This window comes from Saccopteryx leptura, chromosome 2, assembly GCF_036850995.1.
Source record: "Saccopteryx leptura isolate mSacLep1 chromosome 2, mSacLep1_pri_phased_curated, whole genome shotgun sequence".
Taxonomy (NCBI): Eukaryota; Metazoa; Chordata; class Mammalia; order Chiroptera; family Emballonuridae; genus Saccopteryx; species Saccopteryx leptura.
In genome coordinates, this window is record NC_089504.1 from 110292410 (window position 1) to 110580767 (window position 288358).

At 38.3% G+C, this 288358-nt stretch overlaps 2 protein-coding genes, 1 non-coding gene and 1 pseudogene across 16 annotated transcripts; 2 read left to right on the top strand and 2 right to left on the bottom strand.

The window, feature by feature from the left end:
* Positions 1-38061: 38061 nt before the first annotated feature.
* On the top strand, positions 38062-206318 carry OSBPL8 (oxysterol binding protein like 8). 14 transcript variants are annotated; one of them, XM_066368511.1, is made up of 26 exons: positions 38062-38475; positions 38830-38935; positions 90755-90863; positions 108409-108447; positions 116501-116537; positions 127275-127412; positions 153462-153532; positions 156411-156488; positions 158471-158572; positions 160867-161070; positions 163713-163797; positions 166694-166865; positions 171422-171659; positions 172270-172454; positions 175593-175674; positions 175953-176051; positions 177967-178063; positions 183059-183157; positions 185776-185873; positions 187592-187681; positions 188921-189057; positions 190680-190865; positions 191160-191247; positions 196649-196754; positions 198689-198791; positions 201714-206318. In XM_066368511.1, the coding sequence occupies exons 3-26, from the start codon at positions 90822-90824 to the stop codon at positions 201844-201846; spliced, it is 2709 nt and encodes a 902-aa protein (XP_066224608.1). In that variant the 5' UTR covers positions 38062-38475; positions 38830-38935; positions 90755-90821; the 3' UTR covers positions 201847-206318. The 14 variants fall into 14 exon arrangements, with proteins under 14 accessions (XP_066224608.1, XP_066224607.1, XP_066224610.1 ...); XM_066368510.1 differs by lacking the exon at positions 38830-38935; XM_066368513.1 differs by lacking the exon at positions 38830-38935 and having other exon boundaries at positions 127281-127412.
* Positions 47415-47502, bottom strand: LOC136396202 (small nucleolar RNA U13; annotated as a pseudogene).
* Positions 206319-208356: 2038 nt separating the features above from the next.
* On the top strand, positions 208357-212918 carry BBS10 (Bardet-Biedl syndrome 10). The gene is made up of 3 exons (XM_066368524.1): positions 208357-208935; positions 209344-211358; positions 211389-212918. Exons 1-2 carry the CDS (start codon positions 208751-208753, stop codon positions 211322-211324), a joined length of 2166 nt encoding a protein of 721 aa, XP_066224621.1. The 5' UTR covers positions 208357-208750; the 3' UTR covers positions 211325-211358; positions 211389-212918.
* Positions 212919-266474: 53556 nt separating this feature from the next.
* Positions 266475-266550, bottom strand: TRNAG-GCC (transfer RNA glycine (anticodon GCC)). Its single transcript has one exon. It is a non-coding gene; the product is annotated as a tRNA-Gly (tRNA).
* Between the last annotated feature and the right edge of the window lie 21808 nt (positions 266551-288358).

Genomic DNA, 288358 nt, shown 5'->3' on the forward strand with positions numbered 1-288358 from the left:
TTGATCTGATGTGCTTATATTTATTTCCTTTAGAATCATCAAAAATTACTGCTCAGCCGTGCAGAAACGCTGTGCCTTACTGTAAGGTTGCTGTGAAATGTCTGCCATCTGCTGGACAGTCGTGGAGCGTACTGCACCTCATCCAATGGAATCAAAACATCACTGACAAGGAGAATAACACATTTCAATATCATTTTCTTACTAACAAACACATCTTTATATTTCTCATTAGTGAAAATTGATTGCCATATTTAAAATGTAATCATATCAATGCATGCAGCATTGAAAAGGTTTACAAAAGGAACTTTAGTTTTATAAAGTAACAAAACCAAACATAAGTATAATTTTAAAAACTTAAATTTTCTGGCCTGACCAGGCATTGGCGCAGTGGATAAAGCATTGGACTGGGATGCCGAGGACCCAGGTTCAAGACCCTGAGGTCGCCAGCTTGAGCGAGGGCTCATCTGGTTTGAGCAAAGCTCACCAGCTTGGACCCAAGGTCGCTGGCTCAAGCGAGGGGTCACACAGTCTGCTGTAGCCCCATGGTCAAGGCACATATGAGAAAGCAATCAATGAACTAAAGTGTCGCAACAAAAAACTGATGATTGATGCTTCTCATCTCTCTCTGTTCCTGTCTGTCTGTCCCTATCTATCCCTCTCTCTGACTCTCTGTCTCTTGAAAAAACAAAAAACAAAAAAAACTTAATTTTCTGGGAACTATGTCAGAGAAAATGTAGTCTTTGAACCCTTTAACAGAAAATAAATTTGTATTTATTCCCTGGCTCATGGAATAGCCAGTCTATGCCGGAATTGACTTACACAGGCTCATGAGAGGACATCTTTTCCCAATCTGTGTTCAGTGATTTCAGGTTGACAGCATGAAATTGGCCATTGTACAAGTATTTATCCTAAAAAAAAATTGACAGTAATTTCAAATCAGAGTTTTGTTTTGTTCAGAAAACCAGTTTACCAGCACACCATGCATATCTATCTTTTTTCTTTTGGTTACATTATAAAAAGAAAGGGCAGTCCATGAAATACTTATTTTAAAAAATTATTTTACTTAAATACACATTTTAAAATTTGGGAGAACATGGAATCTTTTAGGAAAAGTTATTCAATTTTATCTTTTTCTTTTAGTTGGAGGAGCCCAGATGAACTTTAAGGAGGTTGTTCATGCCCTGGCCAGATAACTTGGCTGGTTAGAGTGTCATCCTGAGGCATGGAGGTTGCTGGTCGGGGCACATGCAGGAACCGATTATGTTTCTCTCTCTCTCTCTCTCTCCCTCACTAAGGTCAATAAATAAAAGGAAAAAAACAGGCCCTGGCCGGTTGGCTCAGCGGTAGAGTGTCGGTCTGGCATGCAGGAGTCCCGGGTTCGATTCCCGGCCAGGGCACACAGGAGAAGTGCCCATTTGCTTCTCCACCCCTCCCCCTCTCCCTCCTCTCTGTCTCTCTCTTCCCTTCCCGCAGCCAAGGCTCCATTGGAGCAAAGTTGGCCCGGGCACTGAGGATGGCTCTGTGGCCTCTGCCTTGGGCACTAGAATGGCTCTGGATGCAATAGAGCGACGCACCAGAGGGGCAGAGTATTGCCCCCTGGTGGGCATGCTGGGTAGATCCCGGTCGGGCGCATGCGGGAGTCTGTCTGACTGCCTCCCCGTTTCCAGCTTTGGAAAAATGAAAAAAAAAAAAGGGAAAAAACATTATTCATTACTAAAATTATTATATAAAATCAATTATACCTCAAATTGTTGCAGTTTTAGTACAACCATTACTAGTCCTGACATCGGGTTTCTTGTAATACTGATTGTCAGTTAATAGGTTTGAAGAATGACTATACAATTCCCAAATTAGGACCCAGGAATCTAAAATACATACATGTCAATGGAGAAATATGTGCTTTGAGAATTTCTTAGTCCATTTTCAGAAGGGTAGATTGGAGAGATTTAAGTTCTTATTGTATTTGTTGATGACTCAGAAATATTCCCTCTGATGTGTTTCGAGGGCAGTGTGATCAGCTTACCTTTACCTTTAGTGACATTGCTGTAAAGAGGCCTGAACGATCAATGTGAGGGAAATCATTTTTAAAAATCCAACTCTCTTAACCTGACCTGTGGTAGCGCAGTGGATAAAGCATCGACCTGGAACGCTGAGGTCGCCAGTTCGAAACCCTGCACTTGTCTGGTTAAGGCACATGTGGGAGTTGATGCTTCCTGCTCTTCCCCCCTTTCTCTCTCCCTCTCTCTCTCTCTCTTTCTCTCTCTCTCACTCTCATTCTCTCTCCTCTCTAAAATGAATAAATAAAATAATAATAATAATCCAACTCTCTTGCTAACACTTAAGGACAAGTCATAGACGTAAAGCTATTGACTCCAGGGCTCCATGTTCAGATCTCTACTGTGCCATATTCTAAAACAGGATTCTCAGATTTTATAGGTTTTATAGACCTTAAAAGATCAAAGAAGCCTGACCAGGCGGTGGCGCAGTGGATAGAGCATCAGACTGGGATGCTGAGGACCCAGGTTCGAGACTCTGAGGTGGCCAGCTTGAGCATGGGCTCATCTGATTTGAGCAAAAAGCTCACCAGCTTGGACCCAAGGTCGCTAGCTCGAGCGAGGGGTTACTCGGTCTGCTGAAGGCCCGCGGTCAAGGCACATATGAGAAAGCAATCAATGAACAACTAAGGTGTTGCAATGTGCAACGAAAAACTAATGATTGATTCTTCTCATCTCTCCATCCCTGTTTGTCTTTCTCTCTGACTCTCTCTCTGTCTCTGTAAAAAAAAAAAAAAAAAAAAAAATGGTCAAAGAAAATGCAGCCCTCTGCTTTCTGAAACAGGAATGAATTGGCCCATTTCATGTCATCTGAGGTTCAATATGGCAGAGATATCCCATTTAGTGGAGGAATTCACAGGCTCCTTGTTAGCGTCCAGAGGAAAGAAGTGACAGTATTTTATCACTGGAGTAAGAGGACTGAGATGGGGATTTGAACCAAAAGGAAATTTGAGTTGAATCTTGTTAGGAAGCAAAGGAGACAGTATTATTGGGTATTAAGGGTGACAACTGGAAACATTTTACTAATGTAATAAATTCTCAGCCAGATAAATTCAACTTTTACTTTCTTGAGGATGGCTACTTTTGGGTCTCCTACACCTAGCATAATACCTCAGAAGATATTTGTTCATTTCTTACAAAGTTTTACAGGTAAAAATGAATGCAAGTATTTATTTAATGCTTACTTTCCCTAGGAAACTACAAGTTCCATAAAATCAAGAATCAATCTATCTTATAAATACTATATCCCCAGTGTCTGGCATATAGTAGGGAATTCATAAATATTTATTGAGTGAACAATCAACAAAATGAAAAGATGACTTATAAAATGCAAAAAAATATTTCCAAACCATTTATCTGATGAGATTAATATTCAAAACATATAAAGAATTCATACAACTCAATATTTTTTTAAAAAGAGCAAATACTCCAATTAAAATGGGCAAAAGGCTTGAATAGAGTTTTTTTGGTCTAATTTTAATTTTTGTTTTTCAATTACAGTTTACTTTCAATATTATTTTGTATTAGTTTCAGGTATATAGCATAATTGTTAGACAATCATATTCTTAACATAGGATCCCTCCTCCCTAATATTTCCAGTACCTAATTGGCATTATACATCATTATAGCAATATTATTGACTATATTCCCTATGTGTAGCTTATAATTTGTGACTATATTGTAACTGTCCATTGGTACTTCTCAATCCCATCACCTCTTTCTCACAGTCCCCCACTGCCCCTCCCCTCTGGCTACCTACCAGTTCGCTCTCCGTGTCTACTAGTCTGTCTCAGTTTTATTTGACAATTATTTTGTTTTTTATATTTCAAATATAAGTAAAATATTATGATATTTATCTTTCTCTGGCTGACTTATTTCACTGAGCATAATACTCTAGGTCATCCTGCTGTTGCCGATGGTAAGATTTCATCCTTTTTTTAATTATTATTCATTTTTTTTAGAGAGGAGAGGGAGAGACAGAGAGAGAGAGGAGAGACAGAGAGAGAGAAGGGGGGAGGAGCTGGAAGCATCAACTTCCATATGTGCCTTGACCAGGCAAGCCCAGGGTTTCGAACCGGCGACCTCAGCATTACCAGGTCGCCGCTTTATCCACTGCGCCACCACAGGTCAGGCTAAGATTTCATCCTTTTTAATGGCCAAGTATTATTTCATTGTCTCTATGTACCACAGTTTTTTTATTTACTTGTCTATTGATGGACACTTAGGTTGCAAGGAACACACGTGTATATATTCTTTCAAATTAGTGTTTTGGGGTTTCCTAGAAGTGGATTTCCTGGGTCATAAGGCAGTTCCTTTTTAATTCTTTGAGGAAACTCCATACTGTTTTGCCCAGTCTGCATTCCCACTCACAGTGCACAAGGGTCTCCTTTTCTCCACATCCTTGCCAGCACTTGCCATCTGTCAATTTATTGATGATAGCCTTTCTGACAGCTGTGAGGTGATATCTTGTTGTGATTTTAACGTGCACTTCTCTGACAATGAGTGATGTTGAACACCTCTTCATATGTTTATTGATCATCTGTATGTCCTCTTTGGAGAAGTGTCTTTGAATAAACATTTTTCTAAAGATGATATGCAAAAAGCCAACAGGTACCTGAAAAGTTGTTCAGTATCACTATTCATTAGGGAAATGCAAATCAAATTCACTGTACACCTATTAGAATGGTCATCATAAAAAAGACAAGAGATAAATGCTGGTAAGGACATGGAAAAAAGGAACACATGTGCCCTGCTGATGAGATTGTAAACTGATACAGACACTATGGAAAACTTTATGGTGGATTCTCAAAATATTAAAAATAAAACTACCATATGATCCAGCAATTTTACTTCTGGAAATATATCCACAGGAAACAAAAACACTAAATCAAAAAAAAATCTGCACCTCAGTGTTCACAGCAACATTATTTATGATAGCCAAAATATAGAAAACTATGTATCCATTGATAGATATGCAAATAAAGAAGTTGTAATATATATAACAAAATATTGTTTGTCCATTAAAAAGAAAGTTATCCTATCATTTGTAACAACATGGATGAATCTTGAGGGCATTTTACTAAAGGAAATAAGTCAGACAGATAAAGACAAATACTGTATGATCTCACTGTTATGTAAAATCTTAAAAAAAAAAAGATTAGATTTATGGTTACCAGAGGTGAGGGTGGGAATGGGGAATTGGAGGAAGGTGGTCAAAAGTTACAAACTTAGTTATAGGATAAACAAGGGCTAAAGATGTAATGCACAGTATGGTGATATAGTTAATACTACTATCTGATATACAGTGATACCTCGGTTTTTGTCGATAGTCCGTAGGAAAACAATCAGCGAAATCTGAAACCAATGAAAACCAAGGCAATTATTTCCATATGAATCAATGTAAATCCATTTACTGTATACAGTAATCATTTACATGTAATTGTAGTAGTAGCACTCGCAATCAATAAAAACAAAAATACTGGAAAGCTATGGAATTGTTTGGCTAGACGCGTGGGGTGATGCTCATTAAAAAAGAACACACTGAGCAGGAGAATGTGTGGGTCACCCTTTGTTTACGCAAAATTAGCAGTAAGGTCTTGTGGGCACGCCGACAAAATCTGAGACAATTTTTTTGCGGAAGAAATCGACGAAAACTGAAATAGACGATAACCGAAGTCGATGAAAACCAAGGTATTACTGTATAGTAAGAGAGGAAATCCTAAGAGTTCTCATCAGAAGGGGAACAATTTTTTTTTTTGCTTTCTCTTTTTATTTTGTCCATATAAGATGATGAATGCTAACTAAACTTATTGCAGAAATTACTTCATAATATATATAAGCTAAACCATTATGCTTCATACCTTAAACTTAAACGATATATGCCAATTATATCTCAAATAAAACTGAAAGGAAAGGAAAACCTCTGAGCACAAGCTTTTCCTACCACAGATCTCCTAAGCAGGCACTGAATCAATCTCCGAATACCATCACACAGTAAAGAACAATAGTTCATATTAAAAAGCATTCTCTCCTTTTCATTCTGTGAAAAGGAAGAGGGAGGAAGGTAAGTAAATATTTTAGCCATACAGAGTAAAAGAAACAGAACTTGGTTTCAAATGCTATTCCATCACTTCTTTTATGACCCTGGAGAAGACTGCTTAACCTTTTTGCCCCTTGATTTTTCTTATGAAAATCCAGATTATATCTAAGGGCTGTTGTAAGGATTATTTGATGTAAAAATCAGCATAATAAATAACATACAAATCATTCAGTAAATAGATATCAATTTGTAAGAGTTGTATTTGTGATATGTAGATCACAGAATAGCTACAGGTCCCTGCTAGATTTGTCTAGAGAGAAACTCTACAGATAATTAAAATACTGACTGCATTTTTCATTTTCTCCTTTACATTTTATTGCAAAGAGAAAATATAAAGCTAATCCAGCTATAACCACAATCTTCTAATATCTGTTAAGTTCAAGTTTTTGTAAATGCTATAAAATCAGTTCCTCTTTGATTATAGCTACTTATGTGCCTAACAAGTAGAGAATTGAACTCATCATCTCACCTCATACCAGCCTTTTCTTTTTCTGACTTCCTGATTTCTTTGAGTAGTGTCACGATTCTCCCAGTAACTCACACTTGAAACTTTAACCATTTTTGACACCCATTTCTCTCTCACCACTAACTACTGATCTTAGTTCCTCATTGTTCTCAAAATCTATCTCCACCCATCTCCATTTCTAGGGCAGCACCCTAATTCAGACCTCCACTTGGTTTTCTTGCTTCAAGTCCTTCTTCCCACTAAAGTCTTTTCATCTATAGTTGCCAAGTAAATAATGTTCTGATTTTTGAGCCTGTTCCACCTAATTACCTTTGCCTCTGCTCAAACATCTCTGGTAACTCCCCATTTCTTTTTTTCTTCATCTTTTCCAAGTGAGAGGAGAGGAGATACAGAGACAGACTCCCGCATGTGCCCTGACTGGGGATCCACCCAGTAACCCTCGTCTAGGGCCAATGCTCTGCCCTTCTATGGCCATGCTCACAACCAAGCTATTTTTAGTGCCTGAGGTGGAGGCTCCAGAGAGCCATCCTTAGTGCCCAGGCTGATGCATTCTTAACCAATTGAGCCATGGTTGCAGGAAAAGTAGTGAGAGAAAGAAAGCAGGGAGGGGTAGAGAAGCAGATGGTTGCCTCTCCTGATTGCCCTGACTGGGAATTGAACCTAGGACATCCACACACCGGCCTGACTCTTTACCACTGAGCCAGCCAACCAGGGCCTCCCATTTCTTATCAAATGAAATCCAGACTTTCAAATCCTTCCATGAGATGACTCTATACTGCCCTTCTATATTGTCTGCGAGCTACATTCTCCTTGCCTTTCCCCAATAAGTTCCCCTTACTTTTTTAACTCTATAAATCTATTATTATTTTTTATACTTTGAAAAGCCTACACTGTTATTTCCCTTGTCTAAATCATGTTATCTTTTAAGGTCAAAAGCAAATAACATCTGTGTAGCCAATAAAATAGTAAATTTGCAGAAAAATTTTTTTTTTTTTTTTTTTTTATTTTTCTGAAGCTGGAAACGGGGAGAGACAGTCAGACAGACTCCCGCATGCGCCCGACCGGGATCCACCCGGGTACGCCCACCAGGGGGCGATGCGCTGCCCACCAGGGGGCGATGCTCTGCCCCTCCAGGGCGTCGCTCTGCCGCGACCAGAGCCACTCTAGCGCCTGGGGCAGAGGCCAAGAAGCCATCCCCAGCACCCGGGCCATCTTTGCTCCAATGGAGCCCTGGCTGCGGGAGGGGAAGAGAGAGACAGAGAGGAAGGAAAGGGGGAGGGTGGAGAAGCAAATGGGCGCCTCTCCTATGTGCCCTGGCCGGGAATCGAACCCAGGTCCCCCGCACGCCAGGCCGATGCTCTACCGCTGAGCCAACCGGCCAGGGCCAGAAAATTCATTTTTAATTCAATGAATTGCCTAGCCAGGCAGTGGCACAGTGGCTAGAGCATCAACCTAGAATGCTGAAGACCCAGGTTCAAAACCCAAAGGTTGCTGGCTTGAGCACAGGCTCATCTGCTTAAGCATGGGGTCGCTGGCTTGAGACCAAGGTCACTGGTTTGAGCAAGGGGTTACTGGCTCTGCTGGAGCTCCCCAGTCAAGCCACATATGAGAAAGCAATCAATGAACAACTAGGGTGCCACAACTATGAGTTGATGCTTCTCATCTCTTTTCTTTCCTGTCTGTCTGTCTCTCTCTCTCTCTCTCTCTTTTGCAAAATAAAAATAAAAAGTTCAATGAATTTACTTATTTTTCTGATTAAATAAGTTATTTAGTGAATGTATGAATGAAATAAAACTCTGCCCTGCCTTTGGATTGATTGTTGGCAACAGAAATAAGGAATTAAAATGGCTATGTTTTATTGGTCCAGAAATTGTTCAAATATATCTTGGGCTAAAGTAGCAGAGAGTCTGAGAAACTGATGAAGTTAGGTTTACCTGCATCACTTAGTTTACTGCTGTATGATTCAAGCCACAGCTGTATTAGATCAGAGTTCTGATACCCCCACCTTCAGGTAACCTCCTGGACTAGCTGTAATATATAGACTTGCGTTCTGAGGTCCTAGGTTTGTTCTTCTAAATCAGACCCTTTCTAGTTAATAAAACTATAATTATGTTCCCTATAGTTAGCTGATCAGATGGTCTAATCTCATAGTTTATATCATTCACTAGAATGGGAGTAGAGAATATGGGCTGCAAGGAACTAGGTAGGGCACTTATCTTGCTTTAGTAGAGGAGAGACTGGTGAAACCTGCGATAGCTATGGGAAATGGAGAAGAGCTGCAGTTTCATGATTTTGGTGGTGAGAAGAAGCCCAGGAAGAGATTGGATAATGTTTAGAGGGTTGCCAATTCCAAGTTGGCATTGTTTCTGCTAAAATAAATTTCTTAAAAACTTACTGGGTTTCCGTGTATGTCAATGACAAAAACCACACAATCCACAGAGTGTTTCAAAATAATCCCATCTCTATCTTTGACTCCTGCTGAGAACCTGAAACTGAGGAATAATACCTGTAAATTTCTTAGAGGTTCAAGGTTTGATTGAGAATATCTGAGACATACCCTTAATCTCTTAAAATGGTCCTTTGTATGACTAACCTCACTGAGGTTTTTTTTTAAAATTATTATTATTAAATTTAATGCAGTGACATTGATAAATCAGGGTACATATATTGAGAGAAAACATCACCAGATTATTTTGACATTTGATTGTGCTGCATACCCCTCACCCAAAGTCAAATTGTCTTCTGTCACCTTCTATCTGTTTTTCTTTGTGCCCCTCCTCTCCTCCCACCCCCTCTCTCTCCTTCCTCGCCCCATCCCCCTCCACACCCCCCCCATTACCATCACATTCTTGTCCATGTCTCTGAGTCTCATTTCTATGTTGCATCTATGTATGGATTCATATAGTTCTTAGTTTTTTCTGATTTACTTATTTTACTTCATATAATATTATCAAGGTCCATCCATCTTATTGTAAATGATCCAAAGTCATCATTTCGTATGGCTGAGTAGTATTCCATAGTATATATGTACCAAAGCTTTTTAATCCACTCGTCCTCTGACGGACACTTGGGTTGTTTCCATATCTTCGCTATTGTGAATAATTCTGCCACAAACATGGGGTGCATTTCTCCTTTTGGAGCAGTTCTATGGTGTTCTTGGGGTATATTCCTAAAAGTGGGATAGCTGGGTCAAAAGGCAGTTCAATTTTCAATTTTTTGAGGAATCTCTATACTGTTTTCCACAGTGGCTGCACCAGTCTGCATTCTCACCAGCAGTGCAGGAGGGTTCCATTTTCTCCACATCCTCGCCAGCACTTATTCTGTGTTGTTTTGTTGATGAGCGCTATGCTGGCTGGTGTGAGGTGATATCTCATTGTGGTTTTAATTTGCATATCTCTAATGATTAGTGATGTTGAGCATTTTTTCATATGCCTATTGGCCATCTGTATGTCCTCTTTGGAGATGTGTCTATTCTTTTCTTTTTCCCATTGTTTGATTGGATTGTTTGTCTTCCTGGTGTTGAGATTTACAAGTTCTTTATAAATTTTGGTTATTAACCCCTTATCAGATGTATTGTCAAATATGTTCTCCCATTGTGTAGTTAGTCTTTTTATTCTGTTCTTATTGTCTTTAGCTGTGCAAAAGCTTTTTAGTTTGATATAGTCCCATTTGTTTATTCTGTCTTTTATTTCACTTCCCTGTGGAGATAAATCAGCAAATATCATATATAGCTGCGAAAGAGGTCAGAGAGCTTACTGCCTATGTTTTCTTCTAAGATGCTTATGGTTTCACGGCCTACATTTAAGTCTTTTACCCATTTTGAGTTTATTTTTGTGAATGGTGTAAGTTGGTGGTCTAGTTTCATTTTTTTGCATGTAGCTGTCCAATTTTCCCAACACCATTTATTAAAGAGGCTGTCTTTACTCCATTGTATTTCCTTACCTCCTTTGTCAAATATCAGTTGTCCATAGAGCTGTGGGTTTATTTCTGGGTTCTCTGTTCTGTTCCATTGATCTATATGCCTGTTCTTCTGCCAGTACCAGGCTGTTTTGAGTGCAGTGGCCTTGTAGTATAACTTGATATCAGGAAGTGTGATACCTCCCACTTTATTCTTCTTTTTTAAGATTGCTGAAGCTATTCGTGTTCTTTTTTGGTTCCATATAAATTTTTGGAATATGTGATCTATATCTTTGAAGTATGTCCTTGGTGTTTTAATTGGTATTGCATTGAATTTATAGATTGCTTTGGGTAATATAGACATTTTAATGATGTTTATTCTTCCTAACCAAGAACACGGTATATGCTTCCACTTGTTTGTATATTCCTTGATTTCTTTTATCAGTGTTTTATAATTTTTCAAGCACAAGTCTTTAGTCTCCTTGGTTAAATGTACTCCAAGGTACTTTTTTTTTTTTTGGTTGTAATAGTGAAGGGGATTGTTTCCTTAATTTCTCTTTCTGACTGTTCATTGTTGGAGTATAAAAATGCCTCTGATTTCTGAGTATTAATTCTATATCCTGCCACTTTGCTGAATTCATTTATCAGGTCCAGTAGTTTTTTGACTGAGACTTTAGGGTTTTCTATGTACAATATCATATCATCTGCAAATAATGATAGTTTTACTTCTTCTTTTCCAACTTGAATGCCTTTTATTTCTCCTTCTTATCTGATTGCTGTGGCTAGGACTTCCAGGACTATGTTAAATAACAGTGGTGAAAGGGGGCACCCCAGCCTTGTTCCTGATCTTAAGAGGATTGCTTTTAATTTTTGCCCATTGAGTATGATGTTGGCTGTAGGTTTGTCATAGATGGCCTTTATCATGTTGAGGTATGTTCCCTGTATTCCCACTTTGCTGAGAGTGTTGATCATGAACGGGTGCTGGATTTTATCAAATGCTTTACTGCATCTATTGAAATTATCATGTGGTTTTTCTACTTCCTTTTGTTTATGTGATGAATCACATTGATTGATTTGCCAATATTGTACCAGCCTTGCCTCCCAAGAATAAATCCCACTTGATCATGGTGCATGATTTTTTCCATATATTGTTGGATCCGGTTTGCTAATATTTTGTTGAGGATTTTAGCATCTATATTCTTTTTTTTTTTTTTTTACAGAGGCAGAGATAGACAGGGACAGACAGACAGGAACGGAAAGAGATGAGAAGCATCAATCATCAGTTTCTCATTGCGTGTTGTGACTTCTTAGTTGTTCATTGATTGCTTTCTCACATGTGCCTTGACTGTGGGCCTTCAGCAGACCGAGTAACACCCTGCTGGAGCCAGCGACCTTGGGTCCAAGCTAGTGAGCTCTTTGCTCAAGCCAGATGAGCCCGCGCTCAAGCTGGCAACCTCGGGGTCTCAAACCTGGGTTCCTCCGCATCCCAGTCCAACGCTCTATCCACTGCGCCACCACCTGGTCAGGCTAGCATCTATATTCATCAGGGATATTGGCCTATAATTTTCTTTCTTTGTGTTGTTTTTGCCTGGTTTTGGAATCAGAATTATGCTCACCTCATAAAAGGAGCTTGGAAGTCTTCCTTCCTCTTGAATTTTTTGAAATAGCTTGAGTTGGATAGGATTTAGTTCTTCTTTGAATATTTGGTAGAATTCACTTCTGAAGCTATCAGGCCCAGGACTTTTCTTTGTTGGGAGTTTTTTTATAACTGTTTCGATCTCATTTGGTGAAATCAGTATGTTTAGGTTTTCTGATTCTTCTAGATTGATTTTTGGAAGATTGTATGTTTTAAGAAATTTGTCCATTTCATCAAAGTTGTCTAGCTTTTTGGCATACAGTTCTTCATAGTATTTTCTTACAATATTTTGTATTTCTGTTGTGTCAGTTGTTATTTCTCCCCTCTCATTTCTAATTTTATTTATTTGAGTCCTCTCTCTTTTTTTCTTGGTGAATCTGGTTAAAGGTTCATTGATCTTGTTTACCTTTTCAAAGAACCAGCTCCTAGTTTCATTGATCCTCTGTATTGTTTCTTTAGCCTCTATGTCATTTATTTCTGCTCTGATCTTTATTATTTCCTTCCTTCTACTACATTTGGGCTTTACTTGCTGTTCTTTTTCTAGTTCTTTTAGATACAGGGTTAAGTTGTTTATTTGAGCTTTTTCTACTTTCTTAAAGTGTGCCTGTAGTGCTATGAACTTCCCTCTCAGTACTGTTTTTGCTGTGTCCCATAAATTTTGAGTTGTTGTATGCTCATTGCCATTTGTTTCTAGGAATTTTTTTTATTTCTTCTTTGATCTCATTCTTAATCCATTCATTATTTAACAACCTACTATTTAGTTTCCATGTTTTTGAGAGTTTTTGAGCTTTTCTGTTGTGGTTCATTTCTAGTTTCATGCCATTGTGATCAGAGAAAGTGCTTGATATGATTTCAATCTTCTTAAATTTGTTGAGACCACTTTTGTGCCCTAACATGTGGTCTATCCTAGAGAATGTACCATGAACACTTGAAAAGGATGTATATTCTGCTGCTTTAGGGTGAAAAGTTCTGAAGATATCTATTAAATCGAGTTGATCTAGTGTGTCCTTTAAGTCTGCTCTTTCTTTGTTAATTTTCTTTCATGAGGATCTATCTAGTGATGTTAGTGGGGTATTGAAATCCCCTACTATTATAGTATTGCTGTTGATCTCACTCTTTATATCTATCAAAGTCTGCTTTATATATTTAGGTGCTCCTATATTAGGTGCATAGATATTTATAGTAGTTATATCTTCCTGTTGGATTACTCCCTTTATCATTATGTAGTGTCCTTCATTATCTCTTACTATATCCTTTGTTTTAAAGTCCGTTTTGTCTGATATAAGTATTGCTACCCCAGGTTTTTTTTTCATTTCCATTTGCTTGAAATGTTTTTTTCCATCCTTTTACCTTCAATTTATGTGCATCTTTTGTGTTTATATGTGTCTCTTGTAGACAGCATATGTACGGGTCCTGTTTTCTTATCCATGCAGCTACCCTATGTCTTTTGATTGGATCATTTAGTCCATTTACATTTAAGGTTATTATTGATATGTAGTTGTTTATTGCCATTTTCTTCTTTAAAGCTGTATTCCTTTTTTGCTATATTCTTTTCCCACTTTGATCTGTTTACAACAGGCCCCTTAACATTTCCTGCAGCATTGGTTTGGTTATAATGAATTCCTTGAGTTTTTTTTTTTTTGTCTGGGAAGCTTTTTATTTCTCCTTCAATTTTAATTGAAAGACTTACTGAATAAAGTAGTCTTGGTTGTAGGTTCTTGTTCTGCATTACTTTGAATATTTCTTGCCATTCCCTTCTGGCCTCAAGTGTTTCTGTTGAGAAGTCGGATGTTATCCTTATGGGGGCTCCTTTGTAGATGATAGCTTTTTTTTCTCTTGCAGCTTTTAATATTTTCTCTTTATCACTTAGCTTTGGTATTTTAATTATGATGTGTTTTGGTGTAGTTTTCTTTGGGTTTCTCTTTAATGGAGTTCTTTGTGCTTCTTGAACTTGTGAGAGTTTCTTTTGCATTAATTTAGGGAAGTTTTCAGCTATGATATAATTGAACAAAGTCTCTATCCCTTGTTCTTTCTCTTCTACTTCAGGAACCCCTATGATGCGAATGTTATTTCTCTTCATGTTGTCACAGAGTTCTCTAAGAGTTTCCTCAGACTTTTTGGGTCTCTTTTCTTTTTTCTTCTCTGCTTTCTTGCCTTCATTCAAGTTGTCCTCCAGCTCACTGATTCGATCCTCAGCTCTATCTGTCCTGTTTTTAATTCCTTCCATGGTGGTCTTCATTTCTGATATTGTATTTGTCATCTCCTACTGATTCTTTTTTAATATTTCAATATCCTTTTTTATACTTTTTTATCTAGGTCTTTATTTAGGTGTTCGTAATGACCATCCATTGTTGTTCTAAGATCCCTAAGCATCCTTACATTCATTATTTTGAACTCCGCATTCAGAAGTCTGGTTATTTCCATATCACTCAGTTCATCTCCTGAAGGTTTCTCTTGTGGTTTCATTTGGATTGCACTTCTTTGTCTTCTCATGATGTCTGTGTTTTTGGTGTTTTGTTTGTAGAGCTGGTTGAGTCTATGCTTGGTGTTGTCTGCCTCCAATTTTCAATTGTGTTATTTCTAGGTTTTCTTAGGTTGGCATCAGCTATTATTTGTAACCCACTTTCGGATTTGGGCCACTTTGAAGTCTTGATTTGTTTGTTTTTTAACAGGTGATAGTCTTGTTTACTGATCTCAGCAGGGGGCTTCCTTGAAACTGTATCCAAGAATGCGGTGGGTGTAACCTGAGACTCTGAAGGCCTCTTCTACCAGATAATCTTTCTGGGGGCAGGGTGTTTTCTCAGCTTCAGTAGGGGGAGGTGTATCTCAGATCTCCATGGAGACCTGAGTTACTGCCCCTCATCCCTACTTCTTGTTTTCAGCTGTGTCTTGTTGCGCTGATTGAAACTGGAGAGATGTCTAGAGATCTGTGATCCAGAAGCACTTTGGTCTTGTGTTATGTGGAAGGATCAGTCCCTCCCCCAGCTATGGCCGCCTCCAGCACTGGGTGAGTCAGCTTTTTAGATCATCCCCTGCATTCCTCTGGCCCTCATCATCTGTCCCTCTCTCTCCCTTTTCCTCTTGGAATACAAGCCAGTCCTTTCAACACACCTTGCTCCCTGGTCACCAGGCAAGTGACTGTGAGCAGTTGTTGGGCAGATAAAATATATTATGCTCACTTTGTTAAAGATGGCACTGCCCACGAGGAGGCCGTTGCCCAGGTGATATTAATGTGTGTCTTTGTGGGCAGTTAGAATCCTTGTAGCCTGGGGCTTGGTTTTGGGATTAAGCCTTTCCCACCCTTTTTTGATGTGGGGTGGTACAATCCAATCATGCCTCAGAGAAGTGACTTTGTATTAGAGACTTCCCTATTTCGTATAATGGATTAGAGGTTTGGATTTCTACACTATAAATTGGGGAACTGAGGAGAATAAGGCTGGTGAGCTAGAAACCTTTGATTCTAGGAAACTCGGATAAATCAGTAGCTTTGTGAGCACTGAATGTGATTGGGTTTTGGAGCCCAGTGTGTGTTTTTACTTGCCCGCCAGGTGCAAGCTAGGATTAAAGACTATGGCCCACCAGTTTGTGGCTCCGTTGTTTCTTTACTGACTGTCCGAATCCAATGCGAACCTGCATGGGCCAGGCTGCTGTGATGGTAGCTCTGGCCTTGGCTCCTGGCTTTACAGCAGTATTTTTTGCTCTTTTCCCTCTGGGCTCTCAGCCTCACCCCCCCCCCTCCATTCCTGTTAGCAGGGGAGATTCAGGCTCCCTACCAGGTTTATTGTGGCTTCTTCTTTGCTCCTTGGTTTTTGAGAGCTGTTCTTGTAGTCCAGAGTTGGTTTTTCATGCTGATTGTTTCTAAATTGATTTGTATTCCAGCTTGGTGGTGAAAGCTGGCAGTCTGTGCATCTGCCTACTCTGCTGCCATCTTCCCAAATCCCCTCTTTGACGTTTTAACAAAAGATTATAGAGTTACTCCCTGGGAATTTTCTCTAGAGCAGTTTCCCTATAGTGTTCAGTAGCCATCTCTTAGTGTTAGTGTTTTTTACCACTTGGGGAAGATAAAGATTTTCAAAATTATTAAGTCCTGATCCCTTTTGCTTTAATAGTTCTTCCCTTAAATTGTCTCTCTTTTCCTTCATTTCACTATAAGTAGCAAGTATAAACTAGTTGTCACCTTCAATACTTCACTTGGAAATTTCCTGAATCACATAACCAAGTTCATTACTTAAAAGTTCTGTTTCAACATCATTGCAGGAGACAATATCCCTAAGCTTTCTGCCACTACACACAGGGATTCTGTTTCCTCTAGTCTTCACTAACATGTTTCTTACTTCCTTCTGAGTCCTTAGTAACATTATGCCCATATTTCTATTGATGACCTGGTCATGGTGATTTAGGCTCTATCATACTCTTCACCATCCTTCTGGCCTCCACTGACTGCTCAGTTTCAAAACCACAAACACATTTTTAGGTATTTGTTATAATAGCACCCCACCTCTAGGTATTAAAATCTGTATTAGTTTCCTATTTCTGTGTAACAAACCCCATAAACTTAGCAGCATAAAAATAACACACATTTATTATCTCTGTTTCTGTGGGTAAAGAGTGTTGGCACAGCTTAGCTGGGGCTTTCAATTTTGGGTTTCCCCAGGCTACATGAAATGTGTTGGCTGGACTGTGTTCCCATCTGGAGGCTTGACTGAAGAAGAATCTGCTTCCAAACTTTCTCAGGTGTTAGCAGAATTCATTTCCTTGCAATGGTAGGGCTGAGAGCTTCAGAGATTTTTACTGGCTGTCAGCCAGAGGCTATCCTCAGATTTTAGAAGCCATCTGAGTTCCTCATCACATGGTCCTCTCTATAAGCAGTTCACAATAATATAGCAGCTTGCTTCTTCAAAGCCAGCAATAAAGTGAGACAGAACAGTTCTGCTAGCAGGATAGATTCTTAGATAACATAACATAATGATGGGAGTCATGTATCCCATCCCATCAGCCATATTATATAGTGTATTTTGTCAGCCATATAATATAATGTAATTACAGGAGTAACATGCTATTACCTTTGCCATATTCTATTGTTTGGAAGCAATTCACAGGCTCTACCTACATTCAGGGATAGGAACTAAAAGATGAGCATTAATACTGGAAGACAGTGGTCATTGGGAGATATTTTAGGATCTATCTGCCACATTCAACAATGGGGAATGGAAACTAGTGGATAAATACTCCCTTCTTCTTTACTCAGGCAGACAATTATGGATAAATTCTAAACAACTGAAAATCTAGAAAAACAAGGCCCAGTGGCCTAGAGCAATATTTAGATTGATAATGTACCCTTGAATTGGTTTTCCTTCCTTCCCTAATTTAGTTTCCCAGTTCTCTACTCTTATTCACTAGGCTCCTTTCCCAAAATCAACTACCTGCACACAATTTATTGTCTCAGACTCTAATTTCTGGTAGGAATTCAAGATAAGATACAAGGAGTGAATAAACCTGTATAAACGATACATTACATAAATAGGAGGGATAGGGTAGGGTAGGTAGTTACCAGGGCAGGGAAATGGGAACGGAGAATAAAAAAGGGTTTATCTCACCACTAAAGGAGGGAGTAAACAGTTTAAGGTCTGCCAAAACAAAATCACCAGATGTCCAGATGGCCTTGAAACCCTGAATGTTAGTCCCAATATCAAGGAAGGGGAGCCTTGAAACCCTATATGTTAGACCTGATAACAGGGAAACAAAGGCTTGAAGCTAAAAGTATATAACTCTTAAGACTGTCTCTGGTGACAGTAAGCAGAAACTTCATCCTCACAGAATTATGCCCCCAATCTCATTCCCCATTTAATTTCTCTAGACTACCTTTAATGAAGCAATGCTAAAACTTCATGGAAGAAAACACATACAGATTCCAAGATATAGTCTCTTAACTCTTTCATAAAGCCAGAACTTTTGCTGGATACTAGATTGAACTAGGCTGACAAGTGAAGCTCAATTAGTTTCTGTTGTAGAGAGAGAACTTTATACAAAATATCAACCTAGAAGAATTTGACAACTTAAAAAGCAAACAAACCCAAAACCCCAATAGTATTTGAATATAAAACTACTGAAGAATATTTATCCCAAAACAACTGTTCCTTCAGTTACCTCTACCTTCATGTCACCTCCAGTGGTGACTACCATTCACCCTACTCTGGTGGAGTAACTATCATTCACTCTATTTTTGGACAAGGTATTTGTCTGATCAGAAAGATGAAATGAGATTACTGTCAGGTCATATGTTTGGGGTTGGGGACAGGGCTAGAATCATAAAGGAAAGACAACTATGACACTTGAGAAAAGAGTTTTGAGAAAAACCATGTCTGGCTAGGAAGGAAAACTAATGGGTGCTTAAGAAAAGGATCTGAGTCAGAGTCATCTAGCATAGCAAATTACAATCCTCACATAAAACTCCTAAAATAATTGTTTTAAGATTAAACTGACTACGTGGTCGGAGTTCTCATTTCCTTTTCTTAACGTCGGGTAGGTGCTCTTTGAAACGTCTGGAGACAGGTGGCTACCACTTGGTTGCGTGTGCCATATGTTACAGGCTCAGCACTGAGCTAATTGCTTTGCCTACAAATTCACAACATTTTCATGAGGATAGATGCTATTATTATCTTTGCCCTAAGTATGAGGAAACTGTTATCCACAGTTAAGATGTTGAGTAACTTGCCCAAGGTCACACAGCCAGTAAACGACAGAGCCAAGACCCAAGTTTATGCCTGCTGACTCTGAAGTGAAAACCTTTAAACCCTAGTATCACACTGCTGTCTCAGTCTTCAAGACAGAAAATCTGGGGGAAAAAATTGCCTTTAACATTTAAAAAGAATTACATTTTTTCATATCTCATGTTTAGTTTGTTAAACTGGTTAGCTTAAAATCTATGGTCTTCTCTGCAAAATGCAAACTAATTTCGAGTGAAAGAAAGCACATCAGTGATTACTTGAGGACAGGAGAGGGCAGGCAGGAGCCGGAGGAAGGATATACAAAATGGCATGCAAAAACTTCAGGGAGTAATAAATATTTTCATGCTTTTGATTGCAGGGATAGTTTCAACATTGTAAAAATATGTCAAAACTTATCCAATTATCTTTTAAATACATGCCGTTTACTGAATGTCAATTATACTTCATGTTACATATAAAGAATCATTTTAAGGTTGTTGCATTAGTTGCCCACAAGTGAAAGTGTCTTGTCCAAGCTTAGTCCAAGAGGTGGTAGCAGAGTCAGGACAAAAATAAAAATTTTAGCTCTGGCGGGATAGCACAGTTAGTTAGAGGTAGTGCCAATGAACAATGGTTGAGGACACAGGGCACATACAGGAACAGATTGATGTTTCTGCCTGTCTCTCCCTTCCTCTGTCTCTAAAATCAATAACTAAAAAACATAATAATCCCAGGGTCACCAACTCGACCATCAAGGTTGCTGGTTCAATCCCAGGTCAGAGCACATATGAGAAGCAATCAATGGTACAACTAAGTGGAACAACAACTTGATGCTTCTCTCTCTCTCAAAAGTAATACAAGTTTTAAAATTTTTCGAACAAGTCATTATTTTCCTTTCGATTTAATAAATTATTCCCACATGGTTTCAAAAGGATTTGGAATGATATAAAATATGACAGAGGTTTGTGTTTAAGAAGAATTCTGGATTAATTTACATGTGTCAGTTGAGCACTAGAAATCCACTGTGAGTCATTTGATTAAAAAGTTTGATGCATTTTTTAAAGAAGTTTGTCGTCATATATAATCTACCAAGAACTATATATTTTTAGAAATTCTAAAATTGTGAAACCAGCAGGGGGCAACTAAGCACTTTAGAAACAGCATCTTGTACAGGAGAATAAATTAAAATTGAAGATTTAACATTCTCAGTTGTGTAGGAGAACTGAATTTCTTCCAAAACGATAATTAATGCCCAGCCACACAGTCTCACATCATTGATTTTGTGAAAATAATTACGACACTCCCCTAAATAGACAGATTATAAAAACCACAGGGTAAGGCCTACATGTGGCAGATAGTTTGGGTTGTTTTTTTCAGTCTACAAGGTTCTTTGTAAAAATCTATGTATTTTATAACCAATTGGGTTTTGGGGGGAAACTTTCTGTATTATAGAAAAGTAATAAACATTGACATTTCCGTAGGTCATTCTAGAATTCTGCTATTTAACTCGATAGTCTAAGATCAACGTGTATAGGGTTTGAGCAGGGTCTTGTTCTTAACCTAAAATCTGATAAAGTATCACTTCCTAATCTTCTTTTATAGAGACTAATTTTAAGGTTGTATTAGTCATGTTCCTACAGAAAACAATAACAACTATATATGTATTTATGTGTCTTCCTCTTTTTTCCAATCCCAAAATGAAGCTAACATCAAAACCTATTAATCCTTTCTACAAAACACAACTCCATCCTAGTTTAGGCTACATTTAGCTCCTGTCTGGACTTTTTAGCCCTACTATCTTGTCTCTCTGCTTCCTCATTTACCTTCCTTCCCACCCACCAAGGAGAAGCTAAATTAATCTTTTTAAAAAGCAAATTTGTGCAGGTCACTCATCTGCTAAAAACAGTCCAGTGGTTTTCTGTTGTACTCTGAATAATAGTTAAAACTCTAACCGTGCCACGTAGCCTCCTACAGGATCTATTCTCTATTTACTCTTTCAATTTAACTTCCAGCTCTGCCTGTTTCATTCACCATGGTATCTAGTCAGTTCCTCCATAATCTGATTCTCAGATAGCACTCAGTTACTACTGAAAAACTAATGCATAGATACAATGACTTATTTTAGTTATATTTGTGGTGAAACATCTAACTAGACATCAAAATAATTAGTGATGTTGCTAAGGAGAGAAGAGTAAGCTAGAAAAGAAGTAGTTGGTCATTAAAAAAATAAGAACACAAGATCCATCTTCTTTTTTTTCTAGGAAGAAGATGCAGAGTGAAAAAAGAACAGGGCTGAGTATGGGATTTGGGGCAGTTAAAGAAATAGAGAAAGATAAACTTGCAAAGGAGACCGAGGAGCAGTCAGAAAGGTAGGAGGAAAACGAAGAATATGGTGACAGAAAAAAACTAAAGAAAAAGAGCATTTCTGCCCAAAGGAAAACAAGAGACACACAAAGAAGTTGCCAAAGAAGCGACACAGCTAAAATGAAAAGGCTATGTGGATCTAGGGCTAAGGTGGTCCATGTGAGCCATGTGTAAAATGCATAGGCAAATAAATGAGCAGGCAAAGAGAGGCTTTGCAGGAGGAGTAACTAGGTAGACTAGTGCTCTGGCGACCTCCCATGCTGAAATGTACAGGCTTGTGCTGATGATGATTCAGAAGCTATATGTGGGCTCAGTAGGAAATAGTAGTTCTTAAAAAATAACTTTTTGTGGCCCTGGCCGGTTGGCTCAGTGGTAGAGCGTCGGCCTGGCATGCGGAAGTCCCGGGTTCAATTCCCGGCAGGGCACACAGAAGAGGCACCCATCTGCTTCTCCACCTCTCCTCCTCTCCTTCCTCTCTGTCTCTCTCTTCCCCTCCCACAGCCAGTGCTCCATTGAAGCAAAGATGCCCCAGGGGCTGCGGATGGCTCCATGGCCTCTGCCTCAGGCGCTAGAGTGGCTCTGGATGCAACAGAGAGTCGCCCCCTGGTGGGCGTGCCAGGTGGATCCCGGTCTGGCGCATGCGGTAGTCTGTCTGACTGCCTCCCTGTTTCCAGCTTCAGAAAAATACAAAAAATAAATAAATAAATAACTTTTTGTTATTATAAATGTAAGATATGCACGGTAGAAAGTCAAACAAAATACAGGCAAAATAAGAGAATAAAAACAATCATCTTCCCTATGCAGAAATTACCATTTTTAACAGCTTATTGCATAACTTTAATTTTCCCTAGATATGCATATAAATATATAAATATGTATTTTAAACCAAAGTGATATCTTAGTGTGCAGTTTTGTAACCTATTTTTTAAAAGTAATAATCTCTCTTTCCAAGTCAATAAATTTTCACTTTATTTAAAAGTCAAATTCAGCTTTACTTATTAGTTTCTAAAGTATCTTTACTGTAATTTTTTTTTTAAGATATAGGTGTTAACTTTATTTTTTGTAAGTTTTACTTTTATACTGATTTTAGAGAGAGAGATAGAAAGAGAGAGGGACAGGAAGGGATAGTGAGAGGGAAGAGAAGATGAGAAGCATCAACTCATAGTTGCACCACCTATTTTTCATTGATCGCTTCTTGTATGTGCCTTGACTGGGGCGCTCCAGCTGAGCCAGTGACCCCTTGCTCAAGTCAGCGACCTTGGTCCCAAGCAGAGACCTCTGGGCTCAAGCCAGCGACATTGCATTGAAGCTAGTGAGCTCGTGCTCAAGCCAGATGAACCTGCACTCAAGTTGGCAACCTCGGGGTTTTGAACCTGGGACCCTTGGTCAATGATCTGTCCACTGTGCCACCACTGGTCAGGCACAAATTATTTTTTACTCACAAATGTATAAAGTAGGAATGAGACTGTCATATCATTAATTCAGTTATCAGTTTAAACATAATTGTGAATCAAGCAAATAGCATAAAAGATGCTATATAAAAAGATACTACAGCCTGACCTGGCAGTGGTGCAGTGGATAGAGCACTGACGTGGGACACTGAGGACCCAGGTTTGAAATCCTGAGGTCGCCAGCGTGAGTGCAGGCTCATACAGCTTGAGTGTGGGGTACTGGCTTGAGTGTGGGATCATAGAAATGACCCCATGGTTGTGGGCTTGAGCCCAAAAAATCACTGGCTTTAAACCCAAAGTCTCTGGCTTGAGCAAGGAGTCTGCAACTATTGATACTAGTTGATGCTTCTCATTTCTCTTTCTTCCTGTCTGTCTGTCTGTCTCTCTCTCTCTTTAAAAATAAAGAAGGAAAGAAAAATAAAAAAGATACATCAACTTTAAGTATTCTAGCCCAAAATGTTTAACTTGAATCTATTAGTCTTTATCTCTTATAATCTTTCAAGGACATTGCTTACAAAAAGCCATTTTTACATTTATAAAAAATCATAGATAAGATCTTCTAGGTTGCTAAGCAACACTCTGAAGGCAAAAAATAGCAATTGCTGTATTGTGCTTAGAGATAAATTTTGTTTTACTTTGATTTATTGTATTTAATAAGTTTGACAAGAGTGAATTGGCTTAAATTGTTGACTCCATGTATTATAAGAGGAGATCTGTTTGGAAGTCTTACTTGAATGGAAAAAAACACAATGCTGAAATTGAGTCTAGCTCCTGGTTGCTGAAGAAGTGCTTTTATCCTCACATCACGTATGAGATCCTGATATTTGAATTGTATATTGTGTAGATTCTTAAATAAACCTGCTTTCATGACCTGAGGTTATGCCCATGTCTTCTATATAATTCTCAGAATTAGGGCAGTTTTGCAAAAGCCTTGATATCAATGGAAGGTTATATATAATTTTCTTACAACTGAGTAAAATGAAAATATGGTTGGTAATATTGTGTAGAATATAGATAATATTCCCCTAAATAATAATCATAATAGTTTAATAGTTTATATTTCTTTCTTTTTTTTAAAGAGAAAGAGACAGACAGGAAGGGAGAGATGAGAAGCATCATCTCATAGTTGTGGCACTTCAATTATTCATTAATTGCTTTCTCATACATGCCTTGATGGGGGGCTCAAACCAACCAGTGACCCCTTGCTCAAGCCTGAGACCCTGAGCTCAAGCCAGTGACCTCGGGATTTTGAACCTGGGTCCTCAGCATCCCAGGTCGATGCTCTATCCACTGCATCATCACCTGGTCAGGCTATACAGGGGGCACTTGGGTTACCACAGTCTTGACATAGGACGTTTTGAGTTTATGATGCCTACTCTCATAACAACTAAAAATCAAGATGTGTGTGTTTCGGCTAATGCCATTAGCCTCGTACTTACAGACTATGTGAGTGAACTAGTTTGGTTGTGTGTTGTGGGAGAATACACAGTAACGTGTATAGTACAGTATATTTATGTCCTTTTCCTTTTTTTGTGGCTTGTGTTTTTATTTTCTAAATCAGGGGTAGTCAACCTTTTTATACCTACTTTTGTATCTCTGTTAATAGTAAAATTTTCTAACTGCCCACCGGTTCCACAGTAATGGTGATTTATAAAGTAGGGAAGTAACATTACTTTATAAAATTTATAAAGCAGAGTTACAACAAGTTAAAGCATATAATAATAATTACTTACCAAGTACTTCATGTCGGATTTTCGCTAAGTTTGGCAGAATAAATCTTTATAAAACAACTTACTATAGTTAAATCTATCTTTTTATTTATACTTTGGTTGCTCTACTACCACCCACCATGAAAGCTGGAATGCCCACTAGTGGGCGGTAGGGACCAGGTTGACTACCACTCTTCTAGATTACAATTTTACAATTGTGTTAGGATAGGTAAGTGACTTAGGCTAGGATGTGTTTTGATTTACACCCAAATTCGTGTTATGGAACTGTCGTAGGAATGGAACTGTCATAACCCGAGAACCCCCTGTATTTCTTTTTTTTTTGTAATTTTCTTAAGTGAGAAGCAGGGAAGCAGAGAAACAGACTCCTGCATGCACCCAACTGGGATCCATCCAGCAAGCCCACTAGGGGACATAAGGCGGGGCTATGGAGCCATCCTCAGCCCCCAGGCCAACTTGTTCCCATGGAGACATGGCTGTGGGAGAGAAAGAGACAGATAGAGAGAAGGGAGAGGGGGAAGAGTGGAGAAACAGACAGTCACTTCTCCTGTGTTCCCTAACAGGGAATCAAACCCGGGACATACACACGCCAGTCTGATGCTCTACCACTTGAACTTCTTTTAAAAAAAAAATTTTTTTTATTGATTTTAGAGAGAGGAGAGAGAGAGAAGGAGGGAGCAGCAAGAAGCATCAACTTGTAATAGTTGTTTCTCATATGTGCTCCTACTGGGCAAACCTAGGGTTTGGAATCAGCAACCTCAGCATTCCAGGTCAATGCTTTATCCACTACAACATCACAGTTGAGTTTATATTTTTTGAGTTAATTTTTATAACAACACTGTGTCTCAGTAGAGCCCAAGCTCTACGTTGATCAGGCATCCCTGATTCAACTTCCTTGTGCAGTGGGACACTCCTGTTTATCAGCAAGGCTGACAACCTCTTCGAAACTACTTTTGAGGCAGCTATGAGGATGCTACTGTTCAGTGCCACCAGAGGAAAGACATGACCGACACACAAATTAGTTGCAATAATCACACAGGCAATTTTTTTTTTCTGAAGCTGGAAATGGGGAGAGACAGTCAGACAGACTCCCGCATGCGCCCGACCGGGATCCACCCAGCACGCCCACCAGGGGGTGACGCTCTGCCCACCAGGGGGTAATGCTCTGCCCCTCCAGGGCATCACTCTGTTGCGACCAGAGCCACTCTATCACCTGGGGCAGAGGCCAAGGAGCCATCCCCAGTGCCCGGGCCATCTTTGCTCCAATGGAGCCTCGGCTACGGGAGGGGAAGAGAGAGACAGAGAGGAAGGAGAGGGGGAGGGGTGGAGAAGCAGATGGGCGCTTCTCCTGTGTGCCCTGGCCGGGAATCGAACCCGGGACTTCTGCACGCCAGGCCGACGCTCTACCACTGAGCCAACCAGCCAGGGCCTTCAACCACTTTTTAAGATGTTCTTATTTACATTAATTTACAAAGTTAATGCAAATAACACCAAGCCACTTCTTATCTAGGTATAACTTCACACACACACTAACTGTGGGAGGTAGGTATAAAAAGGGCCCTGCTTGAAAGTCAGTCTGTTGACATTACAGAGTTATGGCACCAATTTACTTCTTATCTATGTATAACTTCACACACATACTAACTGGGCCCTGCTTGTAAGTCAGAGTCTGTTTATCACATTACAGAGTTATGGCACTAAGCCACTATATTAATTCCTATCTAAATGGCATAACTTTATTTAATTTTAATAATTATTTTTTAATATCATTTTAATTACTTTTATATATCTTCCACATTTTTATATTTCTATATATTTAATTACTATAACCTTATATTACTACAACACACTGCAAAACTGATTTTTTAAAACCTCCAATTCACAGATGAGAAAAAGAGTGTTGGTAAGGTTACACAGCTAATAAATGATAGGGCAAGGATTAGAACTGAGGTCTGACTTTATAGTTGAGCTCAACCCCTCTACATTATACTACTTCAGTGAGTAAAATTGGTATTAATGAATTTTGTAATATTGATTGAAGTGATTTTGAGATTTTCTTTGGACCTAATACTAATACTAACTCATAGCAGTTTCTGGGTTATCACTGCTAACCTAAAAGAAACATCTATGCATAAAATGAAAGTATGTACTTAGCTCCTGTCAAATATTAGCACTGAAGTAATAAAACATTAACTAGATACTTTCGATTTTTTTTTCCAGATAACAGTCAGTGCTATTCAAGGTAAAGCCTAAACTTTTACTTGACATTTTTTGCTACTTTTTTATGAATTTGACAGTTGTGCATTTGGAATCTGTTCAAATCTATTTGTAGCTGAACCATGTGAATGCCAAGGAGATCAGTACATCTGCTTCTTAGAAGCTCCAGAGTAATCTGTATTTGCAGAAGGCTTTATATGAATTTGAACATCTTAATGTGTTCAGTCTGATTTATTTACCATAGGTCATGTGATGTTAGCTTTTCATAAGGGTTTAATAGAATTTTGGAGCAAATACCAGGCAGCACGAATTGCTTCCCCCCACACACCTGAAATCTATATAACCTTATAAATAAATAAATTCTACAAAAAATAAAAAACAAAATACCCAAAGAAATCGGTACATAGATTGCTTTCATCTTCATATTACATGACAGTGTTAACAGATACTCTAATTTACAACTAACAAATGCCACCAATTATTAAATACCTACGATATTCCATGCATGTTACTATTTTTAATGTTATGTTCCTTATCAGCTTACAAAAGCAACACATGTTCACTGGAGAAATTTTGAAAAATTAAATCAATAAAATGTGAAGAAAAGAATTCTGTAATGTAACAGTCATTCTTATATTTTTCCAAGTTTGTTTTAATGTCAAGGTTTTAGGTAAATAACCTAAAAAAAGGCATAGCAATTAGCTTCAAGGTTAATTTTTTTTTTAAATGGGAGAGAGAAAGAGAAGGACAGACAGGGACAGACAGACAGGAAAGGAGAGAGATGAGAAGCATCAACTCATAGTTGCAACAATTTAGTTGTTCATTGATTGCTTTCTCATGTGTGCCTTCACCAGGGGATACAGGTGAGTCAGTGACCCCTTGCTCAAGCTAGTGACCTTGAGCTCAAGCCAGCAACCTTGGGCTTCAAGACACTGACCTTTGGGCTCAAGCCAGTGACCATGGTGTCATGTCTATGATCCCACGCTCAAGCCAGTGACTCCACACTCAAACAGGTGAGCTCGTGCTCAAGCTGGCGACCTCGGGGTTTCAAACCTGGGCACTCAGCGTCCCAGGCTGATGCTCTATCCACTGGTCAGGCAGGGTTAAATATTGATATTTCATTTATCTCATCTACAGACAATCTACCATAATGCAAGTATAACACATAGACCAGTTGATAAGACAGTGTCAATAGGATCAGGAAATGCACATTTGGTCTTAGATTTCCAACTTTAGATCAGGGGGTGGGAAACTTTTTGGCTGAGAGAGCCATGAACGCCACATATTTTAAAATGTAATTCTGTGAGAGCCAAACAACGACCTATGTACGTTAGGCATTACCCAATAAAAATTTGGTGTTGTCCCAGAGGACAGCTGTGATTGGCTCCAGCCACCAGCAACCATGAATATGAGCAGTAGGAAATGAATGTAATACATGAGAATGTTTTATATTTTTAACGTTATGATTTTTTTATTAAAGATTTGTCTGTGAGCCAGATGCAGTCATCAAAAGAGCCACATCTGACTTGCGAGCCATAGGTTCCTGACCTCTGCTTTAGATTATATGTTGCACAGCTGCTTTTGAATTGAACACTCCTACTAACAAACAACATTGACATGATAAGGAGAGAATGATTACTATGTTTGGTTAAGGGTAGAAAATAATAATAAGTAGTAGTAGTAGTAGTAGTAGTAGAGTACATTTCCATGGATCGACCTACAGGTAGAGAAAAGAAAGAAACATGTTTTAAAGTTGTTGTTTTTTCCTAAAGCAGAGACCCAGTTACAGTTTAAAGTATGTGTCTCTAAGAAATAAGACATTAAAAAACCATAATACATATCATTTTTATACCTAAGATAATTACCAATAATTCCTTAATATCATATAACATACAATCACCATTAAAACATCTCTGTCTCACTGATGTAGTTTTGTAAAAGTGGTTTATTTGAATCATAATCTAAGAAAAGTCCATGCTTACATTTGGTTGATAAGTCTAATGAGTCTATTTTAATTTATAACAGTACCCTCCCTTTGTATTTCATTGCTTTTATTTATTGAATAAAGGTTATTTTCTTCTAGATTTTTTCTTGTTCTTAGTTTAGATTATTGTATTCATAAGGTGTACTACTTTTGTAATAATTCAAGGATGATTGTTAGGATATAAATGATGTCAGTTCCAAGATATTGGCTGACACAGAAAGGAAGTTAGTAGGAAGTAATCAACAATGTGAAACCACCAGGGGTGAAGTCTTTGTCCATCTCTGGAAAGGAGCTGACATTAAAAAATGAAGTCTTAAATCCAGGTGTGCCAACTCCAGTCCATTTCCATGAGGGTGTTAACAGGAATTAAGGGTTAAAGGAAACCACTGGGGGAGTCAGATTCGGAGTCTGGCCTCAACTGTGCATGTTAGACTACCAGGAGACCTTGGCTGAGTAGCTCAATTGGTTAGAATCTTATTCTGATATGCCAGGGTTGCAGGTTTGATCCCTGGTCAGAGCACATAAAAGAATCAACCAATAAATGCATAAATAAGTGGAACAAAAAACTGATGTTTCTCTCTCTCTCAGTCTGTCCTCTCTGTGTCTCCCCTCCCCCACCCTGTCTTTCCTTTCCCCTCTCTCTAAAACTCAATTAAATTAGAGCATTGTCCCAATATGCCAAGGTTGTGGGGTTGATCTTAAAAAATAAGAAAAGGAAAGGAATACCAGGTAAAAATAAGCCTCCTACAGGAACTGACTGTAAACGAGGGGAGAATATCAAGAGAGCCCAGAACAGAGGGCTGAACCTGACAGGAACGCAGTGAACAGATGTTTTTGGAACACAGGTTAGGTACCGTTTTCTTCCATCTTGTCATCTCTGGGCACCAGTGTTCTGGATGGGTGAGAGACACTAAATACTTAGCAGATTTGGCAGAAGGCATCTAGGTAGGACTGTCATTGAAGGGTGGGGCGGTGTTAGATGGCTGTTACCTGATAGTGCTACAAGTATGCATGGCACCTTCACTCGCAGCAGAGAATAGCAGAACTGACAGTTCTGAAACATGTTAGTTTATAGGGCGAGGCCTTTTGCTGTTTTTTGCACTTCAGGAAAAGTGGAGTAACCTACAGACACTCGATAATATTTTTTGTAAACAGGATGGGTCTTTGACCTAATAAAAACTGATGATTATTAAATTGAAAGACAATGTACAATCTGGTTTATATGAATCGAAAGACTTGTGACCTCTCAGAAAGTTTATAAATGCATAAATACAGGTCAGACAAAGCTAACTGGAAAATTTATTAGTAATATATAATCTTTGTTTATATGTTTCAAGAGATAAAATCAATTGGACATTCTGCAGTGAAATTATAGATTTGGTTTTATCAATAAAGTACTATAGAAGTATGTTTTGAATACTCTCGTGTGGTTGAAGGAAAGAGAGAGTAAAGCTTGGTAAAAAAAGAAAAGTAAAGCATAGTTACACTATAGTTACAACTTTGGAAATTTAAGGAATTACTTGTTCCATGTGTGCAATACTTACATAATAGTGATAAGCAGCTTTTTATACACTCTTATAGTGAAATGAAAAATTTACAACTGGGAATGGGTAGTCTATGTAGCCATTAGAAAGAAATAGATTCTTCTTTAAAAAATTTATTTGGAGTTTAGGATGCCCTCTTAGCTGAATTAAAACTCAGGAATAATTCTTATATTCTGAGCATACATTTCTAACCATTTCCACAGATGGTATTAAAAGTCACAGCATCTACTTTTGAATAGGCAAGGTGGGTGGAAAGAGTAGGCAGAACTTTTCAATAAGCCCTAATTGTCCTTTACCTGTGAAGACATAATTATATAATTCATTACGAACTTTCAATTTTAGACTTCAGTGGGAATCATTAACACTTCATAGTTATGTGAAAATTGTACTTAATTCTGCTTTTTATTACTCTAAATCATGATCTCCTAAATTTATGCTAGTTTCTTAGTCCGATTATTAATAAATCATCTTCATTGGTACATTATGTAAATTTTAAATTAGAATGTTATTATGAAGAAAAACTTAAAATGCTGTATTAATAACTGTATATAGTTATTTAAAGAAAGACTACCAATAAAATATTAATACAATTTTGCCTATAATGATGAGAAAAGGAAAAAATAAATGGAAATGTTTAGTGTTTTTGATTCCAACGGCATATACCAGATACCAGATAAAGATAATTATGCAAATGGATATAATACTTGGTCTGATGAGTTTGATAGGTATTAAGTGAGAATTTTATTGTATTTATTTTGATGTTAGGAATATGAGTGATTGTTATTTTTCTTTTTAAAAATATTATTAAAATAATTTTAATAATTCTGTTTGCATAATCAATGGTTTTTACATTTATGTACATATTTACCAATTTCCATGCTCTTCCTTTAGTTTCAACCCTCAGACTTTCCATTTGGAATCTTTTTTTGTTTTTTGTTTTTTTACAGAGACAGAGAGTCAGAGAGAGGGACAGACAGATAGGAACAGAGAGAGATGAAAAACATCAATCATCAGTTTTTTGTTGCGACACCTTAGTTGTTCATTGATTTCTTTCTCATATGTGCCTTGACCGTGGGGCTACAGCAGACCGAGTAACCCCTTGCTTAAGCCAGAGACCTTGGGTCCAAGCTGGTGAGCTTTGCTCAAACCAGATGAGCCTGAGCTCAAGCTGGCGACCTTGGGGTCTCAAACCTGGGTCTTCCACATGGGATCATTTTATTTTTGTCTAAATGAAGAAATTTCTTTAGACTTTCTATTAGTGAGAATACATTAGTAGCAAACTCTGCTTTTGCTTGCCTGGAAATGCGGTTATTTTGGCCTCATTCTTGAAAGATCTGTCCACCAGGTATTGACAGTCATTTTTTCTCAAGCCCTGTGAATAATATCTTTGATGGGCTAAATATCTTTGCTGGTTTCTATTGTGATGAAAGTCAGTTACCAGATGCTTTGAGGATAATCTGTATTTTTTTTCTCTGCTACTTCTAATGTTTTCATTTTTGTTTTTGTTGTTGTATATAGTTTTCACTATGATGTATTTAAGTATGGATTTATTATTCTTTAGCTTGCTTGGGATTTGGGGGACCTAAGTCTGGGGGTTGGAGTCTTTCATCAGTTTTGGAAAGTTCTCAATTATTATCTTTTCAAATATTATCCCTGCCCCATATTCCTTTTCTATTCTTCTGAAGCTATGATTAGATTTATTTTAGAGCTCACAATGTCTTCCAAGTCACTTAAACCAGGGGTCTCAAACTCAACTCAGCATGTGGGCCGCAGAGCAAGATCACACACGGGCCGCACTAGGTCTACAAAAGGCAACTGTTACACAACACTTTTCTCACTGCAGTTGAAAACAAAAAAAAATCAGTACAGCAAGCACAATCGTACATGCAGTTTACTCAGTGTCACAAAACGACCAGAAACTGTAGTTCGCATCACAACTGCTGTTAACTAAGCTAATATCTAGCTAGGATGCTAGAGAAATGAAAAATACAAGTAGGCCCCTAGGCTTACTTAATTTTATCCAAAATATTTTGAACTTCGTGGATTAGTCTGCGGCCCGCACAAAATTGTTCGGCGGGCTGCATGCGGCCCACCGGCCGCGAGTTTGAGACCCCTGACTTAAACTCTCTTTTATATTTTTCATTTATTTTTCCTTTCTTGTTATGTTTGGAATAATTTCTTCATCTCTGCTTCCCAGTTCACTAGATTGTACTTCTGCTGTGTCAAATAGACCATTAAACTTGCCCACTGAGTTTTAAATTTTAATAATTTATATTTTTTAATTCTTTAAGTTTCATTTTTCCCAAATATCTTTAGTTATTCTTTATAATTTATTCTCTGTACATATTTTTTCAAGCTTGTTTTTTAATACTTTATTCATATTTTATATAATTACTTTATAATATATGTATAATAATATAAAGTCTTTGCCTAGTAATTTCAGTATCTGAAGTTCTTTTTTTTTTTTAATAATCTTTTTTATTTTAATTATTATTTTTTAATTTATTCATTTTAGAGAGGAGAGTGAGAGACAGAGAGACAAAGAGAGATAAGGGAGGGAGGAGCTGGAAGCATCAACTCCCATATGTGCCTTGACTAGGCAAGTCCAGGGTTTTGAACCGGCGACCTCAGCATTTCCAGGTCGACACTTTATCCACTGAGCCACCACAGGTCAGGCCTGAAGTTCTTTTGAATCTGTTTCTGCTATCTAAGTTTATACTATTTCTCATTAATGATGACTTGTTTCTGTGCTTGTTATTTTTAAAAATGTGAGTGGCTAATTTTCCTCAGAAATTTATTTATTTTTATTCTGTAAGGCCTAAGATGAAGATGAGTTCTTTCGGAGATGAGTGGCATCTGCTTCTGCCAGATATGTGAGACGACTATCAGTTAAAAATTATCAACTTAAGATGTTTTGGAATCACCCAGGTAGTATGAATCCAAGTTATATGTTTGTGTGAGAGCTGGATTGTTACTCCAGATTCTCAGGATGGTTGTTTTCCCTCTGTCCCCTTGGTGCCAAGCTTTAAGACAGTTAATTTTTTTTGTAGGGAGCAGTGTGTATGCTAGTAAGGGGCAAGTATTTTTCTAATATATCTTTCATGGAATGAATAATACTTGGAACCACAGCTGTGTGTGTGTGTGTGTGTGTGTGTGTGTGTGTGTGTGCGCGCGCGCACGCGCGCAGTGCAGGTCTTGAGTTTTGTCTCTCATAAGGCAGTGGAAACCAAAGCTTAGGTTAATTGGGTTTGGCAAATGACCTTAGGATAAAAAGGCTGGCTTTAGGCTCTGCTCAACTGTCTAGGTTCTGCCTTCATTACATTTTTTTTTTATCTAATAATTTCTAACTTATTTCCAATTAGTCAATATATTTAATAGATAAAAGAAATAGTAATTTTCCGGGAATTTTGTTTTCGGTGTGATCACTGATTGAGGTACCTGGTCCACAATATTGACAGAAACAAAAGTTTATATTCTTTTTTATAATTTTGTTTTTTATCCGAATTTTTCTTGAGGTATATTTCTTTAAAACAAGTCATACTAAACAGAAACACTTAAAATCAATATGCAAATATTTTGCAAGCAAATCTATAAATTTTATACGTTTTAATATAAATATTAGTTGGATGTTCACCACGTTTGGTTGATGATTTTGTAGATGACTATTATTTTATTTAATATTTAAATAGTTTAAATATTATTTTTCTATAGTTCATTTAGCCTTTGAACCACTCATCTCTTGGATCAAATCCACTTTATCTGATTTGGAAGCTTATGCTATATTACAATTACAAAAATCTCTGCGATTTAGAAGAAACATTTATGTTTTACTCTTGTTTCGTGTTAGTAGCTTCAGGTCAGCTGCCACAGAACTGTTCTATGGTAAAGGTCAGTTTTAGGTCTGCCCCATATATTTTGCTATTCAGAAACTTATCTGGGGCATGCCTTTCTCAGGGCAGCCAGCACAAAACTAAGAGAGTGACTTGAATGGTGCATGCAGATTTAAAGCAGTTAACATGTGTCGCATCTGTTCACAAACCACTGGCTACAGTAAGTCACAGATCCAAGAGTAATAATACAATCTACCATTGTCTTCAAAGTTGTGTTGAATACCTTATTTATACCTGAGATTATTCTCAATCTTAATCTTCAAGAAAAATACTCATTAACAACCTTAAGTAACATAAGCATCTATGCTTAAGGGGCTCAAGTGGAAAAACAATTTCAAGGCAAATCTCTCTCATTCTAGGTCAGGGTTGAAATACATTCTGTGGGAAAGATTATCATGCCTGTCAGTGCTTAAACTGATTTGGAAAAACCCTCTCATTCTTAGACATGAATAATTAATTAAACACTAGGCAAAAGAAATGAATCTTTATTGGAGTTAAAATTGTATAGTTATAAAAGAAAAGGTTTTGTTTAGCCTTGCCTGGGTTGCTCAGTTGTTTCCAGCAGTTGTCCCTCCATGCCAAAGTTGCGGGTTTGATCTCAGGTCAGGACACATACAAGAAGCCACCAATGAATGCATAAATAAGTGAAACAACAAGTCAGTGTTTCTCTCTCTCTCTTTTTCTCAATTCCTCTCTCTCTAAAACCAATAAATAAAAAAATAAACTGTTATTCTTAAAATCACTTTAGTAGTAGCAAACTTGCAAGGTATCTCTTAACATAGCAAATGGGTATTACTGGGTCTTTTTCACTTACTGGGCGGAATCACACATTATAGTTTCTATTTATGTTATGATTACATTGAAAACACTAGATTGAATGATCATTTTTTGGAATAACCAAATATTAGATTTGAAAGTATTGAAAAAGCATGTATTTTTCAATGTAGTCTATTGGTATATCATTTTGCTGCAATCATTTGTAATTGCAAACTAATGTCAAAATCATTAGTTCTCATAATAAACTATTAAAAACAAAAATGAAAATATAGATTATGAAAGATATACTTACTTTGTTTTCCTGTAATACCTTCATTTTCACTTGCTTGCATGCTGATTTATTTTTCTTATATGTGGTGAAGGGAGTTGCAGGTAGTTTGATGAGAATTTGCATAATCCTAGGTATACCAGGACTATTTGTTTCAAATGTGAACATTATCCATTGGAGACGAAAGTTGAGTATCATTCCTTAGAGCGAGGAACAACTCTCTACTTTTTATCAGAACTTGAAATGCATTTATTTAGTTCATCTTATTAGCTAAGTGTATAACCTAGGCCTCTTTGCTTCCAGTACAGTACTTTCCATTACAATAAATGACCATTCATTTTCAAAAATGAAAGAAGTGTAGAGCGTCGGCCTGGCGTGCAGGAGTCCCGGGTTCGCCCATCTGCTTCTCCACTCCTCCCCCTCTCTTTCCTCTCTGTCTCTCTCTTCCCCACCGGCAGCCAAGGCTCCATTGGAGCAAAGTTGGCACAGGCGCTGAGGATGGCTCTATGGCCTCTGCCTCAGGTGCTAGAGTGGCTCTGGTTGCGACAGAGCAACGCCCCAGATGGGCAGAGCATCGCCCCCTGGTGGGCATGCCGGGTGGATCCCCCTCAGGCGCATGCAGGAGTCTGTCTGACTGCCTCCCGGTTTCCAACTTCAGAAAAATACAAAAAAAAAAAAAAAAAAAAAAAGTGTTGGCTAAGCCCACGCAAAAAAAAAAAAAGAAGTGGGGCTAAGCCTTATTCTAAATGTTTAGTCTGTTTCAGAGTAAAGGAAAAGTACCAGAAAACAGAGACCAGGTGTTATATTTCATATGCTATCCATGCTCTAGAAAATTCTTTCTCAAATCTATTTGATTGCAACTCACAATAGAAAGTATAGTTTAAATTATAACATAATTACAACCCTCCCCCATAACTAAGACTCAAGTTTCACAAAGCAATACTTGCCCTTGTTAGATATGCTCTCTGGTTATTTATATTCTATTCCATTAAAAGAAATAAAATTGATTTGAGTCAGTTTGAAAAAAAACACTTGTTCTGGAAAATCAGAGATAAGTTTCAATTTGTTGACAGACTCCAGTTACTAGCTTTGCTGAAATAATGTCATTCACAGAATAATACATGTCCCTCACATTTACTTGAACCACAAGTACCATCTCTCAGACTACGGAACAGAACCTATAGAATCTTTTCCTCATTGGAACACCAGTTCATTACAATATCTCCTAGATTCTAAGACTCATTGTTTTTCACATTTAAGATCTCTCATTCAAGGCGTGTCTTTAAAAAACCAATGGCAGGACATAGTTTAACTGGTCGTGTTTCTTTTCTTTCGTGGGTAACGCGAAATAATGGTGAGTTTTAAATTCCATGATTTCTTAGAGTTCTATGAAATATATTCATAGTAAGGATTACATAGGTCAAACTATTGCTTGCTCATTTCAAAGTACTGGACCCAGTTGATCAGAAAACTTTTTGACGTCTTAAGAAAATGTAATGACATGAAAAGTGCTTTAAAAAAAAAGCAAAAACTCAGAAACATTGATACGTAAAGACACATGCAGCCCCATGTTTATTGCAGCATTGTTCACAGTGGCCAGGACATGGAAACAACCAAAAAGCCCATCAATAGATGACTGGATAAAGAAGATGTGGCACATATACACTATGGAATACTACTCAGCCATAAGAAATGATGACATCAGAACATTTACAGCAAAATGGTGGGATCTTGATAACATGATACGAAGCAAAATAAGTAAATCAGAAAAACCCAGGAACTGTATTATTCTATACGTATGTGGGACATAATAGTGAAACTAAGAGACATTGATAAGAGTGTGGTGGTTGGGGGGGGGGGGAATAGGAGAGGGATCCCGGGGTGGGGAGGGGCACAAAGAAAACAAGATAGAAGGTGACAGAGGACAATCTGACTTTGGGTGGTGGGTATGCAACATAATTGAACGACAAGATAACCTGGACTTGTTATCTTTGAATATATGTATCCTGATTTATTGATGTCACCCCATTAAAAAAATAAATTAAAAAAAAAAAAAAAGCTTAGTTACAAACGGATTTTAGTATCACAGAAAACTTTCTCATGTGTTTTCTTGTTAGGATTGGATTATGCACTTTCTCCTTTTCTACCTCCGTTATTTCTGTGTTACTTTCTTTTCGTAACTAGCATTTTACTCTTTTTCATCAACAAGGTTGAGGGGAAGGGTTCTTCCGAAAATGGTTAAAAAAGGAGACAAAAGGCTATGTCTAAAAGTTAAGATAATTAAATCAAGAATTTTCGGCTTTATTTTTAAAATGGAAGGACCTGCCAAATTTTAAACTGCCACCAACCTAACACATTATAAAACTTAATGAGTGTAAAACTGGCACGAAGGATCCTGAAGACAACTAGGAACAAAAATAAGTCTGCCAGGGCTATTTTCATCCCTGCCTGACTGAAAAGCACCATCTCCTCCTTAAAAATAAAAAGCTCTAATGAAGAAAACAGTCAATTAAACGCCACACTGAACGCGCTGCTAGACAGAGGGACAAGCAGCGACTGCTTTTCCAGCCGGACCCCACGAGGCCCTCCTTCTCCCTCTGCTTGGCTGAAACTTGAGTTGAGCCCACGGCTGGGGAGGCGGCCTGGCGACCGAGCCGAGAGCGAGCGTGGGCCCCGGGGCCCGGGGCAGAGCGCTCTAACGTGCCGTCTTCCGAGACTGGGCAGGACCCGGTACGACCGGTCCAGAAGGCCTCGCCCAGCGAGTCACAAGATGGGGCGGGAGGCGGTGGGCGCGCACCCGGCAGCTGCCCGCGTGTGTGTGGAGGCGAGGCCGTAGCGATAAGACTCTGGCAGAACAAGGCGCTGCGGGTCGCTCGGGCGCGGCTGCCTCCCGCCCGCAGGGTAGCCCTCTCGGCTCCGCCCCGAACAGTCACGTGGCACGGAGGCGTGGCCCGGCCCGCGCGCCGCGGGGCGGGGCTGGGATGGGGAGGGCGCTCGAATGTGAAGGATCTCGGCGGCTCTGGGTGCCCAGAGAGGCGGCGACACGGCCGATGACAACATTAGGCTGCGACGCGCTCTGGGTCGGGCGGTCGTGGTAGCGGCAGCCCAGCGGTTGCAACGCTAGCTTTGGCCGCGGCAGCAGCCGCCGCCGGTACCCCGTGGACGAAGGGAAGTGGGGTCTCGGCCCGGCTGGTGGACTGCGGGGCGGAGTTGCCGCCCTCCGGAGAGTCGAGCCGGTAGCGCCTCCGTCGCGGGGAGAAACAGCCCTCGTCCGGGCTCTCCTCTCAGCTGCCGCCGCGACAGCGGCCGAGAGAAGTTGAGGTGGGACCGGACGCGTGCAGGGCCCCAGAAGAGCCGGCCCCCCGCACCCCGCCAATCCGGGGGCCCCGCACCGGTGAGTGTCGCGCGGGTCCCCGAGCTGGGGGCGGTGGGTTCGCACCGCTACGATGACGGCACCCGCACACACTCACGTTCTGAGCCCGGGCCGGAGACTCCCGGCACCCCGCGCCGGGGAGTTCCTCTTCGGCTCCTTTGTCCCCTTTGGGAATGGGGGACTCCAAAGGCTGGCGGGGCTGGCGTGTTTGGGGGCCCTCCGGAGGTGCATCCGCAGCCGTACAAAGCCACAGCCCGGCTGGGGGGAGGTACGAGCATTTGGCCGCCCGAGGGTCGCGCCTGAAGCCCCTGCGCCCCGGAGAGCTGGCGCTGTCACTCGCTGCGGTTAAGGCGAGGCTCGGTTTTCCTGTGACAGCCCGGGTGGAGGCTGAGCCGCGCGCCGCAGACCGCGCCCGCCCTGGCAGAGCCGAGTGACACGGTGTTGCGCCTCGAAACCTCAGTTCCTGTGGCCTGATTGTAACGTAAGAAGAAGGCGAAGCCTTTGCTGTACTTTTGCATTTAAAGTTTGTTTCAAAGCCCATTCTAAAGAGTGGAATCAGATTCCAAGGAGCTTCACATATGTCATGTGCTTTTGGTTCATTGAGACACCCACTCAAGACCGGCTGAGGCGAAGCAACTGTATATGCAGATTTTCCATTCACAAAAGTCATTTAACACTCTTTATAAGAGACTTCACTGCTGGGGAAAGTACCTAATTTCATTTTATATATATGCTGTCTGAAATAATAGGTAATTTAGGCTCCTATTTAAACAGGTTAGAAAACTTCTTAAACTGATGATATAAGCATATTTGCCTTAAATACATAATTTAATGAAGTTTTTGCCTATCTGATGCTGGAATACTTAAATGACATCTGAACAGTATTAGAATGCCTTGTGTATGTAGGGTTATTAGTGTTTTAAATTAACTTACCCTGATACTAGCCTCAAATTAGTGCCTCTGTATGTCTTTTAAAATAATCCTTTTAAACCGTGTGGGGTTTTTTGTTTTGTTTTACTTTTTTTAGAATTCCAGGGAGAGCAAGGATTGTGGAGGGACATGGGTGAATTGCTTGTTAGGGTTTCTGCATCCCAACAAACAACATCTAAACTGATCACACTGAGAGATTGTGGTCAATTTCTGTGCTTGCTAGGACCTGTACTGCAATGAAATTACTAAGATCACATTAGTTTTGTAAAAACAGGTTGGGGAAGGAAGAGTAAGGGCATGCAGTTTATCCTGTACTGAAAGTATAACTAATTTTAAATATTTGTTACCTCTTTTTTTTTTTCCTAGCAACCATGTATGGAATGACTACACCATGCTTGCTCAGAATACTGGAAAAGGGAATAGATGAAACATAAGAACTACCTTTTAGGTCTTTAATTATGGAGATTAGGTCCTTGCGGTCAAATTCCATGTGAACCGTTTGAGCCACAATACATTGTACACAGGTGCTTAGAAATGCCTGCTTAATTAAAAGTGGTCATGGCTTATTTGTTTCATGAATCATTATATTTATTGTACTTGTGATCAGTGAAACGATGCTGTATTTTTCAGTGAGAACGTTACTACATTTTAAAGGCAATCAAATATGTTCCTTAGAACACATTTATGGCACTTAGAAATTTGATGATATCTAGTTTTTGGGCTCATTTTGAATTGAAAACCCTTAAAGTATACTTTGGGAGAAATATATAATTCTAAAGAAACTAATAAAATGCACCTAAGCCATTAAAAAAATAAGAAATATATACTTCTGTGTAATGTTATATTTTAATTTGTTTTAAGAAAAAAGTGATAAAATATGAATTTACAAAATCTGCATTACAAAAGAATCATTTTTAAAGGACAGTTTGCAGAATTTCTTTAACTTGGGATTGCTCTTAGTACATTTACATTTGGCTTGTTTGTAAATCATCCTTTGAGAGCAGGTTACTTGTATTGATTTAAAAAATTGATACTTAAGTGTAGCTTTCTAAGATTACTTTGGAAATCCTTATAGTAATACCTGAAGTATTAAATTTTAATATTTATATTATAATATCTAAAGTTGAATACATTTGTAGCAATGATCTGAGCATTGATGGATTCAAAAGTAGAAGACATAAACCTTACCTTAATTTTAGGAATATGACCTACATATAAATCATAAACAGAAGTTGCATAAGCCTCTGAGTACTTTATTGATGAAGGTGTCTGTGTGCAAGGAGATTGATAGAGGTGCTTGATTGTAGCAGTTGTGGCTGAACTATAGTTTCCTTGTAGATGGGACACAGAAAGATGTCTGGACTATAGTGTGAATATTTCATGTCAGTATGTGGGGAACCCCTGAGAGATTTTAGATCTCTCCTTTCTTCCACCTTGGTCCTCATCCCCTCATCTATCTTAATAAAGACATGAAGTTGAAGGTCTCATCTGGAAGACAGAATAGGAGATATTTTTCCTCCCTAAAAAACGTTATCAAGTTTGCATGCTTTCTTCAGAGACCTTGTAGGGAAGGAATCTTTGTTCTAGAACATTCTACCCTTATACCTATGTTATTTTTCCTTTGTTAAAGTTGCAAACAGTGTAATCTCTCCATGATAACAAGGACTGTCGATTTTGTTCACCATTGACCCTAAAAATGATTAATAGTTATCGAATGAAAAAATGTACAAGATATATGATTGGAGAACCAAGAGGAGTATGTGATAATATAGTCTGAAGTGGAAACAAGCAGTGAGGTATAAGAAGGATATTGGCTTAGGAGGAGGTGAGCAGGTTATTTAATTAGGAAAATTCACTTGGAGATGATTTTTGAGTTAGGTCTTGCCAAGAGCAGTACATCTGAAGATAAGCAAGTTTTCAAGGGGGTATAGTGACAACATGAGCAAGTTTTCTAAGAGGGTATAGTGACAACATGAACCAGAGCATTGGAATCTGATTTGGTAGTCACATCAGATTAAGCACAGTGAGTCATTTCTGGTAACATGAAGAATTTTTCTTCTCACAACTGTTACCTCTCCCAGATAAGAAGATTGGCATACTTTGTAAGAGCTAAGACTTAAGAGTACTTGAGTTTTGTAAATAAATGACAATGGTGTAGTGAAAGCAAGAGACTTGACCTGGGGATCAGAAAATTTGACTTGAATTTCTGATTACATATTATACAAGTAAGTGTCCTTGGGCAAATCATTGGACCTTAGTTTCTCCTTTGTAAAAAGGAGGATTATAATCCCTATCCCATATAAGTTTTTGGGAGAATGAAGTTACATAATGTATATGAAAGTGCCTACCTCAGTAATTAACACAAAGGAGAAATCTACAAATATTATTTTATTTAAAACATTTCTTTGCCTTTAGATCTTTAAAGAATATTTTAGTATATTTATCAAGAAATTCTATATATGTTTACTTGACCTTTGAGGTGACTGATGTATTACATTTATTTTATCAGTAACAAAATTTTAGATACTTCGTTTTCTTTCAGTCAAGCGATCTGTTTTCTGATAGAAATGAGGCTTGTGTTACTTCTTAATATTAACACAAAGAGTGGTAGATGCCTCAGATTTTTTAAAGTTTCAACTAAGGAATATATATGGCTGAAAATCTGAGCCTTCAGGCTTTTCTTCTAAACAGAATATGTTTTTGAAGATACTGCTCTTACCTATCATGCCTTCTGTCTACGCACTGTTGTATAGAAACAGAATTTTTCTCCTATTAAGAAGAAAAATTGGCCCTGGCCGGTTGGCTCAGTGGTAGAGCGTCGGCCTGGTGTGCGGGAGTCCTGGGTTCAATTCCCGGTCAGGGCACACAGGAGAAGCACCCATCTGCTTCTCCTCCCCTCCCCCTCTCCTTCCTCTCTGTCTCTCTGTTCCCCTCCCACAGCCAAGGCTCCATTGGAGCACAGTTGGCCTGTGCACTGAGGATGGCTCTGTGGCCTCTGCCTCAGGCGCTAGAATGGCTCTGGTTGCAACAGAGCGATGCCCCAGATGGGCAGAGCATCACCCCCTGGTGTGCATGCCGGGTGGATCCCGGTGGGGCACATGCGGAGTCTGTCTGTCTGCCTCCCCGTTTCCAACTTCAGAAAAATACAAACCCCCCCCCCCCAAAAAAAAAAAGAAGAAAAATTGCTGGCCCTGGCCCAGTGGCATAGTGGATAGAGCGTCATCTCCATGAGTGAGGTTACTGGTTCGATGCCCAGTCAGGGCCCATGTGAGAAGCAACCAATGAGTACACAACTTAATGGAACAACTAAGTGGAACATGAGTTGATGCTTCTCTGCCTCTCTCTCTTCCCCTACCCCCTCCCTGTCTCTCTTTTCCTCCCCCCCCCTCAAATCAATAGAAAAGAAAAAGGAGAAAAATTACCAAAAATATCCTCCTAATGTTCTAGTGATCTAAGTGATTGTGCTTTATTTTAGAACTCAGTGTTCTTTGAGCAGGCTAGTAGACTTCTGCATCATTTCTTATCTAAGTTCTTTGTTCCAGAGCTGTTTGTTATTTAGTGAATCTGAAAATTTCATTATACTTTGTCAAGTCTTTAAAATCCATAGAGCAGTCTGTCCTTTGTATAGTAGTTAGAGGGGAAAGGATCTTGAGTCTTCAAATGGTACAGAAGCCAGTCATCTTCCATATTCACAAAGGACTGAAAAAAAAGAAATGGTTTTAGAGCTTGCAGACTTTTCAGAATAAGAGGAGAAACATTTTGCTTTAGTGTTCTTAAAAACTTCGATTCAGAGGGAGATTGCTATAGCTTTTAATGGTGTCTTAGTAGTAGTGATTAATTACCATCATAACAATAGCTAATGTTTGGACTGCTAACCTGTGTGCCATTTTAAAAGTACTTTGACATCTTAACATATTTATTCCTCATAACAACCCCCCAAAATCAGCCTATTTTGTTCTTTTAAAATACCAGGCACAGAGAGCTTGTAGGTAGTAGAACCAGGATTTGAACTAAACTGAGTCACTGGGAGGTTAAGCCTATCAAAAGGATTTGAATTTGAAGTTTAATGAGAACTTTGACTTCAGAGCCTTCCCTTTTAACCACTGAATTATACTGCCTTGTATAGTTTATTTGCATTTGCCCCTTATAACAGGTCTTGACCTTGTGATATTTGTGAGTCTGTTTATACTATGATCTGATGAAAATACACTTTGCAATAAGATAATGTATAGCCTTGATTTCCCCCCCCCCAATTTTTGTATATTTGACTGACATCCTGTTTTTTGTTAATTTTAAAAAATACAGTAAGTCAGGTAATTCTTTATTATTTGTTCAGTTACCATATTCTCACTAGGAAATTATAGGCTGTACTGGAAATATAAGAACATGGTAGATACAGTATTTGAAGGTAACTTATTCAATTTTTAGAATTCATACTTAAATTTTTTTAAAAGAATAAGATATGCACAGAATTGGTATGGATGGTTTTTATGTAGTGTATTTGAGGGATACAATATATGTAATTGAAATCTATTCTTTTTTTTTCCATGACCAATTGATACCTGCTGAATTTTCCACCACTAAAGTCACTTGTTTTTGGCTGCCAAATGTCACATATTAGCAGAAGTAGTTTATCAGTTTATATAATTCCTAACAAAGAAGGCTCAGGGCCCTGTGGAAATCATGAAATCTGTGTAGGTATGTTTTGAGGAAGTTGGGGAAATGGTGGATCTGGGGAGAGAGCAGTCCAGTCTAAGTAACATTACCACTGGGTTAGAGTAAAGAAGTAGAATGCCTTGGACACGAAAGCATAGGTACATTGTTCAAGTGGAGAGGAAAGTGAGGGATTTCTGAAGACTAGCTTTGCTTACTGTATAATTTTGCCTATTTTTTTTTACTATAAAATTTAAGATTAGCAATCCAGAAGTAAGGAAAAACAGTGCTATGTATCACAGTAGGGAGTTTGTAATAGTTGCTAGGCTGTTTTACAAGATGTGGATACTTTATATTCACTGATGATCATGGAAAGGGTGTCTTGCTACCTATTATTTTAGAAGAATAGGGAGACAGGCTCTGGAACCTGACTGCTTAAATTCAGAACCTGCGCAGCCATGTACAGCTTATTGCCCTGGCCCTGTGCTGGCTACAGGTGAAGAAAATGGTGTATTTAGTCAGTGAGGCCCAGGGGTGCATCCTGTGAATTTTCCGTGGTTCTTATGTGATATGAAAGACATCTGGAAATTCTCACATATTGTAGTGAAAGGAAATAGAAATTAGCAGAGAGCCAGCAAGCCTATTATGAGGCTTCTACTGTGAGAGGAGGGACCATGCAAAAGAGTTTGTGAGAAGGCAGTTTGGGCAGATTGAGCTAAATGTCTACCCTAGTTTGTGCTCCCTCTTGTAGTATATTTCCCACTGGGAAGTGGTTGCTCAGCCAGGAACGCATTTCTTCATCATTTTCACCTTCACCCCATCCTCCCTTCCTGCATTGAGGTGGGGCTGTGTGACTGGTTTTTGCGATTGGAATGTGAACGGAAATATGTTTTAACTTCTGGGTTGAGGTGACTGAAAAGCAGGTGTTCTTCCTCTACTTTCTCTTTTTCCATCCAAAGGCCCGATGCAGAGGCTGGGGCTCTTATGAGGAGGTAGAGCCATGAGGTTGGGAGGATCTAGAGTCTTAAATTACCATGTGGGAGAAAGCTGTGCACCAAATAGGAGCACCTTACCAGACTGTAATTTTAACTGTGTGAGGTGACTGAAAATTTGGGGTTTATTTGTTAGGCAGGTAGCGTTGCCTTAACTATAAGCATGGGCTGTATAGAGGAAGTTATTGAGACCTGAAGGGTATTCATACCAACTGGAGCTGAGGTGGTTCCAAATTAAGAGGTCCACTGGATACTCTTCTTCCAACATGTGCATCAGCGTGTGCCATTGTGACTCTGAAGGCTGTTGGCCAAACCTCAGAGGTCTGTGAGGAGCCAGAGAGCAGTCCATGGCTCTGCATTTAGATCAATCATAACACCTTTTGCCCACAAAAGCTTTTTTCTATGCCCACATACCATCATAAGAATGAGGAGCAGAGAAGAACCACAACAATTTTTTATAAAAGTCTGAAGAGTTTCTTTACAGCAGGGTTTCTCAGCTTGGCACTGTTGACATTTAGGGCTAGATAATTGTTCGTTGTGACTATAGCATGTGCATTGTGGAATGTATAGCAGTATCCTCATTCTTTACTTATTAGATGCTAGTAGCATATTCTGGAATTATACAACCAAAAATGTCTCCAGACATTGCAAATATCCTCTGGAGAACAAATCCGCCCCCTAGTAGAGAACTACTGCCTTAAAAGTGTAGTTAACCTGAAAATATTTTAAACTGAAAGGAACTTATCTTTACTTTAAGGACTTATTCTCCTCTTAGGATATGGGTGGAGTTCATGGGGGTGGTTTATTTATGGATATGCAACAGAGAAAGCTATGTTGTTTTTATGAAACACTAGTTTCTAATGTTGATCCACATGTCTGTTAATTTATTACTTTAGAAATCTGTATTTTCCATTTTTTTCTTTCTTTTCTTTTTCTTCTGAACTGGTAGCTATATTTCTTATTGCCTAGATAAACATATTCCTCTCCCCCTTCCACCCAAATAACCCCAGATGGCATGTCCATAGAGTCCCTCTAAATGATGAAAACCGGTAAATAGTTTTGATACTGTGACTGCAAATGTTATTTAATGCTGGGCCGGTTAGTATGCTTAGATTATGATTTCTTTTCTATAGATTGTATTAAGCAGCCTTGGGCCATTGGAGGAAAATTTTGATAACATCAGTGTCCAGTGGATTTTGTTTTATTTATGTTATCAATTACTAAAAATCTAGCCATTGAATTTAAAAAAATTGGACATGGCTTTCTGTTTTTTTAGTGTTTCTCACTGCTCTCTTTTCTTGTACTATGTGCCTTTATCCTAGTCTCAGTCTCTCCTGCACTGTGCTCCAATTATTTGGAATTGCCTGTGTTTCTGCCTCAGTTTTTACTAGTCAACTTTTAGGTCTCTTTCTGAAACTTCCTTTCACTGTACTCATTGGGTCCATTTTATTATAGCTCTTTCTTTTTTTTTTTTTAATGTAATTTATCTTTCTGGAGTACATCTCTAAGTAACTTCCTAAAAAAGTGTGTTTGAAAGGCAAACATTTTTTCTGTTTTTTAGTGAGAGAGAGAGGGACAGACGGGAAGAGAGAGAGAGATAAGAAGCATCAGCTCATAGTTGCAGCACCTTAGTTGTTCATTGATTGCTTTCTTTTATGTGCTTTGATTGGGGGGCTCCAGCCAAGCCACTTACCCCTTGCTCAAGTCAGCAACCATGGGATCATTTCTATGATCCCACGCTCAAACCAGCAGCCCGCACTCAAGCTGGTGAGCCCATGCTCAAGCTGGTGACCTTGGGATTTTGAACCTGGGTCCTCAGTGTCCCAGGCCAACGCTCTATCCACTGCACCACTGCCTGGTCAGGCTGAAAGGCAAACTTTTATTTGTACAAACGTGTTCATTCTATGTTCCCATTAGATTGATAGATTCGCTGGGTACAATACCGTAGGTTGCAACTAATTTTTCTTTAGAATTCTGAAAGGATTGCTTGGTTGTTTTCTGCCATTCAGGCATGCTTAATATCAATAGAAGATATATGTCATCTAATACACTATCCTTTTAAGATACTTTATTCTTTATTTTGTCTGAAGGCTTTTAGGGTCTTCTCCATTTTATATTTCTGCTCCAAAGTCATAGTAAGGTGTATAGGTTGTTTTTGTTTTGATCATTTGTTCTAGGCACTTGGTTGCCTTTATTTAAAGAATCAGATTCTTCTTCAACTCTAGGAAATTCTCTTCTATTATGTCTTTGATATTTACTTCCCTTCATGTTCTTGTGTTTCCTCAATTGTCTCCTTTTCTTGTCTGGTCAGTTCTTATGATTGTTTTTATAGTCATTCTTTTACATGTCGAGTTTTCCTTATGTGCCTGGTGATTTTTTCCCCCTCATTATATGGGTAATGAGCTGACGTTATAACAAGGTTTGAGGGATGCACATCACACTCAGTCATCACACTCATGAACTGCAAGAGGATCTGCTCTGCTTAGTAATTCTTGGTTTTCTATTCATGTTTCAAAAAAAAAAGGACTAGGTTTCTGGTCTGGGTCAGCCCCATTTCACTCCGTTTCTTGGACTGTTTTCCCCATTAGGTTTTTCCTTTGAGTAGGAATTCTGACCATAACACTTAGGGGACAGGACAGTAGAGGGTAGGGCCTGTGTACTGGCAAGCATTGCTTTAGGGCAGTGGTTCTCAACCTTTCTAATGCCGTGACCCTGCAATATAGTTCTTCATGTTGTGGTGACCCCAAACCAAAAAATAATTTTGGTGGCTACTTCATAACTGTAATTTTGCTACAGTTATGATTCGGAATATAAATACCTGATATGCATTATGTATTTTCCGATGGCGACCCCACTGGGGTCGCAACCCACAGGTTGAGAACCGCTGCTTTAGGGTAAGAGAGAGGGTAGCTAGCTTCTAGACCAGGGGTCCCCAAACTTTTTACACAGGGGGCCAGTTCACCGTCCCTCAGACCGTTGGAGGGCCGGACTACAAAAAAAACTAAACAAATCCCTATGCACACTGCACATATCTTATTTTAAAGTAAAAAAAAACAAAACAGGAAGAAATACAATATTTAAAATAACAAACAAGTAAATTTAAATCAACAAACTGACCAGTATTTCAATGGGAACTATGCTCCTCCACTGACCACCTATGAAAGAGGTGCCCCTTCCAGAAGTGTGGCGGGGGCCAGATAAATGGCCTCAGGGGGCCACATGTGGCCCGCGGGCCGTAGTTTGGGGACCCCTGTTCTAGACTGTGGGTCCTCTAAATGCCAGATGAGACAGATTACTCTGTCCCAGCATCAGTAGTTATGGTTCCCTAGGTAATCAGTCATTCACTTTCTTTTAGATGCTGCTTAGAAATCAGGATGGGAAATGTAGTTGTCCCTTTTACAGTCAGTCAGGTAATATTTAACTCTTCTATTTTTAGCCCCACTATTCCCACCCTTTGCTTTATTGTATACTTTGTAATCATGCTTCTCTGGGGTTTTGTCAGACATGTGGGTTGCCATCGTTTTGCATCACTCTTGAAAGGTATAAGGAGGCTGTGGTTTTCTCTGCTTGATGTATCAATTAATCTCATATTTACTTTCATCTTTCAGAAATATGTTGAATTCCTTTCTACCCTTATCCCCAATTTTACTTTCTTTGCTCTTGTGGTTTTATTTCTTTCTGTATGAATTGTTTTTATTGCAATGGGATATCTGGAATAACTGGCAGGAAAATTTATATTTAGTCCACTGTCTTTTATTGGAGTCCTTTCCTGCCTTTTTAAACAAAGTACAGAACTAATGAACTTTTTTTTTATTAATGCAGGTTTCTTCCTAGAAATTGTGATCATAATACTGTGTTAAAATATAGTGATGTTTCTTCACTATTGATTTGTATACATGTTTGTATCTTTATGCCAACTGGCCCTAAAACTTGTATACTTCTGAGTTCTTGTTTGCTTTTTAGTTTTCCTGTTTGTTCTTCTATTGTCATCTAACACAACTCATACATGTCATTATGATTCATTTGCCATTTCTAGTTTGCTGCTTGAAAACTAAATGAGACCATTTAGAATTGTGCATGAAGTAGTAGTGTCTTTGGTCTAGAGAATGAATGGCATGTCACTTTTCAACTCATGGCTCTTGTGACACTTTGATTATTTAGAAGTCTTATTTTCTGTTTCTTAATTGTGTCCAGATAGGTGAGGTGTTACTCTTTTTTCTTTACTTCTCTGCATTTATAGTTATAACTACTTTGGCTAATTAACTATTGATATATTTCTCTTAATTTTTCTTTTTTTTTTTTAACAGAGACAGAGAGAGTCAGAGAGAGGGATAGGTAGGGACAGATAGACAGGAATGGAAAGAGATGAGAAGCATCAATTATTAGTTTTTGTTGCACGTTGCAAACCTTAGTTGTTCATTGATTGCTTTCTCATATGTGCCTTGACCGTGGGCCTTCAGCAGACCGAGTAACCCCTTGCTCGAGCCAGCAACCTTGGGTCCAAGCTGAATTTTTCTTCTTTTCTGCCTTATAATCTTTGGTGCTTTAAATTTTGAGCTTGGATTTTCTAGCTAGTTAATTAAAGGACATAATTTTCATCTCCTCTTTTCATTTTATATTCATAAAAGTTTTCTAGCATTGTTCTAAACTTTCTTTAACTTACTTTGTTTTTTTCCCCATCTCCTTTCCTGAATATTCAGGCTTCATATTTATTACCTCTAAATTACCTTGGGAAAATATATTTAAATTTTATCTATTTTCCCCCCTCTCTTCTAATAATATTGTTGCATTTCCTTGTTAATCTTGTTTGGTTCTTCTCTCATAAGACTTTGTCATTTTTTCTTCTATAGCTATGGTTTCAACTACTGGCGTGTGTATCTTTTGTGGTTGGAGTTATAATTCTTCTGCAATCAGAAATTTTTACAATCCATATTTTAAAAATGCTGACTGCTTTGAAGTTGAAATCCTGCTGGAAGGGTTGTGTTTGGTAAACTTAAACCCCCAAATTTTGCCTGATTATATAAGACATTATGGAACCTATGTAATACGTACTTATTTGAAATTTAAAGAAGCTTAGAGAATAAACTGGCTCTTATGAAATTTTTTTATTTGCCTAATATAGAGAAAGTCAAAGTTGTAAATATTCCCTAATGCAGCTGACACCTATTCACTGATTATTTTGTAAATTTTCTCTATATTCTGTGAAACTGTTGATTTTAGAATCCAGAGATTGGATTAGATAGTGGTTATATGTCTCTCGCTTTACCTTTTTCATGTATTCTAAGCATTTTCCCTTTTATATATCTCTTGTCTTGATATCTGACATGGCTCATTACAGTATCCTTTATTGCTCCTATTATGTTCATAGTATTGGTACTTTTTCTCACTGTTCCTGAAATTTTAAAATAGAATCTTCAGCATTTATTGGTAATACTTTGGTTGTTTTCAAAAGATTATTTGGGAAATGATGGGTTTATATCTTTATTTTCCCAATAATTTATAATTAGGATGTAGGAATTAAAAAAACAGTACCTTGGCTTGATCAGGCAGTGGTGCAGTGGGTAGAGCATTGTCCTGGCAAACAGAGGCCCTGGTTCGAAACCCCAAGGTTGCCCCTTGAGTGCAGGCTCATCCAGCTTGAACACAGGCTCACCAACTTGAGCTCAGGGTTGCAGGCTTGAGCGTGGGATCATAGACATGACTCCATGCTCACTGGCTTGAGCCTAATGATTGCTGGCTTGAAGCCCAAGGTCACTGGCTTGAGTCCAAGGTTGCTAGCTTGAGCAAGGGGTCACTAGCTTGGCTCAAGCCCCCCAGTTAAGGCACATATGAGAGAGCAATCAATGAACAAGTAAGGTGCCACAATGAAGAATTGATGCTCTCATCCCTCTCTTCCTGTCCATCTGTTCCTATCTGTCCCTCTCTTTGTCTCTCTTGCTAAAAAAAAAAAAAAAAGAAAGAAAGAAAAGACAATATCCTGTTATTATTGGTGAAAAAAGTCCTCTGTAAAAACAGGTTCACTTAAGAGATTGATTACTTAACATACTTAGTATTTAACTAGCAAGGTCTTGTTTATTTGGGGATTCTTAATTCACAGTAGTAGTAATTAGCCTCTTCAAACTCAAAAGTTGAAATTAGTGATACATTTTATGGCTATGAGACAAATTGTGATTTTAATTAAGCTAAAAAATGTATGATTGGTATTTTCTAAGATTTTTCTTGTTATATTAATAAGCTTTCTTTTAGGAACAGTCTTTCAAAATAAGAGTTAACTCCATAGTTTCTCATATTTGGTAATCATTCTTAATTTAAGTATTAAAAATTATTTTGGTTCTCATAGCTCCTCTCTGAATTGGCACACAAAGTGTAATTATGTCTTGGTTACTAACACAATAATTTAAAGATGATGAATACCTTCACTGTGGTAATTTATACCTAGAATTCAAAGTCCAGAAACAGCTAGGTCAGAGTGAGGCGCTCAGATATTCATTTTTCTTTCATGTTCAATATAGAAAGTCATTCTTTATCTGTATTAAAGTATGAAGAAATTGCTTTTGGGAAAAATTCCTTTACATTGTCTTGAACTAACTTGTGACCTTGCATTTCAAGCTTTGATCCATAATAAAGAACCCTCAGCTTAAGTATGGATATGAATTTTACCTGTAGGAAAATGGGTTACTCTTGGTTTATTATAACCAGTTACCATACTAATAAATGAGAAACATTCATTTTTCCCCTAATATCTTGATTTAAAACATGGTTTGTATTTTCCTTAGAAAGGGATCTTTCAAGAAATCTGAAAATTTATGCAGAATCAGATAGTTTTAGCTGTTAATTAAAATACCTAACTTCAAAAACAGACTTGAAATCCACGGGAGACATTGAATATATAGGACTAGATTGTTACTATAGATTGCCAGTATCAAATTCGCTAATACTGTCCTTAAGTGTCCTTGATTTATTTCTGTCTCAGAAACCCATTTTGAGACTCTCTGTTCACAGGCTTGTGCAACCTGGAATTACAAACACCAGTGGATTTAGTAAACAGATAAACTGGGAAAATAAGGAACCTGCCAGAACTATTGTCTTTCCTATTAAGTAACTGTGACCTTGCCAAACACTTGGTCTCTGTGGGTCTTAGTAAAAGGGTGAGTTTGGAACAATAGTCTCTTAGGTTCTTTTAAGGATTCCTTGAAGGTGTTAAGGGCTAGAATTCCAATAAGATAATATTTTATATAATATGATCCTTATAATTGCTCTGAAATAGATGGTATAATTCCCATTTTAGAGCTGGACTTATTCATGTCGTACAGACTACATGTTCAAGTAACATGCTCAGTCATGTAGCTACAAAGAGGCCAAGCAAGAAGTTGAACCTCAGCCTACAGTACTTTACAGCCGTGTTCTGTTTAGTATACATATGGTCTCCCAAGCCATGCTGATAGAGTGGACTACCAGATTTTAGTCTTAAAACTTGTTCCATTTCTTAGTCTGTAGTTTTTAGTAAATGTGCTTGACGTTACAGGAGCTGCTATTCAAGAAAATCAACAGTCAGGGCTATGAGTTGTGCCCAAAGTAGAAGAAATGCGACCAGTTTTTAAATAAACATACTAGAATTTATGTATCTAAGAGTTGATTGGTGTGTTCCAAGTTAGCTTGAATTTATTTCAGTAATGTCACTTTAGTTCAAAAACACTTTTGGAATGATTCCTTTGTTATTTCTTTAGTGCCTTCAGCTTCATTGTTTTAACCTAGTGTTTGTTATTCACAAAAAATGAAAAGTATTCTGAACTGATTCTCATACATAAAATTAAGGATCAAGATGAGAAATGCCATTTTTAGTTAAAAACTAAGCAGTAAATAACCAAAGGGATGAAGCACATATGGTAGCTAAGAAAGTGATTAGAACGTAGGAGTTCCAAAATTGTTTTGTGTGGTGACAGCTTGAAATGGTGTCTAAAACGACTACTCTGACTGAAGATAACCTTTATTTACATATATGGAAATTCTGCTATATTAGTTAAAATTACATCTTAAGATAGTTATCCACTTAGGCCAGTAATCTGCTAAGTTAGCTTGCACTGTAGAGAAAAAGAGTTGGTGAATGAATTATAAATGGCAGGTATTTGTTTTTAAAGGAGATGAGAATTTGTAGAGCATGTTTTACGTAATGATTTAATTCTTAGTTATATGCATACTATATAATTTAGCTCCTGGTTATATTCATATTTATTATGTAATTTGTGGTTGTGGTTATTCATGCTTAGGTGTAAATCCAGGCAGCTACCCTGTTTGTTTCCTAGCATGATCTACAACCATTTCTGTTGCTAAGCCTTGGTGTTCTCTTTGATGCCGGTTTACAAGTAAATTTTTTTTTTTGCAAAAATTATCTTAGGCTGCTTTACATATTTACTATTGAATGGCTTTTGAATGTTAGTGATGTACTCTATTGGTGCAGATAATAAACAGTAATATACCTATATATCTTGTTGCAGAGGAGCTTGTGATAGGAAGATTTTATTTTATCTTTTTAAGATACTATTTTTCTTGATTTAAACTCCCAGATGGTGGAGTCTAATGAAGCTTCCTCATTTGTAAGTATTAAAGAATACTAAACAAAAGTCTCTAGTCCTTTTTTAATAATACCTTTCTTTTTGAGGTTTCAAAATGATTTAATGTTACCATACAGGTATTTTAATTCAACAGATTATTTGAGCGCAAGCAAGTCACTATGCAAGGGGCTGAAAATTCTGTGGGAGCTAGATAGACATGTGCCTTTGAGCTTGTGTTTGTGAGAAGGGTGAGGAACAGCGAGTAAACTGCTAATTGCACAATGCATTGTGTAATCACCATTATGGAAAGTGCTAAGAAGAACTATAAGGTGATTAGAAGAATTTGCTGACCTAGTGGGGGAGAGGAGGCAAAGAGGATGACTTGAGCTGAGGAAAAAGCATATTTCTGGCAGCACATCTTGTTTAAATGTCTTGGAATAGCAAACAACTTGGCTTTTTGCTAGAAACTGAAAGAGTTCACTGTGGCTGTAGTGTAAAAAAAAAAAAGAGAGAATGGTAGCATGTGGTGCAATAGGCAAAGATTGTGTTATGCAAGGCTTGGTAAACCATGGTAAGGTTTCTGTTTTATGTCTTAAGATGCCTTGGAAGCCATTAGATTGTTTTAAATACGGGATCATGAAATGATCAAGTGTAGAATGATCACTCTGGATGCTGTGTAAAGAATGATTTGGAGATGACCAGAGCAGATACTCAGAGATCCCTTAGGTTGTGGTGAAATTAAGGTACCAGTGGTTTTTCTAAAGGAGAATTCTATAGGTTCTCAAAGGGTGTGTCACCTGGAAACTTTTTAGTAATGCAGATCCAGAGTTACTAAATTAGATACTTTGGAGGTGGGGTTCAGAAATCTGATTTTGAATAAGCCCTCCAGATGCTTCTGATGTATCTGAGGTTTTTTGAACCTCTGCTGCAGGTCATTAGATTCATGATTTTTGAATGCAGGAGAAGTTTTAGTCTGGTGGTATGGATAGGCAGCAGAAACTGCATGAAGGCTGTAGTTGAAAGTGAGGGAAAGAGCAGAGGCTCTAATAGAGTGAAACCCTGAGATATTGTCAGAGTCCTGAACAAGTGAGGGGAGTTTGTGAAAGACTGAAAAAAGGATTGTAAGCCCTGGCTGGCTAGCTCAGTGGTAGAGCATCGGCCTGGTGTGTGGAAGTCCCGGTTCGATTCCCGGCCAGGGCACATAGGAGACGCGTGCATCTGCTTCTCCATTCTTCCTCCTGTCCTTTTTCTCTCTCTCTTCCCCTCCTGCAGCCAAGGCTCCATTGGAGCAAAGTTGGCCTGGTGGCTGAGGACAGCTCCATAGCCTCTGCCTCAGGTGCTAGAATGGCTCCACTGCAGTGGAGCAATGCCCCAGATGGGCATGCCGGGTGGATTCTGGTTGGGTTCATGTAGGAATCTATTTCTCTGCCTCCCCGCTTCTCACTTCAGAAAAAAGATACGCAAAAAAAAAAGATTGGTTAGAGGTACCACTTGGTTCAGGAGAGTCTTTGAATAAGGGTGTGGCAAAGTAAGCATTAAATTTGACAGTGAATGATCTTTATGTATTTGGAGTTGAATTGTAGAGGTGGACATCAGCTTTGACCAGGTTGAGAAGGAAATATAATTTATTAATTTGGGACATCACTTACTTTTTGGACAGATATTTAATATTCAAAAACTATGAGAAATCAAGATAACCTTGAGGAGGGACAGTTAACTAGCATAAAAGTTTATTGAGAACTACAATATATAATAAAATCTTACTGTTTGGACCTATTGATTCTGAAATTCATAATTTATGTGGAGGACTGAGCTCAAGTTTAGAATTGTCTTTACCCATCTGGCAAGGAATGCCATAGTGTAATGATAAACTTACGGGAAGGCTGCCAGGAGATGTTTAGCCTGCCAAGAATGCTGTTTTTAGCATGATTTTATTTTATTTTATTTTATTTGTATTTTTCTGAAGTTAGAAACGGGGAGGCAGTCAGACAGACTCCCGCATGCGCCCGACTGGTATCCATCTGGCATGCCCACCAGGGGGCGATGCTCTGCCCATCTGGGGTGTTGCTCTGTTGCGACCAGAGCCATTCTAGCGCCTGAGGCAGAGGCCATGGAGCCATTCTCAGCGCCCGGGCCAACTTTGCTCCAATGGAGCCTTGGCTGCAGGAGGGTAAGAGAGAGACAGAGAAGAAGGAGAGGGGGAGGGGTGGAGAAGCAGATAGGCGCTTCTCCTGTGTGCCCTGGCCGGGAATCGAACCCAGGACTCCTGCACGCCAGGCCGACGCTCTACCACTGAGCAAACTGGCCAGGGCCTGTTTAACGTGATTTTAAAAGACCACTTTAGCAATATGCATTTGTATAAAAATAATTTTTTTTTTTTGACAGAGACAGAGAGTAAGAGAGAGGGACAGATAGGGACAGACATACAAGAAAGGAGAGAGATGAGAAGCATCAATTTTTAGTTGCGGCACTTTAGTTGTTCATTGATTGCTTTCTCATATGTCCCTTGACCTTGGGGCTACAGCAGAACGAGTGACCCCTTGCTCAAGCCAGTGACTTTGGGCCCAAGCTGGTGAGCTTTGCTCAAACCAGGTGAACCCACGCTCAAGCTGGCAATCTCAGGGTTTTGAACCTGGGTCCTCTGTGTCCCAGTCCAATGCTCTATCTACTGCTCCACTGCCTGGTCAGGCTAAAAATAATTTTTAAATTATAAATCTCTTATTTCAAATACATTAATTTACTTTGTTACTATAATATATTTAAAGGAAAATGCCTTTTAATGCATTTTGCAATCAGACTTATTTTTTAATTATCTAATTTTTTAATTATCACATGTTAGAATTATTCTAACATGTGAATGTTATGCTAGTCTTAAGGAAAGACCACATTTAATGTGAAGACAAATTAAGATAGTTCAAGGTCAACCCCAGTTATATAGTAATATCTTTGGTGTGCCTGTGTGTGTACATGAGTGGGGACTGGAGAAGAGGGCAAAGGGGGAGACTGAGACTAAGCCATTTGGAGATACATTTTTTTTTCTGGGTGGTATATGTATTTGCTTGTCTAGAATGTTTTAAAGAAAAATGTGATCTCCCCCTTTACCTACTTAGGTTTATTAGGGTAAGATTGGGTAATAGTATTACATAAGTTACAGATGTACAATTTTATAATAGAGCATCTATATATTGCATTATGTTCTCACAATCCAGAATCTAGTCTTCTTCTGTCAACATATTTGACCCTTTTTTGTAAAGAGACCATTTACTCTCTCTCCCTCTCTTTTTTAAATTGATTTTTAGAGAGAGAAAGAGGAAGGGAGAAAGAGAAACATCGATTTGTTGTTTCATTTATGCATTCATTGGTTGATTCTTGTATGTGCCCTGACCAGGGATTGAACCTGCAACCTTGGTGTATTGGGAGAACTCTCTAACCAACTGAGCTAAGCGGTCAGGGCCGACCCTTTACTCTCTTAATTCTCCTGTTAAGCCAAACCCCTTTTCACTCTTGTAAACACCATATTCTTGTATGAGTTTAGATTTTTTTTGTTCATTTGTTTTGTTTTATATCCCATATGAGTGAAATCATAGGTTCTTGTCTTTTTTTCAGATTTATTTTACTTAGCATGATAGTCTCAAGATCCATGTATGTTGTCATACATTGCAGTATTTCATCAGTAAAAATGTTCTCTTTATATCAACGTGCTCACTGTGAAATGCAACAGTTACAGAAACTCATAGTTAGTTTCTATTGCAAACAGACCTCAGTTGCTGAAGGTCTCCCTTTCCTCCACTGGACTACTGTGAGAGATTATACCATTTCTACTGGGACTGAAATCCACCCTCTCTTCCCCCAGAATTATTCTACGAGTTGGACAGTGTCACAGACTCCAGAAGGTTACTGCTGGAATACATTTGAATAGAAGGACAGCAGAGTCCCAGATATTTATTTTGTTGTCTGTGTTTTGGGATTTTTTGGTTTTTGTTTTCCTACTATTGAAACTCGATTTGTTTCCGATTTGTAGTTAAATGAATGGTTCAGAACCCTCTTCCATGAATCTATCTCTCTTTTTCTCTCCCCCTCCCCTTATACTTCTATGTGTGATTTTTTAAAAAGCAGAACTGGTATTATAGTGTAATGTGGTTTTGCAGGGTTTTTTTCACCAGTAAACACATTTTAAATCTTAAAGGCTGAATCCAGTTAATTTCTTCCATTGAGAACCTACCTGTAAACACTTAACAGGAATAAGTTCTTGCCCCAGTTAAAAACACAATAGTGAGGGGAAGAAGCATGTTAGAAACAAGATTCGAAAACATTATTTTCTGCCTGACCAGGTGGTGGCACAGTGTATAGAGCATTGGACTGGAACACAGAGGACCCAGGTTTGAAATCTCAAAGCTGCTAGCTTGAGCATGGGATCATAGACCTGACCCCATGGTCACTGGCTTGGGTGCAAGGTCACTCGCTCTGCCGTAGCCTTCCCTCCCCCACATCAAGGCACATATGAGAAAGCAATCAATGAACAACTAAGGAGACTAAGGACCTGCAAGGAAAATTGATGCTTTTCATCTCTCTCCCTTTCTGCCTGTCCCTATCTGTCTCCCCTCTCTGTCCTTTCTTAGAGCTGATTAAGTTTGGGGTTTTTTTTATTGAAAATTCACACTACTTGTGAGATGTGGGTGGATTTATGTTTAGTTGTACTCATTGACTGCTCATGGGAGGTAGGGCTAATTCTTTAAAGAATATGTCATTTTTCTCACATAAGTATCTTAGAAATGCCAAGGACGTAAGAGATAGAAGCCATTGATTTGAAGCCAGCTCTCTCTCTCTCTCTCTCTCTGCTCTTCAGCTTTCCACCCTGAAATTATTTGCTAAGTAAAGTTTTCATGAAAACTTGAGAAGGCAAAGCAATCTTAGTTTGAAGAATCTTTGAGTAAAGGTGAGCTTTTGAATTAACATTGCTATGTTATTAATGTTACATTGATTAAAAGCTGGCTTTTGTTTTCCTGATTTCAGTGTCTTAGGTTGCTGATTTTATTTCCTTTTAATTTTAATCCATTTTTAGTTGTCATCTTTTTTCATAATGTTCTTTTTTCACTAATATTCTATGTACTCTTATTCCTAATCTTTAGCTTTTATTTTACTAATATTTTCTTGTCACCTTAATATATTTTAAATTTCTTTGCCCATTTCATTTGATGTTTTGCTTAAACTTTTTAAAAAAATGTAGTTATTATTTTTTTAAGTAAGATTTTATTAAGGCAAAGAGACACAAAAACGTATTAAGAAGAATCACTGAGAAAACTAATGACTCCAACAGTGGCTTGTCCAAGGAGAGCTTTAATTTAAATTTACTTTTTATCAATATATGTGTATTCTTTTTTCTATATACGTGATCATTGGGTTGGCCTGGTTTTAAGGTGGATAACCCAAAACACTCTCAGCAATAATTTAAAGTTGCTTTCCCCCCCTTCATTTACCCAATAATAGCTCGCATCTCAGTGAGACTTTCTTACTCCTTTAAATTTTGAACTTTTTCATCAAAGTTGTAATCTGAGTATTGCAGATGTACCCTGGGCAATTTTTCCATCTCTAAGTAAAATAAGTTACTTTGTGAGAGAGACAGAGACAGACAGGAAAGGAGAGAGATGAGAAGCATCAACTTGGAGTTATGGCTCTTCAGTTAGTTGTTCATTGATTGCTTCCTTATAGTGCCTTGATGTGGGGGGGATAGAGGGGGCTCAATTCAGGGACCATGGGGTCATATCTATGATCTCATGTTCAAGCCGGCAACCTCATGCTCAAGCTGGTGAGCCCATGCTCAAGTCAGCGACCTCGGGGTTTAGAACCTGGGTATTCAGCATCCCAGGTCGACACTCTATCCACTGCGCCACCACCTGGTCACTCAGCAGTAAAGCCTTTGAACTAGGTATACTTAAAAGGATTTCTTTCACTGTCACCTCTTTAGCCATTTGAAGGTGTTTGATATAAAAAGATTTACAATCCTTGGGTTTTTTTTTTTTTTGTATTTTCTGAAGTTGGAAACAGGGAGGCAGACTCCCTCCCTCGTGCGCCCCACTGGGATCCACTCGGCACGCCCACCAGGGGGTGATGCTCTGCCCATCTGGGGTGTTGCTCTGTTGCAACCAGAGCCATTCTAGCACCTAAGGCAGAGGCCATGGAGCCATCCTCAGCGCCCCGGCCAACTTTGCTCCAACGGAGCCTTGGCTGCGGGAGGGGAAGAGAGAGACAGAGAGGAAGGGGGGGGTGGAGAAGCAGATGGGCACTTCTCCTGTGTGCCCTGGTCGGGAATCGAACCCAGGACTCCTGCACGCCAGGCCAATGCTCTACCACTGAGCCAACTGGCCAGGGCCTACAATCCTTGTTTTAAAACAATAAATAATCTTTAGCAATATCAGGCATCCTAAAATCTCTTTTTAACAACAACGAAACCAAACAAACAAAAAACAGTGGCGGATCTTAACTAGTACAGTATTTTATTGTTAAACTTAATAAAACCTTTTTTTTCTAATTTACAGTTTTTAAAATGGATACTTCCTTTTAGTGCATACATACAGTGTGTCCGTAACGTCATGGTGCACTTTTGACCGGTCACAGGAAAGCAACAAAAGACAATAGAAATGTGAAATCTGCACCAAATAAAAGGAAAACCCTCCCAGTTTCTGTAGGATGATGTGGCAGCATGTGCACATGCGCAGATGATGATGTAACACCGTGTATAGTATACAGCAGAGCAGCCCACGGCCAGGCCAGTCGAGATGTGGACGGTACAGAGGAAAAGTTCAGTGTGTTCTGTGGCTCGCTAAATTTGAATCCGTGACCAAAGTGCAACGTGAATATCTGCGCGTTTATAATGAAGCGCCACCACATAGGAATAACATTACTAGGTGGGATAAGCAGTTGAAGGAAACCAGCAGTTTGGTGGAGAAACCCCATTCTGGTAGGCTATCAGTCAGTGACGAGTCTGTAGAGGCTATACGGAATAGCTACCTAAGGAGTCCTAAAAAATCTGTGCGTGAGCCCACATTGAACTGCACTGAATAGGTATGAAACTGGAGAGTTTTCCTTTTATTTGGTGCAGATTTCACATTTCTGTCGTCTTTTGTTGCTTTCCTCTGACCGGTCAAAAGTGCACCATGACTTTACGGACACACTATATATACAAGAACGGCTTTGAAAAGTATTTTATAGTATAAAATGCTATCATCATGAAAAATTTTTAAATGGAAAATTAAATATGATTCTGAATGATGTAACACATCAATAATTTTTTGTGTGTTCATAAATATTTCAGCTAATGCCCATATGTAACATATGGGCCCAAGAAAGCAATTCTTTAGTCTCAGCATGTTCTTCTCTGAGCCAAGGCCTCTAACTGGATATTGCTGTGATGTTAGATGAAGAAGACAAAACCTTGATTGTTAGCTGACTGTCACTACATTACATTCTTTCTTAATAAGAGACTTGAGTTAATTTAATCCTGTAGCTTTGTTGTCCTCACCATAGCCACATTGCTACTACTCTGTTTAAAGGTCAGTATTATTGCCCTTTAATATTTTGTCTCATTGTGCATCTCATTCTATGTTTGTCTCATTCTGGGAGCTAAGTTAGCTTAAGTTATTACCAGCTTTCTTGGCTATCTCTCCCCAGAAAAAATGTTTAAATGGCACTTTTTCTGTTCTATATATAAAATATAGAGAGGAATTACTCTGCCAAATATGTAAAATCTTAATAAAGATTTGTTAGTTTGAATGCCATAAGAATGCTAACCCTGCATTCTTTTATTAAACACATTTAAGTGAATACATGTAAAAACACTTCAAAATTATAAATGTTCAAGAATCCTGATCTTGGTCACATTAGGCTTCCTACAATACAATTTTAGCATTCTGATACTTTTTAAGTAACATGCCATGAAATAATTCTGTTGTAGCTGGATAGTTCTCTTGAGATCTTTTTTATATCTTATTTTCCAAAATAACAATTACTTACAGAATTCAGATTCTGGAAAATGTAAAGGCCTTCATAATTTTAGGAGTGCAGTGACAGCTGCACAGCAAGTCCATATGTTGCCTAGTTATAATTGTATTTTAATAATTATTTTTCTTTGGAGAAAGAATACAGCCAACCTCCAAGAAACTGAAGTGGGTGATGTTTTTTTTCCAACAGAAAGACAGGACTTTTTCTTTTCCCTTACTTTTAAACAGTTGAATGTATTTATCTTGTGTCATAGCATCAATTGGATGAAGTTACTATTCTGGATCCTACTGTAAAATTTAAATGAATATTTGCATCAGATGAGAAGATTACCTTGTTGTTATTTTTTCCTTTTGCTACTCCCTTTATAGACTTGTGCCACAAGCATGCTAATTTTGCCATCTCCTACACTCTACTTCCTCCTCTCCGCCTCCGTTCTTTTGCACATTATCATTTCCTCCACCTGCGCTCCCCTCCGTCCTTTTCATCAATTTCCGTTTAAAACTGGCATCTAAAATTATTTTCTCTAGAAACTCTTTTATGATTTACACCATGTATCTGTTACTTATTTTCTTGGTTTTATCTTAGCACTTAACATTGATGGATACAGATTCAGTTAATCTGAGCTGTGTTTCTGTTATGTACCAGGTATAGTGCTAACCATCTCATTTAATTTTTACAGCATCCTATGAGTTATTCACATTTTATGGATGGAAATAAATGCATTCCCTGTTACATTTCTAATTTTAACTGTGCAAGAATTTGAACTATTTTCATGATTTTAATAACATTGCATTTACAATGTCATTCTGCCTTTCACTATTTCTGTAATCTTTACTTTCTTGCTCTCTACCACTTAACTACCAACATCATTTAAAAGAAAAGCAAAAACTACTTCATTCAGGTTATAATTTGCATAAGGTAAAATGCACCCATTTGAATGATATAATTTGATGCATTTTGACAAATATATATACCCATGTTACTATCACCACAACCTACAGAACATTTCCATCAGTCTCAAATCCCTTGTGCACTTTTCCACTTAGGTTTCTCCTTCCTTACACTCCCAAACCTTCCCCAGGACAGATATAGACTCTGTCTACTATATATTGTTTTTATATTTCTCAAACTTTACATAAATGGAATTTTAGAATATGTAGTCTTGTCTGGCAATTGAAAGGATTGTTCCTTTGCTGTGAATGAATATACAGTTTGTTTATCCATTTACCTGGTAATAGACATTTGACTTGTTTCTAGTCTTTGGCTATTACAAATAAAGCTGTTATGAAAAACCCATGCACCAGTCTTCGAGTGGACATCTTCCATTTCTCTTGGGTAAATACCTAGGAGTGGATGCACTGTTTTGCATTCCCTTCAACAATATATGAGAATTGCAATTGCTTCCCATCCTTGTTAACATATACATTCAATTTAAGTATTTTTAATCATTCACATGATTGAGTAGTAGTATCTCATTGTGGTGTTCCATATGTATTACACTGATAACAAGTGGTGTTGAACATCTTTGGTTTATTGGTAATTTGGTATTTTTTTTTTGAAATTTAAATATTTTGTCTATTTAAAATTTTTGTTTTCTTGTTGACTTTTAAGAGTTCTTTATATATGTTGGATTATAGTTCTTGATCAGATGTATGTATTGTGCCTATTTTCTACTTGGCTTGCATTTCCATTTTCTTAACTCTTTTTGAAGAGGAGAATCATTGAATTTTTATGAAGTCTAGTATACCAGTTTTTTCTTTCATAATTTATGTTTTCAATCTCCTAAGGAATTTTTGCCCAGCCCAAGTTTGTGAATATTTTCTCTGTTTTATCTTAAAATGTTTATAAGTGTTGGCTTTTATATTTAGGTCTGTGTTTCCTTTTTTTTTTTTTTTTTTTTTTTTTGCACAAGAGAGACAGAGGAACAGATAAGGGAGAGAGATGAGAAGCCTCAATTCTTTATTTCGGCACTTAGTTGTTCTTTGATTGCTTTCTCATATGTGCGTTGATGAGGGGAGGGCTACAGCAGAGTGAGTGACCCCTTGCTCAAGGTAGTGACTTTGGGCTTCAAGCCAGCGACCTTTGGGCTCAAGCCAGCTTCCATGGGGTCATGTTTATGATCCAGTGCTCAAGCCAGCAACCCTGCACTCAAAGCTGGTATGCCTGCGCTCAAGCCAGATGAGCCTGCGCTCAAGCCAGCAACCTTTGGATTTCGAACCTGGGTCCTCTGCATCTCAGTCCAACACTCTGTCCACTGTGCTATTGCCTGGTTATGCCTGTGTTTTATTTTGAGTTAATTTTTGTGTTGCGCGTTAGAGTCAAGGTTTTTTTGTTTTCTTTTAACAAATAGCCATTTTTTATTGAACTTATTTTTCTTTTCTATTGGGTTTTCTTGGCACTTTTATTGCAAATTAATAGACCATATATGGTCCATTTTTGGACTACTGTATTTCCCCATGTATAAGATGCACCTTTTATGAAAATTTTTGGGTCTAAAAACTGGGTACGTCTTATACAGTGGTTGTAGGAGTATGGCATTTCAAATGCCATAGATGGAACTGAGGATGAGGCAATATATGAAGACAGTGATTCATCATCAGATACAGATGAAGACAAGCTAATGAATGGGAGTTTTGACAGTGATGAGGAGTTGTATGAATTTTATGATGAATAAAACTTGAGTTCAATAACTTTAATGTTTTGTTTTTCAAATTTTGGGCCCCAAAATTAAGGTGCGTCTTATACATGGGGAGATACGGTATATGTTTCATTTCATTGATGTGTATATATAATATATGTGTGTGTGTATGTGTGTGTGTGTGTGTATGTATATATGTGTGTGTGTGTGTGTGTGTATATATATATACATATATATATATACACCGCTCATAAAAATGAAGTAATATTGGCCCTGGCCGGTTGGCTCAGTGGTAGAGCATCGGCCTGGCGTGCAGGAGTCCTAGGTTCAATTTCCGGCTAGGGCACACAGGAGAAGTGCCCATCTGCTTCTCCACCCCTCCCCCTCTCCTTCTCTGTCTCTCTCTTCCCCTCCCGCAGCCGAGGCTCCACTGGAGCAAAGTTGGCCCAGGCACTGGGGACGGCTCCGTGGCCTCTGCCTCAGGCGCTAGAATGGCTCTGATTGCGGCAGAGCGATGCCCCGGATGGGCAGAGCATCACCCCCTGGTGGGCATGCCGGGTGGATCCCGGTTGGGTGCATGCGGGAGTCTGTCTGACTGCCTCCCTGTTTCCAACTTCAGAAAAATACAAAAGAAAAAAAAAGTAATATTTTATCGCTTTATATTAATTTTTGAAATATCCCTTAATTTTTGTGAGCAGTTGTACATATGTGTGTGTATATATAAATATATATTATAGTATGCCAATATCACACTTTTACAGTAATTTTTAGAGATAGTGTATAATTTACTCTCTTGCCCTGGTTACTTGTATTTGTGTATGTGCTGTTGCCTTTTGTATTTTGTTTGTTTCTGTTTCTGCTTTCAAAAATGTTGCCCCCAACAATGGCTTGTACTTTCCAGGACAAATATTGTTTGTATTAAGGAAGATGCTAAGATGCTGGCTGAAAGGACTTAGCAATTGATGTTCTTCCTTTGTCTCACTATCATTGATAGTAAGCAACTATAGTTTCCAGTGGTACATCTATATGATTTTTGCGAAGGCAGGTAAATTGGAGCTGCCACAGCAAAAGTGTGTACCAGAAGCTAAGGGTCTAAATACCAGTGTGAAACTTGATATGAAATAAAATTGAAACACTTTTCAATTATGTTAAAGTCATATTTTTTTTCTCCCTCTCTTGTCCCTCTTTAGCAGAAACATCCTAGCCTTATCTAAAGTAGTCTTTTACATGAATATTTGAGTAGCTCTAATGGCAGTTGCCAAAACTATAGTGTGTGCTTAGTGGGAGCATGTTGAATTAAAGAAAAACGTTACATACAGATTGCATTTAATTTAGTTTCTAACTTCATGTAAATGGAAGTAAAAAATCCTGGATTAAGGAATACCATTTATGGTTTCAAAATGGCACCTAGATGCTTTCATTTTTTTTCCTTCTCTTCTTAAACTGCCTTTCTTTAGAATAAAAATAATAGGAAAAAAGGTAAATGTAACGTATTCAATGATATATTTTATCAATATTTTGTTTCATGTGTATTTTTGGTCTTTCCACTTAAATTGTGTGCTTTCCTAGATAAAGGTTTTATCTTCTGTTTATTTTGAAATTTTTCTTTACTTTTCATACACTTGAAATGTTGATAGATCTTGATTATTGGCATTTTAATTGTTATTCCAGTGAATAATAAATCCTAGGCTACAATTGAAATATATGTGTATATTTTTTCCTAATGAAATCACATTTCTCCTTTGAAAGACATTTCTGAGCTTTGCATTGGACATAACTTAGAATTTCAGAAATGAGGTTGTTGATGAGGTAGAGATGGGTAAAGAGCTTCCCCTAGGTTGATTATGGTCCAAGGCCTTAGAAGGATTGGTAATCACTTTGATTCTGCTCCTGTATTTGCTTTATAAAAACAGCAGTAGATTATTAGATCAGTCAGACAAATGGAACTGCCAGTCATCTGCTCAAATAGATATTATTATATGTCTCTCTTCTTAGTACTGATCATGCATTTGACACAAATCCTTTATTTGATAGTGAGAAGATATAGAGCTTCAGAGAAAGTAACTTGGGTATGAAGATCCAAACAAATATTGAGATAGAGATTACATTTCTGATTAAAAACAGGTTTTTCTCATTATGATTCTGATCAAAGCCTGATCTTGTATGGTGTTTATATGATAGATATTAAAGGAATTAAAACACTCCACTAGAAAAACATAGGTGAATATTACACCATTTTTTTTCTTATGATGACATATATGGTGTTTTATGTCATAGGCCTGTCAAAGATTTCACTCTTATAAAATCATTTAAAAATAGTTTGAGCCCTGTCTGGGTAGCTCAGTTGATTGGAGCAACCTCCTGATATGCCAGCCTTGTGGGTTAGATCCCTAGACAGAGCACAGACAAGAATCAGCTAATGAATGCATGAATAAATGAAACAACAAATCTATTTTTCTGTCTCTCTCTTTCTATCTTGATCTCTCCCCCATGTCTTTCCCCCTTCCTCTGTCTCTAAAATCAAGCAATAAATTTTTTTTAAAGTTCAGTTTAAAAATATTTTGAAGTTTTCATTTTGTTTAAAATTCAGAGATCACCTATTTTGGTTATAAATGAATGGCTGAAATAGAATATATGTTTATTTAGGGCTCTTTGGTTCAAGCAATAGGAAACTTTGGCTAACTTAAATAATGTGTCAAAATGAGAAGCTAATACTCTTGAAATAAAATGGAAAAACTTGAGTTTTAGAAAGAACTGACACGAGCTACTATGCTTTCCTCTAAGGAAGATCAAGATGCATGTTATCACAGGAAGAGCAGTGGATACGGACAGATTTTTAAAATATGCACTGCTGGTATAGTTTGTAAGCTAAAATAGTACTTCTGTAATTTTATAACAATATTAACTATTTCTTGGCTGAATCCAAAACTTTCACCCTTTATAGATTGGCCATGATTAAAATATAGCAGTTATTAAATGCCCATGAAGACTAGTCATCTTTACACTTCTGTTGTTTTCTCCATCTTTTACACATACCCTTAAGTGGATAAATGATTTAAACTGACTAGTCTTAATTACGTTTAAGAGAAAATTTTTGTTTTCTTTATTCATTTAATGAATTTTCTTTTCAGTGCTTGCTGTGTGCCAGCTACTATACAAGAAACTGAGTTTTCAAAAATAAAAGCTAATATGCTCCATCCACCCAGTTTTATTGAGGTATACTTGATATATAACATTGTCTAAGAGTGTAAAGTGTATAATGTGATGATTTGTGCATGCATATGCTGTGAAATATTTACCACAATAAGTTTAGTTAATACATTCTTTGCCTCACATAGTTACCATTTTGTTAGAACAGTAAAGCTCTACTATTATAGAGGCTTTCATGTATACTGCTCACAAAAATTAGGGGGTCAGGGAATGTGCAGATAGTCCAGTACTTTCAGCCTTTTGTATAGTGCATTTTCACCAATGAAATAAAAGTTGGTTTTGCATCTCATTTGCATAATCAAACAACTTTCTTTGACTTGCCGTTTGCTTTTCTGATGTTCTTGTTTAATAAAAAAAAATCAAATGCTTCTTTTTTTTTTTTTATAGAGACAGAGAAAGAGTCAGAGAGAGGGATAGATAGGGACAGACAGACAGGAATGGAGAGAGATGAGAAGCATCAATTATTAGCTTTTTGTTGCGACACCTTAGTTGTTCATTGATTGCTTTCTCACATGTGCCCTGACCGTGAGGCTACCGCAGACCAAGTAACCCCTTGCTCAAGCCAGTGACCTTGGGTCCAAGCTGGTGAGCTCTTGCTCAAACCAGATGAGCCCGCGCTCAAGCTGGCGACCTCGGGGTCTCGAACCTGGGCCCTCTGCATCCCAGTCCAATGCTCTATCCACTGCGCCATCGCCTGGTCAGGCAAATGCTTCTTTTTTTATTGCTTTATATTCATTTTGAAATATCCCTTATTTTTTATGAGCAGTATATATAATACAGTATTGTTAACGTAGTTGCCATGCTGTATATTACATCTCCAGAACGTACTCATCTTATACCTAGAAGTTTGTACCATTTGACCACATCTCCCTATTTCACCCTTCGGCTCTTGGCAACCACCATTCTATATTGTTTCTGTAAGTTCAATGGTTTTAGATTCCACATATAACTGAAGCCATACAGAATTTCTCTGTCTGACTTATTTCACTTAACACAATGCCCTTATGCTCCATTCATGTTGCAAATGGCAGACTTTTCATCTTTTTTTATGGCTGAAGAAGAAGATATTATATACACATACCACATTTTCTTTATCCATTCATCTGTTGATGGACATTCAGGTGGTTTCCATGTCTTGACTTGTGTGAAAAATTCCGCAATAAACATGGGAATACAGATATTTCTTCAAGATAGTGATTTCATTTCCTTTGGATAAATAACCAAAAGTGGAATTGCTGGATCATATAGTAGTTCTATTTTTAATTTTTTGACGAACTTCCATACTGTTTTCCATAGTAGCTGCACCAATTTATGTTCTCATCAGCAGTACAGAAGAGTTCCCTTTTCTTCACATCCTTACCAGCAGTTGTTATATCTTGTCTTGTGATTTTTATTCGAACCAGGTGTGAGGTGGTAGCTCATTGCGGTTTTGATTTGCATTTTTCCTGATGATTCGTGATGTTGAGCACCTTTTTTGTTTTTGGCTGTTTGTATGTTTTTAGAAAAATGTCTGTTCTCTTGTAGCTCTCTGAGCAGCTTTAGAATTACTATTTTGAATTCTTTCTCAGCCAAATATGGGATCTCCATTTCTTTGGGGCCAGTTACTGGAGGTTTACTATATTTCTTTGGTTGAATTCTCTTTCCCTAATATTTTGTGATTCTTATAACCTATGTAGGTGCTTGTGCACTTGAGAAGCAGTCAATCTCTTCCTGACTTGAAGGACTGACTTCAGTAAGGGAAGCCATTCCCCTGAAGGTGGTGGCATGCTAGTATACACTGTAACCCTGAGACTAGTGGTGTAGGGTGTGTGTGACAGCACTGGCTTCTCAGGGGACATACTGGCTCACTGACTCAGGTTGGTGGGGTACATAGCATCAACTATGGTGTTTGGCCACCACTGCGGGGATTTGGAGAGGCTTCCAGGGCTGTTGGGGCCCTTAGTAGATCCTCCAGGTCTAGCAGCTATGTTTTAGGGCAAGTAGTGGTAGTGGCTGGAACTGGTGGTGTACACATACTCAGGTGTGGGGGCCAACTGCAGGTGCCTTGTAGTGGCAGGTGTGGTTGCAAACACACATATAGTGGTGGGGATCCGGGTGGGCAGATAGCTGTGGAAGCCTTGTTATGGGTGTGCGCTACCATGGCTGCTGCTTCTTGACATAGGTGCATGGCAGTGGAGACTAGTGATGCAAGTGTACCTCTGGGGGTTGGGGGAGGGCTAGCTGCTAGTGAGCACAGTGGTACAGGCCAGTGACAGAAAGTAGGGCCTGATCTTGACCTACAAGCAGCTACAGTGATTCCGGCTGTTAGTTCTTTTTATGGCTGCATAGTCTCCCTCTGGTCATGCACAGAGCCTGAAGGCTGGTACTAGGCCTCAGGTCAGTGGCATGCAGACACATTTGGAGAGACTAGTCCTGAGCATATGCATAGCAGTGGAGATCCAGGCCCATGTCTTGTACTTATGGAGCTGCAGTGGCCTGGGCTGGCTACTGGTACAGATCCCCAGGCTCCAGTACTGGCAGGTGGGAGACGTAGTGGGGAGGACAGCTGGTGACAGTGGATGTAAATACCTGTGGGACAGAAGCTGGTAAAATCTACAGGAAGTCTGTGGTGGCTGTTGGTTATTCCAGCGTAGAGAGTTGCTGGCGTCCTCTGCAGAGTAGGTCACTAGAAACTGCGGTTGCTGTTCCTGCATGGCTGCTATTAGTAGCCCTTGTGTTTCTTCCTTGATTCTAACCATGTCTGTATTCTGAGCTTTGCCACTCACTGCATGAGGTGAATTAAAAGCAGATCCTTTGTGCAGTACCCGTAAGGGCAGGGGAAGCTTGTTGCTCTCTCTGCTCTCTTTCCTATCAAGGGAAACTTTGCTGGGGAGTTCATTCTTTTTTTTAATTTTTTTATTTTTTACAGAGACAGAGAGAGGGATAGAAAGGGACAGACAGACAGGAATGGAGAGAGATGAGAAGCATCAATCATCACTTTTTCGTTGCAACACCTTAGTTGTTCATCGACCGCCCTCTCATATGTGCCTTGACTGTGGGCCTTCAGCAGACCGAGTAACCCCTTGCTCAAGCCAGCAACCTTGGGTCCAAGCTGGTGTGCTTTGCTCAAACCAGATGAGCCCGCGCTCAAGCCGGTGACCTTGGGGTCTCGAACCTGGGTCCTCTGCATCCCAGTCCGACGCTCTATCCACTGCGCTACTGCCCGGTCGGGCAGGGAGTTCCTTCTTGGTGCTAAGCAATGCTGAGCCCGTGTGGTGGTGTTCGTGTATGTATGTGTATGTGGTATGTCTGTAATGCTGAGCTTGTGTGTGGAAGAGTTAGGCCAGCAAAATGAAGCTATTTTTCTTTCCTTTTTGCTCATCAATTCTTAGTTTTGTTTCATTGTGTTGCAGAAGTTTCTTAAGTGGACTCCAGATCTTTACCAAAGCTGTCTTTGTTCATGGGTAGCTGTCTCATTGTTATCCTTGTTGGAAGATGGAGCCTCAGGGCTCCTATGCTAATATTTTGGTCCCTGAATCTTTCTGGGTGATGGTTAACTTTGATGTAGAAGCCATTTGGTAATTAAGACTGGACTTGACAAAGTGTGATTTATATGTAAAAGAATTCTTCAGATCAATGAAAAGCACATAGAAAATTTGGCTAATCACATGTCTCAGACATTTGCAAAAATACTCTTAGGAATGGCTTGTAAATCACTGTTGTTTTGATCCGTTTTTAACAGTAACAATGGTATAACGTGAAATGTTACAGGGTGTTGTATTGGGTAGTAGTGAATCAGACAGGGATGAACACAGGCTGTTCTAACAATTCTGTATTTGTCTTGTGTTTCTGTGTATCTTTCAAGTAAAGCCCTAACTGTCCTTTGTTCTGTACTAGCTTTTCAAGAATGTTTGTATAGGGAATGGCCTTGGAAAACAGAAATATTGTCTTCCTCCCTAGGAAAGGTCAGTTTTACTTACAGCCCATTATTAAATAACTGAGACTCCTAATCTCAGAGTGCAGGATTCAGCCCATGGTTCTATAGGCATCTTTCTGGGCTTGTACACATGGCTCCCTTGGAACTTGGTGTGGCTAAGATAACTGGACAACTAGAAAGTTAGGAAAACTAATTGTAAGCATTTAGCAAGATTTTTTAAATTGATGATTTTTCAAGTGTTTTTAAGTTTTGCTTTATTTAAAAAAAATAACACTAGAAATCTCAGATGATATATCATAGCTGTGGTTTAAGTGAGAAAGATGATACTCAACTCCAATTTGCGGTCTATACTCAATGAGAATGCTTTTCTGTCAAAAGATTGGAGGGAATGTATATGTATGTGTATTTCAGTTTTAATAAAATATTTTATGTAAATATTGCTTTGATCACCTACTTGAATGAGGTTTTTGTTTTTTTGAGGAGCTGAATGTACTGATCAAATAGGGTAAAAAGATTTAACTAAATTTGAATAAATTTAGAAAACTGGAATATGCTTTATTGATTTTATTGTGGTTATTTTAAGTTGCTTCACATTGTGTTTTTCTCCTTATATTATTCTGAAGACAGGTTCTAGTGTGAATCTTATAGTGTGGAATGAAAGTTGAGATGGTACCTTATATAACTTATATTCTTTTGCATTGCAGTGATTATATCAGCAATATTTAGACAAGTGGTAAAAGTGCTGGCTGTTATAATGTATAATATTAGAGTTATAATGTAAAGAATCTCAGTAATGGTTATTTTAGCTTCACAATCTTACTCGTGAGGAAACTGAGGGCTAGAGATAGAAAATTGTTTGTCTAAAGGTCCACTGCTTGTTCTTAATAGAGGTGTGGACTTGAAATGAGGTTTACTAATACTCTTTATATTTCATGTTGCTCTGTCAGGACATGGAAGAGGAGTGCTATAAGAATGGATAGAAGGGTGAAACAGTTGTGGCTAGGTCTCTCAATATTTAGTATGGAGATGTAGATGACTTTAACCTCTATATTGATGAACATTTTTAACTTTTCCTTTTTTATTTAGAAATTTGTTTATTTTTATTTATTGATTTTAGAGAGAAGAAGGGAGAGAGTGAGAGAAAGACAAGAATATCAATTTGTTCCTGTATGTTCCCTGACGGGGGCGGGGGGCGCTGAACCAGCAACCTCTATATACTTTGGGATGATGCTCTACCCAACTGAGCTATCTGATCAGGGCTGCATTTAGATTTATATATTACGTATATTAGAAAAAAATGCAACCTGTGGCTCAAATCAGTAAAATCATGAATTTTACTAGATAAGGCTAAATAAAGATAAAATAAAGGCCAGTAAAAAAAAATTTAAATAACTTACTAGTGCTTAGCAAAAATTGTGAAGTGGGTGCACCAATGACTTTTGAGAAACATTGATATAGAGGAAAATGGTCTTAGGTTCATATCTGACAGCATAATTATCTGGCTGACTGAGAAATAAGCATTTGAAAAAATTTAGTTAATACTTTTGAGTTATATCTTGATGAATGGAATTCAACAATTTAATTTAGTATTTGCCTGTTAATTTGTATCTCTTATCTTGGATTATTTTAAACATCTGTAATCACAGTGAAACATCTAGTACTTTTTGGCTATGGCAGAAATTTGTTTGAAGGTTCTTTGAATTCAAATTTAAGTAGTATATGGAAAAAGAGTTATCAGCCTTTACAAGGCAACATGAGTAAGCTTTCACAAAAAAATTGATGTACAATTTACATACACTAAAATGCACAAATCATAAGTGTGCAGCTCAATGAATATTTACATACATGTATATATATACCCAAGTCACCACCATTCAAGTCAAGGTAATACTGCATTTCTAGCTCTCTCATGCCCTCTTCTGGTCATTAACTCCTCCTTACATATCCTTAAGATTATAATAATAAAAAACACAGTAATCACTTATTCTAACTAATTCTTAAATTCCTAGAACAGTGGTTGGCACATAGTATATGCTGAAAAATATTAGTTCATTAAATGAATCAGGTTCTAAGGTAAGACCTTATGTGCTTTATTTTAAGGGATTCTTTATACATTATATAGCTTGTTTTCCTTTTATAATTTTTCTTTTTTCCCTTAATAATTGTTACTTATTGTCAAATGTTGAAATATTATTACATTTGGCAATTTTTCTGTATTTCTTATACAGCCTCAATGATGTTATTTCTTCATATCTTAATCTCCCCTCATAATTTGACCTAAATTTTTCTTAGTTGGTCTGCAATTAATTTTGTTATAATTCTGAATTATATAGTTTTCAATTTTAAAATAGACATTTTAAAGTTCAAATAAATACAACATTGGCTTAGGACCATGCCCATGTACTTTAACCGTATCATTTTTTTTCAGGTGTTATAGTTGGATTTTATATAGGTACATTTTTTTTTTCTTTTAAAATTTAAGAGTTCTGCAGTGATGGAAGGAGACTTGACTTAGGGTGGTGACCATACAATACAATATACAGATGATGTATTAAAGACTTGTACAGCTGAAAATTGTAGTTTTATTAATGTCACCCCAATTAATTAAAAAAACTTTAAGAATTCTAGAGCTACTTAATTTATGGGTAGTTTTAAGAAGCAGCGAATTTATAATCTAGCTCACTTGAAAGATTTAAGATTTAACCAATTATAGGAAGGGAAGGGTCATTTGCTCACAAATGAAACAAAATCATCAGGTTTAAATGATTCAGTGTGCTGACCTGTGATGGCGCAGTAGATAAAGTGTTGACCTGAAATGCTGAGGTCACTGGTTTGAAAGTCCTGGCTTGCCTTGTCCAGTCAAGGCACATTGGACAAGCAACTGTGAGTTAATGGTTCCTGATTCTTCTCTCTTTTATCAATCTCTTAAATAAATAAATAAACAAGCAAATAAACAAATAAATCCATGTGAATAGTGCATCATGGAGAGAGATCAAAATGCCATTGTAATTGATATCTTTCCAAACAGAACCAGACAATTTTGTCATTGTTGAGGAAAGTTAATATGTCCTGACTCTGATCTCAAACTATTGCATTCTAAATAGGAAAAATACTTTTCCCCAATTAAAAAAATTGTGGTTAAATGCACCTAACATAAACTTTACCATCTTAAATAACTTTTTAAATGTACAATTCAGTTCCTTTCAGTGCATTCATATCTCCAGTTTAATTCATAAATTCAGTTTTGTAAAACTGAAACTCATACCATTAAACAATAACTCCGTATTTCTCCCCCTTTCAGTTCCTTGCCACCAACATTCTTCTTTATGTCTTTGATTTTTTACTACTCTAGGTACCTCATATGAATAGAATCATATAGTATTTGGTTTTGTTTTGCTTTTTTGACTTTTTTATTTACTTAACATAATATCCTCGAGGTTCATCCATGTTGTATGCAGTAGGTATCAGAATTTTCTTCTTTTTAAAGGCTGAGGAATATTCCATTGTCTGTGTATATTACATTTTGCTATTCATCTGTCAGTAGATACACCTACATTTTAGCTAATGTGATTAATGCTGCTATGAATGTGGGTATACAAATATCTGTTCAGGACTCTTCTTTCAGTTCTTTTGAGTGGAATTGTAGGACATTATGGTCATTCTATTTTTAGTTTTTTGGGGAACCACCAATATTTTCCCCACAGTGTTTATACCAGTTTACATTCATACCACCAGTGCACAATGGTTCCATTTCCTCCATATTTGCTGCATACCACTTTTTGAAAGTGGGAGATTTATTTAATCTGAAGAGAAGTTAGAGGATCACACACCACTTTTTAATACACTTGTTTTGGAAGGCAGAAACATTAGCCTTGTTATTTATACTCTTTTACCCTCACATGTTTGTATAATTAGGAATTCAGTTTTTGGTTACTGTGAAACTCCAAGGGTGTTTATAAACAGTTAAGTGTATTATCACTCACACTATGTTAAGTGATGATTTAGTGGGTATAAGATAGATTTGGACCCTGATGTTGGATTCTTAAAGTACAAGAAATGCTTTTAGGAAGAAAATAGCAGATCAGTAAAGTGATTTTTTTTTTCAACAAATAATTTCCTCTATTCTTTTGTGAACTTTCTTGTTCTAGAGTAGAAGAATATATAATTTTTTCACTAAATGCTTCACATTACCTTATTGTGACTAAGAGAAATAGCTACTGAATGTACCTTCTCCAGTGGTCTGTTTATTTCTTTAAAAAGTTTAATTGAACAGCATGTTTAAATGTGAATTCACAAAGGTGGATGAACTAGGGCTGATCTTATATGCATTTAATTTTTTTCTCGCATTCTTTCATCCACTCACACTTCCTCATCATCTCATCACTAATATAATTTATTCACTATGCAATGTGCATTGCTACTGGAAGTACAGAAGAATTAGGGCTTCTGCATATTTTCTGCTTGGAATGTATTTCTTGCCATTCTTTGTTTACCTAACTGCCACTCATCCTTTAGGTCCCAACTTGAAACATCACTTCCTATGAAAAGCTTCCCATGACCTCTTGTAAAGTCCATGAGGTCATGAACACAAGTGTATTTTGTGCAGTTTGATTCTCCAGAAGGTAGCAGAATGCTTGGCCCATATCAGACACTCATTAATTGGTATATAAACTGTCATCATGTAGCTTTGGATATATTTATATGGTAGAGGCAGATGGGTAAACAAATTTAGAAGTATAGTACGCTCAGTTCTGTGCTAGAAGCACTTTTGAGTGCCCAGAGAAGGGGGCAACTTTGCAGCAGAAGGAAATGGAGCCCATTTGCTCTTGTCTGTTCCTTTTTGCAATTATGATATTAGTAAGTATTTTTCAAGTTAATTCATTTATAAACATTTGGAACATCTGTTTATTCCAGGAAGTTCATAACAAAGCTTCCCCAAAACAATTAAGTTACGCACATTTTCTGTCTTGTAGCCTTTTGTTTAAAGTTGTTTTCTCTGAGATGTTTTACAGGATGGTGTGTGGGAGGTAAGTGAGAGGGAAAACTGTGATTCTTGTTTCTGGTAGTTTTTATTAAAGTAATAAGCTCTTTGATGTCTTTTTGATTGTTTAGGTTCTTGAAGCCCAATATTTGAAATTTACCATTGTCATCTTATCTGAGCAACTATAACCTGAGTTGTATATACAATTATAGAGGTATTAATTTATCATTAAATACCAAATTATGAGGACTATAAATGAATGAATACATAAATAAATCGATAATATTTATGTTTAATATTTGTCTTAGATATTTTATAAAGTATTATTAATTTATCTTTTTTATTTTTTTATACAGAGACAGAGAGAGAGTCAGAGAGAGGGATAAATAGGGACAGACAGGAACAGAGAGAGATGCGAAGCATCAATCATTAGTTTTTTGTTGCAACACCTTAGTTGTTCATTGATTGCTTTCTCATATGTGCCTTGACCGAGGTGCTACAGCAGACCGAGTAACCCTGCCTGTCCATTCTCTGTATCTGTGAGTCTGTTTCTATTTTGTTTGTTAGTTTATTTTGTTCATTAGATTCCACATATGAGTGAAATCATATGGTACCTGTCTTTCTCTGACTGGCTTATTTCACTTAGCATAATACTCTCCTGGTCCATCATGCTATCACAAAAGCTAAGATTTTTTTCTTTTTTTACAACAGCTTTTTTATCCACTCATCTACTGATGGGTACTTGGGCTGCTTATAAATCTCATCTATTATAAATAACACTGCAATGAACATAGGGGTTCATATATTCCTTGGAATCAGTGTTTCAGGTTTCTTTGGATATATTCCCAGAAGTGGAATAGCTGGATCAAAAGGCAGTTCCATTTTTAATATTTTGAGGTAACTCTATACTACTTTCCACAGTGGCTACACCAGTCTGCATTCTCACCAGTAGTAAGTAGGGTTCCCTTTTCTCCACACCCTCACCAGCACTTGTTTGTTGATTTATTGTTGATAACCATTTTTACAGGTGTGAGGTGATGTCTTATTGTGATTTTAATTTGTATTTCTCTGATGATTAGTGATGTTGAGCATCTTTTCATATGTCTGTTGGCCATCTGTATATCCTTTTTGGAAAAGTGCCTATTCAGGTTGTTTGCCCATTTCTTAATTGGATTGTTTGTTTAAGTTCCTTAAAATTTTTTATACCAAGCCCTTGTCAGGTGTATCATTGGTGAATATGTTCTTCCATTCAGTAGGTTGTCTTTTCATTTTGTTTATGCTTTCCTTTGCTGTACAAAAATTTTGTTGTCTTAGGCCTGGATATATGCCATTTCTCCAAGAAGCCTTGGTGTCTTTTCATGACCACAGACTGGGTTTTGGAGTCTGGTTACTACTGGGTTTGTTATTGTTTCTATGTGCTATTTTAAAACACATAGAGCTATATATTTCACTTTAGAACTATTTTTTTTTCTTCATATGAGGTCTCAAAGGGGAAGTATGAATGTATTGTAAGAGGGATCTTCCACGCCTTTCTGCAGGTTTGCTTGATACCTATAGGAAAACATATTACTTTGAGTTATGTCCTACCATTCATAAATACTTTTTCTTATATCCAACTTTGAAAAATGTCTGTTGACTTATATATATAATAGAATCTTGTTGTAACCAAAGTTTATTTTCAAACTAGGAAATTACCTTTATTTTTTTTTGTATTTTTCTGAAGTTGGAAATGGGGAGACAGACAGACTCCCGCATGCGCCCGACCGGGATCCACCTGGCACGCCCACCAGGGGGCGATGCTCTGCCCATCTGGGGCATCGCTCTATTGCAACCAGAGTCATTCTAGCGCCTGAGGTAGAGGCCACAGAACCATCCTCAGCATCCAGGCCAACTTTGCTCCAATGGAACCTTGGCTGTGGGAGGGGAAGAGAGAGACAGAGAGGAAGGAGAGGGGGAGGGGTGGAGAAGCAGATGGGCGCTTCTCCTGTGTGCCCTGGCTGGGAATCGAACCCGGGACTCCTGCATGCCAGTCCGACGCTCTACCACTGAGCCAACTGGCCAGGGCTGGAAATTATCTTTCTAATCTACTACTTTTCCACACACTTTTTAAGAAAAATTATAAACTTTTTCTTTTATCTGAAATTTCTTCAGTTCTTTTATTTTTTTGTAGAGTTATATATTTATTGGGAGATAATGTAAACTAGTTTTGTTTGTTACTAAGTCTAAAAGCAAATAGAATCTCAAAATTCTCTCTCTCTCTCTCTCTCTCTCACACACACACACACACACACACACACACACACACACACAGAGCCAATGGCTTGATTGGTTGGAGCATTGGCTGAGGCACTGAGGATAGCTCTGTTGATTTGAGCATTGGCTCCAGACAGGGGTTGCTGTGTGGATCTGGTTGCGGCACAGGGAGTCCATCTCCCTTCCTCTCACTAAAAGAAAAGAGAAAGGAAGAGGAGGGATGGAAAGAAGAGGGGAGGAGAGGGAAGGAGAGGGAAGATAAGGGGAAAAATTACTTTCTCTACAAACTTTGTAAGTTTAAGTATAGATAGGCACAAGTTTCTCAACAATTGCTAGAATACTGATAACTAGAGAACAAAAGAGGGAACATAAGTTGTCTTTAAACTTTGAATTCATCTTGTAATTATATTTAATTAGGATGCAGGCCTAGCTTTAGCATGCCAGTTGGGAAAATAAGTCTTCAAGATTGTGATACACTGGACTCTTTTACAAAAAATGTATTGGACATTGTTTTTGGTTTACAGTTTTAAAAATTAAAATAATAGAAAAGACACCTTTCTTTTCTTCAAGCCTAATCCTTAGAGCCGAGTACCATTGTTTGTTTTTAATTACTGTTTTAACTTAAATATAGGAATAGAAAAGTATTTTTTAAGTTAAAACAGTAATTAAAAACAAATTTAATGATAATATGGGAATAGAAAAGTATTTTTTATTATTTAGACGTCTTTTGTTTTTCACCTCTAAATGGTGGAGAAATTAGCATGCTTATATATGGTAGGACAAAACTAGGTTTACAGTTGTTTATATGGAAAACAGTCCAATAATTAATAAATGATAATATAAGAATAAACTGTTTCGTGTTACTCACAACTATAAACATACTTTTGCCCCATCCTGTACTTTAAGCATCCAACTACCCACCTTTCCTTCCATATTTTGTTTTTTTATAAAAAAATTTCTAAGAGTTTATTAATTTTAGAGAGGAGAGAGAGAAAGAGAGAGAGAGGAGAGAAGGGGAGAGGAGCAGAAAGCATCCACTCCCCTTTGTGCCTTTACTAGGCGAGCCCAGGGTTTCATACTTGCGACCTCAGTGTTCCAGATCAGTGCTTTATCCACTGCACCACCACAGGTCAGGCTTGTTACATATTTTTAATTTTAGTCTTTGGCTTTAGAGAAAATACTAAAAACTTGTTACTCACCATTAGTGTCTCATCTTAACTCCCTTTTACCGAAGGTGAGGAATTTAGAGTACTTATCCTTAATTTGATCTTTCCTTTCCTTGCTCCCTTTTAAAATTAGTCATGTTATAATTTGATTTTTGTGTTTTTGTGTGTCTTCTTTGCTTTTTATAGAGCAGTTCTGTCTACCTGAAGTAATTACATATAGTCATTCTGAAAATTGAAAACCAAAAATTGGGGTTTGTTTATTCCATAAATATTGATTCTTTCATATTGAAGTACCTCTGGACTCTGAACTTGGTCCTCTCATGTAGCATACTAACTTCCTGCCTTAGTTATCAAAGAAACCTCTGCTGCAGGTCTGCTTCCCCAACAGGGCAGGGACTCCATGGTGGGCACTTTCTCAGTCACAAGCCATGACATTGGTGAGCCAAACGCTTTTGTGTTTTTTCATTTACTTCTCAAGAATGCAGCTTAGCTTCCATGGCTTGTTCAGTCTAGCCCGCATATGTGTGCTTGTGTGTTCATCTGCTTGAAGAGAACAGAGAACTGTTGTGTCTGATTTGTGCTATTGGAAGAAGACTAGAGTTGCCTGCTTGACAAGTTTATGTGAGATACTAGTACTCTGAGAGCAAACTCTGGAAAACAAAGGGTTTAAAGGTGACCAAAAAAAAATCTGTCTACACAGATTCCCGAGGAGATCTCATCCAGTCTTATGGTTTTAAATTCCATCTATATTCTGATTTCCAGTTTACATTTCTAGCCTCACTTCTTTCCTCAACCTCACATCTGCATGTCTGATTCCTTCCTTGATAGGTCTCAGATGTCTAACTGATATCTCAAAGTGTGTATGTCCAAAAGGAGCTCCTGATATTAATCCCGCCCCTTCCACGTCTTCCCACAAAGGACTCCATATCTATTAATGGATATTAATATTCCATTCTTCCATTTGTTCAAGGCAGAAACCTAAGTTCCTGTGTCTCCCACTCTTTTTTAAAATTCACATCTATATCTGGTACACTAATCATTGTTTTAATTCTATACTCAAGGTAATTAAAGAATTAGACACTATTCACTGCGTACCCTCCTACTATTCTGACATAGGCCACCATTGTCTCTTGCTTGAATTATGGCAATAGCTATATAATTTTTGTGTCATCTGCTGTTATGAATTATTTTATTCATATAGGTAAGTGAATTGACAGTATTAATTCAGTGCAACAAATGTTTGTTAAATGTCTACCATAAACTAGTACTGGATAGTCAGATCAATAAAATATAGTATCTGTCCTTGAAAATAGTTGGATCATGAGAACAAATAATTACAATGCATTGTAATAAATACAGCAAGGAAGTGTATGTAAGATTCAGGAGTTACAAGTCAGCTCAGCTGGGGCTGATCTTACTGGTTATATCAAGAAAGGAAATGACCCAAGTAAAAAGTATTCTCACCAGCATGTATATATTAGTTCAGCCTTTTATACGTGCAGAAAAAATGTTTTGAAACTCCAAGAAATGACTAGAAGTCTACCAATTTGTTGGTTTTGTTAGCTGTTTTAAGGAAGAATTACTAGAGATTATTAGAGACTTCTGAATATATGTTGTTACTATAGGAGTTCTGCTTGGAGGTTTTGTTAGTTTAAATGTTCAATAGAAAAACACTGTGATGAAGAAATACTTTTTATAAGATTTTTATGATTCCTTGGGGAAGGAGGGGAGGTGGAGGGGAGGGTATAGTGGGAATAAATAAATGGTGATGGATGGAGATTTTACTTGGAGTGGTGAACTCACAATACAGTGTACAGAAGATGTGTTGTAGAATTGACCCAGCTATCCCACTTTTAGGAATATACCCCAAGGACACCATAGAACCACTCCAAAAGGAGAAATGCACCCCCATGTTTGTGGCAGCATTGTTCACAATAGCGAAGATCTAGAAACAGCCCAAGTGTCCGTCAGAGGACGAGTGGATTAAAAAGCTTTGGTACATATATACTATGGAGTACTACTCAGCCATAAGAAATGATGACATCAGATCATTTACAATAACATGGATGGACCTTGATAACATTATACGGAGTGAAATAAGTAAATCAGGAAAAAAACTAAGAACTATATGAATCCATACATAGAAGAGACATAAAAATGAGACTCAGAGACATGAACAAGAATATGATGGCAACAGGGGTGGGGGTGGGGGGAGGGGGGATGGGGCAAAGAAGGAGAGAAGGGTTGGGGGAGGGGAAGGGCACAAAGAAAACCAGGTAGAAGGTGACAGAAGACAATTTAACTTTAGGGGAGGGGTATACAGCACAATCAAATGTCAAAATAATCTAGAGATGTTTTCTCTCAACATATGTACCCTGATTTATCAATGTCACTGCATTAAATTTAATAAATAAATTAAAAAAAAAACACAAACAAAAAAACCTGTATAATTTTGTTAACCTGTTTTACCCGAATAAATTCAATTAAAAAGCAAAAAACTTTCAAAATATAAATAAGTATAAAAATAATACATGTTTATTATAAAAATCAAAAAATACAGAAACAAAAAATATTTTATATGTAAAGTTCTATAATTTGCTTTTTCCAACTAATGTGTTGTGGTCTTCTTTCCAGTTTAGTATGTCTAGGTCTAAAAAGTGTTACATAGTATTTCATTTTTTGTCTGTAATGTAGTTTAAGCAAGCTCCTAATGATGGACAATAAGGTTGTTTCTAGTTTTTCCATCATATCTGTTACTTTGTTGGCGTGTTTATTTATATATCTTTTTGCATTTACACAGTACATATGTGAAATAAATCATATCCTTGAAATTGTTGGATGGAAGCATATGTTTTTTAAGTTGTCCAAAAAATGTTATGATTTATATTTTTACCACAAGTTTATGAGAATACCTGTTTTCCTACATGCTCACCCATGTAGGATATTAGCACGTTCCTTAGTTTTTGCCAGTGTAATAATGAAAAAGAAATGGTATATAATATTGTGTCATTGAAAGTAGATTTAAGCACCTGACCAGGTGGTGGTGCAGTGGATATAATGTCAGACTGGGACACAGAGGACCTGGGTTCGAAACCCTGAGGTTGCCGGCTTGAGCACTGGCTCATCTGGCTTGAGTGTGGTGTGGGCTCAGCAGTTTGAGCGCAGGGTCGCTGGCTTGAGCGTGGGATCATAGACATGACCACATGGTCACTGGCTTGAGCCCAGGGTCGCTGGCTTCAGCAAGCAGTCACTTGCTCTGCTGTAGCCCCCCCCCCAATCAAGGCACATATGAGAAAGCAGTCAATGAAGAACTAAAGGAGCCTCAATGAAGAATTGATGCTACTCATCTCTCTCCATTCCTGCCTTTCTGTCCCTTTCTACCCCTCTCTCTGACTCTCTCTCTGTCCTGTCACAAAAAAAGAAAAAAGAATAGATTTAAGCATCTTTTCAAATTGTGAACAATCTTGGGTCTTTACCTTGCTCTTGCTATTTCTCTTCACTTGGGTCATTTTCTTTTTTTTTCTTTTATTTAGACAATTAATTTTAATGGGATGACACTGATCAATTAGAGTACATAGATTCAGAGAAGACATCTCCAGATCATTTTGACATTTGATTATGTTGTATACTTATCACCCAAAGTCAAATTGTCTTCCATCACCTTTTATTTGGTTATCTTTATGCCTCTCACCTCCCCCTACTCCTCCTCTCCTCCCTTCCCTTCCTCCTGGTAACCACTGCACTCTTGTCCATGTCCACGAGTCTCAATTTTGTGTCCCACCTATGTATGGAATCATACAGTTCTTAGTTTTTTCTGATTTACTTATTTCACTCAGTATAATGTTATCAAGGTCCATCCATGTTGTCATAAATGATCCTATGTCATTATTTCTTATGGCTAATATATGTACCACATCCTCTTTATCCAATTATCTATTAAAGGGCTTTTTGGTTGTTTCCATGTCTTGGATGGACACTGTGAACAATGCTGCGATGAACATGGGCTGCATGTGTCTTTACGTACCAATGTTTTTGAGTTTTGGGGGTATATACCCAGTAGAGGGATTGCTGGGTCATATGATAGTTCTATTCTTAATTTTTTGAGGAACCACCATACTTTCTTCTATAATGGTTGTACTACTTTACATTCCTACCAACAGTGAATGAGGGTTCCTTTTTCTCCACAGCCTCTCCAACACTTGTTATTACCTGTCTTGTTGATAATAGCTAATCTAACAGGCGTGAGGTGGTACCTCATTGTAGTTTTGATTTGCATTTCTCTAATAGCTAGTGAAGATGAGCATCTTTTCATGTATCTATTAGTCATTTGTATTTCATCCTGGGAGAAGTGTCTGTTCATGTCCTCTTCCCATTTTTTATTGGATTGTTTGCTTGTTTGTTGTTGAGTTTTGTGAGTTCTTTGTATATTTTGGATATTAGGCCCTTATCTGTGCTGTTGTTTGAAAATATTATCTCCCATTGATTTGGCTGTCTGTTTATTTTGTTGTCAGTTTCTTTTGCTATGCAAAAGCTTCTTAGTCTGATGTAGACCTATTTATTTATATTTGCCTTCACTTCCCTTGCCTTTGGAGTCAAATTCATGAAATGCTCCTTGTGGCCAAGGTCCATGAGTTTAGTACCTGTGTTTTTTCTATGTAATTTATTGTTTCAGGTCTTATATTTAGATCTTTGATCCATTTTAAATTAATTTTGGTACAGGGGGACAAACTGTAGTTGAGTTTCATTCTTTTGCATGTGGCTCCCCGATTTTCCCAGCACCATTTATTAAAGAAGCTTTCTTTTATCTATTGTGTGTTTTTGACTCCTTTATCACAGATTATTTGACCATATATATGTGGTTTTATTTCTGGGCTCTCTGTTCTGTTCCATTGGTTTGAGTGTTTATTTTTCTGCCAATACCATGCTGTTTTGATTATTGTGGCTCTATAGTATAATTTGAAGTCAGTTATTGTAATGCCCTCAGCTTCATTCTTTTTCCTTAGGATTACTTTGGCTATTTGAGATTTTTTTATAGTTCCATATAAACCTGATGATTTTTTGTGCCATTTCTTTAAAAAATGACATTGGAATTTTAATGGGAATTGTATTAAATTTGTATATCGCTTTGGGTAATATGGTCATTTTGACTGTATTTATTCTTCCTATCCAAGAACAAGGAATATTTTTCATTTCATTGTATCTTTTTCGATTTTCCTTAACAATGCTTTGTAGTTTTCATTATATAGGTCCTTTACATTCTTTGTTATGTTTATCACTAGGTATTTTTTTGTTGTTGTTGTTGCAATTGTAAAAGGGATTATTTTTTTGAGTTCATTTTCTGATGTTTCATTGTTGGCATATAGGAAGGCAGTAGACTTCTGTATATTAATTTTGTATCCTGCGACCTTACTGTATTGGCTTATTGTTTCTAATAGTCCTTTTGTAGAGTCTTTGGGGTTTTCAATGCACAGGATCATATCATCTGCAACAAGTGAAACTTTTACTTCTTCTTTCCCAATATGAATACCTTTTATTTTTTTCTCCTGATTGCTCTGGCTAGAACTTCCAGCACTATGTTGTGTAAGAGTGGAGAGTGTGGGCAGCCTTGTCTTGTTCCTGATTTTAGAGGAAAAGTCTTTAGTTTTTTGCCATTTAATATGATGTTAGCTGATCATTTGTCATAAATGGCCTTTATTATGTTGAGATATTTTCCTTCTGTACCCATTTTGTTGAGTGTTTTAAACATAAAGTGATGTTGTATTTTATTGAATGCCTTTTCTGCATCTATTGATAGGACCATATGGTTTTTGTTCTTTGTTTTGTTGATATGGTGTATTATGTTAACTGTTTTATGTATGTTGAACCATTCCTGTGATTTCGGGATGAATCCCACTTGATCATGATGAATTATTTTTATAATGTGATGTTGTATTCGATTTGCTAGTATTTTGTTTAGGATTTTAACATCTGTATTCATTAGAGATATTGGTCTGTAGTTTTCTTTTTTGTGTGTTGTCCTTGCCAGGTTTTGGTATGAGGGTTATGTTGGCCTCATAAAATGTGTTCGGAAGTATTGCTTCTTCTTCAATTTTTTGGAAGACTTTGAGTAGAAAAGGAACCAAGTCTTTTTTGAATGTTTGATAGAATTCACTAGTATAGCTGTCTGACCCTGGACTTTTATTTTTTGGGAGGTTTTTGATAGTTGTTTCTTTTTCCTCCCTGCTTATGGGTCTGTTTAGGCTATATACTTCTTTATGAGTCAGTCTAGGAAGATTGTATTGTTCTAGGTATTTATCCATTTCTTCTATATTATTAAATTCAGCGGCATATAGTTATTCATAGTATTCTACAATAATTCTTTGTATATCTATGATATCTGTGGTGATTTCTCTTTTATTTTGGATTTTGTTTATATGAGTCCTTTCTCTTTTTTCCTTAGTGAGTCTTGCCAAGGGTTGGTCAACTTTGTTGATCATTTCAAAGAACCACTCCTTTGTTTTATTGATTTTTTTTCTATAGTTTTTCTGTTCTTTATTTCATTTATTTCTGCTCTGATTTTTATTATTTCCTTTCTTCTGCTGGTTTTGGGTTGTCTTTGTTCTTCTTTTTCTAGTTCCTTAAGATGTGATGTTAGGTTGTTTACTTGGGCTCTTTCTTATTTGTTTATATAATCCTGTAGTGATGTGAACTTCCCTCTTATTACTGCTTTTGCTGCATCCCAGAATTCTGATATGTCATATTGTCATTTTCATTTGTCTGTATGTATTGTATCTTTTGATCTCTGCTTCTATTTCTTCTCTGACCCACTCATTTTTTAGAAGTATGTTGTTTAATTTCCACATTTTTGTGGTTTTGTTTACTTTTTTTTTGCAGGTGAATTCTAGTTTCAAAGCTTTATGGTCAGAGAATATGCTTGGTATAATTTCAGTCTTTCTGAATTTGTTGATATTAGTTTTGTGGCCCAACATATGGTTAATTCTTGAGAATGTTCCATGCACACTGGAGCAAAATATATACTCTGGCATTTTGGGATGAAATGTCCTGTAGATGTCTATCATATCCAGTTGTCCTAGTGTTTCGTTTAAGGCCCATATTTCTTTATTGATTTTCTGTTTGGATGAACAGATATAGAGCTGTCAGCAGTGTATTGAGGTCTCCAAGTATGATTGTATTTTTGTCAGTTCTTATTTTTAGATAAGTTAGTAGATGTCTTATATACTTTGGTGCTTCTTGGTTTTGGTGCATATATATTAAGAAGTGTTATGTCTTCTTTATTCAAAGTCCCCTTTATCATTTTGAAATGACCATCTTTGTCTCTGATTACCTTTGCTGTCTTGTAGTCAGCATTGTTAGATATGAGTATGGTTATACTTGCTTTTCTTTGAATATTATTTGCTTGGAGAATTGTTTTCTAACCTTTCACTTTGAATTTGTTTTTATCCTTGTAGCTTAGATGTGTTTTTTTTTTATTGTTGTTTTTTCTGTTTTGGGGTTTTTGGGGGTTTTTTTTGTATTTTTCTGAAGTTGGAAATGGGGAGGCAGTCAGACTCCCGCATGCTCCTGACCGGGATCCACCTAGCACGCCCACCAGGGGGCGATGCTCTGCCCATCTGGGGCATCACTCTGTTGCAACCAGAGCCATTCTAGCACCTGAGGCAGAGGCCATAGAGCCATCCTCAGCGCCTGGACCAACTTTGCTCCATTGGAACCTTGGCTGTGGGAGGGGAAGAGAGTCAGAGAGGAAGGAGAGGGGGAGGGGTGGAGAAGCAGATGGGCACTTCTCCTGTGTGCCCTGACTGGGAATCGAACCCGGGACTCCTTCACGCCAGGCCGACCTTCTACCACTGAGCCAACTCCAGGGCCTAGATGTGTTTTTTGAAGGCATCATACAGCTAGATTTTTTTTTATCCACTCTGCTACTCTGTGTCTTTTTATTGGTGATTTCAATCCATTTACATTTAATGTAATTATTGACACTTGAGGATTTCTTATTGCCATTTTATATATTGCTTTCTGATAGCTGTATCTTGTTTGGTTCTTCTCTTTTGTTCTTCTATCATTTGTTTTTGTTTGGTTGTATTCCATACTTCTTTCCTCTGTTTCTTTTTTTTTTTTTAACCATGTGTTTCTGTAGTGTTTTTTCAGGGCTGGTTTCCATTAGATAATAAAAAGGATATATGTCATATTCATTGTAGTACATTATCTCATGAGTACTTCTGCACTCCATCCTTCTTTGCTACTGTTAATCTTTGTCCTCTTCCCTTTTTTGTTTTTGTTGTCACAGATTAATCTTGTTTTTATTGTGATCTTGTTGGAACATTTACTTGTAATTTTGTTTTGTTTTGTTCTTTGTACTTGGTTGGATAACCCCCTTTAGTATTTCCTGAAGTGGGGGTTTCTGGTGATAAATTCCCTCATCTTTTCTATATCTGTGAATATTTTTATTTCCTCTTTGTATTTGAAGGATAGCTTTGATGGATATAGTTTTCTTGGTTAGAAGTTCCTTTCTTTCAGTACTTTAAATATTGGGGTCCACTCTACTGGCTTGTAGAGTTTCTGCTGAGAAATCTGATGATAGCCTAATGGGCCTTTCTTTATATGTTGTATTCTTTTTTTCCCTGGCTTCCTTGAGGATATTTTCTTTGTCATTGGTTTGTGATAATTTCATTACGATGTGTCTTAGAGAAGGCCTGTTTGTGTTATGGTAACTCGGTGTTCTGTTTGCTTCTTGGATTCGAGGCTCTAATTCTTTCCACAGGCTTGGGAATTTCTCGTCTATTTGTTTGAATATGTTCTCCATTCCATTTTCTCTCTCTTCTCCTTCTGATATACCCATTATTCTTATGTTGTTCTTTCTGATGGAGTCAGACAATTCATGTAGGTCTTTCTCATTTTTTTAAATTCATGAGTCTCTCTCTTCTTCTTTCTGTAGTGTCTCTAGTTGCCTGTCTTTTATTTCACTAATTCTCTCCTCTATCTCGCCTGTTCTATTAGCTAAGCGTGTTACCTCATTTTCAGTTCATATATTGAGTTTTTCATCTCTGTTTGATTCCTTTTTATAGTTTCAATTTCCTTGATGATCTATTCTTTTTGTTCATTGAATTGTTTTTTGAGCTCTCTAAATTGCCTTTTCATGCTTTCTTGTATTTCCCTGAGTATTTTTAGGACTTCTATTTTTAATTCTCTGTCATTTAACTACTCCAAGGTTTCCAAGCAATTGAAAATTTTTCTAGAGATTTTTCATCAATCTATATGACCTTCATTTCTGTCTTTTGTATTCATGATATTTGATTTCTTTTTCCTTAATGGCATTTGAGAATGTTACTGTTAGCAACACTAATAAGAGATAATTAAAAAAATAAAATAAAAATTGAAAAGATACAGTGAAAAAGTGAAAATTCTATTATAATAAATGGAACAAAAACTACAGAGAACCGGGAGCCAGAACTGATGTAAAATGACAAACAGATAAAAAAAATGAAGTAAGAAACACGCAAATGCCACAAAGAAAAATATGAATCCAAAATAAAATAATTTGTTGATAAATGACGATCAAATGAGACAAAAAGAAAAAAAAGAGAAAAGTAAAAAAAAAGTTAAGGTTTTTAAAATGTAACCCTCAGAAAAAAAACAGGAATGGAAAATGTAACTATGGATAATGAAGTTCAAAGGGAAAGGAAAGAATAAAATGGAAAGAAGATAAAATGACCAAAGTGGGGAAAAAAAGTTATAAAAAATGTAATTTTTTCCTGGTTTTGAGAGGTAGCTTCTTTTTTTTTTTTTTTTTTTGGCAGGTGGCGCTATACTACAGGTTTTGCAGGACTAGGAGCCAATTTCAGATCTGGTGCCTTTATAAGGACCCGCGGACAGGTCTAGCGTGTCTCAGCATGCTGTGGGCTGGGATCCAATTGCAGATCAGGCGCTTTTCTATGGGACCCCGGGCATTTCTAGTATGCCTCAGCACTCTGCAGGTCTAATCTCCACAGGCTTCTCCCTTGTGCCCTGTTTGGTAGCCCGTAGCAAGCCACATGCGCACCCAGCCCCCACAAATTTCGTAGTGCACATGGAAGTCTGCTCCTGCCCACTTAGGTGCACAACATCTGTGATCTCAGTCAGTGCTGGAAATGCAGGAATACGCTTTGAGACTTATATCGGCTCACAGAGGCGCCCCGCCTGGACAGGTCCATGCCTAGGGATCCTGACCCTTGTGCACTTCCCGTGTTGCTGGTTGGGAAGCTGGGACCACACAGAAATGCTGGCTACAGCCCACACAGAAGTCCACCACTGATAATCTCGGGCCTAGCCCTTCTGCCCACAAGTGTGCGTGCCCCCGCCAGAGGTGCCAGGTGGAGCCACTCACACACTGCCCGCGATAGCACACCCGGGAGTGTACAAAGCTGCTCCGGTGCCGGCCTCTGTGGGCAACCCACACCAGCAGCCTCTGTCCGAGCCTGCCACCCGTGCTCGCCCGCATCCGCAATCTCAGGCAGAGCAGGCGTGCTCTCTCCTCTGCTTGATCATCCACTCTATCCCAGCTTTTTCCCTCTGCCCCAAATCCTCCATTTCTCTCAGTTCCAGGCGAAAGTGACCCTTCCTCAGTTCAGTGAGGAAAGCAGAATACTCCATTCTCTGCCTTATTTCTTTCATAGTGGATTATATATTCAGCCGCCTTTTCACCCAGTCATACCTTTGTCTGGTGTGTGTATATTTCAGATGCTCCTGAGATTTTTTTCTCTGTCTTTAGTTGTTGACTTGTTGAAATTTCAGGGAGAGATATCGGGAGCACCCCTCATGGCACCATTTCTCTGATGTCACCAGATCATTTTCTTCTAACACTTTTCTCTGAACCTTTATCATTCCTCAGGGCCATGTCAAAATCTGTCCGTCCGTCCCCCCCCATTATTAGATTTGAAAGTAACCTCAGTCTAAAATTTCAAATATACTTAATGCTTAATTTTCCATTTACCACAATTTTATACCACTCCTAATACATATGATTTTCATATTCTAGGATTTCCAGATTCACAGGATGGCTCAGCATTAATGGACAGAGAAGTGTGAACTTATCTTCTTTCACTATGGAGGCAGTTTTGGCAGATGGTGAACCTGACCGAACTTTGGTGAGTGATTCAAATACAGCATAATAAGGTGCTGTCATTTGCAGCTATGAAGTGTTTGATGTAAGCCGTGATATTATTTTAAAAATGTATTTAAGACAAGCTTTAAAAAAAGTATTTTTAAATACTTTAACTCCTCTGTTGATATGAAATATTACAGATAGTTTAAACCTTGTTAGAGCACATCCTAGTCAGTTTTCTGACTTCTCTGCCCCGTCTCCTCCCTCTTTTCCATTGCCTTCCCAGCCATGTAGTATAATACACATATTGACATAATAGTTTGTGTTTATATTTTTCCAAAAACACTTTCTGCCTTAAGGAAATCAAGAGAATTTCACTAAATTGAGGAAATGCCTTAAAATCGCACATCATATAAAGCTCTGAGCAGGCAGAGGGAATGAAACAGTTAAAATAATTAAGAGCAGTTGCCACATATATTCTTTCTATAAAAGTATAAAGATTTAATAAACATTGCTGCCTTGGCCTGACTTGTGATGGCGCAATGGGTAAAGCGTGGACCTGGAATGCTGAGGTTGCCAGTTCAAAACCCCGGGCTTGCCTGGTCAAGGCACATATGGGAGTTGATGCTTTCTGCTCCTTCCCCTTTCTCTCTCTCTCTGTCTCTGTCTCTCTCTTTCTCTGCTCTCTCTAAAATGAATAAATAAAATCTAAAAAAAAGTTTGATATAAAAAATAAACATTGCTGCCTTGTGATTATGATTGAATTGTATTCTGAAATTAAAGTAAGTATGTAGGTGTGATCATTAAGTATCCCCTATCCAATAAGTAAAAAATAAAATCCACCAGCAGGGTAAATTAAATGATTTGTCATTATATAAAAATCGTTTATCCCATGATAATTTAATTTTCAATTCTGTAGCATTTTGAGAGATTCCATTAAATATTGATATATGCAATTCTTTGTTAGGAATGTTTTCATTATACAAGGTAAGGGTACTGACTGCATCAAATGTCAACTGGTAGCTCTGTGATTTGTTAGGTGGAAGATTCTTTGACAAATTTGTATTGTTGAAATAATGTGAAGGCTGATTTGTCTCTTGTTCACATTGCTGTGGTGTTGAGCCACTATTATATTGAGATGTTTGTAAACTTTAACCTAGTGAATGTCCTTTGTTCAGGCTCAAATGTAGAACGGTCTAATAATTGACAGCAAATGCAGTTTTGCTTACCTGTATAAATTTGGTCCCAACCTTTCTTGAATTTCTGGCTTAAACTTGATTTAGTTTCTTAAATGGTCAAAACTGTTAAACGCTACAATGATAACTTGTTTATAGAGAATAAAATGGATATGGAAATAGCTTGATTTATGAAGGTTATTGTCATGATTATAAGTGGAAAACTGATGGTAAGTTATTTTATTTTTACTATAATTTCAGAAAAGAAGTTAAGATTAAAATCCTGTCCTAGAATATGGTGTTTACTTTTCTATAAATAACATTTTATTTAAAGCTTAATGGAATTTAAGTTTTTTTTTTTAAATTTCTTAGTGGTAATAAAAATTCCAGTAATAACAACAATTGCCATTTTCAAAGTCTGTACTTTGTCAAACTATTCTCTGACAAGCCATAAAAGGTAACTGTTTACCCTCACCTTTATAAATAGGGAAGTAGGCTCAGCGAGACTTATTATCTCCTGTGTGTTCACAGCTGAAGCGGGGAATTGTGGGTCTGTCTGAATAGTTACTTTGCCACTAAGGTATTGACTACATACCTGTCTTTCTGGATAGAAATGCTTAAAATTTATTGTTACTTTTTAAAATAATATCTAAAGAGATAGTATTAAATTCTATGCCAGAATTCCTGCACTGTATTAATAAAGTTTTAATCATTTTTTATTGTAAAGTCTGTTGATATTGAGAGGTTGGAGCAAGGATATAAAAAACAGAGCTTTTTTTCCCCTACTTGTTCATTTTCTTCTATGAGATATTGTAGCATAGAGAGAATACCAATAATTTCAATATGAAATATGCTGAAACTAATCTTGAGGTCTTCTTTTGAGTTACTCATTTATGAAATATTACCTTTGAATTGCTTGGCATAAGCCAGTTACTGTTTAGATTTAGGAGAAGTGGGCTAAGAACATGGGCTCTGTAGACATTGAGCTACATGTTAAAATTTGAGCTCTGTCACTTAGTTGTATAACATGGACAATTAATTAAATTCTTCAGGTTTCCAGTTTCCTCACTTATTACTAAAGATAATAGTAATATCTACCTTAGAGTTGTTTTCAGTTTTGAGATAATATATATGTAAAGTGTCCATTACAAACCTTGCACATTATAAACATTCAATAAATAAAATCTATTGTTATTGTTAATATAAATATTAATATTAAGACCTCTCCAAAAATGTAAATAATTAGAAGGCAGGAGAGGCAGTAAAACACATTTTAAAAAGCCATAGGCTATTCAGCAATTTTAGCTTTACACTTTCTCTGGTTCCTGGTTTTCTACCTAAAATGTTGAGGCAAATACTCTATTTCCGTAAAAAAAAAATATATATGTTGACAGGATACTCATTCTGCCTACTTGATAGTGACAGTATGATCTGGTGAAACCAGAAAGTTGTTTGCAAATATAAGGCAGCATGTCAATATGAGGTGGCAATGTTTTAAAAAATCTGATTTCATGCACTGGTTTTAAAAATATTAGTTAACTATTTTTGAATGTATCCTTTATGCCAAGTACTGTGACAGGTGAAAGGGATGCCGAGACATACACATTGTAGTCTTTATGAATTACATTTATTTTTGGGGAGACTAGATAGAGGGACAGATAAGACAATAGCAGCATTACTAAATGTTAAGTGAGGGATGTAAACAAGGCATAGTTCACAAGTTGTGAAAGTTAGGTGGTTGCTATACACTGAGGTAGTTTGGGAAGCTTTCTTAAGAGAACAAACTTTGAATAGCATAGGTAATAGGGCTCAGAGGATTGAAAATGAACAGGAAGAGCATTCTAGGAAGGGAGACTGGCAAGGGGCAAGGCCACATGGAGAGTTAATATCTCAAGGTTTATTCAGGGAACATTAGTAGAAAAATTAACTGAGGTAGATAGGAAGGGAGTGGTGTTCATATTGTAGAAATAATGATCAATGCAGCAGACTAACTTTATGGAAAACTTTGAGTGCCAGGTCAGGGTTTTTGAACTTGGTTCTGTAGGCAGTGGTATGTCATTGAATATTTTATGTAGTTAGATAACATAAATCTGGGAGCAGGCTGTAAAATGATTTGGAAGAAAGATGGCGCTATCAATTAGGATACTATTAATTCAGATACTGTTTGTTGTGAAGTTGTAAAAACTTGGACTCAGTCTGACTTTAGTGTCCATTGTTTAATTTTCTTCTTCCACATGAGATTCTCTATTTTTTAAAAATGTATTCGCAAAGTAAAATTCATTATTGCAATTGCCTATAGTTCTATTTTTTGTAGTATTATTAGTCTTAGATGGTAAATATTGAAAAATATGAATCAAATTTTTCCATATGCGGCACTAAATATACTTCAGAACACAAATGTACATTTAATATATCTTAAAACCTTCGGTAAAGGTCCAGAATTTATATTAGAAATAACCACTAAGATATGCTTCAAGTGTAGGAGCCAAATTTCTATTAATAAATTGAAATAAACTGAAATATCCTTTTAGTAGACAAAAATGGAATATGTTCCTTAAGGAAAGTCAAAGCTTTTGAATACCTTATAGGTTTCTTTTAGCAGAGGGATTTGCTTTATAAGGTATATTAGAAGTCAGAATTTTTTAATATACTTTCTGTAGTTATATAAGTGACTGTTTAGAAGAGATGAAAAATTAAAAAAAAAATTTATGAATCTTAATCATATCTCTAGTATCCAAGGGGCTCTGAATTGAGGAAATCTTTCTTGAGATTCTAATTTAAACTAGGTACTTTGAATTAGAGGCTTTTTGAAGTAGAAGGAACTGAAAAGATGATTTAATTCAGTAATTCTCAAAATGTAGTAAATGAGTATCTTCTGGATGGCCCTAGAGATAATCCAGGTTTCTGAAACTTTGGTTTTTATTAAAGTGTTTCATAATTATTGTGATTTTGTGCTTGTAAAGTAACATTGATAAGTTGTAAGAGTTCACTGAGAAATTAAAGTCATATTCCAAGAAGTGTGGCTCATATATGTAACATTTGGTAATATAATATACCTGTATGGGCATAAAAATTGATAGAATTGCCTCAGTTTTTGGTAACATCAAGTATTATTTTGAATAGATGAAAAAAATAAAATTTTAAATGTTGCTGTTTTTGTTGTTATAAGTACTGTTAGTTTAGTTTCCTCATTATCATTAATGATTTAGTATATTATATGTTGTTAGTCATAGCAGATATGTAATGACAGTATTTTTGGTGTAGTTTTCCAGTAACTGGCCTGTAAGACGTGTATGCTTCCAACTCAATTATAAGTTACCCACATCCCAATTACCAATCTTCCCAAAGTATTATTATATAATGGCACTTACTTGTGTGTTTTTTTCAATTTAGAAATTTAATGGAATAACATTGGTCCATAGGAACACATAGTTTTCAGTATACATCTCCATAGTATGTGAACTATTCATTGCATAAGTGCCCATCACCCAAAGTCAAATTATTGTCCATCACCTTATATTTGGCCCCCTTTACTCCTTTTCCTCTGGTAGCCACTTCACTTTTGTCTATGTCCATTTGTCTTAATTTTATATCCCACCTATGTGTAAAGTTATATAGTTCTTAGCCTTTTCTTATTTACTTATTTCTCTTAGCATAATATTCTCAAGTCAATTATATGCATAGTCAATTAATGCATTCAAGTCTATTATAAGTTACCATATGCCAATTACCAGTCTTCTCAAAGTATTATTATCTCATGGTACTTGCTTGTTTCTATAGCATCCCCTCCACGCCTTGGGCTCCCCGGGAAATGGGAACAGGTGGGAATGAACTGTGAAGTCTCTTGTGTCATCTTTAATAAAAGGGCCTTAGAGATTGAGGGTTACTAAATCTGGTGCATATTCTCATCTAATATTTGACCATTTTTTGAGACCTGTCTGCTAAGTGTTTGGCTAATGTTTAAATACTTCAGGGTTACCTCTGTAGAGGCCTGTTTGCTCTTTCCATTTAACAATGATTATGCTACCAGCAGAGGTTTTGCAAACCTCTCAGTCCTGTGGCAACTTTTACCCTTTAGTTTTTGTGGGAAATTTAGATTATTAAGTCGGATGATCTGCCTAATGTAAGAATTTCATCTACAGTATTCCCCAACCAGCTGGTTGTCTATGCTTGGCATGAACACGTCCTTACAGGTAACTCAGTGGTTCAATCATTATACTTGAAATCATTATACTTGACCTGAAATAGGCTTCTTTGTTAAATTTTACTGTTGGTCATTATGTTAGTTTTCTATTGCTGCTGTAATAAGTTACCACAAATTCAGTGGCTTATAACAACACAAATTTATTATCCTCTTATTTCTAGATATCAGAAGTGTAAAAGCAGCCTTAGAGGCTCTGAGGGGAGAATCTATTACCTTGTTTTTATCAGTGTCTGGAGGTGGCATTCATTCAGTGGCTCATGGGCCCTTCCTCCCATCACTTCAACTTCTAGCTTTTATAATCACATTGCCTACTACTCTCTTTGATTGTCTTACCTACCTCTTAAAAGGGCCCTTGTGATTATGTTGGCCCTCTCAGATAATACAGAATAAGTCCTCTATCTCAAGATCCTTCACTTCAATCACATATGCAAAGTCCCTTATATCATGTAAAATAACATTCACAGGTCACAGAGATTAGGATGTGGACATGTTTGGGAGGCTGTTATTCTGCCTATCACAGTTGTGGTACTAACCTTTGGTGCTTCCCAGTCTAGTGAAGTGGGTCCTATTGCTGGATAACAATCTGGTCCAGTGGGCATCTTACCTGGGGAGTTTTTAGGTAGAACTAATGTTCTAATGCAATTCTTAGGTTGCAGAGATCTTTGTATAAAATTTCTTATGGAAATTTTAGTCACCAATTTATTACCTATTTACTCATTCTCTTTTATAGTAAAATAGCTTTGTCATCCCAATAGTTATTTGCTAATTATAACAGTTTATCTTTATCACATATTCAAGAATGTTAATAGAAGTTATCTTTTTCAAACTTTTTATTATGAAACATTTCAAGTATATTCCAAAAGGAAGGACTAGTATAATGAATTCTCATGTACCTATCACCGATCTTCAACAATTGTCAACATAGGTCAGTCTTGTTTCATTTATATTCCCACCTTTCCACCCTGTATTTTCTTGAGCAAATCCGAAGTATATCATTTCATTCATTAGTATTTCAGTATGTATCTCTAAACTTTTGTTTAAAACTTTAACCATGGATACCATTGTTATCCTAAAAATGAGTAATTCTTTAATATACTTAACTAATAAATGCTTAAACTTCCCTGACTGCCTCATAAATATTATTTTCCTAGTTTTTGTGTTGGACTTGGTTGATAAGTGTGAAGCCAGTAGCCACGGCCACCATCACAGCCGTCCGGCCCGTGCAGGTTCGCATTGGATTTGGACAGACGGTAATAAAACAACGGAGCCAAGAACTGGTGGGCCGTTAGCTTTAATCCTAGCTTGCACCCAGCGGGCAAGTAAAAACATACACTGGGCTTCAAAACCCACTCATTCAGTGCTCACAAAGCTACTGACTTATCCAAGTTTCCTAGAATCAAAGGTTTCTAGCTCACCAGACTTACTCACCTCTGTTTCCCATCTCCTTCTCTCTCCTCTCCTTTTTCTGCTCTCCTCTAATGCTAATCTCAGGAACCGAGAGAGAGCAAGCTCCCGGTCTGCTCCACTTTATAGTGTAGAAACCAAAACCTTTAATCCAACATACAAACAAGGAAGTCTCTGATACAACGTCACTTATTTGAGGCATAATGGGATTCCTCATGAGAGTGCACCACCCCACATCAGAAAGGGTGGGAAAGACTTAGTCCCAAAACCAAGCCCAGGCTACTAGAATCTGGCCTGCCCACAGCCCGCCCCCAACACACATTAATATAATCATGCCCATCCCAAGCAAGAAAGGCAATCAACACCATCACCTGGGTGACGGGCTTCCACATGGGCAGCGCCATCTTTAACAAAGTGAGCGTAATATATTTTATCTGCCCAACAATTAAGTCACTCAAGTCTTTTTTCATCTTTTAAGTTGTTCATCCATCTGTTAATTTTCAATTTTTAATATTTATTTTTCATATATTGAAGAAATAGTTTGTACTGTAGAGTTTCCCACAATCTGGGTTTTTCCCCTTGGTGATTGTTTAATGTGTTCTTCTGTCACTTATATTTCTTGGCAATTGGTTATTAGAATTAGAGTCTTGCTCAGATTCAGATTCTTTTTTTTTTCACAATAATAGTTCATTGCTAGTGTTGTGTGTTACCATAAGCATCAGGAGGCATATAATTAGTGTGCTCTTTTGATAATAGCAGCCATTGATGACCATTGCCTATATCTGTTCATTCATGAGAGATACAGTGTGTCCGTAAAGTCATGGTGCACTTTTGACTGGTCACAGGAAAGCAACAATAGACAATAGAAATGTGAAATCTGCACCAAATAAAAGGAAAACCCTCCCAGTTTCTGTAGGATGATGTGGCAGCATGTGTGCATGCGCAGCTGATGACATAACACCGTGTATAGTATACAGTGGAGCAGCCCACGGCCATGCCAGTCGAAATGTGGACAGTACAGAGGAAAGTTCAGTGTGTTCTGTGGCTCGCTAAATTCGAATCTGTGACCAAAGTGCAACGTGAATATCGGCGTGTTTATAACGAAACGCCACCACATAGGAATAACATTACTCGGTGGGATAAGCAGTTGAAGGAAACTGGCAGTTTGGTGGAGAAAACCCCGTTCTGGTAGGCCATCAGTCAATGACGAGTCTGTAGAGGCTATACGGGATAGCTACCTAAGGAGCCCTTAAAAATCTGTGTGTGAGCCCACATTGAACTGCACTGAATAGGTATGAAACTAGGAGAGTTTTCCTTTTATTTGGTGCAGATTTTACATTTCTGTCGTCTCTTGTTGCTTTCCAGTGACCAGTCGAAAGTGCACCATGACTTTACGGACACACTGTATAAATGAAAAAAAAATTTTTTTTTTTTTTGTATTTTTCTATTTTTCTGAAGCTGGAAACGGGGAGGCAGTCAGACTCCTGCATGCGCCCGACTGGGATCCACCGGGCACGCCCACCGGGGGCGGTGCTCTGCCCATCCGGGGCGTCGCTCTGTCACAACCAGAGCCACTCTAGCGCCAGGGGCAGAGGCCAAGGAGCCATCCCCAGCGCCCGGGCCATCTTTTGCTCCACTGGAGCCTTGGCTGTGGGAGGGGAAGAGAGAGACAGAGAGGAAGGAGAGAGGGAGGGATGGAGAAGCAGATGGGCGCTTCTCCTGTGTGCCCTGGCCGGGAATCAAACCCGGGACTTTCTCACACCAGGCCGATGCTCTACCACTGAGCCAACTGGCCAGGGCCTAAATGAATATTTTAACAGCCTTAGAGATATTTAACAGCTGGAGAGAATGACTGACTAGCCTCTACCTTAAAGCAATCCAGCCAACCTTACATTTTGTTAGGTTTTTGTTTTTCTGCCATTTTACAACTTTATTGAACCTTCTACTATAGGGAGACATTTTAAAAAAGGATAAAACAATTTTGATAGGTATGCTTTATGCTACATTAACTTCTAAATGTTACAAATTAGCAGTATTTAAATATTTGTAATGTTTGAACTACCTAAGTGGGAAAGTACTGCTCAGTGTTTTCTGTTACATAGTTACTTAAATTCTGTCTTATATCTTCATTCTTTTACTTATTAGAGATTGTTCTTATTCTTATTAGAGGCTTGAATAATGTAAAAATTTACTGGTATATGATGGGACTCTAATAATAAATTTTGGGAACAGAGTTGGAGAAAGAGTTAGTTTTTAAAAAGTAGAAGAAATAGCCAGTCTACATAGTATATCAGCAGAATTGCAAACCATTTTTTTTCTGTATCCATTATTGTTTGGAGATTTTTTCAAATTCTGTTCCCAGAACTACAGAACTCTTTAATACCCTTTCATAGACTCTGTGAAGTGAAAATTATTTTTTTAGTAATACAGTGATATTTGATGTTAGTCACCTTTTTTCTCCTTCTTACTTGAGTGTACAGTGCACTTTTTCAGAGGCTGTATGGGATGTAATGATGTCATTGCTCTGTTGAGAAATGGAGTGTGTGCTTGTATAGTCTTGTTTCATATTTTCTTAATTTTTCCCTAACCAGTGCTTTTTAAAAAAATAATAAACAATTTTTAGGAATAGTTTTAGGCATAGAGTAAGTTCTCACTTAACACTGTTGATAGATTCTGTTTAAGTAAAATGATGTATAACAAAACCAGTTTTAGCATAGGCTAATTGATACAAACAAGAATTAAGTTCCTCTGGCATCTCATCAACATGAGGGTTGGGTTTAGGAGGGTGTGAGTCACTATAACACTAAGTAACTCAGTTCCCATTTGCAAAAGAAATTGGTTACTTTTTGGCTTTATATTTCTTGCATGTAGAATGGCTAAGGTGGTGGCTGAAAGAGGACCGAAGATTAAAATGAACAATATCTATATTGGACAGTTTCTTAAGACTTTTGTTGTGACATGCCCACAATATAAAGATCTAAACTAGAACTATTAAGGTAACTAACTCCCAGTAGAAAGCTATTTGTTTTGCTAAATTAGACTTGAGGAGGAAAATGGGCTTTAAAAATTTGTTATTTCTTTCAATATCCATAAATAATACAATCATTCAGGTTTTTTTAAAGTGCAGATTAAAGAGCTTTCATAAAAGCATTATCACTTACTGTTTCTCCTTAGTTTTAAGACATGCAGGTGCATCTCGTAATCAGGATACAATTAAAGCCAAGATACCCACAGCTCTACATTTAACTCTTAAATTACGTGCATCAAGAATCTTAAAATAAATTTCTTCCTACTTAGAAAAAAGAAAATAGTTTCATAAACTTCCAAAAGAAGTTTTATGCAAAGGATTAGGATTTTAGCATATTGAAGATACACGAAGATAAATTTAGGTTAGAAGGAATTATTTTTTTTTTTAGCGAGACGGAGACAGAAAGGGACAGACAGGAAGGAAGAGAGATGAGAAGCATCAATTCTTCTTTGCAGCACCTTAGTTGTTTATTAATTGCTTTCTCATATGTGTGTTGACCAGGGGACTTCAGCCAAGCCAATGACCCCTTGCTCAAGCCAGCAACCTTGGGCTCAAGCCGGTGACCTTGGGGTTTTGAACCTGTGTCCTCTGCTTCTGGTGCTTTATCCACTGCACCACTGCAGACTTCATTCAGTAGACCTTAGCAGGTTTTTGTAAGGACCAAGAGAAGATCAGAAAATAAGCAGGGCACTAATGGAACAGGGAACTTAAGGGTTGCAGGCAGGTCCTGCTCCTGTTCTGTTAGGAATAACATGCCCAAGGTCGTTCAAGAAGCAGAGACAGATAGGGACTCTGGGAGGCTGAGAGAGAAGAAAAAAAAGAAAAGCAAAGGAGACAAACGTTTGCATTCTATTGGTTAAAAGACGCTTATCAGAAGTTTAGGTTTGGAATTCGCCAATGAGCTAGACCCCAGCCCCTGTTGCTATGCTATGTGCAGCCCCCTTAGCAAATAGGTTACTGCCACATCTGCTTCTGTATTAGGCTTGCTTGCTTAGCTTATAAAAAGATTTAGCTGTGAGTGCTAGGTGCAATTCCCATCTGCAGCTCCTTGTGAGCACAGTGTCTCTGGACACCTCGGGAATTTGCCCCTGCGCAGGTAAAACTGGCCAATAAAATTAAATCTATACTCCTGAAAGTCTCCGACGTTTGTTCTTGTACCCGGTGGATGCTATAGTTTTCATTAATTTACAATGATTTTAGAAGTCACCTTAAATTCAATATAGTGAAAACAGTAGTAATGGAGCAAGAAACAACTTGGGAGGGGGATATTAATTTCTATTAATATGTGTATATTTGTATGTGAATTTATATTGATGTATGTGTATCCACATATACACAAAAAAGTTAATTTTGGTCAAGCATTGAGTATACATCTGTCACATAGTAACTTGCTAGGTTTCTGACTACATTATGTTCGGAGCAGGTTTTAGGTCTCACGAGCAGTATTTACTGCTTTAGGGGAAGTAGTAGAAGATAAAACTATAGAGGAAATTAATAACAAAGCATTTATTAAATTTCTCTTGTAGACCAGGAGCTATTCCAAGTAATTTGCAGATATGTAATCTTCAAATAACCTTTTAAGATAGTATTATTACTTCCACTTAATAGATGAGAACACAGAGAGATGAATAAGTTGCTCAGGTTCACATGACTAGTAAGTGAGATACATTTGGCTCCAGTGGCCAAGCTTTAATCATTTTCCTATACTGTACCTCACCTATGTTAGAATCAGATTATACAGATTTTACAGTGTGGAGTTTTTGTTTTTAATCATGTCAAACCATTGATTTATATTTTTTAGTTTTTATTAATTTTTTTAAGCAGAGAAACCTGTTCAGAGTCTGGCTTAGGAAAATTGCCTTGGCAGAATTATGAAATATTGGAGGGGCAACCAACTGAATATTAGAGTTATCGGAGGTGTACTGAGAAATCCCAGTGCTCAGGCTGCACTCCTGTTCAATTGGATTAAAATCTCAAAGGGTGAGGTGCAGACATCAGTACTTTTTATAGTCTGCTAGGTGATTTCCATGTGCAACTAAGGTTGAGAACCATTGAAGTGAGGCAGTTAGTTAGCCCAGGGAGCAAGTTAGCATGCAGTTGTATAATCCAGGTAAAAGGTAGTTAAACCTATAGGGTAGTAGTAGCAGACTAAAAAATGTCTTTTCTGGATTTTGCTTTTTTCCCTAGATTCCTAGAATCCGCACTTTCCATGTTTGGGTTATTGTATTTGTGTGGAGAGAAAAAAGTTTTGCACATTATTAAGAGCTCTGACCTTGGTTTAATGTCTTCTACACTTTCTCATTTATCTTTCCATAATACTGTGAAGTATGTAATATATATTACTTTGTTTTTAGAGATGAAGAAACTGAGGCTCTGAAGGGGTTAGTAATTTTTCTAAGATCACATAGCTAACCAAGGGCTATGTTAAAATTGCAATGCAGATACTCTAATTTTGTTGTTCTTGTTATCGAATGTAAAGGCTAATGTGTTAATGGTTATGAATTGATCTATATTCTAATTGGTCTTTTTAAGGATTACCTAATGTGTACTTTGAAAAAGTGTGTAGTCCATGATTTATTTTATTTACCCAAGGCTTTGTTCTCCTGTAACTAATGTTGATTTGTCTCTCTGGCATGAATACTTTGGCATGTAGGCACCATGCTGAGATGTGAAGAGCAGTTGCTAACTGCATTTTTTATGTGTGGTAGATAATATGACTCACAGAGGTTGATGTTTCCATGTTATTAGCGACCTTATCTGTGACTTGATAACTGGACAACATGGTATACTAATCAGTCATATATTAGAAATAGAACTCTGGAAGGATTATTATTATTATTATTATTATTGTATTTTTTCTGAAGCTGGAAACTGGGAGGCAGTCAGACAGGCTCCTGCATGCGCCCGACCGGGATCCACCCGGCACGCCCACCAGGGGGTGATGCTCTGCCCATCCGGGGCGTCGCTCTGTCGCGACCAGAGCCACTCTAGCGCCTGGGGCAGAGGCCAAGGAGCCATCCCTAGCACCCGGGCCATCTTTTGCTCTAATGGAGCCTTGGCTGCGGGAGGGGAAGAGAAAGACAGAGAGGAAGGAGAGGGGGAGGGGTGGAGAAGCAGATGGGCGCTTCTCCTGTGTGCCCTGGCCGGGAATCAAACCCGGGACTCCTGCACGCTAGGCCGACGCTCTACCACTGAGCCAACCGGCCAGGGCCTGGAAGGATTATTTATTATGCAGTTCTTATGTCTTTATTACCTTTCAATTACAGTTGACATTCAATATTATATTAGTTTTAGGTATACAGCATAATGGTTTTAGACATTTATATAACTTATGAAGTGACCCCCTCATAAATCTAGTACCCACCTGGCACCATGTTATTACAGTATAATTGACTTTATTCCCTATGCTGTACTAATCCTTATGTCTTAATTCATGTACTGGTTATGATTAAATATAGGATATAGGCTTATGCATATGTATGAAAATTGGCCAAAGTGAAATTCCAAGTAACATAAGCTCTTATTTCAGACTGAACAATCAGAATTATTTAAACAAGTCATGAGAGTAAACATCATACACTGAAATATTTATATGCATGACCTATCTCATATAACCATTTTCCTACTTAACTGGCATGTATGTAATGTGATAACATGATTTCTGTTGTGCTGTTAATTCATAATCTTTTCAGCTAACTATGAATGATTAGATCACATATAGAGGAGACTGCTAATGAAGTTAAAGGCCAAGGTTATGAGTTTATTTATTTATTTTGGTTGACAATCACTTTTTCCCCCTGGTTTCATAACTAGAGACTTTACCAGCAATTTCACCAGATACATGACATTACTAGTTACAATTAACATATTGATTTATGTTGAATTTCCCTTGTATATGAAGCCTTTAATTCAGGAGGTTGCTTAATCATGTACTTGCTTAATCACCAGTACTGAAAGAAATATAACATACCCCATTACCAAAAACTGATGGTGAATCTGTAACGTTATTTATAAATGACAGAATTATTTAGGAGAAAGAATGGGGAGATTCCTGATAATGGAATTTGGGCTTGTGATGGCCAAGACTGGTAGTTGAAAAAGATGTAAATACGATTTAAGCACAATTAGGACCTTTTCTATGTTGAATATTTAGTATAACAAAATTTTTGGACAGATCTCATAAATAAGAAAATTAAATTCAAGATATTCAGGCTTACCCAGGGAATATTATAAAGTTAGGCTTAGAACTCTGATTTCATGATTATAGTCCATATTAGTCTTTGTGTATCTATACACAAAGTGTATAAATGTGCAAAATGAGTTCTGTAAAGTACAAAGATAAGCAAGAGTTGTTTTTTGCCATAACAAACTCAGCAAACTAGTGTGTCCGTAAAGTCATGATGCACTTTTGACCAGTCACAGGAAAGCAACAAAAGACAATAGAAATGTGAAATCTGCACCAAATAAAAGGAAAATCTTCCTAGTTTCTGTAGGATGATGTGGCAGCATGTGTGCATGCGCAGATGATGATGTAACACTGTGTATACAGCAGAGCAGCCCACAGCCGTGCCGGTCGAGATGTGGACAGTACAGAGGGAAGTTTAGTGTGTTCTGTGACTCGCTAAATTCGAATCTGTGACCAAAGTGCAACGTGAATATCGGCGCATTTATAATGAAGTGCCACCACATAGGAATAACATTACTCGGTGGGATAAGCAGTTAAAGGAAACCTGCAGTTTGGTGGAGAAACCCCGAAGGCCATCAGTCAGTGATGAGTCTGTAGAGGCTATACGGGGTAGCTACCTAAGGAGCCCTAAAAAATCTGTGTGTGAGCCTACATTGAACTGCACTGAATAGGTATGAAACTAGGAGAGTTTTCCTTTTATTTGGTGCAGATTTCACATTTCTGTCGTCTTTTGTTGCTTTCCTGTGACCGGTCAAAAGTGCACCATGACTTTACGGACACACTGTATATGTAAGAAATTCTTGGTAGGTATTACATTTATTATAAGCCCTTTTTTCATTTATGCATTTATTTATTTAGTGTCTACCATGTGTCCGGCTCTGTTCTAATTTTAAGCAATATAACAATGAACAAAATAGACAAAGTTCCTACTCGAATGGAGCTAACATTCTAGTGGTGTAAGACAAAAAATATATACATAATTATATACTGTGTTATGTGATGACTGTTGTGATGAAAAATAAAGCAGGGTGAGAAGGCTAGAGAGCAGTGGAGTAGGGATGGGTGTCACTGTTTTCTAGGAATATCATGGAAGTTTTCTGAGGAAGTGACTTTTGAACAGAGTCCTAAAGCTAGTTTTCTAGGCAATGATAAGTGCTAAGTGTGGAACTCACATGTCCGTTAGGCAGACCGAAGGTTAGGTGGTGAGTGGTAAGGTTGGAGGATAAGGTGAGTGAGTGGTCTGTCCACTCCTTAGGAAGATGGAGGTGCAGGGGAAGCATCTTTATGAACATGTGGAGCTCTGTGGGCTCTTCCCTGCAGTTCTGCCTGATAGAAGGATGCAGTGACAATCAGATGGAATATTCCTTTGCTATGCCTGGCTAGGATACAGTATCCCTTTGTTATGCTTGCCTTGTGAAGTCAGGAGAGCCCTTACCAAGGGTGTGACATTTTATTTGGGGTGAGAAGAATGAGTGCACCAGGAAGATTACTCGATGGCCTTATGGGGCAGGAGTCAGGAGAGGTGAGATGGGGAAACTAATTTGGGGAGTTGTCAGTGAATAGAACCCATTTAAAAATCGAGTCAGTGAAGTCATCTCATCCAACATGCTTAGGAAAGAACTATTTTAAAAGGGCAAAAGGGGAAGAGAGCCAAAGCAGAGAGAGGAAGGAAGAGAAAGGAGAAAAAGTAGCTAGGAAACAAGGAAGGAGAGTTTTGAGAAAAGGAGTGGTCAGCCATGGCGAATGAGATTGAGTTGGGGAAAGGTAAGGCTGCACACTATATATACCTGGGATGCCCAATAAGGTAGCCATTCATGACTAATTTACATCTAATGGTATTAATTTAAGTCTTGAGTCCCTCAGTCTCACTAGCTGCATTTCAACAATTTAATAGCCATCTGTAACTAGTAGTTACCCTATTGATCACAGATGTGGAATATTTCCATTATTGCAGTAAGTTCTATTTAACAGTACTGTACTAGACCATTATAATAGTAGGGAAAAGTTAAATAACAGTTTAATTTTTTATTTTTTCCTGATAGCAATAGAGAAAATATTATAACTATGTATGCGTTGTCAAAAAACTGGTATTAGAAAGGAAAGATAACTTCAGCTTGAAGTTTGATAGCAGAATTGGCAATTTGAGTTGAGCCTTTAGGGAAACTTTCCAGTTATTGAGCAGGGAAGCAAAAAGAAAGTACAGCCTGGCCTGTGGTAGCACAGTGGATAGAGTGCTGACCTGGACCACTAAGGTTGCTCGTTAGAAACCCTGGGCTTACCCAGTCAAGGCACATAGGACAAGCAACCAGTGAACAGCTAGACTGAAGAAACTACTTCTCATCCCCAGCCCCTTCTGTAAAGTCAATAAATAAAATTTTAAAAGAAAAGAAAGTAGTTATAATATTGCAGATCACTCTGAGTGATCAGTTTTACTAGACAGAATTTAGGTAAGTAGAGTTTTGGATTCAGGAAATCAAAGCACTTCTGTGGAGTGAATAATTGGACCAAATTATAGATTTAAATCTCAGGGTTTGGAGCTTATTTTCTAAAGAATGGGTTCTTTCTTAGTCTTTGTCATTTGTACTTCTAGTAATTTTTACTTATGTTTACATACTACTTTAAAAAAATCTATAGAGTAAATCCTGGAAAGCTGTAAATTTTAATAATTAGGTATTCACAGAGGAGAAAATGCCCCTCAGAGAAGTTAAATTACTTGCTAATGATAGGGCTAGCTTCAAGAATGAGTAATTTGGGTGGACTGGAAATAACATGTCAGTATTAACTATATAAATTACTGTACAATATATACAGTCTTATATAGGGTAATCTTCTTGGCAGTAAGATCAAAGTCTTTATCATGGTTTTGAATTCTAATACATAGTAAATGAACAAGTAAGGTGAGATTGAATGCAGGGACTAAATTGTATTGAAATAGAGATAGATACAAAGGTTGTTAATGAGGTAATGTGGGTCAAGCCTCTATGGTAGTAATGGGAATTGTAAGAAAGGACTTGATGTGAGAAAGACATTGTCTAGATAAAAATCATCACAACTTAATGACTTGATCAGATACTGGGGAAAAGAGTTTCAGATGACTCAAGGGTTTAGGTCTGAGTGATTGAAAGAAAGATGGTACCATTGAAAAATTGGGCAAATTGGCGTGGAATCTTGTTTCTGAGGGAAACTACTGAGTGCTACTTTTGACATAAATGTTTTATAAAACAAGCTTAAAGCCCACTCTTTGTTAATAGAATTTTAGAACAAGAAGTTAATTTGTAATAATGCTCTAACATACAGGCAGCACTGTTTTGGAATGAAGCTAGATCTGAACTAAAAATGAGGTCTGTGAAGAAGCCTAGAACATTCCAAGGAGAATTTCACAGATTGGAAGGTAGTCATTTCCTGAAGCCTTCAGATTTTAAAAAAACAAAACATTTAGTTTCCTATGTAGACTTAATAGTCTAATTTTTTGCTACTTCTTAAAAAATTGAGGCACCCCTTAATTCATTTAATAAACTGTGGATGCTTTCTAGATTTGATTCTGGTGTACAAGATTAAATCAATCCTGAGAAAATTTGTTTCTTTTTTTAGATCTTGCCATATTCAGAAGTTGCTGAAGTTCAAGAGACAGTGAGTAATATATATGGTGCTCTGTTTGAAATGTTAACATTTTTATATAGTTTTAGGGTTTTAAGTTGGAGTCCTAAAATATATTTTTCACTATATTTAATCATAGATGATTTTTGTCATAAGAAGTGTAGCTAATGTAGATTGAAAAATATCAGTTTAAAAAATTGTTTTCAGCCCGGGCCGGTTGACTCAGCGGTAGAGCGTCGGCCTGGTGTGCGGGGGACCCGGGTTCGACTCCCGGCCAGGGCACATAGGAGAAGTGCCCATTTGCTTCTCCACCCCCCACCCCCTCCTTCCTCTCTGTCTCTCTCTTCCCCTCCCGCAGCCAAGGCTCCATTGGAGCAAAGATGGCCCGGGTGCTGGGGATGGCTCCTTGGCCTCTGCCCCAGGCGCTCGAGTGGCTCTGGTCGCGGCAAAGCGACACCCCGGAGGGGCAGAGCATCGCCCCCTGGTGGGCAGAGCGTAGCCCCTGGTGGGCGTGCCAGGTGGATCCCGGTCGGGCGCATGCGGGAGTCTGTCTGACTGTCTCTCCCCGTTTCCAGCTTCAGAAAAATACAAAAAAAAAAAAAAAAAAAATTGTTTTCCAAAATTAGTTTTAATCCTTTTTTACTATAAAAATAATACATACTAATATGGCATATTTAAAAAACATTAAAATAGGCCGTGGATAGCTAGCTCTTAGTTGGTTAGACTAGAGTAGGGGTTGGGAACCTTTTTGGTTGAGAGCCATGAACGCCACATATTTTAAAATGTAATTCCATGAGAGCCATACAACGACCCGTGTATGTTAGGCATTATCCAGTAAAAATTTGTGTTGTCCCGGAGGACAGCTGTGATTGGCTCCAGCCACCCACAACCATGAACTTGAGCAGTAGGAAATGAATGAATTGTAATACATGAGAATGTTTTATATATTTAACGTTATTATTTTTTTTATTAAAGATTTGTCTGTGAGCCAGATGCAGCCATCAAAAGAGCTACATCTGGCTCGTGAGCCATAGGTTCCCGACCCCTGGACTAGAGCATCATCCTGATGCACCAAAGTTACCAAGGTTGCAGGTTTGTTCCCCAGTCAGGGCACATCAAAGAATCAACCAATGAATGCATAAATAAATAGAACTACAAATTGATGTTTCTCTGTCCTTTAAAAAAATCAATTAATAAAAATTTAAACATCATAAAATATAATAAATAAAATTTTACCTTATAACTCTAACCATAGTTAATATTTTGATGACACTTTCCTAACTGTGTTCGTATGTGTATATCTTAAATACGAAACTTTATAAAAGTAGAATTATGTCATACACACATTTTTATAACTTATTTTAAAAGCCAAGATATAATGGATGTTTTTCAGTCAGTAAAAATAATCGTTAATGACTACATAGTATTTTATTATGTGAATGTACTTCTATTTAATCCCTTGTTTTAAATAAGATTATTGTTTTAGATTACTGTAAATGATATTGTGATACATATCTATGGGCACATCTCTTCGGCCCTTTTGGACTATCACCTTAGTATACATTCCTGGAATCAATAGTGGAACCAGATTTGTGGTTAAGTCATTCTTTTTTTTTTTTTTTTTTTTTTTTGTATTTTTCTGAAGCTAGAAACGGGGAGAGACAGTCAGACTCCCGTATGCGCCTGACCAGGATCCACCCGGCACGCCCACCAGGGGGCGACGCTCTGCCCCTCCGGGGCATCGCTCTGTTGAGCCAGAGCCACTCCAGCGCCACTCCAGCGCCTGGGGCAGAGGCCAAGGAGCCATCCCCAGCGCCCGGGCCATCTTTGCTCCAATGGAGCCTCGGCTGCGGGAGGGGAAGAGAGAGACAGAGAGGAAGGAAAGGGGGAGGGGTGGAGAAGCAGATGGGCGCTTCTCCTGTGTGCCCTGGCCGGGAATCGAACCCGGGACTTCTGCACGCCAGGCCGACGCTCTACCACTAAGTCATTCTTAAATAAAAGCCTGACCATCCAGATTGTATCCTCTATTTAGCAGTAATAAAAGCTCTGGTTCCCAGAAAAATCTTAAACTCTCCTGGAAAAGTTAAGGGTAAAACATATGTGTGTCTATTTTGCAGGTGATTGCAGGAAAAATTTAGTTGTGTAGAGTGATGACTCCTGTCGAAAGAACAAACAGATTTCAGCTGCATTATGTATCCGTCACTGAAGTTTCTTACTGTAAGGGCCAAAAATAACATGAAGTAGAGCAGAAGCAGAGCAGTCGTGAGATGTTTTATCTAACCCTGCTTTTGAGAGCCAGCTGCAGCAGGATCGCTTCTAGGAATACAACCTTATTAGCTTTATTGGGGGAAGAGGTGCCACCTGCTTGAATCTTTCAAGTTGTACTCATATCAGTGCTTGGTAAGCTCTTTGTGCTTTCACTTAAGCTCAAAAGATGACTTACATCAGATCACTATGTATGCTAAGGAGGTGCTGTGCTAAAGGCAATGGAATCCAGCGACTGTACAGATCTCATGGGGTTATTTCTGTCTAATAGGGTGGCCATCTATCCTGGATTGCTCAGTACTGAGAGGTTTCCCAGGACAGAGAGGGGTTATGAGCTTCTAGCTATTACTTTAGATTTCTTAAACATTTTAAGTTTTATGCTAATTATACATGGCAAATAATTAGAAGTACAATAAAATTAGATCACATTATTGTGCATGATGTTCTTTTTCTGAGATTTAGATACTAAAATCAGGAATAACATAGTTAATGGCTTGTTTCATGCAGTGTCCTGGCATGCCACTATATTACTTTCAGCCTGTACCTTTTGCAAAAATCAATAATTTATATATTCTTTAACATATAAATAAATTATTGATGTGACTGTGTGGACGTTGTCTAAGGGATAGGGTAAACATGGTAAATTGTTCAAATAGAGAAAATATATCTGTCATATCATAATGATCTTTTTCTGAACAAGCTGAGGGATGTTCCTGGATTCTTTGAGATTTTAATAGTATTTTGGTTTGCTAACAAAAGCCAAGAAGAGTGGCTTTGTGTGTGTGTGTGTGTGTGTGTGTGTGTGTGTGTGTGTATTACAAGACACTTGTGTAGAGTTTCCACATCAGTAATTTCACTTTGTCTTTATTCATATGTTACACAATATGTAACTGCACGAGTCAGACCCACATCCTAACAGTAATTAGAATAAGAAGTTAATGGTGTCCAGTTTAGCCATGTGCGGCAGACTTCAGTGATATTAAGTTACTTGGTAAAATTACTGTGTAAGTAATGCATCCTATCTACCATTAATGTCACTTACCAACCACTCTGAGAGGATTTTACTTGCACTCGGTTTAGTCTTTGTATCCACATCCTTCTGGGGAAGGTTTCTGAGGCTCTGCTATTTTTCATTGTGTTTCTGCTTTTATTCGGAGTGTTTCACCTTGGTTCTTAGTTCTGTTCCGTTATGTTTTCTGGTGCCTGTTCTTTCATTTTTTTGTCATTTTTCATTCTACTGTGATGGGGCCATTGAGGTCATATATCCTAACTCTCAAATATCATAATTTATATATATTTATTTTTTTACCAGCCTAAACCTTTGTTGTTAACGATCAGAGTTTCATGAAGAGGAGCCGCAAAGGAATGAGACAGCAACAATACTGCAAGTGGAGGACCCCAATCTCTCGTGGATTGAGATACCTTGGAGAGATCAGTTATCCAATTTATTAAGCAGAAATATGTCATCTTGCGTGAGAAGCTAACAAGCAGAATACAGTGTACAATTTTATTACTTAGTTTTACAAAACTGATTAGATTTCTCTTGCTCTTTCTGAGACTAAAACACCATGTGCTATCTGATTCCTGGCCTGCAGAAAGCTCCGATTGGGCCAAACACTCACGTCCTTGGGCCTTCCTTGAACATGACTGCTTTCATTCATGAGTGCTTGGCCTCAACCTTCACTTCAGGATGGGAACAGAAAGTCACTCGGTGCTTTGGCTTTCCTCCAACAAACCTTTCCCTGCCTGTTTGTTCAACTGCCTGTCTGACATTTTGACTTGGAAGTCTAACAGGTGTTTCAAACTTTACCTGTTCCAAGATGAGCTACTTAATTTTTCCCTATAAACTAGCTGTCTTTTGCAGCTCAGATAATGGCAGTTAGTTCTGTCCTTCCAGGTGCTGAGACCTCAACACTTGACATCATTTTGATTCCTTTCTTTCTTTAACCTCATACTTAGTCTATTTAGAAATCATTGGCTCTACCTTACAATATACTATTTTCAGAACTCATTACTTCTCATCACCCTCATTGCTACCACCTTGGTTCAAGTCTTCTTCATCTCTCCCCTAGTTTATTGCAGTAACCTCCTAACTGATTACGCCCTGGTCCCGCTATTCTATTCTCAACATCGCAGCCAGAGCCATCCTGTTAAAACAAGCAGATTATGGCTCTCCTCTCAGAACCATTCAGTGGCCCCCATCTCAATTCAGAGTAAAATCAAAGTTCTGAGTAGGTCTTATGACCTACTTATGAAGTCCCATACAGTCTGGCAGCCATTTACTTCTTTGACCGCATCTCCTGTTACTCTCCTATTTGCATTGTATCATTGGACTTTTTACTATTCCCCAAACACTCCAAACTTGCTCCCTTACCGATCTTCTACTCTACTCGCTCCTCCCTCTGCCTGGAATACCCCTCCTTTTTATGTACTAAGGTAAGATACCTTAACTTAGTCAGCTTTGTAGAGAAGCCTTCTAAAAACACCTTATCTAAAATTTTAATTCTCTCTTCCCTAACATTTGATATATCCTCATTTTCTGCATATTTTTTTTCTTAGTACTTTTCCTATATAATTTACAACACTTTTTCACTTGTTTGCTATATTGTTGTTCCTCTCCCCCACTACATAACTACCACAAAGGCAGGGTTTGTGTCTGTTTTGTCCACTACTATATAGTCTTTGGTGCCTAAAAAAGATACTTGTCTATATAGTAGGTATTCAGTAAACATTTGGGTGGGTGGATGGATGGATAGAGTATGGTTTTTTTTATTATTATTCTATCTCAATCTGAAAATAATATTGGTTTAATTCAATAGAATCAGATTTATATGACCCAAACGTGCTTGAGAATCTGAAATTGAGAGTCAGCATAATTTGAAACATATTCAGAAGTTGCTGTATATGCTAGGGATTATTTTCTGGGTGTAAGCAGGCAAGGAGTGCAGCTGCACGGAAGTTGACACAATGTTGTTACTCAACAGAATTTGAGAATACAGGTGGTCCCTGGGTTACAAATGAGATAGGTTCCGTAGATTTGAAAATGTTTAAGTATTATGCACAGAAATGTAAACATAAATACTATGTTAAAACAAACATCTGGCCCTGGCCGGTTGGCTCAGCGGTAGAGCGTTGGCCTGGCATGCGGAGGACCTGGATTCGATTCCCGGCCAGGGCACATAGGAGAAGCGCCCATTTGCTTCTCCACCCCCCCCCCCTTCCTCTCTGTCTCTCTCTTCCCCTCCCGCAGCCAAGGCTCCATTGGAGCAAAGATGGCCCGGGCGCTGGGGATGGCTCCTTGGCCTCTGCCCCAGGCGCTAGAGTGGCTCTGGTTGCTGCAGAGCGAAGCCCCGGAGGGGGAGAGCATCACCCCCTGGTGGGCAGAGCGTCGCCCCTGGTGGGCGTGCCGGGTGAATCCTGGTCGGGCGCATGCGAGAGTCTGGCTGACTGTCTCTACCCGTTTCCAGCTTCAGAAAAATACAAAAAAACAGAACAAAAAAAAAAACAAGAAACATCTGTCTAAGATGCATTTAATAGGTAAATGTACCTGTTCCAACATACTTACAAATTCAATTTAAGAACAAACTTATAGAATCTATCTCATTCACAACCTGGGGACTGCCTGTATAACAGGACTGTACAATGAAATGAAAGTAAACTTCGTTTTTTATCCTACATAGAAGACCAACTCAGAAACCTTCAGAAGACCAACTCAGAAACCTTCAAACATGACCAGCCCTGTGCAATTAAATACTCCCAATCATGTATAAATCATTAGAACCATTGCTTTCCTTTAGGAAGTTCCAGTAAATCTAGGGAAACTAGTGAATATTCCTAACAGTACGGAAACCGGTTTTTAGAATATGTAAATGAAGCATTTATAAAGTTTGCCACAGTTTCTGTCAGTTTCTTAACTTCTTTCAGTTTTCCAGTATTAGTTACTTATTGGTGATAACAAATCATCCTAAAATTGAGTGGTATCAAATTTCTATGGATCAGGAATCCAACAACAGCTTTGCTAGTTGTCTCTGGCTCAAAGTCTCTATATAGTTGCAGTCAAACTACCAGAGAGAGGGCCTGTTGCAATCTTACCTAAAACCTTGATTGGTTGAATGGGAAGGGGAGGAGAGAGGAGAAGGGTCAAGGTTAGAAATTCATTCACTTAAAGGCTCACACATAGTAGTTGTTGACAGACCTCAGTTTTTTGGGTCATGGGCCTCTTTACAATGTTGCCTCAGATCAACAGCTTATTCTGGGGTGATCTACCCAAAAATGAATGAGAGACTGCAAACAGGACGGAAATCGTAGTCTTTTTACAATTTAATCTCAGCAGTGACATCCCTTCTGCCATATTCTGTTCATTTGAAGTGATCTTAGCAAGTCTGGCATATGCTTAAAGAGAGGAGATAATACACCAAGAAGAGGGAGCACTGGGCTGTTTCAGATATCGCCTACCCGGTAGCAAATATTTTCATCTTTTCCCATGTGTTTGCTAGTTGTTCTAATGTGTTCTAACATGGTAATAAAAGACTTGAGTATAATTCATTGTCACTAAAACTATATATTTTTTGGTTTATCCTGTGAAACTGAAATCAGTTTATAGAAGAATGTGCTTAAATGAGCAACTTCAGAAAAATGAAGAGCAAATGCTTGTATTTAATTAATTAATTAATTAATGAGCAAATGCCTTTAAAAAGGCACTAGAACCTACCTTCAAGTATTGTGAAATAACCATCACTTCAGGGAACTAACAGCGCAAGATTTTTTCTAGGAGACAACTGAAGCCCCAACCAAACAACTGCTACCTTTTTTGGTCATATCCAATTAGGAGTACCTCATTCCCTTTAAATAAGGCCAACCAATCATGTAATCGGTGGGAATGTTTTGTTTTTATTGTTACTTTAGTTTTGATATGTTCCCATACTTGGTATTGGAAATTTAAGGAGAGCCAAGGACTTTATTTCTACAAAAGAAGATCAAAACACTTGTCCATAGGTGACATTTGGTCTAATGTTGTATGTTACAATAGTTACTAGACAGAAGGTCAGCATTCTTTTTCGTTTCTTTTAGTTGATTACAAATTATTCATTTAAAAATTGGGTCTTCTTACTTCTTAAAGACTAGTAGCCCCAGATGATATGCTTGATATTTAGTAGTTCCTAAGAAAATTTTCTCTGACTTAAAACATTTATTCTTCTAATCAGTATTTCTCTTTGTTTTTGCCATTTGAGAAAATAAATGTTTCTCTTTGTTGGTGTCTTTGTAAAAGGTCTTCACACAACACTTGGAATAAAATAAATAAGTACTCAGTAAATGTTCCTTTCTTCTTATAGAAAAAAATAGACTGAGTTTTCATACATTATTAAGTGCTTTCATGGCATGCAGAACTAAAATTTAATAGTGCATGGGTGTTATATATTTTTGAACCATTTAAATTTAAAGAACAGATAACTTTTGGCTGTATTTTACATTTCTAAATACTTTTTACTACTCCTAACCCATATCTTAAATTATAATTGAAAGCAATTTTTTGAGTAATTTTCAAAACAAAATACTTGGGTGATTTCATTTTTCTCTTTCTACCTTCATTTTCCAGAATAAAACAAATAGCGGATAATGCCTAGGCCACAATCTTTTTATGTGAGAAAAGGAAATTCCTTGTGAATTGTGATGTTAGGATTGACGTGCATGTGCTTTCTACTTATAAACTAATGCTATTTTCCTTGTCCTTTTGGTTCACTGCTGCTTCACTCCTGATGCATTGTGCTTCTTCCTTGTTTGGATTGTGTTTGTTTGCTGCGCAATTACCCTGCACTAAAAGCTTCTTGGTGATAACAAAGATGTCCTTGGGCCATCAAGTAAGTAGCTAAAGTTCAAATGGCATGTTTGGAGACATGATAATATTTTGATATGTATTTATAAAAGGCATATGGTATATTTGTTTTCATTATTAAGTGTTCTACTTTTTTTCCCCAGGTATTCAAATATGAAGTATAGAGTATAAATGGCCCTTCAGTGCCCATCTGTTGTCACTGTCCATCTGAGATTGATACTTATTTGTATATTTACATCTTGATTATCTAACAGTAGATTATTTACTTAATTATTTAGTTAATAATTTAGAACCTTTCATCACAGTATTTCTTTCTGCAATCATCACAAAAGCATAGGTCAGACTACTTGGAGGCTAGACATGGTGTAAGAAATTCACTGCCATTTGGCAACGAGAAATACTGTTTTGTTTTGTCAGAAGTTTTACATAATAATCTGTTTATGAAAATGTCTTATTTATACTTTGGAATTTCATAAGTGAAACATGATTCATCTTTGGAATTTAGGAGATGTTCTCTTTATGTCCAAAAAAAATTTTTTGACTGCACTGTACTAGCTTTGGGGGATACACAATGAATAAAACATGTCCTGCCCTTAAGGATCATTACAGTCTAACAAAGGAAGTCAGACTCATAAATAGATCATTTCAAAGCATTGTGACAGAGACAACTTTATTAAAAATCATAGAATTATTGTGGTTAAAGGAACTTCAGATGTCATCTAAAAAAGTGTCAGTTTTATAAATGAAGAGCCTGAAGCTAAGAAATGAAATGTCCAAGGAGTTAGAATTGGTTACCTGCCCAGTGTGTCTTTTACTGGTTCTTAGTAATCAAAATATTATTGCATTGTGAATTAGACAAAGATTTTTAACTTTATTAAAGAGCTTTGTGATTTAGGAAGTTTTAGTATTTATGCTTTGGAGTTCATTGTTTTGCTGTTTCATTGGCAAAGGGAGCAAATGGTACTTTATTAGGATCTGTACTATTGAATGAAAAAGCTATAATGTTATATATACCAACATAGTTAAGTTATAGAGATTATTTATGACTTTAAAAAGATTACTTCATTTTAGCTTTCACTTAGATTAAGGGTAAACACCAGACTTTGAAGCTTGTAAAATTCTTCAGATTTTATATTGACGAGTTAAATTCAGAAGGTAAAAAATGGTGGTTACAGAGTCATATTCTCCGTAGAATTGGCAGCTGGTATGTTAATTATATTATTATTAATTATTCCAGTATGATTATTTTCTATTGTAGTTAAAATAATAAATCAATATGAACAGCAAAATAGGTTACTTTCCTTCCACTACAAAGTACATCCAGGAGAGGGCACTGTAATGCTATCTTTAGTATATGAGGCAATTGATTGTACTATCAGAAGCTACACTGAAATCATGCAGTGATTCATATGTCAAATATTTATTCAGTCATTTACCAAGTATTTATTGTCACTTTTATGACAAGGGCTATGATAAAAAGTCACTACCCTTTTGAGATTAAGTTGCAAATGATGTTAAGATATCAAAATGATTTTTATATTTAAATCTTTTTTGTTTATACATAGTAGTTAATGTTTGTGAAAGGGGTGAGATAAAAAATAGAAATAGAGGCTTTCTGTTTTTTTTCTAAAGAAGTATGCTCTATATATTGCTATTTCTACAAATCTTCTCACTTCAAGATTATCAAAATCATAAGCAGTAATACCTCAATCAGTAATAAGTTAGAAAGGGGTGAATGGAACAAAATTTAAACTTCTTAGACTATTTCCTTTTTTATATGATAATGTTATTCTAGACATAGGTATCTGTGTCTTACTGATGGAATACTAAAGCATACTTTAATTCTATTAATTGTTCTTCTCATAATGTATTTTAAATTAGCCTTAAATATATTGTTTGATACTACAAAAAGTGTAACATATGTAAATCATAAAGCATAATTATATAGTGAATACATTTTGCACTTACCACTTAAGGACCTGAACCTTAAAAATATTTCATGTCCATCTATGTGCTTCTTTCTTCTTTCCCTGTGCCTACCCTCAGACGTGATGACTAATTACTATTTTGTATTTCTTATTCTGTGCTTTTTTTTTTCTTAAATGAGAAGCAGAGAGGCAGAGAGAGACTCCCATATGTGCCCCAATCAGGGTCCACCCAGAAAGCCCCCTACCAGGCAATGTTCTTGCCCATCTGGGGCTATTGCTCTGTTGCTTGGCAACCAAGCTATTTTAGTACCTGAAGCAAGGCCATGGAGCAATCCTCAGCGCCCGGGGCCAACTTCCTCCAACTAAGCTATGGCTGTGGGAGATGGCAGAGGCAACAGGGCAGGGGGGGGGGGGGGAGAAGAAAGAAAGAAGGAAAGAAGGGAGGTAGTAGGCATGAGGAAGTAGATGGTTGCTTCTCCTGTATACTCTAACCAGAATCGAACCCGGGATGTCCATACACTGGGCCAACACTCTACCACTGAGCCAACCAAGCAGGGTGTCTTTACTTTCTTTAAATAGATTTTTTTTAAACTTCATATATTTCACTAAGGTTTATTGGGTTCTTAATTTTATAAAAATGGTAGCATGATAATCTCATCTTTTAGTACTTGTTTTTTGTTTTTTTGTGGCTAACATTTTATTTTCAAGATTCAGCCATGTTGCTGGGTATAGCTATAAATAACTTCTTTTTCTGTGCTACATACGATTTCATTATATGTATAGACCACAACATATAAGTCCATTTTATTTTCAGTTGATGAGTATTTATTTTGGTTTTTGCTACTATGAACAATGTTGAGATCAATATTCTTATTTTTGTTTTTTGGTACGCATATAAGAGGATTTCTACTTAAAAAGTGATGAATGGAATTGTTAGACCCATGGGTATACTGAAATCAACTTAATAAAACAGGTCTAGTTTTCCAACCCTGGCTGGGTAGTTCAGAGGGTTTGATCTCCAGTTAGGGCACATACAGGAATCAACCAATTGAGTGTGTAAATAAGTGGAACAACAGTTCAGTATTTCTCCCCCCCCCCCTTTCTCTTTTTTCTTCTCTCTCCCTTCCTCTCTAAAATAAATAAATATTTTTAAAAACAGTTTTCAAAGTGCTTATATTGGTTTATACTTTACCATCATTGCTTAAACTATCTCATTGTTCCCACTCTTATCTATTGGCTATGATCAGACTTAATAATTTTGTCATTTATATTGAGTGTAAAATATTTATTTCATTGTGATATTGATTTATATTTTTATAATTACTAAAGAGGGTGAGCGTGTTTTTGTATATTTATTGACCATTTGCATTTCTTCTTTTATGAAATCACCATTCAAGTTTTTCCCCTATTTTCATTTTTTATATGTGTTACAACTTTTTTTTTTTTTATTGAGGTATAGTTACATACAACATTGTTAGCTTCTGGTATGCAGTGTAATGATTTGATACTTGTATATATTGCAAAATGATCACAATAAGTCTGGTTAAATACATCACCATATGTAATTACAGATCCTTTTTCTTGTGATGAGAATTTTTAAGATTTACTCACCTAGCAACTTTCAAATATGCTATGCAGTGTTATTAGCATATTTTCCATGCTGTATTATATCCACTTGACTTATTTTATAATTGGAAGTTTGTACCTTTGACTCCCTTCACCCATTTTTCACCCCCTCACCAACCTCTTCACTTTGGCAACCACCAGTCAGTATAACCTCAGGTTTTGTTGTTGTTTGTCTTTTTTGATTCTGCATGCTTTATTTGCCTTTCTCCATCTGATTTAATTCACTTAGCATAGTGCCCTCAAGGTCCATCAGTGTTGTTACAAGTGGCAAGATTTCATTTTTATGGCTGAATAATATTCCATTATAGATATATGTACTATCCATTTATTCATTGATACTTGTGTTGTCTCTCCATATCTTGACTATTGTAAATAAAGCTGCAGTGAACATGGGAGAGCATATATCTTTTCAATTTAGTGTTCTCATTTCCCTCAGGTAAATATACTTAAGTGGAATTATTATATCATATGATAGTTCTATTTTTTTATTTTTTTTTTCTGAGAGACAGAGAGAGGGACAGACAGGAAGGGAGAGTGAAGAGAAGCATCAATTCTTCATTGCGGCACATTAGTTGTTCATTGATTCCTTTCTCATATGTGCCTTGACTAAGAGGCTCCAACTGAGTCAGTGACCCCTTACTCAAGCCAGTGAACTTGAGCTTCAAGCCAGTGACCTTTGGGCTTAAGCCAGCAACCCTGCACTCAAGCTGGTGAGCCCATGCTCAAGCCAGTGACCTCGGGGTTTCAAATCTGGAACTTCAGCATCCCAGGCCGATGCTTTTGTCTACTGTGCCACCACCTGGTCAGGCTATTTTTAATTTTTTGAGAAACCTCCATACTGTTTTCCATAATGACTGCACCAGTTTACATTTCCACCATCAGTGCACAAGGATATTTTCTATCCACATCCTCATCCTTTTTATTTATTGATTTTTTAATAATTGCATTTTAAAAGGTGTGGGTGATAACTTATTGTGGTTTTGATTTGCATTTTACGATGATCAGTGATGTTGAGCACCTTTTCCTATTCTTGTTGAATATATATGTCTTTTTTGGAAAAATGTCTATTTAGATACTCTGTCCATTTTCAATGGGATTATAATAATTACTATTTTTGCTATTGGTTGTACGAGTCTTTTTTTTTTTTACAGAGACAGAGAGAGGGTCAGATAGGGACAGACAGACAGGAACAGAGAGAGATGAGAAGCATCAATCATTAGTTTTTCATTGCGACAGCTTAGTTGTTCATTGATTGCTTTCTCATATATGCCTTGACCGTGGGGCTACAGCAGACCAAGTAACCCCTTGCTCAAGCCAGGCACCTTGGGTCCAAGCTGGTGAGCTTTGCTCAAACCAGATGAGCCCGTGCTCAAGCTGGCAACCTCGGGGTCTCGAACCTGGGTCCTCCACATCCCAGTCCGATGCTCTATCCACTGCGCCACCGCCTGGTCAGTCAGGTTGTATGAGTTCTTTATATATATCGACTATTAGCCCCTAATCAGATATTTGATTTGCATATAATTTCTCCCATTCACTAGGATACCTTTTCATTTTGTTGAAGGTGTCCTTTACTGTTCAGATGCTTTTTAGTTTGATGTAGTTTCACTTATTTTTGCTTTTGATGTCAGATCCAAAAAATCATCACTAAGTCTAATGTCAAGGAGCTTACTGCCTGTTTTCTTCTAGGAGTTATATGATTTCAGTCTTACATTTAAGTTTTTAATTCATTTTGAGTTAACTTTTCTGTATGATGTAAGATAGCATAACAATACACACTTTTCTCAGCACCGTTTATTAAAGAAGCTATGCTTTTCCCCATTGTATATTCTTGGCTCTTTTCTCATAAATTATTTTATTTTATTTATTGATTTTAGAGAGAGAGGAAGTGGGGAGTAAGAAGTATCAACTCCTAGTTGCTTCACTTTAGTTGCTCATTGTTTGTCATATGTGCTTTGAAAAGCAAGCTCAAGGTTTCAAAATGGCAACCTCAGGATTCCAGGTCAGTGCTCTACCCACTGCACCACTGCAGGTCAGGCTCTTTTTTCATAAATTAATTGCCCATGTAGGCATGGGTTTATTTCTGGGCTTCCTATCCTGTTCCATTGATCTATATATATATTTTTAATGCCAATACTATACTGTTTGGATTACTATAGCTTTGCAATATAGTTTGAAATCAGAGAGCTTAATGCCTACAGCTTTATTCTTAAGATTTCTTTGACTATGCAGGGTCTTATGTGGTTCCATACAAAATTTAGGATTCTTTGTTCAATTTTTTTGAAAAATGTTATTGGGCCTTGGCTGGTTGGTTCAGCGGTAGAGCGTCAGCTCAGCATGTGGATGTCCCTGGTTCCATTCCCAGTCATGTCACACAGAAGAAGCAACCATCAACTTCTCCACCCTCCCTCTCTTTCTTCTCTTGATATCTCTCTCTTCTCCTGCAGCCATGGCTTAGTTAGAGCAAGTTGGCCCCGAGAGCTGAGAATGACTCCATGGCCTTGCCTCAGGTGCAAGAATAGCTCGATTGCTGAGCAATGGAGCAGCAGCCCCAGATGGGCAGAGCGTCACTTCATAGGGGGCTTGCCACGTGGGTCCTGGTCTAGGCACATGCAGGAGTCTGTCTGTCTGCCTCCCCACTTCTCACTTAAGAAAACAAATGTTATTAGAATTTTGATAGGGATTACATTGAATCTTTAGATTGCTTTGGGTCATATGGACATTTTAACAATACTAATTCTTTTATTTCATCAGCATGGAATATCTTTCCATTTATTTGTATCATCTTCATCTTCTTTCATCAGAATCTTAAAAGTTTTCAGTGTAGAGTAGATCTTCCTTACCCATGGGATACTGTCTAAGACTTTTAGTGGATGACTGAAACCGCGAAAAGTACCAAACTCCATATGCACCATGTTTTTTCCTATACATACATAACATACATACATACTTCTGATAAAGTTTAATTTATATATTAGGCACAGTAAGAGATTAACAGCAATAACTACTAATAAAGTAGAACAATTATAACAATATACTGTAATAAAAATTATGTGAATGTGGTCTCTCTCAAAATGTACATATAGCATTGATATGCTGAAGAAAAGGCATAATTCACATCTCAGATGGGATGGAGTGGGATGGCATGAGATTTCATTATGCTATTCAGAATGACATACAGGTTAAAACTTATGAATTGCTTATTTCTGGAATTTTTCATTTAATATTTTCAGATTATGGTTTATCATGGGTAGCAAACCTTTGAAAGTAAAACCGTGGATCCGGGGTACTATTGTGCAAGTCTTTCACCTCCTTGGTTAAATTTATTTCTTGGTATTTTGTTCTTTCTGATGCATGCCACCCCATTTTTATATTGCAATGTTGGTCTTAATCTAATGGATTTATAAGTTTGTTTTTTAAAAAATTATTCTTAATATTAACCTTTTGTTAATAATGTGTTGTTAGTATGTTTCCCTGTTTTGTGTTTTATTTTTCAATTTCTTTATGGTATCTTTTTATTAAATTCTTAATTTTTTTAGTGTAGTGGAATTTTTCAATTCTTTATTTTATGCCTAGTGCTTTGTTTTGTTATTATTTAATGAGTGAGAGGCAGGGAGGCAGAGTGACAGACTCCCATATGCGCCCCAACCGATATCCACCTGGCAAGTTCTCTATGGGGCAATGCTCTGCCCATCTGGGGCATTGCTCTGAAGCTCAGCAACCTAGCTATTTTAGCACTGAGGCAAGACCATGGAGCCATCCTCAGTGCCAGGGCTGACTTGTTCAAACCATTCAAGCCATGGCTGTGGGAGGAAAAGAGAGAGAGAAAGAGAGAAGGGGGAGAAGGAGAGGTAGAGAAGCAGATGGTTGCTTCTCCTGTGTGCCTTGACCAGGAATAGAACCTGGAACTTCCACATGCCGGGCCAGTGCACTACCATTGAGCCAACCAGCCCAGACCATGCTTTGTCCTGTTTTTTTTTTTTTTAAGAAATCAGCCCTTACCCCATGTTTTATAAAGATACTCTTATATTTTCTTCTAAAAGTTTTCAAGTTTTGCTTTTTATATTTATATCTTTTTGTTTGTTTGTTTAGGTGCAAGAAGGGGAGATAGTGAGGCAAACTTCCGTATGTGCCCTGACCAGGATCTACCTGGCAGCCTTGTCTTGGGCTGATGCTTGAATATCGAACTATTTTTGGTGCCTGAGGCTGACATGCTTGGAGTAACCGAGCTATCCTCAGCACCTGGCACCACGTTCAAAGCAGTTGAGGCACTGGCTGCGGGAAGGGAGGAGGGAGAATAAAGGGAGGGGGAAATGGGGAGAAGCAGTTGGTCACTTCTTCTGTGTGCCCTGACCTGGAATCAAACCCAGGATGTCCATAGGCCAGGCTGACGTTCTAGCCACTGAGCCACCAGCCAGGGCTTACATTTATATCTTCAATTTGTGTGTGTGTGTGTGTGTGTGTGTGTGTGTGACAGAAACAGAGAGAGGGACAGATAGGGACAAACAGACAGGAAGGGAGAGAAATGAGAAGCATCATTCTTTGTTGCAGCACCTTAGTTGTTCATTGATTGCTTTCTCATATGTGCCTTGACGGGGGCTACAGCAGACTGAGTGACCTCTTGCTTAAGCCAGAGACCTTGGGCTCAAACTGGTGAGCCTTGCTCAAGCCAGATGAACCTGCACTCAAGCCAGAGACCTTAGCGTTTTGAACCTGGGTCTTCCACACCCCAGTCTGATGCTGTATCCACTGCGCCCCTGCCTGGTCAGGCTATATCTTTAATTTTTATAAAATTATTTTTTGTGTGTGGTGAGGGTAGAGACCTTTTTTTCCAATATGAATAAATAGTTTTTTTAGAATCAGTAGTTGAATAGTCTTTCCCTAATTTATTGTATATCCATTCTCCACATTATCATGCGTTTGTTTCTGAGAGCTCTCTGTTGTGTTCTTTAGGTCAGTTTGTCTTCCTACACCAGCACCATGAATTTTTAATTTCAATAATAATTTTTAGGAGTTAAATGGATCTTGGATTTAGTAACTGAAGGAGCCACCATATACTTTTTGATAATGAAGTTTCATAAAAATGTAAAATTTGTTGATTGAGCTATTCAGTGAAATTTTGTTAAACACCTTCAGTGTACCAGGACTTGAGGACTTATTGGAAAATAAAACAGACAAAATTTCTTTCTCTTGTGGAGTTTATAGATTAATGGAGGTAGATCATAAACAAATAAATGACATTATTTCAGGTAGTGATAAGAGCTATAATGGAAATCGTGTAAAGTTATATACTATAACTGTGGTGGAGTGGGTACTAATGGAAAATAATTTATAAAATATACTGTATTAAAACAGGAACTTATTTATCAAAAGTCACCATGATGAGCTGTTCTGAAGAGATGATATTTGAACACAACAACAAATAATGAGAGGGGTTACTAATGGGGAATTTTGGGTGAGGGGTATTTCTGGTAGAGAGAACAACAGGTATAAAGGCCCAGAGACTGGGGCAAGATGGCATGTTTTGAGGCATACCAAGAAGGCCATCATGACCAAAGGCGAGTAAAGAGGAGGGTGGTAGAGAATGAGGTTGGGCGGCAAATAAGCAGAAGCCAGATACTGTTGAATTTTAGGCCATGGAATTTATTGCAGGTATAATGAAGAGCCATTGAGGATATTTCTGCATGATGCAAATCTGATTTATGATTTACAAAGGTTGCTTGGGCTTTTGTATAGAGAATGAACTTAACACAAGCAAGGAGCAAGCCTTCAGTCTGAAGACTAGGTAGAAATCTGCTGCTGTGATCTGATAGATGGACAGAGTATAGTGGTTAGGAACAGAGTGGCAGTTGTAGAAGTATGGAGAAATAGAAGGACTTCAGATAAATTTTGAGATAAAGATCTCAAACAAATGGGATGTGAAGTGTGAAAGAAAAAGAAAAATTGATAATCTAAAGTTTTTGGCCTGAGAACATGGGAGAGGGAAATAGTGATTCTACTAACTGAGTTAGGAGAGAGGTAGGTTTGGAGGATAAGCAGAATCAAGAATTCTGTTCTGGATAAGTCTGAGTGGCCACTTAAAGAATAGAGGTGAGTATAAGGCAGGCAATTGGATATGTGAGTTTGAGTTCAGGAGATGATATAAATTTAGGATTCACCAGTGAGTAGATTCTTTTTTTAATGGACTAATGGGAAAATTTATGTCTTTACTTGGATGATAAATGAAAGTATTTTTGAATTTTTGCTTTGAAATTTAAGAAGCTAAAATATTTCGAAAACAGCATAATTGAAACATGTTAAAGTAATTTGATTAAAGGATATGGTGGTAAAAATGTGAATGTGAAGTTCTGGTTAAGTTAAAAATTAATCTTAGAGTGAAGATTAATTAATCTAGAGTGAAGACAGAATCATTTTCACTCAAAATAAAACTAAAACTTCTGCAGACTGAAAGCACAGAAATATAGTATAAAGTAAAAGGATGCGGAGATCCTAGGGCACCGTGGTGTAGCTTGCAATTATCTGCTCTATTCTTTCATTAAATATTTTTCTTTTTTAAGTTATCTCTAGAACTGGGCCTTGCTATCCTCTGTTAGTAAAATAGAAGAAAAGTGGGTTAATAGCAGCCTGAAACACTATTTAAATTGGTTATGGGACAGCAAACTTTTAAAAGCAAGAGTTTGGAACCAAATCACCCTGAGTTAGGCTCTTACCTCTATGACTTAGTCTTAGGCAAGGCGGTCTCTGAACCTCAAGTTTCCCATCTCTAAAATAGGAATTATATTAGAGTAGAAATCTAGTGAATGTAAATATTATTTAATTATTTTATTTTTTTCTGATCACTAATGAGGCTGGGTATCTTTTCATATGTTTATTTACCATTTGTATTTCTTCTGTGAAATAGGGCTGTCTTTTGTATATTATTCTTTTGGTAAATATAAAGAGTAAACCTTGAGGTACTTTCTCTCATCAGTTGAGTATATATATTCATTTTTATAATGTGCATAATTTTACTCATATATGCCTATCAATTTTTTTGGGATTGATAGCAAATTAAAAGAAAACAAAGTATGCAAATTTATTAAAGTATTGAGTTGGTAAAATTAATATGATCATTGAAGCAGGTTCAATCATAGTTCTATTCCATGTTATTAACTATGCCATATGTAAACCTAGCACTAAAGTTCTAATTCTTTTTCCCTTTTTTCCTTGAGCTGTAGTAGCAAACAGTGAAGAATCTCAACTTCTGACGCCAGGAAGGATGAGTCAGCGCCAAGGGAAAGAAGCCTATTCAACGCCAACCAAGGATTTGTATCAGCCATCTGTTAGTCCAGCAAGTCCTCATAGCCAGGGTAAGAGTTATGGTTTTCATGGTTTGTTTTTTTTAAGGGAAGAATGACATTTTGGGTCAATCATAACTTCTTCTTTTGAACTTGTTGGCTTTATAGGGTTTTTGTTTGTCTTGGCCTTCCATACTATCTTGAAATGACCACATTCCTTTAATTTCTCTTATAGTTTTTAGCATAATTTTTAGAATTTTTAAAAATTTTTATTTATTCATTTTAGAGAGGAGAGAGAATGGGGGGGGGGGTTAGCAGGAAGCGTCAACCTGACCAGACAGGTGCAGGGTTTTGAACCGCCGACCTCAGCGTTCCAGGTCGATGCTTTATCCACTGCACCACCACAGATCAGGCTAGCATACTTTTTAGTTTTACTGTTCTTCAGATTATTGGTTCTCAATCTTTTTGGTCTTAGGACTCCTTTACACTGGTAGGAATTATTGAAGACCTCAAAGAGCTTTTTGTTTATGTGGGTTAACCTATTGATATTTACTGTTTTCTAAATTAAAGCTAGAAAAATTTTAAATTCTTTATCATTAATTATTATATTATAATAATAAACCCATCACTTGTGAATATGAATAACATATTTTTATAAAAAATATGTGAGAAGAGTGCTAATCTTTTCCCACAGGGTTCCTCAGCCTTGGCACTGTTAGCATCTTGAGCTGGATAATCTGTTGTGTGAGGGCTGTCTTGTGCATTGTAGGATGTTTGCAGCATTGTTGGCCTCTACCCACTAGATGTCAGTAGCACTTTCCCCAGTAGTGACAATCAGAAATATCTCTAGACATTGCCAAATGTCCCTTGAGGGATAGAAGTCATCTTTGGTTGAGAACTGCTATTTGCAATATTTGAAAATCTTTTTAATTTATAGCTTTAAAAAAATACCTGAATTTTTTATATCCTCTTCTGCAGTCTGTTGTGATCTGATGATTTGATTGAAATACTATATGAAGACAATCTGGCCTCACAGATATGTGTCATTGGCGATAATAGCTTTTATACATAATTGTGGATATTCTTCTATCATACTAACCCAAAACTGACAAGTGGTAGTTTCTTTTCTTTTTTTTAAATGAGAAGAGGGGAGATAGAGAGATAGACTTCCACATGTACCCCAACTGGGATCCACCTGGCAACCCCATCTGAGGACAATGCTGGAATTAACCAAGCTATTTTTAGTGCCTGAGGCTGCCACTGGGCCCAACCAAGCTATCCTCAATAGCTGGAGCCCATGCTGGAACCAATTGAGCCACTGGATGAATGCAGGGAAGAGAGAGAGAAGGGGGAGAAGGTGAGAGAGAGAAGCAAATGGTCACTTCTCTTGTGTGCCCTGACAGGATCAAACCTGGGACATCCTTATGCCAGGCTGACGCTCTATCCACTGAGCAAACCGGCCAGGGCTCAAGTAGTGGTTTCTTAAATATTTGTTGCAATATGGAACCTGAAACCACATCAGTAAGCTTTTTGTACTCTGTTGAACTAAAATTTATTGATCTATCTTGAACTTTGAATGGCTCTTTACTCATACATGATTTTGAAATGTTATGCATTAGTCATTTGGAAAATAGATGTTCACTTAATTATGCGATCTCCCAAGTGTTGACACAGTTTAAAATATAGTATAAAGAAATGCTATATACATGCTTCTCATTTTTCACATGGAATATTAAAACCACCTGTATTCAGTGTTTATGATTAATAAAAATTATGATTACTAATTTTTACTGCTTCATCAAGGATATTTGTAAGTGAACCTGGCCTATCACTGAACATTTCTGGCAGAGAAGGAATCAGTGACTGCTGCTTTGGTTTGGTGCCTTTGGCTTGATTTATGCTAAAGTGCTAGCAGTTTTCCCCAACATCACTGGAAATGTCAGTGCAATAAAAAAGTATTATGGAATAGTTTTAACCTTCTAGGCATGCCTTTAACCAGGCATGGCCAACATATGGCCTGCAGGCTGGATCCGGCCTGCATAATGAGTTTATGCAACCCACGATTAAATTTTTAATATTCTTTGCTACTTTAAAATCTCAGCTACTCAGAAGCGGAAGCGTCTTTGATTATTGGAAATTGAGATATTTAAGAAGATAGTGATATACAGAAAAGAATTCTGTGTGTGACTAATCTAGGGTTAACTTCCAATAATTGGTTGAATGGATTTGCGATACTTTTTTATTTTTTTAAAAAATTCTATTATAAAGATTTACAACTTTTGTACTCATCTGTACTTGATATGAAACTGTTTGACGTTTAGCGGCGATGTGAAACCCACATTCTTTTAGGCCCGTGATGGCGACTCTTTTTATAAAAACCGCCCACATTTGCAGTGCTGGTCAACCTAGTCCCTCCCGCCCACTAGTGGGCATTCCAGCTTTCATGGTGGGCCAATCCCGGTGCTATTTGGTTGCTCTGCTACCACCCACCATGAAAGCTGGAGCGCCCACTAGTGGGCGGGAGGGACCAGGTTGACCAGCACTGCAAAAGTGGGCAGTTTTTATAAAAAGGTTCGCCATGACAGTTTTAGGCGGAGTTTGCCAGTGCGCACCCAAGGTCAAAAATTCGTTATTTTTGTGGCCAAGTGTGCTGAATCAAGTGGCATTGTAGCATAGACAATAGCTGCAGTTGATAACTGAAAACGTGTCCAGGCTGTTTGTAAAACAAAATAATTGTTTTATTTGCGAATATTGTTTCGATTGATTGCAATACAGTTTGGATGTTTATATGGTATGTAATTATATTTTTATTAAAATAATATTGTATATTAAAATTTTTTTTACTAACTTACATTTAGTCACAAATTACATAATAAAATTTTGTTTACTTAAACAAATCATTTTTGTATTAACATTTTTTAATTTTAATATTTATCCGGCCTGTGAAAAAAAATTTTCTTTCTAATCTGGCCCGGGGGCAAAAACTGTTGGCCATGCTTGTTCTAGACCCTCTAAAAGAATCTTGGGGACTCCCAGGGATCTTGGATCTCACTTCCTAATTCTTAATAAGTTTTATATATTGGATTCTAATCTGTAGCTAAAGTTTATTTAATGAAATTCTTTGAACTGTCCTGTAGTACTACTGATAGCTGTGGTGGAAAGACTTTTTCTTTTAAAACCATAAACTTAAATTTGTCACTTGAAAGCTAATACAGGTGTACTTAAGTTATCAAGTATTTTTAAAAATTAAAATTAGAGTCTTATACTGTGTATAATTAGTCAGGTTTTTGTGGTGTTACTTTTTGAATTAGTATGAAACGGCTTCAGTTCTTTTTAAATTAGTATTAACTGCTAAATAGAAAGTTACATGATCATTTTTCTACTGTATTTCAATGGAAAATGCTTTTCTAGTTGAGTGTTAGATGGAAACATTTTTATATAGCATTGTTAAAACTGGAAAAACTATATAACAAGATAAAAATAAGTATTATGTTAACATTTATTGCTTAGTTGCTGAATATATTTTTTGAAAGTTAGAATTCTTGTTGCCAAAATGTTTTGAAGCCTGGGAATGTATGGGACACTGGTATAGATAAGTTTCATTAAGACACAATTCTGAAAGAATGCAGCTTACCTGCTTTTTCCATTTTGTGCACAGAATTTTGACTGTTTTAGATAGGGTTTATCTGAATCATGTATCTGTGCACTAGATAATCTAGAGGAATTCTTTAACTTGAAACTTAATGAAGCAACAAAAGGGTTAGTTACTAATAATTTACCCTCATTTATATCTATCAAGAACATTTTCAGGCGAACAGGGAATTTGAGAGACTAGTACAGTGGTTGGCAGACCGCGGCTCGTGAGCCACATGTGGCTCTGTGGCCCATGGAGTGTGGCTCTTTGGCCAGCTTAGGAGTACCCTAATTAAGTTAATAACACTGTACCTACCTATATAGTTTTAAGTTTTAAAAATTTAGCTCTCAAAAGAAATTTCAATCGTTGTACTGTGGATATTTGGCTCTGTTGACTAATGAGTTTGCCGACCACTATATTAGTACAGTGAACACTAATATACCCACCATGTAGATTTAAACAGCTATTGATCTTTTGTTGTGTTTATTTATTTAGGGATGGTGCTAGAATATTTAGAGTATATTATATATCTCATAATGTGGTGCCCCGGAATTCTTAGTGCATCTCTAAAAATTAGAACATTTTTATTAACCATAAAACCTTTATTGCATCAAACAAAATTAATAATTATCTAATATAACCTAATACCTAGTCCATATTCAAATGCCCCATGTTGTCACAAAGTCTTTTTTTTTTTTTTTTTTTTTTTACAGAGACAGATTGAGAGTTGGAGAGAGGGATAGATAGGGACAGACAGACAGGAACGGAGAGAGATGAGAAGCATCAATCATTAGTTTTTTGTTGCGACACCTTAGTTGTTCATTGATTGCTTTCTCATATGTGCCTTGATGGTGAGGCTACAGCAGACCGAGAAACCCCTTGCTCGAACCAGCAACCTTGGGTCCAAGCTGGTGAGCTTTTTGCTCAAACCAGATGAGCCCTCGCTCAAGGTAGTGACCTCAGGGTCTTGAATCTGGGTCCTCCGCATCCAGTCATTTACAACAACATGGATGGACCTTGATAACATTATACTGAGTGAAATATATAAATCAGAAAAAACTAAGAACTATATGATTCCATACATAGGTGGGACATAAAAATGAGACTCAGATACATGGACAAGAGTGTGGTGGTTACCAGGAGGGGAGGGGGAGGGATAAGGGTGTGAGGGGGGAAGGGAGGGGAGGGGCACAAAGAAAACCAGATAGAAGGCTACGGAAGACAATTTGACTTTGGGTGATCGGTATGCAACATAATCAGATGTCAAAATAACCTGGAGATGTTTTCTCTGAACATATGTACCCTGATTTATCAATGTCACCCCATTAAAACTAAAAAAAAACAACAACCAGCATCCAAGTAAGTTTCATGCATTATGTTCGGTTGTTATGTCATTATAGCTCTTTAAATCCTGAAGAGTCTCCTTGTTTACTTTTATTTTCTGTTGTGCCTTTGACTTTTTAAATTGTTTTTATTGACTTGGCTGCTTTTTTAAAATTATTTTTATTTATTTATTCATTTTAGAGGAGAGACAGACAGACAGACAGAAGGGGGGAGGAGCAGGAAGCTTCAACTCCCATATGTGCCTTGACCGTGCAAGCCCAGGGTTTTGAACCGGCAACCTCAGCATTCCAGGTCAACGTTTTATCCACTGCGCCATCACAGGTCAGGCTTGACGTGGCTGCTTTTAGAGAGACAGAGAGAGGAAGGTGGAAGGGGAGGTAGCATTCATTTGTTTTTCTACTTAGTTGGGCATTGTTTGGCCAATTCCTGTATGTGCCCTTGACCAGGGATGGAACAGCAACCTTGGTGTATTTCAGGATGACACTCTAACGACTGAGTGAATTGGCTAGGACCTGCCTTTGACTTTTTATTTTTTTTATTTTTTTATTTTTTTGTCTTTTTTTTTTTTTTTTTTTTTTTGCATTTTTCTGAAGCTGGAAACAGGGAGAGACAGTCAGACAGACTCCCGCATGCGCCCGACCGGGATCCACCCGGCACGCCCACCATGGGGCGATGCTCTGCCCATCCTGGGCGTCACCATGTTGCGACCAGAGCCACTCCAGCGCCTGGGGCAGAGGCCACAGAGCCATCCCCAGCGCCCGGGCCATCCCTGCTCCAATGGAGCCTTGGCTGCGGGAGGGGAAGAGAGAGACAGAGAGGAAGGCGCGGCGGAGGGGTGGAGAAGCAAATGGGCGCTTCTCCTATGTGCCCTGGCCGGGAATCGAACCCGGGTCCTCCGCACGCTAGGCCGACGCTCTACCGCTGAGCCAACCGGCCAGGGCGCCTTTGACTTTTTAAAGAAATTGGGTCAGTGTCCCTTATAGCATATTTGACCTTTGGATTTGTTTGATTGCCTCCTTGTATTGTTTTTACTTAAAGCTATAAGCACCCTTTGATGATCTTTGAATCAATTATAATGTTAGGGATTAAAAATAAGAATTTTTTTAATTTTCATGTTTTTTTTACATTTGTTACTGAAAATTTTCTGTGAAGAAGAGATCATAATCATTTTAGGGCTGCTTGGTAAACATTGTTCTTATTCGCAACATTTTCTGTGATTTTTCTTTTTTCAGAAGTGTTATAATGTCAAGGCTTTTATCTCTTCATTTTTATTCTTACTAACACCATCTTAGGTTGGGTCCTTATCATTTCATACCTGCCTTACATAGATCTACAGCCTCCTAACTTCTAGTAGGACCTTGCCCTCCAATATACTAGGCTTATCTTCCTTAACAAAATAACCAAAAAGGAAAGTATTGTTGTGTGATAAGATGAGATAATGATGAGATTGAGGTTCTTCTAGGTATGTATAGCCAGAGAATACATGGATTCTATGAAGTAGGTCTCTGAGGGAAATAATATGGATAAAGAGAAAGAATAGAGAATTATAAATGAAAATACCACTTTTTATTATTCATATCTGTAACTGAGAACTTCATTGGATGCCTACATTTATGTGATTCCCATTTTCAAAAAAGTGAATGGCTGACTGTTGCCTAGTGCAGTGGCTCCTAAGTCTGACTGTATCAGAGAGTCTTAGGGAACTTTGTTTAGATACAAATTCTACTGCAACCTTTTAAAATCTCTAGGGTGAGGGCCCTGGCCAGTGCCTCAGTGGACAGAGAGCATTGTCCCAGTGTTCTGAGGTTGAGGGTTCAAGGCACATATGAGAAGCAATCAATGAGTGCACAACTGATGGAACAATTAAGCGGAATGAGTTGATGCTTTTGTCTCTTGCTCTCCTTCTTCTTCTTCTCTCTCTCTCTCTCTTTCTCAAATCAATGGAAAAATAAATAAATAAAATTTCTAGGGTGGGCTGTGTACTTACAAAGCTCTTGAAGCGTATCTGCTGTAGTAACATTTGGACCAGCAAGTGGAAACTGGAAGTCAAGACCATAAGTTGCAAACTTTATGAACTGTTAGTCAGTTCTCTTAGTATATCTGATTTTATTCTACCCTTCCAATTTCATTTTGTGTTTCCCCTCATCATGAACTCAGCTAGATGGCTTTCTTCAATATTCCCAAGTAAGACTATGCTTTGATTTATTCTGGTCCTCTATTGTGGAATATCCTCTCTCTGCCCTTTGCTTATCTAATATTTCTCATATTCCAGAGTGCTCTCAGTAAAAAATAGCCTCAGAGTAAGGATCAGATCAAGAGTGCTTTTGTAAAGTTAGACCTCAGAAAGATTTAAGACAAGTCCTCTTAGAGCTTTTCAGCTAGACAAAAAGGATCTCAAAGAGTCTTAAAGGTCTGCCTTTTTAGAGTGTCAGCTTGTCAAAAATCCTGTGAAGGCTCTTAAGTCCTATGTCCCACAGCACCATGACATTCAGCCCAGAGTAGAAAATGGCCTACCTCAAAGAGATTAGTGGATGTGACACCTATCTAATGGAGTTAATTTTAATAAAAGTCATAGGAAACCTACAGAGTTTTTGTAAGAATAGTTCTAATGGAAGCATCATGGGATAGACAGAAAAGAACAGACATAGTTCAACTAAAAAGAGCCTTTGTGTGTGGAGATCTTAATCTTGTATGGGCAGGAAGCAGGCCACAAAGGCTACACTATTGTAAACATGGACTATTTTTTATGAAATTGGAAGAATGACTGAGAAGATGAAGCCAGGAGCCCAGAGGCAGAGTTAGGATTCACAGAGGACTATTGTTCAGGGAAAGAACTGTATTTTAATACAGTTGCTGATGATGTGTGCCAAGCAGATTTTACAGTTGCTATGTAGCTCTCCATCCCCTATATGTTTTGAACTCAAGTGTCTATTGCAATCCTGTCCCTGGCTTACGGCAGTGGGGCAGATGAGTTATCTTTTGAGGTAATGGGTTCTGGTTTAAAAAGAGCTATATCTAAGGAGCTATATCTGAGGTATTAAACCCAAGGAGTATTATCGTACCATCTGCACTAAACTTGATTTCAAGCTAACAAGAGCCTGGTCTTGTAGCCATTGCTATAATAGGATGATATTTTGGTTGGGGTTGGGAGTGAGGGAGGGCATTGAGTGTATTTTGCATGTGGAAGAAAATGAATTAGGCGAACTGTGGTATATTTCATATTCAAAGACAACTGCAACATTATCTTTTATCTCACATGCTCTTTTTCTATGTATCCTTATAACTTGTCCACTAAGAAATGGAGTCTGTGCCTACTCCACCTCTACCCCTGTTGAATCTAGGCTGGCCAAGTGCATCTTTTTTGTGCTGGTTCCTGCCTTTATAAAGCTTACATTTGTTTTTTAATGAATAAATGCAATTTAGGAGATGATCTTCATGTGCTGGTAGCTGTTCTCCAACATGAACCTCACATGTAAGCTTGTACTTTTTACTAAAAGAGAGTGGATGACCATACAGTAGGAACATGGTGGCTTTTGTTTTGATGATACTAGTTGGACTCATACTATCAGCTACCATCCATAGGCATTTACTGCATTTGGCTATCATGCCAGAAGTTATATCTGCAAAATTGCATTTAACTCTTAAAACAACTCCGCAAGATACAGGCACAGTTATTATGTCTGCTTTACAACTGAAAAACCTGAGGATTAGGGGTGTTAAAAATGTGTTCAAATTCACAAAACTAGTGAATATCAAAGGTAGGTTTCAAACTCAGGACTGTCAAAGCCCATAGTTGGAGTGAATTACAGTATCAGCTGTTTTCTTTTGTGTTAGACGTGCCATAGTGCTAGAAATTTATATTTTGCCAGTGCTTTAAAATACCGAAGATTCTCGTAATTCCTCTTTCCTGGCTGAGTCTCTTTCATGCTTATTATTTCATACCCATTTATAGTACATTGTTATCCCTTAAAAACAATTTTGTTTATTGCAGTGTGGTTTCCTTCTATCATGTTAGGATTTTCTTTTCTTTTTTTGGAGGAACTGGGGAGACTCTTGACTCCTCACTAAAGCCCACACACATCAAGATATTCTTTTATTTGTTATATGTTTTGAGTATGAAGATGAATCAGAATATTCCAAAAATTGTATTTGCTAGACTCATTCCCTTATTCAAACACTAAGTACCAGTTTTCTTCAAAAATGATTTTAAGTATGATTAAAGTCTGTTCAAAAGGAAGGTATTTGTTTTATAGTGACTTGTTTTGGCTTAATGTATTTTAGTAGTTTTTCAAGAAATAAAGACATAGATTAATTAGGCTGTTGTCTCCCTTTTCCCCTCTACTTTTGAATGAGGACAATGCACAGGAGCCTAGAGACTGAATTACAGCTTGTCCCTCTGAATCACTTTGTGATTGCTATCAAAGCTTGTTGTTATACCCTGTCCTAAGATTTGTAATATAGTAATTTTCTTTAAATTTGACTATAGACTTGAAAAATGTGTGGTATTATTATTATTATTATTATTGTACATTTACAAAACATTTTATGTTGATCAAAATGTTATATTTATGTATATTTATATTTAGCCTCAATTATTTGATGTGAGGCAGGGCAGGTGGTAGATAATAATTGAACTAGATTTCAGGACCCAGAAGTATCAACTCATAAGTATTGTTTCCACTGGTTGTATGTGAAGTAATGCTTTTTTTAGTTTACTAAGTATTTTTATCAAGTGAGTTTCCCAAGTATTTTTAAATCTTAATATAAAAATGTTAGTGAATGCTTTATGAAGTTTGCATAAATATGGATACCATATTTATTTCACCACCATTCAGATGAAGTAGGAAAGATGAGTTCTAAAGAAGATATACAGGTGGAAAATAAGCATATGAAAAGAAATGCAGAATTAAAGCAACGATGGTATACCACTGAAAACCTATTAGAATGGCCAAAAGTCAGAACACTGGCATCATTGTTGTGGAGGGGCAGGAGCTCTAATTCATTGCTGATGGAAATGCACGATGGTACAGCCACTTTGGGAGACAGTTTGGTAGTTTCTTACAAACTAAACAATGTTCCTAGTATATGATCCAGTAATCACACTCCTTGATATTTACCCGAAGGCATGGAGGAACCTTAAAAGTATATTACTAAGTGAAGGAAGCCAACCTGTAAAGGATTCATACTGTATGATTCCACCTACATGATATTACGGTAACAGCAAAACTATGGAGAAAGTAAAAAGATCAGTGGTTTCCAGGAATTACAGGGGAGGGAAAATAAGTAGGGGGAGCACAAAATAATTTTTTTTTTTCACAAAAGAATTTTAAGACAGCAAAATATACTTTGTATGATACTGTAATGATAGATGTGTGTTCTTATACATTTGTCTTAACCCATAGATGTATAACACCACAAATGAACCTTAAGGTTAGCTGTGGACTTTGGGTGATTATATGTCAATGTATGTTCATCAGTTGTAATAAATGTACCACTCTGGTGGGGGAAATTGATAATGGGGGAGGCACACGTGTGAGGATGCAGAAGTTATATGGGAAATCTCTGTACCCTTTTATCACTTTTGCTATGAACCTAAAACTACTCTTAAAAATAAAGTCTTAAAAAAATACACCTCAGTGTATTAGAAGTATCCTCAGTATATCCAAACATCAGGGCATGGGGGAAATTGAAGAAATCTCATTAGCGTACTATCAAGACAAGCCAAGGTTAGAGAAGAATTTGGACAAAACTATCAATACAATTTGTCCTTGCTTTAAAAAGAGGTGGTACAATGGTAAGGGATTTCTTGGTGATAACAGCTATTTTATATTGAGTGTTCTGTTTCCTATATCCCATGCGTTTTTAATTTGTTATCACTCTTTGGTAGAGTATGTATTCTAGTCAGCCTTTTTCTCAGCTGAGGTCCTGTGAGGGAACTAAGGCCTATTGAAAATAATTTAAGTGAATATTTTCTCAATTCTCCCAAGGATATGGTGCATGGGAGAATTATAGATACATAGTAGAAAAGGTTAATTCATTTTGAAAAGTAGATGTTTAGTGCATTAGGTCTATTTCTGTTATAACCTCTCCATCCCAGATGAGAACTACTTTAGTAAATTTTTAAAAACATAAATGGAAAGTAAATTTTTGAGATCTTTCAAGGTCAAGAAAAAAAATCTTTTCTGTAATATGTAATTGATAGTTTGGCTGGGTATGGAATCCTAGTTTAGAAGTCATTTTACTTCCAGTTTTGAAGGCATTGCTTATATTTCTGTCCTGATTTCATATTATTGTTGATGTCAGTAGCTTATCTGATTCCTGATCTAGAGGAACTTGGTGCTGTGAATTATGTGCAAAATGATCCTTTGGTATAAATAGGGTTAGTTTTTACTGCTGTTAGTGATTTGACTTTCTTGGATCTGCAAAACAGTGACTACTTTATTTCATACTTTCAAGTGTCAGATTGAAATTGTTGCTATATCCTATCCTAAATACATACTTGTGGGATACATGCTCAAACTTGTTTATAATTTTAAAAAATATTCCTTTCTGTAATTTTAGTTGAGATTTAGGAGGGAACACATTAGGTCATTGTCTTCATCCTGCTATTTTAACCTGGAACAATTCTAGATTTTACGTTTCCAGTTTGATCCTTATAATAATCCCATAATATAGTTAATATTATTAACATTTTATCAATGAGGAAACACAGACCCAGAGAAATTAAGTTAATTGCTCAAATATATCCAACAAGGTAGAATTAGGATTTGTACCCAGGAACTTTAATTTCAAATCCTGCTTAACCATTATACTGTAATACCTTTTGTGATACTATTAAGTTCTTTGTGCCTTGAGAAGCTACTAACATTGTATGAACTAATTATAATTATTTCTCTATTGTCTATAATAAATGCTAATTTATATTTCATAAAATGGAAGTAAGTAAAAAAATAAAACCTGTTGTAGTTGTGTATATCAACCATAAACTTATTTTATCACTAATTGAATTTGAAATGCCATTACCTGAGAAAGAATACAGGAAATTGAGTTAGTTTTGTGTACTTTCTAGTAAAGAAAAAGTCTTAGGTTATGTGGAATGCTGTTGTATGTGAGTGGAGAACCAGCCTTGCAGTATATGCGTAATGAAGAATGAAATTTATTGGTAAGGTACCTGTAAAAATGAAACACTAAGTCAGTTGTAACTGAATTAGTTGTTGTTCAGCTAAGTGGGTGGGTACATTTCCAGTTTGGAAGAATTGTGATCACAAAAATCAATCTGGGATAGATGAAGAAAATAATTGAGCAGAGTTTTGTTTGTTTTTTAATTTCAATTAAGGCAGAGTAAGTTAAATGGATTTTAATATAATAGGGAAAGAATTTTTTGGAATTCTAAGATTAGCTGTGGAGAGAAGACACAGTATTAACATTTTGGCTGTACTTTCCTGTAGATTTAATACTGTGGGATCACTCCACTTAGATTTAACACAGTAAAGAGAGTGATTTCTTTCCTGACTGTGATAATAAAGTGCATTTTTTAACAGGAGAGTTTTAAGTGGAAAATATTCGTGGGTAGATTATATATTTTGAAAAGTTTAAATGAAGTGAGGAACTTTAGCAGCTCATAACTGTTACAAGGAAACATGGATTGGAGCACACTGTATTATTATGGTGTCTTTTTAATCTTCTCTGTTGATTGGTTTGGATTAATAGTATTTTATGACTCAAATATCCTTGCTAGAGGTAAACTTTACATGTTAATCTTCTGCTTTAGCTGTTGGAATCCATTAAAATTGTACTTGAAAGAATATCTTTCCTTATGAATTCTTAATCATGGCTGAGGCAAGCAGTAGATTAGGTATAAATCTAGAGGCTTTAGGAAGGATAAACAGTATGTTTATATTTATATCCATTTTTGAAGTAAGCAAAAACTGGAAAAGACAATCAGAAGAGGTAGGCAGTGTGGCAGATACTACAAAAACATAATTGATATGGAGAAAGGGGTTACATTTTTGAGAAAGGAAGAGAAACTGATTTAATTGCTTCATCCTGAATCTCTTAAGTATTGATCTTGCTTTGTTTTCCTAAAGCAGCAGTTCAATGCAGAGCATTGCTGGAAGGTAAACATGAGTGGAATAGCCTTTCTTGTTTTTCAGATCATTAAAAAAAACCCAGCAGTATGGTTTAATGCCTTTTCTGTCAGGCTCTTTCTCTATCTGTATATTGCTGATTTGACAGCCTCTGGTCCTTCTCCTTTGCAGTTAAATGTGTGTGTCCTTTGTTTGTGCTAGTGGGTTTTGCTACATTTGGACGTGAGAGAAAAGCCTGTCATTGCCATACTGATATAATTAGTCTTCTGGGTAAGCTTATACATTAAATAGACCTTCTAAGCCATGAAAGAAGAGAGCTCACAACAACGTAGATTTTCTTCTTGTACTGTGGTTTCGTCTGTTTTATTTCCTCCACGAATTGATGGCCGAAAGCTTGTCCGGAATGCTTCATTTGGAGGATACAATGAACTTTCTCCTTCATTGCCAGGTTTGTTTTCCAGCCTTACATTCTTAATTTCTTGCACAGTTTTCATTAAAATAAAGTAGAAATTTTAATATCTTAACCTGCTTTGGTTTAAACAAAACAGTTCTATATAAACGGTTAGGTTTTAGTAACTGCTGTTATATCAATTGGCTTTTCCATATTTGCTCTTAAAACCTCTTAAACTCAAACTTGAGAACTAATGATTCAGTAAAGTACGAATCTTCAGTGCGTATAGCATGGATTTTTGTTTTAATTATATAAATAAATACTATGACCCTTTGATAAAAGTAAAGCCTTTTTTGAACTTGAGATATATGTAAAATTCTATAAATAAACAAATTACTCTGAGATTTTTTACAAATGAAGCCCAGATATTAATACTGGTATTTGTTTGGCTGTTTTCAGCAGAACAGTAACTATATTAAAATTGTTTAAGTTTTAATAGCTCAAGTCCTGACTAAAGTGAAATTTTCTGCCTAAGTATAATTTTTTGAAATGCCATACTTGTTAGATGTAATTGTGTATGATTTGTTTTTGCTAGGAAAATGTTATGATATGATTAGGGTAATAGTTATTAAATGAAATTAGGTATTTTACAGCTATGATTTAGACATTAAATAATTGGTCAGTGAGAGGTAAATACAAATTGATCTTTTATTGTTTGAAAAAGATTTATTGTAGCTAATTTTGGGTATATATTTTATAATATGAACTATTTTTCATTTAAAAATTTTAACTGCTAATAATTATATCATATATAACTACTCTAAGTTACATTATTTTAAATAAAAATTTTATTTTAATACTCATGAAAAAGAAATGTTGACTGAAACTGGTGCTTGCTTTAACTATTTTATGTTTTTCTGACACGTATTTTGTTAAATTTGAATAATACTTTCTATTTTCACACCAACCTTTTGCAAATATTATGTTGATAGGAGGTATATACATTCCTTTGTGATAGTGAAACACCATATAGAAGGTGTTGCCTGGGCAATTAAATAAATTATTTTAAATTTACTGATTTTAATTTATTTTTCTAACAATGTTTCTGAAAAGAATTGGAAACTTTATTCCTGTACTGTTGCCTACGTAGTATAAGCTTTAAATAGCATTCATAATCCGCATTTAGTCTTCTTAGTGTAGCATGGTTACTGTCATGCTTCTTCCTTATGTTCTCAAAATGGTGTGCATTTTAGTGTTTGTCTTTGTTTAAAGTGGCTTTGAAAATGCAATATACTGAATTTTTAAAATATTGATAAGTGCTCTATTTGTTTTTACAATGTGACTTCCATTTCTGTATTTTTCTCTGTCTCACTTTATTTTTAAACCAGCAAGCTTGTGTGAACACATTTGCTGACCTTCATACCTTGACTCTACTTAATACTAAAGAATCATGTGATCCTAGTAAAAAATAGGAAACTTCACTTTCTAAAATTTGATATATGATAAATTGGGTAATTGAAAGCAGAATTGTTGGTTTTTGTCAAAGAATATATTGAATATTGTTCTGAATCAATCTGATTGGAAAAGTGAATAGTTGGCTTAGTTTTCTAATTCTTGAAATAGAGAAAATCATGTTCGTAGGGATGCTTTCATATTCCATTTAATAAATCAACAGTTGTATTATAACCGGCCATGATAAAAAGCTCTTTAAAATATGTTTTATCTGCTAATGAGTAAAGTGGAATTAGGTATTTCAAAGAAGCAAGAAGCTTTTCACATTTTTTTAGGTTAAAAGTAAAACAATAAATTTCTTCTTGCTCATTTTGTTATACTGAAAAAAATTTTGAATGTATATTTAAAGATAACTTTATCTTACGACTTTGAGCATAACCTTTTTTATTTTAGTTTTCCTTAGGAAAATTTTTTTTTGTCACTTCTACCTTAAATATACTGCCCATGTACTCATAGTGATACCATAGTACAATTTTTTTGTTTATATTTACTTACCTCTTTCCTTAATCTCTTATGTAACTTCTAGTGTATTTTGACTTCTTGGAGATTTTTTTCCTGTACAATTTTTAAATTCTTGGATGTGTTCAATATGGCTAATATTAACATATCAATTTTATATTTTATAAATATTCTGCATTTTCAGATATGTATGTAAATCTCATTGTAACAAGACTAGAGCAGCATAAAATTTGCTAATTTATATCTACATATTAATAAACTGAATTTATTTCTGAAGTATATAAAAAAGTTTTTCCTTATCAATGATAATAGCACTTATATTTTATTAAGAAATTAGAAGCTAAAGACAGAGTGCTAAGTTATTCAGGGTTAATATTCCATTGATGAGTAGGAGAAAATAAACTCTGTGTACTACTACATTATTGGAAAATAATCTTTATGGCCACAGATTTGAAGTCTTTCTTAGACCAAAAGCACTAATGTTAAGAACAAGATTTGACTGCATTTAAAGTCATGAGTTGTTCATCAGAAGAAACCATGCAGAGAATAAAAAGACAAGCCACAGAATGGGGAGATATTTGTAATGAATAGAGCTAGTGAAGGGGTAGTAGGTGGAATACATCAAGAATCCTACATAATTCAATAAGAGAAAGGAAAACAATGAGTTTTTAAAAGATGCACAAAGGATCTAAAGAGGCTCTTTACACACTAAACATTAAAATATCTAAGTAACATGTGAGGAAGTAATCAACATTATTAGTAATCAGGGACATGCAAACTAAAACCTCTCTGATATATTATTATATACATATCCAACAGATTCACAGAAATGTTAAAAGTCTATCAATATTGGTGTTTCCATGGATACGGAGGAACGAGAACTTGTACACACTGTTAAAAATTTGGTATCCTTAAAGTTGAAGACATCCAAATATATGTGTATATACCATAACTCAGGAATTCTGTTTCTAAGTTTATTTATTATTTTTTTTGAGACCCAAAGATGTAGAACATTAATTTCTTTTTTTCCCTTATTTTAAAAAAAAAATTATTTGTAAAGTTAAATTTAGTGGGGTGACATTGATCAAGAAGAATACATAGGTTTCAGGTAATATTTCTATAACATTGAACTGTTGATTGTATTGTGTGCCCATCACTGTTGATTGTATTGTGTGCTAATCAGTTTCTGTCACTGTATATTTGTCCTTCACTCCTCTCCCCCACAACCCCTCCCACTTGTAACCATTTCACTTTTATCTATGTCCATGAACCTCAGTTTTATATCCCACCTATGTGTGAAATCAGATAGATTTTAGCTTTTTCTGATTTTCTTATTTCACTTAATATAATGTTCTCAAGGTCCATCCTGTTGTTGAAATGGCACGAGGTCATAATTTCTGTGGCTGAGTAGTATTCCATCATATATATGTACCACATCCTTATCCAGTCCTCTATCAAGGGACACTTTGGTTGTTTCCATGTCTTGGCCACTATGAATAATGCTGTGATGAACATGGGGGTACGTGTGTCTTTTTGTACCAATGTTTTTAAGAGTTTTTTGGTAGATACCCAGTAGAGGGATTGCTGGTCATATCGTAGTTCTGTTTCTTAGCTTTTTGAGGAACCACCATACTTTCTTCCATAAAGGCTGTACCAGTTTACATTCCCAACAGCAGTGAATGAGGGTTCCTTTTTCTCCACAGCCTCTCCAACATTTGCTATTACCTGTCTTGTTGATAATAGCTAATCTAACAGGTGTGAGTTGGTATCTCATTATAGTTTTGATTTGCATTTCTCTAATAGTTAGTGAAGATGAGCATCTTTTCATATATCTGTTGGCCATTAGTATGTCCTCTTGGGAGAAATGTTTGTTCAGGTCCTTTCCCCATATTTTAATTGGATTGTTTGCTTGTTTGTTGCTGAGCTTTGTGAGATCTTTATATATTTTGGATATTAAAGCCTTTGTTGGAGCTGTTGTTTGTAAATATTATCTCCCATTTGGTTGGCTGCCTATTTGTTTTCTTGTCAGTCTCAATTGCTGTGCAGAAGCTTTTTAGCTTGATACAGTTTTATTCATTTATTTTTGCTTTTACTTCCCTTGCTTTTGGGGTCAAGTTCATAAAATGTTCTCTATGGCCACTAAGTTGAAAATTTAGAGAAACTCTTAAGTTTGTATGTCTACCAGGATACATTTCCAAGAATATTTATAGCACCATTTGTTCATAAGAGGGACAAATTAGGAACAACTCAAATGTCTGTCAACAATAGATGGGTAAATAGTGATATCATGTAGTAGGATTCTAATCAGCAATGAAAATGAAATACTTGCAGTGACATGCTGATAAAAATGATTGCAAAAGTCAAAATAGTTATTTTTGAGAAGAAGAGTAGATTGTGATCAAGAATGGCACTTTTGGGAAGAATCTTATGGAATGCTGACAATTCTTTCGTGATTTCCATGGTGGTTATGCAAATCGCTGTATACATTAAATTTTACATTTATGTTTTATGCATTTTTTGAAGGTATGCTATATTTAACATTTAAAAACCATTACAAGAAAAAGTGGAGTTTGTTTTTATTAATTTTTGGATCAATTTATTTAATGTGCCTGACCTGTGGTGGCGCAGTGGATAAAGCGTCGACCTGGAAATGCTGAGGTCACCGGTTCGAAACCCTGGGCTTGCCTGGTCAAGGCACATATGGGAGTTGATGCTTCCAGCTCCTCCCCTCTTCACTCTCTCTGTCTCTCTCTCTCCTCTCTAAAAATGAATAAATAAAATAAAATAAAAAACTATAAGCAAGAAAACATATATATCATATTAAAAAAAATTATTTAATGTTTGTATTTGAAAAGGTAAAGAGGCCCTGGCCGGTTTGCTCAGTGGTAGAGTGTCGGCCTGGCATGCAGGAGTCCCAGATTCGATTTCCGGCCAGGGCACACAGGAGAAGCGCCCATCTGCTTCTCCACTCCTCCCCCTCTCCTTCCTCTCTGTCTCTCTCTTCCCCTCCTGAAGCCAAGGCTCCATTGGAGCAAAGTTGGCCCGGGCGCTGAGGATGGCTCTATGGCCTCTGCCTCAGGCGCTAGAATGGCTCTGGTTGCAACAGAGCAATACCCCAGATGGGCAGAGTATCGCCCCCTGGTGGGTATGCTGGGTGGGTTCCGGTCGGGTGCATGCGGGAGTCTGTCTGACTGCCTCCCCGTTTCCAACTTCAGAAAAAAAAAAAAAAAGAAAAGAAAAGGTAAAGATTAGATCCTTCTTTTCAGGAACTAGCAGTCAAGTAATGGAACATTTGCATGAAAATTAGTAATTGCAGTATATTGTGTATGTGTGTGAAGTGCTGTGTGTCTCAGAGAATGAGACAGCTAATCAGTGTGCCTATATACAATCAAAGCAAGGCCTCCCAGAAGATGTGGCTTTGGGTCTTGAGAGGCACCCGGCATTCTAGAAATACGTAGCATGAATTTTAATGTTGGACCTCAGTTCGAATCAGCTCTGCTACTAACACTTATTAATATTAGTCAAGTTTCTTCATTTCTTTGAGCCTCAGTTTTTTCCATTATATAAAGTATAGGTAATTTGCTGATTTTTTGTAGAGTTATTTTAAAGATTAGAAGTGAGTAAAGCATCTAACATAGTATATTACAATCGTAAGTATTCCTACATATGAATATTGGTTGCTTTATTGTTATTTTCATTAACATTTTATAGTTATTATTATTGCTGATGAATTAATCAGAAATAGCAAGGTACAGAATAGATCAAAGGGATATAAACTTAAGTGAGGAATAATGTCAAGGCAGGAGAGGTCTAATAACCTAGAAGAATTGAGAAGGATATTTTTATTATATTTTTTATTGAGCCATAACTTATATATAGTCAGGTGCACAACTTTTAAATTTTTAGTTATGTATAGACATGTGTAACTACTTCCTAATTTCTAGAACATTCAACACATGCCCCTCTTAGTCGGTTACTTCTTTAACAAAGGTAAACCACTTTTCCAGCATTAAACACCATGTTAGTTTTGCCAGTTCCTGAATTTTATATAAATGAATCATATGTGCCTTACTTATTTATTTGATAGGGAGAGGTGACTTCTTTCACTCAGTATTATGTGTTGTTTTGTATAGTAGAGATTGGTTCTGTTCCATAGCTGTGTAATATTTCATTGTGTAAATATAATATACTAATGTATTCTACTATTAATAGCCATTTTGTTGGCTCCAGATTTGGACTATTATGAATAAAGCTACTATGAACATTTTGTACCTGTTTTTTGGTGAACATACACACTCAATTCTGTTTGATAGATTAAGATCAGAATTTCTGTATATTAGAATATGCATACATTCAGCTCTAGTAGATCCTATCAAGTAGTTTTATAAAGTGGTTATGCCCTTTTATACTGCCACTAGTAGAGAATAGAGTTCCAGTTCCTCCACATTCTCACCTATACTTGAATGGTGTTAGTCCTTTTAATTTTAGCCATTTTCATAGTTCTCTCTCATTGTGGCAGTGGGGGGAGGGAGATAGGGGAGGAATTTATACCTAAAATCACTAACAAGCAAGCTTGGTGAAAAGTTGTGATCTGAAACTATAGTACATTATTGATAATGGTAAGTGATGTGTTGTAGGCTTTGTATCACTTTTTTTTTAAATAAAGAAGTAATTTTAAAGTAATTTTAAGTCTTCCACACTTGGTGGAAAACAAAAAGCTTAAGAAGTACTTTGGCAGAGCCCTTTTGATTTCAAATAAATATACTTTTGTGACTTCTTAAGATAAAGATTATTTTTGCATGTTTATTAGGAAACCAAGGTTATCCAGTCTAAAGAGAGTTCCTAGTGTGACACCTTGCTTTGCTTACCATGAAATTACCCCTGCAAACTTAGTGTACACTATTGCAATATTTTCTTAAGGCCTTTGTACATATTTATATGTTATTTGTACTTTATGCTGATAATCTACTTATTTGTCCTTAGTTGAAAGTCAAAGTATTAGAAAGCATTTTGCTTTATCCCTCCATAATTTTAAATACCTTGGAAGTCATCAGGGCCAGCTTTTAAAATAATAATGTGATTTGCAAGTGTGAGGTGTAGAGAATCTTTTAATTTTTTTCTTTTAAAGAGACAAGAGAGAGAGTCAGAGAGAGGGATAGATAGGGACAGACAGAAAGGAATGGAGAGAGATGAGAAGCATCAATCATCAGTTTTTTGTTACGACACCTTAGTTCATTGATTGCTTTCTCATATGAGCCTTGACCACAGGCCTTCAGCAGACCAAGTAACCCCTTGCTCGAGCCAGTGACCTTGGGTCCAAGCTGGTGAGCTTTTGCTCAAACCAGATGAGCCTGTGCTCAAGCTGGTGACCTTGGGGTCTCGAACCTGGGTCCTTATGCATCCCAGTCCGACGCTGTATCCACTGCGCCACCGCCTGGTCAGGCTAGAGAATCTTTTAAAATGTGATTTGTTTATTGGTTTACACAGATAATACAAAGGCTCGGTTTATGAATGTCCTTTTACAACATTTGAAACTTTCTATAAGATATATTTGCATATTAAAAAAGTTTATTCGGGCTTATAACTTCTACTTTTGTTTTCATATATTGTTCTGTTTTTATAATAATGTGAATTTAGGCACACTGAAGTGATGATTTTCTTAATGGATTTGTCTAGATTTATCTGAATCTAAAACTTCACTAGAGATTAAAGTCTGGTGAGAATAAAAGACTTTTTTAATTCATTTTAATGAGGTGACATTAATAAATCAGGGTACATATGTTCAAACATCTCCAGGTTATCTTGTCATTCAGCTATGTTGCATACCCATCACCCAAAGTCAAATTGTCCTCTGTCACCTTCTATCTGGTTTTCTTCGTGCCCCTCCCCTCCCCCCTTTCCCTCCTCCCTACCCCCCCCCCCCCCCCCGTTAACCACCATACTTTTGTCCATGTCTCTTAGTCTCGTTTATATGCCCCACCTATGTATGGAATCATGCAATTCTTAGTTTTTTTCTGATTTACTTATTTCACTCCATATAATGTTATCAAGATTCCACCATTTTGCTGTAAATGATCCGATGTCATCATTTCTTATGGCTGAGTAGTATTCCATAGTATATATGTGCCACATCTTCTTTATCCGTTCATCTATTGAAGAGCTTTTTGGTTGTTTCCATGTCTTGGCCACTGTGAACAGTGCTGCAATGAACATGGGCTGCATGTGTCTTTATGTACCAGTGTTTTTTAGTTTTGGGGTATATACCCAGTAGAGGGATTGCTGGGTCATATGATAGTTCAATTTTTAGTTTTTTGAGGAACAACCATACTTTCTTCCATAATGGTTATACTACTTTACATTCCCACCAACAGTGGATGAGGGTTCCTTTTTCTCCACAGCCTCTCCAACACTTGCTATTACCTGTCTTGTTGATAATAGCTAATCTAACAGGTGTGAGGTGGTATCTCATTGCAGTTTTGATTTGCATTTCTCTAATAACTAATGGTGATGAGCATCTTTTCATATATCTGTTGGCCATTTGTATTTCTTCCTGAAAGAAGTGTCTGTTCATGTCCTCTTCCCATGTTTTTTATTGGATTGTTTGTTTATTTGTTGTTGAGTTTTATGAGTTCTTTGTATATTTTGGATATTAGGCCCTTATCTGAGCTGTTGTTTGAAAATATCATCTCCCATTTAGTTGGCTGTCTGTTTATTTTGTTAGTTTCTCTTGCTGAGCAAAAACTTCTTAGTCTGATGTGGTCCCATTCACTTATCTTTGCCTTCACTTCCCTTGCCTTTGGAGTCAAATTCATAAAATGCTCTTTAAAACCAAGGTCCATGAGTTTAGTACCTATGTTTTCTTCTGTGTACTAGATTTTTTCGGGTCTTATATTTAGGTCTTTGATACATTTTGAATTTTAGTACACGGGGACAAACTGTAGTTGAGTTTCATTCTTTTGCATGTGGCCACCCAGTTTTCCCAGCACCATTTGTTGAAGAGGCTTTCTTTTCTCCATTGTGTGATGTTGGCCCCTTTATCGAAAATTATTTGACCATATATATGTGGTTTTATTTCTGGACTTTCTATTCTGTTCCATTGGTCTGAGTGTCTACTTTTCTGCCAATACCATGCTGTTTTGATTGTCGTGGCTCTATAATATAATTTGAAGTCAGGTTTTGTAATGCCCCCAGCTTCATTCTTTTTCCTTAGAATTGCTTTGGCTATTCAGGGTTTTTTATAGTTCCATATAAATCTGATGATCTTTTGTTCCATTTTTAAAAAAAATGTCATTGGAATTTTGATGGGAATTGCATTAAATTTGTATATTGCTTTGGGTAATATGGTCATTTTGATTATATTTATTCCTATCCAAGAACAGGGAATATATTTCCATTTCATTGTATCTTTTTTGATTTCCCTTAACAATGCTTTGTAGTTTTTATTATATAGGTCCTTTACATTCTTTGTTATGTTTATTCCTAGGTATTTTATTGTTTTTGTTGCAACCGTGAAGGGGATTATTTTTTTGAGTTTGTTTTTTAATGTTTTATTGTTGGCATATAGAAAGGCTGTGGGCTTTTGTATATTAATTTTGTATCCTGTGACCTTACTGTATTGGTTTATTGTTTCTAGTAATTTTTTTGTGGAGTCTTTGGGGTTTTCAATGTATAGGATCATATCATCTGCAAAAAGTGAAACAATTACTTCCTCTTTTCCGATATGGATGCCTTTTATTTCTTTATCCTGTCTGATTGCTTGGGCTAGAACTTCTAGCACCACGTTAAATACGAGTGGAGAGAGTGGACAACCCTTTCTTGTTCCTGATTTAAGGGGGAAAGTCCTCAGTTTTATGCCATTTAATATGATGTTAGCTGATGGTTTATCATAAATGGCCTTTATTATGTTGAGATATTTTCCTTCTGTACCCATTTCGTTGAGTGTTTTAAACATAAAATTGTGCTGTATTTTATCGAATGCCTTTTCTGCATCTATTGATAGGATCATGTGGTTTTTGTTCTTTGTTTTGTTGATATGGTGTATTACGTTAACCGTTTTACGTATGTTGAACCATCCTTGAGATTCTGGGATGAATCCCACTTGATCATGATGTATTATTTTTTTAATATGTTGTTGTATTCTATTTGCAAGTATTTTGTTTAGTATTTTAGCATCTGTATTCATTAGAGATATTGGTCTGTAGTTTTCTTTTTTTGTGCCGTCTTGCCAGGTTTCAATATGAGGGTTATGTTGGCCTCATAAAATGTGTTTGGAAGTATTACTTCTTCTTCAATTTTTTGGCAGACTTTGAGTAGAATAGGAACCAAGTCTTCTTTGAATGTTTGATAGAATTCATTAGTATAGCCGTCTGGGCCTGGACTTTTATTTTGGGGGAGGTTTTTAATAGTTTTTTTCTATTTCCTCCCTGCTTATTGGTCTGTTTAGGCCTTCTGCTTCTTCATGACTCAGTCTAGGAAGGTTGTATTGTTCTAGGAATTTATCCATTTCTTCTAGATTGTTGAATTTGGTGGCATATAGTTTTTTATAGTATTCTACAATAATTCTTTGTATATTTTTGATATCTGTTGATTTCTCCTCTTTCATTTTGGATTTTGTTTATATGAGTCCTTACTCTTTTTTCCTTGGTAATTCTTGCCAAGGGTTTGTCAATTTTGTTGATCTTTTCAAAGAACCAGCTAAGAAGACATTTTTTAATTTATAATACAGGATGAAGCAAAAGAAGGTTTATAATTGTTCATATGGAATTAATACAGTAATTAATGAATAATGATATAAGAATAAACTTTTGCATACTCACAACTGTAAACCTCCTTTTGCCCCATGCTTGGTATACTTTTTTTAGAAAAATCATTGTGCTCTTATACATACTATATATTTAGAACATTTTTGAAGTACTTTATAGTAGTTTATTAATATTGAGAATTAGTTATTAAAAGTATTTATTACTCTGAATAAATATTTTAGAATTTTTAAACTGAATCATGCAAGCTTGGTTTGCTTTACACTGAAGATTTAAATTCTGTTAAGTTTTTATTTAAAATTTCATGTTGCATTTATGAAACAAGTTTTTTCCTCCTAATGTTGGGGTTGAATGATCATACTCTTTACCGGGGTTGGGGAAGATTCCTTCTTTATATTACAGAAAAAATCAATAAAGTCTCTGACCTAGGAAAATAGAATGGATTTGTTTTTAGCTGATATAAACTAAATACAGAGTGAATGTACTGATATGCAAGAAATGATTTTTAAGTGCTGGGCTATGAATAATTGTATATATATATATTTTTAATACAGGCTTTATTTGGACAAATAATTTTAAGGAAGACTTAATGTTACTTGCTTTCCAAAATAGAAAGAACTTCATTAAAATTAGTACTGCCTATGGCCCTGGCCAGTTGGCTCAGTGGTGGAGCGTCGGCCTGGCATGCAGAGGTCCTGGGTTCGATTCCCGGCCAGGGCACACAGGAGAAGCGCCCATCTGCTTCTCCACCCCTTCCCCTCTCCTTCCTCTCTGTCTCTCTCTTCCCCTCCCGCAGCGGAGGCTCCATTGGAGCAAAGATGGCCCGGGTGCTGGGGATGGTTCCTTTGCCACTGCCCCAGGCGCTGGAGTGGCTCTGGTCGCAGCTGAGCGACGCCCCAGAGGGGCAGAGCATCGCCCCCTGGTGGGCGTGCTGGGTGGATCCCGGTCGGGCGCATGCGGGAGTCTGTCTGACTGTCTCTCCCCGTTTCCAGCTTCAGAAAAATACAAAAAAAAAAAAAATTAGTACTGCCTATGCCTGACCTCTGGTGGTGCAGTGGATAAAGCATCAACCTGGAATGCTGAGGTTGCCAGTTCAAAACCCAGCCCAGTCAGCCTAGTCAAGACATATAAAGTCAAGGCACATACGAGAAGCAGCTACTATGAGTTGATGCTTTCCACTCCTCCCCGCCTTTCTCTCTCTCTTTCTCTGTTATCCCTCTCTAAAAATCAATAACTAAAATCTTTAAAATGATTACTGCTCATATAGTGGTAGTCAGTGACAATGATAATAAGGATAATAAGGGTCAGTATTAATTGAATGCATACAAGGGTGCAGGATACTGTGCATTCTCATTTAATTCTCACAGGAAGCACATTGTTAGACTTATTTAAGTCTGCTCCTTAATACTGATTTATTGCCTCAATCTTTTATCACAAGTTCTGGAATTGTTTTCCAGTTTGGCAGGAAGTGGGAAAAGTATGTTGGATAAGTTTTATCAGGATTCTCTGTTAGGAAACAGCTCACTAGAACAGCAGTTCTCAACCTGTGGGTCGTGCGACCTCGGGGTTCGAACGACCCACAGGTTGAGAACTGCTGCACTAGAAGAAAAGCTCCATGAGGCCTGGGTTCATGCTGAGTGCTCTAAAAGCAGAGGAGGGGTATTAGCTCAGTGTTGGTGGGTACAAGGAAAGACTTTATGGCTTCTGAAAGTCTTAATTTATTCTAAAGAGCTATTATACTAGAAGTATTTAAATTTATAATAGCTTAAAAATGTATATTCATCTAGGCTTCTTGTACTGATGTACATCAAGTGTAATGTATATTTGAAATTTAATGACTTATCTGCCTCTGCTTTTTAACACCTATATATGCTTTTTAATGCATACATATGCTCAAAAGTAAGTAAAACTGATAAAATCACATTGTTTTTAAAGGTTTTGAACGAGGAAAGGAAGACATTTCTCAAAATAAAGATGACTCTTCACTTTCTATGTCAAAGAGCAAGGTAAGCATATTGTCCCCAAATATATGATTACAATATTTTTCTAATATTTAAGATGAGGTAACTGACACTGAAATTCTATCAGATTTTTATGAGATAGTCTTATGTTGGTATATCTAAACCATATATTGTGTGTGTATGAAAAAAGGGAAGTTTCACAGTTGTTTACTTGCAGATCAAGCCCATTGGGAACCAGTATCCTCTCTAGAATTTATACTGTTTCATTATGGCTGCTACAGCAGTACTTTTCAAACTGTAGTCTGAGAGTTCCATATGGAGAAATTCTTAAGAGTTAATGTTTCTTAGGAAAATAATTCTCAAGTATTAGGGATGCGTTCAAATAACAATCAAAATGTGTACATTTTACTAAAGGCCAAAGATCTCTTACAGTAATAGCCTGCAAACCCCTAAATTAGTAATTCTCAAACTAAGATATTTATACATATTCTTAGTCTGCTGAGGTTTTTTTTTTTAAGTATATGTATGAGAAATTGGGTTTGTAATTCACTAGATTGACATAATATATTGAGGAATTTGATTTTTGATATTTATTTCTGGTCAGGTTTAACAGCAGGAGAAACTTATGATGTGAAGTAAGAAAACATATTTCTTTTTTTTTAATTTTTAATTTTATTTTTTAAATTGGTTTTGAGAGAGAGAGGAGTGGGGTGAGAGAAAAAGAAACATTTTGTTGCTCCACTTACTCATGACATCATTGATTGATTCTTGTATGTGCCTTGACTAGGGGTCGAATCTACAACCTTGGCTTGTTGGGATGATACTCTAGCCAACTGAACTGCACAGCTAGGGCCAGAAACCTATTTCTTTAACTCATAAATTCTTTGCTACTCTCAGCAATAGGCTTTGCTGTAAAAACTCTATATTTTTTGGTTCTTGTTCTTGGAAACAATTGAGATTTTATGATATATTTTAATGTATAATTTTACACAGATTATTTTGCACTTTTCAAGTATTCATTACATAAATGTCCATTTATCATATGTGTAAAAATACTTAGGATGGAAGTTTGAGAGTACATTACTATATGTAGATAACATATACATGAGAAGCGCCTTGATCATTTCATGTAAAATATATAATAAAAGTAATTAAAGAGGAAATAATTATCTTGGGTCTGCCATGGCTAGAAATGCATTGTGATTTACAGAATTTCAAAAACCTGTTTTCAGACAGTTAACACCAGAATTGGTGAATGTATGATATAATGGTATTCTTTCCTACTCAGAAGTCTAAGCATTTAAATCCCATACCTATCTACCACAGCCACCTATATGTAATTTTTAAATGGTAGGGGCAGGAAGTCTAAAAATATATAAAAATTATGTAACTTAATGAATCAATATGCTTTGGAACTGCCCTTTGAGTACTATAGCACCTAGTCGTTATGACTATTTAAATTTAAATTAATTAAAATTAAATGAAATTAGAAATCCAGTTTCTTAGTGATATTACCCACATCTCAAGTGCTCAATGGGACATATAACTAGTGGCACTTTATTGGACAGCTCAGATATAGAATATTTCTTTCGTTCAGAAAGCTCTACTGTACAGCATTGCTTTGGCATCAAAAAAGTGACTTTGAGGGCCCTGGCAAGTTGGCTCAGTGGTAGAGCGTTGGCCTGGCATGTAGGAGTCCCGTGTTTGATTCCCAGCCAGGGCACACAGGAGAAGCGCCCATCTGCTTCTCCACCCCTCCCCCTCTCCTTCCTCTCTCTCTCTTCCCCACCGCAGCCAAGGCTCCATTGGAGCAGAGTTGTCCTGGGCAGTGAGGATGGCTTTGCGGCCTCTGCCTCAGGCACTAGAATGGCTCTGGTTGCAAAAGAGCGAGGCCCCAGAGGGGCAGAGCATCGCCCCCTGGTGGGCGTACCGGGTGGATCCCGGTCGAATGCATGTGGGAGTCTGACTACCTCCCTGTTTCCAACTTCAGAAAAATACAAAAAAAAACAAAAGTGACTTTGAATCTTGACTCCTCATTAAGATAGTGGCTAGTAAGGTTATACAAGAAGGAAAACTTAGTAATATATTTAAAAGACTGAAGAACTCTTGGTCACTGGATCCTTTTTTGCAGAACTAGCTGTACAATATGGCAGGTATTTCTTGAAGTATAAGTGTTCTAATTTATCAAGCTCACATGACTCCCTTCTGGCTTGCTTGTCCCTTATATACTGGAACCTTTAGGAATTTCCGAGGCCGATCTTGTCAGGTCTGGGAAACAGATTTCCTGTTGTTCATGAAGATAAGTCTTAACTTTGAGTCTGACTGAGATTATATATGAACAGTTTTAAAAGGTGAGAAATCAGTTTAGTGAAATGGCTAAAAGCCTGAGACTGGGAATCAGCTAGAGTACAAATTCCAGCTTATCTACTTAACAAGCTGTGTGTGACTTTAGGACATTAGTTATTTAAAATGTTTATCTTAATTTCCTTATTAGCATGGTTTTGCTTTGAGTATTAAATGAGGTAGTGCACATAAAGTGTTTAGCATAGTACTTGGTAAAGAGTAAACAGCCATTAATTTTCATTAACTTTTAAGCTAATACTATTAATAATTGTCATTTAGTAGTATCTAAGAAGTACAATATATTATAAATTTTTCTGTTAAGCTGTGGGAAATAGAAATTTCACATTGTAGATTAATTTATTGAATTAATTTTTGTTTTTGTGGGTTTAATGTGTATTAGTTTTTAAATCCAAATTCATATATACTACTTGGGAAATCAGTATTTGAAAATCAACATTTGCCAAAATATCAGAAATATGTGGGAAGAATGTCACAAGCATATCTTGAACAGTAATCTTTTTATACCATATATGTAGAATAAATAGTTTTAATGTTGTTGTTCATTTCTATGTGATTTTAGTCTGAATCTAAACTTTATAATGGCTCAGAGAAGGACAGTTCAGCTTCAATCAAGCTCACAAAAAAAGAATCTCTCAAGGTTAGTTTCTACAGTCGTTTCTTAACATGCTTTGCATGTGCTTTTGAAAGAAGGCTGATAAGATAAAGAAATAAATGTGTCTTCCTGAAAGAAGAAAAAGAATCCAGACAGGGACACATAAAAAATGTCAAAAATTTTATGACATTCTGTAGTCAACTGAAAAAGCTACATGATTGTCCCAGGGCTCTTTCAGGCCTCAGCTGGCCACTGCTGGGGCTGAGGACGAGGCATCTCTGCTAAGTTGTCCTCAAGTCAGGCACAGCACTGTGTTTTGGGACCCCTGATGGGAAGCTCTGGTGCCTGTTGAAATTCAGGTTTACTAACTACTAGGTTATGGGTTGAATTTGGCCCATGGGCTGATATATAGTAAGTCCTCACTTAACATTGTTAGTAGATTCTTGGAACTGTGGTGAAATGTATGACGAAACCAATTTTACCATAGACTTAATTGATATAAACAAGAGTTAAGTTCCTTCTGCATCTCATCACAATTATAAAGAACAATGTTGAACAAAACGACCTTATCTGAGGACCTGCTGTATTTTGTTTTACCTACACACTGTTTTAAGATTGGCCGCAGATCCCAAAGCCTAAGGAGCACATGGTTTCCAGTTGACTCTTGATCCCTAGGTAGTCTGTTTTACCCCTCCCCCCATATCCGATCCCATTTGCATTTGAAATTTCATATTAAATCTGTTAATTCAGAGATGCATGATAATGAAGACCAAAAGTCTAAAGTTCTTTTTGGCTGTAGAATTAATAAAAAAACATTTTATTTGTATGCAGTCTTTTTACCATTAAGTGAAACTAGGAAGATTTTGTACTATAGTTAAAAATATATAGATATAGATATAGATATAGATATCACTGATAGGTTACCATCAGTCTTTTCCCATTGTAATAACAGCAAGCAATAATAAGACTACATTAATTCACTGCTGCTTTCTCAGATTATCTCAGAATTGATTTAAGAGGGTAAAATTTGATATTTTAAATAAAGTAGTTTCACTGTTGTGGTTTCTTAATTATTTATATTTTACATATTATTATCAGGAAATGGCAAAATTGCCAGTTTCAAACAATTGAAACATTGTTTATAATCTGGAAAAACTGGTAACTGATTGAGTTTCCTTCAGCCTGAGAATATATTAAGGAAAAATTTTTTTTAAGGAAAATTTTTGAGGCAGTATAGCATGATGGTTAAGAGCATGTCTTTCAGAGCCAGTTTGCCTTTGTTTGAATCCTGCCTCCATGATTTACTAGCTCTGTAATCCTGGGCAAGTTACTCTCTGTGCCTCAGTTTCCTCTTTTGTAAAATAAGGATACTAATAGTCCTACTTCCCAGGGTTATCAAAGATTAAATGTTGTAGTCCATCTAAAGTGCTTAGAACTGTGATTGGTACACAGAATGTACCCAGTAAATGTTAGCTCTATTATTTATACTAGGAATTCCACGTAGCAGTTAAAAAAATAAGGTGGACATGGAAACACTCCAAACAATAGTGAATGGAAGAACGATTTTTTAATGTGTTTGAAAACTCAAAAACAAACACAGAAGCTATATATTTTTATAGAGCATATATACTATATAGAAAAGACCTAAAAGGATAGTGTTTTCAGAAAGGTTAACAGTGGTCAATTCTGTGGATTGAAATAAGATAGGGTACAATAAAGACAGCTTTTTAGTTTTATTTGTGTTTAAAATGTTTATTATGAGATTATATTTATTTAATATTGTGTAATTTTAAAAAGGTAAAGTACTTTAAAAAGATATAAAGAACTTCACTAGTGATAAAAAAAACTAGATTCTAACCTCTAAAAATTTCTAACAAGTCTTTAAAAAAAGTTATTTTATCATAAGATGCTAGATCCTAAAAGAGGGTTAGAATTTTATATTCTACATTTTATATATCTAAAAATTTTGAAAAGAATTTGCCCATTTCTAATGAATTTAAATTTTTTCTATTATTTCTGTAAAATAGGTGCAAAAGAAAAATTACCGAGAAGAAAAGAAAAGAGCAACAAAGGAGTTACTCAGTACAATCACAGATCCTTCTGTTATTGTTATGGCTGATTGGTTGAAGGTCAGTTTGTACTGAATCTTGAGTTCTCATTGCTGGATGTTTACCTGCTGGAAGAGGAAAGCCCAGAGTTCACTAAAGCCTACAAGACGTAAATAACTACTAGGATGATTGTTTTTTACTGACACACTGTTAATTGTATCCCAGAGGTTTTCTGTTCTTAATGAGGAGAAGGAGCCTTAATGTTGTCTCTGTTGACAGCATCATCAAATATATATAGCAGTTCTTTTAAAAAGACTTTTGATTTGTGCAACATTATGCAGTCTAATCAATATGCCCTGAAGAAAATTTTGCTTGATACTTAAACTATCATTTAGTATTCTTGTCGACTCTTGGTGTATGCATAATTGAGAAGATACGAGACAAAGTTAATATAAAAATTATCCTTTGAAAAGGATTAGTTTTCAGAGAAATATACATATTGCTGTTTCTCTACATTATTCTTCTGGCTCTGGTTATTCCCACTTATTTTTTATTTTTTATCTCAGTCACTCTGTACTCTTTATCATTCTCATATAAAGGGTATTTGGTAGTAATCTTTCAGTCTAAGGCTAACTTTATTTATTTATTTATTTATTTATTTATTTATTTATTTAAAGTGAGAGGAGGGGAGATAGACGCACTCCCGCATGTGCCCCAACCAGGATTCACCCGACAACCCCTGTCTGAGGGCAATGCTCGGACCAGTTGAACTATCCTCAGTGCCTGAGTCTGACGCTCGGCCCACCCGAGCCACTGGCTGTGAGAGGGAAAGAGAGAGTGAAGGAGGAGAGGGAGGGGAAGAAAAGCAGATGGTTACTTCTCGTGTGCCCTGACTGGGGATCGAACCTTGGATGTCCACACACTGGGCTGATGCTCTATTTAGAGCCAACCGACCAGGGCAAGGCTAACTTTAAGAATGATCTTGTAAGAACCTGACTCCCAAGAAGTTTGTGTACTTGGCATTCACCTAAAAATCACCCCAGCCCTGAAGGCTTTTCACTTCCTCAAAGAGTTGGTATACTCTCCAACCTAAAATGTTTATAAGATCTGTCACTGAAGTTTCTCTTACTAACAAAGCAATCTGGTGATGGTTTCCTTGATCGTTCAGGTAATATTAGGGTCTTCTTCAACTTTGTGCTGAAAACACCTAATTTTGGCTCTACTTTAAAAGATTTTAAGCTCTAGATCTCATTTGGATTTTTCAAGGCTAACCCTACTTTTGTGTTTTTGCCATTTTATTCCCCCAACTCTTCAAAATGTCCCAACACATTCCCCCCATTGGCGTTCTAAATTACTTTCATTCTGATAATTTTTCATCCATGTTTTACTATCACATCTCCAAGATCCAGAATCTTATCTCTGTATAACTGTTATCTTTCCATCTCTTTTACATATATGTGTACTTTTTCTTAAAGATTTTCTCTTCATGACTGGCTCCAAACTCCTTTATAAATTTGTATTGTTTAGAGTTACTGTGATATGCCTATTTGTGGAGTTTGGGGGCCCTATATTTATTTCATAATTCATGGAAGTGTATTGAGAGAACAGATGTTTTATATTAAATAAAACAAGAATAATCCCTAGTTTTTAATATCAATATTATATTAGCGTCCTTTTCAGTGACTTGCATATAGACACTTTTAGTGAATTACAGAAATAGAATTCAAAAAACAAACTATAAACTTATTTTTGACACAGCATTAAATCCTAGGATGAGGAACATTTTACAGGATTAATCAGAGTTATCTAACTTGTGTTTTAAAATTTACCCAAGAAGTTATGTGGCACACTTTAATTACTAAGAATGGGGTAATTTAGAGAAGGTAATTGTAAGGCTGGAAGTATGTTCTTCCCTCTCTCTACCACTCACCAATATTGAGGGCATCCCTGGTGTGTTTTCAGCACTCTATATGGTGGTAAGTGGGGGAAATCTTAAAAGGTAAAATAATCTTATACTCACAGAAATACAACTATAGCTGTGACGGATGCTAAGAAGAGAATTTCAGTATTAGGAAAGGATGTTTTAATACCCCTGACCTGACCTGGAAGGTTAGGAAAACCAATATACGGTATTTTGAAACTGTTGACCCAGTCTCTCACTAGAATTTAAGATTCTCAGAAGCCAGAGTCATGCTACTTTTATGTTTATTGTTAGTGCTTGTTATTTAGTAGCTTTAAAAAATCTCCATTGATTTTAAATTATATATTTTCTGGAAATTTTAGATTAAAACATCCTATTTGCCATTATTCAATTTATATCTTGTGGAACAGAAAAAGAAAAACAGAGCTTTATTTCTTAAACTTATTTTCTGTAGATTCGGGGTACTCTAAAGAGCTGGACCAAGTTGTGGTGTGTGTTGAAACCCGGGGTGTTCCTGATCTATAAAACCCAAAAAAATGGTCAATGGGTAGGAACAGTCCTTCTGAATGCCTGTGAAATCATTGAGCGTCCATCAAAAAAGGATGGTTTTTGTTTCAAACTTTTTCATCCTTTGGAGCAATCTATTTGGGCAGTGAAGGTAAGCACTTATTATAAAGGTAAAAGGTAAAGATGGCAATCCGTGAGTAGAACTGAGAAAAATCGATCTCATGATAGCTTTCTCTGTCAGAATTTAGAAATTTATTTTTGTTTTCTGTTGAAAGGACATCATTCCTCTGCCTCTATCCATGATAAAATGTGCACCAAAAGTTCTTGTTTAACTTTAAGATCTAACTTAAAAAAATTCTTCAGAAAATGTTTTTCTAATTTATATTGTATACCTTATTATTTCTTTGCCATGGGAACTCAGTTTGTACTGCATTTTTAATTTTTCAATTAATAATTTTTCTTTGTAATACTGTATCATGTTTACTGTTTTTTCTCTTTTTCAAAATTGTAAGGTCTCCTAGAAAAGACACTGCCATTTATTTTGTGGGGGTTTTTCTGTAGTGATGTAAATATCATATGTGGTAAGAAGAAGCCTGTAAGAAGATAGAATGCTAATGCTTTATAACTAAAAGCATTTCTGGTCACTCATGTGTTATGATAGCAGAAAATCAGGAAAATAGAGATGCCTTTTATGATTAACTACAAATAATTTTACAAATAGTAGATGTGCAGTACAAGCTGAGTCTAGTTTAAGTTTTTACAAAGCCATCATTGTTTTAAATTTGAAAGGTCAGTTACACTTGAATATAGTGTTTAGAACTCCTTTAAGGAAAACCGCCTAATTGAGATTAGGGCTAAGAAAGAGTAGCTTCAGCTTTTAAATATTTTTGGTATTGCTTAATTAGACAATATACATATACCTAGAGAAAAACTTGGACTTTATACCTTTATTTCAATAGTCTAGATTAAGGCATAAGTTTAGGATTACAGAATTAGTTCTATTCTGGAATTAGATACTTCCCATAAGGGAAAGAATTCAGCCCATACAACCCTGTGGTATTTGTATATCATGTTATTCTCAAGTGAAAAAAAAAGTTACTCTTAAAACCTTTAATGTATAGTATTTATTCTTTACTACTCTTAGGAACCTTAAGAATTATAATGAATTTTTAAATCATTAAAAATATTTTTAGGCCCTGGCCGGTTGGCTCAGCGGTAGAGCATCGGCCTGGCGTGTGGGGGACCCGGGTTTGATTCCCGGCCAGGGCACATGGGAGAAGCGCCCATTTGCTTCTTCACCCCCCCCCCCTTCCTCTCTGTCTCTCTCTTCCCCTCCCGCAGCCAAGGCTCCATTGGAGCAAAGATGGCCCGGGCGCTGGGGATGGCTCCTTGGCCTCTGCCCCAGGCGCTAGAGTGGCTCTGGTCAGGGCAGAGCGACGCCCCGGAGGGGAGGGGCAGAGCATCGCCCCCTGGTGGGCAGAGCTTCGCCCCTGGTGGGCATGCCGGGTGGATCCCGGTCGGGCGCATGCGCGAGTCTGTCTGACTGTCTCTCCCCGTTTCCAGCTTCAGAAAAAAAAAAAATATATATATATATATATTTTTAATGTCAGATGTATTTAATTTCAAATATTTGTGTAGGGGGTAAGTTTGTACAATTATATGAACATCAGATTATTCTTCAACAAGCAAACCTGCTTAGGACATTGTTTAAACAGTTTTAAAGTCAGTCTATGATTAGGAAAAAATAATGTTCATGAATTCTTATTTTGTGTCAGGGGTTCTTTTAAGCATTTTACATAGAATCTTTTTAAAAATTCTCTATCTTGAAGGAGGATACATTTTTCCCCTATTAACCAGACAAAAGCCTGAAGAAGTGACTTAAATAATTTTTCTACCATGGAACCAAGGTTGACAGCTAGGTAGTCTGACTCTAGTCTCTACCCTACCTTAGCTCTAGGAACCGGCCCATAAATTATAAAACTATTTGAAAATACCCCAGGATATTATAACATTTGTTAAAATCATACTGATTTTTCTATGTTTTCATTTTGAATCTGCATCTTTACTTTCTAATGTTTATACTTTTAAAGTTCATTTTATTTCTTGATCTGACAACTTAAAACATTATGCTTTTTCTATCAAAATTATACTATAAATTTAATCCTTAGAGTTTTCTTTCCAGGTAAGAGCTATGTTCACCCAAGAGTAGCCATGGTGATCCTAGTTACCATACAGCTCTTGGTGTTATATATTTCTAAAATAAATAACTCCAGCTAACAACAATAAAATTACTTTTTCTTTCTTGTCTCTGGAAAAATAAAATTAGCATTTATAGTTGGTGCTTATACACAAGTATATCATTGATTATAAAATTGAGCTTTATTTTTGCCTGGACCAAAGGTTGTTTTCTTTTTCTTGTAAATTGTAACAATATTTCCAGCTATTTCTTTATAGGCTTCTAGAAATTAAGTATTTTTTTCTAGTGGTGTGTGTGGGATGGAAATTCTCTGTTCAATTAAAATTTGGCCTAGTATGGTAAATATAATGTTTAATGATAACTATTCAATATAAGTTGTTCAATTTTTTGGTAAAGAGGTATATTTTTTGGAAGAGGACAATTTAATATTCTACATTTACTTCTCAAGAAGCATGAAGTTAAAGCTTGTTTGATTTTAAATTGTAATTCATCCCTAACTTGGATTCTTACCATAATAATGGATAATGTAAAGTTGAGGCCTCATAATACTGTTTGCCATTAATTCTGCTTATTTTTATTTGTTTGTTTATTTTAAGGGCCCAAAAGGTGAAGCAGTTGGATCCATAACTCAGCCCTTACCTAGCAGTTACTTGATCATCCGAGCTACTTCGGAGTCAGATGGTAAATACAGGTTTTGATGGATTATGTAGTACAGATTTTGGCCTCATTTTTTAGGGTTTTATATACTACTGTGTATTTTCCTTTGGGAAAAATCTGTCTTAAGTATGGTATTTGTAGCACAGGTATTGTAATCATAAATTGCTTAGAACACCAAATATATCATTAACTTAGTTGACAACAGGGAAATCTGATAGGAAGGAAGCATTGGATAATTCAGTTCTGAATTAGCAGCCTAGCGTTTTCATTATATTTCATTAACCCGCTAGCACCTTTTGTCTTGGTTAGTGTTCTCTGTGGTAACTCATTAAGTTTTATAATTTAGAGGTACATTTAATGCTATTTATATTTTTTAAAAATACTATTTATATTTTATCACTAAAGTACATACACCATTGTGAGTTTTTTTAACATAAGACATTAAGTATATCCTTTTGTTCTACACTTATTAATTTAATAGTTAATTCCTGAAGAAGATATAGGGAGAGCCAAAACTTATTCAAAATCAAGGTAACTTTAAAATCTTAATAATTGATCATGGCTTTCTGCCTCACTTTTATACAGTGTGTCCGTAAAGTCATGGTGCACTTTTGACCGGTCACAGGAAAGCAACAAAAGACTATAGAAATGTGAAATCTGCACCAAATAAAAGGAAAACCCTCCCAGTTTCTGTAGGATGATGTGGCAGCATGTGCGCATGTGCAGATGATGACATAACACCGTGTATACAGCAGAGCAGCCCACGGCCATGCCAGTCGAGATGTGGACGGTATAGAGGAAAGTGTGTTCTGTGGCTCTCTGAATTCGAATCCGTGACCAAAGTGCAACATGAATATCGGCACGTTTATAACGAAGTGCCACCACATAGGAATAACATTACTTGGTGGGATAAGCAGTTGAAGGAAACTGGCAATTTGGTGGAGAAACCCCGTTCTGGTAGACCATCAGTCAGTGACGAGTCTGCAAAGGCTATATGGAATAGCTACCTAAGGAGCCCTAAAAAATCTGTGTGTGCATGTGCTCAACAATTTCACCTAAGCAAAACTATAGTTCATAAGGTGTTAAAGAAACGTCTCTGTTTTACGGGGTACAAATTGCGGCTGTTGCACGCTATCAAACCAGCGGATAGACCCACACGATGCGTGTTTGCTACAGATACTGTATGCTTCATGAGATCGACAATGATGCAAGATTTTTGCAGAATATTGTGTTTAGCGACGAGGCAATCTTCCATATCTGTGGACATGTTCATCGCCATAACATTCGATTTATGGGCTGCTGAACATCCTCATGTCTACGTTGAGTACGAACACAACACCCCTAAAGTGAACATGTGGTGTGGCCTGATGCATGATAAGGTGATAGGCCTACTTTTTTCGCGGAGCAGTCTGTGACAGCAAAGTTCTATCTTGACATGTTGGAAGTGTATGCAGTGCCACAATTTCCAGAAGGTGTCATCTTTCAACAGGACGGCGCTCCTCCACACTATGCCACCATTGTTCGTGAGTTGGATAGAACATTCCCCCGGCAGTGGATAGGCTGGGATTCTGTCAATCCATGGCCACCGTGATCCCTGGATCTGACGCCCTTAGACTTTTACTTTTGGGGTTATGTGAAGCAACATGTGTACACTGAATGTATCAATGACATTAATCACTTAAAACAGAGAATCACAGACGTTATTCACTCTGTTATACCAGACGTCCTTACCCATGTGTGGCAAGAACTTCACTATCATTTGGATGTGTGTAGGCGCAGGGGTCCCCAAACTTTTTACACAAGGGGCAAGTTCACTGTCCCTCAGACGGTTGGAGGGCCGCCACATACAGTGCTCCACTCACTGACCACCAATGATAGAGGTGCCCCTTCTGGAATTGCGGCGGGGGGCCGGATAAATGGCCTCAGGGGGCCACATGTGGCCCGAGGGCCGTAATTTGGGGATGCCTGGCCAACTGTAGGGCAACAAATGAGCCCACATCAAACTGCACTGAATAGGTATGAAACTGGGAGAGTTTTCCTTTTATTTGGTGCAGATTTCACATTTCTGTCGTCTTTTGTTGCTTTCCTGTGACCGGTCAAAAGTGCACCATGACTTTACGGACACACGGTATTTTATATAGTTTAAGCTACCCTAACCTAAGGAATCTTGTAATCTTCCTGAGTTTACTTTTATCAAATGATTATTTTTAAAATATCATAGGCATGAGCTCTTGTTATAAAAGTGTTTTATTTGGCTGATATTTTCAGCAGATGTTGAAACATATATATATATATGTATATTTATATGAATTTTAAGTGAACTAACGTTTTTTTCTGCTAATTACAGTTCTAAATTTTAACTTAAAAAATAAAATGACTAATGTTTCTAGTAAATAATACAGCAATAAATGACAGTATTGTACAGGCATTTCCCCCGACCATGACTTAAAATTTTTCATCCATATATAAGTAGAATGGATGCTAAACCTATGTGTAAACATACTGTCTACAACAAAACATTATTTTAGATAGTTTGTTTATAGTACAAATATAACCCCTTTAGTATATTTTATGTACCCTTTTTTTATGTACCCTTTTTATACCTTCAAATTATACAGTACTACATGTTAATGTTCTAAGATTTTAAAAATACAGGTATTTTCATTAGATACACTTACTAATGTGTGCTATATTCTACATATTTACCAGTGGTTTCTAGATACTTAGTATGTAAAAAGCACTTGAAAAATTGCATTAAAAAATTCTTAAGAGACTTCATGTTCAAACTAACTTTTCCAGTGACTGTTTCTCAAGGAAGTAATATAATAGTATGTTTTAAAGGCTAACAGTGTGAAGTTAAGAAGGATGCCAGTTTTTATAGTTTCCTGAATTATACTGCATATGATCTATGTTCTTCTAGGAAGATGCTGGATGGATGCTTTGGAGTTGGCTTTGAAATGTTCTAGTCTTCTTAAACGTACAATGATCAGGGAAGGAAAGGAACATGACCTGAGCATTTCATCAGAGAGCACGCATGTGACTTTGTATGGCTTATTACGTGCTAACAATCTCCACAGTGGTGACAACTTCCAGTAAGTAGATATTACCACTAATTTGGTGATTATCTTAGAGACCGTGTTGTTCACTTGGTTAGTTGGAAGGTCTAGAATTTTTGTACTTTATCTAGATTTGAAACTTGGCCGTCTTCTTCCCATTATATGATCTGAGGCCCAGTTTAACATTTGTTTACTTACTATCGTAAGGTATAGAAAGTTATTTCCTTGATCCTAGCTAATGTGAATTACTTGTTATTTCCAAAATACAAGCATTCTGTCTACCTTGTCTTTGTGCTGACATTCCCTTCAGTAGGAGTGATTTCTAGTCCTCCTCGCCCTTTTCTCCTATCATAAGACTGTGTGTATTCTTCATGTATGAAGACTTTTATGCCTCCTAACCATGAAATAGAATCTGTCCTTCTATTGCTGTTCTGTAACACTAGTTTTTTATAATGGCACTTGACTTATTCTTTCTAGTATTTGTAGAATTCTCCTATTATATTGTGTTTCAAGTTGGGACTGTATTTTATTGTGGTTTTATCCCCTAAAGCATTTATTATAGTTAATACCATAAAAATATTTTTTTCTCCAGGGAAACTCAATACTTTGCTTGAAGTTCAGAGACTGTTTTGAGGTTCAGATCTGTTTTGTTGCTTTGTAGGAAAAACATTAGACTTCCCTTGCCTTTACCTCCATTGCCCCAATGCTCAGTTTCTGCTCTATAGCTACTTATTACTGTCAGCATTGGGTTACTCTCCTCAAAGTTGTTAGACTGCTCCTCTCCTCCATGTAACCCAAACCGAACATTTTTTTATCCTTTTGCTTGACTGTTTTTCTTCACTTTCTGAAAACCTCCATTACCTGATATTTTACATCCTTTCTTTGCAGAATTATACCTTGGAGTTTATTTATTTATTTAGTATTTTTCTGAAGCTGGAAACGGGGAGGCAGTCAGACAGACTCCCGCATGCGGCTAACCGGGATCCACCCGGCACGCCCACCAGGGGGCGATGCTCTGCCCATCTGGGGAATCGCTTTTGTTGCGACCAGAGCCATTCTAGTGCCTGAGGCAGAGGCCATGGAGCCATCCCCAGCGCCCGGGCCATCTTTGCTCCAATGGAGCCTTGGCTGCAGGAGGGGAAGAGAGAGACAGAGAGGAAGGAGAGGGGTAGGTGTGGAGAAGCAGATGGGCACTTCTCCTGTGTGCCCTGGCCGGGAGTTGAACCCGGGACTTCCGCACGCCAGGCCAATGCTCTACCACTGAGCCAACCGGCCAGGGCCCCCCTGGAGTTTATTTTAATTTTCAGAACAAAAGCCTGAATGGAATAGGATTAGGGAGTAGGAGCACAAATTATTTAGGAATGGGTGTTTGTTGGATCTCTTCCTGAAATTTTTTTCCTCAAAGCTCTTCAGCTATAAACTATTTATTATTTTTGTTGTATATCAGGTAATCTTTAAATATTCTTATTTGGGGATAATAAAAATTCACCTGCTTCACATATTCGTTAAAATTTTGGAGCCTCTTTTCTGTGTAAGATACCATACATTTTTCTGTATAATTTGCCACAATTTGAATAGGGAGATGAATTTGATATCTTAAATTTGAACCCAGTACAACAATTTTCTAACTGTGTGATTCTGAAGGGATGTTTTGTTTTGTTTGCTGGGGAGCTGTAAATAGTATGAAGCAAAGAATAACACAAACAGCCAAAGGAGAGAGGCTTTAGGATAATACAGGGTCAGGGGAATTTATAGGATGCAAACATAACATCCTATGACAGAGTATATCCTATAACTCAGTATAACAGAGTTTTACAAAATAGAATTAACCTTTCAACATTTTTATTTGGCTCTATGACAGAAAATGAGCTGGGAGCAGATTATGCAGAGATGAGAGGGTAGGAGCCTGGCTTGGATGTAATGGACAGCTTCTAGATGAAGAGTACCAAGCTTTATGCCCAAGTGGCAGGGAAGATGATGATAAAATAAAACAAAAGACCATGTTCAAGTGATAATAATTTATTAAATATTGTACTTGTTGAGGATGCAGTGATCCCAGGATATAAATAGTATCAATCAAGCATTTAAAAACATGGTCTAAAGCTTATTACTGCACGCATGGGTTTGGAAATCATATAGAATTTGAGTAGCTTGCCAAAGGAGAGAGAGGATAGAAATAAAGAAGGGTCATGGAAGATGAAAATATTTAAGGGTAGAAGGAAATAAGAGGGATCACAGAGCTTAAAAAATAAAACTATAGTTACAGGGAACCCAAGCATTAAGACTAGTTCAAGGAAAATAATCACCATCTAAATCCAGTGATGCAGAGAAGTCAAAGGAGGCAAAGATTAAAGTCACTGGATCTGTGAACTAAGCCATCATTAGTGACCTAAGGGAACAGATTCACTGGATTTAGGAAAGTGAAAACCAAATCATGAGTGGTTAAGGAGAGAAAAGACAGTAAGAAAGAAGAGACAATTTTACACTACTTTTAAAAAATATATATGATCATAAAGAGAAAGAAATATACACACACACACACACACACACACACACACACACACACACACACATAAACGAATTGCTATTAGAAATTCTCTGGTTAGACCCTGGCTGTGGCTCAGTGGATATAATGTCAGTCCAGTATATGGACATCCTGGGTTTGATTCCCAGTCAGGCCACACAGGAAAAGTGACCATCTGCTTCTCCCTCCCTCCTTCACCTCCTTCTCTCCCTCTTCCCCTCCCGCAGCCAGTGGCTCAGTTGGTTTGAGTGTGACCCTGGGTGCTGAGGGTGGCTCTGCTGGAGTGCATCAGTCTCAGGTACTAAAAATAGCTTGGTACTCAAGCATTGACCCCAGATGTAGTTGCTGAGTGCATCCCTGTTGTGGTGCATGCAGGAGTCTACCTCACTCTCTTTCCTCCACTTACCTAAAAGATTAAAAAAAAAAAAAATTCTCTGGTTAAATCCAAACAAATGAAGATTTTGGAAAAATAGAGACTATATAGGAATCAAATAAGACTTCTCTGCTCTATTACTATCTCAGCATTGCTAAAAAATATATATATATATGGCATCATGTATTCATTTGTAAAGTACTTTACTATATCCCTGTAAGATTTTTATGCTAAATGAAACCCACAGATACTTTCCTAAATAAGAAATTTCTTTTAAAAATTTTATTTTGGAAGTCAGGTTTTTTTTTTTAATTTTTATACAGATTATTAGCCCTAATCACTTTAGGGTTAGTATAAACAGGGTTGGTTATAGCAATTTATCAATTTTAGGTTATAGGTTCATTTCCTTAAGCTAATATTTCCATTTCCAATTCTCCTTGGACTTTTTTCTCAAGATTAAGCTTATTAGTCAAGTATTAAATAGATATAATTACTTACCTTTTACATTTTTTTTTTACAGGGACAGAGAGAGGGATAGATAGGGACAGACAGACAGGAATGAAGAGAGAAGAGAAGCATCAATCATCAGTTTTTTGTTGCGAGACCTTAGTTGTTCATTGATTACTTTCTCTTATGTGCCTTGACCGCGGGCCTTCAGCACACCAAGTAACCCCTTGCTCAAGCCAGCGACCTTGGGTCCAAGCTGGTGAGCTTTTTGCTCAAGCCAGATGAGCCCGCGCTCAAGCTGGCAACCTTGGGGTCTCGAACCTGGGTCCTCCAAATCCCAGTACGACGCTCTATCCACTGAACCACCGCCTGGTCAGACCTTTTACATTTTCTTATTCTTGAACTTATTTCAAGTGACTTTGGAGATCTTTACAGATGGAAAGTCATACTTCATTTGAGTTTACTTGAGAATTTATATGATTGTCTTGACTTGAAGTTTTTCTTCAGACCACAAGAGACAGTGAGGCCAAGTGATGACTATTGCAAACTAAGAAAAAAATCTAGCAAGATATAGTCTAAAATTTTGCTTTAGAAAAATTTTAACCCCAAGTGGTAGAGAGGCAAAGAGCTCAGTGTTATCTTTTTTAACATTTCCCCAGAGTTTTACTTAACTTCTCTGTGCCATTTACTGATCTGTAAAGTGAGAATAATATTACTTATCTCATAGGGTTATTTTGAGGATTAAATGAGTAAAACTGTGTGAAACACTAACAACTGTGCCCAACATATAGTAAATTCTCAGTAAATATTACATATCACTCTTATTTATAGATGAAATACTCTTTTTCCCCCCCAAGTGAGAGGAGGTAAGATAGACTCCCACATGTGCCCCAACCAGGATCCTCCCCTCACCCCTGTCTGGGGCTGATGCTCTGTCCATCTGGAGAAGCATCAATCATCATTCTCACAACTGAGCTATTTTAGCACCTGCAGGAAGGCTCCATGGAGCCATCCTCAGCACCTGGGGCCGATGTGCTTGAACCAATAGGATCATGACCGAGGGAAGGCAAGGGCGGAGAGGGGAGCATGGAGAAGCAAATGGTCGCTTTTCCTGTGTTCCCTGACCAGGAATTGAACACAGGATATCCACACACCGGTGGACTCTCTACTACTGAGCCAACCTGTCAGGGCCAAAGTAAATATTCTTAACATCCTTTATTCTTCCTTCTAATAATTCTTTCCCTTAAGGTTAAATGATAGTGAAATTGAACGACAGCATTTTAAGGACCAAGATATGTATTCTGATAAATCCGATAAAGAAAATGATCAAGAGCATGATGAGTCAGACAATGAAGTGCTGGGGAAAAGTGAAGAAAGTGACACCGATACATCAGAAAGGCAAGATGACTCATATATTGAACCTGAACCTATTGAGCCCTTAAAGGAGACGACCTACACCGAACAGAGCCATGAGGAACTCGGAGAGGTAAAAGTCTTTGATTTTCAGGAATTTTGGTGTTTTCATTCTTGGAAATTTTTAAATGAAATTGAATATATTATTTGTTTGACCTATTGCTTATTTTTCTAAAAGAATATTTGTATGAGACCTATTTTAAAAGTTTCATCCATTTGAAATATATCAGAATTCATAAACAACTTAAAACATATAGTATTCATACATACATGACTAGATTCTATTAAATTTAAAGTTTACATTTGCTTCACATTTGCTGTTAGAATACAATGCTGCTAGATGTCATTGCCAGGGACAACATAAATTGCAAGGAAACATGAGTTTATAACTTTCTTGTTGCTAGTGCATAGAGGTAAAGATAATAGGTAGTATAAAGGAGTATAATATTTTTGTAATGGATTTTTTGTATATGTCATTCATTAACTTTGATGTCTCTTACAACTACCCCTTTTATCTAAATTTTATAGCTATAGACTTTATTTATTATATAATGGGTCATTTTCACATTTTAAGAATGCTTGGAATGGTCAAATAGTTCAGATTTTCAACATTAGCTGTCTTCTACACATCTCTGTGTTTGACATAAATATAATATTTCAGTATTTCTTGTTAATTGCTGAAGGCAGGCGAGGCTTCTCAAACAGAAACTGTGTCTGAAGAAAACAAAAGCCTTATCTGGACATTGCTGAAACAGGTCCGCCCTGGCATGGACCTGTCTAGGGTGGTTCTGCCTACGTTTATTTTGGAGCCTCGTTCTTTTCTGGATAAACTTTCAGATTACTACTACCATGCAGATTTCCTATCTGAGTAAGTAGATCCTTTCTTCTTCTTTTTTTATTTATTTTTATTTTTTATTTTTATTTATTTTTTGTCAGAGAGACAGAGAGAGGGACAGACAGAGACAAACAGGAAGGAAGAGAGATGAGAAGCATCAGTTCTTCTTTGCAGCACCTTAGTTCATCGATTGCTTTCTCATACATGCCTTGACCGAGGGGCTCCAGCTGAGCCAGTGACCCCCTTGCTGAAGTAAGAGACCTCGGGCTCAAGCCAGTGATCATAGAGTCATGTCTGTGATCCCATGCTCAAGCCAGTGATCCCACACTCAAGCTGGTGAGCCTACGCTCAAGGCAGCAACCTCGGGTATTCGAACCTGGGTCCTTAGCATTTCAGATCAACGTTCTATCCACTGTGCCACCACCTGGTCAGGCACTTCTTAAAATAGAAGATATTTCATGGTTTAAGAAATTGTCTAGAGTGCTATTCAGTGGTTATGCCTTACCAAAATTGGGCTCTAATGAGGTATCACTCTTTCTTCTGCACTACTCCTCTAGTTGACCTTAATAGAAGCATATTGGTATACTGTTTCCCGTTAAATTGAGAGATCACAAGCTTGGGGAGGACAGGAATTTTACCCCTCCCTGGACAGCACTGCTGTCACAGGATCCTGGACTGTTGACTGCCCTCACATGGGGAGAGATGGCTGTCATTCTTTGTTCTCCCTATGTCAGCCCTGCCATGTCCCATGGTGGGCTGAGCTTCTGCTTATCCCTACCCTGTCTGCGTGCGTGTGAGGCATATGCAGCTCTGCCTGAGCTGCAGTGCCCTGCCAGTTGCTGGCTCTTGGCATAAATCCCCACGTTTGTCTTAGCTGTTTTTCCTGCCAGCAATTCTGAAGGTGTAATTCTGAAGAAGGCCGGAACACAGGAGGTGGAGGAAGAACTGTCCACCTCTGTCCCAACAGTTGTTGGAAGAACCAATAAATGACAGCAACTTTCTACCTATACCTTTCCAGATTTCACCTGCCCCATTCCAGCTACAGAGGTGTTCCCAGGCACTGTGTTTCCTGGGACTCTTAAGTTGTAGCCTTGTGACTTGGTTTTTAGATTCTGTATTCAGCTTATTAGTTGCATTATTAGTCTATTGTATTAATAAACATTGCAAACATCCAAATCAAAAGATCATTGATAAATTGTGAGAGATTTTTGCAAATTAAATTATACACAAAATGTTAATGTCCCTAAAATGAAAAGATCTCTTACAAAGTGATTGAAAATGAAGAGCAGCCTAACAGAAAAGAAGTGGAGGAAATGACTAGTTTAAAAATGAAGAAATAGAAATAGTCCTTAAACATACAAACTTCATACAAAATAAGAAAAATGCAGATTCAAATGATAAGGTACTATTTTTCACACATCACATTGTGCAGAAGAAGTTCAAAAGCTTTTATACCCCAGTTCTACCTTATATCTTTTTATATTTCTTTCTTTTATTTGTCTAGAAATTAATTTCTCTCAGAATGTGGAGCAGATTCCTGGGACTCACAACTGATCTTCTTGAAAGGTGCCCATGTTCCCTAAATGGAAAGGCTGCACTTTTCTGGCAACACACTCTTTTATTGGCAAGGCTACGTGCAGCAGGCACTCAGACACTGCTGCTGGGCGGTGCCAGCTGGCGCAGTGTCCTTGAAGAGAACCTGCAGCACTTGCCAGGGTTATAGATGTGCTCAGTCCTTTGATTCAGTAATCCTGTTTCTGGGAATCCCGACAGATAGAGCTCCACATAAACAAAGTGACATATATACAAGAGTGTTGCAGCAAGGTTTGTAATAGTATAAAATTAGATAATTCCAGTGTCCAGCCACAGCTGACTGGTTAAATAATATATAGTGTTCTTCCATACATAGGGAAGAACTCTATGAACAGATCAGAAGAGATCTGTAGCATTATGTGTGTTTGTGAAAAAAAAGCAAGGTGCAGAAGATTATGTTTAGTTTCATACTTACTACATAGTTTCTTCTTTATGCTTAAGAAAACTGTTAATTAAAAACTAAAAAGTTACCTGTAAGACAGAAGTAGAAAGAGTTGGGCCAATAGCAAGACATCTGTATTTTTTATATTGCTTTGAGTTTTGAACTGTGTGAATTATGTATATGTAAAATATAAAATAAAATACTGTAGTAAGAGAATTTAAGTCAAAATAGGAAGAGAGCTATCAGAGGGTTATTACTCCTGAAAAGTGCAGCCTTTCAACCTGGCCTCTAACACTGTATCTTCAAAAGTCACCACACTGAACCTTCAGATGTGCTTAGAGGGTTCAGTTTTAAAATAAATTAATAAACAGATAGAATTCACATCTGACATATACACTCAATGTTTGCAATGTTTACAGCATCAGCAAAAACAGGCAAAGGGGTAGCTGAGTCAGGAATTCTAAAAACTTTTTCTTTAAAATGAAAACTATTCTTTGATTACCTGTTATATTGGTAGAATTTGTTCACTCAAGAAAATCAGTTGGTAGCACATAAGGGAGGCTGAAGCCTAAAATTGGATTAAAAAAACTTTTTGATTGGTTTAAATTATTGTAAATCTTGCATATTTGTGACTTGAAACACAGGCGGACAAGGAAGGGGCTACCATCAGCCTCTTGTCCTCCCACCATGCTCTACAACCCTCACCAGTTACTGTGGATCTCCTAACGAACACTGACAAATGAGAATAGACTAAGTGGACCTGGTCCATCTCAACATATGGGACTGAGGCCTCTTACAAAGATGTTAATAAGGCTGCTTAGCCAGATACCCCATTATTGCCAATGCCAGGCAACAAACTGTGTGTGAATCTCAAAGTCTTTAGTTTTTTTAATCACAATTTCTCACAGAACCCTTAGCAACATCTAGGGTTCAACAGAACCCCAGTTTAGAAATCTTGGTTTGTAGACTTTTCAAAAACTGAGCAAAGACATGGGCAGCATATCGAAGAATAGGAAAAATGAGAATAAAAGTAACCAGCTTATGAAAAATGATTGTTACAAACTGATATGTGTGGTGTTTTTGCCATCTATTTTAAATATGAATTATGCTTTTCAATCATATCTCATATTCACTTGTTGGCTTGATAAATATGAGGGAGAATTTGTAATATGTTCTGTAAAATTTTTGTTTTTTAGGGCTGCTCTTGAAGAAAATCCTTATTTCCGATTGAAAAAAGTAGTGAAATGGTATTTGTCAGGATTCTATAAAAAGCCAAAGGTAATGTTAATATCTTATCTTTTTCAACCATATATGAGTTAATTTTTTTATCTTTAGATTATTTATTAATAATTGTAAGGCTTCGAGTTAGCAAAATTGCAAAATACTTGATCATTTAGTCCTATTATGATTAAAGTTATTTAACTTTATTTCATGTCACTACTGTGAAATTTCATAAGGATAGCTTTTCAGATGATACACCTAAACATTTCTTGACTGGTTTAAACTACTTTGAATCTTTTGTATTTATAATTTAAAACTTGCATATTTCTTACTAGGGACTGAAGAAACCTTACAATCCCATACTTGGTGAGACTTTCCGTTGTTTATGGATTCATCCCAGAACAAACAGCAAAACTTTTTATATTGCTGAACAGGTATTAGAAATCTCTTACAAAAGCAAAACTGGGTCAGAAGTTATTGGGTTATTTTCATAGAAAATAGAAACTCGGTAAACTCACTGTTGATTAACCTTTACTAATGAACATTTGATCAGCGTGTCTTTTTAATACTGAGTACTATGAAATATCATACTCAGAAGTATTACTGTTAGAGTCATAGAGTCCTGTGACCAAAAATAATTATTTCCTTGCCCTCCACCTCTTTCCCAAAACTCTTCAGTTTTTTCCCAGTTCCTGCATTAAATTTATAGGGATTTGTTGTGGCGTTCTAGGCCCTTCATATCTTTTTAAATTTACCTCTATTTCCATGCCTTTCTGAGCCCTTTCACAGTAGTCAAAGCTGTGTGTTCAGTTAGGTAACCTGATGTTCTTACCCGTTCTTCCTTGCCTTAGTAGTATTTTTTTTTAAAGTTTTTTTTTAATTAATTTTAATGGGGTGACATTGATAAATCAGGGTACATATGTTCAGAGAAAACATCTCTAGGTTATTCGGACATTCGATTATGCTGCATTCCCATCACCCAAAGTCCAATTGTTTTCCGTCACCTTCTAACTGGTTTTCTTTGTGCTCCTCCCCTCCTCCAACCCCCTCCCTCTCCCCCCGCCCCAACCACCACACTCTTGTCCATGTCTCTGAGTCTCAGTCTTAGTAGTATTTTTAAATGTGTAATTCTCCTGCCACAATACACCTTCTCAGCTGTTCTTCATCTGAACCAACCCTGACCTGCTCACCTTCTGTGGTCCAGATGACTACAGTTCCTATTGATTTGTCTCCTCAAACTTCTGTATTATTTTTTATGATTATCCATTAAGCTTAACAATTTTAACACTTGTAAGAAATGAGTTTCTTATAACTCATTCATAATTTATGTGAAGAATAACCACTGTGTTAGTTATCCATTTTTTTTTTTTTTGTATTTTTCTGAAGCTGGAAACGGGGAGAGACAGTCAGACAGACTCCCGCATGCGCCCGACCGGGATCCACCCGGCATGCCCACCAGGGGGCGATGCTCTGCCCCTCCGGGGCATCACTCTGTTGCGACCAGAGCCACTCTAGCGCCTGGGGCAGAGGCCAAGGAGACATCCCCAGCGCCCAGCCATCTTTGCTCCAATGGAGCCTCGGCTGCGGGAGGGGAAGAGAGAGACAGAGAGGAAGGAGAGGGGGAGGGGTGGAGAAGCAGATGGGCGCTTCTCCTGTGTGCCCTGGCCGGGAATCGAACCTGGGACTTCTGCACGCCAGGCCGACGCTCTACCACTGAGCCAACTGGCCAAGGCCAGTTATCCATTTTTGTATAACAAATTATTGCCAAAACTTAATGACTTTAAGCAACATTTAATAGCTCATATAATGAGGTTCCAGAATCTGAGAGCTCCTTAGTGGGGTCGTTCTGGCTCAGTGTCTTATGAAGTTGCAGTCAGGATGTCATCCAGTTTCTTAATCCTATGAGGTGAGGACTTAACTGGACTGGAAGATTTTACTTCCAAGCTTATTACGTGGCTTTTGACAATAGGACTTAGTTCCTCATTACATAGGCCTCTCCATTGGGTTGTTCACAATATGCAAGCTGGCTTCTTAGAGCTAATGATCTGAGAGAGACACACCAAGATGGATGTTACTTTATACCCTAATTTCAGAAGTGACATACTATCACTTGCATGTAAACCAACTTTGGTACAGGGTAAGGAGTGCCTGCCCAGTGGTGTGAATACCAGGAGGTGAGGTTCCTTGGGAGATATTTGGAGGCTGAGTACCATAATCATCAATATTTAATTTCACTATTTACCAAATATTTCTTCTATAATAATAGAATATACTTTTAAGACTTGAACATTTTTATAGTAGCACAGTAATATACTTATTATATTCTATGTTTTTTCCTGTGATCAATAGGTGTCCCATCATCCACCAATATCTGCCTTTTATGTTAGTAACCGAAAGGATGGATTTTGCCTTAGTGGTAGTATCCTGGCTAAGTCCAAGTTCTATGGTGAGTTTTCTCATGTCTCAATTGGCACCCTTTTCTGGGAGGTAGTATTTTTTAATGAGCTTTTTTATTTAGATGGTGTCTTGAGATCTTTTCAGGTAAGGAATTTTTATGTCATTTTGAGTGTCACCTGTACTTGAATAACAACTTTTATAGTGTTTTTCTTTGTCCATTCATAAATAGAGGTATGACTCATTTTATATAACTATTAACCCCATATGTGTAAATTTATCACAAGCATCTCTTACTAAAAAATGGAATAATGATTGCCCTCTATGGTAGCCCTTTTAGTGCATAATGCATTTCTTTTGCCTTTCACGCTACTAAGGTTTTTGTTCCGTCTTAATGTACCTGAGGAGTTGGTTTTTCTATCTTAGTCTTTGACTAGAGAGAGAAGGACTTCAAGTACAGTTAGAATACTTGCTTAGTAATAATATTTAGCCTTGGACCCAAAAACATACCAATAAAAGCTTTTTTTAAGAAGTTTCCTAGGGCTAGAGGAAGGGAAAATCTTTTGGGATGATGGAAAATTTTGTATCTTGACAATTGCCAAGACTATCAAAATGCACAATTAAAATGGGTCACTTATTATATGTAAATTGTTATACTTCAAGAAAACTAGTGATGAGGAGAAAGAAAAATACATATGGGAGAAAAGCTAGAAGAAAATATCTTAAATTTTATCATTCATTGCATGGGTTACGAGTAATGCATATTTAAATCTTTTAAAGTATCTGTAGCATTATTATCTCAAAATAATTAAAGCTTGGGATTAAGTACTGTGACTTACAGAAGAAATAATGTTTTTATTCAAAAATAGACAAATTCTGCGTCGGGCACGGAACACAGTGAACCCTGGTCCATGACTCATCAACATGGACTGATATCTCGTTTATTCTTCAGGGTTCATTGATTTTTGAAATATTTAAAACAAAGGCAGATGGCTATGGTGTATGGTTCTGCTTCCTCAGTATGGGCTGCTCAGATGCCCAGGTTCTTGGTTGACAAGTGCAGAACAGGGCCCGGCATTGAATAGAATGATAATGGCTAACATTTATTGATTGCTTACTCTGAGGCAGATGTGCCTACTCATTGTGCCTTTCATTTATTTAATCCTTCTAACGATCTTATGAGACCATATTATTATCCCCATTTTAGTATAGAGAAAACTGAGGCTTAAGGAATATGGCTAATGGGCCCAATATGTTTTGTGCACATTTTCCTAATATTCCGAAAGCTATTTACATGTTTCTTCAGGGGAAGATTGACTAATTCATACAGAAAGAGTTCCCTGATGGACATTGGAATTTTCTGTTCCCAAGAAAGCAGATGAAATGTCAGGATGAGTCAATACTAGCTTCCTGTCTAGAAATCTTCAAATTCCATTTGAAAACCATCATCCTAATGATAACTGAGTATTTAGATAAATTCTAACAGGCCTAGCATAAACTGGTTTAATGGAAAATAAGCTTTTAGCCAAATGATAGAAAGAGTCTTTTAGAAAGAAATTTGCAGTAGCTTGATGGTAAGCCTTTTGAAGGTGGGGAGTGTATTTTTTGTATCTCCTAGGACAGGTACTCACCTGCCCCTCATTCGTACCTGGGAGGGTTTATGAGCATTTGGTACAGCTGCAAAGCCTACAAGGCAGGCAATTTGAGAGAGTGGGCAGATCTTGGATTAGGAGTCAGGAGCTGTTGAGCAAGTCACTTTGCTTCTGTTCTTCAGTTTCTCTATCTATACTGCTCACAAAAATTAGGGGGTATTTCAAAATGAATATAAAACTATAAAAAAGAGAAACATTTGATTCTGTTTTTATTGAACAAGAACATCAGAAGAGCAAACAAGAAGTCAAAGTTGGTTGCAAATCAAAGTTGTTTGATTATGCAAATGAGATGCAAAACCAACTTTTATTTCATCGGTGAAAATGCACTATACGAAAGACTGAAAGTACTGAAGTATCTGCACATTCCTTGATCACCTAATTTTTGTGAGCAGTATATAAATGGGTTTTCCGACAATCTATTATTCCATGACTCTAAGAGCCTGCTCTGGGGCTCAGAACATGTTTGTTGCTGCTGCTAAATGCTAAGGAAAGAAGTGATACCTTGTTTACATACCCTCCCTTTATTGCTTCTACCCCAAATATCACGGGGTCCCTTTGCTGCTTTATTGCCTGTTAAGTCCAGAAACAAAGAAAATGGACATATTCAATGTTACTTTTCTTTAATAGACCTGAAGCTTCCTGAGGACAGGAACTCTGTCTGTTTTGCTTACCAGTTCATTTCCAATGCTTAGTACATTGCAACTATTTGATAAATATTTGTAAAGAAAGAAAGAATGGATATTTTTGAAAAAATAAATGGACAAGGATATCTTTGGGAAGTTGAGAGGGGGAGATACCTTTGATGACAAAGAATTCAGTTGCAAAAGCCTTCTTGAACACATTCTATTTTAGAGATCTTTTAAAATGTTTTTAACTTAGAAAATAAATGGAAAAATGCAGATAATGAGATCCTGAAGAAATACAAATGGCCAGTGGGAATATGAAAATTTGTTTAACCTCCAGTAATCAGAGAACCACAAATTAAAACAACAAAATACCACTTCTATCAAATTAGCACACACATGCACACACATACACAAAGACAGTATCCACTTATGGGGAGATAATGTTAATGGTTATGTAAATTAGTAAAGACTGTGCAAGACAATTTGATGTTTCTCTCAGAATTAAATATGAATACCATTTGGCTATTTGCTATGGTCTCATGTTTGTGTCTCCAAATTTTATACGTTGAAATCTAACCAACAAGGTAATGATATTAGCAGGTGGGTCCTCTGGGAGGAGATTAGGTCATGAGGGAAAAGCACTAATGAATGAGATTATAAAAGGAAGCTTCTTATAAAAGAGACTCTAGAGGGCTAGCCAGCCCTTTCCGTCATGTAAGGTTATGGCAAACGAACAGCTTTCTATGAGAAAGTGAGTCCTTACCAGATACCAAATCTGCCTGAATCTTGGATTCTGAACCTCCAGAACAGTGAGAAATAAATGCTTGTTACAGGCCACACAGTTATGAGGTTTTTGACATGGCAGCCCAAACTGACTAAGACACCATTAGTTTCTCTTCTGGGGTCCTATTCTATAAAAATACCCACACTGTACTTACTCAGGAATATACATAAAGAATGTTCATTGCAGCGTTTTATTTAATAGTGAAAAATTAGGAGCAACTTAAATGTCCAATATGAGAATATTAGTCAGAATATACTGGGTTATACTGTAGTCTTTAAAGAAACAAAACAAAACAAAACACTGGCTTAACATAGCAAAGAAAAAGTTCTCACTCACTCTAAGGTTTGTTCTGAATCCAGAAAACCCCTATGGTAACTTTCCTTCAAGTTGAGACTTGGCTGTCCAGGCTGTCAGGATCTTGTGGCTCTACCACTCAATAGGAGGCCTCTCCATTGTCTTAGGGGACAGAATATTGGAAGCCCTCATACCTGCAGTTAAATCCTTCAGCCCACAAGTGACACAGGATATACTCCCACTCTCAACCCACTGGCCAGAGCTAGTCATGTGGCTCCAGACAACTCCAGTGGAGCAGAAAGTATAATCTCTCACGTGTCGAGAGGAGAAAAGGATTGTCTATAGCTGAGCACTAAAAGTCTCAACCCCAGGGAATAGCTAAATGGGGAATCCATGCTGTGGAACAATATGTAGCCATTAAAAAGCATTAGGTGGATCTACATTTCGTGACAAAAAGATCTTCAAGATTTAAGACTTTAGTAAGTACTTTAAACAATTGGACCCCAGCCTGACCAGGCGGTGGCGCAGTGGATGGAGCATCGGACTGGGATGCGGAGGACCCAGGTTCAAGACCCTGAGGTCGCCAGCTTGAGCACGGGCTCATCTGCTTTGAGCAAAGCTCACCAGCTTGGACCCAAGGTCGCTGGCTTGAACAAGGGGTTACTCAGTCTGCTGTAGCCCCACGGTCAAGGCACATATGAGAAAGCAATCAATGAACAACTAAGGTGTCGCAACGAAAAACTAATGATTGATGCTTCTCATCTCTCTTTATTCCTATCTGTCCCTACCTATCCCTCTCTCTGGCTCTATCTCTGAAAAAAAAACAAAAACAAAAACAATTGGACCCCATTTATGTTCAAAGTATGTTTATGTACACTTACATGTGTGCAAATGCACAGTAAAAGGTCTATCTAGACTAGAAGGATTCGCCCAAGCAGCGGTTAGTTCTGGGGAAAGAGCTGGACAGGGGAAAGGAGCCAGGTCAGAAATGTTTTTCAACTTTCACTGTGTATTTTTTTCTACATTGTTCATCTCTTTTAAAATGAGATTATATCCATACGTTTATTATGTATTAAAATTGTTTTTATACTTTTTTAAGTAAATACATCTAAGAGAGAACATCTGAGAGCATCTCTTGTCTAGGAACTCTTGAAGAGGCTATAAGAAAATGTTTTTCTTGTGGTGATTACCAGATGCAGAAGGGGTGGGAGGAAGCAGAAGGTAAAGGGGGATAAATTGTGATGGAAGGAGACCTGACTTGGGGTGATGAACACATAATATAATATACAGATGATGTATTATAGAATTTTACACCTGAAACCTCTATAATTTTATTAACCAATGTTATCCCAATAAAGTCAATTTAAAAAAAAGAAATAGAGAAATTAAGCTATCCAGTGAAAAAGTGTTTTATTGCATATATAGTTTAAGATTTTTCTTAAAGCAGCATATAAAATAAATAAGCACATAACTATACTTTAAAAAGTATTTGTTTTGTAAGAATGAAAATATGGATCAAATATATTTTGGATATAAGATAACATATATGTTTCAGCACATTGAGATTGAGACACTTTTTTATTTTTAAGATGTTCCACTGTAGAAGTCTGGTAGGTGTCCTAAATATGTTTCATTGGTTTTGAATTGATTGAATTAGCTTTGTAAAATTTAACAAACATTATTTATTTTAGGAAACTCGTTATCTGCAATATTAGATGGAGAAGCACGATTAACTTTCTTGAATAGGGGTGAAGATTATGTAATGACAATGCCATATGCCCATTGTAAAGGTAAATATTTCTCATTCTTGACTGAGATATTCCTAAAACCTCCTTTTTAAATAAATGTATATGGTTATGGTTTGTTATGTTTTGAGATTTAATGCAGTCTTTTGTTTTAAAGCATCTTGTTTTATAGATACTTAAGATAATTGCTGTCATCTGCAGAATATTTTTGTGGTGAATTAATCTATAGTGGACTTTTTATGACATATACATTAGTTGGAAGCGGCTGGTTACAATAAGGGAGTTTCATTTGCCTTAAGTGCAGGTTTTAAAATTTGGTGAAACTCCATTATTTCAGAATCTTTAAAAGTAATTTTCTTCTTGTACCACTATGCCTTCTTAAGATTATTTTAAGTGAAAAGAGGAGAGATAGTGATTCAGACTTGTGTGTGCACCCCAAGTGGGATCCACCTGGCAACTCTCAGCTGGGGCTGATGCTTAAATCAACCACGCTATTCTCAGTGCCCAGGGCCGACTCACAAACCAATGGAGCGACTGGCTGTAGAAGGGCAAGAGGGAGAAAAGGGGAAGGGAATGGGGTAGAGAAGCAAATGGTCACTTCTCTTGTGTGCCCTGACTAGGGATTGAACCCAGGACGTCAATACACCAGGTCAACGTTCTATCCACTGAGCCAGCCAGGCAGGGCCACAAGATTTTAACTTAATTGTTTTTCAGTGTACCAAGTCCTTTAAATTTTTTTCTCATCCTCATTTGGATATTTCTTAAAAGTTAGTGTATTATGATTTTCCCCATTGTTTAGGATACAGATACAGATATTAAAATAACTATTACTTAGAACAGTCCAGATACCCAGTTCCGTACACTTTATATTCATACTCTGTCATTCCAGAAGCCCTCATAGAGTAAGAAATATAATTTCTGTTTTATGGACAATGAAAATAAGGCACAAAGTAGTTACTTTGCCTGATATTGCACAGCTGGGATGTGGCAGGGTCAAGATTCTGCAGCCTGCACTTCTGTGCTATAGGGCATCAGCTGAAACTCTCAGGGTAGTCATTATCTGTACCCACCCTTTCCAGCCTACTTCTTGAAAAAAACTATTTTTAGTAATTACTCTCCATTTTAAGAACTGATTGATGAAAACATAGAACTTTTAAAATAAGATCTCATTTCACAGATGAGAAAACTGGGAGGGTTAAGAATCTTATCCAAGTCCAAACCATCTAGTTAGTAAAAATGCTGAAACTAAACTCTAGACTTGCTGACTCCAATCTACTGTACACTGAATCTACCTAGTACTAACTACAAGAGGGGCCATCCTGTGGCCTGAGGCTAGATATTTAGAGCTTCATGCATGATTCTTCGAATAGACTTGAAGTGAAATATCTGAAATTATGAATTGAATTGATAAATATATCTTCAAATTCTATATCATTTGAAATAAATAAAATGGTATTTCATGTAGATACTCAATACCATACCTAAGTAGCAATGGGAAATTTTTTCATAGCTTTGTTTTTATTGCGTGGAAAAAGGAGAGATTATAACCCTTTGTGAAAGAACATAGGAAATGATTATTTTCTACCCTATATATTTTCTAAGATGTGTCCCCAAATCACTAGTCTGACAAATTGTTTTACAAAATAAGTGTACCATAGACAAATAAACATGAGAAGCATTGCAGAATTTGTTCCCCTCTTGGAAATGAACACTTGCTTATTAAGATTGCCTTAACAACTTCATCCAGAAACAGATACACACACACACACACACACACACACACACACACACACACACACGATTTTTGTTTAACTTTGTTAAACTCAGAACTTCCCCAGCTTTTAGCCACAGAACCTTTTGGGAGGATTTGTTTGTCTTATACAGTTTATCTTTGCAGTAGTTATGTTCTATAAAGTCACCAAGAACACTGAATTAATGAATAGTGAACCATTGCTCCTAGGGGAAATACTTCCTGTGAGCCTCTTGTCATGATTTTATCAACCAGTTAATACATAACTTTGTTTCTGTTTAAAGACACCTTATTTAATATACACTACTGATTCATTAACATTGAACTAATAGCCAACAGCACTATACCTCATGTCAGAACCAAGTTTTAACACACTCATTTTCTCTGCAAGGTACCTAAAAGCCTCTGTGTTTTAGGAACACTAAAGAACACTTCAGCACTACATTTAGGGGCCACTTTAAACAGTAAAATTACCAACAAAAATTACAAAACTGTGGATAATGTGGCACTAAATACACTGCAAAAAAGACATCTATTTACCATCTGAGAGGTGAAACAAAAAGGCAGTGTTACCTTGTTCAGCCTCAGCTAGGTATATGCATACTGGACAACTGAAAATTTCGCCACTCTGCTCATGTCCATGAATGACTGCAAAGGTGCTTTGGGTAGGGATTTGGATTTTAGTGAGTATGTGAATTTGCAGATAGTGGAATCTGCGAATAATGTGGATCAACTATTACCTATTTAAATCCCATAGAACTTACTTTATATGTATATTATAGATTGCTATTGAGTGGGATAGAATACCCTTACTTTATTAGTTTCTTTTGGAAAGAAATTAGATATTAAAGCTTTGCATGTTATTGGCCAGTGTCTCTCTTCAACTTTTTGTCAAAATTGTTTTTTTCTTTAGGAATTCTTTATGGTACAATGACACTGGAGCTTGGTGGAACAGTCAACATTACATGTCAAAAAACCGGATACAGTGCAATACTTGAATTTAAACTAAAGGTTAGTAGAGAATGATAGTATCACCTAATTAGAGAGGAGCTGTGCTGTGAATACTAAACAAAGAACATGGTTTAGTTTCAAATTAAAGACTAAATATAAGGACACACAATTCATGAAAGGATAGCCTTGGAAGATCCAAATCAATACAAAGCCATTCTTTTTTATTTTTTAATTTTAATTAATAAAATGGTGGCATGAGATCTAAGAAGAAAATGGGTAGCACTTTCAGTAAATTAAAGCATTGCTTCACAAAATACCAATATGTAAGTGTGCACTTAGACTATAGCTGTATACTCTAAGACGGAGTTGTGTTATTTAGAATTTCTGCCTAACATTTTAAAACTCACAAACTTAAAAACAATCATTTTCTTAGGGATCAGGAATTTGGACAGGACATATTGGAGATGGTTTATCTCTACTACATAATGTCTAGGGCCTTAGTTAGGAAGACTTACAGGTTAAGAGGGACTTGACAGGTGGGGCCTAGAATTATCTGAAGGCTCATCAGTGACATGTCTGATGCCTGGTTGGGATGACTGAGAGCCTGGGAGTGCCAAACTGAGCATTTGTACACATAGCCTTTGCAGGGAGCCTGCCTTTGTCACAGCATGGTACCTTCCTGGCAGTCACACTAACTGCTTAGCAGCTCAGATTTCCAAGTGCAAGTATCCTTGTGTGCAAGGTCAAAGCTAAATCACCATCTATGACTTTGCCTCAAAAGTAAAATTATATCACTTACCCCATCCTCTATTAGTTGAAGAGTTATAAACCTACCCAAATTCAAGGGGAAGGGATGTAGACTCCACTTCTCAGTTGGAGGATAGCAAAGTTTCATTGAGGAAGAGCATGTGGACTGCCGGGGGAAGGGAAGATGTGCTTGAGACAATCTTTGGAAATTCCTGTCTGCCTTAAAATGAAAGGTAAATTTAAGACCTTTCACAGTGTCACTGGTTGGTATAGGCAGCATATTATGTTCAGATAAAAATATTCCTATGAATATTTAATATTTATATTAGCTCCCATATTGATATCCAGCTGATCAGCAACTTTTCTCTAATAAAAAGGACCTTTTTAAATTATTAAATGCAATGCCCTTCATTTGATTTTTTTTTATCTTAGGAAATTTTTATTTCTTTGGTGATAATGATACTTGAAAAGCATGACTAGAGAAATCTTAAGTAATTTATGACACTTTTAAGGATTAGATCGGAGAACCAAAATTTTTTTCACTGAGGAGAAACATCAGTAATGCAGCATAGTAACTGAAAGTATATTTCTTCTAATTTTATTTTTTGGAGGGATTTTTGGTTGAGTATTATTTTACTGTTTTATTTTGAAGGGAGGGGTGTTATTTCTTGTAAAAGATGAATGAAATCCTTTAGGTTTACTGAATTATTTTTGCTTTATATATTTCAACATGGATCAAGTCTTGAGACAGGACTTGAGTGAGTTATATCTGTGTGAGCTTTCTCAATATGTTTATTTGAATTGCACATAGACTGGCTTTTTTAAAACCAACTTCTCCATAGCAGAAAATTTAAGTTTCTTTTTATTGAATATGTCAGACTAAAATTTGAGTCAGTTTTTGCCATTTGTGCCTTCAACAGCACTGTTACTATGCAGTTATTTTTTCTGATTTGTTTATTTATTTATGGCTATGTTGTATCTAAATATAAATTTAAAGTAAAATTTTTATTTAGCATTTTCTCTTTTAAAAGCCATTTCTAGGTAGTAGTGACTGTGTTAATCAAATATCAGGGAAACTTAAACTGGGAAAAGAAGTCTTAGCTACGTTGGAAGGCCATTGGGTAAGTATTTTTATATTTTAGCTTAAACACATTTTATTCTCTGGAAAAAATGAACAGTCACGTTTTATAAGCTCACTTATTTCATTGCTAACATCATCACTATTTAACATGGCTTCAGCTTAAGAAATACTTTGGTGTTGCTCTGTTATCAACAATATCTACTTGTAAGTAATATTTTACCTTTCTAAGACTTTAAATCAGTAAAACCAGCTAACTCTTAGGTATCACTCACTATGTAGTACTTTGTTTAAAAATGTTCCTCATATTAACTCAGTTCATATTTAACATAATAACTACGTGGTGGGTATTGTTACTGTCCCCACCTTACAGAGGACAATGTTGCCCAGGCAGTGTAAGTAATTTGCTGGCAGTAAGTGGTGGAGTGAGGACACCAGCTCTGGCACTCGGGTCCAGGCTGTGCTTTCCTCCCAGCAGCACCTGGCTTCTCACCTGGCAGGAAGGGGCGTTTCCAATGGGAGCTACATTTCCTTTTTAGGAACATGGGAAGGCTATGGTGTTATATGAAAGCAATGGCTTTCATTTACTTCTTTGTTGACCTAAATTCACATCTATGTAATTTTGTTAAAAGAAGCTTAAATGAATAAAAGGGATCGTATCTGGCTAATGACTAGGACATTGAGTATACTATTTTATACATTATAATTAGAAAATGATAAGAAATATAAGAAAGTGAAACTGAATCTAGAAACTCAACTATTAGGCCACATACCCTCTGTAATTTTTAAAATTTACTTCTGATTATCATTTGGAAAAAAAACTAAAAACCTCTTTTAAAAAGGAAAAATTTCAGATTGTGCTCAAATCTGTAATTCGCAGAAAGGCTCTTTCAGGTACTTCTGCATGCATTAAGTGTGTAACAGTCACGGGCACACCCTGCGGCTACAGCATACGCTGTGCTCCACTTGGGCATTTTGGAGATGGCTGATGAGGCTATGCATATAAGTATTTGAAATTTGCTTATGAGGTAACCCCTGTGAAATCTCACAAACTTCCTATGTATTCAATCAAATTTTAAAATTCTAGTATTACATATTTAGTCTTATTGTTTTTCTAAAAATGACAAGATTTGTGGAGTTTTTAGAAAGTGCTCATTATATTTGTTTTTATAATATGTATAACTGTGGATTAAGTATCAGGAAATATTATTACAGTACTGTACTATATAATACCCTTTTAAGTAAAGGTAACTACATTCATATTTAATTTCTTTAAATACAGGATAGTGAAGTGTTTATTAATGACAAAAAGACTGATAGTTCAGAGGTTTTCTGGAATCCAACACCAGACATTAAGAAACGGAGATTAATAAGGAACACGGTAAAATTTGAGGAGCAGGGAGACTTTGAATCAGAGAAGTAAGTACACAGTTTTTCAGTTAATTTCATGATGACAAAGAGTATTTTTTTAATTCCTCAAAAGTGTGGTCACTTTTTCTTCAGTCATATTACAAGTAAAAAGTCATAATTCAGCAAAATATTTTAACATTTGTGGGATGTGACAGGATTCTGTTTTAGTTTTTATGAACATCAAATAAATATCATACAAATCATGCTACCTTTTTTGCAGTTCAAAGATAAAACTTTCTATTTTTCCTTTTTCTTCTTATCTGCTCCAGGGCCTATTAAAAAGAATTTCTAGCTTGTTTGAATACTGTCATGGGACTGATTCATGATTCTTTGGGTTTTATTTGGCAGCTGTTTTCTAACCTGAGTAAGGCATGTAGACCTCTAGGTGAAGTATGTGGCACAAAATCTACTGTTGTTTCATTTTTCTAAAATGATGAATAATGCCACTGGGTGTGCAGGCTTCTAGAGGACTTGCGTTAGTTGAGAGTAATAATTAAGGCCATAGTTTCTGCTCTTAAAGTCATGAAATTATTACTAGATCTGTAATAACTTTGAACCAAATTGGACATTATATACACATTGTCCACTTTTTTTTTTTTTTACTTTATTTCTTTGTGTTAGGAGAAGTGGGCATCTGTGTAAAAGACACAGTTATTCTGGGTGCTTTATACACGTATGCAGTTTAGTCCTTTCACTATATGCTGTCATTTGTGTTACCATTCATTCTAATGGGATTCAAGTGTTTGTGTTCTTCTACAATCAAAATTGAGGTTGTCAAGGATGGAATAACTTGTATGCACCAGTTCTAAAATGATGATAGGCATCATCATTTAGTGTGAAGTTTTGCCAGGGAATACAATAATTTTTGAGGTTGAGCATAATTTAATATATTTCAAAGATGAAGAAAACAAGTCTTAGACAGGATAAGTAACTTTAAGTTCACCAGCCAAAAAGTGATAGATCTAGGATTTAACCCAAGTCTGTCTGATTCCAAAGCCTTTGTTCTTTTAGTCCCAACATACTCTCTTCCCAGATTAGTGGAATATAAGTATTAGCATTTTATTTATCTTATATAAAACTAAACATTAGTAGGGGAAAAGATTTTTACCTCAGTGGTCATTTCTGGTAAATCAGTGGTTCTTAACACAAGCTACATATTAAAATCACCTGGGAAACAGTAAGCTAAAAAACTTGGGTGCGCTCCAGAGATTCTGATTTCAGCAGTTCCCTGACAATCCCTGCATTCAAGACTGAGAGGATGGCATTACAATATCGGATCTTTGAGGCCAGTGAGTCTTAAATAGTATATATAAGAATTATCTGGGGAGCTTGTTAAAAATTTAGATTCTTGAACCTTAATTACAGTCCTGTTCTGTTGGGTCAACACCATCCATTGACATGTGTTTAGGAGCCCATGTAATACATTTCTCATGCCAGGAAAAAAGTCTCGACTGTGTCGCCCTGCCCAAGGACCATTTTTTATACCTGTGCTCGTTTCTGAGCATCTCAGTATAAGCTTAATCAAAGACAAAAACCCACATGGGTATCATTTTCTTTTAAGGAGATTTAAATCTATTAAATGTAGATTTGATTTTCTGTTGCCTTTTTATACTACTTTGCACATGTATTAGACTCTGGCAGCGAGTAACTCGAGCCATAAATGCAAAAGACCAAACAGAAGCTACTCAAGAGAAGTATGTTTTAGAGGAAGCTCAAAGACAGTCTGCCAGAGATCGGAAAACAAAAAGTGAAGAATGGTCTTGCAAGTTATTTGAACTTGATCTACTCACAGGAGAATGGCATTATAAGTTTGCAGAGTAAGTAATTATCAATATAGTTTGTTACCTTTATTTCTAGAATTTTTATTAAGTTTTTTATTAAGCAGTATATATATAAATTAGTGTGAGACTTAGACTTGATGTTTCATTTGTTATAAATTTGACTCCATGATAGTAGTTTGCCTATAAAATAAGCTGAGGATCGGAAGATTAGATATGACAGATCTTATAATTAGGTTTATAATCACTAACAAAAATCTAATCTAAACTTTGAAAATCTTTTTGACTGTTTTCTTTAGTCATTAAACAAATGGTGTCTTTTTCCTTACATAGTACTCGACCATGGGATCCACTTAATGATATGATACAGTTCGAGAAAGATGGTGTTATCCAGACCAAAGTGAAACATCGCACTCCAATGGTATGCAATGAAAAGTATCTAGGTGTGCTAGGCATATGAACGTTTTAAATCCTTACTAGGATCTTTGGTCAACACTTAACATTTGGTTTCACAATTTAAAATTGTGAGTTGGCAAAATGGCAGAGTAGGAAGGTCCAAGCTCTTATCTCCCTCCACAAAAATAAAGAAAAGCAAGCAGAAACAGTTAGAACCAGGTTTTCCGAAACTCCGAAAGAGGTAAGAGGCTTGTACAAATTAAGTGCACAACTGAATCAAGATGGTGACTTCAAAGCAGTACGAAAACTATGCTGCATTTCCTACTTGGCCTGGCCCCAGCCCCTTCCTGATACAATGGCATTGAAGGGTTCCCACATTCCCAGTATGAGCCCTGGTTCCAGAAGGAACAGAGAAGACCTTACAGATTGTTTTGTACATCTGTTATAACCTGTTTGGGGGCTACCTGAAGGATTTCTACAGGGCCCACTTTGAGCTCAGCTAGATAGGCTGCAATCAATATGTGGAAGTACTACAAGCCAAACTAGCAAACTGCAGACACCCAGGGCAAAAGATTACCATTGAAACATACAATAGATAATGTAAGTTTCAGGAACAGAAGCTGGGGAAAGATTCTTTGGCAAAGCATTGAAAGAACATGTCTACAGAGAAATTTAGGAAGTCATACAGATGTTCAAGGCAAGATATTATGCTCAAAAGAGATTTGCCTAGGAAAGCCATGTGCAAAAGAATGAAACTTGACTACAGTTTGTCCCCTTGTACTAAAATTAATTCAAAATGGATCAAAGACCTAAATATAAGACCTGAAACAATAAAATACATAGAAGAAAACATAGGTATTATACTTATGGACCTTGGTTATAAAGAGCACTTTATGAATTTGACTCCAAAGGCAAGGGAAGTGAAGGCAAAGATAAATGAATGGGACCTCATCAGACTAAGAAGTTTTTGCACAGCAAGAGAAACTGACAACAAAAGAAACAGCCAACTAAATGGGAGCTGATATTTTCAAACAACAGCACAGATAAGGGCCTAATATCCAAAATATACAAAGAACTCATAAAACAACAAATAAGCAAACAATCCAATAAAAAAAATGGGAAGAGGACATGAACAGACACTTCTCCCAGGAAGAAATACAAATGGCCAACAAATATATGAAAAAATGCTCATCTTCATTAGCTATTACAGAAATGCAAATCAAAACTACAATGTGATACCACCTCACACCTGTTAGATTAGCTATTATCAGTAAGACAAGTAGTAACAAATGTTGGAGAGGCTCTGGAGAAAAAGGAACCCTCATCCACTGTTGGTGGGAATGTAAAGTAGTACAACCATTATAGAAGAAAGTATGGTGGTTCCTCAAAAAATTAAAAATAGAACTACCATATGACCCAGCAATTCCTCTACTGGGTATATACCCTCAAAACTCAAACACACTGGTACATAAAGACACATGCAGCCCCATGTTCATTGCAGCATTGTTCACAGTGGCCAAGATACGGAAACAACCAAAAAGCCCTTCAATAGATGATTGGATAAAGAAGATGGTGGTACATATATACTATGGAATACTACTCAGCCATAAGAAATGATGACATTGGATCATTTACAACAAAATGGATGGACCTTGATAACATTATACTGAGTGAAATAAGTAAATCAGAAAAAACTAAGAACTATATGATTCCATACATAGGTGGGACATAAAAATGAGACTCAGGGACATGGACAAGAATGTGGTGGTTATGGGGGGAGGGGAAGGGAGTAGAGGGATGGGTGGGGGGAGGGGAGGAGCACAAAGAAAACCAGATAGAAGGTGACGGAAGACAATTTGACTTTGGGTGATGGGTATGCAGCATAATCAAATATCAAAATAACCTGGAGATGGTTTCTCTAAACCTATGTACCCTGATTGATCTATGTCACCCCATTAAAATTATAAAAAATAAAATAAAAAGAAGAGATTTGCCCAAACCCTAAGCTTTCACCTAAAGCTAATACCTGGGCTCATTGCAAGTCCACATATTAGCATTGGAATGCCTCTGTATAGAGTCAGTCGCTAAGACTAGGAGAGTATTGTTTTGTTTTTATATGTTTAGCTATTAATGTTCAAGGAAATCTCTGTCAAAATAATAGCTTAACACACCTAAGGAACAGAGACTGTAGTGCCCATGAACAACAAGGAATAGTTTCTTGGGTTTTTCCCCAAAAAACTGGTTTGGAAAATTTATTGAACAACTTCAACGATCCAGAAAACAGCAAACCCTGGGAAAGGCGGAGAATCTTATTTTTAGGGATACCATAATATAATATGTAGATGTCCAGTTTCCAGCAGAGTAACAAGGCATACAAAGAAACAGGAAATTATGACTCATTAAAAGGAACAAAACAAACTTATAGAAACTATCCATGATGAAATCTAAGCATTAGACTTACCAAAGACTTAAAACAGCTAGCTGTCTTCAGTAACCCCAAAGAGTTCAAGGAAATAGGGACAAATAACTAAAAGAAATCAAGAAAGATGTATTAACAAAATCAGAATATCAATAAAGAGAAATTTTACAAAGGAACTAAACAAATCCTAAAGCTTAAAAATACAGTTATAGCAATGAAAAATTCACTAGAGTTATTCAACCACAGAAACAAATTTAGAAATAGGACAATTGAAATTATCTAGTCTGAATAAGAGAAAGAAAAGAAGAAAAGTGAACAGAGCCCATTCGACCTATTGAGTACCACCAAGTGGATCATCTCAACAGAAAACTGAAAACTTTTTCCCTTTAACCACTACTACTTAACATTGTACTGCAACTTCTAGCCAGAAAAATTAGACAAGAAAAATAAATAAAAGGCATCCAAATTGGAAATAAAGAAATAAAAGTGCCTCTATTCACAGATTATATGATTCTGTATGTAGAAAATCCCACACAATCCATAGGAAAGCTATTAGAGCTGATAAACTTAGCAAAGTTGCAGGGTGTAAGATGAATCCAGAAATCAGTTGTTTTTTATACACCTGCAGTGAACAATTCCAAAAGGAAATTTAGAAAGCAATTTAATTTACAGTATCATCTAAAAGAATAAAATACCTAGTAATAAATTACATCAAGGAGGAAAATGGACTTGTACACTAAAAACTATCAAACATTGCCAAAGAAAATAAAGAAGACCTAAATAAAGGGAAAGACATCTTGTGTTCTTAGGTAGGAAATGTTAATATTGCTAAGATGTCAGTACAGCACAAAGAAATCTATAGATTCAATGTTCTCTCTATAAAAATTGCAACAGTTTTCTTTTTGCGAAAATAGAAAAGCCAGTTCTCAAATTTATATGGAATTTTCAAGGGACCCTGAATAAATAAATAGCAAAAGCAATCTGGAAGAAGAGCAGAGTTGGAGACTCGCATTTTCTGGTTTCAATACTTATTATAAAGCTACAATAATGAAAAGAATGTGTTACTGGCCTACAGATAGACATATAGAACAATGGTATAGATTTGAGATTCTAGATGTAAACCCATATCTATGACCAATTGATTTCTGACAAAGTTGCCAAGTTTGCTCAATGAGAAAGGAATAGTCTCTTCAAGAAATGGTGTTGGGACAACTGGATTACCACATGCAAAAAGGATGAAGTTGGACCTTGTGCCATACACAAAAATTAACTCCAGATGGATTCACAATCTAATATAAGAGCTAAAACCATAAAGCTTTTAGTAGAAAATAGGGTAAATCGTCATGATCTTGTATTTATCAATGGACTCTTAGATATGACACTAAAAAGCATAAGGAATAACAACAAAAAATAAGTAAATGGGAGTTCATCAAAACTCAACACTTTTTGCCTCAGTGAAAGACAGCCTACAGAATGAGAGAATATTTGCAAGTCATTTATCTGATAAGAGTTTAATACCCAGGATTGATGAAGAACTTACTTTGATAACAAAAGACAATGTAATTAAAAATGAGCAAAAGACTTGAATAGACATTTCTTCAAAGAAGATACACAAATGGCCAACAGCACATAAAATGCTCAATATCATTAGTCATAAGGGAAACGCAAATCAAAACCACAAGGTCAGGTACTACTTCATACCACTAAAATTGGAACAATTTTTAAAATAGAAGTATTGATAAGGATATGGAGAAATCAGAACCCTCGTATATCACTAACAGGAATATAACATGGTGCCACCCCAGTGAAAAATGATTTGGTGGTTCCTCAGAAAGCTAAACATGGATTTGCCATATGATCCAGCAATTCCACTACAAAAAAAGTTGAAACCAGGAACTCAGATACTTGTTCACCCATGTTCATTGCAGCATTATTCATAGTTGCCATATTTTTTATCAAGTGTTGATGCACACGTGAATGTAGAAACAATTCACATGTGCATCAACACTTGATAAAAAATATGGTATATAGTTACAATAGAATATAATTCAGCCATAAAAAAGAATGAAGTTCTGCTACATAATACAACATGGATAAACTTTGAAAATATTATGCTAATAAGCAAAACACAAAAGAACAAATATTATATGATTCTACATATAGTATAAAATATAAGACAGGCAAATTCATAGAAAGATTGGAGTTTACCAGGGCTGACAGAAGGAAGGAGAGAGTGGGAAGTTATTGTTTGTTACAGAGTCTCTTGGAGTAATGCAAATGTTTTGAAGTAGCAGTGATGGTTGCACAATATTGTGAATGAACTTCACACTACTGAATTGTACACTTAAAAATCATTAAAATATGCCTGACCTGTGGTGGCGCGGTGGATAAAGTGTCAACCTGGAAATGCTGAGGTTGCTGGTTCGAAGCCCTGGGCTCACTCGGTCTAGGCACATATGGGAGTGGATGCTTCCTGCTCCTCCTCTCTTCTCTCTCTCTCTCTCTCTCTCTGTCTCTGTCTCTCTTCTTCCTCTCAAATGAATAAAAAATCATTAAAACCGCAAGACTTACATTCTGTATGTGTATATGTACATATACATATGTTATTACAATTTATAAATTCAAAAAAATACTTAAATTTTGTTTCTTCCTTTAACAACACTAATAAGAACAGTTAAAGGCATATGACCACTGGTTTCCTGGTTTTCTAAGCATGTAAATTACCTTACCCTTCTGATTCTAGTTTTTTCTCTTGCATTGGGATTTTACATTTAAGTCTTATTTCCAAAATTGCAAGCTTATTAACATGATAAAGTCTTTTGTTATTCTAAAGAAAATTTAGTCTTAGTTGATGGCTTATTATGCTTTTGTGCATGTATTCAAATCATTTTGGTAAGTTTAAGTCATGCTCTGCAAAATAAAATTATTTATTATAAGATGCTTTCTACATTACCCAGATATTAAAAGTCAGTGCAAACTCACATAATAGCATGATTATTTTCTTTAGGTTAGTGTCCCAAAACTGAAACATAAGCCAACCAGGCAACAGAAGAAAGTGGCAAAAGGCTATTCGTCCCCAGAACCTGATATCCAGGACTCATCTGGAAGCGAAGGTAAAAATATTCATTGCAGATTATTCCCTGTAGGAATCTAAAAGTTTTTAAAGGATACGACTATACTGTGTTTGATAGATGAAGATAGTTTTTTAAGAAGATATGTAAAAGTTTTGGTGTCGCAGGAATGATGTGCAAAAAAAAATATCCTATTTTAGATTATAGATAAATTTCAAGACCAGGCCACAGATAAAGGCATGAAATATGAAAAAAGAGGAAACTTGCAAATCAAGAACCACACTGTAGTATGACTCATGCCTTGTTAGCGTCTGAAAATTGTTGTTGGCTTCCTAGATTCAATGCAGGACATGTTTTTTGAGCTTTGAGCTTAGTTGTTCCATGCTTCAAAACAGTTTACAGAATAAATTATGGTAGTGTTTAGAAATTACAGACAAGTAAAAATATTACTATATCAAAATTCTGGACTAAATTAACTAGTGTGCCGTTCTTGTTCAAGTCAAATAATGTGTAAACTGTTGAACTGCATTGAGATATAATGAAGAAGGGATTAAGGTAGTGTCTGAGACACTATGAGAAAATACAGATTTTTTTTGAAAGGCTTATTCTCTAAGGCAGCTCACACTACACTGGGGAGCTCATTGTTATAGAGATAACACTAGAGGTGAATAATAAAAGATAATTGCCAGGAAATCAGTAGAAGAAAATAGTTAAGATTTGAAACAAAAAGTAACTGAATTGAGTTTGAGGGAATGTTCTTACAAGAACCCTGATGAATTTATAATGAATTACAACAGTCTAGGCTTGAGAAATGTAGATAAGGGACAAGCTACTGGAATAAAGAGGGATAAATTGAATAAAGGTTTAAAAGTAGGAGTTGCTTGGTACCCACGTGCTAGAAAGGAGTATTTGTCACACTGTTGTTCCCATTTTCGAGAAAAGAAAAGCAAGGCACAGGTTAACCTGCCCAAGGCCACATATTTCAAAAGGCAGTATATTTGTTATATAGGCAGATATTTTGGCTCCTTAATTCACTTTCTTTCTTATTCCTCCACTGTAGTGCCTGTAATATATCAGCTGATATTTATTGAGTACTTAACATGTGCCAAACTGGATCTTAACACACCTTATTACAACCATATGAAGTTTGGGTGTTGTTATCCCTGTTTTACAAATGAGAGATCTGAGACCTGGAGAGAGGTTAAGACCTGAACATGCCTGACTGGTGGTGACACAGTAGTCCTAGGTTTGAAACCCCAAGGTCGCTGCCTTGAGCCCAAGATTGCTGGCTCTGCTGGAGCCCCAGTCAAGGCACATGTGAGAATCAAGCAGTGAACAGCTCAAGTGATGCAGCTACGAGTTAATGCTTCTCATCTCTTTCTCCCTTCATCTCTCTCTCTCTCTTCTGCTCCCCTGTTTAAAAAAAAAGATCTGGATGAACAAAAATGGAAAGGAATAGATGTTAATTGAGAAAAAAAATGCAGTTTGATAGTTGAGAGTAAAAATTTATTGAAGAGGTATCAAAACCAATTCAAAAGGTTTAAAGGTTGGGTGACTAATAAAGATAACATTAACAATTAATGAAAAACTGAAAAGAGGCACTTTAAAAAGCTGACTTCTTTAGATGTAGGCAAATGGCAAGAGATAGAAGAAAGTAATATCGTCCCCAGATTAATTTATGTATTTTATATGTATTTGAATGAGCTATTTTGGTCTTTTAATTAGTTAAAAAATAAAACTGATGCCATCCAAAATTTAATTTCTGGTTACTTTAAATATATCTGTAGTGTTCTAGTTTTAGAATGACATAATTGAAATTTTGAAAATGCTGAGTATTTGTATGATGTTAATGTCTAAATCATAAAAATGATGCCTGCGGAAATTTTTATTACATGAGAATCATTAAGCTGAAATGTAGATTGTTTACAATTAAATATGTCACTATTTTCACCAAGTTTATTCTAAATGTCCTTTAGCTCAATCAGTAAAACCAAGCACAAGAAGAAAGAAGGGGATAGAATTGGGAGACATTCAAAATTCCATCGAATCTATAAAACAAACACAGGAAGAAATTAAAAGGTAATATATACTGACAGTGACTGCTCATTTGAGTTGAGAGGAGTAGTTAAGAATCCTGTTACATAGGAAATCTTATGCAAACTACATTTTTTCACATCATTGCTAAGCTAAAATAGAATCTTGGCTTCTGTCACCTGATGACTGAAATGTATGGAATTCTTTCAGCACTAAAATATTGAGGAGAGGGGGAAATATCATCTGTGAGGGTGAAATCGGAGTCTGTCTCACTGCTGTAGCATACTAGGAATTCCTATCCAGCTGGACTGGACAGGAAGTGAGGCGGTTTCTGAGAAAGTCCATTGACAAGTGGTTTCTGCAGTCCCCTTTGTTCCTGGCTAATCCTTACTTGCAATGAAATACTTGTTGAAATATTGAAATACTTTCATAACAGTGAGTAAAGAGCCATTGCCCTGAGACCTTCAGGTGCCCCACTGGCAGTCCCAGGCCTTTCCCCACACACACCTCTCCATGATCCAGCACCTGGGGTCATTAACACCTACAAAGGTTCTTTGGAAGGTATAGGACCCTTACCCTCCTCCATTGCTAACGCTAGCATGAGTTCAGATAAATTGCCTCCTATTGCTATATCAGATGTTTAACATTTTTTTAAGATTAGCCAACCTGTTTTTGCATATTCAATACTTAGTGCTTAGATGTTCTGGAAAATTTTTAAAAGACATTTTCTTTTTTCATAGTGATCTTATGACTCATACATAGTTGCTGTTTCCTTTTTTCTTTTTCTTTTTCTTCTTTCTTTTTTTTTTTTTTTGTTGTCATTTTGTATTTTTCCAAAGTTAGAAGCAGGGAGGCAGTCAGACTGACTCCCATATGCGCCCAACCGGGATCCACCCGGCATGCCCACCAGGGGGCGATGCTCTGCCCATCTGGAGTGTTGCTCCGTTGCAACAGAGTCATCCTTGGGCCTGAGGCAGAGGCCATGGAGCCATCCTCAGTGTCCAGGCCAACTTTGCTCCAGTGGAGCCTTGGCTGCGGCAGAGGAAGAAAGAGAGAAGAAGAGGGGGAAGGGGGAAGAAGCAAATGAGCACTTCTGTATGCCCTGGCCAGGAATCCAACGGGACTTTCACACGCCGGCCGACACTCTACCGCTGAGCCTATTTGCCAGGGCTCATAGTTGCTGTTTTCATCTATAGCAGGGGTCCCCAAACTTTTGACACAGGGGGCTAGTTCACTGTCCCTCAGACCGTTGGAGGGCCAGACTATAAAAAAAACTATGAACAAATCCCTATGCACACTGCACGTATCTTAAAGTAAAAAAACAAAATGGGAACAAATACAATATTTAAAATAAAGAACAAGTAAATTTAAATCAACAAACTGATCAGTATTTCAATGGGAACTATGGGCCTGCTTTTGGCTAATGAAATGGTCAATGTCCGGTTCCATATTTGTCACTGCTAGCCATAACAAGTGATATGACATGCTTCCGGAGCCGTGATGCATCCATCCCGTGTCACCGGAAGTAGTACTGTACATGAGCAATGCCGTGCTTTGCGGCGCTGCCACATACAGTACTCCAGGAGCACAGGACACTGACCACCAATGAAAGAAGTGCCCCTTCCGGAAGTGTGGCGGGGGCTGGATAAATGGAATCAGGGGGCCACAGTTTGGGGACCGCTGATCTATAGCCTCATCTTCTGCCATTCCCTACACATACCCCATGATCAAGTCCTAAGAAACTCCTCACATCTTCAGAATACATTCTGCTTCACATCTTTGGATCTTTGATCATACTCAGTCCACTTCTTAGAAGGCTCTTCCTTCCACCTTGCCCGTCAAAAAAAAAAAAAAATTCCTGTTTATCCTTTACAAAATAACTCAGATACTACTACCCTTTTTGTAACAGGTCTAATCACTCATCTTGCCCTGTAGGTTACTAATCCCTCCACTCAGCTTGTTTAGCTCTCTGCTCATACTCCTTATGAGTGATTATTATACTACATAGTTATTTTTGTATGTTTGTTTATGCCCCCCAGCCACTGCCATTGCACCCTGAGCTCCTCTAGATCAGGGAACCTGACTTCTATATCTTGGTATCATTAGCCCTAGTATTAAGTACTCAAGTTTTCTAATTGAGTCTACTTGTTCACATTGCATCTTTTTCTTTCTTTGTACTGGTAAGGCACTCTAATAGAAGCAGTCAGAAAAAGAAGAGGTCTTCACTGATCAGCTCTTTTTGCCAAAAGCATTCAGGGTGGCCTGATAATAATTCAAACTCATTTCATGACTAAACTGATATTTTTATTTGCGTGTGAAATGCCTAGCAGGGGTCTCCAAACTTTTTACACAGGGGGCCAGTTCACTGTCCCTCAGACCATTGGAGGGCTGCCAAATACAGTGGTCCTCTCACTGACCACCAATGAAAGAGGTGCCCCTTCCAGAAGTGCAGTGGGGGCTGGATAAATGGCCTCAGGGGGCCGCATTGCGGCCCACGGGCCGTAGTTTGGGGATGCCTGCTATAGAGCATTCTTTAAGTTAGGAATGTCATGAAATCTGTTGTATTATTTTTTCTTGGGTAATTTAGGATTTTTCTCCAATTTCACTTCTATCTCCCTAAAGTAAAGATAAAAGAACTCAATGGATCAAGTAGAAAGCAAAATATTTGTTTTAAAACCCTGATAATAATAGAGAAGGTGAATATTTCTATGTAATCAAACTTTAATAGTTATGTTTGGTGGACATCATTAAGTAATATATTTGGTACGATGTGGAATATCGATTTAGACAAGACCTAATACTAGTTCCACATAGCATAATCAGCTTCCTGTTCAGGGCGTAGTGATTGCTTAGCTACTTACTTTTAGTACTGTAATTAAGTCCTCTGTGGTCCTATATCAAATTATGAGTTCTGTGCTAACATTTTTGACAAATAATTAAAAAACTTGTTGTTGCTTATTTTTGTAGAAATATTATGGCTCTTCGAAATCATTTAGTTTCAAGTACACCTGCCACGGATTATTTTCTGCAACAAAAAGACTATTTCATCATTTTCCTTCTAATCTTGCTTCAAGTCGTAATAAACTTCATGTTTAAATAGTTCTTTACAGTTGAATCGGTGAACTGGAATGATCAGATTTGGCCTGGGACCAATGTTCAAGTTGGTTTGGTCTTTATTAAAGCATCACAATATTTCTGAAACAAAACCTTAGAGATGAATGCAGAGGTGTTGTTGACCTTTGATACTTTTTATCCTTAACCTGAAATGAGCTATTCTGTCTGGTTATCAAACTGAGTTATGTGTTAAGTGCCAGAACATTTATAGCTTTTGTGAGAATGTGTCTACATGTGAGTGTAATAAATCCACATGTATACACAATTGTGTCTTATGTATACCTTACAGTACCTGATAGTAAGTAGTCTCTGTGTTCTATACTGTGTTCTGAGATACAGCACTAATGTTCATAACAAAAATGCTATCAATATTATAAATGTATGTGTGGTAACCTATTTTCTTCCTAACAGGCACAAACTTTTATCAATAAGGAATTACAAAATGGGAAATGATGGGATAATAGACATTATAAATAGTTCAATACACTGTACTGTTTTTAAAAAAATCATTCCCTTAACACTCAGCTCGATTCTCTTCTTGAAACCAAGAAAAAAAGTGCGATCAAATTGATATACATATATTGAGAGATACAAGGTTGCAAATAGCTTTTTATAAAGTTTACACAAGATTTTTTACCCCCTTGAACTTCATATATATAGAGATAAAGGTACAAATGTCGCATGTATATATCAACATAAAAATGGTATGCAGCTACTTGGATCTGTTGATTATGTCTTTCTTATACCTATATAATACCACCGTAAGCACTTGCTGATAAAAGTATGGTTAAAATTGGTTGCTGTCCTTTTTTCTTATTTTTTTTAACTTGGTCCAATTACACAGGCCAAATTCTAGAGATGTTTATAAGGGCATATGAAATGCTGATAATTCAGGCTTTTCATTATGAAAAATCTACTGTCGCTTTCATTTAGACCAGTGGTCCCCAACCCCCGGGCCGCGGACCGGTACCGGTCCATGGGCCATTTGGTACCAGTCTGCAGAGAAAGAATAAATAACTTACATTATTTTCGTTTTATTTATATTTAAGTCTGAACAATGTTTTATTTTTTAAAAATGACCAGATTCCCTCTGTTACATCTGTCTAAGACTCACTCTTGACGCTTGTCTCGGTCACATGATACATTTATCCGTCCCACCCTAAAGGCCAGTCCGTGAAAATATTTTCTGACATTCAACTGGTCTGTGGCCCAAAAAAGGTTGGGGACCACTGATTTAGACCCTAGTATGCTCAGTGAATTAGTAGAATAGAAATTATAACCAACGTTTTACTTCAAAAGCCAAAGAAGAGAAAGGCGATAAGAAAAGACGCTTTCTGTGGTGGCATTTGTGTGCAATACCATTGATTTCTTTAAAATGTGCAATAAGTTGAGCATTTAAGAAGAGCATAGAGTTCTGAAATTTCATTTTTTATTGTCCTTCTTGATTCTCAGTAACTTCCTTCTGTTATAAAACCATAATTCTTAAGGATTCCTTTTGTTCAGGCTCAGGCAGACTTTTTCCTATTTTATTTTTTTTTTAGTTTAATATTTTTGTTTTTCTCAAAAGCAATTTTTTTTAATGTAAGTCGTTTAGGAACATATTCTAAGATATATCTTAGAATCCTGAAAGTACCAATTTTGAAATAGTTATTTAATGAAAATAAGGGCAGAATAATTGCCCTGGCTACATTTGCCTTTGACTAAGAAGAGACTGTTAAGACACTAGTAAAATTACAACTAGCTGTTTAATTCCATGAAAAATATAAGATCAAAGAATAGTTGCTAAAGTATGAAAATTGAAAATGATTTTAAAAATAAAACCTGCTTTTTTCCTTCTTAAACAATCTAGCTATCTTTAGTATCCTTAGGTTTTATGAAGAGCCATTTCCAATGTACTTTTGACAAAACAATGCTGTATTCCATATGTACACATGAAAGATTTTTAAATTGATTAAAACATAAATAAGATGTGCCTGTACCCCGTATAAATATGGGTATGGCTACACTAGAACAGGTTTTTTTGTTTGTATTTTGTATGTGTCAATATAATTTTTGTACTCACTTTCTGTTACGAATGTTATGCTCAACTGCCTGCCTATTTACTGATATATATTTTGTAAATAGTGTACAATTTGATCTTTTTTACAGTTTAAATTAGTATTAATTTATATTATATATAACTTGATTGGCTGATCACAAAGTCATTTCGTCATTAACCCTGAAAACTTAAAATTTTTCTTGGTAACCTCCTTTTGGGGTTTTAGTCTTATCCACTTGGTTATTTACATTTGTTCTAAATAGTGTTTATTTGTATATGTATCTTCTAAGACTGGAAAGGTAGTTTCTTTATTTTTAAATTTTTTCTTTTAAGGCAGACTTATTTCATGAGAAAGAGCAGGATTACTTATGACTGTTTCTTATATACTAAAAGCAGGTATCTAACCTAATTGTCTTATGCATTTACTTATATGAGTTCCTTTCTGCAAACTGAACACAAAACTCAGGAATTGGTGGCTTAGTTTTTAGATCAGTGCTTATACCAGGCTTAGTATGTGAATCTTTTAAAATGTAATAACTTTGTAGTTAGCCATATATGTAATTGACTTTGAATGTTGTCTACCTGGAATTAATCTTCCTTTACACATGGATTCATAAAAACTATGTTTTACACTTCTCTGTTGTCTGAGAGCCTCATAATGGTTTCTAGGGTTTACGACCTTATATCCTGCTTTTTTCATTTGATCAAAAATTTTATTTTTTCACATGAAAAATTTAGGTAAGAATTATTGATATGTGCATTTCTATTTTGATTGTTATATGTACTATGCCTTCAGTTATTTACCATTTAATGAAGTGTAGCTGTCCCATTAAAAATAGGGCATGTGAAATAAATAAGTTTCAGCAATAGATATGTTACCTGTATTTCATGTCAGTACTTTTTGTATCACTTATAAAGATACAGTATAATCTTTGTCACCATACTATTGAAAAAGTTGGCCTTGTATAATATAACGCTCATTTAGTAGTATTCATGCTTTTGTGCCTTTAAGAAAATACTTTTACTCATTTTGTTACATAACTATATAATATGATTCAAAGTGTTTATAGGTGTGTCATAATGGGTCATTTCTCTTTGTCACCTTATTTCCTTTTATATAGCTAAGCATATTTCATTGGTAACCCTGTACTTTTATAAGAGTTTGTCTGTTTACCTATTTCAAATATATTCTTCACTCTTACACATCATTGAAGTAGACTTGTCCAGATTATTGAGTATTGTAAACAGTGCCTTTTTGATGGAGTTCACACTGTTTTGGGTGTCAACTTGTGCCATAAACACACAAAATTCTGTGAAAGGCAGTTTTAACTTTTTGAAGAATATCTTAGTCAAATGTTTAACAACTGTATAAAATTTCATTTTTTTCAGTTTAGCATTTCTAGTGAACAATTTTTTGTTTGACAAGGTGATAATGGCATTATTGATGAGCCATACATAACACTGCAGATTATTTCAAATTATGTTAAATGTATAGAACTAAAATAATAAAATTAGCATTTATATCAAATTTTCCAATTGGAACCGATGGGAGGGGCACACAAATCACTAAGTTTACATTTCAACTTATATCTTATTTGACTGTATGGGAAAAGAGATTATTTAAAAATGTATAATCTGCCACTACTGTGTAATTTGGTTTCATTTTGTTTACCTGTAGTGTAAATTTAGTATATTTACTTTTTGTTACTCTTAACATACTGTTTGTCTTGTTACAGTTTTTAATTGAAGATGAACTGTTAAAATTGTATAGGACCAGTGTCTCCTTAATACAGTGTGTCTGTAAAGTCATGGTGCATTTTTGACCGGTCACAGGAAAGCAACAAAAGATGCTAGAAATGTGAAATCTGCACCAAATAAAAGGAAAACCCTCCCAGTTTCTGTAGGATGATGTGGCAGCATATGCGCTTGCGCAGATGATGACGAAACACTGTGTATACAGCGGAGCAGCCCACGGCCATGCCAGTCGAGATGTGGATGGTAAAGAGGAAAGTTCAGTGTGTTCTGTGGCTCGCTAAATTCGAATCTGTGACCAAAGTGCAGCGTGAATATCGGCGCGTTTACAACAAAGCGCCACCACATAGGAATAACATTACTCTGTGGGATAAGCAGTTGAAGGAAACTGGCAGTTTGGTGGAGAAACCCCATTCTGGTAGGCCATCAGTCAGTGATGAGTCTGTAGAGGCTATACAGGATCGCTACCTAAGGAGCCCTAAAAGATCTGTGCGTGAACCCACATTGAACAGCACTGAGTAGGTATGAAACTGGGAGAGTTTTCCTTTTATTTGGTGCAGATTTCACATTTCTATTGTCTTTTGTTGCTTTCCTATGACGGGCAAAAGTGCACTATGACTTTACGGACACACTGTATAGTATGAGTAACATAGAAGAGTCACAGGAAACCTGTGACAAAATGAATGTGAATATACTTTCTAAAATATTTAGAGAATTTTTCTTCTGTGTTTATCATGTAAAATTATTTTAGTATTATACTATTGAATTTAAAGAAAAATGCCACAAAACATTTGAACTGATGAGCCACAGAACATCTGTTGAAATTTTTTTACTTTTTAGCATGCTAAATATACATCTTAAATATTCTGATTGATGGCCATTTATAAATTTAGATACCACCACTGGTCAGTTTTGTATAAAATAGAATAAAAAATATGTTATCTGCAGTGTAAGTACAGCACACTGTCAAATTCTTTTCCTTGAGGTGCATTGTAAATGTACAGATAGTCATAGGCTATTGTTTTGTAATGTATTACATTTCTAATCTATTATTCTTAACCTATTATTATGTTTGCAGAGACAAAAGAATTGATTTTTTTCTAATCTGTAAAATTATGCTAACTTCTACAAATAGGCATTCTAAATAAAAATTTAAAAAAAGAGCAAATTGTGATCAAATGACTTTGAATATAACATGGTGATTAAATTACTTAGTCCTAGTTTTAAAATTAAAATAAAAATTTTGGTGGGGGTTGTTATGAAGACCAGTGCCGGGCTCGGAAGGGATTTACAATTTAGAATCTCTAATGTTTGCTTCATGTAGTATTTTATAGTCAATTCTTCTTGATTACTCATAATAACTTTAAGATAAGTAGAAGTTAGCCCAGATTTATAGATGAAGAATCTGAGGCTCACAGAAATTAAATGATTCCAAAATTTTCACAGAGTAAGGGTGCTAGTGACCACAAATTTGAATCCAAGTCTATCCACAATGTCCATTCTCTTTCCACTGTACACTCAAATGGATCTCAGATCACACCACTTTTAAATGTTGGGAATAATCCTCTGCTCTAATCTATATTGAGTAATGTAACCACTTTGTGATGGGTTAGAACCAAAGGGGGGGAAAATCTTACTATTTAAGCATATACTCAAAATTCATATGAAAAAAGTTTTCCCCCCTCAAATCACCTAGTCATCTATACTCAGTCAACATCACATTTGTTTGGAGAAGTTATATTTCTTTGGTTTTCTTCCATCCTCCCCTCCCTTTCTTGCTCTCTCCTCAGGGGCCAATAGCTTCTGGCTAATAGTTGGTTCTTTTTAATTGGGGGAAGGGAGTGATGGGTTTATAGCTTATAGCAGAGGAATAAAGGGTAAGGAAAACAGCCTCTCACTGTTCAACCTCAGTGAAACATCTACAAAATAATTTTCTTACACATATAGACCACACACCCTTAATAGGTGTCCTGTGTTGTGCTATTATACTGATCAACTCCTCTGCACCTTACAGAGTGTCCCTTTCTTGTAGAGATAGTGGGCCCCTAACAGTGGTGGCATGCCACAGTAATTTGGTGGGTGAGCTGTAAAGATTAGACTGTTGAGCTGGGCATGCAAAAAGTAAAACAAACAGCACTTTGTAAACATTTTCACCCTCCAGTACACCTTAAGGGATTTTCATTTACATATCTATTATCTCCTTTTTTTTTTTTAAGATGAGAAAATTGGAGACAAAAAATGGTTAATTGCTGAAGGTTACTACTAAGTAAATGGCAGCAACTCCAGGTCTTAAGCCCCTGCTCTTAATCATTTCATCTTTGAGTGTTTAATTACATAAAACAGTATGTTCTTTCTGCCTAACAGTATGGGGGGGGGGGGGGGTGTTTTATTTTTTCCTGCCGCTGGATTGTATCCAGTATTAGGGCACTGTGTTTTTAAAGCATAACATTGACCACCGGTGTAGCCAAGTCTCAACATGTCACCTCTGTTAAAGTTCAAGCAAATTGTGCCTGGGATTTCATAGTGATCCGTGAGCCCAGGAAATGTGGCAAACCCCCTGCGAAGAGCACAAAGCCTGCAGCTCGTGACCGGGACTTAAGCCCTCGCCATCTACCCCGCATCTCCAAATTGCTTTCTTGAACGGGAGGAGAGCAACTGAAGGAGAGGGGATAGAATACGCATGCGTCGGCGGCAGAGCTTCGGGCGGGAGCAGGGAGCAGGCCCAGATCTCCCCGCGCTGCCGGTACCGCCCTCAAGCAGGCTTCCTGGGGCACGGAGGGATTCGGTGGCAGCTGAAGCCACTGGAGGGGGATGAGTTCACCCAGGGATCTGGGAAAGGGATAGCAGTTCCCGCTCCAGAGGCAACCAGAGAAATCCTGACCCCTCTGCTACCCTCGAGGGCTGTTGGACCGCTAGCCCCACCGACAGTACAGTGGTGCTTTCCTGACGAGTGAGCCGTAGGGTAGCCTCCTCGCCCAACCAAGAAGCCGAGCTGCCCCATTTCCGGCCTCCCAGCCGCTTCCGCTTCCGGCCGTGCCGTGACCCGTCTGCTTTGGGAAGTCCTGGTAATGAACTGACGGCCACTTGCAACCGAAGGGCTATGGCCGTTGCAGCGTCTGTGAAGGCAGCGTTGCAGGTCGCGGAAGTGCTGGAAGGCATCATGAGCGGCTGCGTGGGGCCCGAGGGTCGGCAGATTCTGTGCACGAAGCCCACCGGCGAGGTGCTGCTCAGCCGGGATGGAGGTCGCCTCCTGCGGGCGCTACACTTAGAGCATCCCATAGCCAGGTACCCGCCTCCCACTCGCCAGCCCCGTAAGGCGCACTGTAGACAGTCACCCCGGGCCATCTCCCTGAGCTTACTGCCCCTGAGGCTATATGCTCCTGGAAAAAACTGACCTAGTCTGAGACCGGTGTACGTTAAGGGTTAGAGCACTGTTTAAGGGAATACTACCCTGGACATCAAGTCTTCTCAACTCCTAAGAACGTTTCTCACTCCTCTCCATGTCCCACCCAGCCCTAGAATCTTGGAATAGAACAAAGTAACGAGGAAAAGGGAAAACTAAAACTGAGGACATAGCAAAGGGGCAGTATTGTCATTTTAGACTTATAGTTGTAAAAGCATGGTTTCAACTTGATCTAGACACAGGAAGGCAGCCCACTGAAAATCTGAGCTGCTTTATTTCTTTTTGTACAGGATGATGGTGGCTTGTGTTTCCAGTCATCTAAGGAAAACAGGAGATGGTGCAAAGACATTTATTATCTTTCTTTGCCATTTGCTCAGAAGACTTCAGGCAGTCACAGACAAAGAAAAAGATTCTTTGATTTCCAAAAATATTCAGACCCATGCAAGGCACTGGAAAAATTGTTGTCAGTGGAAACTTATTTCCCAAGCTCTTCAAACGTTTCAGACACACATATTAGACTATGTTATGGACCAGTGCTTAAGTAGACACTTTTTGTCCATCTTTTCTTCATCCACTAAAGAGAGAACATTGTGCAGGAACTCTTTAGAGTTGCTCTTAGAATCATACTTTTGTGGAAGAGTGGGAAGAAATAATCACAATTTTATTTCACAATTGATGTGTGACTACTTTTTCAAGTGTATGACTTGTGAAAGTGGGTTTGAAGAAGTGTTTGACTTAGTGGATGACTGTTTTGTAGAGTTGAACATTGGTGTCACTGGCCTTCCTGTTTCAGATTCCAGGATCATAGCGGGGCTTGTGCTTCACAGAGACTTTTCTGTGTTCTGTCCAGCAGATGGTGACATAAGAACAGTGCTGGTAACGGAAACCATTCAGCCTGTCTTTTCAACTGGTGGGTCAGAGTTTATTCTAAATTCAGAGGCACAGTTTCAGACATCTCAATTTTGGATTATGGAAAAGACAAAAGCAGTAATGAAATATTTACAGCATCATAATGTAAAATTGCTCCTCTCTAGTGTGAAACAACCAGACTTAGTTCTTTATTATGCAGAATTGAATGGCATATCTGTGGTGGAATGTTTATCATCTGAAGAAATTTCTCTTGTTCAGAGAATCACTGGTCTCTTTCCCATTTTACTGCCACAAGCCTCTTCACAGTTTGAAGTCTCAAACACTGCTTTGGTGACATTTTGTAAGCCCCTTATCCTTAGATCCAAAAGGTATGTTCATCTTGGCTTGATTAGCACATGTCTGTTTGTACCACACTGCATAGTTCTTTGTGGACCAGTGCAAGGTCTTGTTGAACAACATGAGGACGCTTTACACGGAGCATTTAAAATGCTCCGGCAGTTATTTAAAGACCTTGATCTAAATTATGTGGCACAAGTCAGTGACCAAAATTCTACATCAAGTCCTCTTATTTATAAGAATAGAGAACATAATCAATCACCAGAAATTGTTCATGGCTCAATACAAAGGCTGTATCAGGGCACAGTTGTAAAGAACAGAGATGAACTGGCAAAAGCTCCAACAGATTTAAAAGTATATTCAAATTTGGTCGTTCCAAGTGTAGAACTAGAAACAAACATTACACGTTTGACACCAAAAGTGACACCAACAGATACATACCAGACAGATGAAACACTGAGATGTTCATCTGCAGACAAAACCAGAATAATTGATGACCATGATTCATCTACTGAGAGTGGTCCTACTGCTGGTTCAACAACAGAAAATACTAGAATAGAAATTTCTTATGAAAATTCATTGATCACAAAAATTGCTGGAAAGGGTAATATGTTACCAGTGAGACTGAAGTCACCAGAGATGGGTACGTCCCAGTGTTACTGTTTCTCCTCTATATCAGCAGGTTGTGTTTTGCCAGTAGGTGGTAATTTTGAGATCTTGTTACATTACTATCTTATCAGCTATGCCAAAAAATGCCAACAATCAGGAGCAACTATGGTTAGTGTGATAATCGCTAATGCACTTTTAGCCATTCCCAAAATCCTGTATAAGTCTAACAAAGGAAATCACAGCTTTCTGCAAATATATAGACGCTCTCTCCATGCACTGCAAACTGATCAACCCATGGTAAGCACCCAGACAGGTTTAGAATCAGTATCTGGTAAATACCAGTTACTAACCTCAGTTCTTCAGTGTTTGACAAAAATTTTAACCATTGATTTGGTAATTGGTATTAAGAGACAGCCTCAGGAAAATTATAATCAAGATTCAGAAGAGGAACTATGAAATTGGAAGGTGTTTTTTTTTTTGTTTGTTTGTTGTTGTTTTTTTGTTTTTTTTTGTGACAGAGACAGAGAGGGTCAGATAGGGACAGACAGGAAGAGAGATAAACATCAATTCTTTGTTGTGGCACCTTAGTTGTTCGTTGATTGCTTCTCATACGTGCCTTGACTGGGGGGCTCTAGCCGAGCCAGTGACTTCTTGCTCAAGCCAGCGACCTTGAGCTCAAGCCAGTGACAATGGGCTTCAATCCAGCGACCTTTGGGTTCAAGCCAGCGACCGTGCCATCGGGTCATGTGTATGATCCTAAGCTCAAGCCAGTGATCCTGTGCTCATGCTGGTGAGCCTGCACTCAAGCCAGTGACCTCAGGGCTTCAAACCTGGGTCCTCTGCATCCCATCCAACACTTTACTCACTGCGCCACCGTCTGGTCAGGCTGGAAGTTCTTTATTAAATAGTTATACTTCAACTCAAGCCATAAAGTAATATGACCATTGATCTTTGAGTCAATTCAGTCTAGGTAGGAAAACAACGTAATTTAAAAAGTCTTTGAAAGTACACTAAGAGGCCAGCAGACATTCAGACACAAATATTAGGCTATTAGGGAATGATTATGAGGAGACAGCTTCCTGGATGAGGGAAGCGGAGATCTGACTGTTCTTCCCCCTATTGTCTCTGTGTTTCAGCTCTGTGTTAGTCTTGGTGTTTGGGGGAGGAGGTTCCTATAGAACTCCTTTAGAATTTTCTGTATGTATGTAGTTTATGAGAAAACACTCTTCATTTCTACTCCCCCACCTTTCTGTATTTAGTTCATAGAATCAATCTCAGATTTGGATGAGGTCTTCAAATTTCATTCTCTTTTAATTGGTTATAATATAGAATATATTGGTTGCTTTGTTTAAAATAATTTATTCTTTCTACTCATAATTTCTAAAGCAATGAGTACAAAGTCTCTATTTTCTTTCAAAAATAATGTAAATTAAATTGGTTTTTAACTTGTTTATTTTCATTTCATGTGGAAAGCCCAAAAAGAGTCTCACCATCCATATGCCATTGAATATATGCTACCAAAAATATGACTTTGTGTGTTGTGAACTTATTTTCATTTCTGTAGTTAAAAGTTAATTCCAGAAAGGATGTGAATGTATAATTTTCTGCTGGCCCCCAAGACCTTGTAAAAATAATTAAATGTATTTGCTGGGGGGGGGGGGGGGGTCTTATATTTGGTGCATAGCCAGAATTCAGTAATAACAAATAATCTAAGGACTATCTATTTCTGATGTGAATTTTAAATGTTTTTATTTTATTGTAAAAGTTTATAAATGTAAGTAATGCTGTGCACATGCCCACGGAGAAGACAGTATCTTCTACGTTTAGTCATTCTCTGTGGCACTCAGAAAGGTGCTGTGTTTATACCAAGTCTTCAGAAGTGCTTGTTGAATAAGACTGCTATTTTTAATCTGTTCTCCTAAGTACATGTTTCCAGTTTACTAATTAAAAAAATAATTGGTGAGTGCTGACAACGTGCCAGGTGCAGAATATACCCTGTCAGATAAAGAGCCATGGTTCCTGCGTCATGCACTTTCCTCGGACGTTCTTGGGTAGACAGTGACACTCCTCGGGTTGGGGTTAAATGTAGGAAAACTCATTTTTAAAAATGTAATTATAGTTAAACTTGAAAACATGATGACTAATAAGGTATTTAAAAACTTTGACATCCTAAATGCAATATCTCATGGTCTTTTGCATTAAAGATAATTTTATTTTGTAAGGTTTATGCTATCCATCTGATAACATTTTTTTTCTTTTAATCAAAAAACATCCTTTAAAAACTGTAATAAGACGTGCCTTCATGGGTTATCTTCATCATTTATAGGCTAACACTGGAGAGTCTTCATCTCTGGGTTAGATAGAGGAGCACTTTTTAAAATGTAATCACATTGTACCTAAACCTTCTTCCACAAAGGATTTGAGGTGGCCTGCAACAAGAACAGACAAAATTACAGTAAAATCTGAGTAAGAATTTAAAAGCTAAGACCAAAGAATATGTAAAGATGATTATAAGTCAAGACCATGTTCCTGTTTCCTATTGCTGCATAGTGAATAACCTCAACTTAACTAGATTTGAATCACTATTAATACTTCTCTTGGTTCTTGGAGTTGCCTCGAGTTAGCTGGACAACTTCCCCTGTATTCTGATTGAGGCAGTCACAAAGCTCAGCTGAAGTTCAAGGGGAGGGAACACAGGCCCCACCACTCAATGGGAGAAGAGTCAATGTCACATGGTAAGAAGGTCATATGGGATGAGATATATTGAGGCAGCTATCTTTGGTAAATACAACCTGCTATACCATGGGAGGGAAAAGAGGACAAATATATGCATTAACTTCTTTTTTTTTTTTAACTAAGAAGAGGGGAGATAGATTCCTGCATGTACCCAACAGGAATCCACCCGGCAACACCCCTCTGGGGCTGATGCTCAAATCAGCGGAGCTATCCTCAGCACCTGGGCTGATGCTTGAACCAGTTGAGCCACTGGCTGCGGGAGAGGAAGAGACAGAGAAGGGGGAGAAGGAAGGGAAGAGAAGCAGATGGTCGCTTCTCATGTGTGCCCTGACCAGGGATCGAACCTGGGACATCTATAGGCCAGGCCAACACTCTACCACTGAGCCAACCAGCCAGGGCATGCATTAACTTCTTAGCTGAGTTTTTATTATTTTCTAAAGTTACATCTCAGTCCACCTCCCATAAACACATATTCTTCAATAACCTTTATGAATCTCCTGTGGGTTTTTTTTTTTAATTTTATTTATTCATTTTAGAGAGGAGAGAGAGGAAGAGAGAGAGAGGAGAGAGAGACAGGGGGGAGGAGCTGGAAGCATCAACTCCCATATGTGCCTTGACCAGGCAAGGCCAGGGTTTTGAACCAGTGACCTCAGCATTTCCAGGTTGACGCTTTATTCACTGCGCCACCACAGGTCAGGCGGGTTTTTTTTTCCATTGAATCAAGCCATTTTTATTCCCAAAACAGGCATTATATACTTGAACATCCTGAGCTGCTTTAGCTAGAAGAGCTTTGGAGTCATGTTCTATTGAAAGTGTCACAGCATCCACACTTCAAAGTAAAAGGGGGGGATACAATTTAAGCCTGAACTTTTATCAGAAATTACTCATCCCCTCCCAAAAGGAATAGAATATGTCTTTTCCATCATCACATCACAGCAAAGAACACAAAAACTACAACTCAGAAGCCAAATATACAGAGTTCACAAAAGTAGGTTTTCTTGTATTATTAATTATTGCATTATTTTATGTATGAACAACTGTAAACCTACTTTTCCCAACTAGATATATATGGGGTGTGTGTATACACAAACACACACGCACACACATTAATTTATTCATTGCAGTTTTGTGATGCAAGAGATCAGTAACACCGTAAACTCTTGATGGATACACAAAATAAAATGGGGAGGGACAGTGACTTGGGGGGGAGGGCGGAATGTGAATAGAGAAGAGGTGGGAAGGCAAATTCTCAGTGTATACATTATGTCTTTTTTGTTTTTAAACCCTGTGAATATTATCCAAAAGTGAAATAAAATTTAAAAAACAGACTTAGAGCAAGCACAGAGAGAATACTCCCTGAATAGGAATAAAATAATAGGGATTCTGATGTAAGAAAATGCAAGGAAGTATGGAAGAAAAACTACACAAGAGACAGCGACAAATCGATAGAACTTTGACAGAAGAAAGGGTATATAACCAAAAGAGGGAATCTTCACTTAGCATGCTGCTGGGGGTTTTCTCACCAGTTCTGGAAACATTCCTTTCCAGCAGGCTGCTGTGAGCCAATGAAGAGGGCCAGCAAGCAGTGTGCCACTCCTCGGGGAAGCCACAGTCCTGGCTCTGCCCCTTTTACAGAGAGTCACCTTCAGATTTCGTCAGCACATAATGGATTTGTCTCAGAGGCAGACCCAAACCAAGCATGAGTGTATTCAATTTATTTACAATGAGCTGTCCCTGGAACTAGAGCATTCCAACTTTATCTGACCAATCTTTTCATGGATGAACTTACATGGATGCTCAAGTAATAACTAAGGGGTTGCTCAGGAAGCCTGGAATCAGAAGAGAAATCAAATTTACTTCATGATCCTCTCTTCGTTTGTCCATGTGCTCAGTCCTGACCCTCTTCTCCACCTGTACTTGCTTCCACAAGGATGCCATCTAGTTCTGTGATTTGGGCATCACTACATGCTGATAATTCCAAGTTGTTTATTTCCAGCCACCCTTTCATCTGATCTCCCAACTCGTTTATCCAGCTGCCAGTGCATTCTCTCTTGGATGCTTACCGTCAACGTGTCCAAAAAAGAGTTGCCATTTCCTATCTCCTAACCTAGTCCTCGTTCTGGTCGTGACAGTGAGTGGCATTGCCAGTCTTCCACTTGCTCAGGACAAAAACCTAAGAGACACCTTGACTCCTCTTTTTCCTTCACACCTCACAGCCAGCCTCAGCAAATCCTGCTGGTTCCACACAGATTTCAAATCCAGTCCTGCTCAGCTTTGCCTCCAGTCCCAGTCACGGCAGATCTCACAGCAGCCTCCCGATGGTCTTTGCTGCTCTTACTTTGTAGTTCTCTAAAGTGATTTCCTCCCATCGTTCATTTAAAAAATTTGAACCCACAAAATGTTGAAAAAAAGTACAGTGAACACCTGCACACCCTTCATCTAGATCAGTGGTAGTCAACCTGATCCCTACCGCCCACTAGTGGGCGTTCCAGTTTTCATGATGGACGATAGTGGAGCAACCAAAGTATAAATAAAAAGATAGATTTAACTATGGTAAGTTTTATAAAGATTCTGCCAAACAGCGAAAATTCTACATAAAGTACTTGGTAAGTAATTATTATTATTATTATATGCTTTAACTTGTTGTAACTCTGCTTTATAAATTTTATAAAGTTACTTCCCTACTTTATAAATCACCATTATGGTGGAACAGGTGGGAGGACTATTAACAGAGATACAAAAGTGGGCAGTAGGTATAAAAGGGTTGACTACCTCTGGTCTAGATACAGCAACTACCGTTTTTCCCCCCTTGTGCATGTACACACACATGGAACACACATTTTACTGAACCATTTGAAGGTAAGTTGTAGACATACAGTGATTCCTCAGTTTTTGTCGATAATTCGTCTGAAAACTTCACGAAATCCGAAACCGATGAAAACCGAGCAATTATTTCCATATGAATCAAGGTAAATCCAATTAATTTGTTCTAGTCACTCCAAAATACATACCAAAAACATTTTATAGAGAATAAGTGTAGTGTTTAATACTAAAAACAGTAAGAAATTAATGTAAAATGAATATAAAAGACTAATGTAAAGAATAAATGAACATTTAACATGGCAGTTACCTTTCTGAAGACTCTTCTTGGTGTATGGGAGACAGCGAGGACGGGAGAGAAAGCCGCAGATATTATTGTTTGGAAGGGGAATCCCCCTCCGTAAGGACCTTAGGTATCAAGGCACTATCTGGGGTCACTTCCTTTCTTGGTCTTTTGGCACTAGGACCAGCTTCAGAGTCAGTGCACCCATGTCGCACAAGAAAGCTGTCCAAAGAGGTCTGTTTCTGCCACTTCTTTAAGATTTGCCTAAAATGGGGAAGACATTATCATTAAACAAGTTGCAGACACGGCCTGCAACAGCTTTGTCTGGGTGATTTTTCTCCACAAACCCCTGTACCTTACTCCACATGGAGAAGATGTCCTTAATCTGTGAAGAAGGCACATTCCCCCTGTCTCTTCCTCCTCATCTGAAGCAACTTCTTCATCTGCCGTCTGCTGCACTTCTAGGTGAAGGTCTTGCAGCTCTTCAGTGGTGAGTTCCTCACTCTGGTCATCCACCAGCTCTTCCACGTCCTCACCACTCACCTCCAGACCCATGGACTTCCCCAAATCAACAACTGACAGCACCACTTGTGTAAGGTCATCAGGGGAAGGCTCAAACCCCTTAAAATCTCTCTCATGCACACATCCTGGCTATAATTTCTTCCAGGCAGAGTTCATTGTCCTAGATGTCACTCCCTAACCAGCCTTATCTATGAGGCAGTTGAGGATGTTGAAATGTTTTTTTCCAGAACTCTCTTAAGGACAATTCTGTATCTGATGTCACCTCAAAGCACCTTTAAAACATTGCTTTTGGCCCTGGCCGGTTGGCTCAGTGGTAGAGCGTCAGCCTGGCGTGCGGGGGACCTGGGTTTGATTCCCGGCCAGGGCACATAGGAGAAGCGCCCATTTGCTTCTCCACCCCCCCTCCTTCCTCTCTGTCTCTCTCTTCCCCTCCCGCAGCCAAGGCTCCATTGGAGCAAAGATGGCCCAGGCGCTGGGGATGGCTCCTTGGCCTCTGCCCCAGGCGCTAGAGTGGCTCTGGTCGCGGCAGAGCGACGCCCCGGAGGGGCAGAGCGTCGCCCCCTGGTGGGCGTGCCGGGTGGATCCCTGTCGGGCGCATGCAGGAGTCTGTCTGTCTCTCCCCATTTCCAGCTTCAGAAAAATACAAAAAAAACACAAAACATTGCTTTTGTGTACAGTTTCTTGAAATTTGAAATGACATTCTAGTCTGTGGGCTGGAAGAGTGGTGTGGTATTAAGGGGCAAGAACTTCACTGTGATAAAACTGAATGCCTCCAACAATGTGTCTTCCAAACCCGGAGGATGTGCAGGAGCACTGCCCATTACCAGGAGGCACTTAAGGGGCCACTGATCATCCTGCAGGTATTTTTTCACCCGCAGGCCAAACATTTCACTCACACACTCAATGAAAATTGGCCTCATGACCCATGCTTTCAGTTTGCTCTCCACATCACACACAATTTACTTTCAATCACATTGTTTCTGCTAAACACTCTAGGAGTTTCTGAATGGTACACCAGTAAGGGCTTCACTTTACAATCACCAACATTACCACACACAGTAAAGAGTTAGCCTATCTTCCACAGGCTTAAGTCCTGGCAGTGCCTTTTCCTCCTGTATAATGAACGTCCTCTTTGGCATTTTCTTCCAAAAAAGGCCAGTTTCATCACAGTTGAAGACTTGTTGGGGGATGAATCCTTGAGCCTCTACATAATCTTTGAATTTGAACACAAATTTTTCGGCCCCAGACTTGTCCAAACTCGCACCTTCACCATGCCTAGTAACACTGTGTATGCCAGTGCGCCTCTTGAATTTTTCAAACCAGCCTCCACTGGCCTTAAAATCAGTAAGTACACTAGCACTCACCCCAGGCATTTTCTTAATGAGATCAGCATACAACAGTCTGGCCTTTTCACATATTATGGTCTCCGAAACAGAATCACCATCTAACTGTTTTTGATTGATCCAGATTAATAATAACTGTTTGACCTCTTCAATTGTTTGCAATCTCTGTTTCGTTAGCACATTCGTGCCTTTCGCTACATTAGCCTCCTTTATTGCTTCCTTTTTCGTCATAATGGAACTTATCATGAATGGCAACTTCCTGTACATGCAGCCGATTTCAGCTATCTTGAAGCTGCTCTCGTATTATTCAATGATTTCCTTCTTCAACTCCATCGTGTTCCTGGCCTTCTTCTTCAAAGGGCTGCTGGCTCTGGAAACTTTCTTTGTTGCCATTATGGAGCTAAAAGGAAAGGGTTAACTTATTAGCAAGGGAAACACTAAACAGGGACAAGGAGAGTTGAGCACATATGATTTTATCTTACGTGCATTACATACATTTTGAAACTAAAAAATTCAAAATAAACACATTACACTAAATAGTTGTATGTGCAGTAATCACTTATATGTGATTGTAGTATTAGCACTCTCAATCAATAAAAAAACCCCACAAAAACACTGAAAAGCAGTGGAATGGTTTGGCTAGACACACGGGATGATGCTCACACAACGAGAAACAACGCCACACTAAACAGGAGAACATGTGGGTCACCCTTTGTTTTCGCAAAATTAGCAGCGAGGTCACATGAGCATGCCCTCAAAATCCAAGGCCACCGATGAAAACCAAGATAAATTTTTCATGGAAAAAAATCGGCGAAAGCCGAAACCAATGATAACCAAAGTCAACGAAAACCGAGGTATCACTGTACTTTACCCCTAAATACATCAGTATGTATTTCTCATGAACAAGGACTCTCCTCTATATGACTGAGTTATTCTTTTTATATGCAAATCATGTAATTCCCCTGCTCAAAGTCTTCCTAAGACTTTTCATTGACACAGAATGAAACCCAAGTTTATTAAAGCTGCATGGTCTGTCCCCTGCCTATCCTTAGATTTCATCTCCTACCACTGGCCCTCTTGCTTTCTCCCCAGTGGTTACATTGTATCAGTCAGGACAGTTTATGCCATAGTGAGTGAGGGAACAGCTCCAAGTCTCAGGCTTAAAACACACCTGTTTATTTCTTGCTCACATTAATGTCTATTAGGGACAGCAGGGACTGTTCCCACAGTTTTCCTCCTCACTTCCAGATTCAGGCTGATGGATCAGCCACTCTAGAGCATTTCAGTAACCAGGTCAGAGACCAGAAACAGATGCTCATCTTCTATTGGGTCTCTCCATCGGGTCTCTCCATCAATGGCATGTGTCATTTCTGCTCATTATTCACTGTACAGGAACTAATCTCACAGCCTCCCCATCTACAGAGGAACTGGGTAGTACAATCCTACCTTGTGCCTGGAAGGAACAACAACCAGAACTAACAGCACTAATGATGAAAAACTAGCTGCCTTCCTGTCCCTGAAACACACAAGTTCATTCCTGCCTCCGAGCTTTCCACTTGCTGTTCTGGCTGCGTAGAATTCTCTACCCCTCTGATCTTCGAGAGCTCACTTCCTCACTTTATTCATCTGTCTGTTTTACTTAATATCACTTCCTCAGAGATACTTTTCTTGACCTTTCAATTTGAAATAATGCCATGTTTCCTACCTATGACCTTCCTTGTCACTCTTTCTACTCTGTTAAGCTTTTTTTTAAATACCGACTTTGTGTTATATGTGTATGTGTTTACTGACTCACTTCCCTCTAGAATGCAAACTCCATGAAAACTTTGACTTAATCATCTCTATATTTCCAGCATGTATGATACTGTCTGGCCTAGTAGGTGCCCAATAAAGTTCAATGAATCAATGAATAAATAGGAATCGGCCAATCGAAAGACTGACTAAGGCTCCCTTCTCCTGAGCAGTGATTGGATAGACCCAACCAAGATTTGCGTCAGTGACTCGATTTTTGTTTGTTTCCAATGCTACCTAAACTCTGATGGACAGTTCTTTCTTAAACTACCAAATCATTGCAGAATATTACTGATCTGAAAGCCACTCTGTTTCCTCCAGGTAACTATGTCTCTGTTCTAAACAATTATCTGTTCATTATAAAGAGTAGCTTTTAGTAGGAAACTTTATTTCTAAGTCTGTAGCCCCATGTATCGATGACATTGTATTTTGGTCTAATTGCATTTATTTTAGGTTAACATTATGGTAAAATGTGCATTATCCTTGCAGTCTCTTGTCTTTCACAGCTGCTCCTTTGGCTGTATTATTCAGTATCAAATAAAAGAAGGACATCTTTATTCCTCCACCACCAATTGCAGATCTTATTATAAATAGATGTCTGGGTGAAAAACTTGATCATTGCAACCAAAGTTCCTATGCCCGGATAAAGCATACCTGGTTACTGATTGGATGTACTCCATGCACTCAGGGGGGTCTTACTCTTCACATTCTCTGTGCCCCAACTTTAGGGAGATTCCTGCCACCACTACAGAAATGAGCCCCCTGGTACATCTAATCTTAATACAAATATTCCACAAGTACAGTTATGACCCAGTTCTTTGGTGTCCACTTTAATTGGTGAAGTATTAACCATTTGATACAGGTTGAAGAATTTTGCTTATTGGTTCTTATGCAATAGCAAACATATACACACACACATATACTCTTAAGGTCCCCTAAGACTCACCCCTGCTACGAACATCGTCGGCTGTGTATATATATATATTATATATACAGTGCGTCCATAAAGTCATGGTGCACTTTTGACTGGTCACAGGAAAGCAAAAAAAGACGATAGAAATGTGAAAGCTGTACAAAATAAAAGGAAAACTCTCCCAGTTTCATACCTATTCAGTGCAGTTCGATGTGGGCTCATGCATAGGTTTTTTAGGACTCCTTAGGTAGCTATCCCGTATAGCCTCTACAGACTCATCACTGACTGATGGCCTACCAGAACGGGGTTTCTCCACCAAACTGCTGGTTTCCTTCAACTGCTTATCCCACCGAGTAATGTTATTCCTATGTGGTGGCACTTCGTTATAAACGCGCCGATATTCACGTTGCACTTTGGTCACGGATTCGAATTTAGCGAGCCACAGAACACACTGAACTTTCCTCTGTACCGTCCACATCTTGCCAGGAGTCCCCAAACTACGGCCCGCGGGCCGCATGCGGCCCCCTGAGGCCATTTATCCGGCCCCCCACCACACTTCCGGAAGGGCCACCTCTTTCATTGGTGGTCAGTGAGAGGAGCACTGTATGTGGCGGCCCTCCAATGGTCTGAGGGACAGTGAACTGGCCCTCTGTGTAAAAAGTTTGGGGACCCCTGCCGGTGTTACATCATCATCTGTACATGCGCACATGTTGCCACATCGTCCTACAGAAACTAGGAGGGTTTTCCTTTTATTTGGTGCAGATTTCACATTTCTATCATCTTTTGTTGCTTTCCTGTGACCGGTCAAAAGTGCACCATGACTTTACGGACACACTGTATATATGGATCACACCATTTATACTGTCTTTAGTGATTTGTTTTCTTTTCCTGTCTTGTCTCCCCATTTCTTACATTGTACCCCAGTCACCACCTCCAAGCCTGGTAATCCTGTCAACTGCTTACCAGCTATCCCTCCATATTTTCTACTATGCTGCTTATAAAATCATATGCAAATGTGCATACATATTTATATATGTGCTTGCGGATTGCGTATGACCTGCTTGGTTGAGATTCTTCGCATCCTCTTGACTCACTCACCATCCCTCTAGGGAGGTAAAGGGACTCACCTGACTGGCGAGTTTGGGTGGAGGAACTGCACGAGTTTGACTCAACACTCCCCTCCTCTCTCCTGGTTAAGAGAAAGGAAGTACCATCAGCTTCAGCCCCATAGGCCTGTGACAGGAACCAGCCATGCCTGGGCAGCCCGGATGCCTCGGAGAGGGAGTACTGACCCGCTGGCCCCACTTAGCACTTACGCCCCGCTGCCCAGTACGGATGTTATCAGGGGTGACTGTGGTGTGTCTGTCTTCCCGTGGGAGGGGAGTTACTTATTGGGCCTGGGAAATGGCATCCCTGCCATAAATGTTGCCAGGTTGTTATCTCTAGTGTACGGTAAAGTAGCAGCAAAGACCAACTGGAACTGGACAGTGTCCTCACTGTCACCTCCAGTGCAACAGCAAGCACATGCTCACATGACCAAAAACTCTCTCCCCGGGTTTCACTCATCCCACCGTCCAAGAAGCAGGCCCATGAAGAGGGACAGAGGAGAGAGGTTAACGCCTCACCTCACACAGCTGAGCTGTCCTTGGGAAAAGGACTGTGAAATGGACAGGAAACTAGACTTGAATCATCAGCTTTGAAAGCTATTACTAAAATGGGCTTAATTTGGCCTCTGCTTGGCCGCGTTCTGACATAAGGAGGGGATACTGGCAATGCTTTAATAAGGGAAAAAAATACAGATTAGCAGGGTGATGAGATGAAAGGAATGTTTTATTAATTTGGTTAGGAAAATGGAAGGCAGAAAGAGAAAAAGGGAAATGAGTCATTCCAAAGTGATATGAAGATACTAAGTCTAATCAACACAGACTGAAGACCACTAAGCAGGCATGTAATTAGCTTACAATGGCTAATTAAGGTTGTATTTTTTTTTAAATGAATTTTTATTAATGGTAATGGGATGACATTAATAAATCAGGGTACATATATTCAAAGAAAACATGTCTAGGTTATTTTGTCATTAGATTATGTTGCATACCCCTCGCCCAAAGTCAGATTGTCCTTCGCCATCCTCTATCTAGTTCTCTGTGCCCCTCCCCCTCCCCCTAACTCTCCCCCTGTCCTCCCTCCCCCCACCCCTGGTAACCACCACACTCTTGTCCATGTCTCTTAGTCTCATTTTTATGTTCCACCAATGTATGGATCATGTAGTTCTTGTTTTTTTCTGATTTACTTATTTCACTCCTTATAATGTTATCAAGATCCCACCATTTTGCTGTAAATGATCTGATGTCATCATTTCTTATGGCTGAGTAGTATTCCATAGTGTATATGTGCCACATCTTCTTTATCCAGTCTTCTATTGAAGGGCTTTTTGGTTGTTTCCATGTCTTGGCCACTGTGAACAGTGCTGCAATGAACATGGGGCTACATGTGTCTTCACGTATCAATGTTTCTGAGGTTTTGGGGTATATACCAAGTAGAGGGATTGCTGGGTCATTAGGTAGTTCTATTTGCAGTTTTTTGAGGAACCACCATACTTTCCTCCATAATGGTTGTACTACTTTACAGTCCCACCAACAGTGAATGAGGGTTCCTTTTTCTCCACAGCCCCTCCAACATTTGCTATTACCCGTCTTGTTGATAATGGCTAATCTAACAGGGGTGAGGTGGTATCTCATTGTAGTTTTGATTTGCATTTCCCTAATAACTAATGAAGCTGAGCATCTTTTCATATATCTGTTGGCCATTTGTATCTCTTCCTGGGAGAAGTGTCTATTCATGTCCTCTTCCCATTTTTTTATTGGATTGTTTGTTTGTTTGTTGTTGAGTTTTATGAGTTCTTTGTAAATTTTGGATATTAGGCCCTTATCTGAGCTGTTGTTTGAAAATATCATTTCCCATTTAGTTGGCTGTCTGTTTATTTTTATATCAGTTTCTCTTGCTGAGCAAAAACTTTTTATTCTGATGTAGTCCCATTCATTTATCTTTGCCTTCACTTCTCTTGCCATTGGAGTCAAGTTCATAAAATGTTCTTTAAAACCCAGGTCCATGAGTTTAGTACCTATGTCTTCTTCTATGTACTTTATTGTTTCAGGTCTTATATTTAGGTCTTTGATCCATTTTGAATTAATTTTAGTACACGGGGACAGGCTGTAGTCGAGTTTCATTCTTTTGCATGTGGCTTTCCAGTTTTCCCAACACCATTTGTTGAAGAGGCTTTCTTTTCTCCATTGTGTGTTGTTGGCCCCTTTATCAAAGATTATTTGACCATATATATGTGGTTTTATTTCTGGGCTTTCTATTCTGTTCCATTGGTCTGAGTGTCTATTTTTCTGCCAATACCATGCTGTTTTGATTATCATGGCCCTATAATATAGTTTAAAGTCAGGTATTGTAATGCCCCCAGCTTCGTTCTTTTTCCTTAGGATTGTTTTGGCTATTCGGGGTTTTTTATAGTTCCATATAAATCTGATGATTTTTTGTTCCATTTCTTTAAAAAATCTCATAGGGATTTTGATGGGAATTGCATTAAATTTGTATATTGCTTTGGGTAATATGGCCATTTTGATTATATTTATTCTTCCTATCCAAGAACAAGGAATATTTTTCCATCTCATTGTATCTTTTTCGATTTCCCTTAACAATGCTTTGTAATTTTCATTATATAGGTCCTTTACATTCTTTGTTATGTTTATTCCTAGGTATTTTATTTTTTTTGTTGCAATCGTGAAGGGGATTATTTTTTTGAGTTCGTTTTCTAATATTTCATTGTTGGCATAGAGAAAGGCTATGGACTTCTGTATGTTAATTTTGTATCCTGCGACCTTACTGTATTGGTTTATTGTTTCTAATAATCTTTTTGTGGAGTCCTTCGGGTTTTCGATGTATAGGATCATATCATCAGCAAAAAGTGATACCTTTACTTCTTCTTTTCCGATATGGATGCCTTTTATTTCTTTGTCTTGTCTGATTGCTCTGGCCAGAACTTCTAGCACCACGTTAAATAAGAGTGGAGAGAGTGGACAACCCTGTCTTGTTCCTGATTTAAGGTAGAAAGTCCTCAGTTTTATGCCGTTTAAAATGATGTTGGCTGATGGTTTATCATATATGGCCTTTATCATGTTGAGATATTTTCCTTCTATACCCATTTTGTTGAGAGTCTTAAACATAAAATTGTGTTGTATTTTATCAAAAGCCTTTTCTGCATCTATTGATAAGATCATGTGGTTTTTGTTCTTTGTTTTGTTGATATGGTGTATTACGTTAACCGTTTTGCGTATGTTGAACCATCCTTGAGATTCTGGGATGAATCCCACTTGATCATGATGTATTATTTTTTTAATATGTTGTTGTATTCGGTTTGCCAGTATTTTGTTTAGAATTTTAGCATCTGTATTCATTAGAGATATTGGTCTGTAGTTTTCTTTCTTTGTGCCATCCTTGCCAGGTTTTGGTATGAGGGTTATGTTGGCCTCATAAAATGTGTTTGGAAGTATTGCTTCTTCTTCAATTTTTTGGAAGACTTTGAGTAGAATAGGAACCAAGTCTTCTTTGAATGTTTGATAGAATTCACTAGTATACCGTCTGGGCCTGGACTTTTATTTTTGGGGAGGTTTTTAATAGTTTTTTCTATTTCCTCCCTGCTGATTGGTCTGTTTAGGCTTTCTGCTTCTTCATGACTCAGTCTAGGAAGGTTGTATTGTTCTAGGAATTTATCCATTTCTTCTAGATTGTTGTATTTGGTGGCATATAATTTTTCATAGTATTCTACAATAATTCTTTGTATATCTATGATGTCTGTGGTGATCTCTCCTCTTTCATTTTGGATTTTATTTATTTGAGTCCTGTGCCTTTTTTCCTTGGTGAGTCTTGCCAAGGGTTTGTCAATTTTGTTGATCTTTTCAAAGAACCAGCTCCTTGTTTTATTGATTTTTTCTAGTTTTTCTGTTCTCTATTTCATTTATTTCTGCTCTGATTTTTATTATCTCCTTTCTTCGGCTGGTTTTGGGTTGTCTTTGTTCTTCTTTTTCTAGTTCCTTAAGGTGTGAAGTTAAGTGGTTTACTTCGGCTCTCTCTTGTTTGTTCATATAGGCCTGAAGTGATATGAACTTTCCTCTTATTACTGCTTTTGCTGCATCCCAGAGATTCTGATATGTCGTATTTTCATTTTCATTTGTCTGTATATATCTTTTGATCTCTGCACTTATTTCTTCTTTGTCCCATTCATTTTTTAGAAGTATGTTGTTTAGTTTCCACATTTTTGTGGGGTTTTCCCCCTCTTTTTTGCAGTTGAATTCTAGTTTCAAGGCTTTATGATCAGAAAATATGCTTGGTACAATTTCAATTTTTCTAAATTTGCTGATATTGTCTTTGTGGCCCAACATATGGTCAATTCTTGAGAATGTTCCATGTACACTAGAGAAAAATGTATACTCTGTCGCTTTGGGATGAAGTGTCCTGTAGATGTCTATCATATCCAGGTGTTCTAGTATTTCATTTAAGGCCACTATGTCTTTGTTGATTCTCTGTTTGGATGACCGATCTAGAGCCATCAGCGGAGTATTGAGGTCTCCAAGTATGATTGTATTTTTGTTAGTTTTTGTTTTAAGGTCAATAAGTAGCTGTCTTATATATTTTGGTGCTCCTTGGTTTGGTGCATATATATTAAGAATTGTTATGTCTTCTTGATTCAGTGTCCCCTTAATCATTATGAAATGACCATTTTTGTCTCTGAGTACTTTTTCTGTCTTGTAGTCAGCATTATCAGATATGAGTATTGCTACACCTGCTTTTTTTTGGGTGTTGTTTGCTTGGAGTATTGTTTTCCAGCCTTTCACTTTGAATTTGTTTTTATCCTTGTTGCTTAGATGTGTTTCTTGTAGGCAGCATATAGTTGGATTTTCTTTTTTAATCCATTCTGCTACTCTGTGTCTTTTTATTGGTAAGTTTAATCCATTTACATTTAGTGTAATTATTGACACTTGTGGGTTCCCTACTGCCATTTTATAAATTGCTTTCTGTTAGTTTTGTATCTAGTTTGATTCTTCTCTTTTGTTTTTCTATCATTTGTTTTTGTTTGTTTGTGTTCCATACTTCTTTCCTCTGTTGCTACCTTTTTTAAGTCAAGTGTTTTTGTGGTGGTTTTTTCTAGGGTGGTTACCATTAAGTAATGAAAAGGGTACCTACCATATTCATTGTAGTACCCTATCTTATAAGTATTTCTGCACTTTATCGTCCTTTGCTACTGTTAATCTCCATCCTCTCCCCCCTTTTTTTCCTTTGTTGTCACAGTTTAAGTTTGGTTTTATTGTGTTCTTGGTGGAGCTGTTACTTGTGGTGTTGTTTTCTTTTGTTCTTTGAATCTGGTTGGAAAACCCCCTTTAGTATTTCCTGGAGTGGGGGCTTTCTGGTGATAAATTCTCTCATCTTTTCTGAATTTGTGAATGTTTTTATATCTCCTTCATACTTGAAGGATAGCTTTGATGGGTATAGTATTCGTGGCTGAAAGTTCCTCTCTTTCAGGGCTTTAAATATTGGGGTCCACTCTCTTCTAGCTTGTAGAGTTTCTGCTGAGAAATCTGATGATAATCTAATAGGCCTTCCTTTATATGTTGTACTCTTCTTTTCCCTGGCTGCCTTGAGAATTTTTTCTTTGTCATTGGTTTGTGTCATCTTTATTATGATGTGCCTTGGAGTGGGTTTGTTGGGGTTAAGAAAACTCGGTGTTCTGTTTGCTTCTTGAATTTGAGGCTTTAGTTCTTTCCACAGGCTTGGGAAGTTCTCGTCTATTATTTGTTTGAGTATATTCTCCATTCCATTTTCTTTCTCTTCTCTCTCTGATATACCTATTATTCTTATGTTATTCTTTCTGATGGAGTCAGACAATTCCTGTAGGGCTTTCTCGTTTTTTATTATTTTTGGGTCTCTTTCTTCTTCTCTCTGTTGTGCCTCAAGTTGTTTGTCTTCTATTTCACTAATCCTATCTTCAATCTGGGCTGTTCTGCTAGCTAAGCTTGTTACCTCGTTTTTCAGCTCGTGAATTGAGTTTTTCATTTCTTTTTGATTTGTTTTTATAGTTTCAATTTCCTTGGTAATATATTCTTTTTGTTCATTGAGTTGTTTTCTGATCTCCCTATATTGCCTTTCTGTGTTTTCTTGTATATCTCTGAGTATTTTTAAGATTTCTATTTTAAATTCTCTGTCATTTACTCCAAGGCTTCCAATATGTTAAGTCTTTTCTCCATAGATTTTTCCACATCTATTTGTGTTATCTCTCTTTCTTTTGTATCCATAATATTCGATTTCCTCTTTTTTATTGGCATCTGAGGGTGGTCTTGTTGATAGCACTAGTTAGAATAAATAAAGAGTAAAAAGTAAAAAAAAAAAAAAAAAAAAAAAAGGTAAAACACCCCACAAAAAAAAAAAGTAATAATTCATTATTTCCCCCTTTTTTTCTTTCTTCTCTTTCCCTCCTCTCCCCTCCTCAGGGAAATATCGTGCCTATAATGGAGGGCCTGATTTGGGGTGAAGAGTTCAAGGGGCAAAAAAAGGGGAGTAGGGACCTACTAAATGCAAAAAAAAAAAAAAAAAAAGGAAGAAAATCTTAGACAAGCATAAGATGTTTTGCTTGTGAGTTATGGTCAACTAAGAGATATAGTGAGAGGGATAAGAGGGAACCAGAAAAAAGGACAAAAAAAAGAATAATAAAGAAGAAAAAAATAAAAATGATAAGTAAAAATCTGTTGTATTAAGTGGAGCGAAGACTAAATACAATGGAGACCTTGGGTTGGGAGGACCCAAAATGCCACAAAAATAAACAAACAAGAAAAAAAACAAAAACAAAAGCGAAAAAGAAAAATAAAGCCAAAAAAAGCCTTGAGTCCCAAATTAACTAATTTGTTCGTGATTGAGGATTAAATGGGATGAAAGTAAAACGAGAAAAGAAAAAACGAATAGAAAGGAAAAAATAAGAAAAAGAGAAAAACGAAGGAAGAAATAAAAAAGGAAGAGAAAAAAACAAGATAAAGCAAAACAAAATAAAACAAAAGAGGAGAGAGTGAGAGTTAAGTGTTTTGGAGTATAACCTTAAAGGAAGGTGAGGATGAAGAAGAGAAATAAAATGTAACACTTATGGGTAGTGTAGTTCAAGAAAAGGGAAGCATAAGATGGGCAGAGAATAGAAGGACCGAGGTGGAGGAAATAAAGGCAATAAGATAGAAGAAACAAACAACAACAACAACAAAAAAAAATTAGTGGAACAAGTTGTAAAGTCCGTGGATTTTTCTTGATTTTGAGATGTTAACTTCTTCCTTTTTCTTTTCTCTCCCTCTTCCTGGTCGGTGACTCTACCCCAGGCTCTGCCCCTGTGTCACACTTAGGTAGGGATTTGCAGTTGATGGGATTCTATGGCAATGTCATATAATTGGCTTTAGTCTTGCTGGTAGTCAAGGCTTGTTGGCGTTTGCAGGGTCCAACGATGAGAGAGTTTGCTTTCCTGGATTCTCTCTCCTAGTCCCCCCTTCCTGAATTAGCAGCCTGGTGATCCAGCTATAAGGCTGCAACTGCTTCTGCCTGGGGAGTAAGAGGCTCAAAGAGCTGGGAAATCCCCACTCTATCCCCACTCAGTGCAAGGCTTTGGGAAAGGCTCTGGCAGTCAGGGCCTCCAGTGTAATCAGGCGGGGGTGGGAGTCAATTGTTGTCAAGGTGACTGTTCAGCGCCTAGCATTCAGTTGGACCTCTCAACCCAGGCTTTCCACACTTTGTCGCCTGTTTCGGCTGGGAAGAAGAGGCACTAGTCTCTGCTTGCGACTAGTGTAGTATAGATCTTATTATCTGCCAAGTCCTTCTTGTTAGCATTTATCCCTGAATATGGAGGCTCTATCAATCAGAAGTTGCCCCCGCCCCTTTAGCGAGAGGCACTAAAAAATATCACGCCTCTTGTCTTGGGTCGCTGAACTGAGAGAGATCTTATCAATTAGAACCGAGGGTGCGCAGATTTCACGGGTTAAGCTAATTTCAGTGATTGGGTCGCAGCTGTGCTCCCGAAGGTATTTCAGGCTGCCTGCGCTCGCCCCTCCCCCAACGCTTGATTGTTAGCTTGAATGGCTGGGTGAGGTGCCCCGCCCGCAGAGAGAATCTCCCAAGTAGGGAATACCGCCCTGGGGCCTCTCCCTCTCCTCCCGCTGCTGGCGGCTGGGGCGCACCGGGTGCAGGATGATGGAGCACCCTGGGTGTGCGGGCCAGCAGGGCGCTCTGGGCGCGTGGAATGCTCAGGGTACATGCGCGAATGGGGTGCTCCGGGCACCGGTGGCTGGCGACTCTCACTCGCAGTGCGCGGGCCGCTGGGAACGTTAGCGGTGCTCGCTCTGCAACCAGACCGGGCGCGCCAGCGGCTGCTCGCCGCTCCGGAGTGTGGGCGGTGCTCGCTCTGCAATCGAACCGGGCGCGCGCCTGCGGCTGCTCGCGGCTGCTGCTCACGGCGGCTGCTCGCGGCTCAGCTGCTGCTCGCGGCTGCTGCTCGCGGCTGCTCGTGGCTGCTGCTTGCGGCTCCCGAGTGTGGGCTGACTCACCACAGGCGCACTTCCTCGCGGCTTGAATGAACATTCCTGCGGTAGCTTCCTCCACACCCTCGTCTCTCAGATTCAAATGATAACAGTCCTTTCGCTTTCAGTTTGTGTGGAACTCTGGAATGCTCCGAGGATAAATTTTCCTGTTTCTAGTTGATAAATTTGTTGTGATTTTGGGGAGATCTGTCGGTCGCGCTGCTCATGGCGCCATTTCCGTGACGTCACTCCTAAGGTTGTATTTTAAGATTAGTGCTATCTGTGTCATTTAAGAAGTCTTTGCCTACTACAAGGTTTCAGCCTTGGGAATGGTAACTAAGAAATCTCAGGGAAATACTGAATTTCAGTTATTCTTTCATAAATATTATATATAAGTAAGTATATATTAGAGATATATATTAAATAATATTAAAAACAAATATAAATATACAAATTAAGCAATTCATTCACACTCTTAAGAAAAGTATTTTAGCCTGACCAGGCGGTGGCACAGTGGATAGAGCATCCGATGCCAAGGACCAAGGTTCGAAACCTCAAGGTCACTGGCTTGAGCATGGGCTCACCCAGCTTGAGCATGGGGTCACTGGTTTGAGTGTGGAACCACAAACATGACCCCATGGTCACTGGCTTGAGCCCAAAGATCACTGGCTTGAAGCCCAAGGTAGCTGGCTTGAGCAAGAGGTCGCTTACTCTGCTGCAGCCCTCCAGTCAAGGCACATATGAGAAAGCAATCAATGAACAATTAAGGAGACTAAGGAGCCACAATAAAGAATTATGCTTCTCATTTCTCTCCCTTCCTGTCTGTCCCTATCTGTCCCTCTGTGTGTGTGTGTGTGTGTGTGTCTCTCTCTGTCATACACAAGAAAGGAAGAAAGAAAGAAAGAAAGAAAGAAAGAAAGAAAGAAAGAAAGAAAGAAAGAAAGAAAGAAAGAAAGAAAGAGAGAAAGAGAGAAAGAAAGAAGGAAGGAAGGAAGGAAGGAAGGAAGGAAGGAAGGAAGGAAGGAAGGAAGGAAGGAAGGAAGGAAAGAAAGAAAGAAAGAAAGAAAGAAAGAAAGAAAGAAAGAAAGAAAGAAAGAAAGAAAGAAAGAAAGAAAGAAAGAAAAAAGGATTTTAGCTGTACCAGGTGATGGCACAGTAGATAAAGCATTGGACTGGGATGCGGAGAACCCAAGTTCAAAACCCGAGGTCACCAGCTTAAGTGAGGAGTCACCAGCTTGAGCATGGGATCATAGACATGACCTCATGGTCACTGGTTTGAGCCCAAATGTCGCGGGCTTGAGCCCAACATTATTGTCTTGAACAAGAGGTCACTTGCTCTGCTGTAGCACCCCCCCCCTCGGGTCAAGTCACATATGAGAAAAGCAATCAATGAACAACTAAGGAGCCACAATGAAGAATTGATGCTTCTCATCTCTCTCCCTTCCTGTCTGTTTCTGTCTGTCCCTCTCTCTGTCTCTGTCACACACAAAAAAGAAAATTATTTTACAGTACAGTAATATAGCTAAGAAAAAGTTACCTCTTTTCTAATTTGTAACAAACTTGCTTCAGTCTCATCTTCACAACACAAGATCTTCACAGAAGTTCTTTAAATAGTACAGTTTACTTAAACTTCATTAGAATTGCCTTTTTATTCACCATTCTTTCAGAAATTCTTCCAGTCGGCAGCTTCTTTGGAAATCCAGAAAGCAACCTCCTGAAACTGTAACCTGAACCTATCTGCAAATGCTTGATAACCTCACCCTCTAGCGATTCTCGCCACACTAAGCAAATCCGGGAGGCAGTGTGGCACGCAAAGAGACGCAGGCTTTAGAAACACACAGACCAGTGTCTGGGTCCCGGATCTGTCGTTTACTCGTCGTGTGACCTTTAACAACTGGAATTTGCTGTACTTCACCTCTTTCATCAGTTCTTCCAGTTATCTATTATTGCATAACAAAAATAGCCTCAAACTTAGTAGCTAGAAATAGCGAACATTTATCCTCTCACACGGTGTCTGTGAGCCAGGAATCTGGGTGCTGTTCAGCTGGTTGGTTCTGGCTCAGAGTCTTGCATAAGGTTACAGTCAAGATGTTGGCCAGGGTTGCAGTCATCTAAAGACCAGCCTGGGGTGAAAGGGTCCTCTTCACTCACTCCCATGACGGTTGGCAGGAGGCCGCTGTTCCTCACTACATGGGCCTCTCCATAAGGCTGCTCAGGTGTCTTCATGACCTGGTAGCTGGCTTCCCCACGTCGAGTGACTGCAGAGAAAGCGAGGAATAAAAAGTGTGATGTCTTTTCTGAGCCTGTCACTTTTGCTGTATTCTGCTTATTAGAAGGAAGTTGCTGGGAAGGGAATTAGGCTCCACCCTTGGGAGGGAGAAATAGCAAAAAAAAAAAAAAAAATTATGGCTTTAAGACCATCACAATTGTAAAACAGAAATAATATTTATTTTCTTTCACCCTTGAAAGAATCAAAGGTAAACATTTAGAACAGCCTGACCAGGTGATGGCACAGTGGATAGAACATTGGCCTGGGACGCTGAGGACCCAGGTTCAAAACCTCAAGTTCTCCAGCTTGAGTGTGGGCTCACCAGCTTGAGCGCAGGGTTGCCAGCTTGAGTGTGGGATCAGAGACATAGCCCAGTAGCATAGGGGGGGCAAGGGGGTCTATCATGCCCCGGGCGCCACTCGCAGAGTGCGCCAAATGGTCTCCAAGACAAACAAGAAAAGCGTAGTAGAAGGGGAGGGGGGCGCCAATAAAGTGCTGTGCCCCGGGCGCCAGTTATGTTCGCTACGCCACTGACATAGCCCCATAGCTGCTGGCTTGAGCCCAAGGTCGCTGGCTTGAGCAAGGGGTCACTGGCTCAGCTGGAGCCCCCAGTCAAGGTACATATGAGAAAGCAATCAATAAACAACTAAGGTGCCGCAACTACCAGTTGGTGCTTCTCATCTCTCTCCCTGTCTGTCTGTTTCTCTCTCTCTCTCTCTCTCTCTCTCCCTCCCTCCCTCTCTCTCTCTCTCTCTCTCTCTCTCACACACACACACACATACACACAGACACCAGTGTTGGCTCAAAGTATCTATTCATCTAGTCTGACTTTATTTACTCAAGTACATACTATGTGCTGTATGCTCAGAATATGATCATGAGAAAACCCAGCAGAGCCCCTGCCCTCATGAACTTCACAGTTTAACAGGAAGAAAAAACACTAATCAAACAATCTACAATCTTCTATCTTCAGATGAAGCTATAAAATATCCCCTAATTTCTGTGAGCAATATACATAAGCCACTGTCAAATTGCTGCTTCCTATGAGCACAATGTAATATAGAAAGATTAGAAATCATTAGGAAAGGTTTCTCTCAGGAGATGATGTTGAACTGAGACCTCAGAGATGAGTAGGAATTGTCTAGGTGCAGAAAGAAGAGAAGAGCATTCTAGGTAAAGGGGACAACAGGCGTAAGACACGGGGGTGCAAGCGTGGAGAAGACAGGGCATGGGGCGAGGTGGGTGTGGCTGGGCAGACAAGGTGCTGCTGAAGTAGGCTGGAGAGGTAGCGAGGAAATAGCCTCTGCTCCGGTTTTCTGTGTCTGACAAAGACTGGGAAAAGAACCACTGTATTCACTTTTATGAGATAGATGGTTGCCAGGAAGTAGAGTTGGGGGTAAGGGTTGACTACAAAAGGGCATGAGAAACTTGGAGGATAATGAATGTTTTGTATCTTGATTATGGTAAGTGGTTGCAAGAGTATGTGTTTGTTAGAACTCATAGAACTGTAGAGTGAAGGGGGTGAATTTTACTATACATAATTATACCTCAATAAGCTGAATTTTTAAAAATACTTTTGGCCCTGGCTGGGGTGCTTAGTGGATAGAGCATTGGCTCAGTGTGTGGACGTCCTGGGTTCAATCCCCAGCCAGGGCACACATGAGAAGCAACCATCTGCTTCTCTTTCCCTCTATCTCCCACTTCTCTCAATTTTCCCCTCTTGTAGCCAGTGGCTCGACTGGTTTGAGTGTCGGCCCCGGAAGCTGAGGATAGCTCTGCTGATTGACTGTTGGCCCCAGACGGGGGTTGCTGGATGGATCTTGGTTGGGGCACATGCAAGAGTCTGTGTCTCTATCTCCTCTCCTCTCACTTAAAAAAACAAATCACTTTTATGAAAAGGTATCAGAATACTGTGAATTCTTTATAGTATGTGTTTCAGATTTTTTCCAAACAATATCAATTCTTGCGGTATCAACAGAGGACTGTCACAATGAAGTTTAACCGCTCTAGTGCTGTAGCTAAAACCCTACAGTCACTGAGAGAGAGAGAGAGAGAGAGAGAGAGAGAGAGAGAGAGAGTGTGTGTGTTTTGGTGGGAAGAATAAACACATCAAAGTAAACTAAATATAGAATAGTTTTTGTCATTAAAAGCAAGATGTTTTTAAACTATGTAAAGCATGACGGGAGAGAAATTTTCAGAGATAATAAATCAAGTTACTTTAACATACATGCTGACTTTTGTTTTTTTCTTAAATATTTTTTTAAGACTTTACTCATTTTAAAGAGAGAGAAAAAGAGAGAAAGAGAGAGAGAGAGAGAGAGAGAGAGAGAGAGAAGGAAGAAGGGGAGGAGCAGGAAACATCAACTTCCATTTGTGCCTTGACCAAGCAAGCCCAGGATTTTGAACTGGTGACCTCAGAGTTCTAGGTCAACATTTTATCCACTATACCACCTCAGGCCAGGTATGCTGACTTTTTTGTTTGTTCTATGTTTATTCTGAAAAGATGTTGCTGTATGACTACAATTCCAAAATCAACAATGATGCTTAACAATGGATTTAAGTGATTATTATTTGTTACAAAAACAAATAACAGCCATGAAGCAAAACAGGTTTTCCTGGCTCAGAAGCTGATACAATGCCTGTGACATTATCCTTAGGCAAGACACTGCTGTGGTTAAGCTTTTGTGAAATTAAAGATTAGAAAATAACACTGTGTCCACTGCAGCCCTGGACTTCGCTTTCAACAACTGAGCATTTGAGATTTCCAATATAAGATGTTGTTTTGAACATGTCAATGAAAACAAATGGATAGTATCCCATTGTATAAATGCACCATATTTTATTTATTCATTACAAAGCAGTGGGAAAGAACAGCCTACAACTGCACTCAACACTGTGGGTGAATCTCACAAACCTATAGAAGCTGTTACCCATCAGCAGAGCAGTCTCCCTGCAGAGGGGCTGGGCTTGCCGGTGAAGAGAAGAGCATGACTGGATTTCTTGACCTGAGAGCTGGTAACACAGGTGTATTCAGGTTGTGGTAAATTATCGTGCTGTACATTTTATATCTATGTTATACCTTGATAAAAGGTATAACAGGTGTATTCAGGTTGTGGTAAGTTATTGTGCTGTACATTTTATATCTATGTTATACCTTGATAAAAAAAAGTATTTTTTTAAAAAAGAAATATATTGGAAATATTTGGAAAAACTACCAGAGACCATGTGTGTGCTAAAACAGAAAATTAGGACATTCACCCGCACTTTCATGGTGATCACAGATTGCTTTAATGGGAGGCTGCTACACACATGACCATAGGACTGCGCTGCTGCCATCTGAGGAGACCGCCTTTCTGGGTAGGGGGCTATAAGAAGCAGCACTCAGGAAGGGGTTGAGTTAAGTGGCACCAAATCAAGCCAAGCAATCAACTAGGTGACAGATATCAGAGCCTGATGGCCCTCGGTGTCTCATTATAAGGTTTGGAATTTTGCACAATAATCCAGTTGTTTACAAACTAACCCAGACTGTATGGAAATGTTTGAGCATAGCATTTCCGAAGGGCTTGGAAATTAAAAAATCTGTTTGTTAGTATTCTTCATGATTCCCCTATTGATAAGAAAATTTATCAAATACTATTTTATTCAAGTCCCTTTGCCAGAAGCTGCGGAGGCAATAAAAAGATATAAAAGACACAGTCCTTGGCTTCAATAAGCTTGTGATCTATAAGGAGATAGCTTCACACCATGAGAAGATTAACCAAAAATACATAGCTGACTACAAGATTTGAATGAGGGAGCTCTGATTAAATGCAGCTATTACCACGCAAGGTAAATTTATGACATTCAGTAAAGGACGGAAAGCAAAGGAGACAGCGCCTGAGCTGAAATTTGAGGGAAGGAATTGAAAAGAATAAAGTAGATGTGGAAATGTGAGGAGAAATTTTAAAAGGGAGATTAATGGTGTAAACAAAGATTCCAAAAGATTAATACATGAAGGGGGTTTAATTGGGATGGTCTCGTGGTTGCATCCCTGAGAACACATAGTCAAGGAAACTGTCCAGCATTAAAAGTTATTCAAATCTTCATTGGAACCTTTCAGAGGCTGTTCTCAGGGATCCATCCAATTTATAATCCTTGGCATCACTTCTTAAAATATTCTTTTCTAGATTCCTTGAGCTCTAATATCTCACATATTGCAGTTGTAACTAGTCCAGGGGTCGCAAACTTCTTCTATAAAGGACCAGATAGTACATATTTTAAACTTTCATGGGCCAGACAATCTCTGCCACAACTACTCTACTCTGCTGTTGCAACATGAATCAGCCATAGACAAAATGCAAATGATGGAAGCGCCGGTGTTTCAATAAAACTTTATTTATACTAACAGGTGGCAGGCAAGGCTCATCTATACTGGTCAAAGACCTCCCCATAACCTAGTGTGTCCTTTTCATTTTCCTCCCTCCCTCCCTTCTATTACTGCTTCTCTGTCAAAATTAAATTTTATTCCTTCTAATGCCAATTCTTGTTCCGATAAGAATCAGGGTCAATGGGTACAGGAAAAATAGGAATCCCAGTCATACTGGGGAACAATGGGCTTTTTCTAACCAGGGAGAGTGAGTCAATCCAAGTGATATTTTAAGAAAAGTAATCTGGCAGCACTGTGTGGGATAGACTGTCATGGTATAACAGAAGCAAGGGGTCCAATTTGGAGGTTATTGCAAAAAATTTATGTAACAGATGTGGAGTCTAAGCTAGAATGTCAGCTAGGAATGGAAAGAAGGGATTGTTGTGGGACAAAGTGTGACTCAAAGATTAACTGGAATTAATAACCAATTAGATGCAGGAGAAGAAGTTAGAGGAGTCAACGATGATAACTAAAAGATTACTGAGATACAGAGACTAGGTAGGAAAATATTTGCATCATTTTTATCTACTTTTTGAGTTCTCCTTACCCCATAAATATCAATGTTCCTCAGGTTTCTTCCCTTGCTCCCCCTGACTTCCTTTCCCTTCCCACTTCAGAAAATTTTCCTGGGTGCCAAGATTCAAATTTATAGCTTTGCCTATGATTTCTCAGATGCTGATTTCCAAATTGGTTATCTCTAGCCCAGATGTCTTTGATAAGCTGCAGACTCGTTTATTCAACTCTCTATTTGCTTTTCCCAGAACAATCCGTGGACCCTCAACTCAGGGTCAGGTTGAGGTTGATTTTCCAGCCAGTAGATTAACCTATTACGATTATATGGATGCAGGCAAAAGAAACAAGAGCCTTGGTTCAGAGACAAAGGTCCTTACTGCTCACAGCACAGCAAGCAGCATGAGCATCAGCATGCATCCTTGCACCCAGGTCCTTCCAGGGCAAAACGGAAGGCCAGATGACATGCTTCATCCACAGTGGATTGTGTGGCAGGAAAGAGACACTGAGTTTGAGGAACCTGCTGTTTTATTAAAAACATTGATCAAGTCTGCCCTTGTCCTGGAAGGAGTCCCTCATGGTTACTCACTGTAGAAACAAGCTGGAGAAATGGCCCAGGTAGCAGCCAGGACCTTGCATTCTTCACATAATCAGCAGGAGGTTGGGGAGAGACCCAGGGAAGAGTGTCTGTTCCAGCATTTGGCATGTCCATAGCAGAATTCACCCATTTCCTCCTTAGACTCGTGCTTCCGTTTGCAGTCTTGGTGAAGTGCTAAACCAGGAACTGGCTACTGTCTCAAGCCCTGCCTTGTTATTGACTCCTAGCATCTAATTCACCATGTGTCAGTCTCCTACGACTGCTATAACACATTGACACAACTGGGTGTCTTAAAACAACAGGAATTTGCCTGACCAGGCAGTGGCACAGTGGATAGAGTGTCAAACTGGGATGCAGAGGACCCAGGTTCAAGACCCCGAGGTCACCAGCTTGAGCGCGGGCTCATCTGGTTTGAGCAAAGCTCACCAGCTTGGACCCAAGGTCACTGGCTTGAGCAAGGGGTTACTCAGTCTGCTGAAGGCCCACGGTCAAGGCACATATGAGAAAGCAATCAATGAACAACTAAAGTGCCACAACAAAAAACTGATGAATGATGCTTCTCATATCTCTCGGTTCCTGTCAGTCTATCCCTATCTATCTATCCCTCTCTCTCACTCTCGCTGTGTCTCAAAAAAAACCCCCACACAACAGGAATTTATTCTCTCACAGTTCTGGAGGTCAGAAGTAGGTGAAATAAGGTGTCATTGTAGCTGTGTTCCCTCCAAAGACCGTATGGGAAAATCTGTCTCTTTCTTCTTCCAGTTTCTGGTGGCTTCAGTTCACTGGTTTGTGGCCACATTCTTCCCATCTTTGCCTCTGTGGTCTCATCCTCCTCATTTGCCCTCTGCCTGATTCATATAAGGACACTTGCTATTGGATTTAGAGCCCACGTGGATAATCTTGGATAAGCACCTCCTTAACATAATCACATCATTTGCCATTTAAGCTTTTTTTGTTTGGGGTTTTCTCTTTCTATATAAGGTAATATTTACAGGTTCTGGGGATTACAATATAGACACATCTTTTGGCTCAGTCTCCTACAGTCATGGAGTCCTCTAGAGGTTCTAACACAGTTATTTTCATACAATAAATTTAAGTTGAATTTAGGAGTTATCTACAAAGAAGTAATGGGTAAAGCTCTGAACATGTAGCTAGTGAACACTTGTGCCAGATTCAAACCCAGGCTGGATCATTTAAAAGTTCATGTTGTTGTTGTTGTTATTATTATTATTATAAAGTGAGAAGAAGAGAGGCAAAGAGACAAACTCCCATGTGCACCCCAACCAGATCCATCCGGCGAGCACCCTATTGGGGGATGCTCTGCTCATCTGGGGCAGCTGCTCAGTTGTTGCTCAGCAACTGAGCTATTTCAGCACCTGAGGTGAGGCCATGGTGCCATCCTCAGTGCCCAGGGCCAACTCTCTCGAACCATTCAAACCATGGCTGCAGAAAGGGAAGAGAGAGAGAGAGAAGGGGGAGGAGGAAGGGTGGAGAAGCAGATGGTCTGTGTAACCTGACTGGGAATCAAACCCAGGACTTCCACATGCTGGGCGGATGCTCTACCACTGAGCCAACCAGGGCCAAAGTTTATGTTTTTAATCACTAATATGTTTACCTTCTTGCACTTCCACTTTTTTTTATGTTAGTTGTCAAAATGTGTTCAAAACTTAGCAGCTATAGAAAGCAAGCGTGGGCTTCAAGTGAACTAATCTCCCCTAGGTCCCTGTGTCAGCAAGGGTCCCAGGGACATAGAAGCCCTTTGCATCACCACCACTCCAGAAATGATTCTTCCCACTGAAAAATTAACATGGTGCATGAACGTCCTGCAGCTGAGCAACCAGGAAACGGAATTCTTTCTTGTCAGTCCCTGTAGATTTATAATTCAGTGCTCTGAGTTTCGGTCTTGGGAGGAAAAATGACCGACCAGTGTCTTCCTGCCAGTGAGTTCTCTGAGTGAGGTTGGTGTAATCTAATGAGAATCAGCCCTGATTGGGCACACTCATAATCAGAATCCCTGTCCTACAGGCCTAAGGAGGACACGGGACCATAAATCCTTAAGACTTATGAAGCACTTTATATTTCAGAAGCACTTAGCTAAACTTACCCAATTAATCTCCAAGGATGATAACCAAATGATTTATTTTTAAAATCATCATTATTTATTAACAGATTATAAGGCTGATGAAGATATTTTGTATGAGTTTCCACAAGAGAAATTGGAATCACTGAGGAACCCAATTCCAGTCCCTTTCAGGTCTCTTCAACAGAAAAGCAGCAGAACCCGAACTCACTGCACCAGCCGGGACCCACAGAGGCGGGTCACTGCACCCTCACTGGGGAAAGTCGCGAAGTAACTAAATCCTCGCGGCTTCTAGTCCGCTGTCAACCCAGCACTGTAATTCTGCCTCTGAGTCTCTCACTAAGCTGACAGGGTATTGAAGTCTTCATGGAAATAAAAATGTTATATTCTGGGAATGTTGATCAACTTGCATATTAGGTTAACTTGAAATAAATTATAATTAAGCAAGAATGCTTTTGAATCATGGATTCCTTCACTATTTTATATTACATAACTGGCTTTGTTGGTGATATGTTATGTTTTACAACACAAGAGTGGAGCCATATGTCAGGGTTTGAATCTCACTACTGGGATGACTTTGGTCAAGTTGCAGGCCTTTTCCAAATATGGGCATCATGATAGTATCTGCCAATTAGTGTCATTTTGAGGACTAAATGAGCCAATATAGGTAAAAGCACTTAGCCTCGCTCAGGGTACATGGTAGTGCCCAGTAAATAATTATTAAGGACTTGGAATTTTTATCACCACCAAGAGAAAACCTGAGTGTGTCTGCTCTTTCTCTGTCACCACAGCCTTTACTGGACGGGTACTGACCAAGCATCCAACAGACGCACTAACCCCTCACATCCCTCTTCTCTTTCCCTGACTCTGCTATGTCTGTCTGTCTTTCCTCCTTTCTCTGTTCCTCTGTCTCCCTCTCTTCCTCCTACCTCCTTTTTCTTTTTACTCCCCTCTTCCTGTTTCCTCATCATCCAAGATCATGAGGGTCCCTACAATGAATTGGACCTGCTTGTGGGGATTTTTTTTTTAATTTATTGATTTTTAGAGAGATCAATTTGTTGTATTATTTATTCATTGGTTGATTCTGGGGCTCGAACTGTAACATCGGCATCTCAGAAGGATGCTCCAACCAACTGAGCTACCTGGCCAGGGCTGTAGAAAATATTTTTGTCTCATAAAGTATCCAAGAAAAACAACCAGCCCTGTCGTTGTGAAGGCCTCTGACTGCACTGTCTTTATTGAACTGACTCTGTATTTTTGTCTCTACCCTACTTCTTATACTGTCTCTCTGTCTACTTGCCTCTCCGTGTCCACCTGTCCGCTTAGCTGAATCTCTCACTTTCTGACTCTACCCTTGTTTCTATCTGTCCTGGAACTGCAGTGAATCAGGTCCTCTTGATAGCTGCTAAAGTAGCGGGGGCTTTAAGCAATGTGTCTCTGAGCAGGTGTCTAAGTGGAACAGAGGTGATGACCCTAATCAAGACAATGTCCATAAAAGTTTACAGGGCACATATTTAATGATACACATGATTATGATTATACTGCATGGTAATTAAGCATGAATGGTAAAGGGCTCATGTCAATGGCTGTAATTAGTATTACTTTTTCACAGCTAAGCCAAATTTTATTTCCCCTTTCTACATTGCTAGTTTGCCAGCATCTATAATCAGTGTCAATGTTGATAATTTCCTGATGTCACATACTATTTAATCATCACATCCCATGACCATACACAAATCCACACACACAAAAAACACAACACACTAAAAGACAAAGAGAAAGCCTGGACCAAGTCTTTAAAATGAGGATTTCTTTGTCCCTGGCTCCCTGGTTCACTCATCCCTTCTTCTGGACAGAGACTGACTCCGCTCCACCCACTAGTCTCTGCCTTGATCTCCTCCTTCCTGGCCCTGGAGCAAGTGAGGCCTTTTAGATAGGCTTGACCTCTGGCTGATGTCATCTGTGAGTTCCCTTCTAACCTTGAAATTCTATTTTAAAAATAGTAACGGGGGTGGTGATGAAACACATAGTTGAGTAGGTTTTGGTATCTTCACAGTTGTTACCATCATCTTCATCATCATAACAAACTTATAGTTACTGAATTTTAATATATTTCAGATATGATGATGTGTTTTTTTCCCACCATAATCCTCATAAGGATTTAAACTTTTTAAGGTAGGTGTTATTCTTTTATTATTTAGTATTTAATAAGAAAACTGAGACTGACTGAGATCAAGTATTTGCCCAAGGTCATGGAGCAAGTAAGTGAAGAGTCAGGATTCAAATTCTGGGGATTTTGACTTTAAAGTTCATAATATGAAAACAATTTGTTCTTCTAGCAAAATATAAATCATAAGGACAGATATTTTCTTCCTCTCAATCTTAATTTTATTTTTACCGGTATTCTTTCCTGGGCAGATCTGTCTTATTTTTATAGGAAAAAAGAGGTAATGGGCACTAGATACTTGAAAGGAGATTTGCTGCCAGAAACAGGAGAGAGAAAAGAATACAGAGGCACAGAGCACAGCCAATATGCAGGTGTTTCTTAACACCAAACTTGTTTATCTTCCCTAAGTGACCACAGCGATCATTTAGAAAGTCCTAAGGATTTCAGAAAAAGAAATCTGGGCATTAGGGCCGTGTCCGTTTCTGTCTTTAATAGAACAGTCTTTCCGCAATTTTCGTTGGAGGCTGCTCCTGAAGAAGTTTTCAACTCTGCTGCCAGGTTTGCTCTTCACATTCATTAGGCAGGAAGTCCTTTGAGTGGTCTGCCCTAAGCAGTGTGCCCTGAGGGTAAAGTTGAGCTGTTCACCTGGAAGGAAGAAAAGGAGGGTTTCATGGACACAAGTGGAGAGAAAGAGTGGGGGCTGCCTTGCTTACGGGGCCAGGTCTCAGCTACTCCCTTTCCAGAGCTGCTCCTCCCCCTGCTATGTAGCCTTTCCGTGGGCTTGAGCGCAGCCTCTTTGTTCCTGACCTTATTCCTTGACCACAGTGAGTGGTTCAGGGATAGGCACAGGTTCCAACTCAGAACAATAAAAATTTTTTCCTAGGATTTAGCCAATTTCATGTGAGGAAAAGGTCTCTAAGTTTCGAGGACTGAAAAGTTTCCACTGTGGCCCTCCACGTCCCTGTCCACTGTGGCTTTGTGTCCTCACTGGCACATGACCTCAGCCCCTCACGATTCCTCCCACTCTTCTTGGTAAATCCAAACTGTTCAAACAGTGCTGCTAATTAGCCCAGATAACTCCTCCCTTTCCTGAGAACCATCTTTGAACAAATATTCTTGAAACTAGCTGAACTCCAGCTGACCCTGCCTGCCTAAGCGCTATAAAAAATTCCACCCTGCTTCCCAAGTTAGAACGCTCCTCATGCCGACAGCTTTGAAGAAAAAAAAAAGACATGCTAATGGTGCTCTTGTTTTTTTCCACAAAGGATATGAGTAAGAGATACTAACAGATGGTAGGTCAAAACCTGTGGAAAAGGCAACCTGGGAGAATGAAATTAACATGGGAACAGGTGAAGAGATAAGTCAGAGAGAGAGAGAGAGAGAGAGAGAGAGAGAGAGAGAGATCTCCAATGCTGTTTGTTTTCCTATTCTGTTTTTCTAGTAGGCATCACAACATCTGTGATTACCATTTTTCTGTTATGTAAGTGAACTAGTTAAAATTAGGATAAAGAGAGAGAGAGAATTACAGCAGTCCTCAAATCTGGCTGTGCAAACATGAAGTTTTTTTATAACTCTATACTGAAATAAACCCAAATCTAGAACCTCTATGTCCAGAAATGAGGGTAGACATTATCTTGCCCTTATAAGTAGCTCATTCAACTAGTCTCATCTGCGTAAATGCTCAGTCAGAAACTCAAGGTTCTCGGCTTGCCCCTTGCCAACCCTATGTTCGGGAATGAACTAAGTTACTAGAGAATCAGGGTGTTAAAGGGTGTTTTTTGCTTGTTTGTTTTACAGAGACAGAGAGAGAGTCAGAGAGAGGGATAGACAGTGACAGACAGACAGGAATGGAGAGAGATGAGAAGCATCAATCATTAGTTTTTCTTTGCGACACCTTTGTTGTTCATTGATTGTTTTCTCTTATGTGCCTTGACCATGGGGCTACAGCAGATCGAGGAACCCCTTGCTTGAGCCAGTGACCTTCGGTCCAAGCTGGTGAACTTTGCTCAAACCAGATGAGCCCGTGCTCAAGCTGGCGACCTCGGGGTCTCAAACCTGAGTCCTCCGCATCCCAGTCCGATGTTCTATCCACTGCACCACCGCCTGGTCAGGCTAAAACAGGGGTTGGGAACCTTTTTGGCTGAGAGAGCCATGAACGCCACATATTTTAAAATGTAATTCTGTGAGAGCCAACAATATGTTTAACATTAAATACAAGTAAATGTGTGCATTTTATGCAAGACCAACACTTTTAAAGTACAATAAGTCTCTGAATTCTTTTTAATAACGTTGTTATACTGTTGCTAACCAATGATGAATAAAGTATTTCTTACCATTAATGTGACTTCTGGTGCTGCATGGTTTTGCTGATGGCTTTGTAGTCTGGTTGACACGTGATGAGGTTAAGCTTCATGCAGGCGTTGAGACTTCCATCCATTAAACATGATCGTAGGTTGGTCTTAACGTTCTTTAGATATGAGAAAGACTGCTCACATGCATACGTAGAGCCAAACATTGTCAGTACAGCAATACTCACACGCTGCAGTGTGTGGAATGTGACGGGAAGCGTTTTCCGAGTTTTGACAATCAGCTGGTCCGCGGTTGAAGTTTCTTCATTTCTCCCCACTTGTGTTTGCTCGCCAACTCTGCTTGCTGTCCTGCAAGTCTTTCCAAATCTTCATTCAGTGACTTGCACTTATTCACTCATATGTCTGAGGCCTTCAGGTCTGCAGCTTGTAACTCAAAATCTCTGATGGAGACACCGGGAATGTAACTCAGGTCAGCACTGTCCACTGCACATTCGTGTGGATGGGTGATGAACTTAAAAAGATGAGTGCACTCACGAAATTCTCCAAAGCATGCTTTGAATGACTTCAGGAGATTAGATGTGAAGCCCGCTAGCTGCTGGAGATCAAGATGTTGAGAAGCGTCACTTGCTGTGCATGCATCTTTAAACTGTCCCAGTTTTTCAAAGTGTAGTAAATAACTTGTTTTAATGTCGGTGATGAAGAGTTCCAGCTTGTTTTCATATGCAAACACTGCTTGTTGAAGGGATAAGACTGTATTTCCAACGCCTTGCATTTTCACATTGAGCTGATTCAGATGTTCAGTCATGACCACGAGATAGTAGAACTTCAGGAACCACTCAGTGTTAGCTAACTCAGGATGCTTGACGTTTTTCATTTCAAGAAAAGTCCGGATTTCACTCAGACAAGCTGTGAAATGGCTGAGCACCTTCCCTCTTGACAACTAACGCACATTGCTGTGCAGAAGCAGACCAGGATAATTATTCCCAACTTCATCCAGCAGTGTTTTAAACTGGTGATCATTTAAAGCTCAGATAACAATAAAGTTGACCACCTGAATGACAGCGACATCACCTCACCAAGCTGCTTGCCACACATCTGAGCACAAAGCGCCTCCTGATGTAGGATGCAGGGAAAACTTAGGATGAGTCTCTTTTCATGTTCACGAAGAAGCCCTACGAATCCTCTGGTTTTCCCCACCATGCACGGAGCACCATCAGTACACACCGAAATAAGTTTATCCACTGGTAGATTTTTTTTTTTTTTAGCAAACTCAGTGAAAGACTTAAATAAATCCTCCCCTCCTGTTGTCTCTTTCATAGGCAAAACAGCAAGACTTTCCTCATGTAGTGTGTCACCGACAGCATACCTTGCAATCACGCAGAACTGGGATAAATGACTTATGTCTGTTGACCCAAAGTGAGAGAAAAGAATGGTGCTGCATTTATGTCCTTCACTTGTGTTGCCTCAATTTGATTTGCCATCGTGATGGTATGATTGTGAATAGTTCTTGCCAACAGAGGCATGTCTTTTATTCGTTTGATTATCTTGTCTTTATCCGAAAAGTTGTCAAAAAGTTCATTGGCAACATCAAGCATGAATGTTTTGGCATACTCCCCATCTGAGAATGGCTTTCCGTTTCTCACAATTGCTGAAGCACCAGCAAAGCTAGCCGAATTCCAGTCACCTTGTTGTCTCCAAACATGGAGTTGCTGCTGACTAGCTTGCACTCTGCACAGTAGCTCTTGAATGCTTTCTTCCTGCTGTCCCCAGCTGGATATTTCGATGCAATGTAGTATGGCGTGTGTCGAAGTGCCACTTTATATTTGACCGTTTCATTGATGCAATTTTATCATTGCATATTAGACACACTGCAGAACCTGCTCTCTCAACGAAAGCGAATTCCTCTGTCTATTCCTGCTGAAAAGTATGATACTCCTCATCTTTTTTTCTTTTAGCCATCTTCTTCGTCAAAAGGGTTTCTGCAATTAGCTAATTAAAAGGAGGATTACCTGATTAAAAGGAGAGAAGTTTGCTTCCTGACCTCACAATGACTCGTGTACGTTATATATTATCCAATAAAAATTTGGTGTTGTCCCAGAGGACAGCTGTGATTGGCTCTAGCCACCTGCAACCATGAACATGAGCGGTAGGAAATGAATGGATTGTAATACATGAGAATGTTTTATATTTTTAACGTTATTATTATTATTTTTTATTAAAGATTTGTCTGCTAGCCAGATGCAGCCATCAAAAGAGCCACAACTGGCTCACGAGCTATAGGTTCCCGACCCCTGGGCTTGAGTGGTTTTTAAAACTGGGACTGCCATACAAATATAAAATGAATGTGTCAAAAATGTTTTTTATTTTATTCACTACTTATGAGGAAACCAGTAAGAAGTAAAACTGAATTCAAAGGAGAATTCAAAGGAGAAAACATATATAGGCAATCAGGAGTTCTGAATTGAATTTGCTGACCAATACAAAACTGGCCTTTTCCATATCGTGAAAATTGATGCACCTTCATTAGACAAAACTTATCTCTATTTCTAAGAATTGGAATTAGTTGCATCACTATTAGCCTTCTACAAGTTAATTTAAACTTCTACAGACCACCAAAATATTCAAGAACAGCCTGACCTGTGGTGGTGCAGTGAATAAAGCGTTGACCTTGAATGCTAAAGTGACTGGTTCAAAATCCTGGGCTTGCCTGGTCAAGGCACATATGGGAGTTGATGCTTCCTGCTCTTCCCCCCTTTTCTATCTCTCTCTCTCTAAAATGAATAAATAAAATCCTTAAAAAAATATTCAACAACAGTGATTTTCAATCTTTTTCATCTCATGGCACCCATTAATTATGAAATTCTACAGCACAACAAAAAATAAATTCTTTTGGCAATCTGACAAAAAAATGGTATAATTTTGATTTATTCACGTGGGACAGTTATTGTTGTGTTGACTATAGTCATTTTTTTATTTGACAATCTACAGGAAAAGAGGTCAGTGCCCCTGACTAGTTAGTCAGGTATAGCATGTTTTAAAAATTCTTGCTGCACACCAGATGAAAATCACTGGTTAAGAACAATAAAAGATACAGACCTCTGTAGAATCAGATAATCCTGGAAGGGTCCTTTCTCCAGAGAGTCTGCCAAGAACTTCATCTGTATAATCTGATCCTCTAATGCAGGATCTACAGACTGGCTGAAATAGAAGTGAGATTTGAATAACCAAATTTGAGAGATTCCCTGCCACATATGATACTATAAATTGCTGCCAAACTAAAATTCTTTATCTATTTTCATAGTCTTCCAATCCAATTTATATGCATTGTGAAAATACAATAGTCATCTAAATTTCTGGTCTTCCCCATTAGTTTTCATTAGGTCAATTTATCCAGGCTCACTGGGACACTCTGTCACAAGCCTTAGCACCCCACCTTGACGTGTGTGTGCAGATACAGAGCTAGCTCAGAAATGAGGATTTCTGTAGGAGGAGGAAGTAGCTTTAAGATTTTAAAATCAGACAGAACAGAGTATCTGAATATAAACTTGTACCCCAATTAGGAAAGTCTGAAAACCATGAAGAAAACACTTAAAAACTAACACCCCTCTTATCTGGCCCTCACCTGCCTCTTTTTAAATTTTTTTTAAACTTATTTCTTGATTTTAGGGAGGGGGGGTGGGAAGGAGAGAGAGCGAGATTGTAGTTACTATACTTTAGTTGTTCATTGATGGCTTCTTGTGTGTGTCTTGACTGGGCAAGCCCAGGTTTTAACCAGCGACTTCAGTGTTCCAGATCAACGCTCTAGCCACGGCACCACGATGGGTCCGGCATGTCTCTTAAACACATAGTACTTACATTTGGTTATTTCACCCTGACATTTGTATCAGGAAATGTGAGGCACACTTCTGGTTTGGTAAGATACCCAGAAATAAAAATATTCATAGGCTGGTGGAATTGTGCCTCAGAGCTCACGGTGGATGTTGTTTTACTCCTTACTGGGAGAAAATTGGCCAAATAAAGCAAATTAAACACCTCACTGCTGGAGGAAAATCAGTCTCTTGGATAGCTCTTTCCTTTGCAGTCCTGAGAAAGTCAGTAATTGCAAAGGCAAAGCCAAGTGAAGGCTCAGTTCAGGCCCAGGTGAAGAAGTACCAGTTAAAATTCTAAATTAAGAGTCAGAAGACTGAGAGAGGTCACAAAGGTGTGCCCATTTATTTTGCTTTCCATTCAGTTTAGGATGGCCCTCTGGGTTTAAATACCAAAGTTGGCATTGTACTCAGTAGTACAGTAGTAGGTTCGATCTTTCCTCCATCTCTTCAAACATGTGTACACTAAATACATGTTGGCTGTCATCTAGATGTCCCTAAGTCCTCTAATCTATGTAGTTGCTTATATATTAAATGGTTAAATAAAAACGGCTGACTCCTTATCTTGCCTTCTGTGGAGAATTCAGTGCCTTTCCCAAGACTTGTGCAAGCCCAAGCTGCTCCCATAGCTATGCTCATTGTTTGCTCAGATTTCCTGGTCCCACTACACTCTCAGTCCACCTCACATTCCACTTCCTGTGTGTCTTTTTCTCTTTCCTTCTCCTCCCTTCTCCCCCTCCACCCTTCCCTTCCTCCTCTCTTCTCTTTTCTCTTCATGCACTGTCACCTTACAAGGGAAAACAGCACCTATTTCTCTGACTTTTTTCATCGATGTAACCAGCTCACATGTAGCAGACACTTACTGGACTTTGAAACAATCATTAGTTTTACAGTGCTGGTCAGTTTAGCAGAAAACTTAAAATAAAGTACCCCTCTTCTTAAAACCTGTTTAAAAAAACAGGTGAATTAAATGTGAAAAGTTAGTAAAATCTAACACTAGATGGTTACAATGGGCTAATTACACCATTTTTGCTATTGTTAAGTTATAAAGTTTTCACAACAAAAGGATACATTAATCACGGGGCCAGGGAAGATATTTGCTGTCTGTGTTAGGGAAGTAGCAAGGCTGCCCCAGTACAGTCTCTCCAATACAGGGACTTACAGTGCAACTTCTGGAAGGGGGTAGTTGAGCAGGTGGGATGACTCCACATGGTCGCACAGAGCTCCTAGCTCCTTGCATTTGTTTCCCTGACTTCCTCTAGGACTTCTCCTGGACTGCACAGTCATAGCTGGGCTGTAGATGAGTTCGCGTCCATTCACAGGGAACACAGAGTGGAAATGCAGGGCGACCAGATGCTTTCTAAGAATGGACATTCTTTTTAGTGTGTGTGTTTGTGTGTGGGTGTGTGTGTGACTGAGACAGAGAGAGGGACAGATAGGGACAGACAGACAGGATAAGAGAGAGATTAGAAGCATCTTTGTTGCAGCTCCTTAGTTGTTCATTGATTGCTTTCTCATATGTTCCCTGGCTGGGGGCTACAGCAGACCGAGTGACCCCTTGCTCAAGCCAGCGACCTTGGGCTCAAGCTGGTGAGCCTTGCTCAAACCAGATGAGCCCGCGCTCAAGCCAGCGACCTTGCGGTTTCGAGCCTGGGTCCTCCGCGTCCCAGCCCTACGCTCTACCCACTGCACCACTGCCCAGTCAGGCTAAGAACAGACATTCTATACATCACTTGCACTCACATTCTATAGTCCATGGCCACACCTAGCCACAAGGTGACTAGAAAGTGCAGCTCCTAGCAAGGTGACCATATACCCAAGAAAATAGTAGAGGTTCCTCAAAAAAATTAAAAATAGAACTGCCATAAGACCCAGCAATCCCACTTCTGGGCATATATATTCAAGAATTGGTAACAGTGTCTCCAAGAGATACCTGCCCTGCTAATGTTCATTGCAGCACTATTCACAATAGCCAAAGTATGGAAACAACCTAACTGTCCCCTGACAAATGACTGGATAAAGCAAATGTGGTTCTATATATACATGCAGCGGATCTATTCAGATTTGAAAAAGAAGGAAATCCTACAATATGCAACAACCAAGTCCATATTCATCTGGATGAACCTGGAGGACATACCATGCTAAGTGAAATAACTCAGTCACAGGAGGAGACAGGGTCTTTAAAAAGGTAATTAACTTAAAGTGAGGTCTTTAAAGTGGGCCTTAATCCAATATTATAGGTGTCCTTCTAAGTCGAGGTTTCCCAACGTGGGGCCCACGCCCCACAGGGGGGCAATTCGATAGTTAAGGGGAGCAATTTGAAAATGGACTCCACAGGACTTTAACTCTTTCGCCCCGGGCCATTTAAATGCAATGCTAGATATCGGTGCCAAATTTAACAAAAAATGCAATTCTTAAATAATTGCGGTAAATAATTATTAAGTATAATTTTGTTTGACGAGACCAAAATATCAACTGGGTGATTGGCGTCATCAAGTAAACTTCATCCTGGGTTCACCGCGGAGCGTGCCGTCTGCTGCGGGGAACCCCGGACGTTTTAAAAACTCGCTAAACAATGCAGTTATTCTCACCTAATTGGCCCATCGCAACTTCTGTAGTGTTTCACATCATTCAGTTGGTGTTAATTTGAAATAAGTGTCAGTCAAAACTGTTGTAAAAGCTCGTTGATTTAATAAATATACATATATATATTGTATAGATATAATTGGTAAGTATTTGATTTTATTTTTATCAATATTAAACTCTTTATTAAGTACTTCTTGCATCAGGGCTAGAAAGCAATAATATTTTATAAATATTATTGGGGCTATAATAGTGCATGCACGACAATTTTAATTTTAGAAGCATAACTTTCCAGAAAATTTTGTCAAGTGGAAAAAATATAGATACCTTTTGATTTGCGGTGGTAGTATAGTAAATGTGTTATATACATTTAAATAAATATGAATTTTTAGTATACGTTTACTCTATGTCACATTGAATATATTTTAACACATATTTTAATATTAGTTTTTAGTTGATCTTATTTTTATTTCTTATAGCCCATAGTAAAATGAGTGGTGCAAGCAAGAAAAAAACTCGTCAATATTCAGAGGAATATTTAAAATTTTGGTTCATACCCGCTGTTCACGATGAGCAGATTCCTTTTTGTCTTTTATGCCAGCAATGCTTGACCAACGAGTCAATGAAACGAGGCCGTCTTGAGGCGCATTTGAAGGCGAAACATAGTGCTCTTATTAATTCAGATTTGAGTTACTTTAAAACTTTAAAGAAAATTTTTGAAAAAAGAACAACATTAAAGTCTCTATTTACTGCTCATACTTCAACTAATAATCGTGTTCTTGAGGCTAGTTATCAAATTTCTTTATTCATCGCTAAAACTGGAGAAAATCACACTATAGGAGAGAATTTAATAAAACCGTCAATATCAGCATTTCTTAAAACGGTTCTTGAAAAAGATGACAAAGATGTAAAAGCTATGCCACTCAGTGACAATACTGTTAGCAGAAGAATAGACGAAATGAGTGAGGATATTGAAAAACAACTTATTGAAAAGCTGAAAACAAGAAAATTCTCCTTGCAAATGGATGAATCAACTTTGAGAGACAGTGAGGCAGTATTGATAACTTACGTAAGATATATTGATAAAGGACATTTTGCTGAAGAAATGTTGTTCTGTAAAAGATTAGAAAGCACCACTACCTCCAAAGATATATATAATAAGCTAAAAAACTACTTAGATGTCAATGATATACCAATGAAAAATATAACATCTTGTGCTGCAGATGGTGCTCCCAATATGATGGGCAAGAAAAATGGCTGCTTAAAATTGATGAAAGATGCGAATCCAGAAATGATTCTTGTACATTGTGTTATTCATAGGGAAAACTTGGTAGCTAAAAACATCTCGCCTGTTCTGAATGAAGTATTACATACAGTAATAAAGTGTGTTAATGCTATTAAAGCTAGTGCCAAATGTGAGCGTCTTTTCAAGCTATTTTGTGAAGAACAAAATGAAGACCATGTGAGACTTTTACTTCATACTGAAGTAAGATGGCTATCTAAAGGAAACTGTTTGAAAAGATTTATGGAACTGTTTGATACTCTTAGTGATTTTTTAAGCGACAAACCTGAAATGAAGTATCTGTTAACAATAAATGGTAAAGCATTTGTGAGTTATTTAGCCAATATCTTTGAAAAACTAAATATATTAAATAAGCAACTTCAAGGAACAAATAAAACTCTTGTTGATGCAAAAGCAAAGATATTTGGTTTTATTACCAATATTGAGTTATGTCAGAAACATATTAACAACAAAAACTTTAAACAGTTTCATTGGCTCCAAAAATGTGAAGTAACTGATACCGCTTTACTTGTTATTGTCAATCATTTGAATATTCTATCGGCTGATTTAAAAGAAAGATTTTCTGATTTAAAACAAATTGATTTCCCAACATGGATGATGCAGCCAATGTTAGTGGATTTGTCTGATATATCAAATATGCAGTATCAAGAAGAACTTGCAGAATTGCAAAATGATGAGTCAGTTAAAGCTTTATTTAATATCAAAGGAGCGATGGCATGGCTTTGGGAGGAAACAGAAATCAAATACCCAAATTCAACCAAATGTGCAAGAAAACTATTGCTACCGTTTCCATCTTCATTTTTAGCTGAATGTGGATTTAGTGCTGTAAATGATTTACTGGTAAAAAAAAAGAAATCGGCTGGATATAACACAACGTGGAGACTTGAGACTAAAGCTAACCAAATTGGAACCTAATATCTCTGTGCAGCAAGCATCAAGCGCAAGGATCACACTAAATTAAAATAATAAATTAATATAGAAAAATCTGTATTAAAATTATTTGGAATTTAAATTTCTGTTTTTCATTATATGTTTTGAAATTTTACTTACTGTGTTTTGTTAACAATTTCATAGTGATTTCTTCCTAGAACCTATCATTTATGTTTATTAAGTGAACAAATCAATTTTTTAATGTTAAAAATTATGTATGTTACATAGGGGGGGACATAAAAATTTTAGAAAGGTTAAGGTGGGGCATGGCACAAAAAAGGTTGGGAAACACTGTTCTAAGTAGAGGAGATTAAGACACAGACACATATAAAGGAAAGACCATGGCAAGACGGAGGAAGAGGTGGCAAATGGCAAGCCAGAGAAGGAGGCTTCAGAAGAAATCAACCCCACCAATGCCTTGATCTTGGACTCCTAACCTCCAGTTTTATTCTCCACTTCACTGCTCTCAACTCATGAAAGCCTCCTTGGTAAACAAAGGTCATCCTTTCGGGACAGCTGCCCGTCAGCAGCACAGAGTACCCATGGAAGCTGAGGAATCAGTCTTTCCTAGGATGAGGTCGCACTCGTCGGCACACCCATCTCCTTCATTTGGAAGGGAGCAGTAGAAAAGTCTATTCTTCCTTAGTAACAAACACGCCATCTCTTAAGAAGTTGGAAGCATCTGCAACCAGACTTTGTTCGATGGCGTGAAGCCACAGTTTTCCCCCTCTCACCACATCCACATGCATTCGGTCACCATTCAGCCAAGAGGAGTTTATTAAGAGTTTCCTGCATGCAAGCCACTATGTCAGAGCCGCGTGGCCTGAGCAAAGGCGGCCAGCTCCCGCCTTTGTGGGCTCTCATTGCAGTGGCCAGACAGACATGAAAAGGGTGAACAGACCGATAAAATATAAATGACTAGTCATAAAGGACTGTAATGAGAGAATTAGGTAAAGGTTTCCCCTGCTTTCTGAAAACAGCATTCCAAAAAACCTTTTATAATCTGAAATGGCAAAAAGAGAAAAAGAAATTACCATTAATTATATGAAATATTTTTTAGTGTTCCAAGAACCAAAATATAACCTACCAAATTATCCCAAATATGCTTAATTGTGTCCAGTTTTATACTAAGCATCATAACACCCTTACGAGCTCTCTTGGGCTTTTCTGATACCCAGGAATCTTCGGGGGCATCTTGCTAAGGATGCACATAGTACATCGAGATAAAGCACAGAGGCTCACAGATACAGGTCAAAAGTAGGCTGCCTGATGCTGAGAAGCTGAGTGAGGTCCCCCCAGGGAGGTTGAGGAGACCCCTAGCTGCTGCGGCTGCCTCCATGACAGCTCATTGCAAAACTAAGGCTCAATGCCACTTTCACCTTCCCCCCTTTTTGTAAAAGCAAAAATCTGTTCTGGATTTCTTTCAGTTAGGAAAAGCAGGTATTAATGTATGTTTTTTCTAAAAGCAAAGTGGCGAAAAGCTCTCAGGTTCCGGATCCATTCTGATGGCAAGACTGAAGCCAAAAGGATTTGCCAGCGGGATGCGTGTAGGATGAGAGCGGCAGAGGCTTCTGAGGTGACGTCAATGCCCTGAGCAAGTAAAAGAATAGAGTTGCTGTCAATGGAGCTGAGCAGGGTTGTGGGTCTTCGTGCATTCTTCCGTGTGGAACTCGGAGCACCTCCACCCAAGGGGTCTCATCTCCACCGCAGTTGCTGCTGACAGGTGCAGGGAAGGTTTCAAGTTTATCAGTTCCTCAATCAGATGCTTTTATCCTGTGTAAAGCCAGAAGCCAAGGCCACCATCATAGTCGCCTGGCCCGTCTGTGCAGGTTTGCACTTGATTTGGACAGAGGTAATGAAACAATGGAGCCAAGAACTGGTGGGCCATTAGCTTTAATCCTAGCTTGCACCCAGCGGGCAAGAAATACACACAGTGGGAAAACACTTCCCTTTCCATTCAGAGCTCCCAAAGCCACTGACTTATCCGAGTTTCCTAGAATCAAAGGTTTCTAGCTCACCAGCCTGATACACCTCTGTTCCCCATCTCCTTCTCTCTGCACAAACTCTGTACAAACTGGCTTCTCCTTCAGCACTCCGCCATCTTGGCTGCTTCTCCTCTCCTCCACATGGTCTTTCTCTGCTCTCTTCTAGCATGGGCTCCTCTGCCCCCTTTTATAGTGTAGAAATCAAAACCTTTAATCCAATATACAAACAAGAAAGTCTCTGATACAAAGTCACTTAGAGTGGGAAAGGTTTAGTCTTAAAACTAAGCCTTAGGACCCTGGCTGGTTGGCTCAGTGGTACAGCGTCAGCCTGGCGTGCAGGAGTCCCGGGTTCGAATCCCAGCCAGGGCACACAGGAGAAGTGCCCATCTGCTTCTCTATCCCTCCCCCTCTCCCTCCTTCCTCTCTGTCTCTCTCTTCCCCTCCAGCAGCCAAGGCTCCATTGGAGCAAAGTTGGCCCAGGCGCTGAGGATGGTTTCATGTCCTCTGCCTCAGGTGCTAGAATGGCTCTGGTTGCAACAGAGCAACGCCCCAGATGGGCAGAGCATTGCCCCCTGGTGGGCATGCCGGGTGGATCCCAGTCAGGCACTTGTGGGAGTCTGTCTGACTGCCTCCCCGTTTCCAACTTCAGAAAAATACAAAAAAAAAAAAAAACCCAAGAAAACCCCCCTGTTGGGCAGATAAAATGTATTATGCTCACTTTGTTAAAGATAACACGAGGAAGCCGTCGCCCAGGTGATATTAATGTGTGTTGGGGTGGGCTAAAGGCAGGCGGAATCCTTGTAGCCTGGGGCTTGGTTTTGGGATTAAGCCTTTCCTACCCTTTTTGATGTGGGGTGGTGCAATCCAATCATGCCTCAGAAGGTGACTTTGGGTTGGAGACTTCCCTATTATGTATATTGGATTAAGGGTTTGGATTTCTACACTATAAAATGGGAACGGAGCGGGAGTTTGGCTCTTGGTTCCTGAGATTAGCATGAGAGAGCAGAGAGAGTAGAGCCAGCAGCAGGAAAAGGCCACGTGGAGGAGGCCAGGAGAAGCAGCCAAGATGGCGGAGTGCTGAGTGAGATGCCAGTTTGTGTAGAGTTTGTATCTGGGATAAGGAAGGAGATGGGGAACTGAGGAGAAAAAATCTGGTGAGCTAGAAACCTTTGATTCTAGGAAACTCGGATAAGTCAGTGGCTTTGTGAGCACTGAGTGTGACTGGGTTTTGGAGCCCAGTGTGTATTTTTACTTGCCCGTCGGGTGCAAGGTAGGATTAAAGGCTATGGCCCACCAGCTTTTGGCTCCATGGTTTCTTTACCGACTGTCCGAATCCAATGCGAACCTGCATGGGCCAGGCGGCTGCTCTGACGGTGGCCTTGGCCCTGCCTCCTGGCTTTACACCCCCCCAAAAAACAAAACTAAGCCTTAGGCTATAATGATCCTGCCTGCTTACAGCCTGTCCCCTACACCCAATGCAAACTATAAGTGAGGAAACATATATATCATATTTGCAAACTTCTTTGACCCACATCCTGCATTATCTCATTTCTTCTCTACCAGAAAACCCTACTAATTTTATTGTTATTCATATTTCATTATTAAAACAATGGGGGTTAATAAAAGCGAGACCGAGATAGGTAAAGAAATGTTCCCCCCACCCCATCCTTCCCAGGGCCACCGAGTCACACGTGGCAGAGCCTCTCCGAACTCGGGAAGTGTGTTTGCCTATCAGGTGTATCTTGGGACAGGAAGCCTGAAAGGTGCTGGGAAAGACACAGGGCCCAGGGCTAAAGAGGACACTGGGGAAAGTGAGAGTAAGTCCCATATAAACCAGAAAGTTCTTTAAAACCAATTCTTTCAGGTTCAGTACTGGACCGAGCCACTTTTTTCCCCTGCTCTGCACTTCAGTTCTCCATGCCTCCATTGCCACCGCCCAGCCCCACCCTCCCTGCCTCCAGGTCATTCTGAAACGTCCTCTAAGGGAGACAGGCTGGGTTGCGATTAAGGCACTCCTAACTCTGCATCTCTAGGCCCCTCCTCTCTCCTGCCAGCTCTGCCGAGTTGTAAATCCAGGTATCAGGCTAAAGTAATTTAAGTTTAGAACTTGTTGATTGTAAACTAGCTCCTCTACCACTATTTCCCATTTCTTGATTAGTATTATAAAATTTCTTGTCAGCTGGGCTGGAGGCTAAAAGTCTTTCCTGATTCACACCCACACAGGTCTAAGATCCACTCCTTTCATGTCCTTCTCAGCCTTTCTTGCCGGGGAGGGCCACTACCCTCCCACACACCCTTCGTGATCTCTCACCGGAACTCCAGAAAGAACTAGGGGAGTTCCTTTTCCCCACCCCATCTTGATCACGTTCTCCTTCCATCCATCCCATATATCTGTCAGATTAATTTTTTCTGAAGCTCAGCTGTTTCACATCACATTGCTCCTTAAAAACTGTCAATGTAGGCCCTGGCCAGTTGGTTCAGCGGTAGAGCGTCGGCCTGGCGTGCGGGGGACCCGGGTTCGATTCCCGGCCAGGGCACATAGGAGAAGCGCTGTAAGGCCAGGAGCCGCCATCATGGCCATTCACATGCAGGTTCGCATTGGATTTGGACAGTCGGTAAAGAAACAGCGGAGCCAAAAACTGATGGGCCATAGCCTTTAATCCTACCTTGCACCCGGCGGGCAAGTAAAAACATACACTGGGCTCCAAAACCCAGTCACACTCAGTGCTCACAAAGCCACTGACTTATCCAAGTTTCCTAGAATCAAAGGTTTCTAGCTCACCAGCCTTCTTCTCCTCAGTTCCCCATCTCCTTCCTTATCCCAGATACAAACTCTACACAAACTGGCATCTCACTCAGCACTCCGCCATCTTGGCTGCTTCTCCTGGCCTCCTCCACGTGGCCTCCTTTAGCTGCTGGCTCTACTCTCTCCACTCTCTCATGCTAACCTCAGGAACCAAGAGCACAAACTCTCATTCCATCCCCATTTTATAGTGTAGAAATCCAAACCCTTAATCCAATATACAAAACAGGGAAGTCTCTAATACAAAGTCACCCTCTGAGGCATGATAGGATTGTACCGCCCTACATCAAAAAGGGTAGGAGAGGCTTAATCCCAAAACCAAGCCCCAGGCTACAAGGATTCCGCCTGCCTTTAGCCCACCCCAACACACATTAATATCACCTGGGCGACGGCTTCCTCATGTTATCTTTAACAAAGTGAGCATAATACATTTTATCTGCCCAACAAGCGCCCATTTGCTTCTCCACCCCCCCCCCTTCCTCTCTGTCTCTCTCTTCCCCTCCCGCAGCCAAGGCTCCATTGGAGCAAAGATGGCCCAGGCGCTGGGGATGGCTCCTTGGCCTCTGCCCCAGGTGCTAGAGTGGCTCTGGTCGTGGCAGAGCGATGCCCCGGAGGGGCAGAGCATCACCCCCTGGTGGGCAGAGCCTCGCCCCTGGTGGGCGTGCCGGGTGGATCCCGGTCGGGCACATGCGGGAGTCTGTCTGACTGTCTCTCCCCATTTCCAGCTTCGGAGAAATAAAAATAAAAAAAATAAAAAAACTGTCAATGTATTTCTGTTGGTGTCAAAAGAAATACAAATCCTCAGACTCTCACTCAAGCCCCACCCAATCTCACATCCTATCCCTAATCTCCTGATGTGACATCTTCTATGAGTAACTACAGTGAAGTGCTTTTATACAGTTTCTCTTGGACTTTTTAGTCTCTGCCCATTTGCTCACACTGAATACCTTACACTCATCTCTCTGCCGCTGCTGCAATTTGCCATCCTATGTACATGCAAAGCTCATCTCTGATAGATGTATGAATTTACCAGAAAATCCAACTGCCCTTTGGTTGTTCCACCTGGCTGCCTGACCTCACCCTTACTTACTGGATAATCGTCCCTGAGGCAGAAGAGTTCCAAGAAGTTGGTCAACTGCCCTAAGGAGGAGCGTTCCAGAAAGCTGAAACCATAAATCCGCAGGAGGGGACATACCAGAACTTCTGACTCAGTACCTCCTCAGGCTCTCCCAAACTCTATAAAAATTTGCCCCCTAGTCTGTACCAGTGCCCTTCTCCCAGAGAAGTGCCCGGCAGGTCTTTCTCCTCTAATAAAGCCTGCACACCTGGCGTTCGAGTGCCATCTCATTCTTACAATCTCAAATCCTATCTCCTCCTTAGAGTGATTTGTTGGAAAACTTTTCCTTGAGCCTCTTAACATATACCTCTCTTGTGGCATTTATCAAGGCACTTACAGTTTGGCTGTTTCATTTCTCATGTAGTGGATATGAATTTTCAACTATGAATTCAGATGGTCAATAAATGTCAATTAAAAAACAATATTGTATCTGTTGGAATCCATGAGAGTCCAAAAAGACCAGAGTAACAGGCTTTATTGAAAGGAAGAAAATAATCCTGCCGGGCACTTCTCTGGGGAGAAGGGCACCAGTACAGACTAAGAGGTGAATTTTATAGGGTTTGGGAGAGCCTGAGGAGATACTGAGTCAGAAGTTTTGGTATGTCCCCTCCTGTGGATTTGAGGTTTCAGCTTTCTGGAATGCTCCTCCTTAGGGCGGTTGACCAGCTTCTTGGAACTCTTCTGCCTCAGGGGCGATTATCCAGTAAGTAAGGGTGAGATCAGGCAGCCAGGTGGGACAACAAAAGGGCAGTTGGAAGTTCTGCTATATTCATATATCTATCATTATCTGATTCCACATCCAACTACCTCCAGGTTGTTGAAGAATTCAATCTTCCCTAGTGTATAGCCAGTATCCACAGCCACCATCACAGCCGCCTGGCCCCTGAAGGTTTGCATTGGATTCGGACAGTCAGTAAAGAAACAATGGAGCCAAAAACTGGTGGGCCATTATCTTAAATCCTAGCTTGCACCCAGCAGGCAAGTAAAAACACACACTGGGCTCCAAAACCCACTCATTCAGTGCTCACAAAGCTACTGACTTATCTACGTTTCCTAGAATCAAAGGTTTTTAGCTCACCAAACTTATTCACCTCTGTTCCCCATCTCCTCCCTTCTCCCTGCACAAACTCTGCAAAAACTGGCTTCTCACTCAACACTCCGCCATCTTGGCTGCTTCTCCTAGCCTCCTACACGTGGCCTTTCTCTGCTCTCCTCTCTAATGCTAATCTCAGGAACCAAGAGAGAGCAAGCTCCCGGTCTGCACCCATTTTATAGTGTAGAAATCAAAACCTTTAATCCAATATACAAACAAGGAAGTCTCTGATACAAAGTCACTTATCTGAGGCATAATGGGATTCTTCATGAGAGTGCACCACCCACATCATGCAACAGTCAAGCGCAGGGGTCCCCAAACTACGGCCCGCGGGCCGCATGCAGCCCCCTGAGGCCATTTATCTGGCCCCCACTGCACTTCCAGAAGGGGCACCTCTTTCATTGGTGGTCAGTGAGAGGAGCATAGTTCCCATTGAAATACTGGTCAGTTTGTTGATTTAAATTTACTTGTTCTTTATTTTAAATATTGTATTTGTTCCCTGTTGGGCAGATAAAATGTATTATGCTCACTTTGTTAAAAATGGTGCTGCCCACGTGAGGCCGTCACCCAGGTGATATTAATGTGTGTTGAGAATCCTTGTAACCTGGGGCTTGGTTTTGGGATTAAGCCTTTCCCACCCTTTTTGATGTGGGGTGGTACAATCCAATCATGCCTCAGAGAAGTGACTTTGTATTAGAGACTTCCCTATTTTGTATATTGGATTAAAGGTTGTGAAGCTACAATATAAAATGGGGGCGGAGCGGGAGCTTGCGCTCTTGGTTCCTGAGATTATCATTAGAAGAGAGAGAGCAGAGGAGAACAGAGAAAGGCCACGTGGAGGAGGCCAGGAGAAGCAGCCAAGATGGTGGAGTGCTGAGTGAGATGCCAGTTTGTGTAGAGTTTGTATTTGGGATAAGGAAGGAGATGGGGAACAGAGGTGAATAAGTCTGGTGAGCTAGAAACCTTTGATTCTAGGAAACTCGGATAAGTCAGTGGCTTTGTGAGCACTGAATGTGACTGGGTTTTGGAGCCCAGTGTGTATTTTTACTTGCCCGCTGGGTGCAAGCTAGGATTAAAGACTATGGCCCATCAGTTTTTGGCTCCGCTGTTTCTTTACCGACTGTCCGAATCCAATGCGAACCTGCATGGGCCAGGCTGCTCTGATGGTGGCCCTGGCCGTGGCTTCTGGCTTTACATTCCCGTTTTGTTTTTTTACTTTAAAATAAGATATGTGCAGTGTGCATAGGGATTTGTTCATAGTTTTTTTTTATAGTCCGGCCCTCTAACGGTCTGAGGGACAGTGAACTGGCCCCCTGTGTAAAAAGTTTGGGGACCCCTGGTCAAGCGTGTGGGGAAAAGCTTAGACTTAAATCTAAGCCTTAGGCTATAACGACCCTGCCTGCTTACAGCCTGTCCCCCACACCCAATGCAAACTATAAGTGAGCAAAAATATATCATATTTACAAACTTATTTGACCAACACCTGGGATGAATTAGAATTTAAGGAGCCTAACTTGTACCACTGAGCCCAGATAGTGAGGGCTATGAGCCTGTTTTCTAGTCCATCATTTGGTCTCATTGTCCAAGCCTTCACGGTTCCATGAAGGGAACCCCCTGGCTGGGACACACGCTCTCTTCATGGTCCATTCTTCCCTGCTAAGCTCTGTCCTCCTGTTCATGTGCTGTTGGAAGGCGGGCCAGGCTCCAGCTACCCTTGGATCCAGCTGAATTTTATTTCCTTTTCCATTTGGGGGAAATTTCTCCCCTCTCAAAGATATTCCTTTTTCTCTGCCTCTTTTTATTGAATACCCAATATATATATATATATATATTAATTATAAAGCCTTTTACAGAAAATAGGAGAGATTGTCTTCCTATAATTATAAATATGTTTTCTACTTAAAATACAAACCTCCCACAGGCAAAAGAGTCAGTGAGCCCAGCTTTCTTCTTAGCCTGAGGGAGGCTGAAAATCTAACAGAACAGATGACAAGCTCTTCTCTCTGTAAGGAATGCTGCCACACTTGTCCAGGTTACCTGCCGACAGCAACAGCCTTACTCAGGTTTCTACCTCTGCTGCTCACTCACACTGCACAGGTATCTGGTTTAGTAAGTGGGTAGGACTCAGGAGCATGCAATCAGGAAATACACATCTCTGTTTTGTTTTGTTTTTCCTCTATCGCTAACATCAGATATCCTGTTGGTTTCCCCTTCTCTGCCCTCAGACACTATCTTGGGCTGATCCCTTGGCTGTCCCTGTCCAAGTATTAAAACACTCTTATTTTCAGTCATCAGGAAATACGGCCAATTATGCCAGACTTTCGCTCTCTCCTCCAGTTAAAACCGCCTTCCCTTTCCCTTGCTTGTGCCTAACCTATGTGCAGACCTTGGATTCAGGAAGGGGACTGTGGTCTGTTGTATTTGAAGGGGAGGAAAGATGATAGGAAAAGAGACAACATGTGATTATATAGCCAGTGCTGTTTGAACATCTCTTTGGATCACTGAATGCTTTCTTTCTCTGTAAAAGGCCAAAGGCTGGCTTGTTTTTCTTGTGGGAAACAGTTGTAGGTACTTTGAAGGGCATTCTGCATGACCGCATCCAGACTTCCACCCTGTCTAATGCACTCTTCAGGCAATTCCCATGCAGTTCTTTCTCCTGTGCCCCGCTTCTTTCCCTGGCTTACTTGGCCCTCTGGAATACCTTGTACAGGCTTACCTCCCACTCCTTGTCCCCGCTGAAAACTGGAGGATCAGGCCTCCAGCAGCCATCAAAGGCAGCCTCTGTCTCCGCCATGTCTACACCCAAGCTATTGAGGTCACATGTAGATTCCTGGCTCTGGAAGGAGAACTGATCCACCTCAGTGACTCTCTACCTGGTGACTGGGTGAGTGGCCCCTTTCCTCTAGTGGCAGACACCACAGCCTCAGCTCCAAGAGGTTCTCTGGCCGCCTCCTTCACTTGACGTGGGGTAGAGGGACAGCCCAAAGCCCACCCTCCTAACTGACAGCTCTCTTCAAAGAGAGCCTCTTTTCTTCACCAAAATCCCAGCCTTCTCTCAGACAGTCTGAAGGTGGGTAAAGGCTGAGAGTCACCCAATCACAGTTGGCTACTCTTACCAAGTCCTAAACAGGCATACCCAGCATCTCTCTCTTTAGCACTCGTAGCATCCTTACCTACTGTTCTCAGTTTTAGATTTCAGCTGAAATTCTGAGACAACAAGAAAAAGCTGTTGAATTAAATAACCTTCAAAGCCATTCATTTCTTTGGGCATATAAATGCAAAATACTAATGAAAGAAAATGACTTTTGACCAGAAAAGGAAAATGGACTTTATTCTTGTAAACATATTCTGAGCACCAGTTGGATTAGGCAGGTTGTCTGTCTCCCACTCTCTTAGGATTGGAAAGGGGCTGTTTGTACGTTCTGCAGCTTCTTGAATAGCCTTTCATGATCAATTGTGGTAGATATTTCTTTGATCATTTTAATTTCTTACATGGCAAATATTATCCAAAGTAAGTGCATTTCAACTACTTAGGGAAGTTATTTTTTAAATTTTTTTTTAAGTTGTAGTGATATGCAAAAATTAAACTTCTTAAACTGAAATGCAGTTGAACTGCTTTCTTCCTTTCTGAACTCCCCCCCAAAAAAGGATGACCTCATTCCCTTTTTTGTACAACTTCATGGAAAAATACAGTTATACAGTGTTTTAGAAAAACTGTTTGCATGAGAGCAAAAAGCCTTTGGATTCATACAGGCCTTCCTTACCATCTCATCAGTGTGTGGGCTTAGGGAGCCCCATAAAAGGAGAGGGTCAGACCTCAGGTTGCAGGAACTGGTGGAAAGTTGTGGGTGGGACCCAGAGGCGGGCTCTGAAGGGACCTGGAATTTAACCTTGCGATCTGGAGGGAGTACTTGTGTTTGCATTTGTAACATGTTTTTCTTTTAATCATTAAAAAAGAATCTTGAATTTATCTGTGTTTCCCAGAGTGTGGCCCATGGGCCATCTGTGTCAGAATCAGCTTCAGAGTATGTTTAAATGCAGATTCCTGGGCCCCAGGTAGGATGACAAATCAGAACCAAGGAATCAGGACTCTGAAATCTACATTTTCAACAAGCCACCACTTCTGAAATTTGAGAATCCTTGTAAGTTATGCTCTCCATATTGGCACAAGACCTCCAAAGACCCTGATTTCAATTTCCTGTTCATCCTAACAACCTGTTTTCATGAAATAGTGTCATATTTTGTCTTCCACTAGTCCCTGATACTTTTTTAAATTATTTTTATTTTTTAATTACAATACTATATTAATTTCAAGTGTACAACCCAGTGACTAGAGATTATATAACTTACTAAGTGATCATCTTGATAACTCTCATACCCAGCTGACACCACACATAGTTATTAAATATTATTGATTCTGTTCTCCATGCTGTACTTTACATTCTCATGACTATTTTGTAACTACCAACTTGTACTTCTTGATTCCTTCACCTTTTTCATCCAGTCCCCCTCCTTCCTATCTGGCTACTGTCAAAATGTGTTCTGTATCTATGAGCAACCTTTGATACAGCCTTGCAGAAATCAGATGAGCCCGTGCTCAAGCCGACGACCTCAGGGTTTTGAACCTGGGTCCTCCGCGTTCCAGTCCGATGCTCTATCCACTGCACCAGCGCCTGGTCAGGACCATTTTGTTTAATTCTTCTGGAGTTTTGTTCTGTCCTTTCATTTGGGACATGTTTCTTTGTCTCCTCGTTTCGGCAGCCTCCCTGTGCTTGTTTCTATGTATTAGGTGGAGCTGCTACATCTCCTGGGCTTGGTAGAGTGACCTAATGCAGTAGGTGCCCTGTAGGGTCCAGTGTCACAGCCTCCCCGTTCACCCAAGCTGGGTACTCCAGGTGCTCCCTCCCTTGTGAGCTGTGAGTCAAGTGAAGTCTAAGTTTTCATGTTTAGGAAAAATTTTTTATTTGTCTCTCATGTCTTTGTCCAAACCAGCTGCACTCTGGCCAAAATTAATCTAAGATATATTCCACAACTCAAATATTTTCCCTGCAAAATTCAAACATTCTTTTTGCTCCAAACTTGAGATATACTTCGAGTCATATAATGTCCTCTGGGAAATGTGGTCCATTTATTACAATAATACCTTCCCCAGCTGGCTAGGTTGACTCTAATTCTTTCTTGGGAATAACATGATCATGAAAGAATAGATCTAATGGGTAGACCACACCAAGTTGTTTTGGGTTTTTTTGGATTTTTCTGAAGCCGGAAACGGGGAGAGACAGTCAGACAGACTCCCGCATGCGCCCGACCGGGATCCACCCCGCACGCCCACCATGGGGCAATGCTCTGCCCACCAGGGGGCAATGCTCTGCCCACCAGGGGGCGATGCTCTGCCCCTCCGGGGCATCGCTCTGTTGCGACCAGAACCACTCTAGCGCCTGGGGCAGAGGCCAAGGAGCCATCCCCAGTGCCCGGGCCATCTTTGCTCCAATGGAGCCTCGGCTGTGGGAGGGGAAGAGAGAGACAGAGAGGAAGGAGAGGGGGAAGGGTGGAGAAGCAGATGGGCGCTTCTCCTGTGTGCCCTGGCCGGGAATCGAACCCGGGACTTCTGCATGGCAGGCCGACGCTCTACCACTGAGCCAACCGGCCAGGGCCTACACACCAAGTTTTTGTAGAGCCTCTGTTTATATAAAAATTGGAGCCTTCCCAAATCAGCTTGTCAGCATTACTCTGGTGGATCAGTCTTATGTGATTCTATAAAAGAAGTATCTGCTCACTAAACTGCCCTTTAGCATTGAGGACTGGTTAGAGAATCACAGGGTGTCCCCATAGGCATGAATCTAGGGTGGGTTTGCTGCACCCTGTCCAGATAGCATTGCTAGTCCAGACTGGTCCCAGTCACCAGAAGGAGACTTAAAGTAATTCAAAGATTTTACATAGCAAAGGAAACCATCAACAAAATAAAAAGACATCTCACTGAATGGGAGAGCATATTCATCAATGATACACTACATAAGGAATTAATATCCAAAATTTATAAATAACTCATACAGCACGATAACAAAAACAAACAAGCAAACAAACAATCCAATTAAGAAAATGGGCAAAGGACCTGAATAGACATTTCTCCAAAGGAGACACACAGATGACCAATAGATATATGAAAAGATGGTCACCATCACTAATCATCAGAGAAATGCAAAGAAAACCACAATAAAATATTACCATATACCTGTCAGAATGGCAATTATCAACAGATTAACAAGTATTGATGAGGATGAGGAGAAAAGGGAACCCTCCTGCACTGCTGGTGGGAATGCAGACTGCTGCAGCCACTGTGGAAAACAGTATAGAATTACCTCACAACATTAAAAATGGAACTGCCTTTTGACCCAGCAATTCCACTTCTGGGAATATATCTAAAATATTCTGAAACACTAATTTGAAAGAATGTATGCACCCTTATGCTCACTGCAGCATTATTTACAACAGCCAAGATTTGGAAGCAGCTAAAGTGCCCATCAGTTGATGAGTGGATAAATAAGTGCTGGTACATTCGCAGTGTGATACTACTTGGCAGTAAAAAAAAAAAAAAAAAACAGAAGAAGGAAATCTTACATTTTGCAACAGTGTGGATGGACTTGGAAACATAATACTAGATGAAATAAACCAGACAGAGAAGGACAAATACCATATGATTCACTTATATATGGAATCTAATTAAACTTAAACATATAAATTCCACTTATATGTTGAAACTAAGAAACAAAATAAATGAACAAACAACATAGAAACAGACTCACAAATGCAGAGAACACATTGACAGCTGTTAGATGGGAAGGGTGTTGGAGGACTGGGTGAAAAAAGTAAGAGCATTAAGCAAAAAACAACCACTGCATAGATGCAGACAACAGTATGGTGATTACCAGAGGGAATGTGGGGTGAGGGAGGTAGAAGAGGGTAAGAGGGAAATAAATGGTGATGGAAGGAGACCTGAGTTGGGGTGATGAACACACAATACAATATACAGATGATGTGTTATAGAACTGTACACTTGAAACCTATATTATTATTTTATTAAAAAATGTCACCCAATAAATTCAAATAAATAAATAAAATTCAGGGGAGTGGCTGCAATCCCCAGATCGCCCTGAGACATGGGGCAAGGTCTAAGGTGACACTGCCAGCAGACCGGGGATATCTGACCACCATGGCTCCCAGATGAGATCAGTGTGCCACATCTCACAGCCAAAGGCAGCTGGGATGTTTCCGTATTAACCTTTTTGAAGTTGTTGCTGTTTAATTTCATTTCGAAAGCTTCTACTGCTTCTACCTATAATGAGAAAACTAGTATTTTAATGCTAGCTACCGTATGAATTAGGTTTTTTCCTTCCTCCATCCCTCTCCCCCTTCCTTCCTGTCTCTGCCCTTATCTCTTACCCACACTCAGCTCTGCTGTCCTCAGGCAAGCTGCCTCACTCAGCTGCCACCTCGCTCACTCTTCTCGCTCACACACACCCTCACACGTGTCCTTAGCATCTCTTCCACACTCTACATTCTTCTTTTCAAAAATAGCATTTGGCGGGCTGGACATCATTTTGAAAAAAAAAAATCTTTTAGTCTGCCTTAGTTAGCTGTGAAAAGAAAAGAGACCCTGGCCGGTTGGCTTAGTGGTAGAGCGGCGGCCTGGCGTGCAGGAGTCCCGGGTTCAATTCCCTGCCAGGGCACACAGGAGAGGCACCCATCTGCTTCTCCACCCTTCCCCCTCTCCTTCCTCTCTGTCTCTCTCTTCCCCTCTCGCAGCCAAGACTCCACTGGAGCAAAGTTTGCCCGGGCACTGAGGATGGCTCTGTGGCCTCTGCCTCAGGTGCTAGAATGGCTCTGATTGCGACAGAGGGCAAAGCGACACCCAAGATGGGCAGAGCATCGCCCCTGGTGGGCATGCCGGGTGGATCCCGGTAGGGCACATGCGGGAGTCTGTCTGACTGCCTCCCCGTTTCCAGCTTCGGAAAAATACAAAAAAAAAAAAGAGAAAGTGCCTCTTAACAGGTAGATAAGTGTTTAGTTCTAAAATTCAATGGCCTGGTCTCCCTCCTCCTCCTCCTCTGCCTTATTTCTCTCTTTTTGTCTTTCTTTTATTTATACCATTTTTCGTCTCCTTGTTCCTAAGACCAAGGCCGTCAGCAATGAAGTCAGATGACCACACGCAGTTCTGGTGCTCTGGTCTTCTTTGCCCCGCAGGCTCTCAGCTTATGAAGACTGAACTATAAGGTGCGTCTGGCCAGGGTAAGAATCCTCCTCGTTAGGAGGTTGTAAACAGTGTTTCTTCAGTCATTCACTCAGTAAATGTTTGTTGAATGTGCACTAAATGTCAGGCACTGTGAAAAATCCTGGGTTATAGAATCCAAAGTAGGTCTCAAAGACCAAAGTGTTCTTGAGAAAGGCAAATATATAAGCAAATAAGAAAGTGATGCATTGAATTATGTAGAAGTTTGTCCAAAGCACAAGCCTAGGACAGTGTAAACTGGAAGTGTTCAGCCTGGGCTGAGGATACCTGTACCTGGATATCCCACTTGGACCTCTTAGAGCCAAGGTTAAATACCCTGTGGTTTCCTTAAAACCTCTCTACCCAGCTGCCATGGTTAAATGCACAACTGTAAAAACTTTTCCGGCCTAATATTGATACAAACAAATCTTTACAAACCACCAAAGTCTAAGTCCCTGCCTGCATGTCCGTATCCAAACTCCAAAGCCACAGGTCATGGCATCACCAAAGCCCTGCCCATAGGTATGTTTTCTCAACCAAAATTCCACTGCTGTAATAGTTCAACACTCCCAAGCAAGGATCACACACTGGTATCTATGAGGGGTCAGTTCTCTTTTCATCAGATTTCTTAGCCAGTTGAAAAACAAAACTAGGCCCTGGCCAGCTTGCTCAGTGGATAGAGTACCTGCCCAGTGTGTGGACCTCCCGGGTTCGAGCCCCCTCCCGCCGTCTTTCTCTGCCCCTCTGGCAGCTAGTGGCTCAGTTGATTCAGCATTGGATGCTGGGTGGATCCTGGTCAGGGCGCATGCTGGAGTCTGTCTATCTCCCCTCCTCTCACGTAACAAACAAGCAAACAAACAAAAAACTAAAGGTGGCCAACAGAGACCAAAATATCATCATTATTAATATGTATCATTAAAATAAATAAATTCTGAGGCTGAAACAGAAATCATAACTAAATTAGGCAGGAGGCCAAGTCCTAATAAAGCAGAGTAATAGTTCCTTTCCGAGAGCAGCTGGGTGGAGCAGGCCCAGTTTGTTTTTCCCAACACTGTCAATCAAGTTAATCACGGCACACCCATCCTACACCTCCTCCCTCAATGGTGAGGACAAGGCCACAGGGAGAGAAGCAGGAGAATAACTAATAGAACATCATGTATTTGGAAAGAAGCATAAAATGGAAGGAGATGCAAAGTTGTTTTATGAACCAAATTGTTACTGCAAGTCTATAATCCTATAGCTACAATTCCAATATCACAAAAGCTCTGAAACAAAGCTTTTCTTTATATATATATATATTGAAAAATCATGTGGTGGTGAAATCTAACCAGACATGATGCAAGATTATCTATGGTCTTTGTTGACTATTCATGTGTTTTGATACTAAAATATAATTTGATTATGGGGTGCTTCTCCAGATCCCACTGGGTGTGTTTTTAAAATATAGTGTACACTTGAAACCTGTATGGTTTTGTGAACCAATGTCATAACAAAAAAATCAATTAAAAAAAGGTATATGTATTTCAGACATGGAAGAAATAAAATAAAATATGTGGTCCGTGTTACCTTTCTGAAAGCTAGACAAGTCAAAATTATGAAATATATTAGAGTTATGAAACATATTAGAGCTCAAAAGGTTTTGATGAGAAATTGGTGTTCAGTGTGGGAGACAATGAGTTGGTTGAAAATAAATTACTAAGACACCTTGGGAATGTGAGAAAAGCAAGGGTAAGAGAGGAAAAATATCTTTATTCTGTATCCTAAGTTTTTGGTTGGGAACTTTATAATAAAAAGCAGGTTAAGGAAAGAAAAGCATGTCAATTTATTTAACATCCTTTTTTCCATGACACGGAAACCTTTGTAAGGAAATGAAAACCCAAAGAAGTGATCAAACCTGAGTGTCTTTATGCTAGGGTTAATGAAGAGTGGAGAGCTGCGGGGAAGTGTGCCGGGATGAAGAGAGGATCAGCCAAGTTAGTCAACTTGGAGAAACAGCGAAGTCTAGTGCTTTCCTCCAGTGTAGGGAGAGCCTTCCTAGCTAAGAGTTTATGTCCTGCTTCAGGGGAGAGTCGGGAAGGCCTTTCCTGCACATATCCCTGCTCATATTCCTTTAGCTTAAAACATTCTATCTGTCCAGGCACTGTATTCTGGAGAAGTGTATTCTGATGACTGACTGTCACAAGGCAAGAAGTTTGTTTAGGGTCCTCACTTGGGCTACAATCAAGATGAGAGTTTACAGTAATTAGAATTTCCTTGATAATTTATTTCTTTTTGGACAATTATATAAATATATAGATATAAAAGGAACATCTAAATAAGAGAGAATCATTCCATCAGGAAACGCAGATGCCAACATTGGAACACTGCGGCCAGCAGGCAGGACTCCTGGTGGTGGGGTGGGGACATTGCCAGTCACATGCAGTGAGCTAAAAGTCCAGGAAGATCATTCCACATTCCCAGAGAAGGGCCCAGATTTAGATGTGCAAATTCCAAGTCTACGCCGAGAAGGATTTGAATTCTTTTTTTCCTGGCTGAAAATTTCCTGATTCAATACTGATGATATAGTTCCATATAAATAGTTCAAACCATCTGGAAACAATCAGGGTATTCCTGAACCTGCCCTTTTGGAGCATGGTCAATGTATAATGAGTCTTCTAATAGCCGACTCTGTCTAAGTGTGCAAAAGCATATTAAATTATTCCATTAGCAGTGGTTACATTTCTGGCACAGGTTATATCCTGAGAGAAATATTTACGTCTGAAGAGAATCTCTGATAGAACATCAATTTCTGATATCGGAGTCATGAACATATGTCTGCCATGATTTTGCAGAGTTTTTGAGTTAGTAGGTGAAAGTCATTTGTTTGCACTTACCAGTCAGCAAAGGGTTTTCTAGAGTATGTCAGTGGCCACTAAATAATAACGAGGTGATGATACCTCATCTTTATGGAGCACTTACTCTATGCACAATGCTAAGTGCTTTGTAAGGATGATCTCATTTAATAATGGTAACAGATACCATTTCTTGAGCTCCTTTTCTATGCCAGGTACTTAATTTACACTCAAGTAATCCTCACATTGTATCAGCAAGCTGGGAGCTGGGTACTATGTTCTCACCCCTCATTACACTGAGAAGGAAACTGAGGCCAGTAAGTTAAGAAATGTATTTGTAAGCCAACAGAGTGGGTGAGTGGAAGATTCAGGGTTGGGATTTATATATTTACCTCCAAATGTGGCCAAGGCACCAGCCAATCAGACCATCACGAGCAAGGAAATACGTATTCTTGAAAGGAGTCACTCACACATAGTTGTGTCTTTCCAGAATGCCAGGTTTATTAGGGAAGACCTCCCCAATAAGCCAAAAGAGTCACCCACAGGTTACACAGAGAAGGATATCTTACATCCTGTTGGCTTGGTTTCTCTGGAGAGTGCTGGCTAATCCTGAGGGTAAAATAGTAATTGCCTTATGAGGCTGTTGTGATATTAAATCTAAGTATGTACTTAGTGCACATAGTAAGTGCTCAATAATTGCTAGCATAGAAAAGTCCTTTGATTTACACATGTGATATTAGCAAACATAATTTCTACAAAATTTCAAAGCAAAAAATCTGAGAAAAACTTTACTTACTCTCCCAATAGCTCACCTGAGAGGTGATCTGGTCAACCCCAGGATCTTGCCCTGGGACTAAAACCTTGGCATATTCCTTGCTTCAATTTATCTCCTCTCAGAATAGAATCTCACACTACAACCACTACCCCAACTGAACTGAATTAAGTATTTCTATTTTCTTGCTTCCATTGCTTGAATGTATATACCTATTCTGTGGCTCTTACATTTAATTTTTAATTGTTCGTTTGCATGCCTATCTTTTTATGACATTGTTTCCTAAGGAAGAAGACCAGATATTTCCTTCTCCCACCCCTCAGAGCCCAGCATAATCCTCCACATATTATAGGTGCTCGGTAACCAAACAGAATAAATAAGTGAATGATTCAACAGTTTGAATCTCTACTTCTGCAGCATTGACTCAGACTATCTGGAGTGACACCCTTCTCTGTCCTACTTTTCTCCCACCTTCCAGACCTCAGAACACCACACAGACTCTCATCAACAGAAAAGACAGACACTCTCCAAAACTAAACCAGCATGACACACACAACACAGAAGGCTTGAGAACACGTTCTTCTGCAATGTAGGTGGGACTTCTCCTAGTCCCCTAGGACCTATTCCTTGAGAGAGAGAGAAGAAAGACATTTTTAATTATGGGTTTGCTTTCATCTTTTTACAGACAGCAAGAACTATTAAAAACTGCTTCCTGAACAGAAGGCTCTGTTTTCCAGTGCATCAAAAAGAAAAATAATTTTGATTTAAAAATAAGACATTAGTGGAGCGCAGAGAGCAGGAGACCTTTTCACTTATTTTGAATGTCTTGGGAGATTGACGACGATGAAAAAATGGTGCTGAGGGATGTGCTGGCAAGAAGTCTCATCTGCTGAATTTTTTTGAGTTTGAGGGTCTGAGATCCTTTTAAGAATCTAATGAAAGGAAAAGTCAATCCTGCTAGAATATATGTTTGCGTGCTTACATATGCATGAAACATAATTTTGAATTTGAAACCCCTAGAATTAAGAATCAACCCTCCTCGTGTGTGTGACCGTACATACTGACCTTCTCCTTGCTGTTTTCCCACATTTCCAAGTCCTGGCCTGTCTGGAACACATCTGTGTGACATAACATCCGAGGAAGGCAGGAACAAAAGAGGAATGACAAGAGATCTGTTCTTCTTATCCCAAGTGGAGATAATAAACATGGTTTTCCATAAAAGTATACTTGTATTTGTTGATCACATTCTAGGTCAGTGGTTTTCAACCTTTTTTGTTGTATGGCACACATAAACTAATTACTAAAATTCTGGAGCACACCAAAAAAATACATATATTTTTGCCAATCTGACCAAAATAAATAGATATAATTTTGATTTATTCACATGGGATGTCTATTGTTGTGTTGGCTGTTGTCATTTTTTTTATTTGACAATCTAAAGGAAAAGAGGTCAGTGCCCCTGACTAAATAAGTATTGCATGTTTTAAAAATGCTGTGACATCCACTGAGGGTGGAGCTTGTCTTAACCTGTCCTCCAAAGATGGGCCTTGGAATGTGTGGGCTGGCCAGTCAGGGCCCAGGTCTCGCCCTGTCAACTCCTCTCCCATTTAACTGGCCAATCAGCCCAGAAGGGTCAGAGTCCCCCAGGCCTATCCTCACATTTGCACTAAAGTCACTCCCTCCCTGCCCTGTGAGTGCAGGAGGGGAAGTTTATTTCCTATTTTCTGTCACCTGTGGCTCCAAAGACTCCAATCTTCAAAGCAACTGAAAAAGTCTATGCAATAAAAAGTCATTTTATTCCTCTTTAAAAATAATAAATAAATAAAAATTCTGTGGCACGCCTGTTGAAAAATGCTGTTCTAGGTTATCATTAGGCCCATATTTCTGGCACCTGGTGGGTTAATAGACTGTGAGATCTCCTGGGGACAAAACCACTTACCTTGTTTCTTGAAGAATATGTGTTTAATTTGTTCCAACCAAACAACTTCTGAGTGAAGCTTTGGAATTTAGTAAGTTGGAGACAGTCTGTTTTCCATTTGTGGAAGAGGAGAAAACATCCTTTCAGACAGCCATGGAATTAGGCTAAAAGCTCACATACTGAAAAGGATGCACATTATGGAAAAGCACTATTTTCCGTTTTAAAAATTGAATCTCTACCCCATGACATTAAGACTCTGTATTTCTAAGCCCTGTGTACTCTGTGGCCCAATGCACGGCCTCTGTGGCAATGGTAAGTGTCGGGAGGCTGTGCTTCTTCCACTGGGTAAGAATTTCTATTAAGACAGATTTTTTTTTTTTTTTTTTGAAGAGAATCTTTCTACAAGGCTGAACAATCAGCTATTTTAAGGATCTGAAACCACCTAAGATTTGAACACTTTGGACTGGATTTGGACGCGTAGTGTTTTATAGAAAGCTCAAGAGAAAAATGAATGATTCATGAGCGATGTAGCACATTTATGATTTATTTACAGTCCAGGCGCCTGGTAGCTCAGAGAACACCAAACACCTTACACCCTGGCCCGCCGTTTCAAGCAGCATTCAAGAGGGAAGAGCACAGACAGAGCACAGGAGATGTACTGCTGACTTAATACAAGGCAGTACATAAGAAAACGGAATATTTCTTGAGAAAAAAATTCAAGAATGATGAAAATAATAGGTGGCTTTGAAAAAAGTACAAGTATCAAGGGATTGACCACCGAAGCCATGAGAGAAATCGGTTGTGCTCTTGTTTGTTACAACCTTCCCTCTCTGCTTTTTCCTTAATTCTTCACGCTATCTTGTGGGGGTTTTTTCTGTATTTCTGAGTAAGCCTATTTCCTAATAAAAACTTAACTATGAATAAAACCCTAAAATCCTTGTGATGATCGGAAAGAGATACACTTTTGCCAGTTTTTCAACATACTTTCCAGTTTGTTGTTTTGCGAATATTTTGTTAAATGCTACAGGTCCCTATCTCCCCTTGCCAGCCATGTCATCCTCCTTAGCCACAGATCCTGAGCTGGGAGGCTATTTCTGGCATAACTCCTTACTGGATGGTCATGGTAGTCTGGAGTCATCCTATGGATGATCAAACAGAGATTTGTGGGATGGGGGGTGGTAGTGAGAATGACATAGTATCTTTCAATGGTAAAATTGTATTTTTTCCACAAAAATAATGATTGTTTCCATTAAATTGGGGAAAGTTATTGATAAAAATAAAAATTTATTTTAAAATACTTCGTGAGTTCTCATGAAATGTAATTCTATGTGTGCTGAGGATCTTGACGCTCAAGCACCCTTCCACTTCAGGCCCAGCTCACTGCGTCTGTCCCCTGAGCCAGGGCAGGGGTCAGATGGGGTGCTTAGCTACACAGGCATGCTCCTACCATTTTTTTGAGATAAATTCCCAATGATAAACAAGCTTTTAGTAAAACACGGGTTGTTCGAGGGTTCATTTTCCCAGGAGCCATCAAGTTCTGCCTTCTCCATGAGGCAACCTCAGTTAGAAACACAGTCACAATGGTATCTTTACTAAAGATAAAAACCCAGCTTTAACACATTGCTTTTCTGTTGGGGAGGGAGGATTCTCACTGTATAATGCATCCCGCCACTCCTTGTATATAGATGGAATCGATGGAAATAATCGCTATCTGGCAGATACATTGGCAGGTGGTCCTTAGCACAGATTTTACCTCTTTCTTTCTCTTCAAATAGAACTAATACTTGTGGGGGTTTCTCTTAGTCAGCTCAGGCTGCTGTAACAAAATACCATAGACCAGGTGGTTTACAAATAACAGATTTTCATTTCTCACAGTTCTGGAGGCTAGAAAGTCTGAGATGTTGGCAGACCCCATGTCTGGTGAGAACCTTCTTCCTGGCTTGCAGACAGTCATTTTCTTGCTGTCCTCATGCAGTAGAGAGAGATCTTGTCTCTTGTGTCTCTTCTTGTAAGGGCACTAAGCCCATTCTTGAGGGCCCCAATCTCATGACCTAATTACCTCCCAAAGACCCCTCCTCCAAGTATTTTCACATTGATGATTAGAGTTTCAACATATTAATTTGGGGAGGGAGGGGACACAAGCATTCAGTCCATAGCAGAGTTTATTCTAAAGTAAAAAAAAAAAAAATTGCCTGACCAGGCGGTGGCTCAGTGGATAGAGCGTTGGACTGGGATGCTGAGGACCCAGGTTCGAGACCCCAAGGTCACCAGTTTGAGCATGGGCTCATCTGGTTCAAGCAAAAGCTCACCAGTTTGGACCCAGGGTCTCTGGCTTGAGCAAGGGGTTACTCGGTCTGCTGAAGACCCAGGATCAAGGCACATATGAGAAAGCAATCAATGAGCAACTAAGGTGTCTCAATGAAAAACTGATGATTGATGCTTCTCATCTCTCTCCATTCCTGTCTCTCTGTCCCTATCTATCCCTCTCTCTGACTCTCTATCTGTAAAAAAAAAAAAAAAAAATCAAGATAAAGCAAAACAAAAGACAGGAACTCTGAACAGATAAGACACTCAGTGGGCTAAGGCCATGGGAGCACGGGGTCCATGAGGTCCTGGCTCTCAGCTGTAATACAGTGTTTAACCACCTCACACACTTACTCTCGTAACTGCTGCATCACTAGCTGTGATTGCCCCAGAGATCCAGTCATTCTAAGGCTTTGCAGAAAGCATGTTAACCCATATAAGCAATCAGAGTAGCATTTCAGGTGACATGTGAAAAAAGCCTCCTTTTTGATGTCAGATTGTGCCATATTCAAGCCTATTGTTAGGATACAATATCTATGGAGCAAGAGTAATGTCCAGCATGGCAGGCCCCAGGCTGAAGACTGCTGAGGAGGATCAGAAATGAAGACAAACCGGCCCCATCAAGTATGTTGTAAAATAGATGGTTCTTCTCCTTCCCCTTCCTGTGTTTTTGATTTGGTCTGTGTGATATGATTAGAATCTGTCTTACTTTCTGCTTCAGGACAAAGAATAAAGTCAGTTGCTTTAGAAGAAAATATAAACATCTTGCCAAACAAATAGAAAAACAAATGGGCTCTTTGGAAAATACAGGCCAAATTAAACAGAAAAATAGTGAAGCAGACCCTTAGTAATGGAAACAATGGTTACAGAATGGAGTAAACTCCTCAAAAAAGAAATCTTGGACTCAGTCTGATGTAGGTATTGTAGTATAAACATCTCCCATAAGCCACGTACACCGCTTGGCCAAGTATAACTGGCAGCCTAAGTTGTAATGCTTCCATTGGACTTGAATTTATGTTCTCTCTCTCTCTCTCTCTCTCTCTCTATATATATATATATATATATATATATATATATATTTTAATTTTTTCTTTTGCAAGAGAGAGACAGACAGACAGAAAGGGAGAGAGGTGAGAAGCATCAACTCATAGTTACAGCACCTTAGTTGTTTGTTGATTGCTTTTTCATATGTGCCTTGACTGGGGAGTCTGCACCTGAGCCAGTGACCTCTTGCTTAAGCCAGCACCCTTGGGCTTCAAGTGAGTGACCTTTGGGCTCAAACCAGTGACCATGGGGTCATGTCTATGATCCCGTGCTCAAACCGGCGACCTCAGGGTTTCAAACCTAGGTCCTCAGAGTTCATCCCAAATCAATGCTCTATCCACTGTACCACTGCCTGGTCAGGCTATGTTCACAATATTAACAACCTACAATCTGAAATTTGTAGCAGCTGTGCTGTGAGTCCAGTTTAAGCAGCAGTGTCACCATGGATCTGGTCTCTCTGAGATCATTCGTCACTGCAAGGGTAGGGCTGGGGTGTGGGAATGGGAGACTTTCCAAGAAATCCGCTTTTGCTAAGATGATTTCCTCATCTGGTTTGCTCTCTGGAGCAAACTGCTCACATCTGGATCAGGCTCCTGCTGTGACCCATAGTGATCTGTGGGTCCACTCACCTAAACCAGGACTGATTGATCCTAGAGCTAGCAGCCTATGAGGTAGCCCAGAGTGTCAGCCAGAGAAAAGCAGCTAACCCCCCAGCTAACCCTGTTTATCTTAAAAATGCTGAAATCCTTTGCTCTGCATGGTAAGTACAGTACAGTGAACCTAGGGAATTCAGCTTGGGCTGGAAATGATCGCAAATGAACTACACACAGGGGCAAATAGGTCTATCACACTAAGACAGTGGTTCTCAAAGTGTGAGTCAGGGCACACTGGTGCACCCTAGAAGATTTCCAGGTGCATTCTATGATATTACAGAGAAACGTGGCTGTTGGGGACCAAAAAACCAACAGGGTTTTATGAATTTAGATTTTTGGGGGACAGAGGTATGGGAATTGGCTGCAAGCGGACAGTCGGCCCAACCCCCCACCTCACTTGCCTGATTAGGTTGCAAAAGGCTGTTAAACTGTGGTGCTGGATTGTTTACACTACTCCCCATGTTCCCTGGAAAAACTGGAGGCAAGTATCTTCTATCCTTAGTTTGGTGTAAAGTTAAGATTTGCTAGCCTGACCTGTGTTGGCGCAGTGGATAAGGCGTCAGCCTGGAACGCTGAGGTTGCCGGTTCAAAACCCTGGGCTTGTCTGGTCAAGGCACGTATGGGAGTTGGTGCTTCCTGCTCCTCCCCCCTTCTCTCTAAAATGAATAAATAAAATCCTTTAAGCCTGACCTGTGGTGGCGCAGTGGATAAAGCATCGACCTGGAAATGCTGAGGTCGCCAGTTCGAAACCCTGGGCTTGCCTGGTCAAGGCACATATGGGAGTTGGTGTTTCCAGCTCCTCCCCCTTCTCTCTCTCTGCCTCTCCTCTCTCTCTGTCTCTCTCTGTCTCTCCCTCTCCTCTCTAAAATGAATAAATAAAAAATTTAAAAAAATTAAAAAAAAAAGATTTGCTAATGGCCTCACTTTGCCCTATAAGTAAAGCAAGATGGGGTTTTTGGGCACACTTTGTCCTTGCCAGCAGCAATTACAGGTCCCTCCCGACCCCGTATTTTCTTAATTCCACATATTTTTCTTAATTTCGCACCATTCCCACTCGGGACCTGGTATTACTAGCTGTGCTGGTTCACGGCATGTGCCCAGATATAAAAATAAATATAGTTACTCTATTATACCATTTTATTACGGAAATACCACTCTTTTTGTTAACACATCATTATTATATTTATTATTAACACATCGTTATATTATTTTTAGATAAATACACCCAAATAAAACAGATAGATTTCTCAAAAAGAAGCATGATATTGAAGAATTGATTCTGGAAGTGAGCAAAAGTTAAGTGTAAATAAAATAGGACTTGGAGATGATGTCAGAGTAATGGCGGGGTAGGAAGCGATACCGATAAATCTCCCCCAAAACTCAACAAGATCTTCAACCAGAAACAGAAAAACCTATACTTGGAGCCTCCAGATGCTTCGCAATACACCCAAAGGTATGGTCGAGTGAAAAATTGGCTAAATATATAACCAAACCCCGAAGGAAATAGGGAATAGGAAATGCTCCGCCTTCCTCACTAACCTAAACAGGGCGGCTTTCTCTGATAACTGTGAATATAGAAACTGAGGCAGGCAAAGGGGGTGAATAGATCCAGGCCGTGGCACAAACGGCCGAACCAGGCTGTGGCGCAGAGATCCAAGCCGAGGAATAACTGATCCTGTGGCAACCCGGGCAATACAAGCTAACACTCGCGCCAAACCCAAACAAAGAAAGACAAGTGGGACGGCCATTTTACCCAGTCTCCTGGTCAGTGCACGCAGCTACTGGGCGAGAGATTTCTTCCTAGGCCCCGAGAGTGGGTGCCCGTGTTGCCCCACGGAGAGGCAGGGTCAGAGGCCTTTCTGTGGGCCGAGGGCAGAGTCTCTGGGCAGCCCCAGCGCCCTGGGAAAGCCACGCACGGGAGGGAGTGAGAACTAATTCCAACGGTGGAGATTTTCCGTGCTGGAGGGGGTTTCACTCAGAGGGAAACGCGGCTGGCCTCATATCCTGGTTTGCGCGCACAGATAGTGAATGAGAGATTCCTCCGAGTGCCTCGGCAGTGCGCGCCCGTGTTATCGCATAGAGGGGCAGAGTCAGGGGCCTTTGTGTGGGCCAAAGCAGAATCTCGGGCCGCCCCAGCGCCTTGCAGGAGCCGCGCACGGGGACGGAGCAAGACTCAATTCCAACGCTGCAACTTTTCCCTGCGGTTGGGGGTTTCACTCAGAGCGTGAGACTGCTGGCCGGATATCCTGATCTGCGCGCGCAGCCAGTGAGTGAGAGTTTCCTCCAAACGCCCCGGAAGTGGGCGCCCGCCTGTGTTACCGGACAGAGTGGCAGACAGAACCAGAGGTCTTTGAGTGGGCGGAAAGCCCGCCTGATTATGCTAGCAGCTCTGACTGACTGAGCCTTACCCAGAGCCCTGTGCTGAGTGGAAATAGAGTGGGGAGTTGCCAGCTCTTTGAGCCTCTTACTATCCAGGCAGAGGCAGCAGCAACCCCATAGCTGGATTATCAGGCTACTAATTGAGGAAGGAAAGACTAGGAGAAAGGCTCCAGGAACACAGACTCTCTCACTGTCGGAGCCTATAAATGCTAATGAGCCTCAACTGCCAACGAGACTAAAGCACAATACATGACATTGCTATAGAGACTTATCAACTGCAAACCTCTACCTGAGAGTGCCAAAGGGGCAAACCCAGGGTACAGAGTCACCAACCAGGAAGAGGGAGAGAAAAGAAAAAGCAAGAAGATAACCTCTCAAAATCAAGAATAATCTGCAGACTTTATAACCTATCCCATTTTATTATATTTGTTCATTTGTTTCTCTTATCTTCATTCTTGATACCTTTTTTCCTCCTCCAATTTGGCCGATTAACTCTCTGCCGGTCTTACTCTCTCCTCTCCTTGAACTACACTACCCATAAGTGTTACATCTCCCATTATCTTTTCTCTTCTCTTCCTTTCTCTCTATGAGGGTTGCACTCCAAAACCCTTAACTCTCTCTCTCTCCTTTCTTTTTTCTTCTTTTAGTGGTTCCCTCTTTTCTCTCTCTCTCTCTTTCTTTTCTCCCTCTATATTAGTTTCTTCTTTCTCCTTTACATCTCCTCTCATTCAAACCTCAATAACAAACAAATTATCTTATCTGGGACTCAAACTTATGTTTGTGGCATTTTGGGGGGTTTTTACTTCACCTTTTTAACTCACTAGCAGTGCTCCCATCCCTGGCTCTCCATTTTATCTAGTTCTTGTTCCACTAAATACAATAGTAATTTTTTAATTTGTCCCCCCATTTTTCCGTTTTCCTCTTATTCCTCTCATCATAACTCTTAGACAACCAACACCTAAAAGCAAATCATTTTATTCTTGACCCAAATTTTTTCCTTATTTGCTTTTTGTGGGTCCATACGCTCTTTTTTTTTCTTTTTTTTTTTTCGTTTTTCTTTTTTTGCCCCTTTATTACTTTTCCCCAATTCAGGCCCTCCATCACAGGCATTGTTTGTTATAATTCACAGTTCACCACAAGATTTTCTCAAGAAAGAGGGGAGAGGAGAGGAGAGGAAAAAAGGAGGGGGGGAATAATTTCCTTTTTTAAAAATTTTTATTTTATTTTATTTTTCTTTATTTCATTATTAATTTTTTTTAAAAAAACAACTCTTTTCGATTTTTTATTTTTTTTATTATTTTTTTAACTTTTTATTCTTTATTAAATCTCATTAATACTATCAACAAAACCACCCTCAGATGCCATTAAGGAAGAGAAAATCGAATATCATGGATACAAAAGAAAGAGAGGTAACACAGCTAGATGAGGAAAAATCTATGGAGAAAAAATTTAATATATTGGAAACCTTGGAGCTAAATGACAGAGAATTCAAGATAGAAATCCTAAAAATCCTCTGAGATATACAAGAAAACACAGAAAGGCAATTTAGGGAGCTCAGAAAACAACTCAATGAACACAAAGAATATATGTCCAAGGAAATTGGAACTATAAAAACAAATCAAACAGAGATGAAAAACTCAATTCACGAGCTGAAAAACAAAGTAACAAGCTTAGCTAATAGAACAGGTCAGATAGAAGAGAGGATTAGTGAAATAGAAGACAAGCAACTTGAGGCACAACAGAGAGAAGAAGAAAGAGACTCAAAAATTAAAAAAAATGAGATAGCCCTACAAGAATTATCTGACTCCATCAAAAAGAATAACATAAGAATAATAGGTATATCAGAGGGCGAAGAGAGAGAAAATGGAATGGAGAACATACTCAAACAAATAATAGATGAGAACTTCCTAAGCCTGTGGAAAGAACTAAAGCCTCAAGTTCAAGAAACAAACAGAACTCCGAGTTTTCTTAACCTCAACATACCTACTCCAAGGCATATCATAATGAAATTGACACAAACCAACAGCAAAGAAAAAATTCTCAAGGCAGCCAGGGAAAAGAAGAATACAACATATAAAGGAAGGCCCATTAGATTATCATCAGATTTCTCAGCAGAAACTCTACAAGCTAGAAGAGAGTGGACCCCAATATTTAAAGTCCTGAAAGAGAGGAACTTTCAGCCACGAATACTATGCCCATCAAAGCTATCCTTCAAATATGAAGGAGAAATAAAAACATTCACAGATACAGAAAAGATGAGGGAATTTATCATCAGAAAACCCCCACTCCAGGAATTACTAAAGGGGGTTCTCCAATCAGATACAAAGACCAAAAAAAAAAACAGAGCCACAAGTAAAAGCTCCAAGAAGAACACAATAAAACCAAATTTAAACTGTGACAACAACAAAAAGAAAAGGGGGGAGAAGATGGAGATTAACAGTAGCAAAGGACGATGGAGTGCAAAAGTACTCACAAAATAGTTCGCTACAATGAACAGGGTAGGGACCCTTTTCATTACTCAAAGGTAACCATCATTGAAAAAACCACCACAGAAGCACATGAGATAAAAAAGATAGCAACAGAGGAAAGATGTATGGAATACAACCAAATAAAAACAAAAGATAGAAAAACGAAAGAGAAGGATCAAACAAGACACAAAACTAACAGAAAGCAAGATATAAAATGGCAATAGGGAACTCACAAGTATCAATAATTACGCTAAATGTAAACGGATTAAACTCACCAATAAAAAGGCACAGAGTAGCAGAATGGATTAAAAAAGAAAATCCAACTGTATGCTGCCTACAGGAAACTCATCTAAGTAACAAGGATAAAAACAAATTCAAAGTGAAAGGCTGGAAAACAATACTCCAAGCAAATAACATCCAAAAAAAAGCAGGTGTAGCAATACTCATATCTGATAATGCTGACTACAAGACAGGAAAAGTACTCAGAGACAAAAATGGCCATTTCATAATGGCTAAGGGGACACTGAATCAAGAAGACATAACAATTCTTAATATATATGCACCAAACCAAGGAGCACCAAAATATATAAGACAGCTACTTATTGATCTTAAAACAAAAACTGACAAAAACACAATCATACTTGGAGACCTCAATACACTGCTGACGGCTCTAGATCGGTCATCCAAACAGAGAATCAACAAAGACATAGTGGCCTTAAACAAAACACTAGAGCACCTGGATATGATAGACATCTACAGGACATTTCATCCCAAAGTGACTGAGTATACATTTTTCTCCAGTGTACATGGATCATTCTCAAGAATTGACCATATGTTGGGCCACAAAAACAACATCAGCAAATTCAGAAAAATTGAAGTTGTACCAAGCATATTTTCTGATCATAAAGCTTTGAAACTAGAATTCAACTGCAAAAAAGAGGAAAAAAATCCCACAAAAATGTGGAAACTAAACAACAAAATTTAAAAAAATGAATGGGTCAAAGAAGAAATAAGTGCAGAGATCAAAAGATATATACAGACTAATGAAAATGACAATACGACATATCAGAATCTATGGGATGCAGCAAAAGCAGTGATAAGAGGGAAGTTCATATCACTTCAGGCATATATGAACAAACAAGAGAGAGCCCAAGTGAACCACTTAACTTCCTACCTTAAGGAACTAGAAAAAGAAGAACAAAGACAACCCCAAACCAGCCGAAGAAAGGAGATAATAAAAATCAGAGCAGAAATAAATGAATTAGAGAACAGAAAAACTATAGAAAAATTAATAGAACAAGGAGCTGGTTCTTTGAAAAGATCAACAAAATTGACAAACCCTTGGCAAGACTTACCAAAGAAAAAAGAGAAAGAACTCATATAAACAAAATCCAAAATGAAAGAGGAGAAATCACCACGGACACCGTAGATATACAAAGAATTATTGTAGAATACTATGAAAAACTATATGCCACTAAATTCAACAACCTAGAAGAAATGGATAAATTTCTAGAACAATACAACCTTCCTAGACTGAGTCAAGAAGAAGCAGAAAGCTTAAACAGACCTATCAGTAGAGAAGAAATAGAAAAAACCATTAAAAACCTCCCCAAAAATAAAAGTCCAGGCCCTGACGGCTATACAAGCGAATTTTATCAAACATTCAAAGAAGACTTGGTTCCTATTCTACTCAAAGTCTTCCAAAAAATTGAAGAAGAAGCAATACTTCCAAACACATTTTATGAGGCCAACATAACCCTCATACCAAAACCAGGCAAGGATGGCACAAAAAAAGAAAACTACAGACCAATATCTCTAATGAATACAGATGCTAAAATACTAAACAAAATACTAGCAAATCGAATACAACAACATATTAAAAAAATAATACATCATGATCAAGTGGGATTCATCCCAGAATCTCAAGGATGGTTCAACATACGTAAAACGGTTAACGTAATACACCATATCAACAAAACAAAGAACAAAAACCACATGATCTTATCAATAGACGCAGAAAAGGCTTTCGATAAAATACAACACAATTTTATGTTTAAGACTCTCAACAAAATGGGTATAGAAGGAAAATATCTCAACATGATAAAGGCCATATATGATAAACCATCAGCTAACATCGTATTAAATGGCACCAAACTGAAGGCTTTCCCCCTTAAATCAGGAACAAGACAGGGTTGTCCACTCTCTCCACTCTTATTTAATGTGGTACTAGAGGTTCTAGCCAGAGCAATCAGACAAGACAAAGAAATAAAAGGCATCCATATCGGAAAAGAAGAAGTAAAGGTATCACTTTTTGCAGATGATATGATCCTATACATCGAAAACCCCAAAGAATCCACAAAAAGACTACTAGAAACAATAAGCCAATACAGTAAGGTCGCAGGATACAAAATTAACATACAGAAGTCAATAGCCTTTCTATATGCCAACAATGAAACAACTGAGAAGGAACTCAAAAGAATAATCCCCTTCACGATTGCAACAAAAAAAATAAAATACTTAGGAATAAACATAACAAATAATGTAAAGGACTTATATAATGAAAACTATAAACCATTGTTAAGGGAAATCGAAAAAGATATAATGAGATGGAAGAATATACCTTGTTCTTGGCTAGGAAGAATAAATATAATCAAGATGGCTATATTACCCAAAGCAATATACAAATTTAATGCAATTCCCATCAAACTTCCAATGACGTTTTTTAAAGAAATAGAGCAAAAAATCATCAGATTTATATGGAACTATAAAAAACCCCGAATAGCCAAAGCAATCCTAAAGAAAAAGAATGAAGCTGGGGGCATTACAATACCTGACTTCGAACTATATTATAGGGCCACGACAATCAAAACAGCATGGTATTGGCAGAAAAATAGACAATCAGACCAATGGAACAGAATAGAAAGTCCAGAAATAAAACCACATATATATAGTCAAATAATTTTTGATAAAGGGGCCAACAACACACAATGGAGAAAAGAAAGCCTCTTCAATAAATGGTGCTGGGAAAACTGGAAAGCCACATGCAAAAGAATGAAACTGGACTACAGTCTCTCCCTCTGTACAAAAATTAACTCAAAATGGATCAAAGATCTAAACATAAGACCTGAAACAATTAAGTACATAGAAGAAGACATAGGTACTCAACTCATGGACCTGGGTTTTAAAGAGCATTTTATGAATTTGACTCTACAGGCAAGAGAAGTGAAGGCAAAAATTAATGAATAGGACTACATCAGAGTAAGAAGTTTTTGCTCAGCAAGAGAAACTGATAACAAAATAAACAGAAAGCCAACTAAATGGGAAATGATATTTTCAAACAACAGCTCAGATAAGGGCCTAATATCCAAAATATACAAAGAACTCATAAAACTCAACAACAAACAAACAAACAATCCAATAAAAAAATGGGAAGAGGATATGAATAGACACTTCTCCCAGGAAGAAATGCAAATGGCCAACAGATATATGAAAAGATGCTCATCTTCTTTAGCTATTAGAGAAATGCAAATCAAAACGGCAATGAGATAGCACCTCACACCTGTTCGATTAGCTGTTATTAGCAAGTCAGGTAACAGCAAATGTTGGAGAGGCTGTGGAGAAAAAGGAACCCTCATCCACTGTTGGTGGGAATGTAAAGTAGTACAACCATTATGGAAGAAAGTATGGTGGTTCCTCAAAAAACTGAAAATAGAACTACCTTATGACCCAGCAATCCCTCTACTGGGTATATATCCCAAAAACTCAGAAACATTGATACGTAAAGACACATGCAGCCCCATGTTTATTGCAGCATTGTTCACAGTGGCCAGGACATGGAAACAACCAAAAGCCCATCAATAGATGACTGGATAAAGAAGATGTGGCACATATACACTATGGAATACTACTCAGCCATAAGAAATGATGACATCGGAACATTTACAGCAAAATGGTGGGATCTTGATAACATGATACGAAGCGAAATAAGTAAATCAGAAAAAACCAGGAACTGTATTATTCCATACGTAGGTGGGACATAATAGTGAAACTAAGAGACATTGATAAGAGTGTGGTGGTTACAGGGGGGAGGGGGGAATGGGAGAGGGAAAGGGGGTGGGGAGGGGCACAAAGAAAACAAGATAGAAGGTGACAGAGGACAATCTGACTTTGGGTGGTGGGTATGCAACATAATTTTGTCATATTTATTTCTTTTAATTACCATAAAAACACACTTGGACTTTATATTTTTTCTTTAATATTTGACTTACTTATTATAATATATGTCTCAGAAATTTGTATATAGTGTGCCTACAATTATTTGTAGGATTTTAAATGTGCCTCGACTTCAAAATGTTTAAGAACAACTGCACTAAAGCCATCCGGCTCTCTGGAGCGTAGTGTTGAGAAGGACCTGAGGCTGTATCTGAGCCCAACAGGAGGGGGCCATGATCAGGGGCAATATCTCCTGTGGACCAGGGATGGAAGGGTAATGGTCATGTGCCCTATATGTGCCATCTCTAATCTACACACATTATTGAAAGTCTAAGTCTAGGAAAGTAAGTTGAAATCTAGTAATGAAAAGCTCTGAATAATAGAATGAAGAGTCTGGCCTCTATTTTGTGAAATTTTGTGGTTTATTTGGTCAGAATGGTAGTTCTAAAATTATGGAATGCAAATGCCTTTAGGAGAATCTATTCTCTCCACTTACCTGCAGGTCTGCTCAGCTTCCTGTTGTCCTCCTAAGCATTCAGTCACACCTTACACTTTGCAGTCCTGTGGCAGGAATTAGAGAACCACTAAAGCGTTGTGAGCTAAAAATGACAGGCT

Coding starts and splice junctions, on each gene's coding strand:
- OSBPL8 (XM_066368511.1), top strand. CDS start 90,822: ATGGAGGCAGTTTTGGCAGATGGTGAACCTGACCGAACTTTG. Junction 163,798..166,693: donor AGCTACTTCGGAGTCAGATG/GTAAATACAGGT, acceptor ATGTTCTTCTAG/GAAGATGCTGGATGGATGCT. Junction 171,660..172,269: donor GCCATGAGGAACTCGGAGAG/GTAAAAGTCTTT, acceptor TAATTGCTGAAG/GCAGGCGAGGCTTCTCAAAC.
- BBS10 (XM_066368524.1), top strand. CDS start 208,751: ATGGCCGTTGCAGCGTCTGTGAAGGCAGCGTTGCAGGTCGCGGAAGTG. Junction 208,936..209,343: donor TTAGAGCATCCCATAGCCAG/GTACCCGCCTCC, acceptor CTTTTTGTACAG/GATGATGGTGGCTTGTGTTT.